Source organism: Camelina sativa, chromosome 1 (assembly GCF_030686135.1).
Source record: "Camelina sativa cultivar CO46 ecotype springtype chromosome 1, ASM3068613v1".
NCBI lineage: Eukaryota > Viridiplantae > Streptophyta > Magnoliopsida > Brassicales > Brassicaceae > Camelina > Camelina sativa.
In genome coordinates this window covers 2281521-2545803 of record NC_141880.1, presented here as the reverse complement: position 1 = coordinate 2545803, position 264283 = coordinate 2281521, and the positions used below count along the sequence as shown (strand labels likewise).

Genomic DNA, 264283 nt, shown 5'->3' with positions numbered 1-264283 from the left:
ACATCAAAGCATTTCACTAAAAAAAAAAATGGGTAGGAGAAAGATTAAGATGGAGCAAGTGCAAGACACAAACACAAAGCAAGTAACCTTCTCGAAACGCAGGCTGGGTTTGTTCAAGAAAGCGAGTGAGCTTGCGACTCTGTGCAACGACGAGGTTGGTATTGTTGTCTTTTCTCCAGGAAACAAACCTTATTCCTTCGGGAAACCGAATTTTGATTTGATTGCAGAACGGTTCAAAAATGAATTCGAAGAATCAGATAGCTTTGAAACATCGGGCTATAATAGTAGAAGCAGCAGAGCTAGGCAAGATAAGAAAATATGTAAACGCCTCAACTCCATCATCGAAGAAACTGAAGCTGAGAAGAAACATGGCGAAGAACTTCACAAGTGGCTTGAATCTGCTGAAGAAGATAGGTTTAATAAGCCCATTGAGGAGTTTACTCTTGAGGAGCTCAAGGAATTTAAAGCTAAGATGAAGAGACTGCGAGGTGGCATCCAAATTAACCTTAATAATATGCAGGCTTCGTCTTCTCTCCTGAAGATTAGCATGCAGTTATGCAAGTGAGGAATCAAAAATAACAAGACCGGTTTGGAGCTTTCATTTTGTCTTAGTCGTTATCTATATTTTATATGATAGAAATGTAACAAAGGGGTTTGGTACAAGATTAATGATTGTATCTTCCTCTTGATGAACCATGGGTTGTAAGTTTGTAACTTTTGGTTTCTTGCAGAAAATATGATTTTTCTTTTTTTCTTTTTAATCTATTCAAAAACAATAGATTATTTTTTCCAAAATTTCCTATTTCTTAAAAAACTTGCTAATGAGAGACTATGCGAGTAAATACTTGTGTTTTTAAGACAGATTTTGTCTATACTTCGAATATTTCTTTTTAACAAAATTTTAAAAAAGTACACCAACAATTTAACTATTCCCACTCAAATACACAAAAGTTATTTTGGATGCTTATATGAACTAACTTGTCTGTTTATTATTATTATAAACACGATTTTATATTGTATTTCTTTAACAGCCACGATTTGAACAGCCACGATTTGAGAACCTTTTAAGAATTGTTTAAGAAGTTAAAAAGAATATTTTAAGAGTTTTCCAAGAGTTTTTGAGAAACTTTGTAGCGTTATAAAAAGAAATTATTTTTAGGATTTTCAAATTCATTTTTAATTTTTTTCTCAGTTAGATGTATTTTATTAAAGAAAAATGAAAGAACAGAGAATTAAATAAGTATAATTTTAAAGTTTGTATATCAAAACGAAAGATAAGATTAACTTATGTAATTTTTAGGCATCTAAATTTGTGTTGTTGTAACGCATAAGGAGAGAAGCATATCAAACAAAGATTCTATTTCCTCGAGAAAGATCAAATAAAATTACAAAAACAAGAAGAAACTGTAAAATAGAAAGAAAAGAAAAACCTCAAAAAGAGGGTTTATACAAACAGTGAGTATGAAGAAAAAGATTTGGCGTGGGCCTCATTTACAGAGGAAAGACGTACGGAAGGGATAGAGATTTTCATTTCATATCTCTCGTTTCAGTATAACACCAGTGATCCCTATTAGCGATTTCGGTTGGTAATGCTCATCCGTATCCACTTCTTCGATCTCCTGTAATGATATAACTGAATCGTTAATACATGAACATACCATAAAGTGTAAAACTGAAAAGAGAGAGTGTGGTTCGTTCGGTTGGATCAAACCTGTACTACATCCTCTCCCTTAAGGACTCTTCCAAACACTATAAGCTGATCATTCAGATCCGGGATTGGCGCCGTTGTGATAAGAAGCTCAAAATCCTTGTTGTTCCCTTTTGTTTTTGGTGTCCCCAACATGAATGCCTCATGTTTTGGGCTGAATAACAAGAGAACATACAGGTAGGTTTTAGACTTTAAACCAAGAAGAGATGATAAACATTGACACTGAAAATCCAGAAGCAGAGCACAAGCAAGTTACCCTGTGTGAAGGCGACCACGGAGTTTTCCTTTAGCTGTCCATTCTTCTACAGGTATAGAGCTCGGCGAATGACCAGCTTGTACCAAGTAGTTTTTTATAACCCGATGAAACGGCATTCCCTTGAAGTGATCTTTTTGACTGCAAAAACAATACTCAACGAATAAGTTCTACTATCATATTAAGCTGTAATAGCGTCAGATAGTGATTCAGCCTTTTTATCTTTTATGAGGTTCCGTATTCTAAACTCCAAGAAGGGTACAACAGGAGCCAAGGGTTAAAAATGAAGAAACTGGCGTTACTAAAATCCTATCAAGCTACAAGTAATACTCCTACTTAAGAACAAAGTCATGGCCTGGCTTAATCAAATCCCTAAACTTTTCGTTATCTTAAAATGATAACAAATGAATTCTGATACTAACCATAGATCTAGAAACTTGTCCACAACTTCAGGGGAACCTTCTTTGAAGAGTTCAACAGTTATAAGTCCTTTAGATGTGTTTATATCCTGCATGAGATGAGAAAAAAAAAACAGAAAGCAAGATATCCAGATATAAGTCGGATCAACATTTTACTTCCAAATACTGATGAACAAGATTAACTTACAGCATAACCAGGAAGGTCATAACTCTTTTGCTCTGACGCAGCATTCGTGTCCTGAAGCACAAAGCAAAGCCAGATCACATATGTAATATATCCTAAACTCTAAACCTAAGTGCTCAGAAGTTCAACCAGGATTGAAAAAAAAAAAACACTTATCAAAGAAGCACCTCAAATCTCTGACTCTGAGTTTCATGTTCAATTGTGTTTCTTGACCTGGGGAGATAACCAATAATATCAAATTCTGTAGCTATAAACAGCATATAATGAAAAGAGACATCTAGGATAACAGAAGTAAATGAAAAGCAGTAAAAATAAACCTTTGGGACCAATGTCGATAAGTTGTGACCAAGGATAGTATGACTACAGCGACTACGAGATTACACACAATAATAGTGGAAATACTAATGCGACTGGGAGTCTTCTTCTTCTTGCTTTGATTTAAAAGAGCTTGAGGTTTTATCCTCGCCATTGCACCCCCCTTATTATGTTCGCAGCAACCGATGGATACAGCTTTGTCTCTGCAAAGCCATACAAATCAGCGGTAAGTAGCAAACCCATCCAGAAAAGAAAAAAAAGTAAACATTACACAAAAAAAAAAAAAAAAAAAAAAAACTCCAGATTCGTAACTGTCTAGTCTACAATTCAATTTCAAGTTGGTAAAAATCAAAAATTGCGTAGAGATTTAACTCAAAGAAACACTAAATACTCTACGTATTTGACCCGATTTCAGAAGCTAACAATTTTGTAAAAAAAAAAAATCAAAGCGTTTGAAAGTATTATTAGGGTCTCCTCTTTCTTAACCAGTAACTTCCACCAGATCCAGTACTTTATTAGTTCTAAATCGAAATCGAAATAAATTTTAACAAAATAAAATATTCTGAGCAACAGAGCAGCTTAATCAGATAATAAAACGGATCTTTCTATAGAAAAAAAATATTCAAAAAAAAAATGAATTCCAAGGACCTTTGATTGGTTGGGTTCGAAATTGGAAATAGGAAAAAAAAAAACGGACCTGGGAAGTTAGAAGAAAGAAGAGCTCTACGCGAGAGATAGAGGAGGAATCGTGACTGTTTAATAGGCAGGTCCTCTCGTTACGTTCGTCGATGGAAACTGGTTTGAATTCTCTTCTCTTCTCCTTCCTCCTCTCTTGTTTTTTTTTTTTTTTTTTTTTTTTGGCAGAGACGCGCTTCAGATCAGCCGCGTGTTATCCGACGGCTACGAAAATTATTCCCAAATAAATAAATAAATAAAACAAAAGAAAAGTCGAACATTTGAAGTCAGTTCGGTTCGGTCTGGTTTATTCTCTTATCTGCTGGTTATGCTCTAATTGTCTACGGTTTTAAAATATGAATTTTCCCATGCATTGGTCAAAAGTCAAATCTTCTAGTTCAAAAAACTTTATAATAGTCAAAAATTCAAAAAAAGTATCACTTTAAATCCAAAACCAGGTCACACAGCCAATTGTTCGGTTTTGTGACTTTTTGTTAGATCAGCCACTTTTTTAGTTGATCGGTTTATACATCAATTAACCGCTACTGTGTTAAAACCAAGGAACCCCTACATGATCTTTCTTTTTAACTAGCTGCACACCATCGCCTCTTTCTAGCCGGTCTTTGTTGATTAGTCACAAGATCGGCGGTTTTAGCTCTCGGTTCGGTTGCTTCTACCGTCTTTGCCATTTTGGTATCCTTGAACCTCTCTCTCCGTTTCTCCATCTTCTTCAGACTCTCTTGTATTCGCTCGTTGTCTATTTCAACAACTTTCACGTTCGTCTCTCCTTCTATGATCTCGCCTTCTTCTTTATCATTTGTATCTCCAACTCGCACAGCTTTCTCTTCACTTCTGCACATTAACTTTCCTGATTTCTGACCACCTTGTTGTTGTTCTATCGTGTCTTGGCCATTGGAGAATCCTCTTTTTGATTGGTTAGAGAGCTGAAACACACACACACAAAAATTACATGAGAAGGGTCATGTTCTTCATTGTACACTATATGATGTTTAAGTTTAATAATACAGATTGTAGCAAAAAAAAAAAAAAAAAAAATCAAGTATAGAAGACAGACCACATAAAGAAAAGCCTGGCATGTATGAGTGAAATTATAAGTAGGAGAGTGAAATCTGGTTTAATCTGGAAAACTGAATCTAGCTAAATCTAGGTTTAAAAGCACTTAGATTCCATCTTTACCTTTCCTTGCCTACCAGCTAAGTCAACCGGATCCTGACGTTTGATGAAAGCTTGCCCATCTCTTCCCCTCAGCCTTTTGGATCTGTGACGTCTTTCATCAATTTCATGAATATGGCTCTTCTTGTATCCAGACCTTTGTTTGATAGCCATTCGATTATGTGTTGGTATTCCGAGGTTGTGGAGTAATATCTCATCAGTATATGATGGATGCTCCGGATGAGTAACTTCTGTCATTGAACACTGAATGTCATCTGCCAAATTATATCTCCTTCTATCAGGACGAACCCAATCATCAGCACACTTTAGTCTATCTTTTACGCTCACTTTATCGCTACGACCACGACTATGCGTCCAACCATCTCTCGGTGCAGCCTTATAAAACTGGTTATTCTGGCTGTCATATGCCTCCACTGTTCTGAAGTCTCTGGTATCATCTCTCCGGAAGTTACCTTTTGCTTCATTTTTGTACCACGAGTCTCTCAAAGGTAAAGACGGTGAGGGCCAAGCATCTTCGCTTCTGCATTTATAACCATCTTCCTCTGAAAGAAATCTATCAAGATGCCAATCATGAGTGTAATCGTGTCTTTTCTCTATTTCAGATAATTCCTCATGTCTTTTATACCCTCGAAATTCTCTCCTTTCCACTTCAGCAAAATAACGCATCTCCCTGTCAAATGAAATTCTCCCTTCTGCCCTGTAACATCCATCTTCATATCTAAGACGATGCAGATTATAATCGTAATCACCCCTTCTTCTGCAGTGAAGATCATTCTCGCGATTCTGTTCATGGATTGCATATGCAGAAGAGTACTCTGACCGGTACCTATAGTCCATGTCAGTCAGTGGTAAACAGTCCTCATAATAAGGTTCTCTTAGCCAATCATACCCGTATCTTTGTTTGTTGTTCTCGTAGGCTCGGACAGGACTTCTTTCATGACCATAATTTCTTTCACAATGATGCCAACCATATCGATCATCCTCTTCTTTAAAACTTGATCTAGAATTTCTCTGATTAAGATCCAAGGATGAATGTGAGGTATACTCTTTACGACGCGCCTCACAGTTGTAACTATTAGAATGATCAAAAGCTCGACCCAGTGATGATTCTTTGTTGTTGCTGCGCCAACCAAACCTCTGCTCTCTATGCCGAGCATGATCCACAGATGGATACAATCTATCATGACGTTTTTCTCTGTTTGAGTAATGAAAGCCTTTACCTTCAGTCTCATCCCTTTCTAATGTAATACGTGATCCATTCTGCCTGTTTTTGTTTGAATCACGATACAAACTTTCATGTCGAGAACGAACATTTCTGCCACAACTTGGATCTGGTGTAGGCGATGATGCATCCTTCACAGTTCTGTATTTTATTCTCCCATGTACAGCATAGCCAGCTCTCCCACAGTGCTTTTTGGTCGAGTCTTCGTCAGATCTTTCGTGTCTGGAATGCATTGTACCATTCCTTTCCTCTCTTTCGATACTACTTGCTTCATGTTCTGCAAGTCTAGCTTGTCGTGGTGGGGTACTGACTTCACGTTGGTCATCAGTAGCACTATCTTTCAATGACTCTGTTTCAGAATCATCAGATTCCTCATTATTACCAACAGAACAGGAAGAGGTAGGGCTCAAACGAATGCGATCTCCAAGAGATGATTCCCTCTCCACTGAGGATGAATCCGCCTCATCAGAACTGCAAAAACTCTCTTCTTTCTCATCCTCAATCATTTCTTTATCAGAAGGTGTTGTTATTTCCTTACTGCAGCAATTTTCTGTTGGAGGAGATTGCTCGCCATTGAAGCTTCCAGTGTTTTCATCCTGAGACCCCTCAAAAGCTTCATCTTTTGGAGAATCATCGACTGAATTCAAATCCTTCCCACTATCTGAAAGTGAATCCTCACTTCTAGACGCTTCATTCGATGTTATGTTGAGAGACCTTGATTTTTCAGGTGTCTCCTCAGCATCATTAGTAACTGGGATCTGGTTTCATACATTTAATCAGAAATGGAAGATAAGGAAAGCAAAAAAAACAACAAACCAAGTTTTAATCAATCTCTGACCTGTATCACTACATCAGGGTCTGAATCACGTCGACGACGCAAATCTGCAGAAGGTATTCGCTCAAAAGTTCCACCTCCAACCTCAATTGCTCTTCCCTTCAGTTAAATAGGAAAAAGTAACTCATTAACTTGAAACCAAAATACTCCCTTGCCACAAATGATAGGAAAACAAGACCGCAAACATGTTTAACTCACCAACGGTTTACAGTAATCTTTCCAGCTTTGCTCGTTAAGCCCAAAATTAAAGAAGTCACTGATATCCATACCATGATTCCTCCATGGCTTAGTCTCCAACAGATCCAAATTTACATCAAAAGGTGTCCTGAGCATAAGAGAAAACACACATCACAATACATATCATCATGTATCTTCAAACACATTAACCATTCATTATTCCAATCACCTTAAATAAACCTAAAAACACACATTGATTATATCTAAAGCAACAGATTCACCCAATCAAATGTTATGATTATCACCAATGTGACTAACCTGGACCAATTGTTAGAGAAACTATATCCATATTGAGACATTCCAAAAGAAGGATCGGTGCAAGATGAAGCGTATTTAGTCCACCGTCTCTGAAAGGAGCAAGCTTTGGAAGCTTCGACGGCATCAGCACAAGCATCAGCTTTAGAATCGTCGTCGTCTTGCAGGACTATTTTCAAATCATCGTCACTATCACTATCACTATACTCAGACTCTTCTTCATTCGCCTCGCTCAGATTCACAGCACAAGCGTCGTCGTCACACGGACTCGAATCCTCAGCCACCGCACCCAATTTCTTGGTTTCTCCTTCCGAATCAGGGTTTACCGACCCTTCGAAACCCATATCCTTGCCGGAATCCGTCGCAAACTTCGATTCTTCAGACGATTTTACGAATCCTGCATCGCCGCCGGCGAAAGCATCACTCCCCCTTTTCCCCAGATGAACCTTGTCATCAACGTACAACTCACCAAAATCGTCATCAGTAGAATCCATTCAGAAAAAAAAAGAAATCGATGAACAAATCCAAGTTACCGGTTTGTTGGCTAATCTATCTACTCCATAACGCGAGAGGAGAGTTCTCTTAACTCTTGAGAGTTGAGTTGCATAAACCCCCCCCCAAACAGATTTGGGAGTGACAGATAAACGCCTTAAACCCTAACACGATTAATTGTTTAGTTTTATTTTATTCTATTTACCTATAATACTATTAAATTATAGTACAACATATCCCATATTATTTTATGCTTGTGGTTGTGGTCACACAAAACACGAGATCCTACAGTAGTACTTAGGGGGAAGTATTGGTTTAGGATTTAGAAAAAATTTTAATGACTTTATGTTCTTGCTGATTGTTAGAATCATAGAAATTTGAAAGTTAAAAATGAAGGATTCTAAGAGATTGTTTAGAAAGTTTTTTAAAATCTTGATGATTTGTTTTTTCTAATCTTGTAAAATCTTTCTATTTGATGAAAGAGTTTTTATGACTTTTGTTATAAAGGAAATGATATAAAATCCTAAACCAATAACATAAAATTTGAATTCATTAACAATCCAAGATTCTTTTGTTTTACTTGAATAACATAAAACTTTTAATGACTTTATAAAACTCTTAATCCAATAACACTAGATTTATCAAGATTTTAGATAACTTTTTACAAATCCACAACCAATAACACCAAATTTTTAAAGAGTTTTTAAAAGTCTTGATTGAATAACAACATATTTTACCTAACTTTTAAAGTCATTAAAATTCTTTCTAAATCCTAAACCAATACCTCCCCCTTAGTACATGATTATACTATTTGCTTATACTTATGAAAAAAAATGCTAATACTGATCAAAAACAAAATTAAATTTGTAATATTTGCTGTTATCTCGGTATTGGATTCTAATTAATTTATGAGATTTTTGGAAGAGTTCAACAAAATCATTAAGTGGGGTTATTGGTTTGAGATTTTAATAGAGTTTTAAAGATTTTATATGTTAGATAGAATTTGTTGTTATTAGATCAAGATTTTGTTAAACTTTGTTAAAGTTTAGTGTTATTAATTTGTGATTTATAAAAAGTCATTTAAAATCTTAACAAATTTGGGTTATTGGATTTAGACTTTGATAAAGTCATTAAAAGTTTTGTATTATTCAATTAAAAACAAAAGAATCTAGGATTGTTAATGAGTTCAATTATTATATTATTGGTTCATAATTTTAAACATTTTCTTTACAAAATAAAGTCATGAAAATTATCATAAAAATACAATGATTGTATTGTTTGGAGCACTTTACAAGATTTTAGAAAACTAATCAACAAAACTCTCTATAATCTTTAACAATCTTTCTTATATTCGATTTTGTTGAACTTTTCAACAAAATTTCCTAAACTAGAATTCAATATCACCCTTAAAAATGATATAATAACAAAAAATTATACCTAACATTTAAAATCTTTAAAACTCTATTTCAAACCAACAACTCCCACTTAGTTATATACTCCATTAAATTTGTATATTTCCTTTTTTTAATTCTTTTTAATCATCAGTATTTTGTATATTTCCTATTCTAGTCACATAATTTGTTATTTTTTTTTTGTTTGTTTCTGTTGTAATTCCATAGAAGGAAGAAAGACATGTTGATGCATTGACAACGAGAAGAAAAGAAGGAAAAACAAAGTTTGGATCGGAGATCAGAAGCTGTGAGCTAACTACCACGAGCCACGTGAGTGTCTCTGTCTCTCTCTCTGGTGGTGGGTAGCTGAGCTGATCTTTATTTGTTTCCCTCCCCCATTACTCTCTCTCTCTCTTTCCATTTATTGGTTTCCTCCTCTGAGCCATTTTTACCTTCCTCCTAACATCAATCTACTACTCTCCTTCACCTAACATTGCTCTCTTCTGACTCCCCTCTCTTTCGACTCGGCAGGTTCGTTCGTCTTCTGATTTCTCTTTAACTTTTTTTCATTGGAGGATTCCAATTGAGTTCAGATCTGTCATCTGTGTTTTTCTGTTTATCTCTCAATCAGAAAACAAAAAAGTATCGATCCGGATTGGGTTTTGGGGTTAGAAGGCTAAGTAAGTGATGATTCGATAGTGGAGAGTAGTTTTTTTTTGTGTTTATACGAGGCTGAGTCTGAGAGATGTAAAGCGATATTGGGAGTTCTGTAAAAATAATAGCAGTGGTTGAGATTTTTGCACTAGTGGGTCCTTTGTTCCGATCCCTAAAAAACATAATCTTTTTTTAATCTGAATGAAACAATTGGAACTTTTTCAAAAAAAAGTTTCTTCTTTGATTTGGTTCTCGATCAAAAGAATTAATTTTTTTAGTTGTATGATCATGGAAAGGGAAAAACTTTTGCTTGGTGTGTGACCGTTGGATTGGGTTTTTTTTCAGTTTTTGCATCTTCATATTGGATTGGAATGTAATATTTTTTTTTTATTCACAACTTCAAATTTTCTGATTCTCAGTTCCTTACGAGCCAATAACATGGCCACGGGACAGCTGTTTTCACGCAACACACAGGCCCTGTTCTACAATTACAAGCAGCTTCCCATTCAGCGGATGCTTGATTTTGATTTCCTCTGTGGTGAGTGTTGCTCCTTTTGTCTCTGTTTCTCCTTGTCGTCTTCATCAGTTTTTCTCTCTCTCTCTCTGGATTTTTACTTGACTTGACTGTTAAATTTGGTATCTTTACTCTTTTTCAGGGCGAGAAACTCCTTCTGTTGCTGGTATCATTAACCCAGGTTCTGAGGGGTTCCAAAAGCTATTTTTTGGTCAGGAGGAAATAGCCATTCCTGTCCACGCAGCGTAAGTTAAAATACCATCTTAGATAGAGAAAGAGATAGACATGATTCAGACAGTTTAACTTAGTTGTCTGTTTCTTGCAGCATTGAGGCAGCATGCGCTGCGCATCCCACAGCTGATGTATTCATCAACTTCGCATCGTTTAGAAGGTTCGTTTAGTGTCTATTTTGTGAATGTGTTTTCTCCGGTCTCTCTTTGTGATTCTTTTGTGATGTATTTTTCAACCTCTTGTTTTAGTGCTGCTGCTTCATCCATGGCTGCTTTGAAGCAGCCAACTATTAAAGTTGTGGCCATAATTGCAGAAGGTGTTCCGGAGTCAGACACTAAGCAGTTGATTGCTTATGCTCGTGCTAACAATAAGGTGATTTTTAAGACTGAACTTACTCATTTTGGAAACACAACACGTATCAATCTTTTCTAATTGGAGCGAACTCTCTGAGTTAATCTTCTGTCACCAAATGGTCGTTATAGGTTATTATTGGACCAGCTACTGTTGGAGGCGTTCAAGCTGGTGCCTTTAAAATTGGTGACACTGCTGGAACAATTGACAATATCATCCAATGCAAGTTGTACAGGCCTGGATCTGTTGGCTTTGTCTCGAAATCTGTATGTCCTGTTCTTCTTTTGTAGTCTGCCTAAGTTCGTTATTTGAAGTCTGCCTAAGCTCGTTATTATCCTCTTTTGTATCCTCCTCTGAGAAATTATTTGTCATTCTCCCTTTTCTACAGGGCGGCATGTCTAATGAAATGTACAATACCATTGCCCGTGTGACAGATGGGATTTATGAAGGTAACTTTCTACTCAATGTCTCCTCATTCCTATCATTCTGAAGAATCTTAAGCTGAAATTCGTTTCGTGATGGCCACAGGCATTGCTATTGGTGGGGATGTGTTTCCTGGCTCTACATTATCTGACCATATCTTGCGATTTAATAACATCCCACAGGTATATTAATCTCGACTTAAATTTTGTTGCCCCGCTGGGATATCCTTAAGCCTAATCATTTTTTCTAGTGTTTAACTATGAGAAAAGTTATACTTAGACGCCATCTGACCTTCCCTCTTTTGTTCAGATAGCGTCTTTAACTCCAAAGTTTTGTTTTCATTTTTAAATATTGCAGATTAAGATGGTTGTTGTACTTGGAGAGCTTGGAGGACGAGATGAATATTCTCTGGTTGAGGCCTTGAAACAGGGGAAAGTGACCAAACCAGTGGTTGCTTGGGTCAGCGGGACTTGTGCACGTCTCTTCAAGTCCGAAGTACAATTTGGTCATGCAGTAAGTGTCACCTAACAACTTACTTAAAGAACTTTGGACACAAATGTTCCTCTGCTAGAGATATAAATCATCCTTTGATATGATATGAATCAGGGTGCCAAAAGTGGTGGAGAGATGGAGTCTGCACAAGCCAAGAATCAAGCATTGAAAGACGCTGGAGCTACTGTACCAACTTCATTTGAAGCCCTAGAATCTGCGATCAAGGAAACTTTTGACAAATTGGTCAGTCTCCAATCAAATGTGCCCTTAGCTTGCATTTGTGTTGTTGTGATCTTATGTTCCTTTCTTCTGTTCCTCCTAGGTTGAAGAAGGAAAGGTCTCTCCTATTAAGGAAGTTACTCCTCCACAAATCCCAGAAGATCTCAGCTCTGCAATTAAAAGTGGGAAAGTTAGGGCTCCTACTCACATCATCTCCACCATATCTGATGACAGAGGTAATAATTCTATTGAAAGTAAACCAGATTACCATGAATGAAACAAAAACATTGTTGTAAACAAATTTCTTTTTGCATTGAATTTGAAGGGGAAGAACCATGCTATGCTGGTGTGCCAATGTCATCCATCATTGAACAGGGTTATGGCGTGGGAGATGTCATTTCTCTCCTATGGTTCAAACGTAGCCTTCCCCGTTACTGTACCAAATTTATTGAGGTAGCTCATCTTTCCACAGATATTGAACACTGTTAGCTACTGAGATTGAATATGCTTTCTAACACTTTGAACTTTGATCAGATATGCATAATGTTGTGCGCTGACCATGGTCCATGCGTCTCCGGCGCTCACAACACCATCGTCACAGCAAGAGCAGGAAAAGACCTTGTCTCAAGTCTTGTCTCAGGTGAATTAACATCCCAATTCATCAACTCTTTTTAGTGAATTTTGCTATACAATAATAATCTATTGCTTATAACAAGTGATAATCCCTCCAACACACAGGTCTATTAACAATTGGTCCTAGATTTGGTGGTGCAATTGATGACGCAGCACGATACTTCAAGGACGCTTGTGACAGGGTAAAACTCCTTTATCTCCTTCACTCTAAATGCCTCATGCATTTCTTGAGACGTAGATATAATTTGTACGAAAACATTTTGCCTTTTCCAGAGTCTCACACCATATGAATTCGTGGAAGGCATGAAGAAGAAAGGAATCCGTGTCCCTGGGATTGGTCACAGGTAAGAACAAGCCATTATAGAAAGTTTTCATTTTGTTGAAATAAACAATTGAAGCCTAATCTTTCTTTTCAGAAGCAGCAGAAACAGAGCATTTTCTTATTGAATTTTTTACTTACATCTTATTGGGATTATTATAGGATAAAGAGCAGAGACAACAGAGACAAAAGAGTGGAGCTGCTTCAGAAGTTTGCACGGTCTAACTTCCCTGCAGTGAAGTACATGGAATACGCAGTCCAAGTAGAGACATACACACTCTCCAAAGCCAACAACCTCGTACTCAACGTTGACGGAGCCATTGGATCTCTCTTCTTGGACCTTCTCGCTGGAAGTGGGATGTTCACTAAGCAAGAGATTGACGAAATCGTCCAGATTGGTTACTTGAACGGCCTCTTCGTCCTTGCTCGATCCATCGGTTTAATCGGGTAAATATTCTAACTGGACACATCTATCCACCATCTTGTTCTTGAAGTGACTTAAATTGATCTGGCTTTCTGTGAAAAAAATGGTTGCAGGCACACATTTGATCAGAAGAGACTGAAGCAGCCACTGTACCGACACCCGTGGGAAGATGTCTTGTACACCAAGTAATCATATCATTATTTACCTTCTTGTCATCGTCATATTATTATTATTCTCTACCATTCAGTTAGGCTTTGTGTTTTTATAAATATATCTGTTCAGACAATGATCTGTTGTGATTTCTTAATACTTTTAATTTAATAATAAAAGAAAGTTATATTTGTTTATGATGACTGATGAGTATGTAAATTTTATTTCAATGATATAATCCGACGTATTAATTGATTATAATTTTGGATTCTTCTACATTCCACAGTTTGCATGATGAAGCTTTTTCCTTCGACCATAAGTTTTTGAATATTTCTTTAGTGTTGTAAAGAAACCAATAACTTGAATTAGGAAAAATCCAAAATACAAAACGAAAACTGTGAGACTATATACCAAGATAGCATTGATTTGATGAAAAAAAAAAAACATATCAGCCACGGATTATGAGGGTGAGTTGGTTGCCGATCATTCGGCTTGAATAGGCACGGATTATGAGGTAACACTATAAAACTTTTAAAAAGAGAAGAGAATGTGCTTATGGACTAGAGAGAGTTGTGGACAGTTGGTTAACAGCAGTATCTTTCTTACGTATTATAGATTTTTTTCGAGTGATTGATTGTCTATTTGTGTCTGCCTAGGCCTAATCAATATAGAAAGCCGTTTCAATTATTGTTATAGGAAGCGAGTGAGACAGTCATCTCTCCATATACATATAGTCAAACCGAATCCTCATTAATTTTGATAAGATTTTCCGACCATGGTTAAGCTTCTTCAAGCTAAAGTTGACAAGGAGCTGCTGAAGAAGATGCTAGAGATAGAGCAAAGTCAGGAGCATCTAATGCAGGAGATGTCTAGGCTTAAGGTTTCTACGGCAGAGATTAGGCAGCCATCGCATCCAGCCTTGAGGAAGAGCGATGCCTCGTCGTTGCGCAAGGAGATCCTTTTCAAGGATTCGATGATACAGAGAGCACCTGCCGGCAAGTTCACGGAAAAGCAGTATCTGAATATTTTGCAGTCCATGGCACAATCTGTTCATGCCTTCGATCTTAATATGCGAATTATCTTTTGGTGAGTAATAATTTCCATTTTGTAAATGATATTCATGGATAGTGTTACATTGTTCCATTACATGATTTGTTCTCAGGAATGCCATGGCAGAAAAGCTTTATGGGTACTCTGCTGCAGAAGCAGTTGGGCAGAACCCAATTAATGTTATGGTAGATGATCGGGATGCCGTCTTTGCAATGAATATTGCTCAGCTTTGTTCCAATGGAGAGAGCTGGACTGGCAAGTTTCCTGTCAAGAGCAAATCAGGGGAGAAATTTTCAGCTGTCACTACCTGTTCCCCCTTCTATGCAGATGACGGTTCTCTTATTGGGATCATTTCTATCACCAGTGACATAGCACCGTATCTGACCCCAATAATCTCTTTGGCTAAATTAAAGGCGCAAGAAGTTGAACCGAGCTCTAGCCCTGCAAGTAATAATGGTTTTGCATCTAAACTTGGTTTGGACTCTAAAGGAACTGTTATATCAAAACTTGGCCTTGATTCTGCTCAGCCTGTACAAGTTGCTATAACATCGAAGATATCAGATTTGGTTTGTTCAATTGTTGGTTTCATATTCTCACTTTTTATCTTGGTGTTGCATGTTATTGACCAGTGCTATCAAATTGCAGGCATCAAAGGTGAGGAACAAGGTCAGGTCGAAAATCCCAGCAGGTGATAGTAGTGTTACACTGCCTGATGTTTCTACCCTCACTGACCACAAGGACGATGCAGCATTAATAACGGGTACCACCTCACCAAGGGGGGATTTTATCCAGTCTCCTTTTGGTGTATTCACATGTAACGATGAGAAGCCCTTCGAAAATTCCAATCATGAGAGTGAGGGAAAGCCAGCAATCCACAAGGTTCTCACCTCAAAAGCGGAAGAATGGATGGTAAAGAAAGGTTTGTCATGGTCATGGAAAGGGTATAAGGAGGACGGTTCAAAAGGAAAGCCTACTCATTCTGTATGGCCTTGGCTGCAGAATGAACAAGAGATAGAGAAGTCTCACCCGACTAATCCCTCTTTTGGTGTTCAGTCTGAAACTCATGCCTCGGAAAGTAATAAGCCTAACAATGATGAGGCTTCTAGCTTGGAAGATGAAATTTTGTGGGATGATTTGACAATCGGAGAGAAAATTGGACAAGGTAAGGTACTCTCTTAGACAGATTATCTCGTTTGCCCGGCCAAATCTGTTCTCTGTTCTCTATAGTATCATAAATTTTACTAAAGTTTATGTAATTGTCTCAGTTCTGCTAACATGCTCCAGTAATTTTCTATTTTAAAGGCTCATGTGGAACTGTCTATCACGGTCTCTGGTTTGGATCTGTACGTTTTATGCTTCTGGTGTATGCATGCATTTGTTGATTTGTTCACGCTTCCATTATGACAAAATAAATTTCAGAGTTGCTAATGTCACTACAGGACGTAGCTATAAAAGTGTTCTCTAAACAAGAATATTCAGAAGAAGTCATACACTCTTTTAAACAAGAGGTGCAGATTTTGATCTTTTATCCATAATGATTGCTCTGAGTGTAGTTTTGGCAAAGGATTTGATATTTTTATTGGTATTGTTGCTCGTTTTTAACTGCGAAGGTATTGTTGATGAAAAGACTTAGACATCCTAACGTTCTGCTGTTTATGGGAGCTGTTACTTCACCTCAACGTCTCTGTATAGTGTCAGAGTTCCTTCCACGGTTCGGTCTCATATATGCACTTTGGTTACTACTATCACTTTCTTTGTGTTTTTTAGGCCTTCGAGCCATAGCTCTTATTTATGCCCCTAATCCTCCGAAGGAACAATTTGCAGTAGAAGTATCTTCCATATACTGCAGAGAAGTACGTTAAAACTGGATTGGAGGCGGCGTATCCGTTTGGCCTTGGACATTGTGAGTATTAGTTAACATTCTGATTTTTCCATTACTATGATCATTGACATTTGCACATTGAAAAGTTTCCAAGTATGAGCTTCTCTATCTATTTACCTCTTTGTATTTGTCTTCTGATTCTTCATTTCCACTATGTTTGACTCAGTCACGGTACATCTCATACTCCATTATTATTTACACAGGCCCGCGGTATGAACTATCTTCACCGCTGTAGTCCACCCATTATCCATCGTGATCTGAAATCGTCAAATCTGCTGGTAGACAGGAACTGGACCGTTAAGGTAAGATATTCTTCTTGAGATGCACTTGGTTTCCTCTAATCCAGATGAATAATAACTTACCAGGACATCTCTACAGGTAGCTAACTTTGGTCTTTCACGTATCAAGCATGAAACGTATCTAACCATCAAGTCGGGGAAGGGAACGGTATATAACCTAGATCCTTATTGATTATAATCCTCTTTATAGCCAACCGCTCAAAATGATCTTGATTGGTTTTTCACTTGTTATGCAGCCTCAATGGATGACACCAGAAGTTCTCCGAAATGAATCTTCTGATGAGAAATATATTCTCGTGTTATGTTTGGTTAAGTTCCCTTGTATACTTGTTTTTCCAGCCTCAAGTGCTAACTAGCTCTTCTCATTCCTTTGTACAGGTCTGATATCTACAGCTTTGGAGTAGTACTATGGGAGCTTGCCACAGAGAAGATCCCATGGGAAAATCTCAACTCCATGCAGGTATCGTTTTTGAGCGATAGAACGATGAAAGAAAGTGTCTCCAAGTGACGATTTGTCCTAAAAATATTCTATTTGAGCAAATTATATTTAGAAACATGTTTTGATCTATATATTTAATGATTAAAGATACAAGCAGGGTGAGTTGTGCTGGTTGTGTATATAATCTAGTTATACCTTGAAACAATGTTATTTGCAACACAGCTTATGAATTTGATGTCTTATATCCATCGCACTGACTAATCTGCTTGTCTAAATTTTTTCCATTCAGTATCATATTGCACTGATCCTCTTGTATAATATGCAATGCACACACACTCTTCCTTTGAAATATATGTAGGTGATCAAAGCTGTGGGGTTCATGAACCAGAGGCTGGATATTCCAAAGGACATTGATCCTCGTTGGGTCTCATTAATGGAGAGCTGTTGCCACAGGTAAATAATTAACATATATATACCTTTACTTATTACGGTTCTCAATTGATCTAGATGTTTCTATATATTTGACTAATGCTGACATTAAATTCGTTTGACTATTTTGGTTTGTCCCACATTGCAGTATTACAAAGCTGAGACCCACATTCCAAGAACTGATGGAGAAACTAAGAGACCTTCAAAGAAAGTATACAATGGAATTCCAAGCAACTCGTGCTGCGCTACCTGCTGGCAACTCTCTTCTCAAGGACAACTAAACAAGAAAAAGTTGACCCTTTCTTTCTCTTATTCCTATTGGTTCAAAGGGAGTCTTCCCCCCGTTACTGTACCAAATTCATTGAGGTTGCTCATCTTTCCATCATCTTCTGACACAAATGTTGAAAACTATTAGCTAGTGAGGTTGACGGCTCTGTTTTCTGACACTGGAGCTGTGATCAGATATGCATAATTAATGCTTAGTGCTGACCAAGGCCCATGCGTCTCCGGCTCTCATCACTAAACCATTGTAACAGCAAGAGCAGGAAAAAGACTGAATCCCGCTCGTGTCTTGTCTCAGACTCTCGGGTGAGTTTGTCATCTCAAAAAGTCGCCATATATATCTTCCAACAACAGGTGAGTGAGCAGGACCTGTGCTTTATAGCTGATAACCTTTCCAACAAATTTGGTTGGCTTTTACTTTTGTAAGTCTATAAAATGTTACATTAGAAATCTATCATCGCATCTAAACTTCTAAGAATAATAACTTAATTAAGTGTGAAGTTTCTTTTTTGTGATGAGTATGTATGTATCTTATATTTCAGTTCAGAATAATAATGATTTGATAAGTTTCTTTAAATCCTTGATGTATGTTATATTTCAGTTTAGTATTTGTATGTATCATCCAAATACTAAACGAAGCCACCTTTAGCAATAGCAACAAGTTAGCACTAGGCCACCAGCATATATTATATAGAAAGAACATTTGAATAATCCGATGGACCCATCCCCGAGTCGATCACTCTATTCAGTATTCACTAACACCAACTACTACTGTATCAGTAAATATGGCAGTATGTACATAACTTTAGATTCATGTAACATGGTTTGGCGACTACGTTTTATAGGGGGGTTAACATAATAAACAAACAAAATAGAAGGATGTAGAATACAATAGTATTAGTAGTTGTTTCTGGACGGTCAACTTTTCTTAAAATTTCATTCCCGAGAGAGAGAAACATTGTTGTATCTTTGTTAGGGAGCGAGAGAGGGAGACTGTCATCATCACCATTCATCACTCTCTTTGGCTAAAGAGAAGGCACCAGTGACATAGCACCGTATTTGTTCATAATTACAGTATTATAATTCCTACTTAAAAATATCTCACAAAATAGTAATGCACATATAACAAACAAACAATATAAAACTATGTATACATCAAACAAATTAAAATACTCTAATCTTCTAAAATAATTGGTATAATGGGATTATAATATGATTACTTGGGTATAATCCAACAAGAATATGAAATAATAAATGCTTTAAAACTATATACATACAATTATTTCACCATATCCAAAATAAAACTCTAATAATATGGACTAAACCAAATTTACACTAATAATCATACTATACCAACAAAGTTATGATTATCAATATACTAATATACATCAAATATTAATTTACCAATAGTTGCGGGGACTTATGTTTTTCTAATTTGTTGAATTTTATTGCTAATATGTTGTAGACAATTTGTGGGTTCGAATTGAACTTCAATTCCTTTATATGACTATCCATTTAATTATACTCTTAAATAATATATAATTCTTAAAATAAATAAATTTAAATACAAAGCCGTGTATAATATACATATTATTTGTTTCTTCTTGCCATCACTCTATTTGTTTATCTATACATACAAAATATGCATGTCAAATTACAAAATATGCATGTCAAATTCAAAAAGATGTATGTAGTTTTACCAAATAATTGTAATATTAAAAGTAAATATTTTCTCAAACAAAATAAACACTTGATCAAATTTTGTAAGATATTTGATCAAACATGTATGCAAAAACTAAAAAGACATATGTACACAAACCCTAGCACATCTAAAACACACACATGAACACTACAAATTAAACGCTAGTACTAGCTTATCAACTATATGTTAATTACTTGAAGATTAAGACTAATTTATGATGTACTTTATTTGTACAACATTATAATTTTTTTTTTGTCGATTAAACCCTCAACCATGGTGTTTTGAGTGAGTGTGACAATCATTACTCAATCATTACTCTTAATATATAGTTCCTTAATATACAATCAATTTTGTTTCATCTTTGTCGATACATTTGAGATTATGAACTCTAACTACTTGGATTTCACTGTCCACCGAAGCCTGGAAAAGATCCAGCGGGATACTTCTATGATGGCTTTCTCACCATGTCTACATAGACTATCTTCAGGGAGATTGAGTACCAGAGCAGAAACAGTCCCAAGTTCATTGAGTATTCTAATCAGTTGCAACACTGACTCAAAATGCTATGGCTAAGGGGGAGCATTATTTGTTATTGGAGAGCCTTCTTCCTGTAGCACAATTAAGACCTTCACTGGAGTTGGTGGGATCTACACCATAACCAGGGTTTTGGTGCGAGTAGCAATGGGGATTCCAGCATAGGAACTGGAGTGTTGGTGTGATGTCGACACTGAGAGGAATTTATAAGACCTTGTTCAACTCTAACTAGTACACTTATCAATTAGGCCGATGTTTACTTAGGAAGCTAGCTCCACTAGCGTGTAAATGACTTTTTTTGACTATTATTATGATAATTATAGTCCTAAGTTATGTGCAACAACTCTCAATCAACAAACCCTTTTATAGATTAAACGATCGAATATTATTATATTCTGATAATAATCCATGATGTAATTTAATAACCAAAACTCGATTTAATTGTGTTGGTATTTTCCAATTAAATTATCTACTTAGTTTAATAATTAAATCAAACAAAAATCTAACAATCTCCATAATAATAAAAGGGAAGTACACATCATTGTTTTGTAGACTATATAATTTTAATAAGTTGGTTACAAATAAGTTATACATTAATGATAGATTAATTGGTTACAAATAGATTATACCAAAAATCTTCAAGAAAATATTCTAAAGAATCATATCATCTAATATACCATATTAATTTCTTTTATTAAATTATTCATCAAATAAAATATTTTGATATCTAACTTAATATATTAATTTTTTAACTATCATTATACTTCACTTTTTATTTATATATATGAGTCTATTTTGTGAAACAAATAAATTATCATATTATTTATTATAATTAAAAAATAGTTTTATTTCCGGATATACCATAAGTTTAATTTTTAAAAACAAATATAAATGGTTCAATCTATAAATATTCAAGCTTTAGTAATATTATTCTTTAAATATAATTTCTATTGAATTAAAATTTTTACTAAGTAACGGATCAAAATTTGAATATTTAAATTTAAATTACAATATTATGTCTTATAATGACATTCAAGTCATGATTTAGAATATATATTGTTGAAATAACTTCACATATATAACATAATACTACATATTAAAATCTTATTTTAAAATATAAAATATACAAAATAAAATTTAACCAGTGTTATAGCAAAAGTAATTATCTAGTATCATTAATAATATAAAACTTACTTAATTATCTAGAACCATCATATTTAGCTTATGATTTTATTGCATAATGTTTTATCCAAAAAAACTTTTAAAAATAATTACATAAATTCTATTTTTTATATAAATTATAATATAAATAAAGTGAATTTTAACACGGGTTTAATCTAGTTTAATGTTAAATACAAAGACATAGGGCTACACCAACTCCACCGATCAATTCACGAATATACATGAGTTTAGTTTTAATTAACGAGCCCAATTCACACCATTACACAGCACCACATTCACTCACGTGAACATGATAACTTTACCACTTTAATATCCGGTTTAATAACCAAACAACAACAACAGCATCACGATTCACTTCCCATCACACAACCTATAGCGCTATGGTTTTGTGGACTTTAATTACAATAGGCATTCCCGGTTGTTCCAGCTCTTCTTCACGATAAACACTAATTAAGCACCACAGATTTCAGAATTCAGTTTAATAAACAACTCCAATCAACTTCCCGTTCCCACAGAGACAAGCTTCGGTTTAATAAACAAAACAACACAACTACGACACGAGTTAAGTGTAGCAATACCTTGACGACAACACTGGTTCTCGGCTCTAGTGGTTACACAACAGCTAGAACGGCTAGGTGGACGACTCCGCAACACAGATCCGCTGTTGTGGTCACTTCCTCATGATTCAGAAATCAAAACCAAAAACAAAGCAAACCGGTCTAAGACAACGTCAGAAACTTCATGTGCAAGCTACAAAAGAAACTTAGGGTTTCCTTACCCTTAACGACATCCCCGATGGACCAAAACTGCTCCGGTGACAGCTGCGGTCATCCGGTGACTCATGGTTGCAAGTTGCAACCTCCAGTGGCTACTCACGGTGGCGGTGGTGTCGAACGGCAACGATCTCGCTTCTCACGTTCTCGGATTCCTTCAAGCACAACACCACGAAGGAACGACAACAACGACGGTGGACTCCATCACGGAACGACAACTACAACACCATCTCAATACTGATCCATGATGAGATTTGCTTTGGTCGAGATTTCTTTCATTCGTCCAAAAGGTAGACGGCGATATGGCCAAAATACGCACAATGCTAAGTGCTAAACATAAACCCTTGTCGTTTAGCAAGATGTTGGGCCCTAATATAGAAACATGTTTTGATCTATATCCATAATGATTAAAAGGTACAAGTGACTAAGTGAGCTGTGCTGGTTATATAATCTAGCCATACTTGAAACAATGTTTTTTGTGACACAGCCTATGAACTTGATGTCTTATATCCATTGCACTGACTATTCTGCTTGACTAAATTTTACATTTTGATCAGTCTCATATTGCATTGATCCTCTTGTATACACTCTTCCTTTGACATATATGTAGGTGATCAGAGCTGTGGGGTTCATAAACCAGACGCTGGAGATTCCAAAGGACATTGATCCTCGTTGGATCTCATTAATTGAGAGCTGTTGGCACATGCAAATTTATTAGCATTTTATTAGATCATTGTAACAGCAAGAGCAGGAAAAATATCTCGTGTCGAGTCTTGTCTCAGACTCTCGGGTGAGTTTGTCATCTCAAAAAGGTCGCCATATATATCTTACAACAACAGGTGAGCAGGACCTGTGCTTTATAGGTTTATAGCTGATAACCTTTCCAACAAATTTGGCTGGCTTTTACTTTTGTGAGTCAATAAAAATGTTACATTAGAAATTTATCATCGCATCTAAACTTTTCAGAAGAATAAGTGTGAAGTTCTTTAACTTTGTGGTGAGTCTGTATCTATCTTTATTTCAGTTCAGAATAAATCATGATTTGAGAAGTTCCTTTAAATCCTATATAATTCGATATGAAACCAAAAATACATGAATTGGTACGGTATATCATCCAAATACTAAACGAAGCCACCTTTAGCAAGATATAGCAGCAAGTTAGCACGAGCATATATTATATGGAAAGAACAGATGATCATAGAGAGATAGAAGAAAAAAATAAAGTATGGTTTTGAATATAAAAAAGAGGTGAGTTAGTTAGACTAATATTTCAGCCGACGTACACGAGCTTTTTTTTGTAGATAGCGATTACAATATTGTAGTTGAAGCGGTGGAGCGGGGACTTCGAACTAATTTTTCTAAATCAATAATACTATATGATATAATCCGACTACGGACCCATGACCGAGTCGATCACTCTATTCACTAACACTAACTACTACTGTATCTGTAAATATGGCCGTATGTACATAAATTTAGATCCATGTACATTAACATTGGTTTGAAGACTACGTTTTATAGGGGGTTAGGGTAATAAAGAAACAAAATATAGAAGGATGTAGAATACAGTAGTATCTTTCTTAGTAGTACACTAGCTAGTAGTTGTTTTCTGGACGGTCAACTTTTTCTTAAAATTTCATTCCCGAGAGAGAGAGAGAGAGAGAGAGACATTGTTGTATCTTTTTTAGGGAGCGAGAGAGAGGGAGACAGTGTCATCATCATTCATCACTCACTCTCCTTAGTCAAATCAAATCAAAATCCCTATTTTTGAGTTTTGACCACCATGGTTTAACCTCTTCAAGGTCCGATTCAACTCGCGCGATTCCCCGATTCAATTCTGATTTCGGAGGGTAGAGTTTTGATTCCGGTGGTCTGGTGAAGTAAGGGTTTCCGTTTTCTGACCGCAATAATGGAGAATCCACCTGTAGAAGAGCTGCTGAAGAAGATGCTTGAGCTAGAGCAAAGTCAAGACCATCTTAAGCATGAGATGTCGAGGCTCACGGGGCTTAGGCAGCCATCGCATCTGATGCTGCCGGGGCAGCCGTCGCGGAAGGAGAAACGACGTATCCAGGGTTCCATGAGTTCGAGAGCTGGAGTTGGTGGTGGCAAAGAGCCATCGGCAGGGAAGTTCACTAACGAACAGTATTTGAATGTTTTGCAGTCCATGGCTCAATCTGTTCATGTCTTAGATCTAGATACGCGTATTATCTTTTGGTAAGTAGTTTATAGCTATAACCCTTTGTTGGGAATGATGTGGTTTCATGGATAGACGCTTTGCATTGATCATTTGTATCTAGTGCTCAGAGTGCTTTGTTCTCAGATTGCTATTCGATGGCATGATTTGTTCCAGGAATGCCATGTCGGAAAAGCTTTACGGGTACTCTGCTGAAGAAGTAGTTGGGAAGAACCCACTTCATGTTATCGTAGATGATCATGATGCTGCCTTTGCGATGAATGTTGCTCGACGTTGTGTCAATGGGGAGAGCTGGACCGGCGAGTTTCCTGTCAAGAGCAAATCAGGGGAGATCTTTTCCGCTGTCACTACGTGCTCACCCTTCTACGATGATAACGGCTCTATTATTGGGATCATTTCTATCACAAGTGACATAGCACCGTATTTGAACTCGAGAATCTCTTTGGCTAAACTTAAGGCAGAAGAAGAAGAAGAAACGAGTTCTATCCCTCCAAGGAATTGTTTTGCCTCTAAACTTGGTTTGGACTCCAAAGGAGCTGTTATATCGAAACTTGGTCTTCATTCTGATCAGCCTATACAAGTTGCCATAGCATCAAAGATATCAAATTTGGTTAGTTCATTTCTAGGTTGCATATTCTGACCTTTTTATCTTGCTGTTGCATATTTTTTGACTAGTGTAAAAATTGCAGGCATCCAAGGTGAGCAACAAGGTCAGGTCGAAAATGCGAGCAGGTGCCACACTCTCTGAGGGTGGCAGTGGGGATAGTCATCATTCAGATCATGGTGTCTTTGGTGCTACTCTCTCTGACCACATGGATGGTGCAGCTTCAAGTGGTGCTAGCACACCGAGAGGGGATTTTATCCAGTCTCCTTTTGGTGTATTCACATGTGATGATAATAACAAGTTTCCTTCAAAACCCTTGAAATATTCCAGTGTTGAGAGTAATGGAAAGCATGCAATCCATAAGGTTCTCACCGCAAAATCTGAAGAATGGATGGTAAAGAAAGGCTTGTCACTGCCATGGAAAGGGAATGAGCAGGAAGGTTCAAAAAGAAAGTCTACTCATTTTGTATGGCCTTGGTTACAAAATGAAGAAGAGAAAGATAAGTATCACCAGGTTAATCCCTCTGCTGGTGTTAAGTCCGAAAGCTATGGCTCTGACAGTAATAAGCCTACTGACGACGAGGCTTTTAGTATGTGGTCTTCCTCTATAAATGCGAACAGCACAACCAGTGTTTAGTAGTTGCGGAAGTACCAGCAGGAGTGTTATGGATAAGATTAATACAGATAGTGATTGCTTGGAATATGAAGTTTTATGGGATGATTTGACAATTGGGGAACAAATTGGACAAGGTAGTTTATTTCACAAACAGATTATCATGTTTGCTAGACATTTTCATTCTTTATAACATCACACAGTTTACGAATTTATGTGATGTTTCTGTCTCTGATCTGCTAATATGCTTCAATAATTTTCCATTGTACAGGTTCATGTGGAACTGTCTATCATGGACTCTGGTTTGGATCTGTACGTTTTTCACTCCTGGTGATATTGTAGAATCTGCATTTGTTGATTTATTCACACTTCCATGGACCATGGTAAAAAGAAAATTGCAAGTTCAGAGATCTGGCTTACTGAGAGTTGCTAATGTCACGGCAGGATGTAGCTGTGAAAGTGTTCTCCAAACAAGAATATTCAGAAGAGGTCATAAAATCTTTTAGACAAGAGGTACTGGTTTTGATCTTTTTGTCCACCATAATTGCTCTGAATGTAGTTTTGCCGAAAGAAATTTGACATTTTAATTGGTGTTTAGTAGAACCAACATCCAAAAATTCCAAGTTATATATATTGGTCCTGTTTTGCTTTGAAGGTATCGTTGATGAAAAGACTTAGACATCCTAACGTTCTGCTGTTTATGGGAGCTGTGACTTCACCTCAGCGTCTCTGTATAGTCTCAGAGTTTATTCCACGGTTCGGTCTCATATCTTTACATTCTTTGTGTTTTTGGGCGTTTAACTGTTTAAGCCATAGCTCCTAATCATCTGAATTACAATTTGCAGTGGAAGTCTCTTCCGTCTACTACAGAAGAGTATATCAAAACTTGATTGGAGGCGGCGTATCAATATGGCCTTGGATATTGTGAGTATTAGTTATACATTAATTAGACATCTTATTTTTCTATTTCTGTGATCATTGACAGTTGCACGAAAATTCGATTTTCTAAGTATGAGCTGCTCCATTTTGATTAATTCTTTGTATTTTTCTTTTAAACATTCTTCTATTTGACTCAGTCACCGTACATCTCATACAGCATATTAAATGATTCTTCGCACAGGCTCGTGGTATGAATTATCTTCACTGTTGTAGTCCACCCATCATACATCGTGATCTGAAGTCGTCAAATCTGCTGGTAGACAGGAATTGGACCGTTAAGGTAACATGTTTATCTTGCAAGAAGTTTGGTTTCCCGTAATCAAGACGAACAATGAATTTCCATCTTCAAATTGATTATATAGCTTTTTAAAACGAAATGAAGATTAAAATATCATTTTACGTGAATGATCCCCAAACCAGAAAGGTCGTCAACTTACAGTGACATCTCTAACAGGTAGCTGACTTTGGTCTTTCCCGTATCAAGCATCAGACATACCTGACCAGCAAGTCCGGAAAGGGAACGGTACTTAACCTGGACTCTTTTCGATTTGAATCCTGATTTATAGTCAGCCTCCCTCAATGATCATGTTTGGCTTTGTACCTGTTTTGCAGCCTCAATGGATGGCACCGGAAGTTCTTCGAAATGAGTCTGCTGATGAAAAGTATATTCTTGTATTCTGTTGGGTCAATTCACTTGATTACTTATTTTTCTAGCCTCAATCGCTAACTAGCTCTTCTAATTTCTCGAGACAGGTCTGACATTTACAGCTTTGGAGTAGTACTATGGGAGCTTGCCACAGAGAAGATCCCATGGGAAAATCTCAACTCGATGCAGGTATTGTTTTTGAGCGATAGAATGCTGAAAAGAAAGTGTCTTTAGCTAACATATTTGGGCAGAACTTATTTTTAAATAACATGTTTTGCTCTATCAATGGAGCTGAACAATAACTAGAATCTGTAAGCCAAAACATATAGTCTAGCCTTACTTAAAAACCAAAAATTTCATTATCTCTACGAATTTGATGTCCTATATCAATCGCACGACTATTCTGCTTACGAAGAGATGCATATTTGAATTATATGCAGGTGATTGGAGCTGTGTGCTTCATGAACCAGAGGCTGGAAATTCCAAAGGACATTGATCCTACTTGGATCTCATTAGTCGAGAGCTGTTGGCACAGGTAACTAACATACTGAAAATCGCCTTAGCCTTGCTAGAAGAATATATTATTATCTTTCTCCTTGATTTATATATTTCACAGCTAATGGAGACATTAATTTGTGTTTCTATTTTTTTTTGTCTCACATTGCAGCGATACGAAGCTAAGACCCACATTCCAAGAACTGATGGACAAACTAAGGGACCTGCAAAGAAAGTATGCTATACAATCCCAAGTGACTCGTGCTGGGTTACTTGACAACCCTCTCCTCAAGAACAACTAAACAAAACAAAAGTTGACCCCTTCTCTCTTATACCTTTTTGTTCCTTGACGCACTGCTATGGTGGTCTGCTGATGTCTTTTTCATCATTGAACAAAAGAGTAGAGCTGCTTCAGAAATTTTGCGCGGTCTAATTTCCCTGCAGTGAAGTACATGAATATGCAGTCCAAGTAGAGACAGACACCACACTCTCTAAAGCCAACAGCCTCGTACTCAACGTCAATGGAGCCATTATATCTCTCTTCTTGGACCTTCTAGCTGGAAAGTGGGATGTTCGCTAAGCAAGAGAATTACAAAATTATCCCAGATTGATTATCTCGGCAGCGTCTTCGTCCTGGGCTCCTGGCTCGATCGGGTAACTATCCTAGCCGGACACATCCATCATTTCATCTACTTTGCTCTTAAAGTCACTTCAATTGATTTGGAATTCTGTGAATAAACTGGTTGCAGGCACACATGTGATCAGAAGAAACTGAAGAAGCCACCCATGGGAAGATGTCTTGTGGACCAAGTCATTATTCACCTCACCTCACTTCACTTCTTGTCATCATCATTCATCCATATTAGTTCTAGGAATTCCCCCCCCCCCCCCCCCCCTCCAATTAGGCCTTGCTTAATCTGAGAGTCTTTTTGTTGTGATGTCCCAAATAAGTTTGGTTATATTACTCTCAAGTCCCGAGTTTTAGTATTTATACAAAGTCTCACAAATTTTTCTTACGTTACACCAACCCATCGAACTTTGGATATCTTAAAAAAAAAAAATAATATATATATATTTATGATGAGAATGTATCTTTTTTTCAAGTCAAATTAAGGTGAAGACAACAATTTTGCTTATTATAAAAAATCGTTTATCTCGCAAAGTCGGTTGTCAAGTTTCTTAGGGATTCTTCTGCATGTGAATATTGAGTGGAGTTAAGCTCTTTTCTTCTACGATAAGTTATTGAATCTTTTATCTTTTTTTAAAAAGAACATAATATATTGAATCGGTCATATCCGAATACTAAAACGTAAACTATGCCACCTTGGCAAGTTAGCATTAATAAATGAAGAAAGACATCAGCAAAAAAAAAAGAAGAAGGAAATGACAAAAAATAGTAAGTATATATGATTTCAATCTGTAAAGGTGAGTTAGTTGCCGATAATTTGTCCGACATACAAGATATAGCAAATTCCAATATTGGAGTTGAAGCGGTGGGGCGACGACGACGAGTTCATATTTATTTTTTGAAATGGAACTTTTTCCCTTCGAGAAAAAAAAAAGAAAAGAAAAATGGAACACGTAAGAAATTAATGTACAAGTGATTGTATTTATGTTTGTGGATTATAGTTGTCAACACTCTCTCTACACATTTTGCATCTTTCTTACGTATCATGATTTTTTTTTTTTTTGCCTACATAACCAACAAATTGTCGAGTAGAACCAGCCAACCTCCTTTTTCTCGTTCTAAAGTTTAGGTCAAACCTTTCAATTCATTTTTTTTTAAGATTTAGATAAGATTTTCTAGTTAACACTCTACCGCAAAGATGATACGGTAGTGTGAGGTAAAAAAAAAATATATATATACAGAGAAACAGCTTCACTTAAATTGTAGTATAAGTTAGGTGCCAAAACAACACATGTGATCTAGTGCTTAATTCGTTTTTTTTTTTAAATTACTCCACTAGCTAAGTACTAATTAATAAATACTAGGTTGTCTAATCGCAGAAGCAAACAAATAAAGTCGTCCACATCAACAACGCAAGCTTTCTTATTTGTCCGTCTAGGAAGATTTACTTCCACAATGAAATCTAAGCTTATATTGCAAATCAGTGATATTTACAATGAATACATAGGACTCCCAATAAACTGGGAACAAATCAAATCTGTATCCATCTTCTTGGTTCATTGTCCCCCCCCCCCCCCTTCCTTTTTAGAACAATTTACAGCAAATATCTCTCTTATTAGAAACATATATATAGAACAATAAAACCAAATCTACAAAATAATCAGAATATTTAGTTTCTCTCCAAAAAATATAGTTCAGAATCTACCCAAAATAAATGTAAAAAAATTATGATTGTCTAATGAAAACTAAAAAAGAGAAATAAACAGCCAAAAAAAAAAAAAAATCAAAGAATATAATAAGTGGAAAGTTGAAGGTAAATAAAAAAATTAAAAAAAAAAAACGAAGAAGAAGAAGAAGAAAAGGCGAATCAAAAAGAAGCAAAGATAAGCGGAGAAAAAGGTTTCCATTATTGTTGACCGCTTGAGAAAACGTTTCTCTCGCCTCGCCTCCCTCATTCCAAAGAGAGAGAGAGAGAGAGACTTTTGTTCTTTGGTTAGGGAGCCAGAGATTGTCATCATCATCATCTCTCCTTTTAGTGTCCTTTTAGTCAAAATCAAAATCCCTATTTCGACATGGATTAAGCACTAAATCACCTTCTTCAAAGCTCCGATTCAACTCGAACCGATCCCCGATTCAAACTCGTTTTAGCTCTTTCAGATTTGATCGGGAGCGCAATGGAGAATCCACCTGCGGAGGAGCTGCTGAAGAAGATACTAGAGCTAGAAGAGAGTCAGGAGCGTCTAAAGCAAGAGATGTCTAGGCTTAAAGTTTCTACGGAGCTTAGGCAGCGATCGCATTCTGTGTCTCCGGCTAGGAGGAACATCGGAGATGGAGCTCCTTCGTGGAGGAGAAGCGGTGCCGCCTCGTTTCGTAACGCTTCGCCGTTGCGGAAGGAGAGCCGTATCCAGAGTTCGATGAGATTGAGGTCTGAAGTTGGTGGCGGTGGACCATCGTCTGGTAAATTTACTGATAAACAGTATTTGAATATACTACAGTCCATGGCACAAGCTGTTCATGCCTTTGATCTTAATATGCGAATTATCTTCTGGTGAGTAGTTTCCGTCTTGGTGAAATGCAGTTTATGGAATTTGGAGAATATCAGATGTTAGATTCTAATTAGGGAGTAAGATTTGAGTTGCATTGTTGTATTCTCTGTTACTGTTTATTACTTCAGATTCCAATTCTCGGTGACATGACTGTTCCAGGAATGCCATGGCGGAAAAGGTTTATGGGTACTCTGCAGCAGAAGCGCTTGGTGAGAACCCAATTAATGTTATTGCTGATGATCGTGACGCTGCCTTTGCAATGAATATTGCTCGACGTTGTGCCAGTGGAGAGAGCTGGACCGGCGAGTTTCCTGTCAAGAGCAAATCAGGGGAGAGATTTTCAGCTGTCACTACATGTTCTCCGTTCTGTGACGATGACGGTGCTCTTATGGGGATCATTTGTATCACAAGTAACACGATGCCGTTTCTGAACCCGAGAATCTCATTAGCTAAATTAAAGGCGCCTGAAGGTGAAACGAGCGTTAACCCTGTAAGGAATAGTTTTGCCTCTAAGCTTGGTTTAGACTCCAGAGGAGCTGTTGTATCAAAACTTGGCCTTGACTCCGATCAGCCTATACAAGTCGCCATAGCTTCAAAGATATCAGATCTGGTAAGTTCAATTGTAGGGTTGCATATTCTCACCCTCTTACACATTTTGACCAATGTTAAAATTGCAGGCATCCAAGGTGAGCAACAAGGTCAGGTCGAAAATGCGAGCAGGCGTCAATAGTGCCACACTCTCCGAGGGTGGCAGTGGGGATAGTCATTATTCAGACCATGGTGTTTTCGGTGCTACTCTCGCTGACCATAGGGAAGATGCAGCATCAAGTGGTGCCAGCACACCAAGAGGGGATTTTATCCAGTCTCCTTTTGGTGTATTCACATGTAACAATGAGAAGCTTTCTTCGAAACCCTTCCAAGATTCCAGTGATGGAAAGCCTGCAATCCATAAGGTTCTCACCTCAAAAGCTGAAGAGTGGATGGTAAAGAAAGGTTTGTCATGGCCATGGAAAGGGAATGAGCAGGAAGGTTCAAAAGGAAGATCTACTCATTCTGTATGGCCTTGGGTACATAATAAACAAGAGAAAGAGAAGTCTCTCCAGATTCATCCTTTTGCTGGTGTTGAGTCTGAAAGCCCTCCCTTTGAAAGTAATAAGCCTATCAATAATGAGGCTTCTAGTTTGTGGTCGTCTTCTGTATATGCGAACAGTACAAGCAGCGCTAGTAGCTGCGGAAGTACCAAAAGCAGTGTTATGAACAAGCTTGATACTGTTAGCGAAAGCTTGGAATATGAAATTTTATGGGATGATTTGACAATTGGAGAACAAATCGGACAAGGTTACTTATTCTCTCAAACAGATTATCTTGTTTGCCAGACACATTTATTCATTTTAAAAATGGTATTTTTTTGGGTAATTCTATCTCCCTCCTGCTAACATTCAGTAATTTCCATTTTACAGGTTCATGTGGAACTGTTTATCACGGTCTCTGGTTTGGATCGGTACGTTTTTTGACTTCTTTGTGATATTGTAGAATATGCATTTGTTAATTTATACACGCATCCATGAGAAAGAAAAGGAATTCTTAAGTTCAAAATTCTGTTTTATTGACAGCTGCTAATGTCCCGCAGGATGTAGCTGTAAAAGTATTCTCCAAACAAGAATATTCAGAAGAGGTCATAGAATCTTTCAAACAAGAGGTGTCATTTTTAATCCCTTCTCCACAGTGATTGCTCTGAGTATAGTTTTGGAAAATAGACCGTTGACATTTATAACTCTTGTCTTTCATTTCCTAGTAGTCAGATTGCTTCTTCAACTACAACAATTTTCTGTACTAACAAAATATTCACTTACAAACTGCATCACACTGAAAAATGAATCATTTCTGAGAATAGTCAATTCCATATTCTGAATTATTTATGTTGGTCCTGTGTTATTGTAAAGGTGTTGTTGATGAAAAGACTCAGACACCCTAATGTCCTGCTGTTTATGGGAGCTGTAACTTCACCTCAGCGCCTCTGTATAGTGTCCGAGTTCCTTCCACGGTTCGGTCTCTTCTCTTACAATTATTTCTCTCACTTTCATTTTACCTTTTTCCGGCCCTCAAACCATACTCTGATCCATGCCCCTAATCATTTGAATTACTATTTGCAGTGGAAGTCTCTTCCGTCTATTACAGAAGAGCACGTCAAAACTGGATTGGAGACGGCGTATCCATATGGCCTTAGACATTGTGAGTGTTAGTTACACGTTCATTTGACGTGTGATCCTTCTTTGTATTATTTGTTTTGTGATCCTTCTTTCCCCCATATTTGACTTAGTCACCGTTCATCTCATCGAACATATTAAATAATTCTTCACACAGGCTCGCGGTATGAATTATCTTCACCATTGTAGTCCACCCATTATCCATCGTGATCTGAAGTCATCAAATCTGCTGGTAGACAGGAACTGGACTGTTAAAGTAAGATACTTATCTTGAGATACATTAACGTTCCTGTAATCCAGATAGATGATAAGTTTTCATATTCATAATGATTATATAGCTTTCTCAAAGAAAACTAAGCTTTAGAAAAAAATGGAAAAAAAAATCATTCTACGTGAATGAACTGGAAAAGTGAGACTCAGATCTCCAAAATAGAACTAGAAACATCGTCAACTTACAGCGACATATCTGACAGGTAGCTGACTTTGGTCTCTCTCGTATCAAGCATGAAACTTACTTAACCAGCAAGTCTGGGAAGGGAACGGTACTTAACCTAGACTCTCCTTGTTTCAAATCTTCAATTATATTCGATCTCTCACAATGATCGTTATTGAATTTTTACTGGTTATGCAGCCTCAATGGATGGCACCAGAAGTTCTTCGAAATGAGTCTGCTGATGAGAAGTATATTTCTGTATTCTCTTTAATTAAGTTACTTGATTAATTGATAATTTTAGCCTTCACCGCTAACTATCTCTAATTCATTGTTACAGGTCTGATATCTACAGCTTTGGAGTAGTACTATGGGAGCTCGCCACTGAGAAGATCCCATGGGAAACTCTCAACTCGATGCAGGTATCGTTTTTGATAGATAGAGAAATAAGAAGATGTCTCCAACTGACAATATGGCCTAGAGATCACAGATTCAAATTTTCTACTTATAACCTACATTTTCTCTGCTGTCAGTTATGCTTAAGAAATTTAACAAGAATCTTTATGTCAAAAGATTGGTTTCAGGGTAGATCTATGAAAATCATAGGAACCATTGTACTGGCCTTAAAATATATTGATACAAGTGAAATGTTATTTTATACATTGTTTAGATACTTAAAAGGTATATTTTACAACATCTCTACGAATTAGATGTCCTAACTCCCTTTCACGACCTGCTTGCTGAAAATTTACGTTTTTCTTCTTGTTACACATACACAAATCAAGTATGGAGAGACACTTACTTGAAATATGTGCAGGTGATTGGAGCTGTGGGGTTCATGAACCAGAGGCTGGAAATCCCCAAAGACACTGATCCTCGTTGGATCTCATTAATGGAGAGCTGTTGGCACAGGTACATTAACATAGGGAACATGCATTAATCTCTGTGTAGCCTTTAGTTACTATGGTTCTCATTGATTTGAAATGTTCTACATATTTCACAGCGAATGCTGACATTAATTTGTGTCTCTATTTTGGTCCGTCCCACATGGCAGCGATACAAAGCTGAGGCCTACATTTCAAGAACTGATGGAGAAACTAAGAGACCTACAAAGAAAGTATACCATACAGTTCCAAGCGACTCGTGCTGCATTATCTGACAACTCTCCTCTAAAGGACAGCTAAACAGAAGAAAAGTTTTTGCATTTTTGTTCCTCAACGCACTGCTTCAAGACTCTGAAGACGTTCATGAAAACAGACAAAGATAGAGAATTGGTCTAATTTTGAGCAGTAACAGTAGGATGGTGTAATGGCATCGTGGAGGAGACTGTGTGCAGAGACAGCCACTGGAATTCTGAGACTTGTGTTGTGTGATGTATTCGGGTCATTACACAAACTACAAAAAAAAGTATGGCTCAGGTTAGTTACTGTAATTTCGGTGGTTGGCGTCTGCTCTCTATTTCTATTGTGAAAGCTTAAAGGAAGTGCATGAAAGGAATATGATGTGAGGTTGATTGCAAAAATACCACGCGCTTGAATATGTAGTACTTGGTTAGATGGGCAAGAGATTAGACTTGCATATGTTATTAAGATTATACGCATACTAAATGTTAATGCGTTGAAGCGTGATAGACTTGATGATATTTTGTACAGTGAGAGAGAACAAAGGGATTTAGAACAACAGTTATGAGTGAATATGGTGACACCAATGGGGTATTTCTTTGGGAGTAGACATTGGGGGATTTTTTTTATGTAGTTGTATCTATTGGAATTAGTTTAAGGCCAAAGTATGCAAACTCACGTGGAAAGGTTGTCAAATTAGAGCTTGGAAGTTTGTTAATCAACAAATTTGTCTTCGGTTGGAACTTGCAAGTTCTCGTTGTGTATCCAATATAAGAATGAATCAGACTAATTTTAATCTTTTGCTAGCAACTATTTCAGTTTTGTTTTCTTTTGCTTTGAAAGTAGTACAAATGTTCCATGATAATCCCACATGCTTTTTACAGCTCCAAGACCAAGTAAATCCGGAACAACTTAATTAAAATCTTGATAATAAGATAGAAACACAAAACACCACCCCAGAATCAACGGTATCTGTATTCAGGGTATCTTAAGAGAGAGTGATTCAGTAATAGACAACTTCAACTCAGTTAAATATATTTGGAGACTTTGATCTCTCAACCTCTCTCAGACAAACAAAAAACCTTGGAAGTAAGAAAAAAAGAAAGAAAGATGGCCCATCATAGAGGATATCGAGAAAGCAATTCCCTAGTCGCAGCAACTGCATCCCCTTTATGCTCCCTTAGGGTTCTTTCCACCACATTTTTTTCCAGCTGCTCATTTACAAATGAGACAAACTTCTGAGCTTCGTGCACACAGGCATAACTATACATGTTTAAGTTTGTGATGGATAAAAGGAAAAAAGCTAACCTCTAGTTCGTTCATAATAATCTCAACATCTTCAGGATTGATCTTCACAGAAGCCAGTTCTTTCTCCCTGCATAATTTCCGAAACTCATCCGTAAATCACATGACTGCCACTTGTTTTGTTTGATCATTCTGATATCTCATTCTCACTGTATTCTCTTGTAAAAGCTGTTACAGCACAACTGATATATGCTACCTTCATGTGACTAATGTCATAAAACAAACAGATCCTCTAAAATTCACTTCTATTAGTCTACTAAATAGATAGCCTTCAAGTGTACAAGTAAAGAAACAAACAGAATCTCTAAAATTCACTCTCTTGGTGTACTAAGCCCCAAAAAAGCAGATAAAACACCACCAATTTCTACAGACACATTAGCTACAGTCTCAACTACAAGTGTAGTGCAGTATCAACTTAGTTCTAAAATATGATTAGAAGAAAACAAACGGGTTTGACTTATGTTATAGCTTCCTTAATCATCTCCTTTCCCAGAATTTAGAACACAAGAAAGCTAAGGTTATTTTTTTTACCTCAATCTCTTAGCATTCAGATCAGCCTCCCTAGAAGCAGCAATCGAAGCCATAGCCTGAAACACAACACCGACCTTTCAATTTACTAACTGAGCTCAAATATTTTTCAGATTTTATCCCAAATCAAAACTACTAATCTGCGAAAGAGAAAAGAGAAACAAACCGATTGAACACGAGATGAATCGAGCTGGCGATCCTCGACACGATCGGTAAGCTTGTCGAAAGCTTTGCTTTGTTGCTGCAAGTCCTTTGAATCAATCGCTATCTCCGCCCCAGCTTCATCTGTTCCCTCCATTGCTTCTAACTCTTCTCTCTCTTTCTTCCTCTTTTGAGTTTCGGTGAATTGATATCTCCGGCAACAGAGAGATTTTGAGGTTCGAAAAGTGTTCAATCTTCAACGTTAGAAACCCTAATAAAGGCAGCTTAAAGCTATTCGGTGAAAATACCAAACCGAGCCAAATTCAAGTTTCAAACCGTTTTATTTCAATTTTAATTTAGTTAACTGTCCTAAACCGAACCCAAAACAAACTGAAACAACTCTGATTCGGTAAATAATGCCATTAAACCTCAATTGAACCAAAAATCGGACGGTTTAGTTGGTTGAGAACTATCTATATTGGGCTTTGCATCAAATTGTTATCGGCCCGTATAAGCCCATGGAAGAGAAGCATACTACAAAAATATCTTCTTGTTTGATATTTTCTAGTTCACTATTTCACATTTACGAAAACATTGACGAGCTCCAAATTTGAAAACATTGGAGAGAGAGATGAAGGATATTCAAATCCCCAGGAAAAACTTCGCGCGCTCATCCGATCTCGGAGCTAAGAGAGTCAAGGATCCTGACATGAAGAATCGCAAGGTAATTTGGTTGGTTTAATCCTTGAAATCGCCATTGTTTCTTCTTCTTCCTCCACCGTAGTACTGAGTTTTCCAATCAATTTTTGCTTCTCTGAAACTGAAGGTTGCGGAGAAGAGACAGAACGCTACCTTTTCCGATGTTTCTTTGAAAGCACGAAGGATCCGATCGAATTTACTCCGATCTCTGATTCCGAGGCTGAGGTAAGCTTCTCTCCGCGTTTTTAAACTAGGTTTCGTTTCCGCCGATGTCTTCTTATCTGTTATTTTGCAAACGCCCAGATCTGTTCATATTCGGATGTTTATTTTTGGAAATTGAATCGATTGGGTCTGTGATTGATAACGAATAGGAAGAATTAAACCTTAATCGTAGCGATTCTGTGTTTGGGTGCTCTCTGATGATGCTCGAATTATGATATTCTCTTCAGAGTGTTATTCAAGGATCGAAGCTAGACTTCTCGTCAACGCCAGAGATTTGTCTTCCGACTGATGATTCTCCAGTTCCAACCATTACTAGTGTGGAGGCTCGTATTGACACTTCTTCTACTGATCGGATCCTTTCGATTGTGGACTTGTCTGCTTCTGTGCAATTCTTGCGTGCAGAGATCAACGAGCTTAAAAAATTGATCTGCTCGGTTGACACTTCTGAAGAAAGTAGCTGGGTCGATGGAATTGTTACTGTGAAATTCCGCATTGTGCTGTTGAGTTTCATCCTTTGGGCTATCGTAGCTGCGTTTGTGGTCTTCTTCAGCTCAGGAGAGAACGTTGATTACTATGGACCACTTCCAACATGAAGGTAACTCACTCTAGTTTTCTTACCTTTGTTACATTGATTCTGGTTTCCTTTTCATTAGATGATTACAGTCATAATATCAATGTTGCATAGGATTGGGGTTGTGTAGTGATTTGCCTTCAACAACACATCTATCCTGATTGTCATTTTTAGTTGCATCTCTGCTTATGAAGTCCCCAACTGTTTAATTTCAAGTTAGCTACTAGGCATCTGTAGAGCTTCATCGCTATAACATATTTCAAGTTTTGGGATGTGTCTACCAAAGGAATGAACAGTTTTAACATTTTTTGTCGGTTTTTAGAATTTACAGATCTGTTTGTATTGCTGAATATATACAGTCTCTAGCAAAAGTAGTACAGTATCTCAGTGAAGTCTTACGCGGTAGAAATGCCTCCTACTTCTCTCTCTGACTTTTTTTTTGTTGTGTTAAACTTCCTCAGTCTTTTGATTGAAAGTTGAAAATTTAGCACATGAGAGGCCCAATTAGGTAGTCTCACTAGATCCATTGGTAGGTTGAGAGTGAGGCTGCAAGTAGGCCTCAGAAGCTGCTAGTTAGTCTCATTCCTAACCAATGAATGATCCCTAACACGTTATTGGCACATCAACTGATATGACACTTGATAGTCTCATCTATGGTGACTTGTGTTATCCAAATGCAAAGTCTTTTCTGCATCACAAATTTAATGCATAGGCTTCTGTAGCATTTAAGTTGCTAGGTTCTAATATACCTTGATGTTTCCATTCTTAGCTCTGTTTGATACAATGCAATGCAACCCCACGTAATGTCTTCGCTTCTTATATTTCGTTTTCATGTGCTTCTCAAATGAATAGGTTATAGATCTTACCAAGACATGTGCTAGTCTTTGTTTGCATTCTTATGCAAGTTGTTCTTTACTTTTTAGCTTTTTAGTATAATAAGCCACACAACCCTGTGGAAAGTCCAGCATGTGAAGTTTTTTTATGTAATTACTTGATTTGATCTTTTACAAATATTAGGATAAGCTCTTCTGAGGTGTTAAGTTTGATCTTTTACAAAGATTAGGATTGGGAACTATTCCTGTAATTTAAAACTGAATGACAGAATAATCCAGACTGGTGTTTGGCTTTTCTACTGGAGATTATAGTAGTAGGCCACTTAACACAGGAACAAAAATATACTAATATATGACATGTGCTAAAGAAAAGCAGCTCTTGTCGATGAAGTAAAGTTTCTCTGTTTCTGTGTGATTAAAGAAAAATCCGGCTTAGTGATTTGAATTAGTGGGATACTGGAAACCAATTATTGGAGTTTTTTTTTCATGATAATAGTCTTTGTGTCTTGACATTGATTAGTGACCATATTATGTGTTTTTTAAGCAATGGTCTGTATCATTTTTCTTGCTTGCTTTTATGGCGTTTGTATAGTTAAGTCTAGGGATTTTTTTTTGTGAGAACGGAGTATTGCTTTCAAATTCGAATTCCCACTAAACATATTTCACGTTTATGATGAAAAGCTGGTATTAAACCTAGGCATCTAGGCAAATCATTGGAAATTCAGCTTTTAGATTCGCAACAAAGGTTGTCATTGGTCAAGTAACTGTCACGTTTGCTCAGTGTTGTTGGTAAAACAGTGATAGCAACTTAAGAGTTAGGCTTCGAAATGCTTATAATTTAGTGTACCTAATCTTTACAATAATCATATTTGTGCTGTTTAAACAGGTTTGGCTGATATATAACTGGGAACCGGGGACCTAAAACTCAATACTACTTCAGAAGCGCGAAGCATGTAAAAGTTGGAATAGATCATATGAAAAAATTCGTACACAGGTTAGTATTTCATGTTTGGCTCAGAACAGCGTTTAGTTGATATTAAATTTACCAAAAGACTATTAATCATTTCATATTAGCAATTCAAAGTAGACCGTTAAAAAACAATGATTGAGCATCATCCGCTATCTCATCAGTGCTTCTCTTTTTCTTCTTTTTAAAAATAGTCCTTCTCCTTCCATTGTCTGTCGTTCACGTAGTTTCTTTGGTGTCTAGAATTAGGGAGGCAATCTCTGTGCCACCTTCATCATACTTTATACTTAATTTTCCTTTCTTATCAACTTTTCTATCGATATTTATATAAACATATGAGAAAAAAAAAAAGAGGAAAAAAAAAAAAGACACACTACATCCTACATAGAACATATATAACATAAACAAAAATTAAACAAGTTTTTACATTTTAAAAATAGAATTCCAAAACTCCTTTTCATTTATTATTTACTTTTACGTTTCTATCGAGTATTGTTCTGTATGAATGTTTTGTTACTATAATATCCGCACATGCTGCAATTATAAGTATGGATAAGCTTCATGATTATTTCCAAATTCAATTTTATATAGAACCCTAGGTAATAGGGTTCGGGATTTCAAATAGAATTCAATTAGGTCCACGTTTAGTGGCTGGCCTGTTGATCCGTCTAATGTTGGATTAGCTGAGGATCCTTACATAATCCCAAATCAGTAGTACAAGTTTTCTTTATTGGTTCACAAATGAATTGAAATCCTTACACATCTAAAATTTAAGTATGGATTGCGCTAATTTTGCGTAATTATTTATTAGTCAACAAGTATAATTTGTGAATAACTGGATATAAAATATGTTGTTTCTTTCTTTATCATACTAATTTGTCATGTGCAATCATTGTAACTTAGAACTTTCTAAGGTACAGAGAATATGCCACAATACTTATCCAATAATTAACCGGCCCTTAGGCCAAATGAATATTAAGCATCCACTCTGTTTTAACATCTTTTCCACCCTTGCATTCTACGCCTGAAACATCTTTATACAGTAATTTATGCTATTGTGGCACTTTTTTCTAACATAAATAATGTTAGTTAATCTCTACTTTATTGAATTATATAATAAGAAATTATTTCCAAAAATCAAACTAACAGTAATATATCCTAGAAAAAGAACCTGGTCTTAGCTACTTTTCTATTTTATACTAACCAAATGGAGAAGTTCAGAAGCTCCTTTATTCAGCAGGATATATAAGACCAAATGCCACTCCCACATACCCACCCAACAAACTCATTAATCTAATACGTAGTTAAACATCCACACAATATAATGAACATTTATTAATACATGTTGATAGATTACACATAGAAAACTCTTTTTTCTTTTAGTAAAATAAACGAGTTAATTTTAGTGATCTTTACAGGGGAAAAAAAATTGATAAAGCCTTAAAAGAGAGGCAGTGCCACTACCCTACATCGCACATGCATTTCGTTTGGTATTTTACTTTATGCGTAAAGTAGTTGTATTTATACAAAATTTCAACAAAATTTACGAAATGATTGCACTGAATACAAAATCCAAAGTTTTAGTTTTCGGCCCCTCTCTTTTCTCTTGTCAGTCCACTAAAACGACCACTAGAAGTCATAAATGGATTTCTCCAATAGTAACGTGACATGTCATCATTCATCCCATTTGAATCTACCTTCCTCCTCCATTACACCACCAACGTATCGGCCTTTATATGACTACTAGTATAATACTATATGAGTTTATGACGCATACGATACAAGTTTGTTTTTCTTAAATAATGTTAGATATGATCATATATGAACCAAGCATATTTAACTCCTACCAGGAAGGCAAGAAGAAACTACTAACTAAGATTGAACCCTAAACGTGATGGGAAAACTATCGTTAAAAATACCCCTTTTACTAATACTACCCACAGTCCCACATTATGATCTTTGTAAGTATATATGTATTCATAAACATTGCTTTCTACGTCACATTAATAATGTCTTCTTAATAATTCCATAACCAGTCTTCTACTCTTCTGCGAGCCAGTTAATTATATATAATTTATTATTTCCATTAGGCTTCTGTTGAAAATTAAATTATTTTTTTCTTGGTGGTATTCACGAATTCTTTATCATGCAATAGCCAATAGTACTGCATTACAAATGCCACTGTCGTATCTGGCTAAAACAATAATAATTCCCCGAGTGAAACAAATACAAATACAAATACAAATAGATAATACGACGCCGTCCAACTAAAAACTGCTACATTTGAAAACGACGCCGTCGATACCTCTGTCCCTTTTATATATATCTTCGTCTTCCAATATTGTCTCTACAAAATTCATAATTTTATCCTCCTCAGACTCTGTACTCTGTAGCTTTGTGAATACGAGAAGAAGACTGAGGAGAGATCAAAACCTATTCTTCTGGTTATGGCGTCTCTGATCTCGGATAATGAACCGCCGACGAGTACTCCTACAGATCTCGTTTGGAGGAAGAAGAAGAAGAAGAGATCCTCTGTTTCCTCCGCCGCAACGTCTAGCACAAGTGCAGCTTCCATCTCCGGTGAGAGCCACACGCGATGGAGATCCGAGAAGCAGCAACGGATCTACTCAGCCAAGCTGATCCAAGCGCTGCAACAAGTCCGCCTCAACTCTTCCGCCGCGGCGACATCATCTCCCACGGCTCAGAAACGTGGCAGAGCCGTCCGTGAAGCCGCAGACCGAGCCCTCGCCGTTTCCGCTCGCGGAAGAACGCTATGGAGCAGAGCTATCTTAGCTAACCGGATCAAACTGAAATTTCGTAAACAGAAACGTCCGAGAGCGACGACGACGGCGATCCCGGCCGTGATGAGCACCACGGTGGTGAACAGCACCAAGAACAACAGATGGAGAAAACGAAGAGTCTCGGCGGTGGTGAGATTGAACAAAAAGAGTATACCGGCTGTAAACCGGAAAGTTCGAGTTCTAGGCCGGTTAGTTCCGGGTTGTGGGAAAGAATCAGTACCGGTGATTCTAGAAGAAGCAACGGATTACATTCAGGCTCTGGAGATGCAAGTCAGAGCCATGAACTCTTTAGCTGAGCTTCTCTCCAGCTACGGTTCAGGCTCAGGCTCAGGCTCAGGCTCACCACCTCCTCCACCGATTTGATGAGGTTAAATTCGTCATCTTCCCAATATTCATCCTTTTCCTCTTCTCTCTCTCTGTACACCAAAACTTTCATATAAAGACATATAAATAGAAGATTCGGTTTGAGAATATATCATCTGTCCCAACTGTTGATTTCTTCTGCTCTGTAACTAAAGGTTAGTAGTGGTTTTGAACTGATTAAATATGATTAATTATAATATCCCAATTTCACGATCCTCAACTCATTATAAAGTATATGATTAATCAAGTCGTTTAGTCGTTACCATTAAGCTTCAGAATCGTCGTGGATTGAAATTGACGTCTACGTTATTGCAGTTAGTGGGGAAAATGGGTCTTTTAAAATTTAAATAAACTAATATGGAAACTTTGATATGCTTTTAGTTCCTTTCAATATGGCATCTTACTATGTAACTACCATATAAATGAATTTAACCCCAAAAGATATATACTGCAGTAAAGTGACCGTAGATTAGTTATTACGAATAATTGTTGTTTTCTATATTTTACAATTTTTGAGGATGAACACTGGAGTATGACTAAGCGACAACAAGAGAGAAGTGACAAAAGCAAAATTATTTAAATTAAATATGGAGAGAAGTGACCTTATAAAAGGTATGAGGAGGCACATGGGAGTGGCCAGGATGCATTGTCCTCTTCTTTCTCTTCAAGCCTCCTCCTCTATTAACTTGCATTTGAACTCTTTTGTAACAAACTACTAGAGTAAATATCGCAGTACTATTGTTGAGAGGTTTGGGTTCAAACTCGCAAATTGTAACACACTAGGGGCTTGAAACTTTTATGAGACAAGAAAAGGAAACGGGCAGGTTCCGCATGCAAACAAAAGACAAGACTCACACTCTTGGTCTCTTGCCGGGATAAACCTCTCGTGTCATGGCGAGCGCAACTACGATCAAGGAGCCCAATATTTCCCACAAAAAATCTTTATATTTGTATTTTATCCATAGCCAGACACTCTACCATGTTTCTCCTAGTCTTCACGGGGGAAAATTCCACGACAAAAAGGAAGACTTGAATATCTCCATACCATTTTGCGCAACTTGGCCATCACGAGAAAAGGAGATCATTCCATATAGATATGTTGCCGCTTTGTGTCCTTTTGACGCGGCTTTAATTTGCTAGACATTTTGATCCCTTCCTCTTCTACATCACTACCTTGTTTGGTAAAATCACTTCATAATTCCTTCACGAGACAATGCTTCTGTTCTGTGTTAGAAAACTCATCAATGCGAGGCTGAGAATTGAACAAGTTTTTTGAGTGAAGAAGAAGCCACTCGTGTCAAGATCTCCTTCACAACCACTTTCTTCCGGGAGAGAGACTCCAATATTTGAGGGATACTATTTTGCAAAATCTTGTTGCATAAATTTCGATTTCATTTTTAATAGATTGATTATTAAATTCAAAAATATATGATAAAACTTGCATCATAACCGAATTCTAATTTTTAAGCATTAAAATTCTTAATCAACATCAACACCTAAAAAACCAAAACGGCTTTTTTTTTTAATTAGTACTGTATAAGTATATATATATATATCTCTTTAAATTAATTATACTATATGTATAATTATTATCGTGTTTTTTCTGCGTATAATAATAATAATATTAGATTAGGACCCGTGCTAGAGCACGAGTTAGAATTTTTTTAATTTATATCGTAGTTTTTATATAAAATATAATTGATGTGATTGTTTTTAAAAATTGTTGTGAATAAAAGTTAAGTTGAAATTTAGGACTCGGGTTAAAAGTGATTGTTTTTAAAAGTTCTTGTAAATAATATTAATTTTTGAGATTTTGTTGTCTATATATATGTTTACTTAAATATTTAATGGAAATTTTTTTTTTTTTAGGAATATCCTTTCTAAGAGGATTTCAAATCGAGATTTAACTAATAGTTATAACTTATATAACATATAACCTATCAAATAATTAATCTTATAACCCATATTATAAATTATAATCTACACTTCCCTTTTATTATTTACGGGATGTATAACTCAGACACGTCAAAAATTTAATTCGAAATACGACACTGTCTCTAGTGTTAATTACAAATTTAACTTTTGAGTAAAAAAAACATCATTTTATTTGGAATATGTAATATCTTCAACGAATTAAAATAGGATAAAAGATATCCAAACGTGTTCTGGAATCCAGAATATCTAAAGGAGGTTTTGGATAAGTAAGATTAGATATTCACAAAATATTCAAATAATTCCGGAAACAGATCTAATCTAACAAAGAATAGTAACAAGTATCTATCTATCTGTTAGAGAAATAAATAAGATCGGTGGCAATCCAATATCCCTAATAATTATGCGCAAGCCAAGGAAGACGCTTCGTGACAACTGTGAGAACATCATCATACTATATAGAAAGAGGTTGAGAGTGACGACGACAAGTGATCGTTCGAGAAAGAGAGAGGAGAAAAAAAAAATGGCGAAACAAGAAGAAGACGTATCGGTGGTCCCGATCTTCACATCCCTTGAGCCTGTCTACGGCGAAGGATCTCTTCTCCAAGAAGCTACACGACGATTCGATGTTTTGATGTCCAGTTTCAACCAAACCTTCGGTGCTTCTCCCAAACTCTTCGCTCGCTCTCCTGGTAAATCAATTTTTTTTTTTTCCCTGTCAAAATTGGAAATTCATCGACTTATGATTAATTAATTGGTTTCTAGCTAATTATCGTAGAGTTGGAGGACAAGGTCAGATGATCTTGTATTGGGTATTGATTGTGAAATTGAATGGTGTGTTTTTTGATTTGTGTGTGTGTGTGTGTAGGAAGAGTGAATTTGATAGGAGAGCACATAGACTATGAAGGATACTCTGTGTTACCAATGGCTATTCGTCAGGATACAATTATGGCAATTAGGAAATCTGAAGATCAAAAGCAGCAGCTTCGGATTGCAAATGTTAATGATAAGTACTCTATGTGTACTTATCCTGCTGATCCTGACCAGGTTATATAATAATCTTTCTCTTCCTCGTTATAGCATTACAGCTCCAGTGTCGAATTTGCTGTCTAAAATTTTGTCTTTGTTTGCATTGTTCTGTTTTTTCACACAATAGAGTTGAGATCTTGGACTGCTAAAAATACTAATGCTTTACGTATCGTATATGCTAAATTTTTTTTGCAGGAAATTGACTTGAAGAGTCACAAATGGGGCCATTACTTCATTTGCGCGTAAGGGGTTTCGTTTTGGTGCTCTAGTGTCCCATTAGAAACTGAGATATCTCACTTTTTTTGTCTTATGATTTTTTTTCTCCGATTCTTACAGGTACAAAGGTTTCCATGAGTATGCAAAGTCAAAAGGTGTGAATCTTGGTTCACCAGTTGGACTTGATGTGCTTGTTGATGGAATTGTTCCTACAGGTATGGTTCCCCTATTAATGAGATTGCATCATGATACTCACGGAACCCAAAAAGTTTTATCATTTTACTTGTAAAGCTTAAACTGGATTGTCTTGATGTAGGTTCTGGGTTGTCAAGCTCTGCTGCATTCGTTTGCTCAGCAACAATAGCTATTATGGCTGTCTTTGGGCAAAACTTTGAAAAGGTATATTACTCAATCATGCTCTATGCAAGGCTTTTCATAGATCTCTTTTTTATTATTGAAATCTCCAACTTCTCTCTGCCTTTTAGAAAGAACTTGCACAGCTTACATGTGACTGTGAACGACACATTGGAACACAGTCTGGTGGGATGGACCAGGTCTCGAATAATCCATGATTTGTTTACTTTTTTATCCATAATTATTTCTGACTCTGGATTGATCAATTTTTAATCATTTTCCACAGGCAATATCTATCATGGCTAAAACTGGATTTGCTGAGCTTATTGACTTCAACCCAGTCCGGGCAACTGATGTGAAACTCCCTGATGGAGGGAGTTTTGTAATTGCACATTCTCTTGCAGAGTCGCAGAAGGCCGTCACGGCTGCTACGAATTACAATAACAGGGTCGTTGAGTGTCGACTTGCTTCTGTAAGTCATAGTGTATAACTTTTCTGCTGCAATATCTTTAACTTTGTTTGGGATATGATTCTCTCTACCATGTGGCTTTGTAGATCATACTTGGTGTTAAGCTCGGAATGGAACCAAAAGAAGCCATATCAAAAGTTAAGACACTCTCTGATGTGGAGGGATTATGTGTGTCATTTGCTGGTGATCGTGGGTCATCTGATCCTCTTCTTGCTGTTAAGGTACTCATCAATCAGTCTCTGCCAAAACAGACGGCTTGATGTTAATTTATCTCTAAATCTATTTAGTTGATATCTAAAAAGATATTTGGAGTTTTATGCGCTATTTTCTATGCTGTAGGAATATCTAAAAGAAGAACCATACACGGCTGAGGAGATTGAGAAAGTCCTGGAAGAGGAATTACCATCAATCTTGAATAATGATCCAACATCTTTGGCTGTACTCAATGCTGCCACACATTTCAAATTGCATCAGGTAAAGTATAAATGTACAAACCTGTGGAATATTGTTTTCATTTTTTTTCCCTGAGTCTTAACAAGGGTATGCTTACGATCATCAACAGAGAGCTGCACACGTTTATTCAGAAGCCCGGAGGGTTCATGGTTTCAAGGACACAGTCTATTCAAGCTTAAGGTGAGACCGATTTTTCTCCATGAAACTTCTGTTTAAATTGTTACCGGAACCTTAATACTATGAAACATAAAATGCGTGCAGTGACGAAGAGAAGTTAAAGAAACTAGGTGATCTCATGAATGAAAGCCATCACAGCTGCAGTGTCCTATACGAGTGCAGGTACATAAACTAAAGATCAAATGTTCAGAGTGAAACCGGTGAATGTGTGAAAGAGGATTTTGATTTTGAGTTTGATGAAATCTTGCAGTTGCCCCGAGCTAGAAGAACTGGTTGAAGTTTGCAGGGAGAATGGAGCACTTGGAGCAAGACTGACTGGAGCTGGATGGGGAGGTTGCGCAGTGGCCTTGGTTAAGGAATCTGGTGTTACTCAATTCATTGACGCAGTCAAGGTAATAAATAAAAAATCCTTATGGTGTTAGGACACTAATGTTGTGGTCATTGTTTTGGTAGTAAAAGAAACGGAATTGTGGGTATTTACAGGAGAAATACTACACGAAGAGAGTAGAGAAAGGAGTTGTGAAGGAAGAAGATATGGAGCTTTACCTATTTGCATCCAAGCCATCAAGTGGTGCTGCCATCTTCAACCTCTAAACACATATCTCTCTCTCCCTCTCTTATTAATTTTATTCAATCTGAATTGTTTGCAATTATACCACTTCCCAACTTTACTTTGTATACATATATTTTTTTTTAATAATATCTTCGTCTGAAATCAATAAAAATATATAGTAGGAGTTCACGACATTAATAAAATCAAGAAGTTTTCGTTCACAGTTGTTTTAAACTTCTTTACACATTTATTTAAGTAATTTATCAAATAATGAAATAAATAATCACTTGACGCAATAGTTTCATCGGAGCTTTACAATGCCCGATCACTCTCCGACCACACCGAGAGTTGTCTCTATCTGTGCATAGTGTGCGATCCTGATTATATCACTGGTTCATCCTCAGCCCGAAACCTGATTAACCCTAACCAGTGATGATGAGGAGGAGGAGGAGAAGAAGAAGTCAAGTGGCTACGTTTTGGCAATTCCTAATCTCCTCCTGCGGATTTTTGGAATTTCGTCACGGTGGGTTCTGGAATCTACAATATTGACTATATCTCCTACAATATTGTCTACGTTTTGGCTACGTTCCACCTACGAAGCGCCCCCCACCCTCTATAGCGTCTCGATTCTGGATTGCCGGTCTCACACGTGGAGCAAAGCTCCGAACTTGGGCGTGGAGCTTACGTCAGTTTCCGCTAGCGCCCATGATCGAAAGATATAATTGCAGCGAGACTAAAGACATGTTTATAATCTGCAGAACCGAATTTTTTGACGTGAAGTTGCACATTATGCCTTGGACTAGGAGATGTGTGGCTGCTTACAACTCCAAGGAAGGTAGATGGGAACAGGTTGATCCGGTGATGGGTGCTTTTATGTGTAAAAATGCTTATTGCCAGATCGATAATGTTGTGTACTCTGCTTTCAGCTGATGGATCAGATGGTATGACACTCAGGTAGCCACTTGGAGAAGCTTGATGGGTTTGCCACGCGCTTGAAAGACCGCGGTAGCTGTGAAATTTTGGGGGATCGTTGAGTGGCTTGATCATGTACTTATAGTCCCTACAGATTCTGTCAAGAGCCTTCACATTTAGTCAAGGCTCTTTCTTCTTTTTTTTTTGTGGTAAACTTGTTGTTTTTTGGGATGTCTGTGTACCTTTCGGTATATGCAACTGTGTTGTTGTCTCTTGTTTCACTTCTAATCATGTCATGTCAAAGGAAACTAACTGAGAAAATATAACAACTAGATTTGGTCAGGAGACATTTTACAAAGTTAGAAAGTGAAAAGTCAAACTAGTTTCTCCCTGCAAACATTACATCTCTACTCATAGGCACACACATACCGGCCAAAAGCTCAAATTAAAGACAGAAGTGTAAAGGCAAAACCATCATTACTAACACAACTTAGCTAACATTTAACCTCCATACCCTCAGCCTCTTTGTTATCCATCTTCTTATACCCAACCACATAACCGGGCATATGCTTTGAGTAAACCGGGACGTTCTTGCATTGCTGCTTATCTTCCGGGATTCTGATTCTCCAACAAGTCCTTGTCACCTTCTTAGCACAATCACCACCATTCCAAGGCAGCTGGGATGCTTTCACAACCGATAAATTGATTCTACCGACTGATCCCTGGAAGCTTCCACTGTTAAGATTCGTCAGAAAGGTTTTCTCCACATATTCAATGTCTGAAACATTTATGGTTCTGAGCTGCAGTCCCCAGTAATATACAATGTTTGGCTGCTTTGCATAGGTTTCGACATACTCTGTTGGTTTTGGATCGCAAAAGCCATAGACTTCCTCTATCTGCATTATAGATTATATGTGGAATAAAGCAAATTAAGGCCATACTATGAGACAGAGACCACAGAACAAGGCAGAATGTTTGTACTGAAAGAGTTGAACCAAATTAAGATGCAAGTGCGTACCTTGAGCATAAGACAACGGAAACGTGACTTAACCCAACCAACCCAATTACTTAGATCTTCCTGATTAGCAGCTGAGAGGTGAATCTTGATGAACCACGTGTATGTGTTTACATATGGATAGGGCTCAAACAAATTCTTCCAACTGAAGTTGGGTTTCGAGTAATCCTGAAATTTGTCATCGTAAGACCAAAAAAACATCATAAAAGGACTTGGACTACCACATAAACCTCAAGGAAGATCCAAAGACTTAACAAAAAGCATAGCCAAACAGGATATAACCCTACAGCAACCACTACTTGGTTAGGTGGAACACTGAGAAAGTAAGACTTTTAACCTTTGTCAAATGATGCCCTCGTAGAAACTCTGCCATTGTCTTGTAAAATGTGCTTCTTGTTATGTTGGAGTTGCAGAATTGATGTGGACCGCAGGGCAATTGGATGGGCATTAAGCCTGGAGGAGACCCAGTAGGTAGATAAGTATCCTCTAGCAGCACCACCGGTGTAGGCCATGGCCAATGAGCAAATATGTTGAAGAAATTTGCCAGAAGGGAACTCAATGTAGCATTGGGTCCATATCCACAAACAAATGCAGCAAGAACAGCCAGATGAACTCCCCCTAGGAATCCATTCAACTGAAACAAGTAAAAAAAACAAACTCAATTAAACAAGTTATGAGCAATGGTTGATATTCATTTATATAACACTTACGTTACCGTATACACCTCGCCTCTTTGCCCATAATTTGACACACCGCAGCAATGATTGGAATAGCTAAAATAAGAAGAAGATTACTCAATAAAATAGAAGTTGACATGGTCTATATCAGTAATGCTGGAGGAATCAAGAATCTCTGTTACCTCTAAGGAAGGCACTAATCGAAGTATGCATTTATTTGCGCGAACTCCAGACAAGCTTTTCCAACTTGTCTCATCAATATCCCTCAAGAAGAAAGGATTAAGCACATCTACATTCTGAAGCGCTCGAAGTTAAATTTCGAACAAGATCATACAAAAAATCATTTAGACTGGGACTTAGAAAGTTGTGAGAAATGAACCAACGTGTGGAATGGATAATACTCTAAGCTGAGCATATGGAAGATCAACCAAGATCCCATCAAACTTAAAGCGGATCAGAGGAACTTTTGCATCTTTAACACAAAGAAGCTCGGAAACTTCTAGTCTAGTTTTCAACATATCACGCAAGCCGATGAAAAAATCCTCCTGTACCAATAAGAGAGAACAATCTCAAATTTTACGGAAACAAAAAATTAAGAATCATTCAACAAAGGAGGCAAAACTCACAGCCATTGAGGCAAAGAAAGGACCAATGCAGAGAGCGTCAATGTCTGATTCAGAACCATAAACCTGGCCGATGTCAAGAGACACAAATAACAGTTAGCTAAAACGTGCAATAGACGATGGTTCACCATTACATATTCTTCAACATTAGTTGCTTCTTATTAACGATGCACATAACATTGATAAAGTTGCAGAGTACTCGTTACTAAAACAATAGGAAAAAAGGAATAATAGAAAGATAAAAAAAAATCACCCCAAGACCGTAAGAGCCGTAAGCAAGAATGGTGGCGTTGGTGGCGTCAACATGATGTTGAGAAAGACGGCGTTCCCAGGCTACATTCTTAACCCATCTCTCCACTATCTGTTCATTGAACTCAGAGACATCAATCAATCACTGTTCAACTCAAGAAACAAAACAAAAAAAACAAAGACTTAATTAAAAAAAAAATCGAATGTACCGTACCCCTCGTAGCTTACTAATAACAACTCTACGTTTCTCCTCGTCTTTATAAGACGGAATGATTCCTTCGTCAGCCATAAGCTACACCACACAAGAGAAAGATAAAAGGAAAAGATGACCAGACAGAACCCAATGAATTGAATATATGATGATCACTTTGACACGTAATAAGCAAAAACCCTAGTAATATTTTTACCTGACGAAGCGAAATCGAGCGTTCATCTTCTAATTCAGACATAGAAGGAGGAAAACCTAGGGACAAGAGACCAGAGCCGTTACGTGAGAAAGAAGAAAGGGTTTATCGGAGAAAAGGCGAAATCAGCGTTTAGTATAGAAAAAAAAAAGAATCAAATAAAACGCGACGGTGACGAAAGGGCGGCAGTGACGACTTGGACAATTTTTGGCGGTTTGCGATTTACACAAACGAAAAAAACTCAGAAAGAGAGAAGAAGATTATGCCGGGAAAAAACTAACCTATATTTCTCACACCTCCCTTGATCATTTTCCAGGAATGTCAGATTTTCTTGCCTTGTTTCCCGAGAAAATCTTGGAAGAAAAAAAAAAAAAATCAAGAAGAAGCAAAATTGGTGATTACGAAGATCTCTTTGTTTTGAACTTTGTTATATATAAAACGAAACGACTAAAGAATTGCCTAATTCCAGCGTTACTATATACTTTCAGTCCCATCAACTTCTTGACACGTGGTATATATTTTTTAACTCTTTTATTTTGTGTATTTTTTTTTTTATACTATAACTTCTGGCTTACAAAGTCGCTACTAATACAACAAAACACCACGCGAAAATAAGAGTCATATTTTCCTGCGTTTCAAAATTGCGGTTTGTTTGATAAATAATAGTTTATGCTTCAGAGAGAACGTTTCTGGTCTTTAGACCGAACAGATTCTTCAGCAAATCCGCAGTGTTTGGAGGTATCTTTGCCGGTCGTGGTGCCATGAAGTTGACAATCTTCTCATTAACATTATACCTGTTTCGTTTTTTTTTACACACAAATGATTTAAAAGAGAGAATTGGGGAGAGGGAGAAAAAAAGACTTGAAAACTACGGTATGTGTGTTGTATTTATTATACCTGATCTTTCTGCTCTTAGAGGCACGCCGATCCACAAGTTTCCTTTTCTTCGTCTGAAACTTCTTCATTGCATAGTATGCCGCTTCTGCCATTGGCAAATAGAGATTTTCAGTATATACCATAGACTGTCTTTACGGGAAACCAGAAACTACAAATCAAGTTCCGAGTTGTTGGATATAACAATCTAATGATTCCAAGATGAATACCTGAGGAAGCTGGATCGATGGTCTCAATGAAATCCTTCAGCAACTGCTGATAGAATTCAGCATCTTCTATAAGTTCAGGGTCTCCTTCAAGTTGTCTTTCCTGAACAAGAAAGAGTAACACATGTTAGACAATTGGCCTAATAAAGATAATCAATAAGACTGATACAATTGACTTGGTTAGAGAAAATTGTAACTCTACCTCTTGATTTGGTTCCATGGCTTCCCCAGGGACCTGTGGATGGAAATTTCAAGATTAGAACTTACTGAAGAGAAGCTGATCTTGGATGCTTTTCTTATCAAAGAAAAAAAACTTACAGTGCCAAAAACAGCAACAGTAGATCTTGACTGTTGCATTTGTTTGATCATTCTACTTGGATCCCTCATGTATGAAGCCACCTGTTCACTAACATTCTGTTTTTTTTTTTTTTTTTTTTATATATAGAAAAAATGGTCAAGTTAGATTCCTGATTGATCCGCAGTTGTATAAGAGCAAAAAAGGTTTATAGGGTTTGTTGTCTATACCTGGTTAAAGGCGTGGAGATTTCCTTTAATAGCAGCTGCACCGCTTGTGACTTGTGTTCTTCTCTGCCATTTGTCCACAGCTTTGTTTCGGAATACAGACATTCTACATGGCAAAGATCAGTTTTGTGTTGGCAATGAAAATATAAATCATAATCAGTTCAGACTGATTTCCGAATGAAGTCAATCAAGTTTTTTACTAAATCGAAATCTTTTGCTTGGACAGGACAAGAGCTTTTGAAGTTGTACAGTTAGGCTCGAATACCTTTTCTGTAAGTCAGCTATTTGTTGCCATTCATCGTTATCTTCTGTATCTGATTTATTGGATTCTGCACTAGCTGTTCCTGACCAGATAGAAAAACAGCGATGTTATAAATTGACCCTTGCTTATACTGATAATAATTATGTTTTCTGTATTAAAATAAGGCATACTATTATTCAGTTGTTGTAGATCAACCGAGGGGTTCTTCTCAAGCAAAGCCTGCAAAAATAATTATTTTGGATAAAACGAGTGAGACAAAACACTAAAGTGACAGTATACAGTTTACTGAATCTCAAGCCTACGCATACATACCTCTAGCAACTCCAAGAGGGAGCCTAATGTCTTCTTAGATGAAGTAACTAGAACTGTATATGCTGTCGAGACATTCTCATCTTCCGAACAAAACGACGATTTCACAGGCTCCTGAAGAGGAGGATTAGCTTCTGTCATAAGCATGAAGGAAACAAACAACCATAAAAATAGAATGGGAGAAGAGAATAGCGTACCTGTGGCAATCTGTTTGAACTATTAAATGCTTTCTGAAGTAAGAATCTGAACTCCAGAATTTTATCCCAAAGAGCTTCACATAGAGCACAAAAGAAATGAAATTGAATTGTCTCTTAAACATAAATTCACTCCAGATTAAGGGACTTCATTAACATATAGTGAAAAAAAAAATATACATGTGCAACTGCATGCATATTTGATTTACTAGTAGACTACTAGTTCACAAACTGTAGAAAAAATGTCATACCTTGTGGTTCTTCACCGCTTGACCTTTAACAGCATCCTCGCCCTTATCACGCTTCAGATTCCTCAATATATCCTTGTACCAAAAGGAACAAGTTTTATTAAGCAAACAAGATTCTTTTTTTTTATGGCTCTCATTCGCTCATTTTAATATTAAACTGTACACCACGATTAAGAGAGAGAGAGAGAGAGAGAGTTATCTGACAGACATAAATTAATCTTCAACAAAAAAAAAAAGTTTGTTAAGTAAATCCAATTGCTTGAATTGAATTTGAACCTACTTCCAAATGTATGTAGCCAACACTCACTCTTTGATAAGACTTATCTATCTACCAATTTTAGAAACAAATTAGAAGAATTTACTAATGACAGTCTTGAGAAACTATCACAAGTTCAAAAAATGGAATCTTACTTACTGTGCTTGTGAACGAAGCTCCTTGAACTCTTTCTCAAGCTCTTCCATCTCAGCATCTTTATTGTCGTCATCATCGCCGCTCTCACTTTCTTTATCAATTCCATCTTCAAATTCCTCGCTATCATCTCCTTCGTTACCATCTTCACTATCTCCCTCATTATATTCCTCGCTATCATCCTCTATCTCATCAGATAATAAATACATAATCGCTTTTGACCTGAAAATTAAATAGAATCCCCAAACAAATAAAATTTACCTACACAGCCATCTAAATAATTAACATGAACCAGACGAAATCAAGCAACAACAAAAACTATTATTATACCTTAACGTTTTCTTGGTCCCTTATGTCTTCCGACTCACTGTCATCACAAAGTCTTGCTCTTTTAGACCTCTTTGATGATCCCCCAGCCATTTTTTTAAACACTCTAAAATAACAACAACAAAAAAAAAAACTAAAATTAACTGAGGGAGAAGGGAGAAACTGTTAAAAGTGAAATCTTCGAGACCGGGAGATTGAGAAGGAACTATGATAAAACGAAATTAGGGTTTTAAATGTTTTGGGTCTTGGCCTCTTGGGCCCTATGGCATATATTATATCTTCGGCCTGTTAACTTGCAATTTTCTCCCTTAGTTTTTTCTTTTTTTTTTTAGTTTTAATCACCGGTTTATTCTTTAACCAAAATATAATAAAATTAATCGGTTAATTTACCTTTTAAAACAACATAACATAAGCCAAGTCACCCAGTGTATTCGAGTGTTCGGCTTCAGATCGAATAACTTTTTGTTCTGGGTCTCGACTCTCGACTATTTTAGTACTACCGGTTTAGGTCTTAATCGAATATATCTTATAAATTCGGTTTGGTACTTTTGGGTTCAAGTTTAATGGTCATTTTCTTCTATCGTCTTCAACTTTTTGTCGTCGGTCAATGAAAACAAACCACAGTACTGTCTTCTTCAATGTTAAGTTCCTATCTTCGTTACCAACGTAGCAAAATGATTGTAAGACTCTTCAAGCAATTGTGCAAGAACTAACTAACTTTTATATAAGCTAAATTTTGATCATCAAATATTGTATAATAACCAAAGAAAGTGTCTTAAAACAGACTAATAGATTTAATAGACTTAGTTGTATACACTATCTGTTAGAGACTACTACGGCCTACGGGTGATACTAATTAGAAATTCACAAAGTCAATATAATATACATGGATCCTAAAAATTCAAACTATAGGAAAATGGACAGAGTACCTAAGCTACATCTAATGTCGGTGAATATTATTAAAGTTTCAATTTTCTTACTCGAAAATGATTGCAATGTTAATAAACTTCTTGTTACTGTAACTAAATAAAGTCTGTCTAATTAAAGAAACGCGTCTTTGACAAACAATATGAATACACACGACCACATCGCATTAGCACAGCCTCGTCATTGTTAAATGTTTAAATGTTTGATACGAACACAAATAATTTGCTTATACGAAGAAGAAAAAAAAATATATATGACCATGACTCCTGCTAGGTTATTAGACGTTGGTTCATACGAAAGACTTCATCGTTGAGGATGGTGATCCGAAATCAATCATTCACTAGTCTTTTTTAGTAATAATATTTAGAGTACAATGATGAGATAAGGTTTGAAAGTAGAAACATTACATGTCACACAAAAATGTGAGAAAAAAAAAAAAAAAAATCTTCAGCATCTCGCCACTCAAAATTACATCCAGAAATATACATGTCCTTGTTAATTATTGGAATCTATGCGTACTGTAATTGATACAAATTGAGAATCAAAATGTATGATCCAGCGAGTGTAAAACAAAATATGTCTCTTTATTTTTATCCCTGAACTTGTCTCGTACTTCTTTCTAAAGTTCTAACTAATAGCTAGGACACAAATCTAATAAAACGTGTAGTATTGGTTGTTAAATTCCTCACTACACAAATTATATTTTTGTAACCATGCAAGCATTCCCTTTCTATCGATGGGCCCCTGATTTTGATAGAAAAGCATAAAATCCCAAAACCGTATTATATTCCTTTTTTTTTTTTTTTTTTTTACTTCATTGTAATTCATAATTAAATTTGTCGGTTAGTAATTTTTTTTTGTTTTGGGGGAGAATCAAATAAATTGATTAAAATGTATAGAGACTAGAGAGCTTATTAAGCTACTAACCGTTCAAAAACACACAGTTCGTTCACTCGTTCCTATATCTGTGACTCTGTGAGAGTCTACCAAAAACTTTGTTGTTATTACTTTTATTAGGATTCATCTATCTCTCTATACTTACTTGATCCAATCCTTTGGGTCAATTCATTGCTTTTGTTTTCTCTTGTTCGATTTATCAGGCGAGATCTGCCAGATCTGGTTCTGGAGCGAAGTTAATTTGGTTTCCAATTTTTTTTTTTTTTTTTTTTTTTTTTGGAAACTAAAACGAGTGTTTTCAAATCCGACGAATTATTATTTGCGCTTGATCGTTGCTTCTCTGATCGGAAATGGCAATTTCAAGCCCTGTTACGCCTGGGCTAGTACGTCTCTATGAGCTATTTTTCTTCTTGTTGTTGTTCTCAGCTTCTTTTTTTTCATTTGTTTGATTTTTAGATCTTGCTTGATCTAAGGTTCTTCTTCTGAGTTTGTTTGGTAGTCAAGTGATACTGAGAGTGATTTGTTTGGGAAATTGTAGATGTCGGTGGTGCTTGGGATTGTGCCGGTGATCGTCGCTTGGCTATACTCCGAGTATCTCCACTATACTAAATACTCCGTCTCGGCCAAAGCGTATGTTGATACAAACGTTTTTTTTTTTTTTTTTTTTTTTTTTGAAGTGATTAATGAACTTTTTTGCTTTGATTTTTTGTATGTTGATTTTTGTCACTTGGGTTTTGTCTGTGTGTTAGTAGGCACTGTGATGTCAATTTGGTGGAAATTGCTAAAGACTTTGTTAAAGAAGATGACAAAGCCCTTTTGATTGAAGATGGAGGTGGTCTTCAGTCTACTTCTCCTAGAGCCAAGGCCCTTTCCACACATTCTCCTCTCATCAGGTTCCTTTTCTTCTTCTGAAGCACCCCAATGATCTCTGCTGTTTTTTTTTTTTTTTTCTTATGCTTAATTATATGCCGGGTTCTATGCAGGTTTGTGTTATTGGATGAGTCCTTCTTGGTTGAGAACAGACTGACGTTAAGAGCAATGTGAGTACTTGGTTCCATTTGCTAGAGTAACGCTTTGTATGTTGAAAGGTCCATTATCTTGAAGACTCCCATTTTATCTGAATTATCTTGTTTTCTATGCAGAATTGAGTTTGCGGCACTTATGGTGTACTTTTACATATGTGACCGCACGGATATCTTCAATTCATCAAAGAAGGTGATGGTGATTTTTTTGCTTAGTAGATTCTGGAAAGTTTTTTCTAGCTAGTTACAGAGTCTTTACATTGTTCAGCAACATCCTATATACACTTGTTTATTATCATTAAGCTTGGTCTAAAATTTTACATGGAAAGAATAGATAGACCCCACAAGATTCTGAATTTGATGTGACAAAAAAAAAGAAGGATAGTATATTTGATATATTATGATGACTATCCTGCTTGTGTCGCTTCATTCTACGAATCTGACTAGCTTTCATTGTTTATCTTTTGACACAGAGTTACAACCGGGATCTCTTTCTGTTCATATACTTCCTTCTCATCATCGTTTCAGCGTTAACTTCATTCACTATTCATAATGATAAATCAGCATTCAACGGAAAATCCATCATGTACTTGAATAGGCATCAAACCGAGGAGTGGAAAGGCTGGATGCAGGTTTGTCGTTTAACTTTTATGTTAGTGACTTGCCCTCCGATTTTGTTCATGTCTGTTAATGCATCTGCTGGGAAAAGTTGTAGAGAAGTATCTAGTGTTCCTTTTTTGGATCTGCCAGTTCATTTGCTGTTGCCTCATCATTGTTTTCTTTTTTTCTGGTGTTGTAGGTCCTCTTTTTGATGTACCACTACTTTGCTGCTGCAGAGTACTATAATGCAATCCGTGTCTTCATTGCCTGCTACGTATGGATGACTGGATTTGGGAATTTTTCTTATTATTATATTCGCAAGGACTTTAGCCTTCCAAGGTTTGCACAGGTAGCTATGTTGTCCCGGTTTTTTTCTTTCTTATTTCTAGCTGTCAGCTACTTTATATTCTAACATACTCTTGTTCTACAGATGATGTGGCGACTAAATTTCCTGGTCATATTCTCCTGCATCGTCCTCAACAACAGTTATATGCTATACTACATCTGCCCAATGCACACTCTGTTTACTCTGATGGTCTATGGAGCACTTGGTATTATGAACAAGTATAATGAGATGGGTTCAGTCATAGCTGCCAAATTTTTTACCTGCTTCGTTGTTGTCATCATCGTTTGGGAAATTCCTGGCGTTTTTGAATGGATTTGGAGTCCATTTACACTCCTAATGGGTTAGTGACATCCTAAAACTTTGTTTACCACAATAAAATTGTGCTCATGAGACAGCTGTTTTCTAAAAAAGTACATGAAAACAACAATTCCAGGTTACAATGATCCCGCAAAACCACAGCTTCCCCTCTTGCATGAGTGGCATTTCCGCTCTGGCCTTGATCGGTACATATGGATAATCGGGATGCTATATGCATACTACCACCCAACTGTAAGTTCCTAATACTAGAACTTCACATCAACTCTGTTCAGAAATGGGTAGTTTAGTGATAAAGACTTGCCAATTTTCGTCCTTCATTTCCTTGATTATGTATCTTATAGATTGAAAGTTGGATGGATAAACTGGAGGAAGCTGAGATTAAGTTCAGGATGGCTATCAAAACAACTGTGGCACTTATAGCAATAACGGTATAACAAGTCATCATTTCACTTTCTTCTAGGTGAAAGAGCCTTACGTACTGTTCTTCCAGCTAATCTGTCATTGTTATTATGAAACTTTTAGGTGGGATATTTTTGGTACGAGTACATTTACAAGCTGGACAAGCTAACTTACAACAAATATCATCCTTACACCTCTTGGATTCCTATAACGTATTCCACTTTACTTGCAAATCTCTATACATCAGATTCATCCAAGAACCAGTCTAACATGTATACTTTGTTTTGCTTTTCTTTCAGTGTTTATATCTGTCTCCGGAACATCACTCAGTCTTTCCGCGGCTACAGTTTGACCCTCTTGGCGTAAGAAAAAATATTTCAGTCAATAGTGATATTCGTCCTCTTGTTACGATTTTTCCATTAAAAATCTGTTCATGAACTTTCAGGTGGCTTGGGAAGATAACACTGGAGACATATATCTCCCAGTTTCATATATGGCTCAGGTATGTCACACTTTTTCTTGTCGCAGTTCTCAACTGTAGAGTAAGTCGGATATTGATGGTTGAGGATAGATACAAAGCTATTAATATGTTCTTGACCCATTGAACTATGAAATAATATAATTCACCCACAGATCTGGAGTTCCTGATGGTCAACCCAAATTGTTACTCTCTCTTATCCCGGATTACCCATTGTTGAACTTCATGCTCACAACTTCGATTTACGTCGCTGTAAGTAAACCCTGCTATAACAGATAGAGACAATTTGAAAGCCAGACAAACTGATTGGCGTTTTGTTGATATGTTTCAGATCTCCTATAGGCTCTTTGAGCTTACCAACACTTTGAAAACAGCCTTCATACCAACGAAGGACGACAAACGCCTTGTCTACAACACAATCGCAGCACTCGTAATCTGCACTTGTCTCTACTTTTTCTCATTTGTTCTTATCACAATTCCTCAAAAGCTGGTAAGTCCAAATTTTCTCTTACTTTTCAGTTCATTGATAAGTTAAGTGCGTACACAAAGCAAGCACAAATGCCGTTCTCCCATGCATATTCGATTGTAACATGTCACGTTTTATTATTTCATTGGAAACAACAGGTGTGAAGGCGCTTCTGAACCGGACTGGATTATTTGAATGAATTCATAGGAGTTGAACTATGCGATATGGTAGATATATGAAGATAGAAATCAGAGGTAGATGCATACAACCTTTCTGTATATTTATTTATGAATAAGGTGTTCTTTCTTTCTTGTTTATTTATGTTTTTGTTGACGATGATGTAATTGTGAAGACTTACTATTATTGTTTACTCCAAATTTAAGGAAATCCATGGGAGTAATATTATAGCAACAAAATCCAGATCACTCTCAAATGTAACTGAGTTTTTATGCATCAAATCTCAAATAATATTATAGCTAGGGATCATGTGGTTTTATTTCAAAGTAATAGTTAAAAAGCCAAAATAATCCAAAGCTACAGAGAAAGGTTGTCAAGTTAGAACTTTGCTGATACCTACAGACAGGTTAATCAACTAGTTTCTGGTTGGAAGTTCTCCTTGTGGATCCAAATCTAAAGAATTAATCAGACTAATTTGTACCACGATTATCATCTCACAATGAAACTTCAGACAGAAACAAAATTTGTGACTCAGAATCGACTGTATCTATATTCAGGGCTTCACAGAGAGACTGATTCACCAATATTTAGTACTTGCCCTCTCGACGAATCTCTTCATATCGCAAAAGCAATTCCCTAGTCGCAGCAACCGCATCACCTTTGTGCTCCCTTAGAGCCTTTTCCACCACATTCTTGTCTAGCTGCACATTTACAATGGTGAAAAAACTTCAGAATTGCTTCGTACACACATGCACTGAAGCTTGTGATGGTTAATAAAAAGACGCTAACCTCGATTTCGTTCATAATAATCTCAACATCTTCAGGATTGATCTTAAAAGAAGCCAGTTCTTTCTCCCTGCACCGAAGTTCCAGCAAATTGTCAATCGAAGACGACGAAAAAGTCTAAATCATATCTTCTCACCTTCTCTAAGAGATGAGTTTCACTCGTAAATCACATTGCTGCCGCTTTGATCATTCTTACGTGATTTCTTCAGTAAAAGCTATTAAACCCACTTGTTTACTAAAATGTCAATAAACAAACAGGTTTCTCTAAAATTCACACTCTTGGTCTTGGTCTACTAAATAGATAGCCTCAAGTGTACAAGTCAAGAAACAATTTCTACAGAGACTATTAGCTACGGGTCTCAACTACAAGTGATGTGCAGTAATCAAGCTGTTTCTGACTGGAAACAAGCAACTTTGACATATATCTTCTAGCTTCTTTAACCATTCCTTTAGAATCTCCGTTTCCAGCATGAAAGATGTAAGATTCTTTTTTTTGTTTACCTCTGTCTCTTAGCATTCAGATCAGTCTCCCCAGAATCAGCAATCGAAGCCTTAGCCTGCAACACGACACCGACCTCTCAATTTAGTAATTTTACTAACTGAGCTCAAATAATTTAGACTTATTTCGTTTCTTCTGATAGTCAGAACTACTAATAGGATGACAAATGATCAGTCTATGTAACAAATGAGCAACAAACCGATCGAACACGAGACAAGTTGAGCTGCTGATCCACTTTAGCTGCTTTTTTTTAGTTCAGTAGTACCAATATCATCGATAGGAGGCTGACTCTTCCGAACTGACAATGTTTCAGGTTCAGCACACTGAGTAATAGTGTTAGTGTTAAGCGCTTCAGGTTCTGTAGTACCACTTAGATGCTTACTTCTCAATCCTTGATTCCCTCAGTAGTCTGAGTTTCACGTTCAGCAGGCTGAGTACTAGCGTTAGTGTTAAGAGCTTCAGGTTTTGTAGCACCACTTTGAGGCTGACGTCTCAGTATCAACCCTTGATCAGTACCCTCAGTGGTCATAGCTTCATGTTCATCAGGCTGAATTTTAGTGTTTAGAGCTTCTGTAGTACCAGTAAGAGGCTGACCACTCTGTCCCAATTCATGAATACCCTCAGCGATTATAGTATCAACTTGATCAGTAGTACTACCACTACCACTAGGAGAAGGCCCCAGATTTTGTGATTCAAGATCATGTCTATGAACAATAGGAGGCTGTATAGTTTGATCATGTGGCTGTGTAGTCTGATTTTCTTTTTCACAAGGAAGATTTGAGTATTTGAAGCATATAACTATATAAGCACAAATGCTGCCGAATATGAAATGATGGACCTTGGTATAGTATCTTTGGAATCTAATCTTGCGCATACCAAGAGAGCGATCACCATCAAGCTGTCCGAGAGACATATTTCATATTTTATCTTCATCAATTTTGTATAAGACACAAAATGGAGATAGCTACACAAGAAGAAGCCGTGACGAATCCATCTACGTTCTTCTGAACCCCAAGAACATCAGATAAATGTATACACAGCTTAAGCAAACCACCTATCCCAAAGTCTCTTAAACCATAGTAGAGTATCCAATGTTTGGCGTCTGGCCTCTATACCAATCTTTCACTTCATTTCTTTCCACATAAATCAGCAACAGACCAAATAGATACACGAACTCTCTTATTTACCAAAATTAAAGTTATTTACCAAAGTTTAAAGTTGTCTATTGAAAATAAAGTTGTCCATAAAATTAAAATTTAAGTCAGGATTATTTTCATCTTTCTCAGTGTTGCTCATGGCATTTCTCAAAATATTTATAGCCTTATGGAACATTTGAAAAGGTTTTCCACGGTTTACGGCAATTTTGTTAGTTTTATGATATCTAAAGAAAAATTACATAGACATATAATTTACTAATATTCTATGTTATGTTGTTTATATGTAAAGATGCTTGGTATGTGTCTTTCTTTTTGACTTCAAATCCCCAAGGTTAATATTCTATGTTCCTTCAGCAAATTTTGTGCATTCTTTCTTTGTCTATTTCATGCATTTGTGTCTTTTTCACTTCAATAATTCTGCTATATTCTCTTTTGCATTTTTTACAAGCTTCCTTTTTAGGTTAAATTTACCAAGTTAATCTAGTTTTTAAAATATTAACGCATTTTTTTATATTGAATAGACCATTTTATATATCAAGCTTTAATATAGGTTCATATCAACCACAAAATAATTTATATTATAAACTATTTATCTAACTGTTACAATTTTGTTTTATATATGATAACAAAGTATATAAGAACTAAAAAGTATACAAGTACATTGTGACTCTAATACCATATTCCTCTGCATACAAACACATCCATTTTTGATTTTACTAATATTCTTCTCCATTTTACTAATCTTTTCCTCCATTACACTAAGCTTTTTTCTCCACTATATGATTGATTCTAATAGTCGCAGGTAGAGATCTGAATGTATGCAAAGTAACATAGTATACATTTCTATTATTAGTTAAAAATTGTTAGAAGATTTTGATAATCACAAACTAACAAAAGAGAAATCTTCCCAATCTTTTTATCTAACAATTCTTCTTTTTGATACACATATCCTTTAATTATATTCCACGAAATCAAATAGTTCAAAAAATTACACTATAAGTTTATTCATATTTTAAACATAACAAATAACAAATTAACAAGTAAAATTGTATGAGAAAATAACCAATTAAAACACTATATGGCTCTATAAGCCAATTTATTAAATTAAATTGTTTATATTAATAACAAAAAAAATCTCTGGGTCATGTGCTTGAAGTACTAATGGGCTTCGTCATTGATTTGGGCTTTTCCTTATATTTTGATATTTGACTATTTGACCCAAAAAATCCAGAATTTATTTACTATTTGCCTTTGCGAAAGCTTTTTTCCGATCACCGAACTCTTCTCCGGTGTCATCAGCTTAATGCCCAAATCACCGAACTCTTAGATTTTTGATACCCAAATCGGTTCGAGCCACACCATGATTGACCTCCCTCCTTACCCGCCGCTTGATCCTTCTAACTACTATCTCATTGTCGTCGGAACCGGAGTTTCTGAGTCCGTCTCCGCCGCCGCCGCTTCCTCCTCCGGTAGTTCTGTTCTCCACCTTGACCCTAACCCCTTCTACGGCTCTCACTTCGCCTCGCTTTCTCTTCCCGATCTCACTTCTTTCCTTCACTCAAACTCCGTCTCTCCACATCCTCCGCCGCCGTCATCTCCTCCAATTCTGCCGTCAAACAGTCATGAACTCATCTCAGTGGATCTTGTCCACCGATCCTTGTATTCCTCCGTCGAGATTTCGAGCTTTGATTCGGAGATCCTCGAAGAACACTCCAGGAGATTTAACGTTGACTTGTGTGGTCCTAGGGTTGTCTTCTGCGCCGATGAATCAATTAATCTCATGTTGAAATCAGGAGCTAACAATTACGTTGAGTTCAAGAGTATCGATGCGAGCTTCGTCGGGGATTCGAGCGGTGAGCTACGGAACGTGCCGGATTCGAGAGCTGCGATTTTCAAGAGCAAGAGCTTGACTCTGTTGGAGAAGAATCTGCTGATGAAGTTCTTCAAGCTTGTTCAAAGTCAATTGGCCGAAAGCGATGATACAACAACAACAACAGTGAAGATATCGGAGGAAGACATGGAGAGTCCATTTGTGGACTTCTTGGCAAAGATGCGTTTGCCACCCAACATCAAATCGTATAGACTCCTTTTCTTCCATCACTTCCTCGTACTAAGTTTTGTTTCTCAAAATATTGTCTTGATGTTAAGGCTTTGTTTACTCTGTTTAGGATCATCTTGTATGCCATTGCGATGCTGGATTATGATCAAGACAATATGGAAACTTGTAGACATTTACTCAAAACCAAAGAGGGTATAGATCGATTGGCTCTGTACATCAAATCTATGGGCAGGTCAGGTCATTCATCATTTTTGTCTTTCTTGGCTCTTATTAATTTGTGATCATCTTTCTCATTAGTTTTATCTGTTTATCATTCTCTCGACCTTAGGTTTTCTAATGCACTTGGAGCGTTGATATACCCAATTTATGGACAAGGAGAACTTCCTCAAGCCTTTTGTCGTCGGGCTGCTGTTAAAGGATGTATCTATGTACGTTTGGAACAGTTTTCTGCATTGTGTACTGTGTTGCTGCTGTTGTCTTTGTTACTTAACTGGCCATTCAATGTACTCGCAGGTTCTCCGGATGCCTATTACTGCTCTGCTTTTAGACAAGGCAAGTGAGTTGACAGTTGTAGCATAAGATAAGTTTAGTTGGTTTGGTTGAGGAGATGGTTCTTACTTGCTTATTTTATACTTTTTTTTCAGGAAACTGGGGATTACAAAGGGGTTAGATTAGCTTCTGGTCAAGAGATATTCAGCCAAAAATTGATTCTGGATCCATGTATTAATGTTGGATTGGAGTCGCTGTCGTCATTGACAGATCAGCAAAATGAAACTCTCAGGGTTCTTGTCCCAAAGGCGATGATCAATAAGGAGAAAATAGCAAGAGGAATATGCGTCATTAGAGGTTCTGTGAAATCTGATATATCGAACGCTCTTATCGTATATCCACCTAAATGTAAGATATTTTTTAAAGATCCACTAGTTAGTTGTTTCAGTTGCACATAAATCGTCATTTGCGTTTTGAAGGTTCTAACACTAATAGGTTTTTCCTCTTAGCTTTGTTTCCTGAACAGCTAACTGCAATTCGGGTTCTGCAGCTTGGTAGTGGTGTAGCAGTTTGTCCTGCTGACATGTAAGTTGTGGTTCAGCCTAAGATGTTCCTTTCTCATTTTGGTTCTGTTTCTTTTCATTTGCTTTTCTTGAACTGTTCTCTAAGTCATAAGTTTGCTGCTGCAGGCATGTGTTGTATTTTTCCATTCTCTGCGAGAACGATGACCAAGGGATAAAAGCGCTATTATCAGCCATGAGTAATCTCATCAGATTGCCTGTTCCTGAGAGCGATTCTTCTGTTGAGAATGATACTTGTGAGGCAAAACCTCTTCTACTCTGGAGAGCACTGTACGTGCAAGAGCTAGTCAAGGTGGGAAATGTGAATTGGAAATCTATCTCTTCATTTCTGACGTTGGTTAAAAGGTCATTTCACTAAATTTTGAGTTGGATCAGGGTGAATTTGGAGGTACCATCAGTTCCATGCCTAGTGCAGATGGAAGTTTGAACTACAAAGAGACAGTAGAATCAGCCGTGAAGGTTAGTAAAGGTTCAATACGAAAACACTGCTCGTTAGGTTATGGTTTGGATAATGTTATATATAAACAACATATCATCTTGGATTTTGGTAGCTATATGAACAAATCATGGGGAGTGAAGAGTTATTTAAAGAAGAAGAGACCTCACTGGAAAACACAACGGAGGAAAACGAGGGTGGTGTTGAAATAGAAGAAAATTGAAAGCATTTTGGTTTTAAAAGTTATATAATACACATTGTGACATTGATTTATTTTTGTTATAACATATATATAGTTCAACGAGGCAAGTGTGTTTTTTTTCCACAGTTTCTTATCTTTGTCATCTGAAAGTTATAAAATAAGGAGAATACAACTTAACTTTATAGAGAGATACAACGTAGCCCTAAACTTGATCGCTAAGCAAGAGATAAGAAAGAATTAAGTCCAACACACTAAAATCCGTGGGTAATAGTAATACTAATAACTAATAAAGAGGATCTGAAGCGCGTAGCTTAATATAGTCACACGATTTCACGTTTTATTTATTCGCAGGAGAAATATAAAAAGCTGAAACATGGATCATCACCCAGATTATGATCCAAAATATATGTGATCTGTTCTTGGATCATTTTATAAATGTTCTTCTTTCTTTTTTTTTTTGGTAATTTTGTGGTATGCATTTTTATATAAAACGATGATTCATCACCCTTTTACTGCTAAAATATTAAAGTTTTGTGCTATAGAATAATTAAAATTTCAACACAAATGACAACAGAAACAGATATATATTTTTTGAAGTCATATTACAAAGGATCTCAAAACTGTATCATAAACCCAAAAAGTTCAGAAAGTTGTACTTTCCATATCTAGTTATTTACCAACACAGACAAAAGAAAAGGAATCAAAACTGGGGATCAAAGGTTTTCTTAGTACTCTTTAACTCTTAAGTGTTTCAGAGGTATTGCGTTAGACTTTCACCGCTCATCTCTTCCATCTGTTTGATAATATCTTGAGCCAAAGATTTAACAGATAGCTCGGCGTCTTCGAGTAGCTCACCTAAGAATGGAATGGTTTCTGCGAGCAACACAAGATACTCTTCTTTCAAATTATCCAGCATCTGTTTCACACTTCTCAAACTCAATATCCTTGACCGTAGATTCTCACTCCTCGTTTGCATTAGCACCTGACCAAATATGATTTTAAGTGAGTTGAAAAGTTAAAGTGTTGTGAACAATAAGTCAAAGTAGCTGAGACATGCTTTCTCGAGATTATGTTATTACCTCATGGTTCAGCGGTTTCCAGAGGAGGTCGGAGCCCGAGGCTACGGCCATTTGACCGATGCATGAAACCAATAATTCATCAACCTCATCCACAGATGGTACATGTGGATGCTCCTTTAAAGAAGATGGAGGTTCAACAACAAGCTGTGATACAATAGGCTTCAGTAGCACCTGTGGAGGGAAGACAATTTGAATCCAAGTTAATACTCCAAGAGAAAGGGAGATATGTTTGATCCAAGAAAAAGTAATATATATACATAATAATGACCTGGAAGTTATTTGCATCTAGAAACTTCAAGCTGCCGGTATCATGCAGAAAACAATTCTTCAAAGAAGAAAGCACCAATGCCCTAAGATGCCAGCTTTTTGGTGGTATAACGTCAGAGGTTTCCTGAATTTTGGCTTTCTTTTTCTTCCTTGTTGAAACAGAAGCTTCAGCACTGGTCTCCGTGAGATGTGACACAATACCATCAAGCACGTATTTGAAATATGGTACAAAGATGGACCTGCATTCCAAAGTAAGAGAGCTTTAAAGTTAATTTCCCAATTATCTATAAGTATAAGCAAAAGATAACACCGTATTTGACATGTTTACTCACCTGTGACTCTCACATAGTCGATTCACCAGACCATAGAAAGATATAGCCCGGTCGATGCTCTTGTTTTCACTCCCTGATCCGTCTATAATATCTGACTCGGCCCAATCAATACTCCTAATAAAGAGAGGTCTGAATTCAGACTCAGTTAGCTTCTTTGTGAGAGCAACCATTGCGTTAGTTACACTTCTCTCGGCATCATCAATGTTCTGAATTTCTGCTGGATTTAGACGTCGAATATCGAGGGCAACTAAGCATTGATCAAAAATCTTTCCATGGCTGCTAACGACAGATGATCTATCCATTTTCACAACTAGATTTTCTAACATATCAAAAACAATCACCAAGCTTGCATTCCCAGAACTAACAGCCTCATCGTATATTTGTAGAAGTGGTTGTAGAGTGAGACGAACCTGGAAGAAGAGTTACTATTAAGATCACTACAAATAAGCAAAAAAACTAGATTCATATATGTATGTGAAGAACTTACAGGTATTTTATCAGTAAGGAGCCTCCTAATGGCATTGGCTTTGGACTTGAGATTCTTGTCGAAGTCAGAAACATATTCAGGATGGAGCACCATGACTTTCAAAATATCTCCAAGATGAGGATTTAGGAAACCTCCAAGTTTATCAATCACTGCTTCCAAGGTGACTAGAACAGACAGCATAAGCAACTGTTCTTCAGCTGTTGCGTTTCCAGCACTCTTGGATGCCGATGATACTTTACGAGATTGTTTAACCAAATTATTCATTATGCGTGGAATTTCAACGAGGGCCTTTGGTCCAAGAACATTGATCAGTGCACCAGCTGTGCGAAGACAGCTTGATGAGACTCCCAAATTCTTTGAACTGATGCCTTCTGCAACAGAAGCAAGGCATTTGCTGAAGACTGGATGACCTGACGGAAACCTGCCAGCCAAAACTTCCAGTGTAGAAATGGCAGCTCGTTTAGCTGGAACACCCGACTCATCATCTGTCTCATCAATTTGATGGACAATCTCCTCACACATCTTCCCGAAAGAATCAACAGCTACCTCATCCAAGTTCAACCACGGATTTTTTCCTTTTTGATTGGGGAGCCTCCTCTTGTGTTTCAGTTTAGAAGAAGAGGTGTCCTTAGCTCTCTCACTTATAAGTCCAAGTACCTGCATTCACGAATAATAGCAACATTTGCATCAAAGATAGTCATTAAGCCAACAATCAAAATCCCGATAAAGAATAAGGTAACTTCAAAGGATCTGTGCATTCTCAAGGGAATTCATAAGACAATGCTACATCCAGGCAAACAAAACAAAGAATCTTTGGTAGATATATGTTATTACTTATTACAGCCACACAATAGATATATATGTACTCATTACAGCCACACTATTACTATGAAAACTTCTCTGTATTAAATGGCAATATCATATACCTTTTTCGTCCCATTACGATCAGACTGCTGCTGAAGCAAGCTAGTAACAACTCTGAAATATATAGACAGATCCATCGCTCCCGTCACATTCATTAAGACATCATGTATACGCATTCTGATTTCATTTCTAACTGCAGAAGTTACATCTTTTTCCTTTTTGGCATCAATAGCTTGCAGGAGAGATATACAACCCTTCATAAGCTCCTGTAGTTCTTGCTGAAAAATTTAACAAAAGGTACTTACTAAAAATGGACATATAAGAAAGCACACAAACAGAGAACAAGGTAACTTAAGATCTCTATATATTGAATATGCTAGAAAAAACATGCGTAGGAATAGACACGGACGTTTAGTAACAAGTTGAATGAAAAAGAAACGATGGAAGAGTCTTTTTACCTGGATTCGTGGTTCAAGTGACACTGCAAATGCAAATTCTGGGTCTTGCAACTTCTGGAATATAAATTCTAAGACAAGCCGCGTCTGTAAGAGACATTGTTTACTGTCTTTGCTGGTAGTTTGAAGAAGTGTGACCAGGGATGAGAGCCATGTCGAAGAAGAATATTGTTCACATATTTCCACAGCAAAAGCATACTCCCATTCTCTCTTAACAACGGAAGCAAAACTTTCAGAAGCCTTGGCATTACCAAGCCAAGCTGGGTCTTTCCTTGAAATCAAAGACTGGAATAAGAGGACAAGCAAAGAAGGCAAGCCATTTCGTTCACCGATAACTCTGCAGAAATAAAGGATTGACATTCAGTATTTTCAGATAAAAAACGCAAGATCCTATTTAAATATGTTTACAATGAAAACAAACATTACCCCAGCAAGTATGCTACAATTTGACGCCTTCTATGCTCAACAATATCAGGCAACACTTTCACAAAAATCTGAAAAATAAAATTCAAATTAAGAAATATTTATTGCCAGTTAATTATACATCAAATTCAAAACAAGAAATATTAATTGCCAATTGATTTTACATTTGAAGTACACTACTAAGGGAAAATACCTGCAGCAACTGCTCCTCACTCTTAGTCTTAGACAGCCAAAATGGAATGACCACTGATATAAACCCTTCAAAGATAGACTTCGAGTGACTGTCAATCTACAAATCAAAATAACAAACCAGCAGTTAGGGAATATACAGTCATGACAAAATACTGGGGAATGCCAAGAAAGATCCAGAGATCTGAAGAGACTTGAGGAAAAAATGAAATATTGCACAAGACTAAGTAGATGTAGACTAGCAAACCTGTGTCACAGTGGATTCCCCAACAAGTGTAAGTATGCTGATAATGTGGTCCAAAACTCTATCAGGGACAAATTTAACAATTGCAGTGAATAGGGAAAAGATATAATTCCGTGTGACTCCATCATTTGATGAATGAGCCAACTCAATCAGCATTTTGAAGTTGATTTCATTGGCTATTTCAGCCTGCCATCAGAAGAGAATTAAGAGAAGAAAACAGGCAACAATCTTGTTAATCAACTACTAAAATTTTAACATACCTTCAAAGTATTCATATTCAGAGAATCAAAAATATCTTTCAGGATTAAGAGCACTGTCTGTTGGATGGAACAAATAGAGGTAGGAGTTGTTTCACGAACATCCTGTGGAGGTTGGACTGAGGTTTCCTCAACAGAAGGAGCAATTTTTACCCATTCTTTAGACATAGATCTTTCTAGGAGCTTAAACAAGGGCCCTACGAGGGTTTCCCTAAGCACAAAAACAAAAAAAAAATTAAAATTTCAGTTGGGCAATAAAAAAGTCTCAGATCACCAAAATTAACAATGGAATGCAATATAAGCATATTGATTTTCAAGAGACCTGTGAGCTATATCTTTCTTTAGAAGCAGTATGTCAAGTAACGCGGTAATGAAAGAGATAGCCTTCTCCCCACTTAGAAATTCCCCGCTATATGCGTCTTCTTCTGGACATGACTTTGAACTTTTCTTCTGTTTCTTCTTCTTGCTCAAAGAACCAATAACAAGTGTATCCTGCTGAGTGATATGATCAAGCGCATGGACCACAGTTGAAGAAGGAATCTGCAGTAACATGGAAATACCACATAATTAAGGCAAAATACAACAGGCAGAAACTCTTTTGAGTAAAAAATTATCAGTTCTTCCATTATTGTTTTTTAAATGAACATACCTTCAGGCGTAAGATAGCTTCTTTGGCACCATTTTGTATACTGCCATTTGTGCTTCGAAATATCGACACCAGTTTATGGAAGAAACGAATCTGATCCAGAAAAGAAAATCAAGTTGAAAACTATCCTGATAGGCTGATATATATGACGAGTACCCAGCTATAGAAGAACATTGCATTTATATTACACTATGCCATTAAGACTGACCTGAACTTCAGTCTTCAGTGCACAATAAAATTGATTATTTAGCTTCTCCAAAATGGTAAGACAAGGAGAAATAACAGCAGGATGTTCTGATGCCATACAATCCATCTGCAAAAGCAAGCATCTGTCACCGAAACGAAAACGTCTCCAAGCTAACAAGGAAAATATCAGATAATGAAATATTCTTACTTTCAATACGCTCAGTATATGATCATCAAGAGACTGCCCTTTACATGATGCTGAACGGATCATGGAGCACTGACACCGGGTGAGAAAAGCAAAAGGGAAATTTAATTAAACTGTCGTGCAATGCAGTATGTAAAGTTTCCCCTGGCAAAATGGAGAAAAGTGAATTTACCTCCAGAAGAAGGCACAATAAATCGACCTCGGTGTCTGATATTGGCTGGGAAGTTTTGTCCAGTTTGATGTAGTATTGACTACGCTTATCTAGAAGTTGAGTTAATAACTTAACATTTTCTTCATGCAGAAGCATGCTGCCCAGATTTTTTAGTAATGAAAGGACTCTCAGCTGTATAAGAAAAAAAGTAAGTTTTTAATACTCATAAATAATTGCCCAAACCATTAGGATTCTTGGCCTTCAAATGGAAAGGGAACATAAACAGATAAAAGAACGGTAGAGGAAACACACCTTCCCATAAGCGGGTAGTTCTAGCGAAGACAATAAAATGAACGAAAGAATGTTTTCTTTTGTGGACTGATCAAACCTGAAGTTGAAAATAAGGAAGAGATGACAGAGTATGAGAAGCCAAATGGATCGATAGAACTCCAAAAAAAAGCCAACAACATGTATACAATTGTTTCTACAGTCAGATGTAAGTTTTATCGCAATTAGGTATTACTGTTATCTAACGTGTTCTTTTTCACTTTTTATCATGGTGGAACAATAAAAAGTAGTACCCCAGTGTCACTAGACAACTATTCTTAAGTAAAAGAAAAGTTTACTACGATTAGTTTTAGTACGAGAAACCCAGCTGACTACCTTTTCTGAAGGTCAACTGGCACTAGAAGGTCATTAGGGTTTGAGCTGAGCAATGATGTCAAGTATGATGGGAGAAACTTACTGTCCGACAATATAAGCCTCCTTTGTTGCACGATCATTTCCACAAGTTCATCACAAGAACTACTATAGATTGCAGCACTCCCTGGTTGTCAATTTCAGAAAGGTAATTTAAATAATGTTATAATAAAACATGACACTTCATACCAAACTAAGATTACCATTTTTTTTGCTCGAGTCGACACGACAGCGAAGGCTAAAAAGCGCCTCAATACAATTCATGGCAGCTACTTTAAGGTCCTACAAGTGAAAGTACCAAGATCAAAACTGGTTTTAAGAAACGAAGATAGACCAAAACATAATACCATTAAAAAAAAATTAAGTGTCACCTGATTATCACTGGACAACGGAACCAAGAGTACAGGAAAGCTTGACAAAATTTGAGTCAACCATTCATTATTCCCGCTAGAGCAAAGATACAAAAAGCACTTGAGACTTTCAATTTGGACCACTGGAGGAACATCTGCAAGAAGAAAAAAGTAGCATAAGAAAACAGAAAACATACACAGTTGCCAGATACCAGATTCCATGAGCCATTAACGGCACAAAACAGACGAGAAATCGAGAATGCTAGGAAAACAAAAAAAAATCATCTGAAGAAATGAGAAAGCTCAAGTGCTTATAACACCAGTGAACAACTAACAGAAATATAAATTTCCATGCAAACCTTCTCGTGAGATCAGTGGGGATAGAAACAAAACGGGACAGACTTTAGCTTCTCTAACACGGTAACGAAGGTGTTCTTTGAAGACATGCCGTGATCGAGTTGTTGCAAAAAAGAAAAACAAGTCCTGAAGTCCGCTACACAACCTTTTGCTAAAAACCTAAACGAAGGAGAAGTAGCACACATACAGTTGTGAGCATTGCTATTGATTGGGTGCAAAAATTTCAATATAACCATGTATTAACCTGATCATTTTGAGTATCACCTACCGAAGCAACATGGGCGGGTTCAAGTTTAATAAATGACTCGCCCAACTTCCAAAACAAGCAGATCATGAGCTTCGAATTCAGAGCAGTAAAATCAGAGGTATCAAGAAGTTGGTATAGGAGTTCTTGGCAGTTGCTTTTCGACAGCTGCAAGTAATGCACAAATACATCAAAAATTAACAAGATTAAAAAAGTGTCAACCATAAAATGAAAACATCAATCTACATCAGCCTGTAGAAAACTATACCTCTTTCAAAGAAACATCAACTTCGACCTCAAGTTCTTCCCACTCAGTCTTCAAAACAGGAAAGCAAAGTTCGAAAAGATCCAAAAATTGGCTAGGGTCTAAATCATAGGAAAACACAGCCATCAATATCACATCATGATTACTTATCATATGAGACAAATGTTTTTTTTTGACGGTGCTTAGATATAGAAAGAACTTGATTATCAGCATGTATAGTAATTAACACATCAGTTATGGACAGATCTTTACCAGATGAAGAATTTATCTTCTGCAGTGAATGCATCAACAACATATAGAACAGTGTCTTTGACAAGGTGAAATTTTGGCAACTGACAGTAAGCCACGGAATATAATCACCAGGGTGCAGCATAAATGCTTCCACCAGCATGTTAATAATATCCATGTTCAGTGCGGACACACTTTCACGGATCAGTAGTCCCTTCTGATATGAGATAAAAATTAACAACTTATTAAGAGAATTCCTAAAAACTCAGAAAGAACGGATAATAATATACCAAATATGTGAAGACAAGAAAAGATTTAAAAAGTAATGGCGAACCTGCAACTTGTTACGTTCCTGTTCTGTCAATTTGATATTGCTGCATGTTTCCAAAACTTCAGAGAGCTTAAAGTTGCACGCACTCTCAATAAGCTCAATCCTACGCTCATCCGGATCCAAGGAAAGTGCTTCCCCCAAATTGTTGATAATATCCATGCTAATCGAGGATAAGGTTGTAGACATGATATCTTGGATCTTTTTCTGCAACAAAGAGTTTCTTAGATGACATGATAATAATAATCAACAAAAAGATTAGTGATTCCGACTAGGGGTATGAAGGAAAACAAAATCGTAAACTCAGATTTACCATTCCATCATCAGCAGCAAGATTCTTGAAAAGTGGCCAGTTAACATCCTTTCCCAATTTTAGCACATGAATATTTAAATTCCACGTCTATAAAAAGACATGATTACAACAAATTAGCAAAAGTAATAAAAGAATATCGTCATAGCTGTATGGAATGAAGAGTACAAGAAAGAACCTTCGGTTGAATTAAGAGAAGAGGGAACATTGCAGAGGTAACTTTCTCAGTAGAGTCTGCTTGATTACAGAAGCTTGAGACAGCAATTTTAAGAGACAAAGAAACAACATCAACAGCCAATTCAACATTATGTGATACTCCTGCAACAAGAATGGATGATTTTAGATAAATTGACTGAACAAAGAAAAGAAAAAAAAAACATTACATCAGATATTAAAGAAACTGGACGAGAACAGTGTAGAGAGTTTTCCTTCAGGTAATAATCCATCCAGTAATTTATAATATGCATAACATTAAAGAAAAGTGGCCATAATAAGAAAAGCAACACGACTATGGCCTCAGCAGTTCAAGAGCCTATAAATAAAACAGTGTATCAGCTGTGGACAGGGAAGAAATTTAATTCACAAAGACAGTACAGCCTAAAACATGTCTGACTGATTTTAGCACACTAGAATATCCGGATTTCGTCCGCATAATGTCTCATTTGATCAAAGTATTACTGCTAACAGAAAAGATATATTAGATGATACACTAAAGATCAACACTCTTTATTAATATGCTAAGAAGGCTCTAAACAACAACACTGAACCAAGTTATTAAAAGAGCAGAGTATCTTCAATCACCTGATAGGAGAATGCCAACACATCGTTTCACCACATGTAGCAAAGCATCTAGAAGACCAGAAGAGGTTATTATATTTGGCAACTTATCAAAAGACAGGGCAGCCTGAACAACAGCCAGATCATCATCCCAAAGCTGACGCAGTATAGCATCCTGAATTGTGACAAGGTTCTATGGGGAGTAGAAATAAAGTTGAAGAATAGTCAGATGACAAGAAGTGCAAGTACAGAGTCAGAAAATGCTTGGAATGAGTACCCCATACATACCTCTGCTTTAGAGCTATCATCCTTGAGAACACCATTCAGACTAGAAAGCGCGGCACAACGTACAGCAGCCTATGGTACATATTAAGCCATCAGTCTTGCGCAAAAAGGAAATAGAAATTTTCTTCACATTATAAAGATTAGAGTTTATATTACCCTGGGATGGTGGAGCCGGAACCACAATTTTGAATCCACGAATGGGTGGGACATGTCAGAATTTCCATCCAGCATACAAGACAACATATCTAGCTTTATATCGTCTTTCTTCGACTGACCTTCAGTACCCTGCAACAAATATTCGACGACTCAGAGGACCATATAACAAACAAAAAGAAGATAAGTAATCGAGAGTTGGACCACAGACCTCTAGAAATTTAGGAACAGCTGCGCGTAGTTCAGCAGGATACTTCTTGCTTACAACAAGCAGAATTTTCTTGGCCCAGCCCCCTGCAGTTAGGTCACAAGAATAGTTGTTATATAAAGCGGAATCTGAAAAAGAATCATCAAAACTGAAAATCCAAACCCAAAGGTCTGGGTAGTTGACATTTCACGCACCATGTGTAGAAGATGTAACATCACTATTCTTCTGGTATTGTGTCATACACAATGAGAAAACCTTGGAGATCAAATGTTCAACCAAATTGTTTATTGGAACAGTCTCAATTATTGAAGCTAAAGCTTCACAGCATTGATCATCAGACGAACTGCAGAGCAGATGACACTAAGTCAACACATGAACTAAAAAAACATATCCATCCGCTTTGAAATGATAAGAAGTGTCAGATATACACCTGAAAAGAAGCAAAGAATCCAATAGCACTGCCATGAATCTTTTGATGTTAAACTCTTTGGACAAGCCCAAAAGAATACCAGAAATATCTCTGCACAAAATTGAAGCCGTCAATATAAAAATACTAACAATGGATATGATTAAAATAGCTTAAGATGGAACATTGTTCATATTCAACAACCTTATTTCCTTTAAAAGATCCAAAGCTTTCCTTGGGATCAAGTCCACGGACTGCAGCTGTAGTTGATGAAGAAAAACAATTAGTTCAAAAAGACTAACACACCAGTTGTGAGCGGAATCCTCAGTGAGAAATAGAAACTATGGTTCACCTCATAATTAAATGTTTATATATTCGTAGTATTGAAAGTTAAAATGCAAGAGGTTCATGATAACAGAAAGTTATCGCACCTGAACAAAATTGATCAAGGCCATAAATGGCAATCGAAGGGACTGTGGGTCAGAAGATTCTTTAGCATGTTCACGAGCAATGTCGATTATGGCCCTCATAAAGCGCTTGATAAGGTTAGTATTTAGCACGGCTCTGTTAGCCAACATGCCAACAACCATTAACGCTCCAGCCTAGAACCATTTAAATATGTCACAAAAGTCACATTAACTGAATAAAAAAATCAATTAGAGAACAATAATTGGTAAAATCCACTTTACAAACCTGTTGATCTAAGCATCCTTTCACACCGGATTGAAGACCAGAATCCACAAATGGCAAAATACTCTTTACAATATCTCCATCAACAGTTGAAACTGACCCGAGCACCCCAACAACAACCGCTGTGGAGAAACTAACCACAGGTTTTGAAGGCTGATACTTTTTAGTACGAGATGCCTACAATGTAACCAAGAAATAAGATGTTCACTTTGATATAGTCAATAAAAAACTAGTTTGTGAAAGAAAAATATATACAGCTACTTACATAGTCACACAAGGCCTCCAAAACTTGCGAATCACGTATACATTGCTGAACAATAACCGATCTAGGAGGTGGAGCACCTGAATTTTTAACACCATCCAGAAATTTCCACTTGGTATTTCTGTAATGCAAGTGAGAACCAAGAAGGTTTACAAATCGATTTGATAAATATTGTGACTTCACTTGAAAATTGGAAGTGAAAGATCCGTACTCACCCAGTAGAAAGCAGTTGAACAATGCGGACAAACGCATGTGTGTCGTGGTAGGGCAAAGCGCATAGAACTACATCTTCTACGTTGTATAGATCAATCCTGCAAAAATAGAGCAAATTAGGACAATCTGAGGAACAAAAAAAAAAGGCAAATATAACATAGCCAATAATAGTGATAAGTAAACACATACTTGTATCTTCGAATCAGATACTCAAGGGTCTCCAAGGAAGCACGAAATTGAAGATAGCCCGAGAGTAAACGTAGATACGAACTGATTGATGCATCAATCCGAGCGTTTTCTTCTTTGCTCAGCAACTCCCTATCAATTTCTCTACTTTTATGACTAAACAAGTCATTCATGTAATTCTTAAACCTCTCATCTTTGTTTCCAAGTACTTCTAGACCTGAATTAACAACAGCCAAAACAAACACACGAAATTACGATTAAATTCTAATTCATCATTGAGCTTGTTCACTGGAATTACGTATTACAAGAAGAGAACAATAAAAAACTAGAAACTAGAACAGACCTTTGAGTCCGAGATCGAATATGGACTCGATGTCGAAATCAGCTGCTTCTTTAGGACTGAAGAGAATCGAAGGGCGTGTGAAAGGTCTCTTCGAAGGCTCTGTCTGGGTTTTTATCACTGATTTGAGAGCCTGTAACTGCGACTCCATTGTAGAACTCATTCTCTCTATTGGGGAAAGATTGTTTTCTGATGAAAAATCGAAGATTAAATTTGAGGGAGAGAGAGAGAGAGCGCGGCGTAGCAGAAGAACACCAAAAACAAAAACACACAAAAAAAAAAAAAAAAAAAAGACGCGGCGGTGAAGAGGAAGAAGAAGCGGGTTTAGGGTTTAACGATCCTATTTTTTTATCGTACAAATAGTTATAGCCTTATAGGATAAAAATGAAATTAAAAGGAAACCCCTGAGTTTTAATGGATTTGCGTTTCAGAGCATGACCTAATTTTGTTGTTTACGTTTAAAACCCCAAACTTCTTAAATACGATAAAAACCCATCTCTAATCTGCAGCTATTTTCAATAAAACGGTGCGTTTTGGTTAAACAGAGAATCCTTTGAATCCAGGAAGCAAGTTTAAAACAAGTAGAGTGGAAGAACTCTCTCCATTATCTACCGAGGAAAGGATATTTAAGAAACTGTATTTGATAGAACTTGTATATTTTTACTTCAGGTTTTCTTACTTGTTACATTCCATTTGTTAATGTTAACACACTCATCACTTCCAAGAATTTCAATAAAAATGGAATTGAAAAACATTGTTAAAAGCTCACTACAAAACACGGAACTAAGAGAAAATTTAACACGTGACCTCTCTCACTAGAAGTTATACAATTAACGACATCAACCAACTTCATAATTGTTATATAAACAAAACAGTGCTACTGCTTATAAACAACTTAGTTTTCTTATCTTCTTATAATTGTAACTGAAGTCAGTCAACTTATTCTCATCTTTAAGCACGACTCCACTTTCCGTTTCTCCACACTTGGCAAGGCCTTAGATCACTGTAAGCAAACTCCAATCTCTCATTATTCGTCTTGAAGTAGACACCGTATCTCGTGTAGTTGTGATTTCTCGTATAGACTCGACCAGACCACCATCCTTCATTGTACCAAGCATCCACCTCTTCATACAATTCATATCGATATGCCTTTGGAATCAGCGGAGGAGGAATAGGTCTTAAATCTGAACCTCTTGCTTCTTCCTTCAACAACTCTCTTTCATCATCTGTTTTCAGTGTTTGATACTCCACTGTGTATCTGTTTTCCCCTAAGTAACTTATGATCTTCGCAGAGAACCATGAGCCTTCGTAACCTCGTTCATCGCTTCTAACTTCCACCATCATTCCATCTTTAAACATCATATCTGCTCTCTCACAGGATTTGAGCTTCTTAAATGGAGGTCTGTTACATTCTCCCTGCACATAACAAGGTATACACAAACTGTAAGTATGACGGCATAAACACTTAGATCTTAAACCAATAACAAGATCAGTCAATACCTTGGATTTGGAAGTATTACTCCATGCTCCATTGATCCAATCTTTGTGGGGCCTTAAGTTGAAATTTAGCACTGTCGGTTCTTCCCCTCTTGAGGTGATAAAAACAGAATACTTGGAACCTCCTCCGAGAACATTGGAAACACGACCAATCCACCACCGTTTGTTGAACCAAACATCAACTTCATTCCCTGGTTCATAGCACACAACATGAGAAACTTGGGGAGGGTGAACTGGTCTCATGTTCTGTGCTTCTACAACATCTCTCAATGGGAGCGACTCACCGTCATCTCTACTAAATTTCAAGTGCTCAACAATGTACTTACCGTCACCTAATGAACAAAGTATACGTGCACAATACCAAGAACCCTTGTAAACTTCTTCTTCACTTCTGACTTCCACAAGAGCTCCCTTCTCATATTGATTGTCTCTTGTCTTGATTTTTATCTTCAGTTTAATACGTTGGGGAGTCGGTTCCAAAACATTGCTCTGAAAATAAAAATAAAAAGCAGTGTGAGTATATTGAGCTAAAACCCCAACAAATCTAATTATAACATATTAGTCACTGCGCTTGATCCTAAATTAGAAAACATAGAATTAAAGTCGTGAAACCTTTGATGTATCCTACTCCCATTCCAAATCTTAAAACATATCAATCAAAAAGCCAAAGATAGAATGTATCTAGAAGCTCTAAATCTTCGTCACAGGGTGTCAAAAACTTTCCACAAATAACAATTGAAAAGTTGCAAAATCAGACATAAATTGTACTTGAAACCCTAATAGATTCAATTCAAAAGCAGAGAAATTTTTACCTGTTGAAAAAGAGAGGGAACCCACGAACCATGTTGCCATTCACGGTGCAGCCTCAAATCGACCTGATCAACCTCTATCTCTGGACGATTTCCCCCTTTAAACTCCACAATGTACCTTGAATCTCCAAGTACGGTCGTGACATTGCCTCTAACCCAGCAACCCTCGGTGTCTCTGAAGACGTCAACCTCATCTTTAGCTTTGAACCGTCGGTTGAGGTCACGCGGCGGAGATGGGCGAAGGCGCGTGGGAATAACGTACTCCTTCATACGTACGGAACCTCCAACCATTAGGGATTCGTGCTCCACCAAAACGTGATTCTTTCTCACCGAAGGCGTGCTGACCACAGTCGCCGGAAAGTACGTCTTCGCGCCGGAAACGAGTCGTTCCACCTCAACTCGGTCGCCGCCGCGCCAGAAGCCATCGCTCGTCATCATCAGTAATCAATTTTTGATGCAAAGAAACGAGAAAAATACTGAATGAAGATGAAGTTTCTAGAGACTTTGCTTTTACAGAAGCAAATTAGAGAAGAGAACAGAGTGACTGAGGGCAGCGATAGAGAAAGAGACCGTGGCAACACGAACACGCTTATTTTATGGGGGAGTCTGGTCAAGATTGGTCAACGCCAAACAAACGGAAAAAAAAAAGGTAAACTCCAAAACAACACCTCGTTTCTAATTTATGTAATACAACGTCCTGCTGTTTTTTTTATTTTCTTTAGACACACAACGCGAGGAGGAGGCGTTTGTGTGTTTTTTCTCACGCGTCAAAATTAGAAACCGTTGAGTTGATCTCTGTGAATAGCGTGGAGTTCAAGTCTTCGAGTAAAACATTCACGGACAGTTCAAAATTAAAATGGGCCGACCTAGCCCACACCATCCTTAAGTTATTAACAAGAAAAGTCGTGAAGTATCCCTCTTTCTGTATCTGAATACTTGCCGTTTCTATCCCGAGTAAGGAATGAAGCTAAGCATAATAACCGGACAGTGGGTCGGTTAAGCTTGCTATTCATTGGTCGAACCGACGCGTAGGTGAAAACAGCGCCTCATCCGTAGGCAAACGTTTGAACATCGTGTCGTTGTGCCTTTATTTAAACATTAACAACAAGATAGTGAATCGTTTCTAATTGCGCCAAAGGAGGTTTGGCAAATCGTACAGGGAAACGAGTTTTTTTTGCACTCGGGTTTTATCTACTCTCTTTCTCTAGTCAAAGGGTGAGGCTAAAGCGGGATGTAGAATGAGCCCAGCATCATCAGTGTGCTTGATCTTCACTTTTCTTATCCTCTTTTTCATGATAACCGGCCATATGAGAAGGGTTCGAGCCACGCGACTCAACGGGTCTTGAAGACCATCCATTTGGTAGTGACCAAAACGCCAGTCACGGTCAACGATAGGTCTCCATTGAGGCTTGTCGAGACCATCTTTTTAACAAACACAGCATTGGAAGTAAGATTATACCGCAAAAGTTGGAAAAAAATACTGTAGAACGTAAGGTGGATGCTGTAACCAACCTGCGTACATAAGACTATGATTATCAACGGCTCGATAGAATGGCCGTAGTTTTCCTGCTTTGGCAGCTTTCTGGAGTTCGTTCCATGCAAGAGACCGATCTTTACGAGTGACTTTTCCGCTTTTAACTATCTGGAGGGCAGGAAAGAAAAGAGAAACACACAAAAGCCATTTAAGAAGAACAGCAATCTGGTGATCTCAAGTGTAGTGGAAACCACAAGGGGTTATAATGATAAACCTTGGAGAAGAGATGGTACGACGACCGAAGGGTTCGAGCAAGATTATGGGATCGGTCAACCGCAACAAGTCCAAATTTTGGACCATATCCATCAGCCCATTCCCAGTTGTCGGAAATAGTCCAGAATATGTAACCAAGCACAGGGACACCCTGTCGTAAAAGCCACAAACACAGTGAGAGATATGCCAATACCTAGAGTTGTTATGGCGGACCCAAAGCGTGAACCATTTTGAGTCTAACCCCGTCACGTGCTGGATGAGCCAGGTACCCACCATTTTTCGTAATGATTTCCAGGCTTACCAGTGAGCCGAAATCATGGTAGGGTTTTGAAGCTTAGATTAAGCTCATAACAGGTCAGGCTCAAAATGGGACTGGGCCAGCCAGTCACAACAACACTACCAAATATCAACATTTAAGTAGTTAATCACGTTTGGATAACTCAACGAGTTTTAGGGACAAAAACCTTAAGCATTGCAGCATAAAGGGCAAGGAGATGCTCGATCAGGTAAGGTCGTCGAATCACATCTGTCTCATCAGACACGCCATTTTCTGTGATGATGAAAGGAACTTTCAGATGTTTGTATCTCTCGTGGAACATCAACAACACGCGGTAGAGACCATCAGGATATACCCCTCTTCCAGATTCACTGTATTCATCAGTCTCTACAAGCTTTAGTCCAGCACCACACACTGCTTCCTGATTTCTCGGAGTCAGATTCCAACATACTTATTCGAGAGAAATAATTGATCCAAATTTGAGACCTAAAAGCAATTTGAACTCTTAGCTCTCTTACCTGTCCGTAGTAGTTGATGCCTATGAAATCCAACTTCTCACAAATGCTATCGATATATGGAAACATAGTGAGAGAATTTGTAATAGTAACGGCCCCGATATCAAAGAGCCCATATGGTCGCATAAAGGAGACATGGTGTGCAACCCCTACCAAAGGTTTTTTCAAAGAACTGCAAAATAAGAGTTGGAAGCTATTAAGATGTGCTAGTGAGAGAAATTTCTATGGAATTTTTTTAAGAAAAAAAGAGGTAAACTAACAATTTCCCGTGAATGTAGTCATAGGCCTTTGAGTGAGCAACAGCCATCCAGTGTAAGGCTCGATGAAATACACCCATAGGTAGAGTAGATGTAGCTATCTCCAGAAAATCAGGGTTGTTACCCGGCCAAGATCCACACATGTAGGTAAGCATGGTGAAGACATGGGGTTCATTAAATGTCACCCAAGAGTCTACCAAATCGTACATGGAATCCACAACAAGCCTGCCATGTAGATGATTAAGACCTACATAATTTCCATAAATAAAGCTCATTTAAAGAGAAAGTCACCTGGTAAATTCCATAAAGTAGTCAACTGTCTTCTCTATTTTCCAGCCACCATAATCAGCAGCCCAAGGTGGCAATGAATGATGAAACAAAGTTAGCATCACCTTCATTCCATTTGAACGAACTCTACCAAGTATCCATTTGTAGTGTTCAAGGGCCTCATAGTTAACCTACAAAGCACAAAAGGTGAGGTACGTTCTCTACAAGAAGCATATCCAGAGACAAGGTTTATGTATTCTAGACTCACTGCTTCCTTAATTCCTTTGGTAGGCTCTACTGGCATGATCCTAGACCAATCAATTCCCATTCTAAAGACAGTAACGCCAGTATCTTTGGCTAGCTTCACTTCTTTGTCAGGATCTGACCAAAATTTAAGCCTTTCCTCCCTGAGACAGAATTTGAGAAAATCCAAGTTTGAGCTGTCAAAACTAGTGCTTACAATACATGCATTCAACTATCTTGGTAAAAATCTGATGTTAGAAATCTCACGCATGGGGAGCGTTATGCCAAGCAGCTACATTTTTAACGGGTGGCTTATCAGCTGCAGACTTATCTTCTTTCCCATGTGAGTTCTTCGCCAAACCTTTGGTTATAGCTCCCACAGCAAGCTTAACTTTCTTCCTCTTAGCTTTCTTATCAGTGACCTCTGCATCTGAACATGGTGTTTCTTTTGCAAACTGGAGCCAAGCATCATCAAGATCGTCCTCAGCATGAGCAGGAGCAGTAGCCAACCCAAAGAAGAATTTGCCTTCCTTGTGTTCTGAAAACATACAAACATGTTAAAAAGCAATTCCATCACAAAATTTGATTTCAATTTCTACATAAAACTGATAAAAACGTATAGGAGATTGCTTCTGATTAATTCTGAATCCAAAAATCTTTTAACCAAAAGGAAGAACACATTTCAAGAGCTGCTTTGCTTCTTACCAATGGAATTGAAATCGGCGAGAACTTCTTTAGATTCGTCGATTGGAGAGCGAAACTTAGAGAGGCTCTGGCGACGGAAACGAGAGTAGGAGTATGCGTTGGCTCCGACGGTGATAGTGGCCAAAAGACCGGCGACCTTTATGAGCAATGCGACTAATTCCATAATCGTCGCCCGATGGTGAAATTGACGACCGGAACTTTTTTTATGGTTTGTACCGGCGCGTAGAAAGATAAAACAAAACGGGTTTATGAAAAAGGAGAGCCCATTAAAGGCCCATTGAAACGGCGTGACGTGAAAGTGGTTGGGTGGTGGTGATCACTTTGCTGTTCGCTCTACCTTATCGTGTTCGTGTGGGTGGCTTAGCTCCACAGTCCGTGTACGTCTCTTTGAATCTTAATCGCTTTGCCAGGTCTTTCCACTTTAAACCTTATCTTTTCCAGTAAGTACTACTATACAATAACAATACATCTATGTTGTTAAGTGCTAATTTATTGAAAGCTAGACTCCAATTCGATTAAGGATAATACCTTCCAACTTGACATGTGATATATGTGTTGATTGTTTCTTTTTTGAGATTTTTTTTCTTACATAATAACTTGTGGTTGTAATTTGTGAAAGTTATATAGTCTCCAATTTGATTAATGACAATACATTCCGAGTTCCAACTTGACATGATGTGACATATGTGTTGTTTATTGTTTCTTTTTGAGATTTTTGATTCATTTTCTTTTAAAATTTGAAATTTTAATTCTCGCATATATAACTTGAGGTTGTAATATATTTATGATTGTTGTCCGAACTGAGTGGTATGTTCTCGTGAGTGGTCCACTTAGATTTTCTAATCTTCTTCCTCTTGCCAGCTTGGAAAGCTATAGTCGGTAACTTAAGTTATAGTTCCACCTTGAGTTTTTTTTTTTTTGGTCATATGTAATTATATTACTTCAACTTTTGAAACCGATAGTTTAGATACATTGAAGATTTGATCTACCCAGTATAACCCGGTCATACTTCCCTACCAACCTTTAACAACTTCCAGTTGCAAGATCTACAAAAAAGGGTTAGCCTAGCAAATCAAGGAAAACCCCCAAAAACAACCATCAGTCTTAACCCTTTGTCTACTCCACTACTAGTTCCACCTTGAGTCTTTATGGTATTTTTGGGAAAAAAACTAAAATGTAGGAGTAGTATTTTGGAAAAAAAAACTTTTTAGTGGTATTCTGAGTAATTTCTCTTAAAAAAATAATGTAATTATTTGACACTAATAAAGTTTGTTTACATCAGTTAAAATATCCACATAGTCAAGACTATAACTATTTATAATTGACAAAAAAAATGTTAATGATAAGCGTATCTAACTTATGAACGTAATTTATATGTGAGGTTGGAAACTTTATGCAACAAGCTCTCATGTTTTGTTTATGAGTTATACATGTTGAAAACTTGAAATATGGAGCTTTCAAGACAAAAGAGCCAAGTTAGGGTTTCAGGAAACTATGATCTCGGAGGTTGGAAACGCGAACACTTGTTCTTCCGTCCGCTACTTTTACTCAGGCCACAGACACAAGTCTCGAGCAGCTGATAGTCCTCTTCCCAGAACAAGAGTGATGCTTTCTCGGGTTGTTCTATGAGTTTCTTAGAAGCCAAGAAGCCTGCAATGGTCCAGGTCTGATAAAGCCTTGATTGTTTCCCCACGAATCTCCCGCTTTTCGTGTCATAATACTCAGGCCACTCATCTTCCTTGAGCCTCTTCTCTGCTACAGCAACTGCTTTCTTCGCCAGTTCTAGCTTACCCATCTTGATACAAGCCAATGTAAACTACAAAAATCCATGCATTCTTAGAGTTTATTCAATCTGAAAACACAGCTAAATGATGCATGTTTGCTTGTTTGTTTATACCTGCCAGAGGAGGGTTGGCCACGATCCGCCATTGTGATATGACCAAGGCCTGGAATTACAAGTATGAAACCAAAGATCAGAAGAATTCCCAAAGAACAAAAAACGAAAAAGTATTTTGAAGGTGCTCACGTGTTCTTTGGATCAGAGCCTGTGATTATTCGCCATTCTTCTTTCTCTAGAGCCGGAAAACAGATCTTGAGAGGCATGTTAGCAACAAGATCATCCCACTTCTCTTCAATTAATGTCATGACTCCTTCATTCTGTTCCTGACTTCCCAGAGATGAAATAACGGCCCAAAGGTTTCCAAGTGTGAAGAATCTGAAATCCATGTGGGCAGGCTGGAGATTTCCTATGAAGTAACCACCTTTATCAGGAATCCAGTCGACAAGCCAAGTAGGGATCTGATCTGGATATATGTTGAACTTGTTGGTTGCATCTGCTGAATACTCCTCAGTGTTGTAACGATATATCTCGTTGATTTTCTTGATATCGACCCAATAGTACTCTCTAATATGGAATGATAAAGCACTTAGGCGATTGTTGACAGCAGCAACTAAGTTCTTGGTTCCATCATTCACAATAAGCATCTCTCGAGCACAACGGAGAGCAGAGTAGAATAATGCCTGGCGATGAAAAAATGATGACTGTTAATAATCAGTTATTATAAGCTCCTTGTTTCATCAATCATATATGATCAGTCAGTCACTTTACTTGGATTTCAAGTGGATGCCCATGAATGCCCATTCTTCGATCAATCATACATGAGCCGTCAGTGACAAGAAGAGTCGGGAACATGTCAAAACCGTCGGCTAGACATAGCTTAAGTATCAACTTGATTCCTGTTTGAACATCAACTCTCTCTTGCAACGTGTAGTCACCAGTGAGTTTTCCATAAGCTCTCAACAATATGATCCACCACAAACCTATAGCAAAATTAAGAAGGATTTCAATCATTGCACTAATGTCAAAGATTCACAACTTTCGAAAAAAAGAAAAAAGATTTAGTTTACTGGACTGTCTAGTGTTTGTTTCTCCATGATAAGCAGAAAATGTCAAAAGCATAGGAGTTACCAGAGTCAACAGGGCTAACACGTCCAATAGCAGATCCACCAAAATCTGGATCTAAAAACTCCTCAAATGTACCATCATTTCCCTCAAGTGGCGCAGATTTCACTTTAAAACTCGCCGGCATTAGCCCTGGGCCAGGGCTGTGACAGTCCACTGTTTTCTCCCAGCTCTATAACAACCAAAGAACACAAAGCTCGACTTATAAACTTCGGTGTAGATTCATATATCGAATGCCTTAAAATTACATTCACAAGAACTGAAGTCAACCGAATAAAAGGCAAAACACCTTTCTAGGAACCAGAAACTGTGTAGCAGGCAAGGAAATGCAAATCTTTAGACCAAAGCTAATTCATCAAAGCCGTATTTAATAGCAAAGAATCTTAACAAGACGATTTAAAACTAATTTAATCAAATAAGGTTTCAAATGTTTGGGAGATCTGAACAAATAAAAGCATTTTTTCTAAGGGAGCAATCAAACAGGCAAATCCTTAGACGAGGTAAAAGAAACCTGGTGGCGTCTTAAAGAATATTACAGTATCATTAAAAACGCAATCAAACATTTCGGGACTAAACAAATTTAAACATAAGAAGACATACCTGAAACTGCAACGTTGGATCTTGCCTTTCTCCATTAGGCAAGATAAATCAGTAAACAAACTAGATACATTTCCCATTTTCAAAATCCGCTAAACTTCCCTAGAATGAGAAATCAAATTCCATTGGCAAATAATGAGCGTGCATGCAAGTAAGACAATTTTTGAAAGAATCAAGCGAAACATCACTCCTCTAAAAATCAAACATTTACATAGCAAACTTGTTAATGCGGGTATTAAAGAGTAAAGACCAACCAACTTAAACAGTTTCCAATCTCTAAAGTTGTTGATTTAGACAGTCTAAAACCGGTTGTATTGGAAAGAATGCAGAAACAATCAGATGATAGCTCAAGAGCAAACATTTCAAGCAAAAAAAGTTCAGGACAATGTTACCTGCAACTGCAATGTATGAAGTAGAAAGTTTCTTACAATCGCCCCTTCCCCATCAAGCAAGAAAGCATACGCCGAAGGAACAAAATCTCGAATAGACACCTGATCATAGTTCAAAGTCTGCTTATCCCCGGGATCCTTAGCCGCTACAGTGCCCACAGGAAACCCACAGTAATTCACCACAGCACCACGAAGCAGCTTCCACGCCTCCTTGTCATCCTCAGTCTGACTCGAACCACGTTCTGTCTCCCTTCTTACGCCCACATTTCCAAAATTAGTATCTTTTCCTCCGCCATTACCACTTTCCTTTTTAAATATCTCTTCAGATTTCTCCACATCCTTGAAAACCAGTGGCTTCACAAACATACTCTCGAATCTCTTATTATCATTTACATGAGAATCTAAAGAAGAACTCGAATGGTTCCTAAAATCTGAAGCTACACGGGGAATTAATAATACACCCCTGCTGCAGCCTCTTCCTCTACTACTACTACTAATACTACCTCTAGCTTTAAAAACTCTAGATCTTTCTCCAAAACTAATGGAATCGGAATCAGAAAAAGCATTCCGACGGCAATGAACACCAGATCTAATACTTCTGGAACCAATCTTTGTACAGTGTAGCTTCGACGAATTGATCAATCTGCCCGAGTTCGGTGGAGAAAACCCGAAAAGCGAAGAACTTTTAAAACTAATCAGAAATCTACAACAGGGTTTCATAGCAGATACACAGATACAGCTCCTACTGTTCATTCTCTCCGATTACAGCTTCTTGATCGACGAAACACAAAAGAACCCGATCGTAGGAATTGGAGAATGTCTGAACTAATTCGAGGTAAGTAAAAATTAAACAAATACTTAGATCGGATATACTTACAGGGGGGAAGAGAAGACGATCAAAGAATGAGATTTTTATACGAGGAATGAATGCAAGATATTTGTTGTCTGAAGAATGATTTGGTGAAGACGATGAAATCTGAGACTATTCATTTCGTTTGTAAAAGGTTGCTGCTTTAAAAAGAAAAAGCTCTGTGGACAAAATTGTCAAACTACATGAACATGTTGACGCGCGTGCACTTTATGTTTTTTTTTAAATTTTCATATCTTTTAAATTACGAAAATAAGCTTATTTTACGTGTCTCGTTTGCTAGCTAGTATCTGTATTTTTATCTTCCAGATAGGGATATAAATGACATTTAACAATATTGTTCTCTGTATCTGTTTGGATCAGATTGGGCCGGTGGTAGAGCCCACATGAATTCTTCGTTAAATAAAAATGTGGAGAAATACATGACGATAACCTTATTGTCCCCTTGGCGCGATTCTAATTACGGAACTACCCTTAGAAGCCAAAACCGGTGCACTAGGTGGCATAATCCTATTAGTCAGATATAAAATGAAAAGTATTTGTTGTCTGAAATATTCATTTTTAATGCAAGCGCGTCGCCGCGGTCAGTTTCGGTTTGCAATTTGTCTGTGGCGTAAATGAATCTTGCTATTTGTCACGATTCACTTAAACGTCACCCACACGCTATAGTTTAGCGCGTGTTATATAAACGCATTAAAAGAATTAAGGCCTCTTAGCCCATTGGACCAAAATATCTGTGGCCCATTTTATGCTTTCATTAGTAGAAGCTTAAATGTTTGTTAAACATTTAAATGGGTTCTTCTGATGCTTTTTTCTTTTTTTTTGAAATGACTAATATAGATAAATCTAAGTAAATCTTCTTTTCCAAGTTGATAATTCATAATTCAAATGCATTCATCCGAAAGTGGGGAGTTTAGACTTCTCCAAGATCAATATTTGCTATCATACCTTTTTTGGAAAGTTCAATTCGGACAAGCAAATTTTGTAATATGTATAACCAGTGCATACATAATCTATATATTACTTTTTATACTTTGTTTGGACTTATCTATATATTACTTGGTGGAAGAAGAAAAAATGAAGAAGTTAAATTTGCAAAATTGTAAGAATATCTATATTAGTGTTCATATTAGATGCCTAACCACGAGGATTGAAGCATGTGGGTTTAATACTAAACGTTTGCTTTTGAATAACCTAGAAAGGGATAGGATCATGTCATTATATAACGTGCTCTTCAGGTTATCGTCTTGATATATTTTTTAGCTTATACGGTCTTATCCACAATCCCATTCTGTAATTGTTTTACGAAAATTTATATTTTTATAAATAAAAAAATTGTAGTCTTCCTATTGATGGGAAGGGTCTCTTCTTCTCTAATTTCGTGGTTTAGAACATCATAGTTTCTTCTCTCAAACTCTCTTATAAAAAACTTTCTTCTCTCAAACTCTCTTATAAAAAACTAATAAAAAAATATAAATAGGAAAGAGAAAGAAAGAAACGTTGCTCAAAGTGTATTTTTACGGATGTCACTTTCTTATAAGTTATATATTAAAATATTATTTTTTTTCTTTTCTGAGCAACTGTTAACTGGTTCTACTAAAAATGATGGTCTTAAATATGTTCATAAACTCGCAACTAGTACTAATGTACTATGTACATAAAAGTTTAATAAAGTTAATTATCTATATATAAAATTATATATACGTACTCATGTAGTCTGGAAACATACATTAGAGCATGTGCATTGGTTGGGACAAAACTTTGGTCCCTCAAATATATTAATCTTATTTTCAGAGTTTCTTAATTTTGGTATGAGCATTGGTGTCCCTCAATAGTTGGTCCCCTGTAAAAAATAATATTATTTTTAATATTTAAAATTAAATATTTAAATTAATAAGTAAAATCATATTAAAGTTTAAATTCAAATAAAACATATAACATTAACATTAATAACATAAGAAAATTACAAAGTTACAAAAAGATTTGAAAAAAAAAACAAAACATAGAACATTTAAAATTGAAAACACACAACATACAAACATCAAAGGGATTCCCATTCCAATATTGATGGAAAAGCAAAGTTGATATCATATAGCAAAGTTGCATTTCCAGGTATGTTACAGTCACCTGCATAAACCCAACACAACAATCAAACTATCACTTTAAGCATTTTACATATACAAGTAAAAATGTTACAAGGAATATAGTTGGAAGTACCGGAAAAGCATCCTGCAGGCTCTGGTCCATAAGCTAACTGAGGTGGAATCTGAAGTTTACGCTTTCCACCTGCAAAATTATAACCGCACCAATGTGTCTTCAGCCTAATAAATACACTAAACGAAGGAAACTACAGTACTTGCCTACTCTCATAGGTGGCACTCCTTCGCCTCCAAGAATCCCTGATCATGTTTAGACACAAAGAGTTAGAAACCGCTGTTTTGCAATTAAAAACATTGTTGAAGTCCTAAAGGTTGAAACTTTTCTTCTATATAGATCTTAGTATTCCAATTCAGATCAAAACTTTGTTCATCAACTGAATCACCAAATCCTAATCAGTACATCAAACTATAAGAAACAAATCCACCTTACAACTCCCATAACAAAGAGCTCTTTAAACTTTGGTAGCAAGTCAATCTAACAAAGAAACACATTGGGAGTTTGTAGTACCTTGCCGACACCAATTCGCATAGTAAGTGGTCTTGCCCGCTTATAGCTACTATCAAACAACGTCCCATCTGCAAACCTCGCCGTGTAATGGATCTGCCCAACTCCAAATTCTCAAACTTTAAAATCAGAAAGTTCACAACTTGAAGTATGTTATCAAAGCACAATCAACTCCAAAAGACGCAAAGTGATGAAATTTTTGGAAGCACCTCGACTTCTTGTAAACTGTTTCTTTCCTTGAGCAGCATCAGGTCTCAAGACTTTGATTGCGACAGGAGTGTGATCAAGTGTGCCGTAATAGACTCGTCCATACCCACGTTCTCCTATTTTTCTGTTGTTTGCAAAGTTGTCAGTAGCCTCTTCAATCTCTTCAATAGAGTATCTTCTGTACCGGACATCGTTCTGTACCAAAGCACTAAGAGCACGATCTTTCTCCTGAGATTCTCTTCTTGCTTTAATCTCTGCTTGCTTTCTTCTTTGTCCTTCCAGTTCCGCCATTCTCTGCGCTTTCTCAGCTGCTTCCATCGCAGCTCTGCACTTGGCCTTCTCCATCTCCGCAACAGCTAAAGCTGCCTCTTCAGAAATTCAATTATAAGATTCATCAATTAACAAAAAGATCGAATTTTTTCAAACAACCCTGTTCAAAAACCTATCAAATCAAATTAGAAATAGGATTCATCAACATATACCAAAAAAAAGTGGTAAAAAGGTTCGTACCAAACAAAACCATAAGCTCCTCGACCAATAGGACGAATAGGAGGAACATACTTGAGTGAGAAAGAAAAATACCGAAGAATCGAGAGAGAGAGAAAGAAAAATCGAGAGAAAGAAAAAGAGAGAGACAAACTCGAGAGAGAAAGAAAAATACCGAAGAATCAAACTCGTAACGGACAACGACTCGGATGAATTCTCAAAAGAGATAGAGACAAGTCACAAAAGAACAACGACTCGGATGAATTCGGCGGCCAAAGGAATCGCCGTCAAGAGAGATAGAGACGAGAGAGAGTCGGAGAGAAGAGAAACAACAAAAACAACGCACACGCTGCCACGTGTGTAACGAAGGACGGAAAAAAAAGTCCCTTTTTAAGGAACGTCCCTTTGATAATTGGCGAATTTCTATTTAAATTTAATAATTTTATACTGAAGGACGGACGATTGGGACGGCGATGCACATGCTCTTAATCTTAATCTACAAGATAGTTTAAATATGTATATATGTTACATTCATGAATTTACACACATGTCCTAACGGCTAACACCATGGATCATCTCAATACTTACGCTAAGCATCATAGATTCATAAATATATCTCACAAACCCTACGATCCTTACATATATAATAATAACTAACAGAATATTGAAATTACTTTTAAATTGATATTTAAACGAAAATGTTTGATATGAATCAACATTTTGATTAAGAAACTAAAGATAACCACAAAAGACAGACAAACAAACAAGTGGTTGCTAACGTATGGCAAATTTCAAGGCAGGTATCTATCAACTTACGACCGGACAGACAAAACATAAACCTCTTGTCCAAAGGTACTACGGAAACCGAAAAATCGATATCTTTCTTAGATTAGCAATAATATGAAGTTTCAATTAAACCGAATATTCATGTGTCGTATCAATTACACGATTTGGGTATTCGTTAATTTGATTAATATTTTGGGGTTGCGTTTCGATTCAGTGTTATGGATTCTCTGATAAAGCATTAATTTTATTTTTTAGTGTTATCACGTGATTAGCATGTTTTTTTTCGCAAGTGCTTAAAGACTTTTGTGGCATTAAAATGCTTTGTTTCTATAAAAAGAAACAAAGAAACGAACAGATGAAAGTTAAAGCAATTGATTAATAAGACTAAAGTTTTTGATATGGTTTATTAGTATTTCTTAAATAATGTCATAAAACTTAACTTTTACGAATAACTTTGATCTTTCAATAAACTAGGTTTTGAACCCACGCTACGCGTGAGTTTATTTGATATATTTTGATAAAAATTATATATGATTGATTACGGTAATAAAATATTATCTTATAAAAAAAATTAAAATTAGTACTAAGGAAAATAATTAAATTTCAGATACACAATTTTTAAAAATATAAAAATCAGTTGTGTTATAAAATCAAATCTGATAAAAAAATCATAAATTTAACTTGACGTCCAGACGAGGCAAATCAAACTAATGACCTCACATATCCTAAACCATTTTCTTTGACCACCAGAAAAACGAAACAATTTAAGAATCATGAATTTAACTCGTTTTCATATTTAATTGATCGCTACCACCTATGTTTTCGTGTTTTTATTTAATGTTTTCTTATTCTTTCTTATCATTTTCATTGTAAAATTTTGTGTTAATTGTCATCGTAACTTTTACCATTTGGTTCTTCGTTATACTTTTTTTCTTCTTCTTCCTCGTCAACTTCTTCACATTCTTCCACTAAAAAAAAATTTTTAGATTACCACACAACTTGTTAATCCATCAAACTCCAATTAAAAAATCATTTCTTTTCTCGTAAATTTTGTGAAATTCATGATTACCAGCATAGTCAACACATGCACTCAATTATTGACAATTTTATCCATATACTTATTTGGTTTTAGATCCACCGTTTAGAAACTTCTCAAACCAAAATCCTTACTTGGTTTATAATATTTTAAAAACATAATAAAATATACTAATAATTATTTATTTAATATGAATCATATGATATATAGAAATATGAGTACACTATAAGAACATATTAATTATAAATAAATAATATCAATTATATTATATCATCAAATAATATCAACCGTATTATATTATCAAACAACCGTAATCATATATAACAGTAACCGCTTGAACCGTAACCGTATTTAAACGTAACTGTTTAACCGTTTGTTAAACGGTTCTCGTTAAGGTTACAAAAATTTCTAACCATAACCGATGGTTAATAAACCTTAACCGCGACAACCGGAACCCTGGTCATGCCTATGTATAGCTAATAAAACGTGTGTGTTTGTCGTCCATCTTTCTTCTTTAAACCTCAAAATTTGACTCAAACATCAAATTAAGGTCTTGCGATGTCAATCCTTCTTCCTTAGACCCAAAAATAAAAAATTAATGAAAGAATATCAACTCATCTATAAAATCATACACAAAAATATATTTTACAGTTCATAAGAAATAAAAAACACAAATGTAGATAAATAAGATAATTTATGTTTTGCATCAATATTTATAATATTTTAAACTTTTAAAAGGTTTCGAAATATAAAATTTGAACTTTTTCAATTTTTTAATATTTATAATATTTTAAACTTTTAAAATTTAAAACTTATAATATTTAAAAACTTTTTAAAAGTTAAAAACTTTTAAACATTTCAATATTTTTAATATTTAAACTTTTAAATTTTTAAAATATTATAATATTTTTTTGAAACTGTTTAAAGTTTTAATTTGATCAAATCAAAAACCAGATCAAACCAAATAAAACTTTTAAACTTGGACGTCTGATAAATCAAGTTTTCCTGCTCATTCGTTGTTGGAAGCATATTAATCTTATTTATACTGGTTCTGAACCATTGTTTAAAAAATTTCTAGCCGATGTGGGATATTGTGCTTAGTTTTTTGATTTCAATAAATTTAAAATTTCCTTTTTCTAAAAAATTCTGTAAATTTAAAAAATGTTAATGAATGACATGTCAAATCATGATAGATTGTTTAAAATTATTTGTAATATATAAAATTCTGTAAATTGTATAAAATGTTAATAAGTGATATGTTAAATTTCTATTAGTTGTTTAAAATCCTATGTAGACGTATTGCTCGTACTTTTTATTAGTATAAATTGTGATTACATGCATGGAATAAACCATTAATTAATTGTTTCCTTTAAATTATAATATTATCTCATTTTTGGCATAAAAAAAGTAACCGATTTCCTCAATATGGCAATATTATAATAAGAAACTATCTAATAGTAGTATTTTTTTTTTTCTTTTGGGGTTAAAACAGTTTATAGTTTTTTTCCATAACGATCGGAACAAATTATCCTCATACACAAAAACTACATCGAAATTAATATTCATATATATATATATATACACATGCATGCATGTATATTTAAATCATTATTTAATCCACAATACATATAGTGTGCTCTTCCACACTATCTATATTCTGATTCTGGATGCGTTAGTATATAAAAATTGAATGAAAGAAATATTAAGCCCGGTAATATTTGCAAAAAAAAAAAAATATTAAGCCCCGTAAGATTTTACATTCGTATGATCGTATCCTATTCATTCGTATATTATTGTCATATATACTTCAAAATACCATTAGCATATTCTTCTATGTAGAAATTAAAGACGAAAAAGAAAGTGAAATTTTTTCCAAATACAATGTACTTCACAGTTTTCGGATTAAGATATGGTATTGTTAATGTATGCAACGGAAAAGGTTTGGACCCAAAGGAAAGACACGTTGACGCCGACGTGTAAGTCTCTGGAGGCGTTGACCTTGACCATTCAAATGACTAATATCGGTCTCTTCTTCTTTGTGCTCCTCTTCCCCAAGAATGGAATATTATCCACCCCATCGAATCATCGGATGCCATGTGGCGCACGCTTTAGTCCCATGTATCTGAATCTGTTTTCTGTTTTTCTATCTGTTCTGTCTTTTCCGAAAAAACGTTGATTAACACTGCAAGTTTGATTTTTAAAAGAGTTTTTCTTTTTAATGAAAGGAATTTACATTTCCTGGTGTGAATAGACAATAAATTTATCTTACACCGTCAATGATTATTATTGTTTTTTTTTTTAGCTGCATGTTACATAATATTGCTGAGTTTAATGTTCTGTATTTACGAGTAAATTATCATAAAGTTCGCAACAGCGACCCGAGGAAAAAAGTCAGCCACTAGTTCTAGAGGCTTTCGATGAATAGTTTTTTTCCATCCAATCTTAATATATATCCATATTTACATAGATCATAACTATGCGCATATATAACCCATTAGCTAGTATATTGGATATTTGGGGGGGGGGGGGGGGGGGGGGGGGGGGGGGTTAATACAATAGTATTAACTAAGAATGTAGATATCTATTGAAATGTAAGAATCCTCTCACTTTCAATGAAAAACTCTTAACATGTACCTAAATCTGATTAGATTAAGTCTCGTTGTTGGCATATATATAATAAGTACGAATTTTGAATTAAAACCAACTGAATGAAATAAACATTTATTTTATTTACACTAGATATTTGTTTGAAAAGGGAAAAAGTTCACATGACCCATTGACCCATACGTTCCAAACTTTATCAAGGACGGATCGAACTTGTTTTTCGAAGTTTTGAGAAAGAAAAGAACTGACGAGTTTAATCACGAAAAAAAAAAAGAAAAAAAAAACTGACGTAAACATTTCGTTACCAAACGTAAAGTGGTGGTAGTCTAATTAGCATTTAGTAAAATCAACAAGTGGTTCTCCTTAAAACTACTTACTTTTTAGATGAGATAACGGATCAGAAAATTCTTGGTAGGATCAGTATATAAATTTTCAATGTTGGACTGAATTTGAATTAAGTTCCAAATCAAAGATATTGCTGAGGAAAGAGTTGTTCAGATTTTGGGACCACTCTCGGTCTTGAGATGGCTTTTAGGCGTCGGCTGCTTGCTTGCTGGCCACACCGCCTATGAATGATCTTTTCATTTTTCTCAGCCGCCGCCATCTCTTTAAGTCTACCCTCACATTCACTATTTAAGCACGTGCCTTTTTATCTTCTCTGTCACGTGCCAATCCCATTAGATGTGCGGGCATATATTATATCTTCTATGTTATATATGCAAAGCTTGGAGGAGGCTCTACTCGATGAGAAAAAACGAGGAAATTAAGCAGTATTATTGCTTAAATGATCAAGTTGGGGTATACTGAAAGAAAACGACTTCCGCTACAGTTTTCTTGAAGGCTTTGCAATTATGTATGGACTGCGAAAAGAAAAATAAAAGACAAATAAAGCTTCGTATCCAATAAAAAAAAACATGAATACATATATTTACTGCAATAATAGATACCCAAGCTTAAAGCCATATATGTGTAACAAAATCCATAATTATTTTTATAACTATACACAACTAAAAGTCTAAAACTAATTAGGTATCATGCGTGGCTTATAACTGATAGCTAACTAGCTAGCTTTTTTTTTTTTTTTTTATAATATGCTCCAATAACATTCCAACATTTTCTCTTCGAAAAGTAATCTTCTCATTTTTTATTGATTCAGGCTCTAAAACTACACCATGCCACTCATATTGGGATCCTGGTGTTATTTTTTCTAAACTGTATGAGTTTTTTTAACAGAACTGAGTGAGAACAGAGAATGAGAGGTTGTACATAGAAAACATAGTGTTTCTGACGTGGTGCCGAGTAACGACACGGTTTTGTCTAGATACTGGTGTAACGATCCGTACAATAATGCGTTATCAATAATTAACTAAGGTTTTTGGACATATTAAGTGGTGGGTTATCATCACTTAACATATATTTTATCGAACAATTAACTTTCCAATGAATAAACCCCTTAATGGCCACCTTAAACTCAAAGCCCAGATTAGAACCAACCAGATTTTGCCACGTGACTTCGAATATGACAATCATTTTTTATATGTCTTCTTTTGAACCCAAAGAAAGGCTTTCACACTCACACACACACTAGTTCATTTTATTTTCCATATACATGCTCTATAGACATAGTTCCTAAAAAGTGATATCACTTGGATTATCCGTTTTCTATAGTACCAAAGTCATTATGATATATCTTTTAAAAATATTTTATGATGTCTTTATTTTGTTTGTTTGTGTCATATCTTGGGTTAAATATTAAACATGGTGGAACCAATTATGAGCTTCGTCGTTAGAATATTAATAATTAAACGAATAACGTTAAATATTATGTTTCCATTGAGGAAAATACTCAATCTATAGTGTGAAAACAGGATCAATTATTTATGTTTATTGTATACTAGCTCCCACCGACGAATGAGTTATATTTTCTTATAATTAAATCTAGATTATTTTCATATGAATTATCCACAAAATATCATTACAATCCCAAAGAAACGAAACAAAACCAAAACCAATCAAATTTAGCGCTTTGTTAAAACGCCATGATATATATGATCAAGCTTGGAATAAAAAAGCTGATCTCATATATCCTAATATAATACTATCGTGAACACATTCTTTGTCTTTTAATTATTCCCTTACAACAAATTCCTTTCACACGTATACTTAAGTGTATAATTAATTAACTTAAAACGATTTCTAATCGTTTCTTCTATATTCATCAGAAGCTACCATTATTGTTGAGCTGTTGTTGCTGCTGCTGCTGTAGGAACCAGAAGTCTTCATCACTTTCTCCAATGTTCCATAAACTGTCTGAAGAGGAAGCAGCACCATTAATGTTTTCAAACCAGTTGAGGTTGCTTTGCTCTTGCATAGCCGTTAGATCTTCGTCCAATAATCCACTGTAATCGAAATAATTCTCCGGTAATAACTGTGGACCCACCATATTCTGATCCGGATAATAACTATTCCCCATTTGACCCGAGTAGTATTCCGGGTTCGGGTTTGAAGCGCTGTAGTACTCCGTCAAGTCTGACACCGGAGACACTGCCACGCTGGAATTTTCTGGCGTGATGTAATCGTTGTTGCTCATTACACCAAACTGTTGTCCCATGTTGTTGTTGTAGTCATAATTCATGAATTGATTGTTAGAGGTTGTCATGCAAGATGACGTGCCGGCTGATCCCGTGGTGTTGGTGGTTGTGGTGGTGGTGGCTGCTGCGGAGGCTGAGGCGGATTGGATCCTCTCGACTAGCCGAGGCATCCATAAGTACTTCATTGTGTCTTTGAATTGTTGGCTGTTCACATCACATTTCAACTGTTTTGCATGTTTTTGCACCCGTGTTCTCCAGTAGTTTTTGATCTCGTTGTCCGTTCTCCCCGGTAAATATTGTGCGATTTTTGACCATCTATCCATCAATATAACAAAGAATAAATTAACGCTTATAAACAAATCATGGTGATAATCAAATTCTTATTTTCTTGTCGTCAATGACATTATTATTGATTTGTATATCTCAGTATCATATATGTATGTGGTGTCTTTTATCCATCAACATCGACATGATTTGATATTTTCCCCTATACCCTATTAATCTATTATAGTTCTGATGCAAAATTATATGTAAAAAAAAAAAAAAAAAAAACAGATTCAATCCATTTAAATAAAATTCATCGACTAGTATAAAGAAAATATTATTTGGAAAAGATGATATATTAATAGAGGATATATATTCTTATTTATTATTTTGTGAAACATACCTATTGCCCCAACGGGAATGAAGTTCGAGGATCAAGAGTTGTTCTTCGAGTGTAATGTTTCCACGGCGGACATCAGGGCGGAGATAGTTTAACCACCGCAGTCTACAGCTTTTACCGGTGCGTTGGAGTCCTGTTTCATTTGTAAAAGTACATATGATGATTAATTTACAGGTCGGTCATGTCTACGTATAGTATGATGATTTTATACGGAAGAAACTCATTATAATAATTGTTTCATTTTCGGTAAAGTTATATCTATAAATTCCCCCGCAACGAATGAACCGTATATATTATGATGCAAATTGTCCTAAAGGGTCTTTTTCTTCAGCAAGCTTTCTCCCATTGAGTTAGTGCTCTTCCCTTATAGATGATCATTAATTCGCATTAGTTCTTCTTTTATTTTCACCCATTGAATAACCAAATTTGGATATTTTATTCAAATTTGAGATGGTTAATAATTGAATCCATTACTAAAATATCTCTCACTCAAAATCATGGATACTTTATTTATTCGTATGAAATTATTTTTAGAAATACGAAGAAGACGAGAAAGAGAAAACATGAGAGGTTTGCACTTTTTGATTCATACCTATGAAGGGTCTTTTCATCTATGCATATAAAGAAAGAAACCATTTTCGGATTATTATTTTTTCTAAAAACTATCTTTAAAAATAGTAAAGGTTGGGCGATTTAAAAGAAAAAAAAACACAATCACACATGGTGATTGAAACATGAAAAGGATTGAACAAAAAGCAATAAATTTATTATGTTATGCGACTTGTTCTTTGTCTCTTTATGCTTAAAAAGATGCTCATGGAAGTGGAACATACATATATACAACTATATCTGTATATGAAAATAATATATCATACCTGCGCAACGAGAAAGAGAGTTCCATCGACCTTCTCCATTAGTAGCAATGTAATTCATGAGCTTAAAATCTTCTTCAGCGGTCCAGGGACCTCTCTTGAGGTCCATTTCGTCTTCCATGTTGTTGTTGTTGTTCTTTGAGCTTCTTCCTTTGTCATCCATAGATACACACAGAAGAGACCCACAAAAGAGATTATTCAGCAAAGAGATTGAGACTTTCTACTTTTTTTTCTTTGTGGTTTTGCGAAGAGAGAGAGGTAGAGAGAGAATTTTTTTTTTTGGTGTTATGTGTAGATAGAGAAAGGATGAGTTTTGAATGCACAAGAAAAAGAGAAGTTGTGGGTTTTTATAGAAGAAAAAAAAGATGATAATTTTCAATTTTTCTTTTCATTTTTAAAATTATTTGGAACATGTGCGAAGAAGGGAATAGACAGCCGTAATATAGGAACTATATGTTTATTGATTTAATTATTTATAACTTTGTACTCCTTAATTCTGTTTCTAAGCTTCTTTTTCCTTAAGATTTTATTTCTTTAACTTTTAAAATTCGTGAAGGATAATCGAATGCGGGTAGTCCACTTGGCTGAAAATTATTCTCTTTAATTATCGGAGGTAAGTCTTTGTATTCAAAGTTTATCATGTCCTTAAAACCCATAATGATTTTTTTAACCATTGAACCACTATGAATTATATCTCTTTAATTGAATATATCTCTTTAAAAAAATACATTGAGTCCATTCTTTTTCTTTTTTAACTAAACATAAAAATAAATTTTATTTTTATTTGCATGCATGTTTACGACTAAGCCAACAATAAGGCTAAATTTTTTTACAGTTATTTCAGTTTTGTTTATAACAAAGCAAATAAAGATGTTATTTTATTCTGTCATGTTGATAGAATAAAACTCAATAAAAACCTTAATCTAAGATCAACATACCCGTAAAGGCCAAAAGAGTTTTTAATTTCCTCTTGTTACTTGGTTTGGTGAAAAATTACCCTATCGTCTTTAGTTAATACCCTCTATATCAAAATAAAAGAGGTACTACTAGTTAAACGTATATCAAATAAGAGACATTGCAAAATTAATCTAAAATCTATATATCATAATTAATAGTCTAAACAGTATTAAAAACGGATGAAGTGTTAATACTACTAGAAGTCTATAAGTAGAAAAAGAGGCCGTCCAGATAAAATATCAGTTTAAAGGAATAATTAGCAAAGAGTTATTTATCACTTAGCACTTAAAATTAAGCACTGAGTTTTAAAAGTTGACCCGCTGACTTTCCACTCCGTGCGTAAAAATAACTCTGTTTCCGTTTTCTAATTTCTATTGAATTTTTTGGTGTCAAATAATCAATATGTTTATTTCCTTTTATGGATTTCTAATTTATTCAAACAAGTTGCAAAAAAATATATGTATATATTCCCCCTTTTCCTTTGTTAAGTTTCTCCACTTCCCCCTTATTTCTTCCAGTTCTTATTTGACCATAAAAAGTCCGAATTCATTTTACACAAGAACCACGCACTCTACAGCCCCGAAATTTATATAATTGTTTTCAAAATAGTTCAACTGATCCCCATGTAGGTTTAGATTTCATTGTGTTACTACTTACTTGTATATGTCTTTTGAAGATAATTAGAGTTCGAAAGATTATGTATGCGAGGTGAAGAGATTTTCACCAGAGATCTTTTTTCCAGTGAAGGTTCTTAAGAGGTAACCAATATTTTTTGACACTGAAGTAACGTATTATATATAATTTGATATATCGTGCGTGTATTATATTACTTTGGCTAAGTTGTGTATGTATCAGAAGACAAAAGTGGAAATGTCTACGTATCACACGTCCTTTCGATAATGTCTTTTTTTTTTGGTTAAAAGTTTTCTTTTCTTTTCAAAGTTTGTAAATATCAAAAGGACAAGTTGATATGGTTAACTTAGATATAATAGTGAACTTTGGTATAATCTCACTTTAAGTAGTTGAAACTTGAAAGCTCTCAAGCCTTCATCCACGATTCATTTGGATGAGTACTACTCGAATTTCTGACATATATATATGCATTACGTTTACATATATGTACATATACCTCCGCCTGCCCACAGGGTTTAGAATATACCGTAGATAATATCTCTAAGCTAATATCACTGTATCATAGATTATACGCCATGCAATCATGCATCTTTATATGCAATATGCAGCATATTTTGACATGAATGATATGATAAATTTATATTTATAATGGTGTTGTTTTTAGGCGTTGTTTGTCATAGTAATTGTTTTTTATTAATTGTTTCGCTTTTTCGTCAAATTGTGATATTAATTATTTATTTGATCGTATCAATGGCTAACGAAACCAATATGTGTGAATAACTCTTTCTATAATATACTGTAGCATGACTTATTCCAACAAACGTGTAACGTAATACACAAATTATGAGATTAATCGACATTATATAAATATAGGACCACTCTCTAATAAACCCCACGCTCAAAGCAACTACACTAATTGCTGTAGTTAATTAAACATCATTTACTACGCTTTTGTGTGCACCATAATGTAAACTTAACCTACTACTAAACGACGCCGAACTAATTAATATATGCATCAACTTGTCAACTAGGTGATATATCAACTGGTTTTGCTTATCAAGCTAAATGTTGAAAAAGACATAACAAGCGATTTATCAAATCCTGCTTACTATGGATTTGAAATGTACGGTGATGCACTATATACTGAAACCCACTTAAACTGTAAGTTATGGTGTTTGATAACTATTTTATTATTTCATAGAGGTGTAAATCTTTGAAACCCTGTGTATCTTTCGATTAAGACGTATAAAGTCATTCAGATGCACAAAAAACTTGAATTGTACAATCTTCTTTTAAGCCACAGACCACTGTAATCTGATATATATGTACAAAAACTACTATGTCACAAACCTTGAAAGTTAGTTTGCATTTTGGTATGAGTTTTCCCGGCTATATACTTGGTATCCAAATCTTTCCAAGTTTCTTCAATTTACTGGTCACTCAGTCATAATATAGTTTGTAATGGTTCTATAGTTTGAAATTACCCTTTTTCAGAGGCAACTCTATTCGAACTCTAATCGATCCAGCTAAATCGAGTTTATGTAGTTTGGATTGGCGGCTCAACTGTAATCTAATATTTTCTGGTCGCTTAGATAATGTATTTGTAAATTCTGATTCTCCATTACCCCAAAATACAAATAAGAATACATATATATATATGCTCATTATGCGCATACGACTTTTAACTTGACAAAAAAAAAGATAAATTTTTGGTGGCACAGACATCACGTGTTCCACTATAAAGTAAAATATGTAAAAACAATTTGTTTTAGCTCCACACATGTCTTTCTTTTAGGAACCACATCTTATATTAAAAATTCGTCTACAAAACCAAATAATTAGTTTTTCCCTAATTGAATTATACTATGGACAACTATAGTTTTTTTGTAATAAAGAAAATAAAAAACTTTTAAAATTTCAGTTAGAATAATTTTTGCAAGTATCAAATGTTTGGAATATATATATATATATATGAATCTAGAAATTATATATAAGGCCAAATTATAAGATGAGAGCATATATGTAAATACATATATCCTATCATCTGTCGCTTGCTGTATTAATTAATTAAATTTCATCGCTCTTGAGTAATACAACAATTTTAGCAGCTATATATATATAACCTATAAAAAAAGTTATTCTAGAGACAAATGATTAAAGATCCGTCCATAGTATTTTACTGTATTTGATTTTTCGTTTGATATTAATATGCTTAAAAATAGCTTCTTTCTTGATGAAGTATGATAATCAATGGTTGGTTGTGAACGCAATTGTAAAATGTTTTGGACTCGATCGATATGTATATGGTAGTAGTTACATACAAATAATGATTGTATCATTCTTTACATAACTGATATGTAACATGTTTAGACCGGTCCTAATATTTCTTAAAAATTAAAACCCTATGTGAATATCAACAAGAAAAGCAAATTCAACGTGAAAACTCCCATCGATCTATATACTATTACGTTAATAATTCAGTAGCATAGACAGAACTCTAGACGGATTTGGAAAAGTTATCGGTCCCCATTTTGGGGTAAGTCGAAACGGGAAACTGTAAAGAACTTTTAGAAAGTCCAAATAATACTATTTTTATAAAGAAAGAATAGTAGCCAATACATTGAGCATACATATCTGACACGTCGCCACTTACATACATCTGATATTAATCTTTTTCTTCCAAAACTTGTAAGTTTTGAACTCTTATTATGATTGGTTGGTCGATATCATAATCTGATTAATGAAATATAATTTTTTTAAAAGAGGTAACAAAGTGTACTTGGTTTTCATAAGTTATGTGATTAGGCCAAATTGTGAAACAATAAACAATGTGCCAAAGAATATTTGTGGGCATCATTAGTAGGCACAAATCCAAAGGAACCAGCTAGAACCACACACCCACACGCTCGCATACATCCATGTATTCATGTATACAGGTATTTGTCTTATATATAAATATTAAGCTTTTTATTTTAATAAATTTTGGCCGCAATAAACAAGTTATATGGTCAACAATGTCGCAAACAAGTCCAAGAAATTGAATCTTAGTAAGGAAATGCTTTTTCTTTTCCCTATACAACAAAGATTTAAGTATTTGAACAAAACCGAAGTAGTGTGAACAGATAAAACTGCAAATTTTGAAAAAGAGTGAGAGGCTAATTTTTTTTTTTAATCTAGAAAGTGATGTAATTCATATTTGATGGCATCAGAATTTAGAAAACTCAAATCTATACTACTAAAAATAACAGTAACGAATGTTAAAAAAAAAAAAAAAAATGTTCAGCGCGCGAAATGATTTGCATTCCAATATATCGTTTCCGGTTATCTGTAACAAAACTTAAACATGTCTTGGTAGCTAAGATTTATTATTTTTTATAACATCAGCAGAGCTAATCATAGTCTCAAAACAGTTTTTCAAGATTTTTTTTATTACAATCTCTAACAGTATGATGACACGTACAAAACATCTTTAACAAAAAAAATAAAGACACGTACAAAACATTCAAATAAACTAGCGTTACCCCCCCCCCCCCCCCCCCCCTAAAGTCATATTTTTGTCGTCCGATGAAATTATCTGATTACACTTTTTTAACGTGTATTTAACTCTTTCGTTTTAGCGTAGAGGTCAGATTAACAAATTTTATCAAATATCTTAATCACGAGTTAAATAATGTAATAAAACCACGTACGTAGTAATGTAATCAGAAGAGCACGAATCTCGCATTCTTAATTGATGAAGTTAATAACTTAGTGTATATAACTTAATGTCTTAGTTTACACAAAAGTCCAAAACACACGGACCAACAGGCCATCAAAGTTTTTACTAAATCTTAATAAAATAGATTTATTGGTCACTCCACAATTCCAAATCTTGAATATTCTCTTACGTGTGTTGGTTAATACGAGGGCATCTGTTTTCAGGACCACTTTCGCATATAATTAACACACATCACACCACAACTTTTTTTAATCTTATTTAAAGTAACATACAAAGAGAATGAAGATGGGTTATAAGATAAGATTAATCTGAAAATGATTACACCTAAAATTGCATATGAAATTGACGACAACGATCGATGGTGAGATTGTTCCAGAAATATGTATAGAGATACATATTAAAATATCATGAAGTGTACGTCGTTAGTTTGTTTTTGCTTTTGCATCTAAAAGAGTTTACGTCCTACTCCGACCTAAGCTCGGCTAATCCAAACGGCGGGTTACTAGAGAAACTAGTATTGTAGCTGCCCGCGCGCTTTGGTTCCGAATTAAGTGTGGAAATTAATATATATTCTCATCATTTTTTTTAGCAACTATATTCTCTTAATAGGTATCATGTATTGTTTGTTAATCTGGTGTTTATAGAATACGTGCAGATTTTTCTATAAATTTAGATATTTATATTGGTAATAGAATATTTTTTTCTTTTTCTTTATAATAGTAATAGTTATGATTATTAGCTGAGATATATGAAAGTTATATTTGAAAAAGACAGGCGAATGTAGTTTGAAGTCTAGATTCAATGGCCCTTTACACATACAAAGTCCTCCCTGAACAATGACAGCCCTTTTGAGTTTCCATCATTTTTTATTTTTATTTTGTATATTTTTAAAGACATTTTTCTTTTAAATAAAATGAACTTCGAAGTTGTGACTTAACATTCAGAACGCTTATGCTTGGTATTAACTATTAGCCATTGTTATACCATTGAATATGAGAGTGAATATCATCAAACCCTTTGTGCGTTTGTTTGCTTTTAGAGGTGTGTTCTTCCCTTTCTGTGAGATTTTTGTAACCCTAGATGAGTTTTATTTTTGGCGAGAAAATAAAATAAAATTTAAACGCATGTTTGTATGTTCGTATTATATATTTGTAATTTGTTTATATTTTTCCATTGAATTATATCTATACCTATATGGTTCATCATTAATATTTTTTTTAGTTTTTTCTCACTCGCGTAAATACTAAAATTGCCTTTCTCATATGTCACACACTGTATACTTTTTTTGGTCGACATGTTTCTTCGTACATTTTTTCCAAGATGACTCATAAAGTGTACTATAGCTACATAGTAGATTAGCAATTTGACATTCTTTATGTGCACCATAACAAAAGAATGTGTACAGTAGAGCACCACAATGTATTATTTACTGTAAGATACGTACGATAGTTAAATTACATAGGTTTGTTACTGACGCAAGTGGTCATAGACTCATAGTTGTTCATACATGACTTCTTTCCATTGCAAGATATTTGATACTTGTTGCCTTAATTGATCTTTTAATTAACCTATATAACTCTATTTCTACTTGAATTGTTTCTGTATCATGATTCATGAGTGTACATCACGTACGTGAATTGCTCGTGTATCATGTGTAAAACAAAGATTCGAACTTCAGATACTATGAGGTTGAAGGAACTACATCTCCTAGAAACCAGTTTAATTAGCTAGTTTCCTGTGGATGATAATTTGAAAAAGAAAGAAAAGGAGATAAAATTTTCCCGCTAGTCACGCTTCTGATCATCGGGGTATGACTCAATTGGATTAAGGGCCGCAAAATTAGAAGTTTAATTAATGAAACTATATATATATTTTTTGGAATAAACAATTTTGTGTTGAAAATATGGTAGGATGTAGGGGAAGTAAAATTCCATTATTAATTGATTTGAAGTGGACTAACTAAACGACTCATATTGACAATTATATTACTTATTTTGAACAACTACGTACTTTTCATTTTTTAACATTTCATTATTGTTATTTAAAATACACCACCATCTACGGTTTCACATTTTCGATAGATTTTCTAGTTCGGGAGCTCGACATTTAATTCCACTTCAATGTATGGCTGTAAGAAGCCCGTAGAGTACCAGTTTCCAATCTTTTTATAGTTTTGGGGTTGACAAAAAAGAAAAGAAAAAGAGAGTTTTAAGGATTAAAGGTTTATATACCGGCGAAATGAAATCAAATTAAACCAATAATTCGATCAAAACGTTTATATTATACGCTTAAATGAATTAATAGTGATAGTGGTGTCGTGTTATACGTGAAAATAGAAAACAAAAAAAATTGTCTGTATCATCAGTCTAAATTTACAAAAGAGCTTCACAATAATTATAGGAACGTTGACTGTTAATGAATAATTATATGAGGGTGAAAATTTTGTATTTGTAGTAATCTACATAGTCAATCGGTTAGAAGCTTCTAATCCTAATTAATTTAAGTTTACTTTCATATATTTAATTATGTGAATTTATATATATTGACGCACGTTTAGTAAAATTTAACGAGAAGATGAAATGTTAATGTAGATGTGAAAGCAATTATCCGAAGTTATATAAATAATGAAAGAAAACAAAGCTAATAGGGAACATAAAGTAATATTTAGGATTTTAAGTAGCTTCAAAATTAGTATTATAAGCAATTTGGTTTCCTCCGAAGTGGAGAACACAAGTGCTTGTTGATTATTAGTATTACTTTTCTCTCGTCTTTTCTCTCTATGCTTCGCAAAAGAAACATGTTGTTTGTTTAAAGACAAACATTTCTGTCGTTAAACCCAATTTTGTTTTCATTTAGAATGCTATAATACTTTTGTTTTTTTTTTCTTTCTCACATATATTTTTCCCCAATTCAAAAAGCTATATCTTAGTTAATTAAACATTATATAGAAAAAAAACCTATATGTGCAAGATGGCTTTTAAAACAATGATGATGATCAATACCATATGTGATTTGTTCTCTCTAGAGGATGTACTCTATAATAATTAATATACCATCAAGTAGCAAATAACAATTAGCATTTTCCATTCGTGTTTGACCAAATTGCGGTATATAAATATTGTATAACTACTTTGAATTTTAGGATCAGAAAAATCCTTAAGTAAAGAAATTAATAAGAAGTAGTAAAATACCAAATAATTTCCTTGTTAAGCACCCAAATGTATATTGCTGAACTTCCCATACTCTTATTAGTTACTACACATATATAAGAGAGCTAGCTAATAAACAATATACACACATGTGGGACATAACCGAGGCTCGACAGTATTCATCTCGGATTGAACCTAATAGGAATATTATTTTTATGTCTAATATCAATATCGGATCTTAGAAATAGTTTGATAAATTTTGACCTGTGTAACCTGATTTGATATGTATTGAATATTAATCAGTTTGACGTACGTGTCCCCGGTCAAATTAGTCAAAGAGCTATACGAGTTAAAATCACAACCCACTCGTGCGTTTTGTAGTCTCTTCAGTTCTGTCTTCTCTTTCTTTGTTGACAAGTCAACAACGGAAGCGTTAATCCAAAGCCCTTAAAAATGAACGTACTTTACATTATTTAATTGTCACAAGTAAGTGGTTAGTCCAGCTAAATCCCTTTTAATCCTGTTTCACGATGATTATAATAAGGTATGGTTGAATAGAAGTTTTCTACAAGTTTCTAGGTCTTCGTTACATGTTTATTAATTTACTATTGTTTGGTTCGAAGTCAAATATTTAATTTCATTGTTTAACATAAAATGTACGATTTCCATCAAGTAGTTATAGAGCCAACAAGTTATTTGTCAAACAAGAGTTTTAGCGTAGAAATATAAAAAAACTTCAGTCAGAACCCACTTTTATTTTTAAAATACGGATCATGAAAGATATTTGAAATGAGATGGTAACATTTCGTAGTCAAAGTCGAAAGCAAATTTACTTAAATGAGTAACTTGTCCTAAGCAAATAAGTCTTATAGATGAGTTCATTAATCGTTAAAAATAGAAAACTATAAATATCAAACTAGTGTAGTTTAGCGGGGTTATTTTTAAGTTCGATTTTTTTTGTAGAACATTCTTCGCTAATGTGGACTTCAGATGATGTATTAATTTGAATTTCGTCCAACAAAACCTCGTACCGAGGGAACAATAAAAAACGGTAGAAAATGGAGTGAACAAGTCAAAGATAAACAAGCATGCAGAAGCAGAAGTAACAAATTAACAAAATATGAATAAAATAGATTAAGGTCAATGATATATTAAAACATCGTCGTTTCAAACAATTGAGATTCGGGGAAGTCGGTAAGATATTGAAGTCAAACACAAACTCTTTTGTTGTGTTGTTCCAAAAGAAACAAAACATTTGTTTGAAACTTCAAATTGGGACTCCTCTCCAGTCTACATCTTAGGCATGCTTATGAGTTTGGCCCAAGACTTTGTTGCCCTAGCTACAAAAACTGTGAATTACATGGGATAAAGAACTAATTATATTTTCCTTTATTTCGGAAGTAATACTTTATTACAACATGTAATTTACAAATTTTGATTTACATTAAATCAAAAAACCAAAAAATCAAGTCTAAACACTAAACTATAAAAACTTGTTGTATGGCTTATTATTATAATCAGACTTAGTATTAAATCTTAATTATAAGAAAATGGTCCTATATAATATCGATTAAGTGTACCCTTAAACTCCCTACTCTCTAAAACCTTTCCTCCAAACTGCTAAACCCAAAAAGCTTTGTACGACTCTGTACTTGCGTTTAAATTTGAGAAAACCCTTTTCATCATTAGAAAAAGAAGAAAAAAAAATTAGTGAAAGAGGGATTGGAATATATTGGGCCTTTAGGGCCTTATATCAAAAGAACGGGTCGGGAGCCTTTTGGATATCTACTTACTTCTTTTCAAAAAGAGACAAAGAAACCGTGTAGTTTTTTATGAGAAAGGACGACGACACATTATTATATATATCTATCGAACGACATGTTGTTTTGGATCTCAGCCTTTTAGCCATCCATGTATATATGTCCCATGTGGACTTGTGGATAGGGTAGAGATCCTTTCTAAAAAAGTCTTTGATATTTATATCTGTTTGATTCACATCCTTTTCTCAATCAATAACTATTGTTTTTTTTTCTTAACACGAACTAAATATTATCTACTGACACTATTTATAAATAAAAAAGAACTTTGTACCAAAAATAAGTAAATACTAAAAAAAAAAGATAGAGATTATTCCAAAAAGAGCCAGTACGCACTACCACACAACTTCAAATAGTAAAAATCGTAACACATGAAAATTAGCGGCCAAAAAAAAAAAAAAAAAAAAGAAAAACATAAACCATATTAGTATTAAGCATAATTAAAACACGATTATAATCTCAGCCTTTGCTGATTCCCAAAGGCAAAAAAGCCAATCCTCTCTTCTCTGTTTCTCTGGATGTCCAACCATCTTCTTCGCAGTTTCCGTCAAGTCGATGATAGATAACGTTGCCGTTGGAGAGCGACGATAGGGGTTTGAGTGTTTTCTTTTTTCTTTTTTCCTTTAGATTCCAACGCTTATGGCAGTTAAGAAAGCCTGCGAAATGTTTCCCAAGAATTTGATCGAGGATTTACACAAATGGGGTCGCATGAAGCAAACGGGTGTGAGCCTCAGGTATATGATGGAGTTTGGTTCCAAACCTACTGAGAGGAATCTTCTCATCTCCGCTCAGTTTCTCCATAAGGAGCTTCCGATTCGTGTCGCCAGGCGAGCCCTCGAACTCCAGACGCTTCCTTATGGTCTCTCCGATAAACCTGCCGTTTTGAAGGTGCGCGAATTCTGGGTTTCTGATTTTTGAATTTTAATGATTCTGACTTGAATAGGTTTTGAATTGAATTGAATTGTGGTGGTTGCTTCTTATTAGATTGTTTTTGATTAAATTGGATATTGTAGATTTAAATGAAAAAAGTAGATGTTAGATTCTGTGATTGATTATTTTTTTTAAATCAAGTGATTTTTACAGTGAAATTTTGAATGCCTAGAGAACATTGTTTGTTTTTGTGCAAATCTTTGGAATTGAAACCAGATTTGGCTAATTTTGTTTGACACCTGAAACTCTTCAAGAGGTTTTGTTGTGAATGATGTGTTGTTGTTACATTTTGCTGTTGTTTTTGTAGGTACGGGATTGGTATCTGGAATCATTCAGGGACATGAGAGCATTTCCTGAGATTAAGGATTCGAATGATGAGAAAGAATTCACTCAGATGATTAAGGCTGTTAAAGTGAGGCACAACAATGTGGTTCCCATGATGGCTTTGGGTGTTAATCAGCTTAAGAAAGGCATGAATTCCGGAACTCTTGATGAGATTCATCAGTTTCTTGATCGTTTCTACTTGTCTCGAATTGGGATCCGTATGCTTATTGGTAAGATTTGGTTTTTTTTTTTTTTTTTTTTTTTTGGAAAGGTTTTTGTTTTCTGTGGTTGTTGTTGTTGTGCTGATACTTGTTGACATTTTTAATGGAATTCTCAGGGCAGCATGTTGAGTTGCATAATCCAAATCCACCACTTCATACAGTTGGTTACATACACACTAAGATGTCTCCTATGGAGGTAGCCAGGAACGCTAGTGAAGATGCTCGCTCAATTTGTTTCCGAGAGTATGGTTCTGCACCTGAAATAAACATATATGGGGATCCCAGTTTCACCTTCCCGTGAGTTCAAGTTTATCCTTCTCTTTGTTCTCAAGATTTATTTCATGGCTTTTGTTCTCCCCTAGCAAAATAATGCATCCTTTCTATAGGTATGTTCCAACGCACTTGCATCTTATGATGTATGAGCTAGTCAAGAACTCTCTACGTGCTGTCCAAGAGAGATTTGTTGACTCCGATAGAGTTGCACCACCTATCCGCATTATAGTTGCTGATGGAATCGAAGATGTTACAATAAAGGTCGTTATCCTGTGCTTTCTCTCCTTTCTGTTAAGCGTTTCCATTTTTTGTTGCACTGGTTTAAAACCAACTATTGTTGTGGGTTAATCTTATAGGTCTCAGATGAAGGTGGAGGTATACCCAGGAGTGGTCTTCCCAAAATATTCACATATCTTTACAGTACCGCAAGAAACCCGCTTGTGGAGGAATTGGAATTAGGACCAGCTGATGTTCCAGTGACTATGGCTGGTTATGGTTATGGTCTGCCGATTAGTCGCTTGTATGCTCGATATTTTGGTGGAGATTTGCAGATCATATCCATGGAAGGATATGGTGAGTCCAATACTTATTTGATTTTCATATTTTTCAGATCATATCAGTAAAAGTTTTGACCTGTGTCTCAATGAGCTTCATAAGAAAGATTCAGTTTTGATATATATATATATATGTGTGTATGGTTGGTATGTGCAGGGACTGATGCTTACTTGCACTTGTCTCGTCTTGGAGATTCGCAAGAGCCTTTGCCCTAAGTGAAGCTTCACGTCAGGCAACAAGTGAAGAAAGCTTTGAGTCTTTGACATATTAAATATGGTAGATGAGGGATCTACATTACTCAATTATTTATGCTTTTCTAGTTTCTTTTAATGTACAGACATTTATATCTCTCATTATGCTTTCTTGATTCCTAGACTCAGATTATGGAGATTTTTCCAAGTGAGTTTAATCTCCTCTGATTTGATTCGATTCGATTTTAAACCTTTGTACTTTCTCGGTGCAAATCCCTTTTCTTGTATCCGAATGTCGGCATAACATTATTGGTTTACTTCGATAAAACAGTCATTGAAGAAGGTCCTGTAATTTGACCGGTTATTTGATATTCTTCACTGGTTCAAGTGTTTTTTTGATCTGTTTAAAACTTGAGAGCCAATTTTATGATCCCATCCCAATCTATTAAATTTCTCAAGAACAAACAAAAAAGGATTATAAAAACGTCGTCGTTTTGCGTTGAAGACCGTATTCGGCTTTTCCACTACGACGTCGTGTGACTTCTCTTTTGTCAGAATTCCTTCTCTTTCGTGAACCCCAGCCTCTCTTCTTCTTCTACCATACGCCGAACCCAGCCCCTGTGCTCTCTCTAGTTCCCATCGAGGTCCTCTCTGATTCGCACCTGTGTTTCTTTATTCAACTCTGGCTCACGTAGGCGACGGCAGTGCTGTTTCGTTGTCGATGTAAGTCTCTTTCTTTGTCTCTAGCTCAAACCCTAAATCGTTGCATCCCTTTATGTTTTGATGCTCAGCTATTACTTGTGCAAACTGTCTTCGGGATTCTTCACCTTTGAATCCGTTTTATCAGTTTCTTTATTCGCTTGATTTTGGTATAGTTTCTCTAGTTTGCGGTTGAGATTGTAATTATTATTGGACACGATTGTTTTGAGGTTTCGTGGAAGTAGATTATGTTGAATGGTCTGGTCTGTGCTCGTGAGCTTAGCTTGATTATATCGTTGATGATACATGCCACATAAAGGCTTTGAATGATATAGTGTGAAAAATTAGGTCGAATTATCTAGAATTATGGAAGATGATATCTTTATGTCAAAGCTTTTGTATGGTAACATGAGAGTTTTTGTATGCTTGCAGAGCCTTTGCCTATGGCCACAACAGAAGCTACTCCAGCTTCTGCTGGTCCAAGATATGCTCCAGAGGACCCAACTCTTCCCAAACCATGGAAAGGACTTATTGATGGAAGCACTGGAATTCTATATTACTGGAATCCTGAAACGAATGTCACTCAGTATGAAAGACCTTCTGCGCCTCCTCCAGCTTTGCACGCTGGTGCTCCTCCGCACTCTGCCACAACGCCCAAGCTCGCTCAGATTCCTATACCTTCTTCAGGACAAGGTCACCAAGCTCAGCACGAACAAGCAAAACATGTTGGTCACGTGTCTCAACAGCATGGTTTACAACAACAGCCACAGCAATTTCCGTCCCAACATGTAAGACCCCAATTGATGCACCAGCAGCAGCAGCATCCGGGCCAGCAAATGTCTCAACAATCAGGTCAACAACAGTTTCCCCAACAACAGAGTCAGTCAATGGTCTCGCAGCCACATGGACATCCTTCTGTGCAGTCATATCAGCCAACTTCGCAGCAGCAGCAGCAGCAGCAAGTCATGCAGAATCAGCATTCACAAATGCCTCAGCAGCTGAGCCATCAGTATGCACATCCACAACAACATTACATGGGTTATCGGCCTCACATGCAACCACAAGGGCTTCAAAATTCACATCAGGCACCTCAGGGTGGTCACCAGGGTCAGCAGTTTTCTAGCCAGCAAGAGTACAACTCGTTGGCTCCAAAGAGGGATGGGGATGAGTTCCATGGGGGTAAGAAAGCTGGGTTTTCTCAACCCCATTTGCCAAATTCTGAAGGTTCACCATCTCAAAATGCCCCCTTTGAAGCCAATGCAGCATCACAAAGAACAAATGCAAACTTGTCTATGGCTCAGAAATACAATGGACCTCAAGCAAACATGCAACATCCTGTTGCAGTCACACAGTTTAAACAGCCAGAGGCTAACCTGATTCACCACCAGCTTGGACCTAGGCCTCAAAATCAAATGGACCCGACAATGTTGCACCCGAAGTCTCATACTTCCCCTTTCCAATCAAATAAAACATATGAGAATAATGTACAATCTAGACCTGGGAATGAATCTTATGTTAACACAAGAATGGAAGGGCCGGTTAGGGGTGCCCAACCACATCATCCTGCTGCATTGCCTAAGGTTAGCTACAGATGATCACTTCTCCTATCTGTCTTTTTAAATATTTCTGCCTCACAGTTATTTCTTACGGAAAGAAGCATTTGTAAAATGCTATGCAGGATATAAGGATAGGTGGTGGTCCACCTGCAAATGCTGATCCTGCCATGGGGCAAACAGGGCATGGAACATATGGACACGCTGGTCCAGCTTTTCCACAGAAATCCTTGGCGAGGCCTCATTTTGTCACATCTCCTGATGTTCCTCATCTCTCACCCGTTGAAAGCTACCGGAAACAACATGAAGTCACAACAACTGTAAGTTCATATTTCTTGGTTGCTTTGCTTAACTTGTCAGTTAATTTTTTAAAGCTGTAAATGTGCTGTAATATTTTGCAATTGTTGTTTCAGTGAATGTTTGTCCATAAAACTCTACTGAGAATGTGGGATTGGACGAACTTCAACTGGAATAAGTAATAGCATTTGAGAATAGTGTTAAACCTTGCACTTTTCTCATCTATTCTAGTATGTGTACGGCCTATAAGATATTTTTCCTTTGTTGTGAAGGGCGAGAACATTCCAGCACCATACATTACATTTGAAGCTAGTGGTCTCCCTGCTGAAATTCTAAGAGAGGTCAGTTTTATTATGAACTTTATAAGTGGTGTAGCGACTAGCGTGTAGTTCTTCATATTTCTGGTGGGCTAATGTTTGTATATTTTACTTTCCAGTTGCTTTCTGCTGGATTTCCATCACCAACACCGATCCAGGCTCAAACATGGCCAATTGCTCTGCAGAGCAGGGATATAGTTGCAATTGCAAAAACTGGTTCTGGTAAAACTTTGGGATACTTGATCCCTGCCTTCATTCTTCTACGGCACTGTCGTAACGACTCCCGAAATGGCCCCACAGTTTTGATCCTAGCTCCTACTCGGGAGCTAGCCACACAAATACAAGATGAAGCCCTTAGGTTCGGCCGGTCTTCCAGGATATCATGCACTGTGAGTTTTATTTGAGTCTCTTTGACATTTTTCACCAGGGCTGATAGAGCCTATACTAAATGTTTTTGTTTACGAATCTGTATTCTTGTCAATAGTGTTTGTATGGTGGAGCTCCAAAGGGTCCTCAATTGAAAGAGTTGGAACGAGGAGCTGATATTGTGGTGGCAACTCCTGGGCGTTTAAATGATATACTGGAGATGAAGAAGATTGATTTCCAGCAGGTTTCCCTTCTTGTGCTTGACGAAGCAGACCGAATGCTTGACATGGGTTTTGAACCCCAAATCCGTAAGATTGTGAATGAAATACCTCCTCGGAGACAGACTCTTATGTACACAGCAACTTGGCCAAAAGAAGTAAGAAAAATTGCAAGTGATCTTCTTGTGAACCCTGTCCAAGTTAACATAGGCAGGGTAGATGAGTTGGCTGCTAACAAAGCGATAACACAGGTTATGATCTTCTAAACCATTTTCTATCACTCTTAAGTATTGTTCCACATAACTTGGTGATGACGTTACTGAAGTAAACCCATCCTTATAATGCAGTATGTTGAAGTAGTCCCTCAAATGGAGAAAGAGAGACGTTTGGAGCAAATCCTTAGGTCGCAAGAAAGAGGTTCAAAAGTTATAATATTTTGCTCTACAAAGAGGCTTTGTGACCATCTTGCACGTAGTGTCGGACGTCATTTTGGCGCTGTTGTGATCCATGGAGACAAGTCTCAAGGTGAGAGAGATTGGGTACTTGGCCAGTTCCGAACCGGGAAATCTTGTGTATTAATAGCTACTGATGTTGCCGCCCGGGGACTCGATATAAAAGACATAAGGTTTGTTGTAACAATTCTTGGTATATATTTCTTTGGTTGTTTGTTATGAAGATTCCTTATCTCTGTTCGTGTTATACTACTACAGAGTTGTGATCAACTACGATTTTCCAACTGGCGTTGAAGACTATGTCCACCGTATTGGGAGAACCGGTCGAGCCGGTGCAACTGGAGTGGCATTCACTTTCTTCACAGAGCAAGATTGGAAATACGCGCCTGATTTGATCAAAGTCCTCGAAGGAGCGAACCAGCAAGTACCGCCTCAAGTAAGGGACATTGCAATGCGTGGTGGTGGTGGTCCTGGTTATAGCCAGGATCGAAGAGGTATGGCTAACCGGTTTGACTCTGGTGGTGGTGGTAGCCGTTGGGATTCTGCTGGAGGGTTTGGTGGCCGTGGTGGTGGGTTTGGTGGGCGTGATGGTGGGTTTGGTGGGCGTGAGGGTGGGTTTGGTGGCCGTGAAGGTGGGTTTGGTGGCCGTGAGGGTGGGTTTGGTGGCCGTGAAGGTGGGTTTGGTGGGCGTGAAGGTAGTTTTGGTGGCCGTGAAGGTGGGTTTGATGGCCGTGGTGGCGGATTTGGAACCAGAGATGACTCATTTGGACGTGGCGGGAATCGTGGTCGGGGTTTCACTGGTCCTGATGCTGGTCGTATGAATGTTGGTGGTAGAGGCGGATTTAGTCGGTTTGGCAATAATAATATGGATGGCGGAGGCTTTGGTCGTGGTGGTGGTAGAGGCTTTGGTCGTGGTGTTGGAAGGTTTGACAACAGAAGAGGTAGAAGTCGTAGCAGAAGTCCTGATTTGGTTCGGCCAAGGCGACGTAGCCTGAGCTATAGCCGGAGTAGAAGCCGGAGCCGGAGCTACAGTCGTAGTCGTAGCAGGAGTTGGTCACGTTCAAGGAGTCGCAGCCCTAGACATAGCCGTGACCGTGGTGGTCATAACAGGAGCAGAAGCTATAGCCGTAGTCCTAGTCCGGTTTATGAAAGACGAGATAGACGGCCACGAATGTCTGGGTTTGATATTAAACCACCAATTGAGTCTGTAGTGAACCCGGACATGAATGCGGTTGAAACCGTGGTTCCTACAGCCATGTCTGAGAGACAAGGGAATGGGGTTGTTGAATCGGAGATAGAAGCGGCTTTAGTACGACCAGTGGTTGATGAACCATAAAAGCCAGAACCTCACTGCGGAGATATCACAACTCATCCCCAAATTTTTGGTTATTGATCAGATCCAGCAAATCAGACAGCTGATGCGTCTTCTCAGATTTGTTGGCCGGAGTAACTTTATTTTAATTTTTAAAATTTATTTTTGGTTTCTCATTTTCTTGTTGTATCATGGAGAATTAGTTTGTAATGTATTTGAGAAGAATTCTTATCGTTTATGTAAAAACCTTCTACTGCCTTGAAAAAAATCTGGATTAGAAAATATAGATGAAGAACATGAAATCAAGAGATCAAAACTTCTAAATAATCTTAATCGCCTTTTTGGTGAACCTCATTCGTCTTCTTGACATAGTTCTTAGAATGGAAGTTGGAAAAGAGAGCCAAAAGAGAAGCATTAAACGCAGCGTTGAAACACCAACCCCAAATCCCGGAGCAACCCGACCCGAATAAATGTTCTCGGAGCATCCAACCGGATAACCCGAAACTGAAAACGAACTGAACAATCTGACAATCCGTGACCAACCTCTTCCACTTAGGCCTCGATCCAACGGCGCAGAGGAAGTAGTAACCGTACATGATGACGTGTACCGTCGAGTTCGTCACGAGCGCGACAGGAAACATAGACTGGCGAGTCCGAAGCCAGAGATAACACATGACCACAACCGTCGCGTGGTGGTATACGTGGAGGAACGAGAGCCGTTGGATTGATTTGCCGAGTACGATGAGGATCGTGTCTCCGAACTCGAGGATCTTGGAGAGGTAGAAGACTTGAGCCCAGAAGAAAAGAGGTCCGCTAGGTTTCACGTCGACGGGGAAACAAATCGCGTGGAGGAAACGCGACTTGGGATCTTGAGACGAGGTTGTTGTTACGGAGAGAGTGCAGCCGACGGCCATGATTAAGGAGAGGAGACAGAGGATTAGGCTGTGGACGGCTGTGATTGGTTTGAGAACGCTGGGACTGAGCGATGGGAGCGAATCGATGGCGGATCGGAGGAGGAGTGTGGCGGAGAGGTAAACGGAGACTACGAGAGAGACGAAGAAGACGGTGGAGCCAAGGGTCTCACCTTCGATCCAAGTGAAATTGGCTATGTAAGGGTGGTTAACGAGCCAGTAGGTTAGAGTGGAGGTAAGCGACGCCATTGCCTCCGGTGGATTGAGCGGCGAGGTTTGAAGATATGTTTTGTAGAGAGAGAGGCGAAGGGTTCAGACACTTTACCCCAATCGGCTAATTTACATTAAAGTAGGTCCCATCGAATCATGTCTTTTATACTATTATCTTCATGTTTTGGGATTCGTAACGTTAACGTATATAGTACCATGTTATATGACACAGTTACCATGTTTTTATATCCTAGTATAAATTATTTCACTTATTATGTTTGTTAATGTGTAAATTTTTGAAGACGGGACCGGATTAATTAGGTTAAGGATATTCATAACTTTAATGATTACATTTTTTACTCTATATACTCATTTTGTACACTTAATAATTAAGAAGAATTAAGTTTACGTTTATTCAGCTTCAAAAGTTGAGTAGTTAGGCCACGGCCGGCCGCCGTAGCCTGACCTATAGCCGTAGTCCTATCCAAGTTTATGAAAGACTACTACTACGTCTATATACGGGATAGGCCCATTGTAGCAGCTAGCGGGGTGGCTCTTAAAACGCAGACGAGGGAATTAATTGGGGTTGTCGAGACAGATATATATGTAGAAGAGGCTTTTAGTACGACCAGTGGTTAAACTAAACTAATTATGTTCTAGTAACAACCTTAACTGGTGTATTTGTAGACTAATCTCAAGGTTCAATTCTTGAAGAAACGTTGGCTGGCGAATGCTGTATATATATATATATATATATATCATAGAAAGAAGTATGCAATCAGCTGAGAAGAATCAGACGAACTATGTGACATTTTAATATCTTTTGTCATCTTATTCATGATAAAACAATTTCAAACAATCCCAACATTTTACAACTAGAGTATTCGACAACTCAAAGAGTACAATTTAATCATATTTTTTCGAAAATAATCTAATGGCTTTTCTTGCCCACCTCTCTCCGTTTATAAATATAAAAGTTTCGACCTTATACATAGTCGAGGTTGTCGTCCTCGCATAGTTCTTGGAATGGAAGTTGTAGAAGAGAGCCAAGAGCGAAGCATTAAACGCACCGTTAAAATAAACTCCCCACACCCCGGAGCAACCCGGCCCGAAATAATGCGTTGGGATCCAACCCGCGGTACCTAACCCCAAGCCAATAACAAACTGAACAATCTGACAATTCGTCACCAACATCTTCCACTTGGGCCTCGACCCCACGGCGCATAGGAAGTAGTAACCGTACATGATGACGTGTACCGTTGAGTTCATCACGAGACCGACCGGAAACAGAGATTGGCGGGTTCGGAGCCAGAGGTAGCACATTATCAAAACCGTGGCGTGGTGGTAGACGTGGAGGAAAGATAGCCGGTGGATTGCTTTGTTGAGTATGATGAGAAGTGTGTCCACGAACTCGAGGATCTTGGAGAGGTAGAAGACTTGAGCCCAGAAGAAAAGTGGTCCGCTAGGTTTCACGTCGAGGGGGAGACAGACGGCGTGTACCAAACGCAACTTCGGATCTTGAGACGAGATCAGGGAGAGAGTGCAACCTACGGCCATGATTAAGGAGAGGAAGAAGAGGATGAGGCTGTGGACGGCTGTGATTGGCTTGAGAATGCGGGGACCGAGTGTGGGGAGTGCATCGATGTAGTATCGGAGGAGGAATGTGGCGGAGAGGTAAACAGAGATTACGACGAAGACGAAGGGGACGGTGGAGCCAAAGTTTTCACCTTCGGTCCATGTGAAGTTGGCGATGTAGGGGTGATGCACCAGCCAGTAGGTTAGGGTGGAGTAAACTGATGCCATTATTCCCCGTCGAAGTTAATTTTGGAGGAAGATACGGTACATATATATACACATATTAAATGGAGTGAACCGATACCGTAGCGTCTTCTTGTTTGTTTTGGAACATGGGAGTACAACGATGCCATTGCGTCGTGAATACTCACTCACTCATGCGTCTCGTCCGTTTTACCGGCGCTGATATGGGAGAGAGAAATTAAGGGCTCAGATGCTTAATGACCCAATCGGCTACGATCTATATTCAAGTGGGATAACTTGATGCATTGATTTGTTAATATTTTTAACGTGGGAAGAAGGTACACTATCGTAAGGAAGGAATCATCAATTATATTATCAATCATGCATAACGTGGGAAGGTAATATCGTAAAATTTAGTTATCATCAATGTGATGATCATTAATAATGTTGAGAAAAAGGTTTTAACTTTTAAGGCTTGGAGTTGTCGTTTATAAAAATATAGTAATAAAGAGACTATAGTTTTTTTTTCAAAATTGTTTTGGGCCTGGAACCCAAAATAACAGGCCTTCGCAAGTGTTTTAGTATTATAAATACAAGCAAAGGATACACGACTAAAAAAATATTTTCAGATCAGCTGAATAATCGTGTATTAGAAATGTGATTAGGATGATCGACTAGTAGTAGTAGATATTTATTTTGGATTTTCGTCCAAAAAATGTGAAAAACCAAGAAATCATTGTAAATTCGTCATTGTCAGAAATGTGACCTCTCTTTGGAAAAAAAATGTCAAAATCCTATAAAACGTTATGTATATGTTTTGAGGAGAGAAGAAGATAATGAACCAACTTGACCACTATTAAACTTTATATATCATTTATAGAAAAATTGGTAAAGAGTGAAAAAAGAGACGCAGACAATTAAAACACCGGGTTAGGCGCGGAACAAGAGTACAAAACCAAACCAATCACGAGCACGGTCTGAATACCGAGGCAGCCAGAGAGCACAGAGACAGACATCTCTCTCTCTCTCATCAGATCTCAACACATCACACTCGCTTTATTCATTTTTTAATCCAACCTTACAGTACTTTATTTCTATTTTTCTTTCTTCTCCAGCAATATTAACCTGCAACAGTTTGTTTAACTGATACATAAAAAAAAATCTCCCACGGCTCTTGTATAGAGAGAGGTCAAAAGCGTAGAAAAACGAAAGCTACTCACATTTTAGAAAATTCTTCTCTATTTCATCCTCTCTTTTAGTCTTTAGAAAGTTGTCTTCTTTTAGCCATTCTGGTGCTGTTTTGTCTCTGGTAAGTGTTTCTCTCTCTCTCTCTCTCTCTCTCTCTCTCTCTCTCTCTCTCTCTCTCTCTCTCTCTCTCTCAGTCATTCTTGAATCAAAGCTTAGATCCCATGTCTTTTACTTCTTTTGATTTTCTTTGAGCTTTCCTCAATACATTGTGTGTTGTAAAGTCCTCTCCTTTTTTGCCAAATTACCCCATCATCAAATCTACACAACTCTTTTTTTTAAAAGACATCCTCCGCAATTAGCGCTTTAAGTTTCTTTTTAAGGTTTCTGCATATTTGGATCTGAGTATCTTTAGTAACAAGAGAGTGTTACGCCCACTAAAAATTGTTAATTACCCTTTTGTTTATATTAGTTACAAGTCAAGCCAGTGTCAGCAATTGGAAAAGTATTTTGAATCTGAAACGTTCTAGTTGGATTAGATTCCCAATATTGGTTATAATAATGCGTTGTCTTAACCATTCATTATAATCTTGTTCGAGATTTCCTGGGTTTTGAGCTTTAAGTAACAGAACTGAGTGTTGTTTTGTAGGACTAGGACACTGTGAAGTTGGAAACTTGAACAGAACAACTCTACATGGACGAAGCAGAAAGCTTTGTCCCGTTTCAGGGAATAAAGAAAGATGTCAAAGGAAGACTCAAATGTTACAAGCAAGATTGGATCAGTGGTCTCAGAGCTGGATTTAGGTATATTCATCTTTTTTTTTTTGCTTTTACAAGAAGTGGTAATGCTTGAGCTTTTGTGATATTTAACTTAATTTTATGCAACCTGTTTTATAGGATTCTAGCACCAACAACTTACATATTCTTTGCATCCGCGATTCCTGTGATTACATTTGGAGAACAGTTGGAAAGAGATACTGGTATCATAATGACATTTTTTGGTTCCCTCATTCATCTTTACTATCCTTTTGATTTTAATGGAAGTAACAAAAAACTTATGTTTTGTTTCTTTTGTAACTTGACAAGATGGGAAGATTACTGCAGTACAAACCTTAGTTTCCACAGCATTGTGTGGAGTGATACATTCCATTATTGGAGGACAACCATTGTTGATTCTTGGTGTTGCAGAGCCTACTGTTATAATGTACACCTTCATGTTCAATTTCGCTAAGAGTAGAACGGATTTAGGCTCTACTCTCTTTCTCGCTTGGACTGGATGGTAAGCTCAGATCTTTCTCTTTGCATTCCTTTTTAAAAAGCTCTAAAAGTCTCAAAACTTTATGAGATGAGTCATTGTCTTCTTTGATTTCTTTTATAAGGGTTTGCTTGTGGACGGGGCTGTTGTTGTTCTTGTTAGCTGTATTAGGCGCTTGCACCTTCATCAATCGATTCACTCGACTTGCTGGGGAACTGTTTGGTATCCTAATAGCCATGCTTTTTATGCAAGAAGCCATTAGAGTAAATAAAAGAGCTTCCTTTATTTAATTACTGTCACGACTTATACTAACATTTGCAACAAAAGCTTATTCCTTTATTTTGAAACTCCACTTTTTTTCAGGGCATTGTGGATGAGTTTGGTGTCCCCGGAAGAACAAATCCAAGATTAGCTGAGTTTCAACCTGCTTGGGTGTTTGCAAATGGAATGTTCGGTTTGGTTTTGTCTTCTGGACTTTTGTATACTGCACTGAAAAGCCGAAAAGCAAGGTCTTGGAGATTTGGTGCTGGTAAGGAACCTTGGTGTTCATTCTAACACCAAAGATCTGGCTAAAGTTCATGTTCTTTCTTCAAGCAAGAACCTCAGGAACATTGGTATCCTTGTGATTGCAGAATGGTTACGCGGGTTTATAGCAGATTACGGTGTTCCAGTGATGGTGGTTGTGTGGACTGGTATATCATACATACCTTGGAAAAGTGTTCCTCAAGGAATACCGAGACGTCTTGTTAGTCCTAATCCATGGTCTCCTGGTGCATATCAGAATTGGACTGTCATTAAGGCACTAATCACTTCCTCTCTACTTATTAGTACTCTCTTTACTACTAATGCTTTATTTTTGATATTCATCAAAAGTGCATGATCAATAAACTGCAGGAGATGGTGGATGTGCCTGTGCTTTACATTCTTTTAGCGGTTGTTCCAGCGTCGATGATTGCAGTTCTTTACTACTTTGACCATAGTGTAGCTTCGCAACTCGCACAACAGGAAGATTTTAATCTCAGAAAGCCTCCTGCTTACCATTATGATCTGTTTCTTCTAGGTTTCTTGGTAAGAGATGTAGTATTTGTTTTTCTTGACTGATTTTTTGACTTGAACATTTAGATGAAACGTTGGGAACTTTTCATCTGTAGACAATCCTTTGCGGTCTCCTCGGGATTCCTCCATCCAATGGTGTCATCCCTCAGTCTCCAATGCACACTAAAAGCTTGGCAACATTGAATCACCAGGTTTGATTATCATACTAGTGTTTTATGTAAGCCTTCTATTACATTTGTCAAAAGGCATTTAAGACCAGTTGATGTGCAGTTACTTCGAAACAAACTTGTGGCAGCTGCGCGTAAATGCATCAGAAACAATGCAACAATAGGAGAAGTCTATGGAAGCATGGAAGAAGCTTACCAACAAATGCAGAGCCCTCTGATACACCAAGAGCCTTCTCGGGTATGTTTAAATCCATCTATATCAGTCTATAATATGACATATTTACTCATTCCTGATTTAGCACTGGGAATATCAGATTCAGGGACTCAAACAGTCACATATTCAAAAGGCTTCAAACGTAGATACACGGGTCGATGAAACAGTGTTTGATGTAGAGACAGAAGTCGAGAATATATTGCCAGTGGAAGTAAAAGAACAAAGAGTAAGCAACTTCCTTCAAGCTATGATGGTGGCTGGATGTGTTGCAGCAATGCCTGTAATCAAAAGAATCCCAAGCTCGGTTCTTTGGGGTTACTTCGCTTACATGGCAATCGAAAGCCTTCCAGGGAATCAATTCTGGGAAAGGATCGTGCTTCTCTTCACTGCCCCAAGCAGAAGATTCAAGTAACAAAATGAACATTTCCTCACCAATCAAGAGTATACAGTATCTTGTTTCTGCTACATTATTATTATAACTTCTGTGACTTTTGGTCTTTTTATTATACAGAGTTCTTGAGGATAATCATGCGGTGTTTGTTGAAACGGTTCCGTTTAAGACAATGGCAATGTTTACTCTGTTTCAAGCGGCTTACTTGCTGGTCTGCTTTGGGATAACGTGGGTTCCGGTGGCTGGAGTTTTGTTCCCGTTGATGATAATGTTTCTTGTTCCGGTTAGGCAATATGTGTTGCCTAATTTCTTCAAAGGAGCTCATCTTCAAGACTTGGATGCTGCAGAGTATGAAGAAGCACCGGCTATCTTATCATTCAACCTCAAACCGGTAATAAGACTCTCTTCTTCTTCTTCTTCTTCCTCTCTACTAAAGTTTAGGGCTTTATCGAAGATATACACCGTGTAACGTACTGCTTTCTTTGTCTGTATGCAGGAAGGGGAGGTGAGCCGTGCGACGTCGTTTGCGGATAGTGGAGAAGTGATGGACGGTATGTTCACAAGAAGCAGAGGAGAGATAAGGAAAGTGAGCAGCTTAAAGCTCGGAGGAAGTGGATCGGCAGTAAGTTCTCCGGTGGCAGGAGGAGTGGAGTTGATGAGACGGGTGGTGAGTTTTCAGAATCCAAGAGTGTCGGAGAAAGTATACATCCGGAGCTTGAGTGATTTCAGAGGAGGAGGAGGAGAGATAAGTCCGAGGTCGTCCGCTGGAAGAGCTCCGTTCAGTCCACGATCTGCCGCCGGAGGAGCAGGAGGAGGAGAACAGAGACTTTCTAATTTAGGAAAGTCTGTTTAGTATAGTGTTGTAGTGTCTTTCTTCTATAGCATATTTTTTGTTCTAACCTTTTAAACCAACAATTCAACTTGAACAAACCATATACATTTAGCTAAGTTGTTCCATTTGTATGTCATTATGAATGAAAAGAAGATTATTATCTCCTAGAGTTTGTTTATTTCAGGAACATGTAATATTCTTTAATCTTGCGACACTCAATATTCGTAAAGGAGTTTAATCTTGATAGATTCAATAATGGTCATGTACATCTTGAATTACTAATCTCTAATGCCAAATCCAATATATTTAGTGACTTTATTTTCTATTAATGTTTTTTTAATTAAGATTGCAATCCATTGTCATATGGAATTTGATCTGACTATGTATTGTTGTTTAAACAATCCACTTTATTGAGTACTTTGATTTTTGTTTGCTATTTGCCGCCAATGGTATTTTCTATATTCAATTATACAAAAAATAAAAGTATTTGTTATTGATACTTGTGGAAATTTATGTATTTAGAGAAATAAAATAAATTGGTTCTCTTTAGTAATAAAGTAAGCTTTGAGGATTAGTGCACAAGATGAACATGCTGCTACGAAAAAGTCAAATATAGTAGAATTTACTGATTAACTCAAATATATGATTGTCATTGCCAACTCCTCCTCTGTTTCTTCCAACTGCTTTGTTACAGTATTTAGCTCTTTTTTCAATATGAAATGATGCCCCTTGAGTGATTCTAAATTTAATAGACTAGCGTTCAAGTCGTTTGCTGTAGTGGATGCATTAGAAAAAAGAGTTAGCTGTCGATCCACCAACTCAGGAATATGCAAATTCAAGGTACTAACTTTCTCTAAGCATTCATCTTTGGTTGGCAGAGCTTGTTTCTTCTCTAAGAGTTCCGTTTCAGTTGTGGCTAAAGCTTGAAATCTCTCTACCAAAGCAACATCAATTCCAACAATGAAATCTATTACTTCCTTGAGATTCTTGGTAGCAACTCCTACATCATCCTCGGTTTGAGATGAAGCGTCGTAAATCAAAACTTAAAAGATAGGGTTTAGGGTATCATGTACACAGTTTAGAAGATAGGGTATAGGGGTTTATGGTACATGGTTTATATTCAAATCCAACTATGTTCCATTAATTTTGCTCATTTCATCAAATTATTAACCATAACCAAGTTTGCTGTATTTGTTTACTTCCTTATTGAGATACAAAATCGTGTTTTTAGATAATAAAAGAACTGCTTCTTTCAAAATTCTACAAGTTTAATAACTAAAATGTAAAAAAGCAATACTGCGTTTGATCTTTTGTGTAAATTAAAGTTAGGTTCATCCAAATTTGAATAACCTCGATCACTATTTACTGAAAAAAAACTCATTTTGATGGTTGTTATTATTCCGCCTAAAAGGGTAATTAACATATTTGCTTGTCTTCTAAAAACCATCAAAAAGAGGTAAAAATGATCTTTTTAAGGTTTTACAGTATTTGTTTAGCTTCTCATTTTTTTCTTCAAATAGTAATATTTGCTTGGAAGTGGGTCTACTCTTTCTTCTTTTCACATCTATTTTTTTTGGGTCAAACAACTAATGAATTTGCGGGAGGAGCAGAACAGAGACTTTCTAATTTAGGAAAGTCTGTTTAGTATAGTGTAGGCAACAATTCAACAAAACATATACATTTAGCTAAGTTGTTCCATTTGTATGTCACTGTATGAGATTTTTATAAATGAAAAGAAGATTATCTCGAAGAGTTTGATTATTTCAGGAAAATGTAAAACAACTGTTCATTCAAGTTCAAAATATGACTGCATTATTTGTTATCTCACAAAGCAATGCAACAAAAAAAAAAATTAAACAGAATAAAACGACACGACATCGTTTCGTTGTAACTAAATCGTCGTAAATAATACGCACCGTTTAGAGCAACAAGAGTCTCTGCTTCAGCTGTGGTAATGCCTTCGTCTCTCTGAGTTCTGAAACTGCAAATTGAGTGATCTTGGATCTCATCTCCATGAATTATTTTACTAGTAAAGTCACCACACATCAATATAAAACGGGTAAGCTTCTCAATTTTATAAAGAACCGAACTTTTTCACCTCTTGGAAACAGTGTGACTTAGATGTTTCAAAAACTCTCTTTTGAGCTATATTTCCCTGTTTGTACTGTATACATTAAACAACAATTTGCCATGATCTTGCTTCTGGGTCTAACTGTATTAATCCAAGACTTATCTTTTTCTGCACCAATTCAGTTTAATCTTTCTTCTTTTAGGGTAATGCCTCGGGTTAGTTTAGTTATATCCAACACCAAATCCAAAGTTTTGGGTCGTTGACCCTTGTTTGAGTTCTTCTTTGTTTAGTTATGATAAGTACCCCTTAGGATTATGCTAATTCTAATTCGAAATCTTGGTTTTACTTAGGTTACTAAATGATGCAAGTCATGCCAGTAGTGAGATTCAAAGCTGGTTTCACTACAGTCAGAATGAGGAACTGGTCGGTAGGAATCTCCATCATGGTTCTTACTTTGATCACTATCATCCGTTATGATCAATCTGATCACAAAAATCCGACAAATCATACAACCGATGATTCTAGTATAGAAGGAGAGAGTGTTCAGGAACCAGCAAAGAAGCCACATTTTATGACTTTGGAAGATCTTGATTATCTCTTTTCAAACATGAGCATCTCTGGAGGAGAAGAGTTGAATAGTTTGCTTGTATGGTCTCGTATGCGTCCGTTTCTTGAAAGGCCTGATGCTTTGCCAGAAACTGCTCAGGGGATCGAAGAAGCTACATTGGCCATGAAAGATTTGGTTTTCCTGATCAATAAAGAGAAAGGAGCATCTTCTGCTTTGGTCTCCAAGGAACTTGTTAGAAACTGTCCTGATTTTGTCACTGCATTTGATGGGGATTTGTCTGGTTTAAGGCCTGTACTTGAGCTCCCTTGTGGTTTAGTTGAAGATTCTTCAATAACTTTGGTTGGTGTTCCTGATGAACAGTCTAAAAGCTTCCAGATTCAGCTCGTTGGCTCGGGATTATCAGGAGAAACCCGCCGTCCAATCATCTTGCGTTACAATGTGAATTTTTCTAAGCCATCCATAGTGCAGAATACATGGACAGAACAGCTCGGTTGGGGAAACGAAGTGCGATGTCCATATCATGGGTCATTTAAAAACCATTTAGGTAACAGAACTCACATATCTTTTCCCTTTTACGCCATCTTGATGAGTGTTGAACTGTTTCTTGGCAACCATTGTAGTCGATGAACTTCCTCTCTGCAACAAACAGACCGGTGGAATCACTTCGGAGGAAAGTTCCAATGATAAGGCAACTATGGATTCTTCTTCTCTTTCAAATGCTAATTTTCCATTTCTCAAAGGGAGTCCCTTTACTGCTACATTGTGGTTTGGCGTAGAAGGTTTTCATATGACAATTAATGGGCAGCAGGAGACTTCATTTGTTTACAGAGAGGTAGGGATGACTAGGCCCCTGTTAGTTTGTGAGATTGTTGCTTTGTTTAAAAACTGACATATTTAGTTTGTAGAAGCTCGAGCCTTGGTTAGTCAGTGCTGTCAAGGTCTCAGGTGGTTTGAAAATGTTATCTGCCTTAGCCACAAGACTGCCCATTCCGGATGAACATGCATCTTTAGTAATAGAAGAGAAACTTAAAGCTCCATCTCTCCCTGGGACAAGAATCGAATTATTGATGGGTGTTTTCTCCACTGGAAATAATTTCAAGCGGCGTATGGCACTGAGAAGATCTTGGATGCAATATGAGGCAGTAAGATCAGGCAAAGTGGCTGTTCGATTTCTCATAGGCCTTGTAAGTATTTCTGCAAGTTAACATTTATCCTTGGATTTATACATTTCTTAGCAATAACTTGGCTTCTTCTTGACTCTTGCTCGGCACACAAATGAAAAAGTCAATATAGAGATGTGGAGAAAAGCTAAGGCATATGGAGACATTCAGTTTATGCCGTTTGTTGACTACTATGGTTTACTTAGTTTGAAAACAGTTGCTCTTTGTATTCTCGGGGTAAGCTATTTGTTTACACAAAACATAGAAACTGTGAGATATCATATCACTTCTTGCCTTGCCTTGGTTAATCTCTCTCTGATGTCTCTCCATGTTTATACAGACCAAAGTTATACCAGCAAAATACATAATGAAGACGGATGATGATGCTTTTGTGTGGATCGATGAACTCCTATCAAGTCTAAAAGAAAAGCCGTCTAGTGCCCTTTTGTACGGTTTGATATCATTTGCTTCGTCACCGGACCGTAAACAAGGCAGCAAATGGTTTATCCGTAAAGAGGTAAGACTTCTCAATATTTCTCACACCTTTGTGTGCTCTATCCGCTTAGAAACTCATACAGTATATGGTGGCTTTCTCTTTGTGAAGGAATGGCCTTTAGATTCATATCCTCCATGGGCACGTGGCCCTGGTTACATCATCTCTCATGATATCGCGAAGTTTGTGGTGAAGGGTCATCGTCAAAGAGATCTTAGAGTGAGTTTTGTAGTTTCATCATAGAGTTTGGTTATATAACTAATCAGAGAGATCATTATTAAGTGACGTTGTTGTTCTTATGTTGTTTTTGTTGAAAGCTTTTCAAATTGGAAGATGTGGCGATGGGGATATGGATTCAACAGTTCAACCAGACAATAAAAAGAGTCAAGTACATCAATGACAAAAGATTTCATAACAGTGACTGTAAATCAAATTACATTCTTGTTCATTACCAAACTCCTCGACTAATTTTGTGTCTCTGGGAGAAGCTGCGAAAGGAGAGCCAATCTATTTGCTGTGAATAGATATCTCAAGCATGTAACTAAGTTAAAATGTATTTTTCTTTTCAACTTGTATAGGTTGTGTGGATACGTATTTAAATCCAAACAGAAAAATACAAACCAAAAATAATTCTGTAATCTCGCGACACGCAATAATCGTAAAGGAGTTTCAATCTTAGTAGATTCGAATACAATAATCGTCATGTACAGCTGGAATTACTAATCTCTAAAAACTGCCAAATCGGATAAATTTAGTGACTTTATTTTCTATTAATGTTCTTTTGATTAAGATTGCAATCCATTGTCACATGGAATTTGATCTGACTATGTGTTGTTGTTTAAAGTTTAAACAATCCACTTTATTGAGTACTTCGTTTTTTGTTCCTTTTGTTTGCGCTCATATTTGCCGCCAATGGTATTTTTTAATATATTCAATGGAAATTTATGTATTTAGAGAAAGAAAATAAATTGGTTCTTTTAGTAATAAAGTTAGTTTTGAGGATCAGTGCACAAGATGTACATGCTGCTACGAAAAAGTCAAATATATTAGAATTTACAGATTAACGCAAATATATGACACATTCATTACATATTGTAAACCACGTTGATTTAAACTTAAAACCTCTAAATTTTTACACATGAATTACAACATTTTTGGCATTTTTTCATCATTAATTTGGTGCAACTATCTCAAAATCAAATTTGGCGTTTATGGATGCTTTAAATGTATCATGAAGACATTATCAGCTACAATTATCTGAAAATGGTTGGCATATCTCTATATGTGATTCTAGTGGTTGACTCCTTTTACTCTGAAGTCCCATCTCCGGTTTATAGGGCAGGTAGTTGGGCTAGAACTTTGGTGCCTTTAATTCTCTTCATCATTATCTATTTTACTATCTACAACTAGATTAGTATCCGCGATACACCGCGGGGCAAATTTTTATTTTATTTTCTTGTAAAATATAATCTTTTTAAACTTATAATATAATGTGTGTCTAAGTTTGTTGTCTATATATTTTAAAAATATATATATAATTCTGATAATGATATTGAATTATTAATATGTGTATAAGTGAATGATATGATGTTATTTTATGTATATAATGTAATTATATACACAATTTTTTGCCTAAATTCTGTCAAGCTAAAGACCATTTTTTTAAAAAACTTATGTTTAATTTGTAAGTTTAAACTTATGAATATTTTATGGACCCCAAAGAGATATTTAAAAATTATCTACCTAATATTAAAAGTGATTGTTCCTATGGTTTTGTTTGGGCCTTTATTTTTTTTATTGGATCCTAATTTTGTTGTTGGACTCTACTGGGCTTCCCATAATTTTTAAGAAAAAAAAAAGGTCCTAAAATTGAAATCAATAACGACGTTTAGTTTCTTCTTCCTTTCATAAGAAAAAAACAAACTCATCAGATTCCAGATTCGATGCCCATAATTTCGCTAACCGATATAAAAAAAAACATCGATCTGGGTTCTAATATTTTATCGATCTCTACTGCGAAGAAGATTGGGATTCTAGAAATGGAAGAGGTAAATTATCAGCTTTGATGGTAGTGTTATTTTGAATGCTCCGATGATCTAATCTTTCGTCCATGATTCTGTAATTAAGTCAGAAAATATGTATCAAGTCATATAAAATCTGGTTCTACTTGTTTAGATTTTGTTTTGTTAATAGACTTGTTTTTATTGATATGAGGATTCGTTGAAGGTATAAATCATTATCTCCGATTATATTAGGAAGAACAAATTGTAAAACTAATTGAACCGATGAGATGTATAGGCTTGGTTTTGGTTTCAAAATCTGATTTTTTGATTGATTTCTGGGCAACAGGGATTTCAATCGGCAGGTCAAGGTATACCGCGGATCATTGATAATGGATGGTTGCCACAACTCCAATTTATCATTTCATCTCGATGATCTGCTCCCACAAAGATAATAAATCTGTTTGTTATTTCAAACATATCTTATTTCCTTTTTTATAAAATTATAAATTAACGTGTACTTCTACTATGTGTAGGTCACAGACTCAATAAACTGCTGATATGTTGTCTACACACAAGAAGCTCTTTTCACATAAGCAATGGAAAAAGGTCAGTATTGTTTATTATTCAAAACTCGTCAAAATAATTGAATAGCAATGTGAATTATAAAATAATTGTCTGCAAAACATATAGTTCTTTAAATCACAATACTATAAACTATAGTTTTTGAGAAAAAGTAGTAAAGATTGTATGTGATTTATTTGTTGAATTTTGAAAAACCATAATATAGTCTTGAGTTGGTTAATCTTCACTACTACTTTCATTGTAATATTGTTCCAGAGTTTCATCTTCATCCTCTATTCATTGTCCCTTTGTTAGTATATTAAAAAAATAGGATCCTCAATTTTAAGTATAACCAAGTAATCTAAAATATTAGTTACCGTCTAGTGTCTGGGAAAACAATGCAGCAGCAAATTCTTCGTCTAAGTTTATTTTTGATGGCATATGCTCAGTAATTAGAGATGCATCTCTTAGCTGTTTCTTTGTTTTAGAACTTGTTCCTACACTGGATCGTCCTTTTCACGCAAATTCAAATTTGTTATTCAAAATTATACTATAAGTACATATAAACTGTAAACCACAAAGAGTTTGCTGATGTTTTGTTCCATAAATGTGTCTTACCGTTTTTTGTCTCAGACGACAATGCACCTGCTGCTTTTTTGTCTAAGTTATTTTTTTGTAATCCTTGATGATTACTATGAAATGGACCAAATTGGAAAGTCGTTGTATTTGAAATTGTACTAACTCCAGATCCTCCTTTTCCACAAAATCCATAGATAAGTTATTTGTTAGGTGCAAAGAAAAGAACCATGACTGCTAATGTTTTTGCGAATCGTAATGGACTTCTAGAATACCTGGTATTGAGAAGTCCATTCTGGTCCTTGACGATATATTAGGGGTCCTGTCTATAAAACTGTGTGATGGTCTTGGGGACATGCCATCATTAGTAAGTCTGATTGAGGTCAGCTGAGAGCCTTCACATAAGAAAGAGAGAAGTAAGTTAAATAAAAGTACCATATAGAATCAGTCTTACAGTCCTTGTATAAGTCAAATATTTTTCTTAACAATTTATACTTACTTGAAGGTGTGTTTTGTCGGTTGCGTCCTATTGACTGGTATGTTGCATCAAAGAATAAATGTCCTATAATAAAATAAAAGTAAGAGACGCAGGTTATACTGATAGTAAAATACCATTAGAAAAGTAAGATTCAATGTGTTGCTATCGATTATCCTCACCAATATGACTATTTGTAGGTGTAGCAGCTTTGAGTTGGAGATTGGTAAGAGGTGTTTGGTTTTCTGCTTGACATTTGCTGGGTAAGTTGCTTATGTCTCTTAAGACATTTCCAAAAACTTGATTTAGAGGACATGAATATGATTCAGTCACTTGAGAAGTCTGACGGGTACAATTTGTAGGTGTGTGTAAACGCATCTTCTTTGTACGCTGTGATACTTCTTTTTGGAGAGTAGTCAGAAATGGATTCTGCGTAGTAGGTATTGTACAATGGTTATTCTCCTTTTGACTTTCATTATTTATGTTTACTTGACGTTTGGTTTTCCCTGGGTGAGAATTCTCATCTTCTAATTGTTCTGAAATCTTTGTCTTCTTCTTCATGTTTGATTACACTTTTTGCAGGATAGAAGAAATGATTAAAGATATACAGAGCAAACAATAGCAAGGCAACCAAAAAGCAATCCCGCAGAAAAAAAGTAAGAGTATATGTCGTGATCTTTACATTATTTTTTCAATCTTAATAGTAAATACGTATGTGATAATTCATGATATTGACGATATATGGTAAGTATTGACTGGTAAACAATCAATTAAAATAGAAAATATATTATTGTTCTAAATTATATACATACATATAGAAACTACTTAGAGTGGAAGTTAAAACTTATTGTACTCAATGGATTTAAATTTATGTTTTGTTTAGTATCATATAAAGTTGACCGATATATAATTATATCCGTCGTGGCCAAAGCTAATCATAGGTTTTTTAAATACATTTTCAGACTATAAATTATATTACATCGGCGAACTTTTGATAATTTCTCAAGGCGTCAAATTTATTCAGGTAAGTGAATTTATAATTATGTACTGTTAAACATAAGAACGCCATAGCAATGTTTAAACCGGGATTAAATAAAAAAATTTCATTGACATAATGATATTGTTTGCTTCACGGCGAATATAAATTTATAGTTATTAAATTTATTAAAAAAATTTTACCAATTTAAATCTCGGTTTATTATAACATAATGGTTATAAAGTAAAAAGAAACTGAAAAACAATATAATTAATCGCCAATTATTTTTTATTCTAGAATAGAGAATTATAAAGTAACAAATCACGCAAGGTTCCAAGTTCAAATCCAGAAATAAATTGTAAATAAAACTCAACTAAATTCGTAATTAAAAAGCATAAAGAAACGGCGATTGGTAAACGACTTATAATCTCTGGTCTTCCTTTCACATCACTACTTCTCAGTCTTGATGTGCACACCTCCAGTATTCTTTGGTTGGTTCTTTTTTCCATTAGATTTTCTGATACCCTTCCCCTCTCTTTGATTGACCTTGGAACCTTCAGAATCAATGATTCCTTCATTGTCCATGTTTTCATTTTCTTTGTCCAAATCTGAGGCTGCAAGACACAACTTCTTGGTTGTGGATGATTGCTCAGCAGACTCCACATTGAAGGATGATACACGCTTGGAAGATGGTGTATTAGTTTCAGCACCATCTTGACTGCTAGTCAGCATTAATTGCATCTATCAAATGGATAGAGAAAATAATATAGGTTAATTAGAGACTCAACAATTTAAGTTGAAAATGTAAACAAATTTTAGATTTAAACTTAAATAGGACCTGGTCACCGGATACAATAGATTCTGGATGTATTGTATCCTGAGATCCAAGCATGCTCTCCTCTCCCAACGTACCATCATTCAATAACACTTTTGCAACCTTGAAAGAGTCCTTACGATCATAAATATTTGCCTTGTCAACACATACCACAAAGAGGTATGTCTTTCCAATGACATTGTTGATTGCGTCTGGCAAGTTGTCTGGGTCTGAAATCTATATTGCTCATAATAAAATTAGTATGACAAATCTTATATTTAAAACACCAAATTATAAGTATAAACATAGTAGATCAAAATACCTCAGCTAGTGATCAATTTAAGAGAGTAGTAGCGCTTTGGATGATGATTTTCTCAGCTGTACTGTCAAACAGCAAACACTTGGTCTCACCAGTATTACCCAGGACCTTAAAATATATCATGTACCTAAAAATGTTTTTTCAGATTGTAAGACTTTATTTCTGACTAAAATTATTACTTGAAAAAACGTAAGAATCATACCTAGCATCAACAAAAGTTACAATGGATTTGCAGACATCACACCAAAACTTTTGTTTTGTTTCACTGGTCACTTTGTCATTGGCGTTTGGATAGATATGAGTAACCTTTTTGTTACAATTTTTGCAACTAAAATAGTACCACGACCAATCTGTATCAATTGCATAGATGGTGCACAACAACCTTGCCTTACCAATCTGAAATAGTTAAACATTTCAATTGTTTTTATAATGTTAAGTATTAGCAGTTATTGAATAGATCTTAGTAGTTATAGATACCTCGTCAGTTGTGAGTAGCTCTGATATGGTTTTCCTGGGAAACTGATCATAAAAATCATCAGTCAATGCTACAATCTGGTTATTTGGTACATTCTCTCGGAAGGTAAGAGCCAGACCATCGTTTGGAAGTCTGTATGAAAAGGGAAATTGTTAAAGTACTTTAATCATAATAAGGGAAAATTTTAAAAACTTCAAATTCTCACGTTTGAATAAAATCAGCAACTTCAGGATAGGGAGGGTTGATAAAAACTTGGGTAGCACTGTAAGAATTAGACAAACTCACAACACCTGAAACACATGATTTTTAACATTAGTAGTATCTTATCATATTACCATATATATAATTAAAATGACTCATTCCATTATACTTATACCATTATAACCAATTGATAAATAACAGAGCATACCTTTAAAGTTTTTGACTTTCGCAAATCTGATCACACATATCACTGTTGGTCCATCAGCTTCCTGACAAGCAGCAAAAACTTGTTGGGCAAGTGCACCCCATAGTGTGCAAGGTAACCTTACATCACTGTATAAGAAGTGAGTTAATAAATAAAAGTTTTTGTAAACAAAGCCATAACTCAATCAATCAGTTTTTGCAACACAACTTACTTTTCATCTCTCAACTCGAAATCGAGCTTATGATTCGGCTTGTTATTAGTTTCCTTTTCCTCCAGTTCTCCTATGTTAACAACTTGGCCGATTGCATCTATGGTATAAAATTATAGTTTCATAAATAGTACAACAAACTTATGTGTAACTGATCATATACTTGTTAATAAAAATTTATACTTACCAACTAACATACAGGGATTAATCTCTTCATTCAAAATTGGCTCAAACTTAGCAAGACTCAAGTAGTTGGATGCAGATACATCTTCACAACGCGAGACAACCGTTCTAGTTTGAAAACCAATCTTGTACAAATGATTAGTTGGGCGAAACTGACCAGTTGCATGAGTAAGGCCGAAGGTTTCTACAAACTCCCACTCACCAACTCGAAGTTGAGGAGCAAACCGTGGAACTAAATCCTTCTTCACGCTTGCATGTATTTTAACACCCTGAGATATATATGAAACGTAGCAAGGTTAGACATATACGAAAACGATTTCCTTTCAAAGTAATGATGTAAAGTAAATAACTTGTGTATCCGAAAGCACCATCTCTAATGTTTCTCCGGTTTGGACAGTGTATTGGCGCCATGAATGCAAGATCTTGACTTGGATCCTCCATGAAGATTTGTAAGGACGTAGATCTCGGAGAAGGGCAAATGAAGCTGCCATTGAATAGACGAAGGAGACTTTGTTGGTAAGGTATGCGTTTTTGCTGTGGTAAGATGTGAGGTTAGTTCCTCATATTCTTCCATTATTTATATTGATGTGTAGAGTTTACTCTTAAAGAAAGAATTTAATGTAATTCTTGGTGACCAAGGAGAAGATCAATGTCAAATTTAATGGAGGAATTATAGGAATAGTTCATTATGTTGATGTAATAAGGAAGGCTTTGAAAGGTTTCTTCCTTATTATGTCCATCGAATATTTTATATAGAGTCTTATAAAGGAACTAACAATAATGTAGAACTTGCCTCATTATTTTGATATGATTTTGGAAATCGATTGGGTCATAATTGGTAAGGTTTACCCCTTCGTTTGCGTAATACATATAGCAATCGTATATCATGCATTCAATCTGATAACTAATGGGGCAAGTGAGTTAATTCATTTAGATCTAATAGGTTGCTAGGCTTATAAGGTAAAGGAGAATAGGTTCAAACAAAACTGGCCTTTTAAAAGTAGAAGGGCTTTTAACTAAGTTGATAGATAGGTATGTATAACAAAAGCCCATCAAATGAGTAGAACATATAACATTAAATGGCATTTATTGTGAGAACTTTCTATATTAGTATTTTTGAGCAAAAGTTGCTGCAAAAATACTAATATAGATTTCCAAACCGTTAGAGTGTTTTGGTTTTATCACTAGTTTTTTGGATTGTTTGCCTTGATTCAACTGGATTGTCCAGGCTTATATTTTCTGTATGTGGTAGCCATCATGATATGGGGGTTTCATAGCTATCTATGCCTATGAATATGATCCAAAAGTCCAGCCTTTTTGGTTTTAATTCTTGACTATTTTTGTTGTTGAAATGATATCTATTTTCTCAACTATCCCTGGCCGACTAATAGGGCATTCAGTTTCTAATACTAAATTAGCATGCAATACTAGTTAATTTTCTTCAAAATTTATGCGGAGGTTCGATTTCTTAACATTAATAATATAACTCCTTAAAATACAAAAACATACCAAAATTATCATAAACATCAAACATTAAGACATAGTTCGCGTACGCAGGAACATGCATGGACTATTAACTGGAATGCACAAAATAATGTTTCAACACCACTGTTTATCTGTTCCACAAACACACACAAAAAAAAATCAACGTTATAAATGAAATTCAATCTAATACTAAATGGAAATCAATCAAAAGAAAAAAGTAAGAAGGGACTTACAAGGAAGTAGATATCAATTTTGTAGATCAAAGAATAAGCACTCCGAATTCCAGCGTTAATGAAACTAACTAACGACAGCCAATGGCATGTACGTAAAGGTCTAATTCTTCTCCATTTTGTTCTATTGTTTATTGCACCAACATAAAAATAAAAAAAAATAACTAATAATCAAAACCAGTAATATGATTAATAGTTTACTTATCCATCACAATAAAGAGCGACCTTACCATGGCCAAGTTAAAATAGACATATGTTGGAAACGTCGCAAACAACACCAACGAGTAAAGGCTTGTGAGGTGAACTCCAAAATGCCAAAATAGTAATCAAATAGACAGTTGACACAAAACTAATAACAAACAGAAGAGAGAAGAGATACCAAATCTTGACCCTTCCGCATAGCCGTATCCTCAAAATCAGTATACAATTATTAAACAAAAAAAAAAAGGATGGAGGGACAGCTACGTTCGAAATTGTGCTAACTAAAATCAGTCAACCCCTCTCTTTATTTATATTTTAGTTATTTACACACATAGAGACATAGGTTAAACGAAACCGACCGATATAAATAAAAATAAGGAAAATAAGGATAATGAAGCATCTCAATATATCATAACGACGATTTAGTTCCGTGCATGATCACAAGAACAACTAGCTACACTTTTGACAAAAGGAAAAAAAAAAAACAACTACATACAGTGATGCATAGCATGGAATCAGTACTAAATTACACAACACACGGCTATAGATATGCGCGTAAAAGAGGGAGGGTGAATATTTGGCGTTATGATAAAAAGGAAATTCCCCTCATCGAATTTATGGTTCCGAAATTATTATTCTTATCTCTGTCCTCCATTGAACTAGAATTCGCTTCGTTTCGTCGTCTCGGGCACGTCAAGCTTCTGGTTCCTTCGTAAGTTTCTGACACACTCGCGTGGTATATCGTTTTTTCTCGTTGCTTGCCTAGTTTTGATAGGACCTTGCACTCGCGTGGTACATCTGATCCGTGCTGTAGATTTGCTTATGTACTCTTTTACATCTGTAAGAGTTTTGATTTGCTGCCTTTCTCCATTGATTTATGTGCTTCCGGGTAGGCCACTCGTTCGTACGATTCTGTTTCTCTTCTATTAAATTGCATTGCAATCTAAAAATGTGAGTATTATTATTATGTTGAATCCAATCGTAGTGCTATGGTTTATGAACCTTTCTTTCAAGCCTAGTCGATTTAATCGTGCATTTGTTTCCCAGATCTCACAACTTGTTTGTCTTTGAAACGTTAAGCACCAAGTAGTAGTTAATGTAACGGTTTAGGATTAGGAACCTTTTGGTTAAATCTCACTGTAAATGACTACATGAAGTGCTCTGGATTATTGTCTTGTGCAGCAGGGATTATCCTTGACTGGCTTGTTTGTGTTTTTCGGATCGCTACGAATGGATTCCAACAAGGAAGAAGAGGCTTTGAGGGCGCAAAAATTAGCAGAGGAAAAAATGATGGCTGGTGATTTTGTTGGAGCTCATACATTTGTTACCAAGGCTCAAACACTCTTCCCCAATCTCATCCACATACCGCACATGATGGCCATATGTGATGTACATTCTTCTGCACACAACAAAATCAATGGGCTTGACAATTGGTATGGTATCCTTCAGGTTCACCGTTTGGCTGATGCCGACACAATCAAGAAGCAATACAAAAATCTCACTCTGCTTCTTCATCCGGACAAGAACAAGCTTGCTGGTGCAGAGGCTGCTTTCAAGTTGGTTGGGGAAGCCAATGGGATCCTTTCTGATCAGATGAGACGTTTACTGTATGATGCCCAATTGACCCTTTCTAGGGTGCGTTCAAATATTGCTAACGTCGGTGGAGTGCCACCTCGTCCTCGTCCAACCGCTGGTGGTCATAAAGAAGAATATCAAGAACAAGAAGCCGACAAAAGGAGAAAAGAAGATGTCGTCGAGGAACCCTCTAATAAGAGGAGGCGGAGCAGGTGGTCGAGTGCAAAGCAGGAGGATCCTAACGCAGAGGCTGAAAAAACTGAGAGACGCAGAGAGTATGAAGAACTCCAGAAGAGTGTGGAGAAAACATGGAATGAGGCCCGTGAGATGTCGAAGCGGCGCTGGAAACGTATCCATGACTCGAATAGGAAAATTATGAACAACTTGCCTGTTAAGAAGCCTGATGATCACATTGACCCCAAGGCCCAAGAGCTGGCAATTCTATGGAAAGGAAGAATTAGTACTGCAACTCCAAGATCGTCGTCATCCCTCGAGGTGTTGGCTTTTCTGCAATTCATTGTGACATGTGGATTGCAGAATTCAGTGATCAATCCAGATGAGACTGCTCAACTTGCCTTCTCTATTGCTCATCCCAAGGAGGCTCCAAAACTCTTTCAATCACTTGGTCTTGAAACTGTCGTCATCTCAGAGATTGTTGAAAAGCTTCACGATACACACCAGTTTATTGCCGCCATCCGGCTTAGTTGTTTCTTTCAGCTTAATGGCTTATTTCCTTCACTGCTCCTGATGATTGATATCACCGCTTTAGCAACTAAGTTCCAGGCTGATGACAAAGATTGGGAGAAAGTGAGAGACATACTTGAACTTGTGGCAGATTATAAGCTCGAAATCGATGTTTCAGAAGACCTTATTGCCAAGCTCATGGATCAGCAACCAGGCAATCAAAATCAAGTCCCACCATCAAACCTCTGATCTGCGGCCTGGCTAGTTCCTTAACCTGAGAGGAGTTTTGCAAGATTGCAATAATTCAATTATCGTAAGGAGTTTTGTTTTGTTTTTGTTTTGCTCTTTCACCTGACTTTTCATTATGATCTCGTTTATGTTTCTTGTTTAATTATATGAAATACTTCACCATTTAGTTTTAGCCCACTTATAAGTTAGAATGATGATTTAGGGTGGAACATAATAAACTTTTAAAATTAAAATCAACAAATACTTGCTAGAGAAGACTTTTGTTAGGCTATTCACATGAACATTGATATCTTGACCAAGTATATTAGAATGCTAGAATATCCCACACTAGAAGATGATCCCTAATAGAATATATATATCATGTCTTTGAAATGATTATCTATTTTTTTAACTGTTGAATTACTATTCTCTAAAAACTGCCAAACCTAATTAATGATCATAAACTTATCATTGTCATCATTGTAAAAAGATGAACTGGACACTACTTTATCCAAAACTCCGGCAAACCAAGGCTTTTTTTGTGCTTTGTCACTGGATTAATATTGATTATAGAATAAGAATGTTACAATCATGAACATGGCTTGTGGAATGCCTCAGACTGTACAGATGCCAAAAAGACTAAAAACTAGTCTAAACCCAGAGAGATACATGTTGTAATTCATGACCATGATCTTTTAAAAAAACCAGAAGAGGTCACCTACTAAGAGAGCCTTTGCTAATACCTTATGACATGGTGTAAAGCATCTCTCCCACTCCTGCACTTAGACCAGAGGATTGAACTCTCGTTGTAGAACAAATATGCAGACCAAGGTTATGCTACTTGTATTCACTAATCTTCAAAGATTAAATCCTCTTTAGTTTTACACTAGCGGATAGAGTTACTGGTCTTACTTTTCTAAAAAAGTTTTTTCCAAAGGAACTTTACGTGGGAAAATCTTTATGGGTTATCATGTGGTCCCTTACTTATTTGTCAATGTTTTACTAACGGCAGTGATGCAATTAAGGGATTCTTTTGTATTTTCAGACCATCTTTTTTCTCTACTAATTCGATATATTTCACTAAATTAGCAATACTCGTCAAAATTTATGCGGAGGTTCGATTTCTTAAAATAAAGATAACTCCTTACAATACAAAAACATACCAAAATTGATCATCATCATAAATACCAAACATCAAACATTAACGCATAGTTGGCGTATGCAGGAACATGCATGGACTATTAATTGGAATGCACAAAATAGTGCTTCCACGCCACTGTTTATCTGTTCCGCAACACACACACACACACAAAAAAAAACCAACGATTATAAATGAATTCAATCTAAGTACTGATGAAAGTCAATCAAAAAGAAAAAGAAAAAGAAAGAAGAGACTTACAAGGACGTAGATATCAATTTTGTAGATCAAAGCATAAGCACTCCAAATTCCAGCGTTAATGAAACTAACTAACGACAGCCAAAATGGCATGTACGTAAAGTTCTTATTCTTCTCCATTTTGTTCTATTGTTTATTGCACCAACATGAAAATCAAAAACTAATTTAATCAAAACCAGTAATATTATAAATAGTTTACTAATCCATCACAAGAAAGAGAGAGCTTTACCAGGGACAAGTGAAGATAGAGCCAAATGTTGAAAGCGTCGCAAACAACACCCACGAGTATATGCTTGTAAGGTGAACTCCAAAATGCCAAAATAGTAATCGAATACACAGTTGACACGAATGTAATAACAAAAATAAGAGATATCAAATCGTGACCCTTCTGCACATCAAGATAGCCGTATCCTCAAAATCAATATCCAATATTTAGACATATATATATAAGCATTATTAAAAAAAAAAAAATGGAGGGACAGCTACGTACACGTGATTCGTCGTTACAATTGATCCAAAAGACAACGACATAGATAACTTCGATAACGAAACCGACGCCATTACTAGTGGAGACGAGAATACTATTACTGTCATTGTGAACAAAAGGGATACCATACAAAACCCACAAACTACATTTAGCCAGCATCAGCAACTGACGATTAACTTTATATCCCTCCACTGATTTCTTCTTGTATATTTGTATAAACCTTGGCCTGTACGTAGACATATAGGAAAATTGCTTTTAACTCTTAATTAAACAAAACATTATGAAAAAAAAAAAAAAAAAAAAAAAAAAAAAAAAAAAAAAACAAAGACAAAGAACTAACACATATGAGAGGGAGACCACAGTGGATAAAACATTCCCTGCACCAAGCCAGAGAAAAATTGTAAGAATAATATATATAGGCATATAGCTATATCGATATTGTGCTAACTAAAATCAGTCAGTAAATAAAAATTAGGATAATTAAGCATCTCAATTATAACGACGATTAGTTCCGTGCATGATCACAAGAACAACTAGCTACACTTTTGACAAAAGGAAAAAAAAAAAACAACAACTAGATAAGTGATGCGCGTAGCATGGAATCAGTACCAATTAAATTACACTACACTACACACGGCTATAGATCATGCGCACAAAAGATAAACAACATATATCGATTGCACGTAAAAGAGGGAGGGAGAGATCGCAGATGGTACCAATAACTCCGATGATTACACGAATATCTTTGGCGTTAATCATCATTGTGAAATCGAGAAAGAGCAAAAAGAAAGGCTAATCTAATAAGTACATTTTAACGAGTTAGAGAGAAGAAGATTTAGTCAAGGGAGTCATTATCTTCTCTGGATTTATTTGTTTTCTTCGGCATATATTTCTGTGGAGTTGGATTTTTGAAAATCCAAATATTTTTTTGTTTGTTACCTTGTTAATAGGTTCGGTATGTCTCATATAATTTTAAACGGTTACGATGTTTTGAGCTTTTTATAATTTTGAACGGTTCGGTTTGGTCCGGTTCCAAATGTATGAGCTTTTTATAATTTTGAACGGTTACGATGTGTTTCCGGTTCGGTTACATAAACCGGGTATTTTGCCATATCCAACCAAAAGTATTGTTGAGACGGGAATTATCCGTAGCAGAGAGAGTGACAGTTAGAGAGGAAGGAAGAAGACGATGGCGTCGTCAATGTCTCTCTCGTTTTCATCATCTCTATGTTCGTCTCAAATCCCAGAAGGAAAGCGTAGGTTACGTCACAGAGACGCGAGCTTCTTACGATGCGTTTTAGTTGCTTCGAAATCATCTCCGGGAAGTGCTACAACGACGAAGAAGAGGCTTTGGAAAGACGGCGAATTCCCCGGAATCACGGAGCCGGTTTCTCCGAGAAGAGCTCCGATGAAGAATGTGAAGAAGAAACTCGACAGGAGAAGCAAAGCTAATGGATGGGCTAACACCGTCACTGAAACCTTGTCCGATCTCATCGCCAAAAAGCAGTGGTTACAAGCTCTTGAGGTATCCCCAATTTTGAAATCAAGAAGTCTAATTTTGAACCAAGAAGTTTAATTTGAATGAGCAATTTTGTGTGTGTGTTGTGTAAATCTGTAGATATGATTTTGCTTCAATTTGGGAATTTTTTTTTTGGTTTGATGATTATTAGGTTTTTGGTATGTTGAGGGAACAAACGTTTTATCAACCAAAGGAAGGAACTTATATGAAGCTGCTTGTTCTTTTGGGGAAATCTGGACAACCAAATCGTGCACAGAAGCTGTTCGACGAAATGCTTGAAGAAGGACTTGAACCTACTGCTGAGCTCTACACTGCTCTTCTCGCTGCTTACACTCGCAGCAGTCTCATCGACGGTGCTTTCTCAGTTCTTGACAAGATGAAAAGCTTGCCTTTATGCCAACCTGATGTTTTCACTTACAGCACTCTGCTTAAGGCGTGTGTGGATGCTTCTTTATTTGACTTGGTTGATTCGTTGTACAAGGAAATGGACGAACGTATGATTACTCCAAACACTGTGACGCAGAACATAGTTTTAAGTGGGTACGGTAGGGTAGGAAGGTTTGATCAGATGGAGAAAGTTTTGTCTGATATGCTGGTGAGTACTGCTTGCAAACCTGACGTGTGGACTATGAATATTATTCTTAGTGTGTTTGGGAACATGGGTAAGATAGATATGATGGAGAGCTGGTACGAAAAGTTTAGGAACTTTGGGATTGAGCCAGAGACTCGAACTTTTAATATTTTGATTGGTTCTTATGGGAAGAAGAGAATGTATGATAAGATGTCGTCTGTCATGGAATACATGCGAAAGCTTGAGTTTCCATGGACAACATCGACGTACAACAACATCATCGAGGCGTTTGCGGATGTTGGTGATGCAAAGAACATGGAGCTGACATTTGATCAGATGCGCAGCGAAGGTATGAAAGCAGACACAAAGACCTTTTGTTGTCTCATTAACGGATTTGCCAATGCTGGTCTTTTCCACAAGGTGATAAGTAGTGTTCAGTTGGCTGCAAAGTTTGAGATCCCCGAGAACACATCGTTTTACAATGCGGTTATATCAGCGTGTGCTAAAGCTGATGATCTGATAGAGATGGAGAGAGTGTACACAAGAATGAAGGAGAGACAATGTGTATGCGATTCAAGAACGTTTGAGATCATGGTCGAAGCGTATGAAAAGGAAGGTATGAATGATAAGATCTATTACTTGGAACAAGAGAGGCAAAAGGTTATGGATCGCACAGCTGCCAGAAAAGATGAGGAGAATCTGCCGGCAGGATGATTGCAGTTTTTGAATCTCTCTGCAAAAGGAGAGAGCTTTTCCTTTCAAAACAGTAGAATAAGAGTTTGTAATATACACTTGATTGTTCTTGCAGCTATGTGTATAAAGCTTATTTTCTTATTTAATTATGTTAAATGTTTTCCTAAAAAACTTGTGAAGGAATCCTTCCATTGTTTCTATAGATTGATTCATCATAGTTGACAGTTGTTGCCTTTGTTGGATGGATCATGATAAATGATAATTTTAACATATTTTTTGTATAATGTAAAAATAAAATAAATAATAACATAGTTTGATGGGCCAACAAAATAGAAATAAAGCCCAAATAGATGGAAAAGTCCAAAAAAGTGGATTAATTGGTAAGGTAACTGCGTGTCGTTTTGGTTCTATAAATAAATCTCTGGTATTTGGTATCTCTTTTACCGTTTCTTCTTAAAACAAACAAATCAAATCCAAAAGCAAACGAAACAAAAGATAATATTGAACACATCCCTCCTCTCTCTCTCTCTCTCTCTCTCTGTTGTCTCTGTAATCAAACAAACCAAACAAAAGACCACCGATTCGATTCTCGCCGGAAAGATCATCATCTTAGGAATGGGGTTTGTTGTCAAGTCTTTCAAGGATCAATTCTCCTCTGGTTTGTACTTTTTGATCTCTTCTTCTGTTTTGGCATTTGTTTTCCCTAAAAAACATGCTTCAGAAGCAAGTTTTGATCGGGTCTTTTTGCAGATGAGCGATTGAAGGAGTCGAAGAACATCATTGCGAAATACCCAGATAGAGTTCCGGTTAGTTTGCTTTTTTTTTTCAGAAAAAAATCGTTTGATTTCTTTCTTGTTCGCTCCGTCTTCTTAGCTGCCGTGTGATTGTGGGTTTCCTCCTTAGGGTTCGAGAATCGATTTTGTTCAGTTTTTTTTTTTTTTTTTGACTCATCTATGTGTTGTTCTTCAATTGCTAGACTAATTTCTGTGAATTCATTGTATTTAATTAAAACCCCATGGTTTGATTAGACGATCTGGGATCTGATATATATATATATTTGACTTAGTTTGTGCGTTTTGTTGCTGATCCCTCACTCTTGGTCAATGTCACAATAGCACCAAAACACACAAGTTCTTCTAAGTTACCTTATTATTATTATGTTACCCTTTATTTTCTTTCTCAATAATCCAGAGAATCTTCTATATGAATCAATTGTGTCCTTAGTAATATGTGTATTTGATGATTTTAACTATTATTGTTTAGGTGATCATTGAGAAATATTCAAACGCGGATCTCCCAGACATGGAGAAGAACAAGTGAGTTGTGACATCAATTTTTTAGCTGTTGTTGTTGAAACAAAAAAAAGTGAAACCTGTCCAATTTTAATTAATCATTCCTTCTTGTTCTTTGCAGATACTTGGTCCCACGAGACATGACTGTTGGACATTTCATCCATATGCTTAGCCAAAGGATGCAGTTAGATCCATCCAAGGCTCTCTTTGTATTTGTACACAACACTCTTCCTCAAACCGGTAATTATATAATTAACAATCATCATCATCATCATCATCTATGTTAAAAGAAAGACTTTACTACCTGCGCTTGCATGCTTCCATTATTAACAACTTAACACTTGGTCTCTTGATTATGTGCAGCTAGTCGCATGGACTCTCTCTACAATACTTTCAAGGAGGATGATGGGTTCTTGTACATGTGTTACAGCACCGAGAAAACTTTCGGCTAACCAAAAAGATTTGCCGCTTCTTATGTTTGTGAAGCGCGCACTCTCAATAATCCCATTTGTTTCATTCTTATGTTTGTGAATAATAATAATAATAATGTCAGCTGTTCTTCTTCTTGTTGTTGTTGTTATTATTGTTCTTAGCTGACATTGTACAGACAAAAGCTAAAAAAAAAGAAAAATGCATTTGACTTTGTAAATCATGTAACACAAATGGCAATAATAAAACAATGTGTATGATTCACACACGAAACTCGTTTTGGTGTTTTGTTCTTCCCCCAAAAAAATAAAAAGAGAAGGAAATGGAACATAATAGTTTCGTGCAAGCACGTTAGTTTGGGGAGATAAGGTAAAACGAGGCCTAAGAAAATTCAATGTCGGTGCGGTAAACGTGTCCCCTACGACTTGGATTGTGTGTCTCATGCGATAATGTGTTTGCGCTGAACCGCAACTGTAGAAGTAGAATATATAGTTTGTGTATATCCGTTTTGGTCAATCTATTATTCTCTACAAGTTCTTTATGCTTCTTTTGTTATACGCATTTTATGTTCCGATTACAGATTGTATATTTCTAAAGAAGAAATCATCGCTTATGATGAGTTTAGGAGTATATCTTAAACCTTTTCTTTCTGCAACGAGTTTATATCTTTATCTATCTAATTAATGTCTCTCTACTTAACCTCAATATAAAATGATTAACGCGTTGGCACCATCGTTATAATAGATATATATGATTAAAAAAAAAACTATACTGAGCCATTATTATATCTCAATTTAAAAGTCGACAGTTCTGAGCCAAAAATATAAAAGAAGAACTCTAGCTAGAAGGACACCATTTAACCGACTGAGTATATCCTTTTTTGAGTTGGGGATGTTACGTTACGATGCCATCCATACATTGTCCAAAACAACTGGATCAAAACGCTTCTTTTTACTTTTTGGAATGTTTTGTGCTCTTTCATTTCAATTGTAGATTCGGATATTCCTTATTAATAATAAATAGATAGTGTCGACGGATATTCATGATTAATAATATAACACTGCCACAGTCTCCTTTTCTTATTTATAAAAAATATCGATGTCGGTTACAAGACACGATGGTACTATATAATAGTAGTAGTAAAATAATTGATCCAGGACGTTATAATTGCGAATTCAGTGTTAGTTAGGCTATTGTATTTTTATTTTCCGTAAGGGGGATTAGATTAGAGAAATGATAACAAGCAATGTGTATATTTGACATTCACAACCAAACCTACGGTCGTAATCTGTGGTGGTTTAGTGTAATTGTTTAAAATGATTTGTCATGTGGATCGCAACCAAAGATTATAGTATTTCCTATATATTGCCATTTTCTTCAATGTGAAAACATCTTAACTATTGCCAAGAGATTACTAGACCCTTCCCGGTTTTCACATATGTCGAAACTTAATATTTTTTAATGAGAACTTTATGTCATCAGATTACCAACCAATTGAGACATCTTAGTCTATACTCTAAACACATTCATCTAAATATAATAATAATAAGTGAACGGAAAAACCAATATTTACTTTTCTTTATTGCTTAATAAATTTCACTTTACAACAAATTAAATCTATATTTTGGGCCAGATTGGGCTTATTCAATATCCAAACTTTGATTTAATAATATTTTGTGACTTGTCAACAAACTGTATTTATTGGGCCTCACAAATCTTGGTAGTGATCTTACTCTTTCTTGCCACTCTATTTTCTGATCAAGAGTTGTGTAATTTAAGTCCATACTCTTGTCTGAGAGGATTTAGGTTTTGTTTTTTGGGAATTTCTTCGAGACATTTCTCCTTAAGTTTTTACGTTTTAGAGTAGCTTTGATATAGATTTTTGAAAGCAGCCATGTTCATGTTGTCTCGGTAATTAATAGGTAAAAAAACTTTTTTCTTATATTCATGTTGTTTCTCTGTCCTAACCAAATCCGTATTCTTGAGTGTGTTATGTTAGAGCATATTGGCTTGATGGACGTACTTGCATATGTATCTGATAAGAAGGAATCAAAGCATAATCTTGATTGAGGTAGTAAATCTACTGGTGTTTTGAGGTGGGACTAATTCGGATTAAGAAAGATCGATACAACACGTCGAAGCCCCAATTCGAAGATGTTGAGGTATCTATATCCTCTTTGGTGCTATCTGGATAAAGGAATAACATTTTAGAATATATGTGTTGTTGACTATTTGCCTTGGACCTTCTTTAAAATCTTTCTAAGGTATCATATATTTTTCTGATGAAGCTTCACAATATTGAAGAAAACAGAACAAAAAACAAAAAGAATAAAGGTGTGTATATCTCTACTACAAACACCTTTTATCTCAATCTTTATACTTTTTGTTGTTGTTGTTTCCCTCACACAATGATTCTACGATCTTTATGAGTCAATGTTTCTGTGTATTCCTGTCGGTAAAAGTTTTTTTGAAGAAACAGATGAACTGTGGATGAAGATGCCATTGTGAAAAAGACTCAATAAGAGTTGTTACGACTTACGAGTAGGTTTTAATAAGTCCGGTTCAAAGAATCAGCTTTCTCTTATTCACCGGTATGATTCGGGTACTGGAGTTGTTCGTGTTGTTAGACGTAAGACGTACACGTGCTTGTATAATTCAAGGGAATTTACCTTGAATTAAAAGAAAAAGAAAGAGAAAGAGATACTCTTCAAAAAAATCATATAAGCAAAAACGTCATGCAACAAATAAGACAACGATGTTATCGTGCCCAATATTATATAATTAATAGTAGTAGTAGTAAGTTAGAAAACAATATTGTACACTGAAACTTTCTTTATTTTTTTATAAAATAAAATTATTTTATCTCGCCGACATTTGGTAGATGAAGAAAGGAGGGATGTTTATGGTCCAAAAGATCCTTTGGGCAGAATAAAACACAATCTCCAAAAGCTGATCACATGTGGCTCATTCTTGTCCAAGTCAAACCTTCTTCATCTTATTTTTTTTTATTACCAATTTTTTTATTAACTTAGTATTATTTATTACTCTTTTACTTCCTTTGCAAAATGCTTTTTAATCTTCCATCCGGCTGACTAATTTTCACTTTTCGACTTTACAAACGATTTTTTTTTTCCTTTCTATGAGGTGACATGGAATTGATACTCATAGTTTACCAAGTATATCAATATTTGGTCTCAACCATAAAGACTTTTTGTTTTCATTACTTTTATTATTTTTGGGGTACTATTTGGAGATCTACTTTTAATTAAAAACATGATTATTTGATATGAAAGTTTCTTTTGTGTATGCAAGATCTTGGCTACTTTTTTTTGTAAGTTTAGATACGCAGCATATCGAAATTGATTCCGTTAATGGTATCATTAAGTATACTAAGAACTTTGAAAAGTTTCTTTACAATCGTAAAATATAGTCCGACGACCTTTTTTGTTCAAGTCATAAAAGATAAATATAAAATAGCAAAATAACTTGTTGCGCAAACATTGTTAAAATTGTTATACTATGCTGAACAATCTGTGGTCCTAAAAACTCAATTCTATTTTGCTGTTATTTGTTTATTCAAGTAATTCTCATGGAGAGGAACATAATAAAGCTTCTGTAAGTTTTTAATTTTAAATTATGAAGAGAATGGGCTTCTTTACCTACTACACTCAATGAGCCATCTGGTTCGTTTGGTCATCAGTTCAATGGAAAGTGACTTTGGAACAGATCTCGACCGTTGTCATCACCCCTAATGCTTTTTGTGTTGCCGTTGGATTTGGTCATCTCATGACCAAACCAATTTGACTTCTCTTTAGTGATGTTAAAGTCTTATTATTATTGCTCACAAATCATCCTCTGAACCATTCACGCGTCTTTCTTAGCAACTGAATGTCAGACGCTACAGATAGATCCAAAATTTATTAAAAATGCAATGAGAATTTTTCTTTTCTTTTTCTTGAGAAAATAATATCTTACTTCGCAGTTCAGACTTCAGACGGGATAAAAAAAAAATATCTAAGCTATACATACGACTCTGCTTATTTTTTTTTTCATCGCATCACAGTATAAAGCATTAACTAGTCTGTAAATACCATGGAAATGGAAAGTTTGTAAAAAAACTCACCAAGTGAGTGACAAAAAAATCATTTGAAAGAAAAGTTTTTTTGAATGGTCATCTATATTTGTCTCAGTCGAAATTTATTGGTTTGATATTTGTTTTTTCTTTGTCACAGTTGCATTTAGAAATAACTATACGTGTAAATTTTATGTAAAATTAAGTTTAGTGGATGGAAACAAACAAACTGATATCACATAATACTATTTTGCCCATGCTCATGGACTGATACTGATAGACATCATTTTTTTGTTTTTTTTTTCTTGAACAATTTAAAAAACAAGGATAGTGAGAGATTCATTGCTTTTTAAATTTAAATTTTGCATTTTGTAGTGGCAGCCTTGTCTTTGACCCATAAAATCCAATTTTCTTCATGGACGTGTCGTGGTCCACTGATTAAGATTAAAAGATAGAAGATATAATCTCTTTAATCTTTTTTTAAAAAAGGTAGAGAAATCATCCCAACTCAAGTAATTTCAGATTTTCTTATACGAAATAAACAGTCATCATATGTCAAATGTAAAATGGCATATATTAGACCCAAATAATATCGTTTCAAAATTTTAGCCGGATATCATAAAAAAAACAAAAGAAAATTTCATTTGCAATCATATACTTAAATATAGTAACTGCAGACAGGATTCATATATTATGTAAAGTTGTAAACCATTTTAACTAAAACAAGAAATAAAATTGGCCATAAATATATTTTTGTATAATCTAGTACTGTAATTATCTGTACTAAAATCTAACAATCAATATAATCAACGTCCCTGTCCTTATACATGAATGAACGAATGTACAAAATAAACAAGAATCAGAAAAACAGGTCGAAAATTTATAGACTTAATGATTTTAAAGTACAACCAAATATGGCACCCTTAACTGATTGTATCATTGTAATAAGCTTTCCTAATATACTTTTTTTTTTTAAAGAAGCTTTCCTAATACATTTTTACATGAATTCAATTGTATTTTGTATATTTTATTTACGTACTACTGACAACAAAATGTTTTTATAAAATATTTGGTAAATGATAGAAGAAGAAAAATAAAAGGGAAAGAGAAGTGGACTAATATAATTAATAGGATTATGTTTTGGGCGCGTAGAATAAATTAACCACCACCGGCAAAACACACACCCACGAAAAAAGCGAGCACGCATTAAGAAAGATCAACAAAAAAACTTCCCCATCACTTCCTAAACACCAAAAAAACAAAAAAACTTGTTTACGGACACAAAAAAACAAACAAAAAATATATATATATATATTAAAATCGTTTGTAGCTGAAAAATTATATTATAAAATTATTATTTTTATTTAGTTCAAAATTAAAAAACAAAGTTTCAGCTTTGAAGGAAGGCAGAGAGAGAGAAAGAAAGAGATCAAAGCGACTGAGAGTGGTGTGGAAGCAAAACTACGATCTGCCGATTTTTTTCTTTTTAACTTTAGATTTTTTTGCAACACTCTTCCTTCGATCGGAGCTTGAACATTCCCACAAAAGCAAAAAAGACTTGATCTTTAGCTGTTTTGAGGGATTTATCTAATCTCCTCTCTTCTGTAGAGAGATTAGGGTCTATCAATGGAGCGGTACGGTCGCCCCGGTGAACAAGGGTCGCGATCGGATCCATCTCTTCAATGGACCTCTCATGGAGGCGACACCGGACTTGAAGGTAATGTCTTTTTTTTTTTTTTTTTTCTTTTTCTTTTTTTTTGGAGGCTTAATCTGCGATTAGAGCTGTTTAAATTAACGGATTTTGTTTCAAATGTGTGATTTTTGTAGCTTCTATGTGGCGGTTAGGGTTGAGCGGCGGCGGTGGTGGTGGTGGAGGAGGAGGAGAACCGTACCCGGAGAGACCTGACGAGCCTGATTGTATTTATTACATGAGAACCGGTGTTTGCGGTTACGGGTCAAGATGTCGGTTTAATCACCCTCGAGATCGTGGAGCGGTAAAATTCTTTCCCAGTTTTTGTAAATTCTCCTTCTTTTATTATATAGTTCACCAGTTTTCAATTTCAGATCAGTTACTGATTTCTGATGATCAGATCGTTGAATGAACCACCAGTGATTAAGCTCTGATTTGATGATGTTTTAGGTGATTGGAGGTGGTGTTAGAGGAGAAGCTGGAGCTTTACCGGAGAGGATGGGACATCCGGTTTGTCAGGTTTTGTAAATCTCAGTCTCTTGTTTTTTTTTAGCAATGCAGTTTTATAAGATCTTTGTCTGCTTTATTGTTTTATATTGTGAACTGTTTTTTTTTTGGCTCAGCATTTTATGCGAACGGGAACGTGTAAATTCGGAGCTTCTTGCAAGTATCATCATCCTAGGCAAGGAGGAAGTGGTTCCGTTGCGCCTGTCTCGCTAAGTTATTTGGGATTTCCATTACGTCAGGTTTGTTGTTCTTATCTCTCCAAATTGGTTTATTTGAGGTTTCCACATTGTTTATTTTGTATGATCTCTTTTAATGCTCTTTGAAATTTTGATTGCAGGGAGAGAAAGAGTGCTCTTATTACATGAGAACCGGTCAGTGTAAATTTGGTTTGACTTGTAGATTTAACCATCCCGTGCCACTCGCTGTACAAGGTCCACCTCAGCCGCAACAGCTGCAGCAGCCACAGCCACAGCCACAGCCACAGCCGCAGCTGCAGACTATTTATCCGACACTTCAGTCTCAACCCGTTCCATCGTCTCAACAATATGGGTTAGTTTTGACTAGGCCATCTCTTTTGCCTGCTCCATATCTTCAAAGCCCTTACGGTCCTCCAATGGTTCTGCCTCCCGGAATGGTTCCATACCCTGGTTGGCATCCTTACCAGGTACTCTAAAATCCGAAGCTTTTTATCTCGCTTTTGTGGTTTCGTCATTGCTGAAAGAATCTTTTTATCACCTTTTTTTTCTAAGGCTTCTATAAGTGCAATGCCTTCCCCTGGAACTCAACCCTCTATTGGATCGAGCTCTGTTTATGGAATTGCGCCGCTATCTCCTTCGGCGACTGTATATACAGGTCCATATCAATCAGGTCCTTCTTCAAATACCTCAAAAGAATTTCCTCAGCGACCTGATCAACCCGAGTGTCAATACTTCATGAGAACTGGCGACTGTAAATTTGGATCCTCGTGCCGATACCATCATCCTGTAGATGCAGTTCCACCTAAATCTGGCCTTGTCCTCAGCTCCATTGGCCTTCCACTTCGTCCCGTAAGTCTTGTTCTTGTTTTTTCTATGGACATGATAACTTTTTACTAGTTTTTGTATGAGACAACATTTTTAATATTTTGACAGGGCGTAGCGCAATGCACACACTTTACTCAACATGGAATCTGCAAATTTGGACCGGCGTGCAAGTTTGATCACTCAATGAGTTCTTCACTTAGCTACAGCCCGTCTGCATCTTCACTAACCGACATGCCCGTGGCTCCATACCCAATTGGTTCATCCTCGCTCAGCGGCTCATCAGCTCCTGCAAGCTCAAGCAATGAACCCACCACAGAGGCTGCGACTGCTGCAGTTTCCTCTTCAATAGTCAGTAGCTTGAGCCGTCCAGAGCCAGCTGAGACGAGTGGTGACTCGGCCAGCGTCAGTGGCAGCACAGAAGCTAAGACTTCAAGTTAAAAAAACAAAACAACAAAAAAAAAAAGAGGAAAAATATCCTCAATTCTTCATGAACTAAGCAACAATTAAGAAAAAGAGAAAAGAAGATTATTTTTGGGGTCTGAGATTTTATGGAAGCAGAGAGACCAAAGCTTCTGTCATTGACCATTTGTCCATATATAATATATTCTCTCATACGGCCATCTCTCTCTCTCTCTCTCTCTTGTTTTTTCTTCTTGAAAAACGATTAATAAATGGCCTTATTCAAGCTACTACCTTCGATTCATGACAAGCGCCCTTTTATGAGTATGGAGCAGCAATTCAAAAAGTTTGCTAACGATGAAAAAAACAGAAACAAATCTAGTGTTCACGTTTTCTCTTCCTTCCTTGTTCTTGTAATTGTGGATCTGTGACATGACATCTATAATTCGATCATTATTACTCACTAAACGAACAACGCAAAAACAAATCAGGCTCTTATGTGGCAAATCACTAGTTAGTTGAATATTAGTTTGTTGTTAGGAAATCCTCCATATAATTCTTTAGTTTCTTTCTAACCATTAAATCCAAGTCAAACCAGGACAAATGTCCACGAAAGAGAATGAAATCAATTTGATATGTTCTCTTAAAATTAGCTTAATTATATATGTAACAACAGAGACTTAACAAATCTCTAAACACATGATCTCATCTCATCTCATCTCATCTCATCGACAGGTGCTTTCGCTTCTTCGTGGATGAAGGACTCTCACTTGCTTGTCTTCCTACGGTTCGCTTTGATGGTGTTGCACTCTTCAAACATTCAAAAACCAGAAAATGATTAAGCACCTAAGAGTCAAATCAAAAGACTGACTATAAAACCTTTATATATGTAAATAACATTGCAATTTTTTACCTTTGCGAGCTTCTTTTCTTTACGGGCCTGCCTCTCTCTTTCATCAAACTCTTGGTTTTCTTTCTCAATCAGCCGAATCAGAGTGTCGCATCTTCTTGCAAGTTCCTGACTCGTGCGGGATTTCACAAACCAGTCAAACCTGAACAAAGGCGATGTCCTGAATGCTGCCTTAAGCTCATCCCAATTCCCATAACCAAGTTTGTGGATCATGCAGATCTGTTTTTAACCACAAAGTTCCCCAACAATCAAACTTCATGATGAAATTAGTGAAAAATACAATAAAAAACAAACAAAAAAACGAGAAAAAGACGTACCATGAAACGGTCACACTCTTCATTGTACAGCTTCCCTTTGTTCTGACCATATTGTATCTTCAGTTCCAGCCAAGGGTTTCTGTAGCGATCCAGTTTCTTTCCTATGGCTTTCATGATTTCATCTTTCCTAGAGATTCTTGCCTCTCCCCTCTCAATGTTCTTAATGATTCTATCATAGTCTACATATTTAGAGGGAATGATCATAAACTTACTTATCCCACCAAATGTGAAAATTACATAAGCAGTATGTGAAAACACCGCAAGAATCTTAGCGTTGAAAGATGTTACATACCGTTTAGCTCCTTGTATCGCTCTTTGAATACTTTGGCATATCTTTCAACCTCTTCCTCTGTTTTTCCTTCCATCTCAGAGGAAATGCTTTTTATGTCATTGCGGCCATACTTCTCACAAGCCCTAAGGAAAGTATTGAAGTCTCTTCTACTCCATGTGGAGAAACCCTGGAGATTGAAAATTACAAAGAATTAAATAAAGCCCACCAATTTCAATGTCTAAGACTACTTAAACACTAAACGTATTCACTTGCCTCCTCCAATAATTGCTCCTTTTCTTCTACTTCTTCAGCAGTTAAGGGATCACCACCTTCTAACAAAACATTTCATAATCAGTAATAGGTTTGCTGGAAAAACATGTTAACAAAGTGGACACATTCTGAGAAAGTAAGCTTGACCTTCTGGTTCTTCAACATCAATTGTGTCTTTCAACTGATTTTTCTGATGTGTTTGCTGAAACCAAAGTGAAGCAAATTGCTTTTATTAGGCAAAAAAACTCGCTATTAAGCACATCAAAACAGTGATGAGTGTTTCGTTTAGAGATCCCTACCATGAGATAACGTACTTCCTTTTCATACAACTCGGTCAATCTCTGGATGTTAAAGAACTGGAACTCGTGCCTGAAGGTTGGGTAATAAATTAGATTTCTAGTGTAAGAATATCACAAGACAGGGAAAAGACATCCAACAATGAGAGTAGATTTTGTTGAGGTACTCACAACTGGGGCATGCGCGGAATTCTAGGCTCTTTAGGTTTAGCTGGACCACCTTGCCGCAATGTTTGCTTAAAGTATTCAGATTCAGAGTAGCTGAAGATACAGTAGATAAAACAAAAGGTATGTTTCTGTTAGATAAAGTTTATGAGGACTGGAAAAATAGGACGCACAATGTATAAAGCATTAGTAACACTTACTTGCGCTTTCTCTCCCGCTTTGGTGGATCATTCCAATTGTCGCTCACAATTTTCTTAAAATCAAGCTTGTTCTCATCCTTAAAAAAATGACAATAAATTTTTGGGTTCAATAATGCAGAGCGTAACTAGGGTATGACATCAAAGCTCAACCTATGCAGAGATATATAAAAGAGTTACCTTATTTTCATCATCAAAATCATAGAAGTCAGCACCTGCAACAAATCAAACAACAGAAGATTATCCAGACATTACAAAATTTACACAGCGTAGTAGGGCGAGAAAGGTCCATGACACCCTTACTGTCATCCATTTTAAACTGTATTGCATCTTCTGTAAATTTCTTCATCTTGGCATCAAGTTCAGCTGTTGCCTCCTCTCCTTTGGCAATGATTCTATCAATATCCTCGTCTGTGATTGTGCTATCTTTAGAACTGAACACCATCTCAGCACCATATCTTACCATTTGAAGCAACTCATCCTTATTAACAGCTGCATAACATAGTAATATAATATTATATCCGCCAGAGATGAAACAATGCATTTTGCGATCATATGATAAAAACTTACTTTTCTGCTCTGCCAATCGCCCTTGTTGAATTACCAGGGCATCAAGCGCCAACTTCTTGTAAGCTCTCTCAATCACTTTCTCCTCAATAGCAGACTGTAGACAACAAACACTATTAATTTAAACTCGTAGGCTGTTCCTACTTTATTGATACAGGAGAATATCAACCTCAGTGCAGAATCGAAACACTTGAACTTCTTTCTTTTGACCAATCCTATGGGCACGATCCTGAGCTTGCAAGTCAACTTGCGGGTTCCTGCCAAAATCAGCCAGACTCGTCAAAAGTGAAGAGAATACCCATAAACTACAGTCGAAATGATAAGAGACTCACCAGTCACTATCATAAAGGATCACAACATCTGCAGTAGCAAGATTGATACCCAGCCCTCCGGCTCTAGTCGATAACAGGAAAACAAATTTCTCACTTCCTGGCTTGTTGTAGGCTTCTATGGAGGCATCTCGTTCATCACCACCAGTATTTCCATCAATACGGCAATAGAGATAACCGCGAAACATTAAATAATCCTCAAGAATATCCAAAAGCCTTGTCATCTGATAACACGAGCAAAGAGAAGAAAAACGCTCAGACTTCAAATATAAAGAAAGAAAAACAAAAAAGGTAACTGTAGGAAACCATTATCTCCAATTGTTCTGTATCAACATTTACCTGAGAAAATATCAGAACCCTCGAATCACGTTCCTTCAGCTTAGGAAGCAATTTATCCAAGAGAACCATCTTACCTACAAATAACAATATAAATTTGCTTCAAGAAAACAAATTTCCATGTAATACTGAAGAGTTTAGATTGAATGCTAAGTCTTACCAGCATTTGTTATAAGGTGATCTCCTGTGGTATAAGGGGGACCAGGCTCCGCACCCTGGAAGAGATAAGGGTGATTGCAGCATTTACGAAGTTGCATAGCAATGTTTAGCAAACGTTTGCGTTCTCCACCAGCATTGACTGCTTCAAGATCCTTCTGCAATAAAGCCTTGTAGTATTGTTTTTGCATCTGAGACATGCCAACTTTAAGTATCGTCTCCTTCTTTGGTGGTAAGCCTTTCTCAACATCTGATTTCAGTCTTCGAAGAAGAAATGGTCGAAGAACCTGAAAAGATATAAGAAAGCGATTAGCCTAAGAATAGTGATGACATAAACTCAACAGAAGCAATGGGTACATGCATACCTTGTGAAGTTGTTGAACAACTTCTTGCTGATCATTCTCACCAGAAATTTGAAACCATTCATCAAAAGTCTCTGCTGAACTAAAAACCTCAGGCAGAAGAAAATTGAGAAGAGCCCACAGTTCATGAAGATTATTCTGCATATATGAAGAACCATGAGCATTGCCAGCTATACAACATTATCGAAATCAGAGAGACTAAGGAAACTATAAAAGTGCCACTGTGCCAGGAAGGGAAAACAAAATTACGAGAGCAACCGACTTGTATAAAGAAGGTTGTTTCACTTAGAAGCTACTTAACAAAAAATACTTCAATGTCCAAGTATTCAAGAATAAGATAAGAGCAAACACCTGAAGTGGGGTTCCCGTGATAAGAAGTCGATAATTGGTGCTAAAAAGTCTCATGGTTTTAGAAAGAAGTGAATTCTCATTCTTAATTCGATGCGCTTCATCGATGATAATATAACGCCAGCTAAAACGACGAAGTGCTGTCTTTTCTTTGATGGCCATCTCAAAGCTTGTGACGCAAATATCAAATTTCCCAGCAACTAACAGGTCGTCTCGAATATGTCTCTGCATTATTTAGCAGACATCTCAGAATCTAGGGGTAAAGATTTCCATGAAACACTAAAATGGCAGACAGCTCCTGACTTACCCTCTCCTCAGGATTACCAAGGAATTTCACAGCGCGTAGGACAGGACAAAACCGACGAATTTCGTTCATCCAATTACCAAGGGTTGATTTTGGAGCAACCACCATATGAGGTCCATTGATTCCCCTGTATTCATGAAGGTATGCCAACAAAGAAATCGTCTGAAGCGTCTTCCCCAGACCCTAGACCACATGCAAAAAATGGTTTAATGATTAGCATCATAGAAAATAGAGAACTTATTTTACCCAGATCCTTGGGGGAGCCATTGTTTACCATTTCATCAGCAAGAATTCCATTAATGCCATTCTCATACAGCCGAATGAGCCAGTTTAAACCAGCTAGTTGGTAATCTCTTAACTTCCCTTGAATACCTATCAATTGAGAAGTAAAAGATGAATCCCAAGCTTTCTAAAAAATGACACTATTCTACCTGGTAACTGTGAGAGTAAATGTCACAACAATATTTCTAGGTTACGCAAATGGACACAGATGTCAATCATATAATACTTGTTGCTCCCAGACAGACCATCAATATGCAGCAATCCAAGATTAGACAGCAAAATACAGTTACTTACAAGAGGGCTGTGTGAGCAACCGTGTGTTTCCAGATCCAGTTAAGCCATCCTCTTCTTCCTTTAGATACTCTTCATCTTCCTCTTCTTCAGTTATCTTGGAAGCATGACGACCCCTGAAGGTTCAAGTTAAAACCAACAATAAATCAGGGCTATGCTCATCATAATTATTTTGAGACCAGAAACGACGAATAAACCGATATATAAGAAAATCAATTGCATCCAACTCACCTTCCTTTCCCCTTTTTCTGAGAAGAAGATGCATCACCTTTAGCAAAGTGTGCAAATAACTCAGTCTGCTGCAGAAGATACTTCAGTCTCCCTTTTCCCTTATTGTTCTAGATACATGGAACGATTCAAAATCGTCAAAAACCCAAATCACAAGAAGAAAAAGCAGCTCAAAACCTGAAATAGTTAGTCTCAAAACAACGCACCATATCAGCATCAATGGAAGCATTTTGTGAGTCCAGCAGCTCCTGAATCTTCTGCTTCTTCAACTTCTGCATCTCCTTAAGTCTGGCTTTCTCACGTTTGCTGATTTCAGCTTTTTCTTCATCTTCTTCGTCCTGCATACACCATATTACCACAATGAAGGAATACACGAACGCCAAATCTAATGGAAGTCCAAGTACAAAAAAAAAAGACGCAGAGTTCACTGAGAATTCGAAAATCACGGCCATGGAAACGAAATCAGCCTGCAATTACCTCGTAATCATCTTCCATAGGGGCGGCTTCTCCGTCGGAGAGTGGGGATTCGTCAGCGGCGGCTACTTCGTCATCGTCGGAGCCAGAAGAACGAGCAACAGCCTCGAGCTCCTCCTCGTCTTCTACTTCTTCGTTTTCCTTAACCCGCTCCTCTTCCTCCTCCGACGAGAAAGCCTCATCGGAATTCGAAATTCTCGCCATGGAAGCTACGAATCAGGTTTCGGCTTTGAGATCGAGGGTTCGCTTCTGGGAAAGTAAAATAAAAGTGACAATTTCGATACAAATTGCTAAGTGAAGAGCCCCCGAAACGACCGAAGCTTCAGGGTTATTTATGACCCTTGATTAAGTTTATTAAATCGACGGTTACGATGTACCCATTCGCTTCGTCGAATAGGAATTACCCGCCAACTGAGCAAGAGAGTTTTGGAATATCCCGCTTTAGATGGACTTCGTTTGGTCACATAAATAGGCCTAATGGATCCTTAACGGCCCAATTCAAAGCCCAATTATTTAATTTTGTTTGATAATCTCCCCCAGTTAAAAGCTATCTCTACTCTTAATTACTTAAATTTACTAAAGTGTTTAGGTGTATAATTGAGATGTGAAAGAAAACGATGATATAGATTAGCATATGTTCTTACTGTTATGTCTGACTTTTTGTTTTATCTCTTGACTTGTGTGTCACTGTCTCCCTCTTTCTTGGTATAAAATTTGGTGATTTTGCTTTGGAGTCTAGACAAACCTGGTCTGTCTTTCGACTATATATATAGTCACCAAAATAGTTTAATGTCCATGGTTTAAACATGTTACTGGACTATATAATATGTTTGAGAAGTGGTAATAATGCTAATAGACTTTTGTTTCGTGCAGTTTAATAATGTTTTTTACAGCCACAAGTAGAAAGCAAAGTGATACCTAAGAGCATATATAAAATTAGATATTTTTCTTGCAGATGATTGTTTAACCACTCCCTATTAATGTTCCTTAATTACTTTTATACTATTTTGCTTTTACCATCTTGATTATCGTCGCCCAATTTCCTCAACCTTCCCGGGGTTGGCCTAACACGTTCCCATTGTATTTGTATCTACAGTATGTCAGTATCCACAACTATATACGTACAACTATAAAATGAAACTACAACAATAAAAGGAAACTACAACATCTAGTGTATTTGTCATAAGGTGTTTGCAGAGTACAAATGAAAATGCTTTTATTAATTGATCAGATTACAATATTTAATTTCAAAAATATATATTTACACTCCATAATTGATTTATAAACTCATTTCTTGGCGTAAGGGTAATTACAACTCATCATCACCGGCCGGGACTATATAACACATATATATATTCTCATGTAGCGCCCAATTTTATAACACATAGTCCAAACTTAACCACAAAAAGATTTTATAAATCATCTGATGGCATCTATTGGGAACCCCGACTTAGAAACCGGCAAATCTGAACCAGTTCCGGAGTCCGCTGCACCAGTACTACTACCACCACCACCACCATCTTCATGCGCCAGTTTTTTAGGTTTCCGGAAGATAGATGTGATAACAAGAGTTCTGGTTTTCTCCGCCACTCTGACTGCTCTTATAGTAATGGTGGCCAGCGACCAGACCGAAATGACTCAGATCCCCGGAGTTCCATCTCCGGCTCCTGTCTCTGCCGAGTTCAAAGAATCGCCCGCTTTCATGTTCGTTTCTTCCTCCATGTTATGACTTATGAGTTATGATCATAATCAAGTAACGGCTTGTTAGTTTAAACTTGAAATTGTTGTTGGCTAATGCAGATTCCTTGTGGTGGCACTTGTGGTGGCTAGTTTCTATGCTTTGATCTCAACACTTTTCTCCATCTCTCTACTCTTGAGACATGAATTCACTGCAGAGATATCCGTTTACATGACCTCCTTAGACACGGTAGCTTATTTTACAAGTAACCTTGAATCTTCAGGTCCAAGTCAGGGCTTTTAATATATAATTCCGGAATATATATATGAATAGGTGATGCTGGGGATTTTGGCGTTTGCGACGGGAACGGCGGGAGGATTTGCATTGAAAGGAAACGAAGACGTTGGGTGGAATAAGATTTGTAATGTCTACGACAAGTTTTGTCGTTACATTGCAACTTCGCTTGCCTCATCTCTATTTGCTTCTTTCCTGCTTCTACTTTTATCCATTTGCTCAGCTCTTTCCAAGAGAACTCCATAAACAAAGCTTAATTCCATCTTGTAACGTGTGTGTGTGTGTGTGTCTGATTTGGTTTATTCATTATTAATGGAGTGGAGTCGTCCCTTGTTACTTATGTCGTAGAAGTTGCTTTGCTTATAGAGCCTCTACATTTAATCATAGCAGTTGCTTTGCTTGGAGTCTTCACATTCTACATTTGTAGCCTCCAACTCCTATATTTTACCCTATGTGAGATGATATGTATTAGTAATACCTCAGAAAATCAAACAGAGCTCCACCACAAACCCTAGTTGTGAGGTTGGGACTCAGACAACAAAGAATGGAAAAATAAAACAGAACCACTTAAAATTTCAGATCCGACTTTTTCTAATCAGAAAGCGCAGGTTAAATCCACGACCCGATTTGCAAGCCGCTTGAGTCACAGTACAGTACATACAGAGTAAACCAAACCTTCCCCTTTCCTGTGAACTAAAACCCGAAGCTCTCTGAGAGAGAGATTGATTACAAATCTTCTACAGCAGAGTAAATAATCTTTATTTGTAAATTTCACAAAAGGATGTAACGTTTGCCTATTTCAGGTAAGCCTCCTTGCAGCAAAGACAAAAATAAATACTACAGAAAGATATATAATGTCACGAGAAGTCAATAGAAAACTATCACGATCCTGAGATTTTTGACCATCTAGTCTACAGACCACAACAACAAGTACACGCAGGTGAATTAAGGTTAGTCTCTTCATCATTCATTCACAGGCGATTCTGGTTTCAAAACTGCTCAGGCAAATTGCAAACGCTTGAAACGCAGAAATCGGATATCCATAATCCATGGTGAACATGTCTTTGCCAACTTTCCCAAACTGGAGTATGATCCTCTCAGACGGCTGCCCTGTTTCACAATCGCTAACCGCAACAAGCTGAAAGTTCTTAACCGAAGCCACTGTGACTCGACCATGGAAATTTAAGCACCAACATTGTAGCTGCTCGTGCCATCGTGGAGTCTTGTTACTCAGCACCAACGGTGGGTCTCTCAGGTTGTTGCCTGAGTCGCTGCAAGATGCACTATTGCTGCGCACGGGTTTTGAATGAGATCTCAAGAACGGTGATGGACGGATGAATAATGAGCTTATGGACGTTGAAGCTACTCTTCCCCGGGACTCCACAATGCTCATAGGTATTGTATCCATAATGCAACGCATTCTTCTTGGTCCCCTGTTATTTATATACCATGGAGAAATAGTAAAACTCACAATGGACAAAAGACTTGCAAGAATTTTATTTTCGAATGTGGAAATTTTGTTTACCGAGAACCTAAGCCGTTTAACTCGTATGAAATGTGAGCGATGGGGTAACTTCCCTGAGGAACTCTAGGTGAAACTTTGATGAGATTAGAAGAACGGCTCTTCTGCATCTTGGCTGCTCCAGTCTGTGGCGTCAGATTACCATCAAAGACCGTGAATTTTGTTCCAAGGAAGTTTGATCTTGCAATAACAATAAGAGGTTTAGACAGTTAACATACTTTAATAGCTTTGAAGAAGTTGGGTTCCGATTCAATACTTTACCATCTCATAATCTAATGCTCACAACCCGACTATAACTCATAAAGCTAGAAACTTTGTTGTACTACTCTCTCAAAACAAGTTGGAACTCCAAGTTAGCTTACTCTCTTAAGATCTTAGTAAGCTAAAGAAGGAGATATATTAATATGCATACCTCACTCTCCCTAGATAAACGTTGCTTCTCTTTGACATATCGTCTGAACGCAAAGAGATGATGTAATCAGTGCAAGTTGCCCGCTTAAGCTTAGAAGCAGCAAGAAGAAATTTCCCGTTATCCGTCAAAGCTGCCAAAATATCAAAAAGAAGAGGGGCTTTTGTCAACAATCTCAAAACTCGGAAACAAGTAATCTCTCTTTTAAACGTGGAAGAAGAACAGAGTTGGCTTACAGTTGGTTAAGCCGAGATAGAGATGATACGATTGCGTATTCCGATTACGTAGTATGAAACATTGAACCAGAGAATCCCTTGGACCAGGCTACATAGAACACAATCAAAAGCACCAAACCCTTCAGCTTTTGTTGAGCATATGAAGAACACTTAAAGGAGAACACATGTGATCAGTTCCTAGGCACAAAGAGCATCAAAGTCTCGATTTTTATGTTTCAATTTCATCACTTTAACACTTAAAAAAATCGAAACTTTAAACTTTTAAGAGAAACCTGCTTGAGGGAAGTGGGGAAAGTCAATTTAGAGGAGAATTCAGGAACGGATACAATCTCCTTGGTTATAATTCTCCAGCTACGGCAAACGCCGGCGCAAGCCACCACGTTTTTTCGCGACGGCCAATCGCCGCCGTCAGCAGTCTCAACCCTAATCAGGATCTCTCTGAGCAGCTCCTCCGGAAGCTCCTCCCAGCTGAAAGAGTCTGAAACAGTAGAAATCGAAGCGGCGTCGTGGACCACACGGTGTGGCCTGGACCGCATTTCCTGGATCAAAGTCCGGATCGTCATGCGTTGAGATCTATATCTATAAAAAAAGGGGTTTTTAAGAGATGACTGAGATCATGTAAAACATGATCTGGGTTGTCATCAAGGGAGAATCATTTGGGTTGGGTGGGTCGGTGGGTGGGTGTGAAGAAGAAGTTGGGAGAAGTGTTTGTTGTTTGAGAGACGCGAACAAGATTCCAACACAACCGATAATAATGGATGGAGGCGTTTTCTGAACTTCTTCTTCTTCTTCTTCTTACCGCTTCTTTAGATAATTTGTATTTTTTCTTTTTCTTTTATTAATTAATTCGTTTTTTTTGGGAAACGATAAAATAAAAATGGTTCTGTGATAGGATAAGGATGATAAATTGATAACTGAAAAATCTGAGGATTTTTTTTGTCAGGATTTGATATTAAATATTTATTTACCTATTTTTATCTACTATAGCTGGTAGTACTGTATATATTGTAATTCATAAGTATTATTCTTTTTACTACGACTGAAATACTAAATTTTCAAAATCTTTAGCATTTTGGTACTGTTTGTCTCTAAAGATATTCTAATTGAAAGATACTTTTAAACCGGCCATAATGTCGAGGTCATTAATGTGTTTATTATCATGATTCGTTTCTTGTTCTTCATTCCTTTTCTTTCTTCCTGTCCTTGTAAGAAAACAAACAGAGAGGCACAACTAGAAAAACAAAACTAAAGAATCCAAGTCCGTAACTAAACTGTAGATTCGTTATCTTTCATTGTAGGTATTGATTCCATGCTATCTCATGGTTTTCTAAGTAAACTAGCTTCGAAACTGTGACAATGATGTAAATCTTATTATACATGTAACATGTGTGTGTATCATGTGGCGCCTTAAACGATAAGTAACAACACTCCAACTAGGATAATAGTGTAGATCGGAGGCACAAAAGCAGACCACGAGGCATTCAAATTGTCATATTAAAGGGTCACATGTTTGACCCACTAGTCTACTATAATGAAATTTGCAGTTAAATGTTTCAATATCCATGGGATTGGTTAAGTAACATTTGAATATTTTTGATCATCCAGTTAAGCATCCCAAGGGCTTTGGAAAAATACTACTATACGTAGTTATTTAATATTTGCATTTATTCTTACCCTTATCGAAAGTTATACTTTTACGCTTGCTTTTTAATGGTTTTGTGGCCTCCGAACAGTTGAACTAATTGTTTTAAAGTTGTTTTCTCTGTTTCAAGATGAATTTTGATTACTTTTGTATCATAATTTTCTATCCATTTTTGAAAATTTATCCGAAGATGACTTGTATATCTAACCATATATTGGAGATGAAGGGGACATTTTTATATTAAACGGTTTTGAAGATGAAAAGCAATTTACGCGAATAAAAAGATAATAAATTGATTTAATGATGAACCTTTCATCATATTCACCCCAAGACGGGTACACGAGAATTGGCTTTTGCTCTCTCTCTGAGTGCAAGGACAACAAAGAATAGTAAGAGAAAAAGGAACACCTGGGCAACCAGTATTATTCAAATCACAAAAGCTATTTCTTGTAATGATGAATACCACTCTATTTAAATAGAGACTTTAGTTGATGTCAAAAAAAGAAAGAGAAAATAAAAAGAGACCTCTAGTACATCCAAAGATAAATTAGTACTTCATAACAATAACATATGTATATAAGTACATTGCCAGGAAAATTAATAAAGTAGTTTTAATTTAGCATGACAACCAGTTTCATAAACCTTATAAAAAAGACTCAGCCAATATTTTATCAAGTAAACGTCTTAAGCACATAAGGAAGAACATTTCCATCACAATTAGTATAACTCGATATTCTTTTTTTTTTGGTAGAACAAGGGGGATGAGTATAAGTCTGGTATGGGGTCAATTCCCTGAAACAGGTTAAAAACTTAATTACTCTGAAATAATTTCTTTATTGGTATATTAGTATTATTATTATCTATATTAGGTAGTCAGATGTACAAATTTGTTAAAAGGAATATATCATACCATAAAACAATCTATAATGCCAAAAAGAATCAAAATACTTAGGGTGTGAATGGTTGTAGCGGTTGGAGCAGACAAATCCATCTGCGGACTGGACCGCTTTTTATTTACCATTCAGTAAATGTAGTACGCAGTTGTGCGGTCCAAATAAAGCAGAGACAAGACCGCAGCGGACCAACTGCGGACCGCTTTTGCATACAAATAGAGTTAGTCCGCAGCGGTCTGTAGTCCACCTTAAAAATGGAGCGGTCCAGACCGCAGATGGATTTGGCCGCCCTGACCACAATTACCATTCAAACCCTTAGATATTTGGTCCAGTCCACAGATGGATTTGTCCGCCCCAACCACTGCAACCATTCACACCCTACAAATAGAGTTGGACCGCTGCGATCTGTTGTCCACACTTAAAGCAGAGCGATCTAATCCGCAGATAGCTTTGTCCGCCCCAACCGCTGCAACCATTCACATCCTTAAATATTCGCTCATAAAGGTTCTCCAATAAAGTCATTAAAAATAGGGGAAAAAAGGATAAAAGCGTGTTCCCCTCTGTTGTTTTGATATGTAATCTTTAACACGACAACATCATAACCAATGAGCTAATTTCACAGATACGGTCATAACAACGGGGGTGTAAATGTAAAAAGTCATCTCAGCCGTCCATTTGGAATAAAGTTCTTGAGATGGATATTTCGACGGTTAGAGATTAGCTCTAAGTGAGATTTTTAAAAAGCGTTGACCTCTCTATCTTCCACTTGGCTTAATGGCTTCTCTGCTTAACATCTATAAATATTTTTATTTTATATAGGGCCATCTTTGGCGGTCTCTCGTCTTCGTCTCTTTGCTGTCCTTCAAACAGAACTGTACCATCTCTCTCTCTCTCGACGACCAAAAAGAGAATCATTTTGATCTTTCGAATCTCTTCATAACCAGGTTTTGTGTGGTTTTTTTTTTTTTATGGATACCTTTCAGATTCTTTTACTGTTGAAGAAAGTTTTTCACAATTTCTTGGTTTTTCACCATAACTTTTCCATGATTTTGAGATATTTTTACGGATTCAAACTCTTGATGATTATGGTGGAGTTATGATTTTGGAATGTTTTTGTTGTTTTCGGAATTTTTACGGTCATAACTCTTGATTCCCTTTTTCGGAATTTTTCTTGATTTTTAAATATTTCACGGCGGCTAAAATTGGAATCATAAATCTAAATTCCACAAAATCACGTTTCCTGTTTTGTTTTAGGATATATACTTTAAACGCTGAGATTTACAAAAAATGGCGATTGGATTAAGCACAATGCTGGAAAAAACAGAGACTCTGTTAGGGTCAGATCACGCATCAGTCGTCTCCATGAACTTGTTCGTTGCTCTGCTTTGCGCCTGCATCGTGCTCGGTCACTTACTCGAGGAGACTCGCTGGATGAATGAGTCTATCACAGCTCTTATCATCGTAAGCTTTTTTTTTTATTACTATTATTATTTGTTTTTACCCCAAAGTACACGTAGACAATTCTAATAAGTATTATGAATTACGCAAATTAGGGTTCATGTACTGGTATTGTGATCTTGCTTATAAGTGGAGGCAAGAGCTCAAGGATTCTTGTGTTTAGTGAAGATCTCTTCTTCATTTATCTTCTTCCACCGATTATATTCAACGCTGGGTGAGTTTTTTTTCTTCTTCTTCTTTTAAATTTCATGTTAAACCGGGTATGTTCAATTCAAAACCGGTTCTCTTGATGAATAACACATTTTTGTTTTGGTTTTTTTGCTTCAGGTTTCAGGTTAAGAAGAAGCAATTTTTCCGCAACTTCACGACCATTATGTTTTTTGGTGCTATTGGTACTCTCATTTCATTTGTTATCATATCATTAGGTAAAACAAAAATCTCAATTATCACCTTCTACATTTCAAAGTGATCAGTCTCGATACATTTTGATGATATTTCCGGTTCTGTTTTTTGGTTAGGTGCTAAACATTTTTTCGAGAAAATGAATATCGGAGATCTCACCATTTCGGATTATTTAGGTAACCAAGCTCGTTCTGCTTTATTGCTCATTTAAATGTCACATCCGCTTAATTAGTCTATTATGATTTGTAGCAATTGGAGCAATATTCTCTGCTACAGACTCTGTTTGCACTTTGCAAGTAAGAATTTTCTTAAGCAACATTTCAAAATTATTATACCTAATCAAGAATTAACAACCCCTCTTTTGTTAAAATCTAGGTGCTAAATCAAGACGACACACCTCTCTTGTACAGTCTGGTCTTTGGAGAAGGTGTAGTGAACGATGCAACATCTGTTGTGCTCTTCAACGCAATACAGAGATTTGATCTCACAAACATCAATTCAACCATAGCTTTGGAGTTTGCTGGAAACTTCTTTTATCTCTTCATCTTAAGCACAGCACTTGGTGTTGCAGTAAGCTTCCTTCCTCCCTTCTCCTCAAATTTCAGCAATGGGATTTGGAGTTAATCAGAAAAGTGTTCACTCATTTTATTTCTCAGGCTGGATTGCTCAGTGCTTTCATTATGAAGAAGCTCTATATTGGAAGGTATATATTGCGTGTTTATGGATCGTTGTATACATGAGTTTCTTTTTTGGTTAGTTCTTGATAGTTCTATGCTTATGCTTTGTTAGTTGCGTTCTTTCTTTAATATTTTTACTTTCTTTTTTGGTTAAATCAGGCACTCTACTGATCGTGAAGTTGCTCTTATGATGCTACTGGCTTACTTATCATATATGCTTGCAGAGGTAAGATACAAATATGATAATTAACGAAGCAAGGTTTTTGTTACTTTCTCACCAAGACAAAATGAAATCATGAAATATTTTTCCTTTGCAGCTATTCCACTTAAGCTCAATCTTGACTGTGTTCTTCTGCGGGATTGTTATGTCTCACTATACATGGCACAATGTAACAGATAAATCAAAAGTTACCACAAAGTAAGTTTTTTTTCTTCTAATAGTAATAATTATTGAAATCTCTATCTGGTGAAATTGGTTGACTAAAATGAATTTATTTTTCTTGGTGTAGACACACTTTTGCTGCATTGTCATTCCTAGCTGAGATTTTTATCTTCCTTTACGTTGGAATGGATGCTCTCGATATTGAGAAATGGGACGTTGTACGCGACAGGTGAGACTTTCTATAGTGTGTCAAATGAAAATATGTACAATTTGCTTTTGTTAATTCATTTTAGTGATCTTGCTTCAACACTACTTTGCGTAGTCCTGGTCAGTCGATTGGAGTGAGTTCAATACTTCTAGGGCTTATTCTTCTGGGTCGTGCTGCGTTTGTGTTCCCATTATCCTTCTTGTCTAATTTGACAAAGTCACCAGATGAGAAATTAGATTGGAAGAAACAAGTAACCATTTGGTGGGCTGGTCTGATGCGTGGTGCAGTGTCAATGGCTCTTGCTTATAACCAGGTTTTGATCCGTGAACTACAAGAAACAAAGATAAAAACCTGTTATAACAATCTTTGGGTTTTAATAAGTTCTTACTAATCTCTTCTCTCTCTATCTGTTACATCATAGTTCACAACTTCAGGACACACTAAGGTTCTTGGAAACGCTATCATGATCACCAGCACCATTACCGTTGTTCTTTTCAGTACTGTGGTACGTTTCAACTCTTTGCGCAAACCGATTTGCATCCTAGTAAACTCGTATCGGGTTTAACCAATCCAACACGTAATTGAACATCAAAGAGAAAAATAAACTGATATGTAACAATGTATTTATCCTAATCATCTCTTACGTTTTCGGCAGGTGTTTGGTTTGCTAACCAAACCGTTAGTAAAACACTTGCACCCTTCATCAAAACGGTCTTCCACGACAGCGCTGCTGATCACACCGGGATCTTCTTTACAGGATCCGCTCCTCAATGGTGATAGTATCTATGACCCGTATTATGACCACATTGATCAACCGATCACCTTTAGAATGTTCTTGAAAACTCCGTCCCGAGCCATTCATCACTACTGGAGGAAATTTGATAACGCTGTTATGCGTCGCATTTTTGGCGGCAGAGGAGTTTCTCCTGTCGTTCCGGGTTCACCAGTTGAGACTAGTATCCGGCAGTGGAGTGAAGGAGTAGAAATCAAGGAACAAAACGGTGAACCTTGACGGACCATATTGATATGGGTAAAGGATCTTTGACTAGATGATCGCGTTTATGGCGTTTTGGACGCAAACGCAACAGACCGGCTCTCATTTCTTTGCCTCCAGTTTTGGTACAATGGTTTTTGCTATACGGGCGCATTTTGATGTGGTTTTTTTCTCCGGTTTGATTTTGGTTTTTGTTGTGGTTTTGTTAGAGCCGGTCCAATTTTTATGGTTTGGGTTTTTGGTGTTTGGTTTAGCGGTTTTGTTGTTAAATTGTAATTCTCTATGTAAATAGGGACTGTGACTGATATAGGGGTGACTTGTGAGAATGACTTGGGTAACTGTCCACCCCAATTAACGTAGACGTTAGCGGCTGCGTTTTGAGATACGCCGTTTGTGTTGGGGGGGTCGTTTTCTTTCAAGTTTTTTTCTTTCTTTGGTATGAATTTTCTTTAAAGTTTGTGTACACTTTTTACATACTTATACAAACATTACATACAAATCTTCTAATGTTCATAATTCTGCAAGAAACTTGTTGACGAATTCGAAATTACCAAATAATATATATTTGCTTGCTCGTTAATATCTTTGTCTTCCCAGGACAAACTAAGTGAGTGGGTGTTTGTACCGGGGATTGCACAACTTAAACAAATAAAGATTTTCGGGGGAAGAGTAAAGTTGGTTCTTTTATTAACAATAAAAACGTGAGGTCGTCACTAAAACGAGTCAAGATTGAGCTCGACAATTCACAGGAGAACTAACAAGCTAATGATGACGAGCTCGGAAGCTAAAAAGAATTATACAGAAAACAATAACAGTTTTCGATGCAAAGTATTGCTCTTTAGATATTGTCCGCGGGTCAGGATCCTCTTCCTAGTAAATGTCCTCTCCTTTTATAGCGGATTGTTGACCTAGGGTTCCCATCGCGAAATGTCGAGGTTACCCTCGACGGAGTGTTAATGACTGTCTCCAAATTTTGTCGGGCCGAAATCACAATTAATCTGTGTTGTTGGGCCTAGTGGCATATTGGGCGCAGCCCATATCCAACAATAGTCCCCCCTTAGTCCGGAGAGCGGCAGTTCTTCTGCGATCAACGGACGTGCTTGAATTATCTATTAATATGCCTGCTCGGCACAGATTACCTCGGGTCGCTTCTGGAGAACAAAATTGCTACAATGATTCTTCTGTAAATGCTAGGCTCGTCTTCTTGAGAGATACAATGAATATCCAGTGGTTTTTGCTTTGAGTGCAATATTCGATGAATTTATGGAAAATGAGTAGGTCGTAGATCGAGGTGGCGGATTTTGGTTGCTCCTATCGAAAACCCTAACAACCGCTGCTGAGAAAGCTTCTCATTGTGAGATCGCCTATGGTCGGTGATCGGCAGGATCTGCCGGTTAATCACCCTTGTTGGGGGCGCCGAGAGTTACAGTCAGTAAATCTGAGATCGGCAGTCTCGGTGGGGTTGGCGAAGATGGTTGTTGTGAGGTATTGGAGAGCGGCAAGATGGTTCTCACAGGCATGACAATAGAAACGTGAATGCCAATTCTGTTTGCCCGAGCTCGGCGGAGGTCGACACCGTTTCTGAACGGAGGTCGACACCATTTCCACCGTTAACTTACGAGCTTTGCTTCAATTCAGTATTTGATGGTTCTGGTAAGATCGATCTGCGTTGATTGTTTTAGGGGAATCAGAGGCGAGCTCGGCAGTAAAGTGGTTGATGGTTACGAGCTCGGCGGATCGCGGGAGAGAGGTCGAGATGGGTTGAACGGCAATGAGCTCGACAGATCGCATGAGAGAGTTTGAGATGGGTTGAACGGCAATGAGCTCGGCGCGGTTGCTCGGCAATCTCCTGGACTGAGCTCGGCGCGGTCGCTCCGTCTTAGTCGTGAGTCCGTTCTAGTGGATTTTGGAGGTTGGCGTGACGGAGAAATTGAGATCAACCTAACATGTGTGATGTCAGGTCGGCATATGGAGATTGGCAAGTGGAGATTGGTAAGTGGATATCGGCGATATGAGCAAAAGAGGTGGTTGGCGATATGAGCGAGAGAAGAGGTCGGCGACTTGAGGTCGGCGAGTTGAGGTCAGCGAGATTGAGATTGAGGTCGGCGAGTGAGATTGAGGTCGATGACGAGAGTGAGATTGTGGTCGGCGAGAGTGAGATCATCATCGTCGAGGTTGAGATTGAGATAGGCGAGTGAGATTGAGCTCGGCGCCAAGATTGAGATTGAGGTCGGCGAGAGTGAGATCGTCATTGTCGAGGTTGAGGTTGAGATCGACGAGTGAGATTGAGGTCGCCACCGAGAGTGAGATTGAGCTCGGCTTAAAGTGAGATTGAGGTCGGCGAGAGTGAGATCGTCGTCGTCGAACAAGATCGAGAGGTGAAGAGAGGTCGGCGGACAAGGATTGATGAGTGCTGAGGTTGGTTCTCGCGACATCGGCGGATTGAGGTCGGCGGGACGCTGCGCGATGCCCCGAAGTTCGGCAAATCCTCATTCCAGGTCGGCGCTTGTCCTACCATTGGGGCAAGCTCCAAGGTCAACTTCTAAGATGGGTGTTCATGATGTGCGCTCGCATTCCACTTCCGCTCATGGGAGCGGCAAGAAGATCTTTGATCGTCAATTTGAGGTCAACACATGTGATAGTTCGAGAGAAGGTTTTGAGGTCAGCACCAAGCTGTAGGTAGGCACAAAGCTGGAGATCGGCACCAAACTTGAGGTAGGCGCCAAGCTGGAGGTCAGCACTAAAGTTGAGGTAGGCACCTAGGTAGAGGTTGGCACCAAGATTGAGGTAGGCACCAAGCTGTAGGTTGGCGTCAAGCTGGACGTCGGCACCAAGCTGTAGGTAGCTGCCAAGAGACTGAGTGTTAGAGCGTCGAGCGTGAGAGCGTTGAGCGTGAGAGCATCGAGCGTGAGAGCGTCGAGCGTGAGAGCGTCGAGCGTGAGAGCGTCGATTGTGAGGGCGGCGAGTCTGAGAATGGCAAGCGCGAGAGAGTTAGCGTGAGAGCGTTTGACTGTGAGGGCGTCGAGCATGAGGGCAACAAGCGCGAGAGAGTCGAGCGTGAGAGCGTCGCCTGTGAGGACTGCGAGAATGAGAGTGGCAAGCGTGAGTGAGTCGTGCGTGAGAGTGGCAAGCGCGAGTGAGTCGACTGTGAGGGCGTCGAACATGAGGACAACATGCATGTGAGCGTATGTTTGATATGCAGCAAGGCTTTGTGCTTTACCGGAGTAAAGTGGTAGGCGATACGGACTCGCCATACCTTTAGGTGCGGCTTTTGTGTCCAATTTATCCTGTCGGTGTTTGGGATTGGCAAGAACTTGCAAGTCTGAGCTTGGCTTATTAGTTCAGGCGCCTTCAAGCTTGTGCGAGACTTGCTCCGCTTTTTTTTTGGTTTCGAGATGTATTTTACGGGGTGAGACGTCTCTCGGCTTACCATGTTACGTGTTTCGAATACCAAGGTTTTGGTTGGTAGTTGAGATGTGCTCGTCGTACCTTTTAGGTGCGGCCCTGGTGTCCGGCTTAGCTTGTGGGTGCTCCGAGGTCGGCAAGAGTGTGCAAGTAAGAACTTGGCTTATTCAAACTTGACCGCCTGCTACCTTAATGCGAGACTGGGCTCGGGTTTTTTGTGCGGATTATTTCACCGCTGCATCCATGTGGAACGCGTTTTAAATCGTACACCTGGCCAGGGCGACAATGTAGAAGCTGGACACTCGTTAAGACGGACTCGTTCGAGAGAGCTTGTTTGTGATTAAATGTACTCTTGCGAGTGTAATTTTTATTTTTATGTTTTGTTATAGTTGTGTCTTGTAAAAGGCTGCCTACGTACCCTTCGTAGTTCGTAGTTCAATTTGCAAAGAAAGAGCTCGGTATGATAAGCGTTCTTTTTTTCTTTTTTTTTGGCCCAAGGCGTCTTGTTATTTTTTCGATTTGGCTGAGTTCCATGACCGGTTATCTTGATGGATGGTTTGACCTTACGTCTTTCTCTTTTTCTACCTCGATGTACTTGTTAGCCCGGTGCAATGCATCGTTGAGAGTCAGAGGCTCGTATATGATAATATCGTCCCTAAATCGAGACCCATATGCGAGAGCATTTCGGAGAGCTGATATTGCTGTGTCGTCAGCAATCGAGAGGTTCGAGACGATTCTTTTAAACCTCTCCATGAAGTCTCGTAGAGATTCGTCGTTCTGCTGGAACAGGTTCCAGAGATCAGCGTTCGAGGCACCTCGAATCATAAACGTAGAGTGATGTTGGAGAAAGGCAGTGGTCAGCTCGTTATAGCTCCCTATCGAGTTCGGCGGGAGCCGGGAGAACCACCCTAGAGCTTCGTGGGCTAGATTCTCGACGAATAGCTGGCAGCAGCCAGCTTCGTACTCTTCGTCGCTGAAATGAGCTCGGCTGATTGCAAAACTCATTGAAGTTAAAAACGGTTTCGGATCATCTAATCCGTTGTACGGGGTGAACTTGAACTTGTTTACGTAACGAACTTGAACACGGGAGATCCGTAATGTAAACGGTGAGCGATGGACTTCTTCTAGCACTCGATCAAGGTTGAGGGCGGAGCTCGTGGCTCGGTGGACTCTTGAAGATAGTTCGTGGACCATTTCCTCTAGGCGTCGTATGGTTTCATCTTTGAGATCGCCCTCATACTGTCGGATCGGCAGTGTCGGAGTCGGCGGGCTTCCGCTCCTCTGGCCTTGGTCGTCTTGCTGCTCGTCATTTGGCTCCTCCCTCCTGCGTCGATCAACGGATCCTACGATAATAGACGCCGGGCGGCGTCTATGGTTGTCGTATCGGTCCTCCACCGATGGCTGTGGTGGGGGCGGATTCTCGTTCTCGCCGGCGGGGCTGCTGTCGTTTCGGCGCTCGCCCCTCCTTCGCTGGAGCTTGCTGATTTGGTTCTACGAGGCCTCTTGTGCGGCTGCAATCGCCTCGAGCCGTTCGTTTGTTCGTATTTTCTGGCCATCAAGACGATCGAGAATGACCTGCATCATATCATCGAGTCTATTTCTCTGCATAGGTAAGGGGAGGGTGGCGTTGGGGAGAGTGGTAGCGTTGGTGAGAGTGGCAGTGAGGAGAGCGGTGGTGCTGGTGACCAGCTGGTCTGCGGCAGGTCCGACTTTGACGTGTGCAGCTACGAGAGGCTCAGAGGGCGCGTCGGGCGCTGGTGGAGAGATTGTGCTCGGCAGTGAGCCTTCGATTGGGCTCGGCAGGGAGTTCGGCAGGGAGCTCGGCGGGGGGAGAGTTCGTGTTCTCGTTCGCCCCTATCGCTGCTCCGTTGCTTCGTTGAAGTTTTCGCTGGGGTTCGTCATGACTCTTGAGACTTCGAAGAAGTGAGGATCGTCGGTCTTGATTTATCAAAAGAAACGTTTTACTCTTGCCCCACGGTGGGCGCCAATTGTTTGTACTGGGGATTGCACAACTTAAACAAATAAAGATTTTCGGGGGAAGAGTGAAGTTGGTTCTTTTATTAACGATAAAAACGTGAGGTCGTCACTAAAACGAGTCAAGATTGAGCTCGTCAGTTCACAGGAGAACTAACAAGCTAATGATGACGAGCTCGGAAGCTAAAAGGAATTATACAGAAAACAATAACAGTTTTTGATGCAAAGTATTTCTCTTTAGGTATTGTCCGCGGATCAGGATCCTCTTCCCAATAAATGTCCTCTCCTTTTATAGCGGATTGTTGACCTAGAGTTCCCATCGCGAAATGTCGAGGTTACCCTCGACGGAGTGTTAATGACTGTCTCCTTATTTTGTCGGGCCGAAATCACAATTAATCTGTGTTGTTGGGCCGAGTGACATATTGGGCGCAACCCATATCCAACAGTGGATATCAACCTCTTATATATAGTAACATTATTACAATCTGTCTCGCATAAACTAAAACCCTAAATGTGAAAACAAAGAAACGTCCTTTATATATTCTTTTTCACCTAAATAAAAATTTAATATTGAAACCTTTTCTGATCCGTTATTGTTGTTATGGCATTAAGAAATAAAGCGTCGGACAAGAGAAGAAGGCAGCTTTTTTTGTTGTTCTTGCTTTTAGCCGTGAGGCAGCATTATGCAGTAACTCACATGCATGCGCCTCTAGCCTTCTGGCATTTTAGGAATTTTGCAATAATGCAATATACTTAAACGTTATTAATTCACTAAACACGTCTTTCAATTCCTATACACGTCTCAAGATTTAGACCAAACAACCATTAAAAAACTGGTAAAATAACTAAAAGGATTTGAAGAGAATATAACCATTAAAAAACTGGTAAAATAACTAAAAGGATTTGAAGAGAATATCTAGCTACAATGAGTAGTCTTAATTATAAGACAAAGTCTCTAAGTCTAAATACATAAAAAATGCGTGTAAGTTTATTTATAGTGGCTATAAATCCATATGTGTATATATATATATATATATACAATAATAATTGATTATTGTAGACAATTTTTCTGTCTATAACTCCATTGTTATCTGCATATCTACGGATTCAATTGCATATAAATTAAACAGTACTGAGAACAGTAAGATTTAAAAGTTGATACTACTGAGAACAGTAGACTGTAAAGCATATGAAACTTTATTTCGAAACGTTATTTCTACTTTTTCAAAAGGTTCTTTAACTAGAAAAAAAAACAAAAAAAAAGCAACTGCATAAACAAATAGATGAAGTGAAAAGAAAAAAAGTTATCAAAGTGTTCTTGTTTGTATGTGAATTACTTAATGGTAGATTAGATATTTATTCAGAGTTTCCAATTAATATAGTAGGATTATGCATCAATTATGTGATTGACGTAACGGATTTACTTACGCTTTACTCATAAATTGTAACAAAATATTGTTTTTTAGTTACTTTGTGACAAAATACGGACTTGATAAATACTGTAAATGTTTTTTTTTTTACTAGAAATAAATGTTTATTCGAGAATACAAATATGTTTTGGACAAATAAAACTCATGAAAACAAATACATACATGGGTCTAAAATATAAATGTGACCTATAAAGCTGAAAAGGCAAGAAGACGGAGCGAGAAACACGAGGCGGCGGCGAAGACGACGGAGAATAAAACTTGGGGAGCTGGAGAAGACGGAGTAGCAAGAGAAGAAAGCGGTGGAGAAGCGGAGGGAGCGAATGCGGGATCAGGATCAGCGAGAACGTCGTCGTTTTCTGGTTGGAAAAGTGTTGAAGAAGAAGGGATAGTTTGAGTGGTGGAGGAGACGGCGGGGGAAGGGAGGAGAGGAGCGATCTCCGGCGAGATCTGTTGATCAAAGGGAGAGATTGTTGGGGAAGAAGGGATCGTGTTTGTCGTCAGGGAAGAGATGGAAAGTGATGAGGAGAGAGAGATGAAGATGATGAGTGTTAGCATTATAGATGAAGCCATCTTTTTGTTACTGTAATGATGAACAAATCAAAGCTTGTCTTCTTTTTTTTTTCTTGGTTTGAGGTTGTCTTTCTCTCTCTCTCTCTCACTGATCTGCATTTTGTGTTTTAATGATACTGTCTCTATAAAAGAAATCTTTTAACTCTAATAGTAAAATACTAGAATTTGCTTTTTTCGTTTTATTTCTATTTATGAAATCTGTCTCACCTTTTCTAAAAAAATTTAGAGAAAATTGGAGTTTTAGTACATTTTTAAAACTTAATTGGAGAATTAGTACATTCACTATTTAAAATTGGCAAAACACACACTTTCACTATTTACTACTATTTGAATTATTTTTTAATCCTTTACTAATCATTTTATTTACAAATGTGCCATTGAAATTAAATATATATATATATATATTTATTAAATCATCTCTTGAATCTAATAACTAAAATAATATTCAATATATATATATATATATATATTTTTTTTTTTTTACAGATACAAAAAAATCTATGTTTTTTTTAATAATTTGATATGCATTTTGTGTAATGATTATATCTAATAATGTTAAATATTTTTTATAAATTATGTATCCGTACATCTTATTAAGTGTACATGTGTCTGTACACATTATAATGTATACAGGTGTCTGTACATGTGTCTGTACACATTATAATGAGTACAATTATCAAGTTTACAAATAAATAATAATACACAAGTTTAACCCATATAGTACATTTAGTGTACTTATATATATGTTAATATACATGTTTTTATCCGTACAGCTGATATATAATATATTCAATATAAATGAAATAAAAATATTTAATATGTGTGTAATAAATGTGTACACTAAATATGTTGTACGAATATCTTTTATGCAACTACCCTTTTGTAATTTTACACTACTATACAATACCCCACTTTCTTATCTATCTCATATATCTTCTATTACACAAATAGTAAAACCCATCTATTTCTCTAATTATAAATAATAATTGTATTACAATTTTGAAAATGTACTATTTTGTCAATAAACCCAAAATTTTATTAGTTTTTTTTTAATTGAAAGGATGTGTTTGGTGGAAAAGAAAATATTATTGTTGAAATCTTGAGGAGGGAGTAGAAGCTGCTACTTGTATATTGCACATAATCAGTTTTCTCAATACATGCAAATGAAATAGACTATTTTCTAAAGATTTTTTTTTTATTTTATTTTGATTGAGATTCGGTAATAGAATAAGACTACCAAATTTTACTTTCTTTGGTTATATGTGTATTACTTGATAAAATAAATCGAACTCAACTAATACAAATGATAATCCGGATTGCTAAGCAAGAGTGATTAAAAGTTTGTTTGTTGGATGTTCAAATGAAAAGTACAGTGTATGTATAATTGGGTTATTCCAAACCAAATATTTTGTTGTCTTTTGTACCAAAGTTTGTTGGCGAGTAAAAAAAAAATTTAAAAAGCTTTGTGGTGTGAGAATGTTTCTTTGGGGTTGCTGGTTTTAACGATATCTCTTTTTGAAAGTGAGTGAGTTTGCTTAAAGTTTTTGTTTACTTTTTTAGATAGTGGGATTCAATATCGGTAATTCGATTCGAAACCAGTCAGAAGAATGTAAATACGTAATCAAACCAAACCAAATCAAATAATAGTTGTGATAGAGAGTGTAGTCACTCAAAGGTTTGGTATTTTTTTATAGGATTCTAAAAACGTCATGGGCTTATTCGTTTGTGAACAAGATAGAGAGAGCCCGAACATTCACAAAAGCCCATTCCACATGCTTCTTGGGCCCATGAAATGCAAAAAAATGCTGAGTTTTATTATATACAGCATCGCATGCCCAACTGTTATAGTTATGGTACCGAATGCTCTCTACTGAGTTTACAGAGTTGAACAAACCTTTAGTTCTAAAACATCACACTCTAAACTTGTGTGACATTTCAAACATTCTTTTAATTACATATGATGAATTTTCTGATTACATATTTTGAATTTTCTCATGAAGACTAACTTAATGGAAGCAAAAAAAAAAAAACAAGTCCGTACTTAAAAAGAAATATCTGAATAAAAATAGAATTGTGTTTATCCACAAATGATCCACACCACTAGGCCTACACACCACCTAACTCCGAAACAAGAAAGCCACCTAACATTATATTGCAGCGTATAAAAAAAAGGAGAGTTGGAAAAAACCAAATTTTAAGAATCTGTCAAAATATTTGCAAAAGAGGCAAACAAGGAAGGGTCCCCTGTTAGTTTTTTTGTTTGACGTCTCTTCCCAATGGCTGCTTCTTCTCGTCTCACCTACTCTCCGCGTCTACTATCTAATCCACGACGCTCACCTACCTCCGCCGCCAACCTCAATTTCTCCGCCGCCGATTCATCTCTCCGCTTCAAATCCAATACCTTCTCCGCCGAGTTCTTTTCCCTGCAAACCAGGAGTGTGCCGGTTCCCGTTTTGTTTTCCGATCACCGGCGCCGGCGATGCATGGAACCCACCAACGTCTATGTTAGTGAATTCTTCTTCCTTCTGATGTTCAATTATCTTTTGGATTATGTTCCGGAGAAGACTTTTGATGTTCAGATTTTGTTTTGCTCTTGAGTTTGAAACTATTTATATAGAACTGAAAAAGACGAAACTTTATCCAGATTATGGGAATTTTTGCTGAAAAGACGAAACTTTATCTAGATTGTGGGAATTTATATCCTTGTTCTATTCTGTGTGACCCTTTAGGTGGCTTCAAATTCCACGGAAGTGGAGATAGGAAGTCAAGAATTTGTGAAAAATCCGAGCTTGATTTGTGCTCCAGTGATGGCGGATTCAATAGGCATTATGGTGCTTGAAACTTTCAAAGCACAGGAATTGGGTGCTGACTTGGTGGAAGTTCGATTAGATTGGCTTAAGGATTTCAACCCTCTTGAGGATCTTAATACCATTATAAAGAAATCTCCTCTGCCTACTCTATTCACCTACAGGTTTGTTTTCTGTATTCAAAGCTTGACACTTTTCAATGTTTGATATGAAACTTCCTGGTGTCTTCTTTCCCTTTGTAGAGTAAAGTTATTTTTTTTTTTTTGGTTTGATGTTCTGCTTTTTAGGCCAAAATGGGAAGGTGGTCAATATGGAGGTGATGAAAAGGAGCGACAGGATGTGCTCCGGTTGGCCATGGAGTTGGGAGCTGATTACGTTGATGTTGAACTTCAGGTTAGCGTCGTATAAACTGATGAATTTTGGTATTCAGAAGGTGTTTTGATGCTAGCTTATCAGTTTCTTTTTACTCTATGTTTGCATTGTTAAGGTTGCAACTGAGTTCATCAGATCGATTGAAGGAAAGAAGCCTGAGAATTTCAGAGTAATTGTTTCATCGCACAACTATGAGAATACCCCTTCCGTTGAAGATCTCAATGACCTTGTTGCAAGAATACAACAGACTGGAGCCGACATAGTGAAGATTGCTACTACTGCTGTGGACATCACAGATGTTGCTCGCATGTTCCATATAACCTCAAATGCTCAAGTAAGTGTCTTGCTTACCAGCATGAAGTAAATCAAGTGTTTGCGGACCTCTGAACGTGATTCCCTGTTGTCATCATCTGAACTCTTCACACAAATTTCAGGTTCCCACAATTGGGCTTACTATGGGCGAAAGAGGTCTGATGTCTCGGATTCTTTGTTCCAAATTTGGTGGTTATTTGACCTTTGGCACCTTAGATTCTGGAAAAGTTTCTGCGCCAGGTCAACCAACGATCAAAGATCTGTTGGATCTTTACAACTTTAGAACAATTGGTCCTGACACAGAGGTGTATGGAATTATTGGCAAGCCTGTCAGTCACAGCAAATCACCTATTGTTCACAATCAAGCTTTCAAATCAGTTGGATTTAATGGAGTATATGTTCACTTGTTAGTTGATAATCTTGCAAGCTTTCTCCAAGTATACTCATCTGCTGGTTTCGCTGGATTCAGGTAAGCTATCACGGGGACAGATAAGTTATTCTCCAGAGTAAACAATTCTGAAGTAATTGAACAGACTCGTCCACATTTTACTTTTACGTTTTAAGGTTTGCATGGAAATAAAAGAATTTTTGGGTGAATGATTTAAACCTGTTTTACCTGCAGCTGTACAATTCCTCACAAAGAAGATGCGTTGGAATGTTGTGACGAGGTTGATCCACTGGCAAAGGTCTGTTTTCCTAGTAACCACCAGATAATTTTGATAGTAACCCTAGTCACTAGCAGATAGAATAGATAAATAGCCACACTGTTTCACCCTGAATGCTTGATTTTATTATCTTACAGTCTATAGGAGCTGTGAACACTATACTAAGGAGAAAAAGCGACGGAAAGTTGTTGGGTTACAACACGGATTGTTTTGGTTCCATTTCTGCTATTGAGGATGGCTTGCGTAGTAAGTTTCATGTTCACAGCTTCCATCCTTTTGTTGCTTCTCGTGGAAAAGTTTCGGTTTTTAGTAATGGACCCTTTTCTTATGCTTTTTTTTTCAGGCTCAGGTGATCCAAGCAGTGAACCTTCCTCTTCTTCGCCATTAGCTGGTAAAACAGTGGTGGTTATTGGTGCTGGTGGAGCAGGCAAGGCACTTGCTTATGGTGCAAAAGAAAAGGGGGCCAAAGTTGTAATTGCTAATCGAACTTACGGTAAAGTTACATTTCCGCTTCAGAAACTCCTTTTGGCCTTGACAATACTCTTAATTTTTGGCCTTGACAATACTAATCGAACTTACCAGTCATTTTTGGCCTTGACAATACTCTTCATTTCATCTCTTTTTAGCTGTCATGTTTGCGGTTGTAATTGATGATGTGGTTTTTTGTCTTCCTAATGTTGTGTTTCTATAGAACGAGCACTAGAACTCGCGGAAGCAATTGGAGGCAGAGCGTTATCTCTCGCGGATTTAGATAGCTTTCACCCAGAAGATGGCATGATTTTGGCCAACACCACATCCATGGGTATGCAACCAAATGTTAGTGAGACCCCCATTTCCAAGGTAAGCTTTCCTTATAACAACTCTTTTCTAATGTTAGCTATCGACAACAATGGAGCGGATATTTTATTTTCTGTCATGTAAAGAACAAATACTGGTCTTATCACCTGCAAACTCTCTTCAGTCTTCAGATCTTTAATCTATAAGACAAATCAGTAAGCTAGGTTGTTTTTGGTTCTGCAGCATGCATTGAAGCACTACGCATTGGTATTTGATGCGGTCTACACTCCTAGAATCACCAGACTGTTACGAGAAGCAGACGAATGCGGAGCCATAACAGTCTCTGGCTCAGAGATGTTTGTCAGGCAGGCTTACGAGCAGTTTGAGATATTCACCGGTTTGCCTGGTAAGTGACTCATATCAAACAAAACTCATGTCTTCTGTTCCATAAAACTTAAAACTGACTTTATGTTGAATTGTTTGTGTAGCTCCAAAGGAACTCTTCTGGCAGATCATGTCCAAGTACTGAGACATACTTAAGTGTGTGTCTGTGTGTATGTTCTTCTTACAAGGGAACTCGATAGAATTGCCAATTGTATTTTCCGAGAGTGTCCTGTTTTTGAGGCGATATCTGATTGTTACTGTGTAATCTTATCATGTAAAATCTAATATATCTCGCTGGAATCCGATACATGGCAAAGATTTTATTTGTAATTCGCCACACTTCTACAAGCGTTAATATTTGATGAAATTACAACATGTTTTTTTATATATTTTTAAAATTCATTCATATCAGAATATTATGATCTTTCTTAAATAATTTAACTTTCGTGACACCAATTAACCAATATGATGTGTAGAATCAGAATGATAGGTATTTTTGTTTTTTCTTCTGAATGTGTTAAAAAAAGAAAAGAAAAAAATACACATGTGGTGGCTAAACAACTGCTTCTACCAACCAATATGGACCTCATTAGAAAAAGCCAAAAATGTTAGAGCCACAAAAAACTAAGGCTCGAAAGATAGACAGCCTGATACAACAAAACAAAGGCAGAGGATTAAACCAATCTCACTGGCAAATAAATCTTCCAACTACTCCGAATAACCAAGGCTACAGAGTACAGATATTGGGAGCAGTTGGATTTCGTCACGCTTTGAGTTAATGGAGATAGGCTCCTCCTTGGTTCACGTGTCTCATTTACAAAACGAATGAAAGGTAAATAAGGTATACGTTTCTTGGCATTTAGAAAAATTAATAATAGATTTTTTCCTACTAAAGTAAGCAATAAAGCAAAGAAAGGAAACTTCTGGTAGACTGCAGTTCTTTTCTTTTTGATTATTTCAAAGAATAGGAAATAAAATTACACTAAATTTTCCTTTTCCATGAGGGTAAAAAAGTCTCTAGCAAAAGAAACAAAAAGACCAAACCGGCATATAATATTCTACAGTAAAAAACAAAACTGTTAAGCCAATCACCATTTTAAGCCTATATATATAACAATACCAAAAGACTACTAGTCCAATAATTGCAAACGACTGGGACAAACAAGACAAGAAGAAGAAGAAGAAAATAAGCTTAAAACTTGAGAAAGTTTGAAAAGAGCCGCATGGTCATTGGCTTGGGTTTTATGGCAGCTGCTTCAACTGGTGTGGTCTCCAACTTTCCTTCTTTGCTCACCGATCTTGCTGTCCGGTTCAGATCGAATGCCTTCTCCACCAAGAATCCACCGGTTTCCGTTGTGTTCTCAGGTCGTCGGAGTTTGAAACCAAACAATGCTTTTGTAAGTGACTAGCCTTGTTAATATACACAATAAATGTGGTAGATCTATGATTGTCGTTTACATATATACAAACATATAGTATCTTACATATAGATAACATAAGTGTACTTACGATATATATATATATTTCTTACAATCTATTAATCTAACATGGTCGAGTAAAGCCATTTAGACTAAGAAAATGTCTTCACAATTCACAAACGAAATATATTATAATTAATCAAATTTGTTTCGAAAGATATTACAATCTCTAATCCATCTCTATACTCATTTCTAAAATAGAGTTTAGAGTTTGATTTGCTCTAATCCATCTCCATTTTCATATGCAAAATAAAAATATATATATTTTATTATATTTTACTTATAATTTACACTAAATAGATAAATTGGTTGGTGATGCTACCTAATTAGCTCTCTCTCAATTAGGACCTGTGGGAAACTTATTTAAGTACGGTGCATATCGGGAACCCACCATTTTTGGAAACACATGACAATAAGGGAAGCGTGAGGGCCATGCACCATCACGATCAAACACTATCTTTTTTTTTTCACAGCGACCAAACACTATCTAGTGGCTGTGTTTTCTCCTCTAGCATAAAGAGAGCCAAAATATAGTACCGTGGCAATAATGTAAAGTTTTATTAATAAAATTGTAGTACTAGACTACAAGTAAGAAACATATGTATATGTATATATGAATATTTCATATTATTTTAAAAAATTTATACTTTAAAATCTTTTTTAATCCTTTCAGTTAATTTTGTAGTAACTAACTTAGTCCAAAAAAACCCTGCTAGCTTTGCAAATTTACCTACATAGATAATACATTTAACATTATATGTATAGTCTCGAAAGTGATGGATTTGGGCAACTTGCTTGTCCTACAGGTTGTAAAACAACTAACAACTATGAACTTGTCAGTTTTGTCACTATCGCCATGAATATATGGATCGACTTTTTTATTCTACATAACCAAAGTACTCACAAATTTCGTTTTGAACACATTAGTTGATTTGAAACTACAACTGAAATGACAAAAATCTAGATTGTGACTTTATATCTTGTTTGCAACGTGTAAGGTGGTTTCAAATTCCACGGAAGTGACGATCAGAAACAAAGAAAAAATGAAAATTCTAAGAACCAAAGAAATTGTGAAGAATCCGAGTTTGATTTGTGCTCCCCTGATGGCGAACTCAATAGACAAAATGGTGATTGAAATGTTCAAAGCCCATGAAATGGGTGCGGACTTGGTGGAAATTCGATTAGACGCTCTAACAGTTTTCAACCCTCTTGAGGATCTGAAAACCATTATACAGCAATGTCCTTTACCAACTTTGTTCACCTACAGGTTTGTGTGTGTGTGAAAGGCTAGAGATTTTTTTATTTTTTATTTTATTTTTAATCATATTTTTAAGGCATTTTTAATGAATTAATTATGGTTGGTTTGTGTATATATATGCATGATGCATTTATGAGTAATAATAATGTTCCTATTATGATGTAGACCAAAGTGGGAAGGTGGTCATTACGAAGGCAATGATAATGAACGACAAGATGTGCTACGCTTAGCTATGGAATTAGGAGCTAATTATGTTGATATTGAATTTCAGGTCACATATCATAACTTAATAATTCCTTTTTTTTTTGGGGATTTGTCAATGTTGATGCTAATAATTAATGACTTTATACTTCTTCGTATGATAAGGTTGCAAGTGAGTTCATCAAATCGATTCATGGAAAGAAGCCTGAAAATTTTAAAGTCATTGTTTCATCGCACAACTATAACGATACTCCTTGTGTTGAGGATCTCGAAGACCTTGTTGCAAGAATACGACAAACTGGAGCTGATATAGTAAAAATTGTTACGACTGCTATTAACATCACAGATGTTGCTCGCGTTTTCCATATAACCTCAAATTCTCAAGTAAGTGCAATACATAATCTAGATAAAATTTGGACCTCCACTGTTGCAAATATGGACTGATCTCACTGAAACACATTCAGGTTCCCACAATTGGATTAGCTATGGGTGAAAGAGGTCTAATTTCTTGGATACTAAGTTCGAAATATGGTGGATATATGACATATGCCACTTTGGAGTCTGAAAAGATGAACGCGCTTGGTCAACCAACGGTTAATGATCTATTGGATCTTTACAACTTTAGACAGATTGGTACTCAGACTAAAGTATATGGAGTTGTGGGAAATCCTATTAGTCACAGCAGATCACCTCTTATATACAATCGAGGTTTCAAAACAATTGGCTATGATGGAGTGTATATCCACATGTTAGCCGATAACATTGCTAGCTTTCTTGGAGCATACTCATCTCTTGATTTCGTTGGTTTCAGGTACATAACCTTGGTTATTTGTTATTGAAAAAATTACATAATTTTCATAAAAATATCCAAGAAAATTGAATAGAGTACTTGTGTTGACATGCAGCTGTGCAATTCCTTATAAGGAAGATGCATTGAAATGTTGTGATGAGGTTGATCCATTAGCAAATGTATGATATGCTAATGACCCAAATCATTATCATATAGCATATATACATATATCATCATCGTCTTAGTAAAATTGCTGAAATGCGTAGTGCATTATCTTATAGTCTGTAGGAGCTGTGAACACAATACGAAGGAGAGAAAGCGATGGAAAATTGTTGGGTTACAACACGGATTGTTATGGTGCTATTTCTGCTATTGAGGATGGCTTGCGTAGTAAGTTCTATGTTTCCAGTCAATATTTATAGTTTTCGATGTGGGATTCTTTAAGTTATATCATTTTTTTTAATCCGATGTGGGATTCTTTATATATCTTCATTGAATATTCTCTTTTGGTTTGTTTTACTTTTTTTTTTGGTTCTTCCTGCAGGCTCTGATGATTCGAGCAATGTTCCTTCCTTGTCGTCGCCATTAGCTGGTAAAACAGTAGTGATTATTGGTGCTGGTGGTGCAGGCAGAGCACTTGCTTATGGTGCAAAAGAAAAGGGAGCTAACGTTTTTATTGCTAATAGGACTTACGGTATAATTAAGCTTCATCAAGTACACAAATTTCACTTAACATTATGTCATATTTTATCTTGACACTTTTTTTTTTTTGTTTGTTTGGTAGAACGAGCCGTAGAACTTGCGGATTCAATTGGAGGCAAAGCCATATCGCTAGCGGATATAGATGATTTTCATCAGGAAGATGGGATGATTCTGGTCAACACCACATCAATGGGCATGCAGCCAAATGTCGATTTGACTCCCATTTCCAAGGTACATTTTTCGTATGCCTAATTACCATTGTTGAAATCTTTTTGTTTTTGTTCTCTAGAGGCAAATTTGAAAACAAGAATATTTTCCTTTGTTGATGGGATAGCATGCATTGAAGCACTATTCATTGGTATTTGATGCGGTCTATACTCCGAAGATGACGAGACTCTTACGAGAAGCAGAAGAATCAGGAGCCAGGATAGTCGTCGGCTCGGAGATGTTTGTCCGACAGGCGCTTGAGCAGTTCGAGCTTTTAACCGATTTGCCCGGTATGATCGATCGATAGAGATCATAAAGAGATACAAAACACACAAATCTCGTAATATATATATATATATATATATATATATATATATAAAAGCTCACATTGCTAAACACATAAGCTAAAAATAAGAGATTTTTTTTTTTCACCAATTATTAAATAACATTGTCAATGTTGTTGTGTGCAGCTCCAGAGGAACTCTTCAGGCAAATCATGACAAAGTACTAGAGAAGAGATTTAGATGGCTTGTGTCGGTCATGTTCTTATTCCGCGCCCGTGGAGACCCGGGGCCGATTCAATAAATTTTGGGGGAATGCCATATTTTTACCAGAATGTGCTTTGTTACTAATTAATTACCACTGACAATGTAATAAATTAATTCAATAATTACAACAATGTGCGAGAATTTGGTATATTTTTCCCGGTTTATTTTTGTTATAGTAAACTAGTAACTGAAAGAGAATTTTATTTCGCACGAAGGGTTTTTTGTTTCCCGCCAAAGCAAAAAAAATTGGGGGGGGGGGGGGGGGGAAGAGGAATTACAATTTCACCCGCCAACTTGAAAAAAAAATCAATCTCGAAAAAAAAAAAAAAAGGGTACTTCAGTTACACATACTTTAACTACTTGTTCATCAGTTTCATGTTGAGTTGTTTTCTTTTCCCGGCCAGACACAAAGCTCATAACTCTCTCTCTACACACCGTTTCGTCTTCCCTCGGCAAAGTAAGCTTCCTTTTTTTTTTGCCTTTTTATTTACTTCTTCTTCATGTTCCATTACTGATTCGAAATCTCCGATCAAATGATTAGGGATCTGTTAGGATCTGAATCTGACTCTTAACATTGCGTTTGTTCCTTTTGTCTATTATTTCTTCTTTGTTGCTTCTCCCAAATTGTATAGGATAAAACTGAGTGTAAATTTCTGAATCTGAATTCTAACAAAAGTTGGAGGGTTTTTCTGCAATTAATTAAAAATACGTCATTTTCTTTTCTTTCAATTAACCCCAAAACTAATCAAATCTACTGAGGGGGGGGGGGGGGGGATAATTAGATGAGCAAAAAAAGGAGTTTGTAGTTAGATGGGCTTTTTTTAAGTTTCACATCAGAGAGAGACGTCGTGAACTTTAGTCGGACTCCTTCCTCTCCGCCGTTCGGTTAATTCTCGCCGGTGAGTTTTCCCAAAAATTTCTCCATTGAGTGAATTCGTTAAATCGTCAGATCCTATAAAGATATTCTAATTTTTTTTTGGGGGGGGGGGGGAATCCTCCTCTGTTTCATTCGCCGCCGGTATCGTCTATCTCTCAGGGTTTTCAATTCCACGATGAATTCGTCGTTAACTCTCGTTTTGTTGTTGGGCTCTTTCATTTTCATGTTTTATTCTCCTGCTCTGCTTTTATCACTTCTGACTTTAAATGGTATTTCTAGAGAACGTAGACACATGTCTAGGGTTTATTTCTTTTTTATTTAATTTGGGTTTCCTTCAATCCTCTTATGTCACAGAAGGAACCTTTTCTCTGATTATGTTCTGATTACTCTCTAAAGGTTATACCTTTTAACCTGGGTTTGTGTTTTTTTTCCTCTTCCATTCATATATGTGCATCCATGTTTTGGTTTTGCAATTATCCTATAGTTTGTAGTTGTATGTAGCACAAGCATCTCTAATGGAAACAATTTTGATCTCTATCTATTATGTAGCAGAATCAGAGCAGAGGTGGAAGTGTCTACAAGGGGTCATTTACATCACTCTCTCGGGTTGGGGGGTTTCTATGATACTTAGGCTGGATTGATTATGAGTATCAATAGGGATGAGGCTCTTAGAGCCAAAGATTTAGCGGAGGGTTTGATGAAAAAGACTGATTTTACCGCTGCACGTAAGCTTGCTTTGAAGGCTCAAAAAATGGATGCCAGCCTTGATAACATATCTCGTATGATTATGGTCTGTGATGTTCACTGTGCCGCAACGGAGAAATTGTTTGGAACTGAGATGGATTGGTACGGTATACTTCAGGTTGAGCAGAACGCTGATGATGTTATCCTCAAGAAACAGTACAAGAGGCTTGCACTTCTTCTCCACCCTGATAAAAATAAGCTCCCTGGTGCTGAATCTGCTTTTAAATTGATTGGTGACGCCCAGAGGATACTTTTGGACAAAGAGAAAAGGAAGCTTCATGACGTTAAACGCAGAAGTTGGAGAAAGCCTGCACCAGCACCACCACCACCATATAAAACCCAACAGATGCCCAATTATAACACACAGCCTGCTTTCCGGGCAACCGTTAATAACAGGAACATCTTCACCGAATTGAGACCTGAAAACGGCCATCCCTACCAGAAAGCTCAAGCCCAACCAGCTGCTTTCGGTCACCGTGCAACCTTTTGGACATCTTGTGCCTTCTGCCGGACGAGGTTCGAATATAGTCGGGATTATGTCAACAAGGAAATCACTTGTGCGTCTTGTAGTAAACAGTTCACTTCTTTTGAAGTACCTTCGCAGAATGCACCACCGGGGAAAGGCTCATATCAGACTACTTCCTTCCCGCAACAGAACACATTTCCAGACCAAAAGGCTTACAGTGAACCTCAAAAAGGCGAGTTTCCAAAGCGTCCAGAACATCCTCCCAAAGTTTCCTCTACAAAGGCGAGTTTCCCTATGCAGGGTTCTACTGCAAAAAACACTGGTAAGAGGAAGAGAAAGAATATGATTGAATGTAGTGAAAGCTCTGACAGTGAAAGTAGCAGTGAGTCAGAAGATGCTGTGGTCGATGATACTATGGCTTCACGAGATTTGGGGTCCAAAGGAGGAGAGAAGCCTCGGAGGTCAGTCCGTAGCAAGCAGAAGGTTTCCTATAACGAGAATCTGAGTGATGATGATGTAGACTTAGTTCCTGAAAAAGGTGAAGAGAAAGAAGAGGAAAAGCAGATGCATGAGGAGCATAGCTCAACTGAGAGAGTAAACACGAAAGAGACGATAAAAGAAGACCAGGTGGAAACCCCTGCTGGTGCGAGTGATTCAGAGGAAGATTTAATTTCAGAGAGTGCAGCAAAACCAAATTTGATAAACTATGATGATCCTGATTTCAGCGACTTCGATAACTTGAGGGAAAAAAGCTGTTTTCAAGTTGGCCAGATGTGGGCTGTTTATGATGAAGACGAGGGAATGCCTAGATTTTATGCTATCATAAGAAAAGTAACAACTCCTGATTTCATGATTAAGTACGTATGGTTAGAGGTAGACCAAGATGAAGAGAATGAAAGACCAAATTTACCTGTCTCTGTTGGTAAGTTTGAAGTAGGGAATATGGAAGAGACGACTGAGTGTTCAATTTTCTCTCATTTGGTCCGCAGGACAACAAGAATCAGGGGTCGAAAGTTTACAGTATTCCCAAAGAAGGGAGAAATATGGGCCCTTTTCAAGAACTGGGACATCAAAGGGTCGGCTGACACAGTTTCTCCTCTTAAGTACGAGTATGTATTTGTTGAGATCTTGTCTGATCATGCAGAGGGAGCCACGGTATCAGTTGGGTTCTTGTCTAAAGTGAAAGGCTTTAAGTGTGTTTTCTGTCCAATGCCAAAAGATGAATCGAACACTTGTGAGATTCCACCTCATGAGTTCTGTAGGTTCTCACATAGTATTCCGTCATTCAGATTAAAAGGAACAGAAGGAATAGGCGTAACCGAGGGTTGGTATGAGCTTGATCCAGCTGCTTTACCGGTTTCTGTCTCTCAAAATCTATCAAGAGAAGAAGCAGCTCAAGACTAAGACCATCAGTCTCCACTTTCAGGATCTGCCTCTTGATATTTTCTCAATCAGAGGCTCTGTTGTGTCAATGAATTGCTAAAATCACGATTTTTGGAGCCTGTTTTATTTTGTTCAGGCTTACAGGTTTACTGACAAGGGAAACCAAAGCTCCTCAAGAGGCGTCGATAAGCTTGATCCCTCTTTGTTGTCTTGTGACATGATCCAGTCATGATTCTGGGGGGCGATTGTTTTATTTTTTATTTATTTTTTTTTTTGTCTAGCTCTTCTTGCGTTTTCCTTCTTCCGGTTCACGAATAAGTATATTACAAAACTCGTTTTTAATGTATATGTAACAAGTGTTTGTGTTAGCTACCTGGGCTTAAAACAGAAATTTCAACTGATGCTCTATTTTACAAGTGAAAAATGGATAGTACAAGCACAATATGGCCAAAAAGGGTTTTCAACACCTTAATTCAACAGTTTCTTACTCTAGCAAGAATGGAGTATAGAGACAAATGCTAGTTAAGTTTTAAGTCAACAAAAGGGCATTTGGTCTAGTGGTATGATTCTCGCTTTGGATTCTCGCTTTGGGTATGATTCTCGGAATGCCCCTTTTTGTTTTACCTGTGTTTTGTACTCACATGCCGTGGTCACAGGTCACACACACTCGTTAATATTTTGTTTATTTTTAACCTTTGCATTTTAATCCAGAAAAGGAAAAAAACGGATCACATACACTCTTTTCATCTGATAGAAAACGTCATCTCTTTCACAAGTTTCCATCGTGCTCTTAAAAACACACTTAGGGGGGCACAAAAAAGAAACTTCAGTAACATGTTCGAAGAAGAGGGTGTACATATATACATTTTACAGGTTACTGCAGGGTCAGATGAATCTCCTCACCAACAACTTCTTCTCCATAGTACATACAAACTCAAAAAGAGATTTCATACTGGGCTTGAGTTTTCTGCAATGCGTACACGCCAAGCAAAATAATGAAGGTACAACGAGTTTAGGCACACAGCTATCCCAAAACCAAGAATCCCTGCAAAAAGTATAGAATAGATCGCAGATAGTCTAACCTGAAACAAAGAGATTGGGAAAATGTATTGATCTTCATGTACCAATAATGAAATGAGGAAAACCGATAAGTGAGAGTATTGCTTACTGTAGCATATAATATATGAACCAACATGCCCACAAGCGCAAACTCAAGTGCTGCGTATGTCCATATGTATTCTCTGATGGCTGCAGAGTCAGATTACGAAAAGAAACGTTCTTAATTTTGTTGGCAAACAAAGTAAAGAGAGAGAGACTTATGAGTTTCTGAGGCAGTGGTTCTGTGTACCGAGGACAATGGCAAAAACAGATGCTAAGAGGCCTAACGTAAGTGAAAATGGTGCCGCTATGTAGATAGCTTGCTTGTTCAAGTCCCGAATCTACCAAAAAACATCAATTTTTTTTGTCAATGCCTTTCACAACAAAGTCAATCAAAACACCGAATATGTTTCAGTGGCTACCAGTAATTGCTCGAGGAAGAAGAAGTAACAGACTGTGCTGATTAGTACTAGCACCACAAACTCTTGCCAAGCACTGCACCAAATCATTGAGTCAGTTGTGTAATATTTCCAAGAATGGTGAAAGAAAGAAGTATCTTTTAGTTACCTAGCGGTTTGTGACTGCATATTCTGTTGACTGCGATCACGCCTGTGGTTTAGTTGATTAGTTGTGGGGACACGAACCAATGTAACTGGTAAGTTCTGGACTTCTTGTCTACAAACGTCACAGGTTCTTGTTCCCTTTGTACTAAACCACTTCATGGCACACGCTTCATGAACAAGTCTGAGATCACCTTTGCAGCTGCATTCCATTTTCAAAGTATTATTTTCTTCGCACACGTCTAGACAGATCCTGCACACTGCCTCTTCTTCGGGAATTTCTTCATCACTTTCTTCAGGAGGAACAGGAGAGATATGATCTGCTAAACACGGAGGAACAGAGATCTTATTCAGTATACAGATAGCATATGACTAAACGAAGAAAGTTTTAAGTTTCTTTCTAATTCTCAAACAAAAAATATTGCTGAACCAACCATTTGATTATGCAAATTATAATTATGCAAATTATTGAATAAGCGTTGATATCCCCTACACTAAAAATACTGCATATGAACCAATCAAACCCTCGTATCTTCATCATCCATACCTCAAGTCTGTATCTTTTGATTCAATGAGAATTCAAAGGCAACTGAGAAAAAAGGCTCCATGTTTAAGGGAGAATTAGCATTGATTGTTCCAGTAACTGCCTAAACTCAACTTTCAAATGATAACTCGGGAAAAGATCTGTTAGAAACATGTACCTGCACTTGTTTCACTGGCAACACGGGCTTTGTGGTCGTCGAAAGAGATGGATCGCACAATCACTTTGTTTCTGCCGGGCATAGACAAGGACCTTGGAACTGCTGGACAAACATAATCTTTCTGCAACAAAATTCAATCTTTAGTACTACTTTTTTACAGCTACATTTTGGACAAGAAAGGAGATTCCTTGAGAGTGAATTTTAACATATTACAATTGACAAAATAGAGAGGACTATAATGTACGACAGTAATAACTCACATTAGGCGGTTCACCAGGCATCTCAGCTGAAACCTGTGTAGATACCACAGGAGACAATTTTGCGGCATGTCTACTAGGAAGTGACAAGCATCTTTTCCAATAAGGCGACGTTGTTGAAGTGGGAGTAGTGGGCTTTTGCACAGTTTCCATGAGCCCGGGAGATAGGAGGGAGCTTCTCTCGCTATCGGTTTGAGAAGAAACTTTCTTTTTCAAGCTTAAATTCCGCAAGATTCCTCTAGGTGAGGATGTAGTACCAGTTTTGAATGAACTAGTGGACTTCAGTGAGCTCTTTGGGTTACGGCCGCTACCGAATGGAATAGGTCGTGGCGGTATTTGTATAGAAAGATCCAAATGGGTTCCGCTGGATTGAGAGCTGGGCACATCTTCAGTAGTCTTTTCTTTAACCTGATGATCACCCTGTAAGCATTTCATGCCCACATGTCAAAAGTTCAGGTCTTCCTCTTACACAAGTTAACAATTAAGAAAAAATGATCACAAACATTTATAACAGATAAAAGAGAAATACAACAACAACATTATCGATTTGAATCTAGATGGGGTTAAAGACAATCACACAAGCTATCTACACACCTCCAAATTTTGAGAAGAAACCGTATAATAATATGTCAATAAGAAGGGACAAGAAAGGCTTTGTAGTAACACTAGTAGAGAAGATATCCCCAAAAAAATTATAATTGCAAGATCTAAACAATAGATTTTGTACTTGTGATTTCACTTTTTCCCCACAGAACAGTTACTTGTTTAAATATAAAAGGAACAAATCCCAAGTGGTTCAAGTTTGTACTCTTTATAACAGGTAAATAGGCACATAATAAAATCAAAAGCAGAGTCTGTACCTACCACCAAGTGATTCATGTTAATCAAATCCAGAGTCCACGAAAGGAAGAGAAATAAATAGAAGAAAGAAAAAAAGCCCAAAAGATAACCTCTTTGAATGAATATAAACCCCGGCGGACTTTATTAAAAATACAGGTAGTTTCCAGGTTAATCAAACCGTAGCAATCAAATCACACACAGAAGAAGAAAATAAACATAGAAAACGCAGATAACGTTTTCAAGCGATTCTTCAGATACCCAATGTTATATGAGGGGTAAAAGATTTCAGATTTACCTTTTGTAATCTGATTATCTAAAAATAACCCAGACAAAGAAAGCGAATTAGGGAGAGACAAAGGTCAGAATTTTTGGAATTATGTTGTTGTTAATTAAATTACCTGAGAAGAAGGATGAAGAGACGAAGAAGAATCACCAACGACGATTATAGGGATTCCGGGTTGTTGTGCTGCCGAATCTTGCATCATCATCGAACCAAACTAAACCGATTTAAATTCTAATTCTATACTATGTATCAAATTATGAAATCAAATCCGCTCGACAAATATTCTGAGAGACTGTCTGTGTGTGTGTGAGAGAGAGAGAAGCAAATCTCTGTATGAATAATAATAATAATATGATGAAATAATTGTGCTTTATTTAATACTAGTACTAATTTTTACGACTGACATGTCTTATTATTACTTTATTTGTTCACTTGTTACTAATATAATACACGTACGTTGTCACTCCACTCATTCATTACTGTTCTCTTTTTGTTTATTTACGGTTTTTTTGTCTTCATTTATTATTACTGTTCTTTAATTTTTCCATAATCGTTATTTATTTGTCAAATCCCAATAATCGTATTTATGATAAGCAAAACATAAATCGACAAAGAAGAATAGAAGATGAAGAAGGAATCATATTCTTGTCGTTGATTTTTTTGACGAAGATAATTCAACGTTACGGGCCTACGGGTCCGTTCATGTTTCTTGTCACTTTGTTGGAAATTAAATAAAATCATTCTCCTCTTTAGTTCACTTTACGCACTGAATTAACAAGTAGTAATGTGATGATGATAAAAAAGTACTATCATAACATAGATAAATGGATTTGAAAGGACGCATACCTTTCTGAAAAAAAAAATATATATACTTGAAAGTAAGAAGTGAAAGCTACTTTTTGAAACGATAAAAGGAAAAAGAAAAAAAAGATACTTTGTAAGTTTAGGTTGATGTAAACTTTAGATTAAGCGGCTTTATAAACTACTAAACAAAATACACGATGATCGATCTTTAGATAATGGCTGGCGTGTTTAATTAATAATACCTCACCAGATTTTCTTCTATCTCCTTCCTTCCTGCGTAATATATATACCACGTGCTTCTATCATACTCTTCCTCTGCTAAAAAAAACTCATAATGCGGTTTGGTGCGTTGTGTTTAAAATTCGTGATATGTATCTTTATTATATATGAATTTGTTTAAGAGCATTTAAAACATTCTGTTACCACAAAATTTAGCAAACCTTTTAATCATCTTCTCTTAAACAAAATTATAACTTTTGATTAGTCAAAATTATAATTCCAAAGCTACATATATCAAACCATTTTAATATGACAAACATTATAAATCATCATCATGATCTTCTACGCGTATAATATATTCATATTTTATACATAGATTTAATTTAATAGTCGTTAGTTTCCGCAGCGCGTATTTTTTATGTGTTTACAAAACGATAGATAATGTGAAATGCGATGCATTGGGAATTTCATAGCTCATGTTTGATTCTACGTGCGTTTCTTCTACAACGATGTAATACTAAACAAGACGAGTGTATATGTATCTCCGTTGTTATCTTGAATGCTATGTTTTTAGCGCAAACATAATGTGTCTTAACAGTATTAGTTAGGTTATGTCTAGATAGAAAAATATATATGAGAAAATTAGGAAGTCATTTGAGATGTTGAAATAAGGCATATTGTGACCATTAATTTGAGATAACTGATTCATAATCCCAATTTAACATTTTGTTCTAGACACAGTGAATTATAATTTTATACAGTTACATGGTAAAAATATTCCTTTTTTTTTTACAAACTAATTTGTCTTCAGCTTGTACGTTGAACGTATACTACTAGACATAGTGCCATCACCAAGGCAAAATATGAAGGTAATTATTTCTCACTTTACTAATTGCATCGTCTAACCTTAGTGTATTAGTCATTATACAGTAGTAGTATAATTTGATGTGCTAGTCCAACTATAAATTGACTGTTTTGAATTATAATTTTTGTTAGTGTATATGGTCGAGCTCGTGGCCGAGAACATCATGTCCTACTTAAATCACCATCAATTACCAAACAAAATTGCCAAAGTGTCATCATATATTCTAAAAACATCATTATATAACTACCGACCCAAAGAGAAGTGTGTATGTGTTCATTGAATCTTCTTAAAATGGAAGAAAAATTCCATTTGACATCCAAGATTTGGCTTAGTCATCTCAAGTCAAAGTCATGACCTAACATAAAGAGATACGGTGGGTCGATCAGGAACAAGGCCGGTTATGCATTTAGGTTTACATCCAAGGTAGAGACAATTTTTTAGCTTTCCTTGAAAAGGCCAAACAATTGTGATGTATTAGGCTTCTTTTAACGTTTTGTAGGAAAACAAGACACAAAGATCTCCAGTTGTTAGGCTTTTGTTTGATGATCTTTTTAGGCAGCCATAAGAGTGATTGGATTAAGTAGACATATGAAACTACTAAAGTTATATAGGTCGTCGGGTAAGCAACTTGTAGTGTAGGAGGATCTCTAACTAATATCGTGCTCTCGTTGAAATTATTAAAATTGATCACAATACTATCAAACTGCACTTAAAATTATGTTTTAGAGAATCCAACAAACAGTTTCGATACAAGTTGTAAATTGAAAAGCTATTTGATTGACGAGGAAGTAACTTGCATATATATATTTTTGTAACAAGTTTGATAGCATAAACAAGCTAAAATCAATCAAAGCATTTTTCACTTCATTTTCTGCTCAGTAAAGAGGACATGGCGATTAACTCGAGGATCGTACTTACGGAACTCGAGCTTCTCAAGAAGTCCCTTGGTACTCTTCCACTTGACATAGAAGAATCCAGTTCCAGCTGCTGAAACTAGACGGATGAACATGAACGTCTTCTTCCTCTTGTCACCCATATCTACTTCAAACACACACACACACACACAACAAGTATGAGGAATGTCGTCACATTACAGAGATTGCATTAGGACGAACAAAAAACCCTCGAAACTGATGAAACAGAGGGACCAAAAACGTATAAAGTTCTCCATTTTTAGCTTATAATATGAAAAAATGCTCTCAACAATACTTAGAAAGGAGGACATACAGATCTGTTGAAGCTAGAGGTGAGAAAACTAAGCGGAGAAACAGATCTAACACCTAAGAATTTAGGATATCTCAGCTCGATTTCATCTAATTACAACACGACGAACACGATTAACAAACCAGAAGAACCCTTTTCGGAGGAGATGAAATTAGATGTTCGGAATCAAAAATCGAAGAAGCCTAGAAAGATTAAGCGTACCTGTAAAATCGAATTCGACGGAGTCCGAAACTGATCTCGCCGACGAAGATGACAGGGGTGATAAACCCTAGAAACGAGTGATTGGGTATTTTTTTTTGTTTTAATCAATTAAATAGACTTTTAAATTAAGCCCAATATCGGCCCACCAAACCCAGATGTAAAACGCAGCGTTTTAATCACGAGGACCAAATTTGCATTTGTTGTTCATCTTCTTCTTCATCGCTTCAGGCGCTTATATTGTTTGTTCTCTCTCAGTCGAGAAGAAGACTCGACTCTCGAGTCATCATCATCTGCAGAATAGGTGAGATGACGTTTCGTTATTAATCGATTTTTTCATTTTGGATTTCGAAGTTTTGATTAATCAATTTTGGTTTATATACCTATACAGATTTAGGGATTTATTCTAAAAATCTTGAGCTACGGAGGCGAATGCGGCGGTGGACGGGACGGGGAATCCGATCCCGACGTCGGCGGTTTTAACAGCTTCGGCGAAGCATATAGGAATCAGGTGTATGCAAGAAAACATGGCGTTCCTGAAATGCAAGAAGAACGATCCTAACCCAGAGAAGTGCCTCGAGAAGGGACGCGAAGTCACTCGCTGTGTTCTTGGCCTGTACGTCTTCTAACCTCTTATTTCTCGTTTCAATTTCTCTGCAAGCTCTTAAACTTGATGAGGATTGTGGATAATGCCAAACATTGTAGATTTAGGGATTCTGATCATAGAGTTTGAGAAAGGAGTAGTCTTTAGACTTGTTTTGATGTGGGTTACAGTGTTTTTAAGGTCCAAAGAACATAATCTAGAACTTGGCAAGTCTTTGTTACATTATGGCTTCCCTAGTTGAAAGTAATTCGTGGCAGACTACTGTTTGTAGGAGGAGGATCCTTTGTTTCCGTAGATTGAAATTGAACTCAAAAGCCTTTAAAACTAGCCATTTTGTTTAGTTAGTATCTAAGAAGCTGTTGTTTGAGTTTGAATCTTGTGTAGTGAGTGATAAAATCTTGAGAGTTCACTTACTTTGTTCAAACCATAGGACAGGACGATGATGAACTTGAGTAGTTTGCAATTGTGGACTAGTTTGTTCATAAAACTGGTGAAATGATATTTGCAGGCTGAAGGATCTTCACCAGAGATGCCCCAAGGAGATGGATGCTTACGTTGGATGCATGTATTATTACACCAACGAGTTTGATTTGTGTCGGAAAGAGCAAGAAGCCTTCGAGAAAGCGTGTCCGTTGAAATGACAAGTCAAGTTTATTAGTATCTCCAAATTAATAAGCAACTGTTTTGTTTTCAGTCTTGAGCTTTTTACTCTAATCACACTCTTCCATCGCTGCTTCTTTTCCTTTTCTGATAGTGCGAAAACCATTGTTAAATCATGTCATGTTTCTGTATTAAATTATCTTAAAACATGACTGAGTTAAGTAGAGGCATTTGACTCTCTTCAAGTATACAGCTTGGTTATTATGTAAAAGCTGATTTTATACACACACTAGGTAATTAGTCCAGGCAATAGTTTTTATTATATTTCTTAAACTAAAATATTGTTCATTTCTATTAACAATAACATAATCGATTTTTTTATTATTATTAAAATATGAATCTCAAAATTTTTTATAGCAATTTCTCAAAATAACACTCCTCTCAATATTTTGGTATGGTTATTTATTATACAAAATTTAAAGTATATAAATTTTTTTATAGAACAAAAATTACAAAAAATTATTATAGAAATTTAAACATTTAAACATTTTAATATAAATAATAATAATATAGAAATTTAAACATTTTCTAATATGAGTGAATCTATGTTTATCATGTTTTACAGAGGTTAAACATTGATTTAAAGAGTTTTTCTTAATGTCATTGTAAACATAAGACTGTAGTATAGTAAAATTGAATCAAATAAAATTATCAAACAATTTAGTAACTACGTATAAAATTATTGTGTATAAAATATTTCTCATTTCAATCTTTAAAGCAATATAGAAATATATATATATATATATGAATATAAGTTTAGCTAACCAAAATAATTAAAAATATTTAAATTTAACCAGAAACATTTTCTTTTGAAAGATAAAAATAAATTAATTGGAGGAATGAATGTAAAAATATTGGGTAAGAGTTACATTTGAGTTAAATGTAGAATTAAATGAAGTTACATGCCTTTAAAGGTGAGTTCATTATAAATAAATATTTTAATTTGTTTCTGACTTAAAAGAAAAGGAATACCAAGTGAATCAATCAAAATTTAAACTTACACATGATTTGATTGTTTTGTTGATATAAACTCAACACTCACACATAATATTCCAAATTGAAAATATTACTTTTGAAGTGACAAACTAAATTAGTTTTCTTGTAAAATTATATGAACTTCAATGTGACGACGGTAAAGACTAAGAATATCTGAAGTTGTTCATTAACAATGCTTATTTCACTACAAGTTATACAATTAACGACACCAACCAACTTCAGATTTCAGATTTGTTATATAAACAAAACAATGCTTACATCTTCATAAACAAGATATATATACAAAGGAAGTGATCGGCGTTTGTTGCTCTGTTTCAGGTTTCACATCTCAGATTCCCCCCATATTTTACTCATGTGTTATGAACACAAAACTAGCCAAGGCATGATGGTGTTATAATGTTTTTGTTTTTTGTTCATAATAATGTCACTTTTTTGAATAGGTGAACAAAAATTGCAGTAAAATTTCAGAAAACAGCATGATACTTCAAAGGGAAAAAAGATTTCTGGTCGGCGGAATTACTAATGGCGCATACAACTTTGATAGGCCCATTGATCTTTACGACCTCGGCTGTCAGAGCATTACAATTTGCCACCCTTCGTTCCAATCTAGTAAAACCACCATCATCACCGTTCGGTACAAATTTTGTCTGGTCTTCTTCTCCTATCAACTCAAAAGTTCCCGGTATGAGCACTATCTGGTAACTCAAGGGAGCTCCAATTGATCTAAACTTGAAGTGAAGTGTGCATTCCTGGAAGACAATGAAAATTAAAAGATTTTATAAGATAATTGAACAATCAACATAAGTCGGGGTCGATGCAATACAATATCACATTATGGGGAGAAATGAAACTAACCTATTGACATGTGATCTTAATAGATTTGTTTTCACCAGGTTTCAGAGCTAGCATGGAGGAGGTATGACCCACAGAGATATCAGTGGGGAATATACTCAATCCTCCAAAGTTAAACGGGATTTGATGGGGATCAATGTGTCTAAAAAATAGGGAGAGATTGCACCGTAGCATAATAGAACACCAAAAGAAAAGAAAGAAAAATTCAACTAATTTTTAAGATTTCAATTGACCTGGCTAATTGTTTCACAAGTGCTTACATCTTGATAAACAAAATGTAAAAATTGCAATAAAAAATCAGAAAACACCATGATACTTGAAAACGAAAAAAGATTTGTTGCCCGTGGAATTGCTAATCGCAATTACAATTTTCATAGGCCCCTTAGACCTCCACCACCTCTGTTGTCAGATCACCACAATATGTCAGCCTTCGTTCAAATCTTGTAAAACCACCATCATCACCGGTGGGTACAAAAGTTGTCTCATCTTCTTCTATCCACTCAAAAGTTCCAGGTATGAGTGATATCTGATAAGTCAAGGGAACTTCAATGGATCTAAACACGAAGTGAACTGTACATTCCTGAAACACAATGAAGTTTAAAATATTTTATAAGATAACTTGCACAATCACAATCAACACAAGTCGGGGTCGATGCAATTAGGGGGAGAAATGAAACTAACCCGTTCACATGTGATCACAATAAATTTGTTTTGGCCAGGTTTGAGAGCTAGCATGGAGGAGGTATGACCCACAAAGATATCGGTGGGGAATATACTCAATCCTCCAAAGTTAAACGGGATTTGATGGGGATCAATGTGCCTAAAAAATAGGTAAACCAAATCAGAAACTCTCTACAGATCCTAACAAGAAAACACAAACAAAGAAACAATAAAGCAATTACCTGAATAGTGTGCAAAGAGATATCGCTGGGTAGGCCACCTCACTCTCCTTAGCCGCTCTTGGTGATTTCATGTGGTTATACGCACGGACCCACCAAGGAGACTCATCCATAATAGTTATCTGTAACCAGAAATTATGCTTGTAAGAAAAATGAATGATCAGATTCTCTAGCTAGAACGAAGATAAAAATTAAAAATGTGTTCTACCTGTTTGGAGGCAAATCCAGGGTAGTACTCGTGAGCCAAGATCAAGGCTGGTTTGGCTAGTTTGGTCACCAAGTCAAGCTCTGTCTTCGACAATCTTGAAGGATTACTACTAATATCAAGAACATGAAGAAAGTTGGGAATTTTCTACCGGAGGTCAAATACTGTTTCCTTATGCACTTCTCCATGAAAGAATCGTAGTCTTCACGAAAATAGCCACATGATGCTCCGCAATTCCCCTCTCGAATCCATTGTAGACTAAATCGTAACACACGGGGTTGCCTTCTCTGTCGTGTCCGTGCATGAAGACGAACTCTTCAGGAACATTTAACCTCCCTTCAATCTCTGCGTCGATATTGTTGTTCCTTCTCCAATCCATGGTATTTTCTAACAGGCTTAACGACTTCTCAACATTGAATTTTTTGGCTTTTAAAAATTTCAACAAAACCATGCTGCTTCCCTCACCATCCACTAGCGGGATCCCCCATATATTGCTTTCACGATTAGGCTTCCTTTCTAAGTAACTCTTCACCAATATCCTAAATTCTTTAAGGGCTTGCATCTTTGAACTGTGCGCCGTAAATGCGGGTGGAAGGGCGATACAGGAGTTGCTGTTTTCTGATTAAATCAAATCATCAAATCAGTCATACAATTACAACTACGCTGACTTAATTTGAACTATGAAAAGAAACTACAACTATACCGACTATACGCAGAGATAAGCATATTGGCTGTGCCGTAAGAGGAAAAAAAAAAAAAAAAAGAGGGATAAGAGAGAGAACCAGATCATACCAATAATTGTACGGACTTCGTTGGCTTTCATAGCGTTCATAGTATAAACGACGGGCGAGAGAGGCAGTTAGAGGTGATATTTGTGTGTGTAGTAGGGAGATTAGAGAGAGAGACAGAGGTGATATTTGCGTTGCCGTAAGCAGAATTAAGAGAAATCTTATCTTGTCTACAAGAAAAGAGATACGTAATATTCATTCTGTTGCATGAAATTATTTATTGATTATTTTTAGGCACGTTTTAAGGATTCAATATTTACGTGTTTTTTTTTTTTTTTTGGCATGTCTGTTAGAAGATTTTGTTGGGCTGTTGCCGTAAGATAATTTCGACGAAATTTTAGAATAAAAGGAAATTTTTTACTGTCAGATTTTTTTTTACTGTACCAGTTGGAGATGTGTCTTCCTCGGCTATTCTCATGGTAAGAAAGCCTGGCTTGTTTGTGATCTTGAAACTGGAAAGATTTTTGCTAGCCGAGATGTTCGATTCCAAGAAGATGTCTTTCCTTACTCCACTCTTGTTACACCCACTCCCTCTGGTTCATCTACTGCTCTTGTGCTTAAGAATGATGATTGGTTCTTACCCTTCCCATCTCCTGTTCTCTCTACTATTTTGTCTACTACTCCTTCATCTTCATCTCCAGCTGGTACGTTGTTGTTGTTGTTGAAAATTCTGGATCGCTCGATCTCTCTGTCAGAACCCAATACTATTAGTCCAACATATAGGAGAAATATGTACATCAGACAAGGATCCGTATGTATGTGTTTCTCAAATTTTATCTACTAAAAGTATTAGTTATATATTTTGCGCTCTATTAATTGTATATGTCTAGAATTGAGAATAATTGACCATATACAGTATGTACAAATGATAAATAGATGCTTCTTGAACGTCACCTTAAACTGGGTTACTGGGATATTAAAGTTGATGTTCGCAGTATAAACAGTTTATTAATTTGATCACATAACTTCAGGGCAATATAGAATCTTAGTTAGTTTTAGTTAAGTTTGGTTTGCGTTAGTTAAAAGCATATTTCGTGTTTGTGCAAGACTTTTTTTTTTCTTTTGTCAACGTGTTTGTGTAAATTTGAAGTGTGTACACTACTGTGTACATATTGTGTTTTGACGAATATATTAAAATTGTGTGACTATCTAGCTATATACATACATACATATACATCAATACATGTGTCTACGTACCCATGAATGAAGTTCGTGCGAGACATTTACACACTCGTCCGAAATCAATACACACAAATTCGATTATCCCTTCCACGTACGATTCGACAGAAAAACTAAACATATTTCAAAACTTCTAGAATTATTGTTCAGTACCAGATAATTATAGAAAGAAGAAAACTGCCATATATATAGATTATAGATAGACTAGTAAAAGACAAATCATTAGCCAAGTTAGTTAAGGTGTTATAGTTGAGCCCCTAATTTGGGTTCGATCCACGTTAAGACTTCTATATTTTTTAAACCAAAAAAAAGAGATATAGTAGTATCTGACAAAACCTTTAAATCAGTTTGTTGACATATTGATGTAATGTGCACATATAGCACCGCTTCAAACCAAGGTAGTCAATGTCGTATAGGACTCATGAACCTATATATGACCTATTTTATCTCGGCCTGAATATACGTGTACATGTGTTATCACTAGTGCATGCAACTTATCTAGGAAAACATATGTATAGTGCATACAGTACATTAAGCATAGTGTAAATGAACACCTTAAACTGAACTAGGGAGTATTAGTTAAATCACTAATCTGATGACACAAAGAAAATATCAGCTGTATAGCCTGTATTAAGTAAACTAAAAAAGTGAACGTACTACTAAATAATAGTAATAAAATAGTTAGTATATCAAAACAACAGAGATAAGTTTTCGACTCGCTTTTGACAGCTCGGTAATCGGGAATCAAAATTCAAAACAAAAGAAAAGAAAAAAAAGTTGCAGAAAAGGTGAGTGAAGACAAAAAGAGAACTTCTTTCAACTTAAACCCCTAAAATCTGAGCCCCATGGCTTTGGTTTCTGCCGCTGAGCTTTAAACCCTAAGCTAGCTAGAAAAGTTTAAACCTTTTTTCTTCTTTGCTCATTTCTTTGGTTCTTAAGGCACATTGTCAAGAAGATTGGAAGAAATCTGAGAATATTTCAGTGAGTCGTCATCGATTTAATTTTGCTCAGCCAAGAAAGTTTGCTTTTTTATTCGTTTTCTTAGCTCTCTAGACAAAAAAAAATGTCCAGTTTTTGTAAGAGATTTTGATTTGTTTCTATGTTGTTTGTGTCTTCTCTATTCTTACATACAGAAAGTTATGGAGAGAAGAAACATAGAAGCAAAGATTGGAGCTGGAGCTCGTCCAAGACACAGAGGAGGAGGTGGAGGAAGAGGAAGAGTTCCAAATCCAGCGAATAACCCTCAACAACATGGAGGTGAAGAACCTAGGAGAAGACAAGGGCAGCAGCAACGTCAAGAAGAAGAAGAAGATTTAGGGGTATGAATGTTTGACTCATCTTTAAGCACATAAGTTATATATATATATATATATATATAAATATATCAATGGATAAAATATACATAATTTTATGCTTATTTAATTAACTTTTAATGAGCTTTTTGTTTTTTTTAGGAATTTGGTGACTAGAGAGTGAGATACTCAAAGATTGGAGAGCTGTTGCGTTTATAATTGGACCAGTATTAAACCAAAAAACTGGTACGATATATATATATATATATATTTTCCCTTCAGTGAGATCAAAAATCAGGTTTATTAATATTTGTGATATGACTGACACGTACGTACGTCCTCTTTTCTTATGATTAATTTCGTTACCATTTTGATTACATAGCCATTTGTTGGGCTATTGTAATAGCTCGATTACTGGATGCGGCTTACAACATACTGAACGGCGGAAAATCGTTCATTGAGGTTTCAATCAATGATTTGGTGAAGAAGATTGATTAAAAAGGGCACAAATGATATGGAAATAGGATCATTTAAGAAATGTTTCAAACTGATTAAGATGGATGGCATAGCTAAGAAATCCCCAACTTCTGTGGTATATATTCAATTCTGTTATTGCATTACATATATTAGCTAGTCTATATATATATATATATATATATACCTTTTGTTTGATTTGATGTTTTTTTTTTTTCTTTCTCTAATATCATTTTGCAGCAAAATGATGAATTAGCGCAAAAAATATGTTGGGGATTTGAATCAGAGGAGAACGCCGATATGGCTTTTATTGCAACAAAGCTAAACCGTTCTCCCGTTGGAATCATTATTGTTATAGATGCTGAGTTTGACGCACTTCGCAAGGTGATCTCGATCAGAAAAAAATGTTTAAACTTGAAAAGTTTTTAGAAAAACTAAAATATTTGTCATCACGAAACTCTCTCTTTGATTTAGGGAATTTATAAAGTTAGGCGAGTACAACAATGGCTGTCAATTGGGCGGGCCGCCCATGTCCATATACATATGGGCGTCACACCAAAAAATAAATGGTCTATTTGGACATTTGACCATTTTTGTCTATTGACCATATGGGTTTAACCAAATGGACAATGGATTGCCCACTTACGAAAATGAGAAATTCTATTTACAACTTAATAATTTTAAATTATTATATTTTACATTTATAAATTTTTATTTTCATAAAATACATTTATAATTTTTTTTTCATAAAACAGATAAATTATTGTATTTGCGGAAAAGTGATTTTACGATTTTAGCGGGAAAACACAGTTTTATGGTTTTGGCGGGAAGACACAGTTTTACGGTTTTGGCGGGAAAACATAATTTTACGGTTTTGGCGGGAAGACACAGTTTTACGGTTTTGGCGGAAAAACCTAATTTTACGGTTTTGGTGGGAAAACACAATTTTACGATTTTGGCGAGAAAACACAATTTTACGATTTTGGCTGGAAAACACAATTTTACGATTTTGGCGGGAAAACGTAATTTTACGGTTTTGGCGGAAAACCACAATTTTACAGTTTTGGCGGGAAAACGTAATTTTACGGTTTTGGCGGGAAAACACAGTTTTACGATTTTGGCCGGAAAACGTAATTTTACGGTTTTGGCAAAAAATGTGGATTCTCTAATTTTGGTTTTGAGGAGAAACTGTAATTACGTAATTTTCCACCAAACTCATAATGTTAGAAGAGAAATAACAAAAAAAAATTAGATTTTATAAAAGAAACAACAAAATAAAATTCAGATTTTATAAAAGAAAATAACAAAAATAATACTCAGATTTTATAAGTGAATAACAACAAAAATAAATTCAGATTTAATAAAAGAAAATAACAAAAATAAAACTCAGATTTTATAAGTGAATAGCAAAAAAAATAACAAAAATAAAATTCAGATTTTATAAGTGAATGACAATAGAAAAAAAAATGGGCTATCCATGGTCATGACCATTTGGAAATGGTCTTAATGGACATGGACACTTCGTGGACCATTGTCCATTTGGGACTGTCCAACTTTAGCCCATGCAAAAGTATGTCCAGATGGACTCGCCCAAATGGTCTATGGACGGACCATTTGATAGCTCTAAGTACAACCCGACACCAATGGTAAGGTACAAAGGCATGTGTTGATGATCACCGGCCATGGACGTCATTTCCTAATAGTTCAGAATTCTTGGGACAAAACATGGGGTGTCAACGGCTATGGTAGGATTGCCATTGAAGACGATATGAGATGTTTAGTGTTTTATCCGGTAGTATAGGTATGCAAACTCTCTAACTTTGTTTTGGAACATCATACAAGTTTGTTTAGTCTTTGTGCACTGTAAATTTGATCTACACAAAGAATAAACTTTCAATATTTGTCAATGATGCATGCAGGTTGAAAGATTTTCATCAGGAGGAGACAAAATGCAAACAACGTCGTCACCAAATGAATATATGGATTTGGATTTAGGTTAAGTTTAATGAATATGCATGGATTTGATTTTAGGTTAAGTTTATTCAAAATCAAACCGTATACTTTTGGCAGGACACTGAAGCTATTAGCTCCACCTCTAGGTCGATCGATTTCTCTTATTTTGCCTCGGAAGATACTTAAAACCTAATATGCTATTACCACTTGTAATCTTATTATCACAGGTTTCGTTTACTCATGGCCTTGGTCCACTAATCACAAGTTTGCCACTGCGTGCTTAAACTTCGGAATTGTGCAATTTATACTATTTTCAGTTATGTTCTACTGGAAAAATAATAGTATTTACGCCATTTTCATAAACATCAGTTTCCCTTCAAATCCGATTAAAGTAGCAAATTTATCCCACTCTTACCCTAAACTGGGTTTCACCGTTCAAGACAAATTCATAATTTAATACATTAAAAATGTAAGACAAATTTAATAATACATAGGTTTCTCCTCTCCACGATCAGTTTCCTTGTTCATCATAAACTCATAACCTCGGTAGCAACATCAATCTTATCAAGATCAACAGGAGAGAAATAGAGCATTATCCCAGAGTAGCATTCTCCATCCACGTAGAAACCCTGATGAGCATAATCATAAATTTTGAAACTTTAGAAAGAACACATGAAATGAAATCAATCAAAGAAATCTAAACCAGGGCGACTATGGCCCTCACAATATATTCACAAGACACAGTAGATCCCTACCAGAAAAGAAAGAATACTTAATTCGATCAGTTTTAATTAGGCAAATGTGAATCAAACAAAGTCATGACTCATGAGTGGTACTAAATTAATAAACTAACCTTGATTCTGTTGTATCTTTCTAGAGACAAATCCACCATGTTCTGCATGAACTCACGGCCTTAGTATTCCTAAATGGTTTATCAAGATAAATTGGACCGAGTGGCCGGTACGCCACATTCCCAGGGTCGTTTTCTCTATCCACCTCGAAACCCTGATGAACAATTACAACTCATTGTTACTATCAAAGGACCAATTTTTCATCCAGATATTAAAAAACAAATAAATCAAACCTTGCATAATTAAATTGATGAAATATAATCAAAAGTTGAAATAATACCTTGCTGCGGTACATCTGCGATCTATAACGATGCATCTTTTGACCTAACTCATCGTTGGGATCCAGATTCCTTTTGGGTCTGTAATCGAATCCATCGTCGAAGCTATCGACGTCCCATTCTTGGCCCTCCTCTCGGCTAGACACGTCGCTAGCCTCCCCATCACCACCACCTTCTTCTTCGTCGTACTCCATCATGTCATCATCATCATCCAGCGGGGACTGCGGTGAGCCACCATCATCCTCCGCCTTGCGCTTCTTCGAACCGGTAGATCGAATCTCCTCAGAGAGCTCCATCGGATTCGCCTTCCAGTTTTCTTCGGTGCTGATTGATTGAGGAGGATCCGTTGTTTCAGTAAACCCTAGAACAATTTCACAGCTTCAGCTAACCAGAGTGTGACATGTTTGGGATCCTTGTAATAAAAAAATTAAATAATTCGGGGTGATATAAAGTAAAATCCCCACAAAACCATTTAGTTACATCACTTTTTACCGTTTTGCCATCAGATATTTTCCTTATACAACTTGGGTGTGTGAACGAACTAGACGCCACTTTTAACGAGACTAAAAAAAAAAGTAAAAACTCTACTTGGGAATTAGAAAAAAAAAAAGTAACTCTAAAATCCCGTGTGTAAAACGAATAAATGTGCTTTACATATTTTTAATGGGATTTTTCCATTTAAAAACATTAACTATTTTATAATTTCTATATTAAAGTATAGTATAAATTTTTGGGTCACTTTTTTATTTATCAAAAATTGTCAGAATTTAGGGGATTCTGGTTTATGTTATATAGGTTTGGTAGACCCTTGGCCTACTCTAATGTTAACGTGTGCTTTCAAGCCTGTCATCACCCCCTTGGTTCAGTCACATCAGACCCATTAAATTAAGGGAATTGTCGAGATCAACAGGTTTATGTGTAAAGGACCGGTGATTTTGTATTGCAATCGTAAGACAATATCATTTATATCATTTTTTTACTGGAAGCATTCACACCATTTCTCGATTCTGATGGACCGACTATAGTAGCAAATTTATGATTTATCCCATTTTAGTACACCATTTGATTTTGGACTTCGCCTGCAAAAGATGGCATGAGCTTTCCTTTGCGAAAACTTCTTCTCTGTCTTAGCTTGATACTCCACAAGATCTTCACCCGGAACCTCTCTAGCCATGAAAGTAATGTATGACTTATATCCACCCACTTTAGTCAGATTAGCCCTTACAACAAATTCACATGTCACACTGGATCCCTACGCATCCGAAAATAAATAAATAAATCGTCGGTCAAATATTGGCAAGTTGTATCACATGAAGTCTTTTAATTAAGATGATAAAGGTAATTAATTAACCAACCTTGATTTCGTTGTATCTTTCCAGAGCCAAATCCACCATGTTTTGCATGTACTCACGGCCAGTAATCCCATAAGGCGTTACGCCTTCATTAAGATCAACGGGAGAGAAGTAGCGCATTCTCCCAGAGTAGCATTCTCCATCCACGTAGAAACCCTGAGCACAATCACATATTTACAAAACTTTAGAAAGAACACATGAAATGATATCAATCAAAGAAATCTACACTAATAAAATGTCAAGTACCATATACAAAATACCTTGCTCTTTCTCATCAGAGGTCTATATAGGCGCATTTTCTCAACTTCATCATCCGAAGAAAATACGCACCCTTGGGAGTTTGTAATCAGGTTGGTCGTCTAAACTATCCACGTCCCACTCTTGGCCACTTCCACGGCTGGACGCGTCACTATCCACATCATCACTTGATGAAGTATCCGTGTAGACAAAATCATCATCCGTGGGATCTTCACAAATCAGAAAAAAAAATATAACTGGACATCAATGAGCAGAGAGAAGAAACATAAAGAAGGGGGAGACTCGTAAATAGTTCTACATGGGTCTGCATGTTCAATCTGTTGTGTAAGATATAGTTCTAATCTAGTAACTGTCATTAATTATTCAAAAACAGGTATGATGCAAGTCTAGCACAAAACTTTCGAAGAAACTTGCGTGTGGGTTCTAAACTATATATATCCAACACAAACTTTATATAAGCATAAGACGACATGACATGGCATAAGGCTAGGCTTTAGAGAAAATGGAGAGAGTACCTTTGGGTTTGGGAGCTGGCCTGCAAAATATGACATGAGCTTTCCTTTGATATATCCTCTTCTCTGTCTTAGCTTGATACTCCACAAGATCTCCACCCGGAATCACTCTAGCCATGAAATTAATGTACGATTTGAGTCCGGACACTTCAGAAACTACAACTCTCACAATATACTCACAAGTCACAGTAGATCCCTGCCAGAAAAGAATATACTTAATTTCGATCAGTTTTAGGAATGGTGAATCAATGCATGAGTGTACTATTCTAACCAACCTTGACAGTGTTGTATCTTTCCAGAGCCAAATCTACCATGGTCTGCATGAACGCCCGGCCAGTATGCTGACACTGACAGCCCAAATATGTAAATGGTTTATCAAGATCAATGGGAACGAGTGGTCGGTAGAAAATATTCCCAGGGTAGTTTGCTCCATCCACATCGAAACCCTGATAAAGATTAAAGAAGAAGAAGACAACATTGTAACTATCCAAAAAGGACCTATTTTTTCATCCAGATTTTTATAATAACTAATAAATTAACTTTTTTTTTTCATCCAAATACCTTGCTCCGGTACATCTGATATCTATATCGATGCATTTTTTGACCTAACTCATCGTTTGGATCAAGGTTCCTTTTGGGTCTGTAATCGAATCCATCGTCGAAACTATCCACGTCCCATTCTTGGCCCTCCTCACGGCTAGACACATCGCTCTCCTCCCCACCACCACCACCTTTTTCTTCGTCGTACTCCACCATGTCATCATCATCATCGAAATCGTCCAGCGGGGACTGCTGTGAGCCACCATCATCCTCCGCCTTGCGCTTCCTCGAACCGGTAGATCGAATCTCCTCAGAGAGCTCCATCGGATTCGCCTTCCAATTTTCATCCACGCTGATTGATTGAGGATCCATTGTTTCAGTAAACCCTAGATCGATCGATCGATCATGTACAAGAACCAATTCACAGCTTCAGCTAACCAGAATCTGACATGTTTGGGATCGTTGTAATAATAATTTAAATAATTCCCATAAAACCATTTAGTTGCTGACTTATTACCGTTTTACCATCAGATATTTTCCTTAGACAACTTGGGCGTGTGAACGAACTAGAATGTGCTAATTAAAAATGTCAGAATTTAGGGGACTCTCATGAGAGACTGCCATTGTATAATAGGCTTGATAGACCCTTGGTCTACTCTATTTAACGTGTTCTTTCAAGCCTGTCATCATATATATCCCTTGGTTCAGTCAGATCAGACCGATGAAATTAATTGTCGAGAATCGAGATCAACAAGTTCATGTGTATAAAGAACCGGTGATTTTGTATCGCAATTGTAATACAACGATACTAGCATTTATCTAAAACATTTTTTACTGGACTAATAATAACAGCAGTCACACCATTCCGACTATAGTAGCAAATTTATCAATTTTATCCCATTATAGTACACCATTTGATTTTGGACTTGGCCTGCAAAAGATGGCATGAGCTTTCCTTTGAGTAACCCTCCTCTCTGTCTTAGCTTGATACTCCACAAGATCTCCACCCGGAACCTCTCTAGCCATGAAAGTAATATATGATTTCATCCCGCCCACTTTAGTCATATTAGCCCTCACAATATATTCACATGTCACAGTTGATCCCTATGCAACCAAAATCAAAATATATATTAGCAAGTTGTATCACATAAAGTCAAAGATGATAATTGTATTAATTAACCAACCTTGATACTGTTGTAACTTTCCAGAGCCAAATCTACCATGTTTTGCATGTATTCACGGCCTGTAACCTCATAAGGCACGATGTTCTTATCAAGATCAACAGGAGAGAAATAAAGCATTCTCCCAGAGTAGCATTCTCCATCCACGTAGAAACCCTGATTAGCACAATCATAACATTGAAACTTTTAAAAGGAACACGTTTCAACATCTAATTTAACAAATTTGCTAGCTACTTCTTACACTTAAGAGTCACCACATATCTGATTTCAAAGTTATTCTATCATTCACACTGATTGATTTGATTCATGAAATTAAACCAGTCAAAGAGATCTAAATTTAAAACTAAGTAATGTTAAGTAGCATATGGAAAATACCTTGCTCTTTCTCATCTGAGGTCTATATAGGCGCATTTTTTCAACTTCATCATCGGAAGGAATATTCACCTTTGGGAGTTTGTATTCGGGTTGGTCGTCTAAACTATCCACATCCCATTCTTGGCCACTATCACGGCTGGATGCGTCACTATCCACATCATCACTTGAAGTATCCGTGTAGACAAAATCATCATCCGTGGGATCTTCAAAAACCAGGGAAAAAAATATAACAGTTATAACTACAAATATTTAGAGAATGAAAGAGATGAACGAGTCTGATGCAAGTTTAGCACACGTTGTAAACTATATATACAACTTAAACACAAACTTTACATAAGCATAAAAGACGAAACGATGCCTTAAGGCTAACATCACATTACACCAAGATCTAGACATAAGGCTAGGAGGCTTTACAGAAAACAGAATACCTTTGGGTTTTGGGGCTTGCCTGCAAAATATGACATGAGGTTTCCTTTGTCAAACCCTCTTCTCAGTCTTAGCTTGATACTCGACCAGATCTCCATCCGGAGACTCTCTAGCCATGAAAGATTTGACTCCGGACGCCAGGGAAACTATAGCCCTCACAATATATTCACAAGTCACAGTAGATCCCTACTAGAAAAGAATACATAATTCGATCAGTTTTAGGCAAATGTGAATCAAACAAAGTCTAAGAAGATGCATGATTCTAACCAACCTTGACACTGTTGTACCTTTCCAGAGCCAAATCCACCATGTTCTGCATGAACGCCCTGCCTGTAAGCCCAGTATTCCTAAATGGTTCATCAAGATAAATTGGATATAGTTGTCGGTAGATCACGCTCCCAGGGTAGTTTTCTCGATCCACTTCGAAACCCTGAACAATACCAACAATCAAATTTTGTAACTACTAAAGGAGTGAAGGACCAAAACAGAATTTAGCAAATCGGAGCTGATGATTAAATTCACCAAGAAGCCTAAATCAAAATTAGTGTAAGTTGAATAAGCAAACCAAATATACCTTGCTACGGTACATCTGAGATCTATATCGATGCATCTTTTGACCTATCTCATCGTTGGGGTCAAGGTTCCTTTTGGGTCTGTAATCGAATCCATCGTCGAAACTATCCACATCCCATTCTTGGCCCTCCTCGCGGCTAGACACGTCGCTCTCCTCCCCATCACCGCCTTGTTCTTCGTCGGAAGAATCCTCGGCGGCCTTGCGCTTCCTCAGAGGAGCCGTAGATTGAATCTCCTCACAGAGCTCCATAGGCTTCGTCATCGAATTTTTCTTTCGCGCTGATAGATTTGAGTAAACCCTACTTGATCAAGAGAACCTTTTCTTAATTCTATTTTTGAGTTTTTCAATAAATTATATATTTATGACCCGATCGAATTGGATTGAATATAGTAATTAATGCACGTACGTATTACTACTACTAATTAATTAATTACCCTAACTTTGATTTTGTTTAATTTCCCTAAACCACGGTTTATTTATCTCGCTCTACCCGCCTTGCGGACCTAATTATTAATTAGCTAGTTGATCATCACAAACACTCACAAGCTTAGTAACAACATTAAGCTGAAATTGATCAGATATTCAAAAGAAACCAAACGTAACCACGAGAGAATGTGAATATGGAGGGGTCAATCGCTCGCGCACACTCTCAAAAAAACAACAAATTATAAAAATTGAAGACTTTGAGAATTGAGACCAATTAGGTTAAGTTGCATATGGCATGAAACAGCTTTCATGCAAAAATGAACATCACATGTGTTAGTGTTACTAAAGCGATCAGAAACCCAAGTTATCTGCCTTGAAGAATCATGTGTTAATAGTTCGCCAACATCGAAAGAAGAATCCAGCGGGGAAGAATCATCTGCCTTGCACTTCTTAGATTGATTCTTCTCCTCAGAGATCTCCATCATCGAATTATCATCATCATCATCCGCCTTGCTCAATTTGGGATCCATTTTTATTTGAGTAATCAAACCCTAGAATGAGATCTCTCCCTAACCTGAATCGTCGAGTTTTTTTTTTTTTTTTTTGGATTTTAAAGCAGTGTGTCAAAAAAATATATCCCTAGAAAACCATATAATACCATCACTTATTACGATTGTGCCATCCCTCAACTGTATCAAGTTCTGTATATTTTCTCTTTCAACGTGAAATATAAAAAATTACGACGAATTCAGTGATACATTTAACAAACAGTTCAGGTTCAGAAACAAGAAATGGAAAAAAAAAACGAAGCTCGATCAAGAAAAAGAAAAAAAAAAAACAGAGAAAAAAAGATAATATAGTCAACTCCTGTTTTTTAACAAGCTTTACAGCTACGTCTGCAATTCCCAGGGAGCTCAGGGGTTCCAACCATATACTCTGGGTTCTTTGCGCATTCTCCAAGCACTGCCCATCTCTCACAGCTCTCGTTTACGTCTGTACATTTACCGTCGTCATGACTCACAATCTTATCGAATGAGTCCACGTGGATCCACTTTGTAGCCGACCATTTCTCGCCTTCTATCACTGGACAACCTCCGTGAAGGCTAAAGGGGTCTGGGATTGCGTCTTGTTGGAGGTTGAAGAACAACAGCGCATTCCCTTTCTTTGGTTTCACTAAACAACATTACCAAAAGAAATTTAAAAACATAATCGTTCACTAAACAACTTATGATTCTTTCTTTTCATAGCTCACCAGCGATTCCTTTCTTTGCACAATCAGAGAGATCGTCTTTGTTCTCAGAAAGGGAGCGGCGAGAAAATTCCTGCACAGAAATATTCATGAGAAAGATAGGAATTAAAGACCTGTTTGTCCCATGTAGGTATAGAACCAATACATACAGAGTAGGCATTGTGGAAAATGTAAGTTGAAACTGATGGTTTTGTCAGAACAAAAACAAACCTGTGCATCGGGGAAAACAGTTTCTCCACCCTTTGTGACATTGGATAGATACAAGAGAACAGTTGCTATGCGGTGTCCACCACGGGCGATATTGACTTTGTCGTGAAAGTAATCAAAGTGAGCGTCATATTTCTGACCGTGCTCATATCTCAATACTTGAAGGTCTTCCCCATTCTCTGTTACCACAAAAGTGAATAACTTAGAAACAATAAAGACTACCTTCCTCTTAAAAAGAGTTAAGGTTCTTTGTCACTTGATCTTTTGAAACAGAGAGATCGCTATCAAAACCATTCTGCTTGTTTTAAGTTACCTTTTGGGAGGAATGTCCATGTTGAGAGCTTGTCCTCAATACCAGAAACGATAGGATCCTGTGGATTCAACAAAGAAGCTTCACATAAAGATTGTAACCATTACAATGATTTGACTCATCTGTTCCTTGTAATAACTAAGTACCATTCATGATTCATCACCCATGATTGATCATCGTATATGCATAGTAGTAATTTTGTGTCTAGCTATCCCTGAAACCTCTTTAGTAGTACTAAACGGGCAATCACAAACTTAGGTTCGATAAGGGGTTCTAAATTTCTAGTTCCATCAGATCTTGAGGGATTTGACTTAATTGATCCTTGAGTATCAGAGACAACACCAGAGATTCAGAGTTCTTAAATTCAAATGTCATAAATCAGAAACAAGATCAACGCCAATCTATAAGAAATTCAATGAGATCTGTTGTATCCAATTGATTGTGAGACCGAGCAAAGTAAGGAATGGAAGCGATAATCAAAATAAAAATTGCACCTTTCCTTTGGAGATAAACGTGCCGGAGCTGGTACGAACGTCACTGACTTGACTCTCGCCATTATCGTTATCAGCAACCGCAGATCTCTGCAGATTCTCTTTCGCCTTTTCCCCCAAAAAAAAAAAAAACCCAAAATCATATACTCAAATTAGCACATTTTAAAAGAAAAAAAAGTTTTCAAATTGAGCTCAGACCCAATTACAAAATTCTCGAACTCACAAGAGAGATTAGATGATCACATTCCAAGTCCGTCAAAAAACCTTCATACACAAACGCCCTGAAGAAACAACACACCAAATATTTTAACAATTCAACAGTTTGAAAAGTTCAAAGTTCCCAAATTTACTTGAGGGTTTTGCTACATGTCTCATTAATAGAGAAAAGAGGGAGAAAAATCAAACCTGGGCTTCGAAGAAACCTGTTTGACTTTAGAAGGGTTGATGATAGAACTTGGAGAACTAATCAGAGAAGTGGAAGATTGAAGCAAAACGAGAAAGATAGCAACGAACAACAACAATCCGAGACGAGACATTGACATTAGTAATCAATCGATTGAATCCAGATGATCGAGATCGAGAAAACTAGTCCTCAGGGAAAATTGAAAGAGGGAAAAAAAAAATGTCAACGGTCATGAAAAGTTGATGTTCTACCTAATAGATGGCTAAGGGAGATGGCGACAACATGCGCACGTTCTTCGGAATCATAACAATTATTTCTAATCCAATGATAAAGCCCATAAAAGCCCAGTTTTATATATTAAGGCCCAAATATCAAAACGACGTCGTTGGTTCAAAACGTAAAATAATCCTCGCCGGACGGAGGAGAGGCGTGAGTGCAGAACAGAAAATTCGATTTTTTTTTTTTCTCCGGTTTCGACTTTAGCCGGCGACGTTATTGAACGAAGGTTGAAGGAGAAGGAGAAGAAGAAGATAAGCAGCGGTAATAATCTAGCAAAAGGAGATTATAGAGAGAATGGCGTTTAGGCCTTTCGGGAAGGACTTAGGGCCGTCGGTGAGCTCTAAGCCATCGCCGTTTATGTCGTTCGGTGCTTCTGCTCCTACTCTTACCACTAGGTGTGCTTTTCGATTTCTCTATGGATGTTTCTATATGCTACAATCGGACTTTTATTCCAGTTTTTTGAGATTGATCTTACGCTATGGATCTAATATTATGCTCATGATTTTTCGAGCTGTCAAATTTACATCTATCGTTGTATTGAAGTGTTTAGGATCAAGCGAATGTGACAAGTGTTGTTAAATTGTGTCCTGTATCACTTCGGGTTTTGAAGCTCAGTTGCTTATTTTATTGTGAATGTAATTTGTAAGATTTTCCTGACCTTCCTTAGGAGGGAGGAGGAGCTGAGAGTTACTTCATTTTGCCTTTTGTTTCTCAGGTTTTACTCTCTTTTTTTTTAAATTTCTCTTGAATTCTAACACTGTGAATTGGGGATTTGCTTGTAGTGATTCTTCAATTCAACCACCGACGTCTCAAAACCATTCAGCCTTTGCAGGACAATCTTTTGGACCTGGTGGAATTCAAAGGTTAGATAAACCAAGCTCTAATGAGGGAATGTTTGGTTGTTTGTGAGCCTCCTTAGGGCGAGCTGTTGTGCTACTTCTTTGTAGACTTTTTTTTTTCTCAGGTTTGCTGATTATTCTATCTCCTTTACATTTGTAACCTGTGTATTGGAACTTTTGCTTCTAGTGGTCCTCGAGCACCGCCTCCTTCGGCTTCTCAAAACCCTCCACCCTCTTTAGGACAACCTTACCGACCAGGTGGGGTTCAAAGGTTAGACATTCCTAAATGTATTGCTTCATTTTATTTCTTTGCTCTTTCAGTTCTATGTGCCTGATGATGATGTTAGGTTGGTTACTTATTCAATTTATTTTTCCTTCTACTCTTCTTCTTTTAGATTCTAGCCTAAATTATTATGGTTTTTGCTTGCAGTAGTCTTCCAAGTAATCGAACACCATCTCCGTTGCCTTTTCAAAATCCCTCACCCTCCTCAGGTCAACCTTACCAATCTGGTGGAATTCACAGGTGAGTTTACTTGTCATTATGGCTCTCTTTTATTTTAATTCATTCCTTATATGCCTGTAAAGGATATTTAGGAAAGATCTGATTCGAAATAGCTGGTGATGGGATAAACAAAAATTTCTATTTCTTTCGCTTTGATTTTTTTTGTTTTTTTTTCTGCTTGAATCTTCTAAATGTTGCACAAAGTTTTTAAGCCGAGAAATTAATAGGAACCCTTTAATGTTATCTGTTTTAGGAGCCCGGAACCTTCCAATGGAATAGCATGGGGTTCAGAAGCTTTTCCACGTCCAAGCCCCTCTGTGAGACCTTACCAATTTCCTGGAGTTCAGAGGTAAAAGCATACGTGAAATATTTTGACTAAGAAGACTAGAAGAGTGTCATATGTGGCAACTGTGTTAATCACACATCTCATATGCTTTCAGTTTTCTGCAATTGAAATTATAGCAGTAGGAAGAAAGTAGAATGTGATGGAATGCTGAAAGTTTTTCTGCCTAGTACACAAGGGCTTACTATGGCAGTGACTTTGAAGCTCCAAAGAGATCATTGTCGCCGGATTGACCTTATAAACTTTACCAAGCAAGCTGCTGGATTGTTCTTGATGAGTTAGCTGAATTTGACCTGCTGCATTTTTTTCCTCTCAGGCCTACTTTAAATCCTCAATTGGGGCACGATGGATCAAGGAATTTCTTGAAAGATCATGGTGAACATAGTCAGGCCACGTTTCCAGCTAGTACATCTCACATTCTTTCCAGAATTGGAACTGATGCTGTTGAGATTGGTCGATCACAAGATTCAAAAAGAAAAAGGTCGCTTATGTCATTTCCTTTAGATGAAGGCCATCTATGGCACTTTCTAAAATAATCATTGTGTCTGTTCTTTATCCCTATCATATCATTGGCTTTCTTAGTACTTGTCTATTTGCCGGGGTTGTACACCTTATGTGTTTTGCATCATGTACCTTCCTCTTTTATATTTCATAAAAAGTCTGTTGTGTGGTCTAGGTGCTAGGAAATGAGATGTATACGCATGACTGTGGGGATTAGTGACTATCATGGTTTTGAATTTTGATGTAACTAATGTCAATCTATAAAATCCTCAATTTTTTTTTTTTTTTTTTGCAGTCGGTCAGATTTTCCTCCTGATCAGAATTTGGGATCTTCTCGAAGAAATCAACCGCCAGTATCAGGTTTTGAGAATGGCAACTTGGCAGATGATTTTCAGCCGCCATCTAGCCAACCTTGGATGTAAGCTTTTTTATTGTCAGTGTCATAATTTTTTCATCCCTCCCTCTCTTTTTGTTGTTGGATTTAATTTTTTTTTTAAGGTCATAAAATATATCACAAGTTGTGGTGTTTTTATGGATAGGAATTTGAACCATACCTGTTTGTTTTGCATTTTGTGCTGATTATTACGCTATTGTCTTTACTGACTTTTGAAACTTTTTTCTCATGTTTTTGTAGGCGCTCTCCGTCGTCTGTGGAGAATACTCCAATGAGGTCAAGGAGCAATCCCAATCGGTTGATTAATCAAGACCAAACCCCAAAATCTTCATTTCCCTATGCACATGAAGCAGCTGAAATTCAGGAAGCTACAAGAAGAAATTCTTCGGCTATATCATCTTCTGATAAACCTCTGGGAGACGACTCCATATTTTCTCAGCATGATTCTCGAAGGTAGAAAGCATGACACTTACTTTGTAAAGCTTATTATTTTGAATATAATCAAGGTAGACAGCACCTCGTGTCCTACATGCAAGTATGAAGGGCAGGAGAAATCAAAATTAAGAATAGAGTTACAATCCTAAGAAACTTTATCGTTAGTAAATCGGTGTACGCGTAATGGTTTCATGGAAAATTTCTATAACTAGCCTGTAAAGTCATGCTTACTTCACTTGCAGCTTTAAGTAATGCCCTCGCAACAAATCTGTTTTTCTCTATCTGGTTAGATGTTCCTTAAAAGCTTTTTCTTAGTTACGCATGCTGTTTCTGTGATAGGATTTCAACATCTCCTACGTCAGGATCGAAGACATATATGCTTTCAAGAAGTTCAGATTCTCAATTTCCTGGGCACTCTGTAAATAGTTTTAATAACGCGGGTAAGACAAGCAGTTCACCTGCTACAAAAAGGACGAGATCTCCACCTTTATATTCAGCTGAAGAGGATATCCAGCGAAACTCTTTACCTTCTCAAGACTGTACGGAAGGGTAAATTGTTAAACCACACAGTACTGACTCTTTATATTAACTTGTGGATCATTTCTTCAAGTTTTCTGAACTGTGTGGATTTTTACAGAGAAGAGCAGGCCAGGGCAAAGAGACTTGCTCGCTTCAAGGGTGAACTGGAGCCTATTGCAGACCGATCTGTTGATACTCAACTTACTAAGTCATTTGTAAATAAAACTACCAAACCTCTGGACAACAAACAAACGTTCAATTCATTGGAATCAAGTAGGGATACCGTGAAGGGAGATTCCTTGTCTAAGTATGAAAGCTCGGAGCAACCCTCTCTTATCATTGGTTTATGCCCTGACATGTGTCCTGGTAAGCATAAGCGTGAGACAAGCTTATTTAACGATGACTGAGTGTATATTCTTTGGTTCACATAATCTGATTAAAAAGGGTTTGCGTTGTAAACAATATTTATCTTGCCCATAACTGATGTGAATGTAGAACAAAAATAATGATGGATTTTTTTTTCATCTTCCCAGAGTCGGAACGGGGGGAGCGGGAAAGGAAGGGCGACTTGGACCATTATGAGCGTGTGGATGGAGATAGGAACCAGACGAGCAAATCCCTTGCTGTGAAGAAAGTAAGTTCACCTTTGCTGCTTTGCATATCAATTAAGCTTCAGATTGCTTCTTAGATGACAAATACTGATTCATCGTGATGACTACTTATATATCTGCCTTTGAATAGTATACCAGGACAGCGGAGCGAGAAGCAGTTTTGATACGACCAATGCCAATCCTGCAGAGTACAATGGAATATTTGCTGAGTTTGCTAGATCGACCTTACAATGAAAACTTTCTAGGCATGTACAATTTCTTATGGGATAGGATGAGAGCTATTCGTATGGATCTCAGAATGCAACATATTTTCAACCGAGAAGCTATTACTTTACTGGAGCAAATGGTTTGTTTTTCTTTTTATCTTTATATTAAGTCCATATTATATCGATATTCTGTTTTGGATGTGTATGTTCTTACTATGGATTTTCTTGCTACAGATAAGACTTCACATCATTGCAATGCATGAGCTATGTGAATATACGAAAGGAGAGGGCTTTTCAGAGGGGTTTGATGCCCACTTGAATATTGAGCAGATGAACAAGACATCTGTGGAGTTGTTTCAAATGTATGATGATCACAGGAAGAAAGGTATAATTATTCCTACAGAGAAAGAGTTTCGTGGCTATTATGCTCTTCTCAAACTCGACAAGCATCCTGGATATAAGGTAAGTCCTTCTGGGTAAAATTTGCGGTCAGAATTTTGGCTAAGTTCTTAACCCGACAATAAATTCGTGTTGTTAGGTTGAACCTTCAGAGCTTTCTCTTGATCTTGCCAATATGACTCCAGAAATAAGGCAAACTTCGGAAGTTCTCTTTGCCCGCAGTGTAGCCAGGTTGTTCCTTGAATTTTTTTTTTTTTCTTTTTCTGGTTGTTAGTTTGTTAACTGGATCTAAGTATTGATACCAGTTGTGAAATAACAGAGCTTGCAGAACTGGCAATTTCATCGCCTTCTTTCGCCTTGCACGGAAAGCAAGCTATCTTCAAGCATGTTTAATGCATGCTCATTTTTCAAAGGTAAGTGCTTATATCTTTTGTGGGTATACAAGCTAATACTGTTGATGTGTGATTGATTCACTGAGATCTAAGCATTATTTTGTTGCATCAGTTAAGAACTCAAGCACTCGCTTCTCTTCACTCGGGTCTTCAACAGAATCAGGGTCTCCCAGTTTCAGATACGTCAAAGTGGATAGGGATGGAGGTATTTCTTCCATCAGTTCGTTGCTTGGTGTATTCCTTTTTTGATCTATCACAGAGAAGTTGCTAGAGGTCTTACATTTTTCTTCTGGTGATGGAATTCAGGAAGAAGACATAGAAGCCCTGTTGGAGTACCATGGCTTTTCAATAAAAGTGTTTGAAGAGCCATATATGGTAAAGGATGATCTGTTTCTCCATGTTGATAAGGATTACAAAACAAAATGCTCAAAACTTGTTCACATGAAAAAGTCAAGAACCATAGTGGAAGATGTTTCTGCTCCATCAATAGAGGAAGATGTTTCTACTCCCTCTCCATTGCCCTCCTTGCTCACAGAAGCATTTAAAGGACATCAACCATGTATTACCCCCCATAAACAGGAAATGCCGCCTGCTCGAAGTCTTAAGAAACAAACACCCATGCGTCTAGTTGATAAAGAAATGACTGACTTCAAGACAACCCTCCTACCAGAGGAGGACAAGCCAGCGGGGACATTTGTTATAAATCCAGTGGGGCCATCTGTTATAAATCCAGTGGAGCATCAACAGAAACAAAATGACATTACATCAGCTGGTGGATTTCATTCTCCCGTGAAGCTATATTCTCCTTTTGGTTCCACTGGATTTCCTCAAACTAAATCCTGGAATTTGGAAAAGCAACCTAATGACCATAGTATTGATATGTCTCCTGGGGAAATTAAATTTCCAATTGCAGGGGATTTACATACGAATCTTGTGCCTGGACCAGCTTTGCAACAAAGTCCGAAGTCTATGCCAATGGAGATTGGGCCTGTAACTACAATTGCAGAGTCTTCGACAAGTGTGGGAAAAGAATATGCTTTGGAAGAACCAGTACCTGAAGCTGCAATTATCAGTACCTTGGAAAAGAACTTCCATGACATTGAACAGGAAGACGAGGATGAGAATGGGGTCATCGTAAATCAGTATGATGAGGAAGTGGCGAAGGCAAAACTCAAGTTGATCATAAGGTTTGTCAGCTCCTCATGCAAATTGACAATTGGTTTAGGGTAGTTTTATCTTTTCTCTAATAATCTTTGCAGATTATGGAAGCGGTGGGCGTCACGAAAAAGTGAATTGCGGGAGCATCGACAGTTAGCAGCAGCTGCTGCACTGAATTCACTATCCCTGGGTACTCCTATCCGATTTAGCAAAACTGATGTAAGTTTCAGCAATAGAAGTCTTAAAAGGCATGTACTATTGAGGTTGGTAGTCTAATATCGGTTTTCTCTCTTCATACACAGCAATCAAGGGCGTGTGGTGAGTTTGACATTGATCAAGCCATGAGGAGAAGATTTGAAGAACATGAAAAATCATGGTCAAGGCTGAATATTTCAGATGTGATAGCTGATATACTAGTTGGAAGGAATCCAGAATCAAAATGCATATGCTGGAAGGTCATCTTATGTACTCAGACTGAATCAGTAAACACAGCATCTTCTGCAAGTCAGGTTACGCATTCAGCAGCCAGTCGATGGTTATCGTCAAAGCTTATGCCTAATGCAGAACATAGTCTCAACGATGATAATCTGCTATTTTCAGCTCCTGGTGTGTCGGTATGGAACAAATGGGTTGCAAATAGGTCTGATTCAGATTTCACATGCTGTCTCTCAGTAGCTAGGGATGTGGAGGCTGATAATGATATATGTGAAACAACACGTGGTGCAAGTGCAGTCCTTTTCCTTGCATCTGGAGGCCTCCCTTTGAATCTCCAGAGAGAACAGCTTAACCGCATTCTTGAATCAGTACCCTGTGGTTCAGTTCTTCCCCTGCTTGTAGTGATCAGCTCATGCAATGGGGAACGCATGGAGCCTGATACTGGTATCGTCTCGGGGCTTGGTCTCAATGATATTAACAAATCAAAGATTGCAAGCTTTTCCATAGTTTCTATTGCTAATAAGTCCCAAAAAGGACAGGAAGTTCATTTTTTCAACGATTCACGGCTAAGAGATGGGATTAAATGGCTGGCGAGCAATTCACCGCTGCAACCGAATCTTCATCATGTTAAACCTCGCGAACTGGTTCTGACCCATTTCAGTTTTTCCCTGGAGTTGCTTAAGCAGATGCCAGATCAGGAAGTTGGTCCTAACATCTGCATATCAGCCTTCAACGACGCATTGGAAACATCCCAAAGAAACATCACTTCTGCTGCTGAAGCAAATCCTATCGGTTGGCCTTGCCCCGAGACAATGTTACTCGAGGGTGATAGAAAAGAACGTCTAATGGTGCAGCGGTATCTCCCCAACCTGGACTGGAGCAGTGCAGAGAACATCGAACCACTCAATTCCGTGCTAGAGAATTGTAAGCTCCCATATATTGAAGATGATTTGACATGGTTAACCGTAGGATGTGCTTCTCGTACTGAGATAGAAAACCATACGCAACGACTCGAGGGATGCTTAGTTGAGTACTTAACACAGAGAAGCAAGCTTATGGGAGTCTCATTAGCTACCAAAGAAACAGGAGTGATGCTCGAAAGAAACACTAGACTCGAACTCCATAACTCAAGCCGCTACCATATTATCCCGAGATGGATTGGTATCTTCCAGAGGATCTTCAACTGGCGGATAATGGGTTTGTCTGATTCATCGTCTTCCTCAGCTTACGTACTGAAGTCTGATCTCACCATGTCAACTTCAAGCTACGCAGATAAATTCTTGTCTGAAGATGCATCGTACCAATCTTCTCCTCCAAATATTCCATTGCTTCATGAAATGATTCAAATCAGCTGCAGCCCCTTCAAGTCGTCTCCTCCATATGATCACAAAGGCCAGAGAGTTGTCGAATCGGTTCAGACAGAAACTCTTATTGATGATGATAGAGACATAGACGAGTCGATGTTGGAGAAGAGCAGAGAAGCTTGTAGAAGGATTGATATGATGATAACCGAGGATGATGAGTTAGCTGATGAAACCGAGAGATCATGGAGAAGTAAAGGTAAAGAAGCTGAGAAGAAGACGATAAAGGAGAGAGAGAGTGAGAGACTAGATGAATTGTTGGAGAAATGTAACTTAGTACAGAATAGCATAGCCGAGAAGCTCTGTATTTACTTCTGATTTGTTTCATTCAACCCTTTGTTTAGTGATTGTTGTTGCATGTCAGTTTTTGTCAAATACGTGTCATCATCAGTTCGCAGCCTTAGTTCCCCTACGCACCGTCGGGCGTGAACTAAACGCGTATTATATTATAGCCCGAGGCACTTCGTAGTTCTTATGAATAGAAGAAATAAAGCACGCCTAGAACGAGCGCGTGAAAAAAAAAATTCTTAGGCGCTATTTATAATTAATTACATTACTAAATTTGTAACAACTGTCTAAACCTAAACCCCATAGATACGCTCCCTCTGGATCCAACATCTCGGAGGTACTCTTCACTATTCTGCCATGTTTCATCAACTCTGTCGCAGCTCAGTCCATCTCTTCACATCTTCACAGTTCAAGGCGACAACATGGTGAGTTTCTCCTTGCCACAACAGGGGAATACACAAAAGTCTTCTTCTTCTTTTTCTCCTGTGGACAGTAATCTTATTAATTAGCCCAAAAAGGCCAGCATTTACCCTACCAATTTTGATCGACGGCGACACTGCTTTAGAATTAGAAGAGTCATATATGAAGGAATTGCGATAGAGAGTCTCATGTCTTTGTAAACAGTATTTCTTGTTTCTTTCTGTTGTTTTCCTTTTAATCTAAGGCAATTAGTTGATGATTTCTTGTAAATCATTGGCGGGCTTTTTCAATAATGTTTTTCATTCTTTAATTTGGAAAAAACAAAAAAACAAAAACATGAAAAACTTGTCTGTGTCGTCAAGAGCTTATTCTCAGCAACAAGCAACGTTTTAGAGCAAATAGCGTAGTAAACACGTCATTTACTCTTGGTAAGAGAAGCTCATATACCAAACAGAGAGAGAGAGAAAGCATTACTTTCTTTAAACATCTGCTATATAGAAGGAATCTGTGACAATACAGTACAGAATCAAACAAAGGGGCAAATAGGAATTTGAATCATTCATTAGACAGCTTTTTAATCTGTACAATGATAATTGTGATATCATCTGTCCTATTCTCGTGTTCCAACCACAACTTGTACGATTCTGCTGCAGCTGCAGCACATCCATCGCGCGGATCAGCGTATCTCCCCACCTGCAAAACATCATTCCCAACCACATTCAGACCACAACACAACTAAAACATGATTCTACATAAAACATATTTTGAGGTCTCCAAAAGGGTTTACCATATCAACAACAGCTTGGCTTGGAAGAAACTCGAAAATCCCATCGCTTGCAACAACGAAAAACAAATGGTTAGGCGAAAGATGAACCATAGACACTTCTGGTTCCGCAGTAACTCCAATGCTCTCAGCTGTGAAATCTCCAACACTCCTTGTGAATGCGGTTCCCGGATACATCCCGTTTTGTACCCAAAGTCTCGGCGGATCCCCTCCTTCGCTCTCTTCGTTTGCCCATGTTTGTATATTCGGATCTTTCAATCCTTCCACTTGATCCACACTCAGTACTCTAGCCCCACACGCTTTCACCCTCTCGCATTCATCTTTCCTAAAAGGCGTCTGATCATAAGACAAATCCTCTGCTAAAATCCTGTTCCTGTCTTTAACAGCGAGAACCGCCCTCGAATCCCCTACATTGGCAACATAAATCTTATCCCCAACAACAAGAACCGTAATGGCAGTAGTACCACTCATCGAATCATCGATTTCACTATCGTGTAACTCCTCATTCACCCTCAAAAAAGCAGACTTGTAAGCTTTCTCCGGATCCTCAAGCAGAGTTGGGTCTTCAGACAACATTTCAACAACCCTCTCCTTGACGAAATTGGAACACTGCGTACCGAACACGCCGTGACCATCAAACACACCGAAGAAATGAACATTTGGGTTACCTTGAAGCTCGGTTTTGATGCAGTAAGTGTCTTGGTTCTCCTTGTCAGGTGAATCAGGATAATAGCCTCGCTGAGACAACACAGAGTAAACCATGTCGAAATTAGGAGAAGGAACGTGAATAGATCCAAGAGGTTTCTGATCTTTCCCTTTGACAACACCATTGGCTCCACCAACAGGTCCACGAGAGTCTCCATCTGATGATGACGATGGGTACCGGCTACAACATTTGCATTGAACACAACCCATATCGCACAAAAAAAAAAAAAAAAAAAAAACAGAATTCGATTACGCGAACAAACAAAAATCGCAACTTTTCTCCTTTTTAGCTCGGGGGGGGGGGGGGGGGGGGGGGGCTAGAACAAGAAATCTCCAGGAAAAGAAAAATCGTGGGATACAACAATGGCGTAGAGAAAAGTGTAGGGTTTTGCAGATGTCATCGTGTTAAACGCGGCAAGGAAAGAAGCAAAAGGGGAAAGAAGAGATTCATACCCAAAGTTAGAATCTTTGGAGAAAACAGAGGAATGAGGAAGAGGGGAAAAGTTGGTAACTTTATCTTGTTGAGGATGGTTTTGTGTGTTCGAATTCTTCTTTCTTTCTTTATTTCTTACACCTTCGTGGTCTTCCTCAAACCTCCCTCAAAAGGGTTATTTCGTCAACAACCCTTTTAAGAGAAAGCGTCAAAAAAAATTCGAGAGAAACCCTAAAAAAGTGCAGAAGCAGAGACGAATTTTGTTCGAAAAGAAACAAAGATGAAGATGATGAAGAAGATAGATAGAGAGAGAGAGAGACAGAGATGAATGTGGTGGTTTTGGTGGATCCGACGGATGATGGAGTACACGGGTGGGTTTGGCCTCTCTCTCTTTCTGCCACAGCCGCGCACGAATTCCCAAATCAAACCAGAAAACTCTTTTTTTGACAAAATCGATGAATATTATTTTCTCTTTTTTTTCTTTTTTGCCCAAGAGAGACGATTATTCAACTTTTCTCGTTTGTTTTACCCCCGTAACGGGTCGGGTTTCTCGACCCGATCAGTAATAAACCTAACGGGCCTGGCGTCTTATTGGGCCCTAACTAGCTATGTCTCTGTTCGGCACATTTCTTCTTGGGATTTTTTGTTTTTTTCGTACATAAATGAGCAAATTGTTTTAAAATTGATTTATCAATTCTCAACTAATAAAACTATAACATCTCTCTAATATCATGGTGAGTCCAAAAAATTCACAGTTATAAACTTTGACCAACTTATACATTGAAGTAGAAAAATAAATCTTGTAGCAGAAAGATTCGATTTGCGATTTATATTTTGTCTTATCTGCAAATGTCTATTCTTGGTGAAAGAATAAGTTCCAACTCAAATTTTTCTATTTGTCGCAATGACGAGTCTTACGTATACAACTGGCGTTACCAAACATCGTATCTTTGTCGTTTTTGGAAAAGCCAACTCACATTATCAGTAATTGATGCACTTTTTGTAATCGAAAGATCTTCTCTGGTCCATAAATTTATAATTTAATTCTTGCACACTTATTCTTCTTAATAGCTCTTCACATAACAATTATTTTTTGTTATGTAAGTAATGTCCAAAATCATTGCTTACATTGCAGTAGACCAGTTCAGTGTCGGTTTAATCGGTTATTAACCAATTGTATACTAAATTATGGATATATGCAGAGCCAACTAGCTTAGCTGCTCACCACTAAGATGTCCGATTCAGACAACATTCAACTCTCTAGTTTGAATTGCATAAGAATATTTGTTGTTTTGTGTACATGAAAAACATGCAAGATATTTTAGGCAAAAGTTCGTTATTCTATTTTGGTACCATTTTTTTTTTTTTCACAAAATTTTCAGCCGGCGCATTGAACTAAAAAAGAAATGACAGCAAAGCAAATAGATCAGCACAATATTGTCCTAAAAAAAAAACATATACCAGTTTGCTAAGAATCTAAGGAAGAAGAAACAAAATCTAAAAATTATCTCCGGTTTCATTGGGACAAAAACAGACTTGTCTTGTTCCTATTTCATAGGAAATTGGGATTCTTTTGAGACAAAGATTGTGTGGGAAACAGTCCGAAGTTCAATCTCTTCCCTACATTTCGACTGCTAATAAAACAAGCCTCTCCCCAAATCCTTTATTCTAGCCCCCTCCCTAAACAATGGCTCTATTAACTATTCATCTTTTTAACTTGTAATGATAAACCCTTTTTAAAATAAAATTAAAAAATAAAAAAGTGAAAAAAATAATAAAAGAGTTCACCTGAGAATTAGGTTCAGGATGGCCTCAAGGAGCCTCTCCTATACACAACTCCTAGGCCTCCTCTTGGTCACAACCACAATGGCGGTTCGTGTTGGAGTCATTCTTCATAAGCCCTCTGCTCCAACTCTCCCTGTTTTCAGAGAAGCCCCGGCTTTTAGAAACGGTGATCAATGCGGAACCCTTGAGGCTGATCACATCCATATCGCCATGACTCTCGACACAAACTACCTCCGTGGGACAATGGCAGCCGTTTTGTCTCTCCTTCAGCATTCAACTTGCCCTGAAAACCTCTCTTTTCATTTCCTCTCCCTCCCTCATTTCGAAAACGACCTCTTCTCCAGCATCAAATCAACCTTTCCTTACCTCAACTTCAAGATTTATCAGTTCAATCCAAACCTCGTCCGCAGCAAAATCTCTAAATCCATCAGGCAGGCCCTCGACCAGCCGCTGAACTACGCGAGAATCTACCTCGCGGACATCATCCCTAGCACCGTAGACCGTATCATCTACCTAGACTCTGACCTCGTTGTGGTAGACGACATAGAGAAGCTCTGGCATGTGGAGATGGAAGGTAAAGTCGTGGCAGCTCCCGAGTACTGCCACGCAAACTTCACCTACTATTTCACAAAAGCATTCTGGTCAGACCCGGTGCTTGTGAAAGTACTCGAAGGGAAACGCCCGTGTTACTTCAACACAGGGGTGATGGTAGTTGACGTAAACAAATGGAGGAAAGGATCATACACACAGAAGGTGGAAGAGTGGATGACGATTCAGAAGCAAAAGAGAATATACCATTTGGGATCACTGCCTCCGTTTCTGCTCATATTCGCGGGTGATATAAAAGCGGTTAACCATAGGTGGAACCAGCACGGTCTCGGAGGGGATAATTTCGAAGGAAGATGTAGAACGTTGCATCCTGGTCCGATAAGTCTTCTTCATTGGAGCGGGAAAGGAAAGCCATGGCTGAGACTAGATTCAAGAAAGCCTTGCATCGTTGATCATCTATGGGCTCCATATGATCTATACCGTTCATCAAGACATTCGTTAGAAGAGTAGAGGGCAAAAAGACAAAAACATTTTAAACCATGGCACATAAATAGGAGAGGAGAAGATATACAACAAGAAAGCAGGGTTTTTTTTTAGCGACGAGATCAAATAGAGGCAAAAAAATGTTCATTACGAGTGAAAGAAAGTGTAATGTTAACACAATACATTGTGCATTTGAGAGCTCAGTGTGTGTTTCAGCACAAAAGATGGTATTATCATCATCATCATCATTTTTTTTTTGTCACTCTCTTTGATTCAACCTTTAGAATATTCCGCGTGTAATGTACATAGGTACAAACAAAAATTGGAGGATTCAATTCATTCCTTTTTTTTTTTTGTTTTAAATTCAAAATCTCTCTAGTAGTAACTGATACTAGTAAAAAAACAGAGCAAAGATTCATCTAGATTCTTTAGAAATCATCGAAATTTCGAAACTTTATCACAAAAACAAAACGATCAAACACAGAAACAAGCTCCACCGTTTCGAAGTCAGCGTAACCAATTATTTACCAGAATAAGGCGATACAGAGACGTCTCGATTCTGAAGGATTGCTTCTCTTCGATACAGTTATAACCTTCTCTCTCTGCTCTGGTCGGAAGAAGATTCTGAAGGATCGCCCGATTCGATTTGTATCGTCCGGGGAAGAATAAATGTGTTTCCTTTTTGTTAAATCTGTAAAAAAGGCGATTTTTTTTTTTTTTTTTTTGTTAGTGAGAATGAGTTGGATGGAGACAATGGTGGTGGGACGCCCATGTCCTTTGGAAAGTTAATTAAATTTGTTGTGTAAATCTTTTGAAGTAATCAAATCTATTTTGTTTAATTTATTATTACATCAAAATCTTAAAAATTTGGTCAATTGACGGATAAAAAAAGGAAGCTTTTTTGCTTTTGCTTGCTTCTCTCTCTCTCTCTCTCTCTCTTTCTTCTTCTTCTTCTTCTTCTTCTTCTTCTTCTTCTTCTTCTTCGTTTCAATCCCTAAATTGTGTATCTTCTTCGTTGCAAATCACCTCTACAAGGATAATGGTGACGGTCAAGAATTGAGACTCGTTATAAGTGAAGTCTAATTAATCGCCACACAAACCATTTGAACCCTTCCGAGCTCTGTCTCGCAATCTCCGTCCTTGTTAAAGTAAAGGGTCTTGCTGCTTCTCTCTTTTTCGTTCGTCTCTCTGTTTGCTTCGATGGATATGGAGAGGTAATCTTTTGAATAAACATATCCATTTTTGCTGATTTGTGTTTCGTTATGTTTCCTTGGAATTTTATTTCTTCTTCTGGAGTTGTTGGCTTGCAATTGGGTTAGATGTGAGGTTTTTGATTTATATGCACTTCACTGCTTTGTTTGATTCTCTTTTCTCATTGTTTCTTCTTTTAAAGTTTTCCATTTTAGCTATTTTTGTTACATAAGAAAGCAAGAATGTGTAAAAATGATTTAGAGATCTAAGCTTAATGGGATGAGATCGATTAGTAGTGTCTTCCAATCCAATTCAGTACCAACCTGTATCGGTTTTGTATTTACCGTTTCTGTGCCTGTCTGTGTCCAACATTTATTCCTTCTCATTTCATTTTTTTTTTCTGTAGTACTCACATGGCACTGAAGGCTAATTAATTGTTCCTAGAATAACGTCTAGTTAGGTTTTAGCATCATTAACATTGGTTGGATAGTAGATAACTGTCGTTTACTTGTTGTTTTGATGCAGTGCAGATACTGAGCCTAACAACATGGTTGTCAAAGCTTACCCATTAGGTATGCGGATTATGAATAACAATGGCATTGGTGAAGATGAAGGAGACTCTGGAGTTGAACCGTATGTTGGACTAGAGTTTGACACTGCAGAGGAAGCAAGGGACTACTACAATTCTTATGCTACGAGGACTGGTTTTAAGGTTAGGACGGGTCAGTTGTATAGATCGAGGACCGATGGAACAGTTTCTTCGAGGAGGTTTGTTTGCTCTAAAGAAGGTTTTCAGCTTAATTCAAGAACCGGGTGTCCTGCGTTTATCAGAGTGCAGCGACGAGATCCTGGGAAATGGGTTCTTGACCAGATTCAGAAGGAGCACAACCACGAGCTTGGAGGTCAAGTAGAAGAGACTACTCCTCGTCCTTCAGTACAACAGAGAGCACCTGCTTCCACGAAGCTAGGCATATCTGTTCCACATAGACCCAAGATGAAAGTTGTTGATGAAGCTGATAAAGGAAGGTCATGCCCTTCTGGTGTGATCTCTTTTAAGCGCTTCAAAGGAGCTGAAGAGAGTGATGTGCAAACGCAGCCCAAGGCTACTGAACCTTATGCAGGGTTGGAGTTCAGCTCAGCTAACGAAGCGTGCCAGTTTTATCAAGCGTATGCAGAAGTTGTAGGTTTTAGAGTTCGGATAGGTCAGTTGTTTCGATCAAAAGTAGACGGATCAATCACATCAAGAAGATTTGTCTGTTCAAAAGAAGGGTTTCAGCATCCTTCGAGAATGGGCTGTGGAGCTTACATGAGGATCAAAAGACAAGACTCTGGAGGTTGGATAGTGGATCGTCTCAATAAAGATCATAATCATGAGCTTGAACCGGGAAAGAAGAATGCTGGTATGAAAAAAATAACAGAAGATGTGACACGAGGGTTGGATTCTGTGGATCTTATTGAACTAAACGACTTCAGCCATCACATCAGTAAAGCCAGAGAAAACACCATAGGAAAGGAATGGTATCCATTGCTTTTTGATTACTTTCAGTCAAAACAGGCAGAAGACATGGGATTCTTTTACGCCGTCGAGCTTGATGGTAACGGAAGCTGTATGAGTATTTTTTGGGCAGATAGCAGATCAAGGTTTGCCTGCAGTCAGTTTGGTGATGCTGTTGTTTTTGATACTTCATATAGAAAAGGAGAATACTCTGTTCCGTTTGCTATGTTTATTGGTTTTAATCACCATAGGCAACCCGTGCTTCTCGGGGGTGCCTTAGTTGCTGATGAATCTAAAGAGGCTTTCTCATGGTTGTTTCAGACATGGCTTCGTGCCATGTCAGGGCGTCGTCCCAGATCTATTGTAGCTGATCAAGACTTGCCTATCCAACAAGCTGTGGCTCAAGTCTTTCCCGGGGCACATCACCGGTTCTCAGCGTGGCAGATAAGGTCCAAAGAACGAGAAAATCTCAGGTCATTCCCGAATGAATTCAAGTACGAGTACGAGAAGTGTTTATACCAGTCGCAGACAACGGTTGAGTTTGACACTATGTGGAGTGCTTTGGTAAACAAGTACGGCCTTACGGATAACATGTGGCTCAGAGAAATATATGAAAAACGAGAGAATTGGGTACCGGCATATCTAAGAGCCAGTTTCTTTGGTGGAATCCCTGTAAACGGCACCTTCGAGCCATTTTACGGAACTTCTCTTAGTTCTCTAACGTCTCTCAGGGAGTTCATCTCGCGGTATGAGCAAGGACTAGAGCAGCGCCGTGAAGAGGAACGGAAAGAGGATTTCAATTCTTATAACTTGCAGCCGTTTCTACAGACGAAAGAACCCGTTGAAGAACAATGCAGAAGGTTGTACACGCTCACCATTTTCAGAATTTTCCAGAGCGAGCTTGCTCAGTCTTATAATTACCTTGGTTTAAAGACCTATGAGGAAGGAGCTATCAGCAGGTTTCTGGTGAGGAAATGTGGGAACGAGAATGAGAAACACGCTGTAACTTTCAGTGCATCGAATCTCAATGCAAGCTGCAGTTGTCAGATGTTTGAGTACGAAGGACTTCTCTGCAGACATATCTTGAAAGTGTTCAACCTCTTGGACATTCGAGAACTCCCATCTGGATATATACTGCATCGGTGGACCAAAAACGCGGAGTTTGGGTTTGTACGCGATGTAGAATCAGGCGTGACTTCTCAGGACCTTAAGGCCTTGATGATCTGGAGCCTGAGGGAAGCAGCTTCAAAGTATATAGAGTTTGGGACATCTTCTCTGGAGAAGTATAAGCTTGCATATGAGATCATGCGCGAGGGTGGGAAGAAACTGTGTTGGCAGAGATGAGGAATCCAAGTAAGGTCATTGTCCTGATTCTCTTTTGTTTCTCGAGTTTATAATCTTCAAAAGTGTGGGTAGTAGCGAGGTTGTTTTTCTGTTCTTGTCCTTGTCAGTTTCTCTCATTTGAGTTGTGTTGTTGCCTCATCGGCTGCAAACTTCTCCCTCTGTTCTGCCTCCTTATGAATTCACACTATTTCATTTATGTCTGAGCTCTTGGAATCATTTTGCCATTAGATTCAAGTTTATAGTTTAGCAGTTAATGACGTTCGGGCTTATATATCTGTATAAAGGATTGATACAGTTTCATGTGACATAGCTAACCAGTCGACATATTCCGAAATGAGTTTGCCGTGAACCAGAGGGGCTTTGTATCTATAGTCCCTCATTTATCTATTTTCTTCAAGGCTTCCTTTGCTCTGTTACAGATTGAAAAACAAGAAGACGATGAAGCCTTACTTTATTAGTGAAGATGAAATTCGGGCCGCCAGTGTAAATCCTAACCCTTCTGTTAACTTAAAATCATCAGACAAGGCGGTGGCAGTGGTCGTCAAAGTCGTGTGGCCAGTTGTATTCTTTCATAAAATCGGTGGGTTTATTAGTGACTACATGTATGTTCGTTCTCGTGTTTTGTTCACGTTTGTTTCCTAAAAAAAAATCCTAGGAAAGTGAAGAACCTACCAACTTAGAATTTTTGGAAGATTTGGAGTAGAAACTTAGGTCATGTAAAATCATTATCGAGTTCTCACTATCTATCGTATTGAACTTTTTGCAGCATGACTTTAGAACAACATTACATATATAAACAGAGAACTATACGATCCAAGATGGATATAATAATCTTTAACAAACAAAAAGGAAGTGACGAAAAGTTAGGAGAGGCAGAAGCGAATTAAGGAGAAAGAAACTTCAGTTTTCATTGACCAACCATTCGTTAATTATATAATAAACCTAGCAAAGGCTTTAGCTTAAACTAGATTTAAGACAATTTGTTATCTCATCACGCAGTAGTCTGATCATACCAGGATATTTAGATAGTTTTTTTTTTTCTGAACTTAACAACAAGGCACTGATGGGAATGTTTTGTTGGCTATATATATCTTTTAGAGAAAGCAGACTTCCTCGGCGGCTCTCTTTGCCATAAGAGGTAGGTGATACGAGGCTCTCTACGTATGTATCGGCCTCGAATCCAACACCTTCCTTGAACCCGCGAATTGTGATTATCCTCGATGCATCAGTCTTGAGGTTGTACAAGACCATGTCTCCATCAACGTCCAGGAGAAACTCTTGATCGTTCTTAGTTGAACATTGCGGTTTCATACACCAGAACAACAAGCTGGTCCGGATTCTGGTCCATGATTTAGCATCACCGTACTCATCCATCACCCACATATCATCGTGGTGATCGTAGCAACTATTGACCACACACAGACGTCCGTTAAGACTTGAAACCACAAAATTTAAGTCTTTCTTCGTATGGGAACAAGCAGAAACAGGCAATGGCATCTCTCGAAACTCCTCAGTATTTAGATCAAACGCTACGACTACTCGCTGGTTCCGGTTATCCTCCTCCTCCTGTACAAGAGTGAGCACCCAGTGAATGGCACCGTTTAAATGCACACCGCGAGTGCAGAAGGCTTTACTGAGTTTATAATAATGCAAAGAGCAGATCCGTCTCCATGAGTTTGCCTTCAAGGAGTAGACACTGGCGTCGAGAACATGTGGATTAGACCGACTAGTAACACCAAGTCTCACCACTTTGTCATCATGACTGAGATGATCGAAGCCAAATCCAAACGTTTGGAAACTATAAACTCCGTCTGGAGCGTCGTCATCTTCTTCTACGGGAGCGTCAGGTTATCCCTTGGAGTCTCCGGTGGTTGGGTTAAACAAGAAAACACAATCTTTTCTAGGATAAGATTCAATACCGATACCGATACACACTAAACCGTTGGATGATCCAATGATGGTGACCCAGTTTCTTCTACACTCATGTCTTGACACCTTCTTCATGTCGTCTTTTAGCGGATAATTGAGTTCCACGGCCGCTACTAATTCCCTAGTTCCTCCTCCTCCTCCTTCACATCCGTCACCGATCGAATCAACATCCAACGAGAATAGATTATACGTAGACACGATGATTTTCCGGTGGTTCGTTCGTTCTAGGTGACTCTTCACGAACCCCTGATCCGACGATAAAGAGTAAAACAGCTTCGAAACGCACCTGAATCGCCCTATCGATTTCGCCGGTAATCGGAGAATAATTTCCGTGATTATATCAAGAGGAAGAACGAGAGATTCACGTGAAGCTTTGTCCTCCTTGGTCTCTTCTTCGCCGCCGTCTTCATCTACTCTTTTCGCCGCCTCCATTGTCGCTTTCGTAAAACGTCGTTGCTCGTCTGGTGTTACTCTTCTACTCTTCTTCACTGTGAACCTGAAACCTAAACATTGGATCCGGTTCTTATTCGGTTTTCTCAAAATCGATTTTAGTCCCAATTTCCCGGTTTAATAGTCAGACCGGAGATTTACATTTTTTTTCTTACTGATTTAGATACCAAATCATACAACTACGTACACTACAATTTGCCATTCCGCGGTATTATTAATTTTCATCTCTCTCGATGATACATATTACAATGTGAATACTAAATTTGTGTTTCTGAACTAAAACCATGCACATCTGAATGTTATCTATCTTTTAGAGAGAGAGAGCAGAGAGCAGAGAGCAGAGACTTCTTTAGCTTTTCTATCCCATATAATAAGAGTTTGGTGATATGAGGCTCTCTAGGTATGTATTGGCTTCGAACCCGTCGCTGAGCTTAACACCGCGAATTCTCAGAACACTCGATGCAGCGGTCTCAAAGTTGTACAACACCATGCCTCCATCAAGCTCCAGAAGAACCTCTTCATCGTTATTAGTCGAACACTGCGGCTTCATCGACCTATACAGCCAGCTGATCCTGATTCTGCTCCATGATTTAGCTTCACCGTACTCATACATCACCCATATGTCATCGTGCTCCTCGTAGCAACTATTGACAACACACAGACATCCGTTGAGACAACCGACCACGAAGTTTCTAAACCTATGTTGACAATCCTCAGCTTCATCAGGCAATGGCATCTCTCGAAACTCCTCTGTTCGAAGGTCAAATGCTACGACCACTCTTTGGTTATTATGGCTAGTCTGTGTGAACACCCAGTGAATCGCACCGTTGAAATGCACACCTGACGTGTAGAAGCCATCGTTGTGCTCATAATTCAAACTGCAGATCCTTCTCCATGAGTCTGCTTTCAAAGAATACACACTAGCATCGAAAACATCGTCGCTACTAGCAACAAGCTTCACCACTTTGTAATCGTCAGTGAGATCATCGAAACCAAATCCATTACTTTGGAAATTATCTATTCCGTGTGGTATAGTTTCAGGTAATCTCTTGGAATCTCCGGTGGTTGGATTATACAAGAAAACAACACCTTCACCAGGAGAGATGCACACTAAACCATTGGAAGATCCAACGATCTCAACCCAGTTTCTTCTATAAGGTTTCACATTCAGCGTCAGCATCACACGACGATCATCTTCGTCAACACCATCAGACTGATGATCCCTAACGTAACTCCTAATCATCTCAGAGAAAAGACTCGCATCGTCCTTAAGCGGATAATTGAGTTCTGTAGCCGCTAAATCCCTAATTCCTTCACAGCATCCAATCGAATCGAAATCTAAAGAGTAGAGATTATGCGAAGATACGATAAGCCTGCGGTGGAGAGATCGTACGGCTTCGTTTCGGAGGATTAGATCGAGATGACTCTTCGCGAACCTAGGGTTCGACGATAAAGAGCAAAAGAGCTTTGACACGCACCTGAATCGCCCGACCGATTTCGCCGGTAATCGGAGAAGAATTTCTGTGATGATCTCTGGAGGAAGAACGAGAGATTCTAGATAAGCTTTGTCGCTGGTCTCTACTTCTCCGCCGTCGTCGTCATCTTCTCTCCATCTTCCTCTCTTCGTCGCCTCCATTATCGCTTCCCACAGCAACTGGATCGCTTTCATCGTTTGTGTCTGGTTGCTCTCTGCTATGAACCGCAAATCTTAATCTAAACCGGTAAACACTGGATCCGGGTCTAATTTCGGTTTTAATTAACTCCCAATTTCCCGGTTAAATAGGTAAACCGAGTTCTTGAGCTATAACTATTTGCTCTATACAAAACAAATTATTTTCTCTTAAAATTAAGATATGGAATTTTGTTTAATTTAGTGAATCAATTTGTTCTGATTTAATTTGATTTGAAAAAATCAAATCCAATTTTTTTTTTCTTTGTAAAAACAGTTTTAACTTTTACTTTCCAATTTTTTATCCTAATTAACTTTTCCCTAAAGTGATCGTTAATGTGTGTTAATGCGGAGGGATGGACACTCATGCTTAGTCGTTTACTTTCATCACTCTCTTCCGTTTGTAAGATATGTGATCATCATGATCGAGCTTGCAGAAACGTGAAAGACACAAAACAATTTAACGAGTTCAAATCTCCAATGCGGAGACCCTACATCTCGCCGGGAGTTTTTATTAGCTCCCGGAAATCCACTAGAATCATCGTCTTCATCTCTTTTACAAGTGGTACGTAGGCAAACCTAAGTTTGTGTGTATCTTTTGATCACTTTGGATCATTCACATTCGAATAACGGAGATAACCCTAACCCTAATCTTGGTGTTGAAGAAAAGGGTGGTTGAGAAGCTGTGAAGCTGTCCACCTCTCGCTAGCTTTCTTACGTAAACAGCAGTCGATGAAACTCTTCAACTCGTCAGAGCATTCTTCGGGGGCTTTCGGTGGTTCTCCAAAGCACACGGCGCATATTATCGCGGCCTGGTCTGGTTTCTGTCCTTGAGGAAGCAGCGGGTAGTAACCCACCAAGATCTCGAGCATCGTAAGCCCAAAACTCCATATATCTCCTGCATAAACGTTCGATCTGTCTTCTTCTGTAACACCTTCAGCTTCGCTGTCTAGTCTTTCGGGACTCATGTAAGCGTACGTCCCCACGAACGAGTTGCACTTGTTTAAAGACTTGGCCACGATCTTGCTTACTCCAAAGTCTGCGATTTTGACTTCTTCTTTCGAGCTACGTAGCAAATTTGCTGGCTTGATATCTCTATGAACGATCTTGAGCTCGTGCAAGTAATTTAAACCTTGTAAAATCTGACGAGCCATCAAAGCTAGTTGATCCTCTGTAACGACTTTGCCGCGTAGAGACTCTAGCGTGCCGAGATCCATGTAGTCCATCAAAATAGATACTTCTCCGGAAGTATTCTGGAAGATGTCGGAGGATCTCGATCTCGCGGAGGAGTTGCTGGCGGGAAGTTGAATCCATGTCTTCTTTGATCTTCTTCAAGGCGTAGATCTCTGAGGTTGTCTTGTTCTTAACTTTGAATACGGTTCCGCCGTTTCCGCTACCGAGAACATTGATCCTATCCAGATCGGTAGTTGAGATGTTGTTGCTTGCACAGGAAGTAACCATTGAAGCGGCAGCGATGGGGAAATAGCTGGGGAAAGTAGGTGGAGTAGTGGTGGGAGGTTGTAACTTGAGATTTAGGAATCCAGGATTTCTAACAAGAACCATCGTGTTGTTGCTCGAAGGATGGATCTTGAAGAGGTTTGGTTTTTTTTTCTTTCTGAGAGAGTTAGTTTGGTTTCTGAATAATGACCGTCTCTGTTACTAAATTGATTGATATATACACAAATCCTATTCCCACTTCCATCTCGAAATAGGATAAATTGTTTCTTATTCGTATTTGTATTTCCATCTCGAGATAGGACAAATTGATATATACACAAATCCTATTCTGTCTATGAAATTTATATATCTAAAAACTTGTGATTTATTAAACATATCTATCATATACTCTATTCTGTTTTCTTAACATTTATCACATAGCTTATTTATTTAATTTTTCTAAAATATCAAACCACGTGAAAAAATTGTAATTTTATTATAAATATAAAGAGATTATTAGTGACAAATATCCCCTAACTAACATAACAATGTTAAGTCTGAAATTAACTAATTAAGTCCCCCATGCATCAAACTCTAGAAGAGAGCCTCCATTTTTATGGAAGTGTGCATGAAACCAAAATTCGGATCCTGCTCCATGATCTCGCTACACGTGCACTCGTTCACCACCCATGAGGCCAGCCACCACTACAACGTCATTAGTCAAAGCCTATTCTTCAATCCGTTGATTTCCAACCTTTACCATAAGACTTGGGTGATATGAGTCTCTCTAGTCTCTACATACTTATTATTGGCCTCGAATGCGCCACTAAGCTGATTCCTAGCAAATTCTCTTATTCCTACTAAAGTTTACACTACCTAGTACCAAGTTATGAGATTCTTGATTTGAGTAAAGATAGAACAGATATTGTAATTTGTGCCTAGTTAAGTTGTGCCTATCTATAAGTATAAGAACAGATAGTGTTAGTTCTCTAATAGAACAGAGTTAATTTCACTCTAGTGTAAAGTTCTATTATGAGAATCTTAATTTGGGTAACAATTTTGATGAGTACAGATACAGTATGTGCCTAGTTAATTTCTGGTATGAGATTCTTAATCACATTGTTTTGTCCGCAAGTGTTTAGATAAACAAAACCAGTAATACAGAAAATGTTAACGGAGCCTAAGCTAACGAAATCATATCTTCACTAATCATAATTAAAAAAAAAAAAAACTCAGTGATTGGTTAACTTACTAAGGTTATCCATTGGTTTGTTTCTTCTGACTGAACATATTTTTTTCCAATGAGAATATCAACAAAAGTTAATTTGAGTGCAGAACTAGATAAAGCTTTTACTCAAAGACTCAGATTTTGGTGTTGACTCTTCTTTTTCTATTTACTGCTCTGCTATCATTGACTCTTGTATAGTACAAAATGTGGGGTTGTTTTGAAAATCAAATGGTAATAAAGTAAAAAGTAAAACAAACCAACACCATCTCTCTCTCAAGTCTCTGTCACACTCGCTTTATTTTAATTTTCTTTTCACTGATAGTGAAATTAACATTAGCTAGTAATGCTAAACAGTTAAAGAAGCTCCTCAATAACCATAATCTCGAATATGTTGCTGGCTAGACTCTGTTTTGACATGCAACATTAATAACTCCCAAGCTACTAAATCTCTTTTTCAAATCCTAAGAAAAAATAAAGAACAAAATAGAAGAAAGTGGTAAGAGCAATGCTACTTTCTCATTGGCTGTACCAAGAGAAAGGACATACATTAACTGTGTTCTGCTACCATTTCTCTCTCTCTCACTTTGATATCCCTCTCTCAATTCCTCTTGTTCGTATCACAATCAAAGAGAAGACTAGAAAGACTAGCTTCTTGGTAAGAATCTCTTCTCATGGTTCCCAAACTCTCTTAAATTTTCCTAGCTTTTCATATTTTTCACTAACTCCTCTGCTCTCTTTCTCTCCGTCTCTCTCTCACAGTTCCTACGACCTCCATGGCTTCCGGTGATGTTCTTCCTCGTTTCTTCAGTGTCTATTTTCCTCGTTTCTTCAGTGTCTATCTTTCCCATTACAGCTCTGACTCCTTGGTGAGTTTTTTTCTCTGTCTTGACTGGTCTTTTCATGGAAAAATCTGTTTTTTTTTGTGCATATGTTCTGTGGTGATGTGAGTGAGATCTGAACCAACATTGTAACTTTCTTTACTACTTAAAGCTTAAGATTTTATGTTTACATCAGACATGTTTGAATATGGTTGAGAATGAGTCAAAAAGTAGATATGTAGAGGCTTACTTTGCTCAGATTTTTCTTTAATGTTCAAATTTTTTTGAAGAAGAGGGTTGCTTGCTTGTACAAATCCCTAGTTTAACCGCATCTTGTAGGGTTTTTGAACTGTTTGTTAACCTTATTGTTTCTTTTTGGATGTTGAAAGCCTCGGCTGCAGACAGAGTCTCTGGTTTTTCTTTTTCTGCTGCTGATGAGTCAATTTTTGTGTGTTGAGCAGATGATACCAGTTTCGTACTACGAACACTTGCCGCGTCCGTTGCCCAAGACTGCCATTCTCATGGGAACTGGTGGAAAGATTTGGAAAGTAGCAATGAAGAGCAGGCAAGAGCAAGTGTATTTTGAACGAGGCTGGACCAATTTTGTGGCGGATAATGACCTCAAAGATGGTGAGTTCTTGAGTTTTGTCTTTGATGGTTACAGACGCTATGAAGTGAGTATATTCGGTCACGGAGGCTGCAAGGAGATTCGTGCAGCCGTTGAAGTGGAAGAAATCTCTGATGGGTCAGAGAGTGAGAACAATGAGGGTTCTCTTGAAAGCGTCATACTAGAAGAGGAAGAAGAGATCAATGATGCTGATCAGACAAAGAGTGACCCTGACTATTCTCCTGATAGTCCAGACACAACAACGATCTCTGTTGAATCTGCTGAGGTGTTCAATTAGTCCGCCACCACAAGCAGGAAGAGAGGTTATAAGAAACATTATCCTTAAAAACGTTTACTTGTTAGGATCAAACTCTTCTCTGTTTCAGCTTTGTTAGGATTAATTAAACTCTGTTTGAGTCTTGTTATTCTCACTCTTTGTACTCTCTCTCTCAATGAGTAGCACCTCTTAAACTTGCTTACTCTTGGGAATCTTGCTTCTCTTTTCTAATATGATCTAACTTTAAAATCAAAAAAGACACGGGGAGTTTTAATGAGTTCAGATCTCAACTCACTTATATATTCATCTCCATCATCTTTACAAGAGTTACATCAAAAACTTCGGTGTCTTTTGAATCACTCAGAGTTCTTGAAGATCTTGAAGCAGATTAAGAGCTTGATCAAGCCCTTAAGATATTCCCAGTTAGTTTTATAGGAGTAGTTAAAAACATTCTAATACAGAGAGCTTGGAAGATGATACTTATGATTGTTCATCCTCGAGCCTTTTTAAAGCCAATTCAGCTAGCCAGTGAACCGTTCTGCTCTGGCGACTCACTCCAACTGCACCAGAGAAAACATCGAAGTTCTCGAGCTCAGCCGTAGTTTCCAGAACTTTCTCGAGCTCTCTCTCCATACTCAAATCTCTGAACATCAGAACAGTCTCCACATCATCTTCCATCATCCATATCGCAAGCTCGACCACAAACCTCCTGATTCTTGGAACTTTGATCGCTGGCTTGTCATGCTTTTTCAATATCGAAACCAGTGAGTTCGCAAGTTCTAGCTTTGTGATCCCTGAATCCGTCAGAACAATGCTTGCTTCTTCTGAACTCATTAAGTTGAACACTTGTGCTGCTAATCCTAGCATCACTTCCAGTAATTTGTTGTCTCCTGATGTTATTGACTTCAACACCTGCAAGTAAACATAACAAGTTTTATATAGTTTTAAACATAACGAGGTTGGCACAGTTTTTGTTCCGACAGACATGCATACTCACCGTAGGCGCTGCTGTTTTAATGAATCTCAGGTCGGGAAAGCATTCATGTCCAGAATATATGCACAAGTTTCTCAAGACTCTAGCTGCATTGACACGGATCAAAGGAACTTCAAGTGCCTCCACGAGTCTTCCCAAGACTCCGAGCTTTAGAATGTGGACGCAGTTGCTTCTGCTCTCCAAAGCAAGCATCGCTATAGCTTCACCTGCAGCGATTCTGACTCGGCTCTCATTCTCATCCACATGTGTTTTTCTTTCCAAGAAGATGTTAAACAACTCTTTCAAGACACCTCCAGTAACACCAATTCTTTCCCGCGCATCAGCCTCAAGCGCGAGGAAGCTCAGGATCTCAATCCCTAACTTCTGTAGTTTTGGGTATCTCACTCCATGGCGCAGTATGTCTCTCAAGCTGCTGATTGTGAAGACGATTTCTGAGATCTCTCTCCTTAGACATTTCCCGGTGTTGCCACTTGTGCTTACTAACATTTTCACTAGCTGCAGGGACCGTTTCACTGTCTGGACTCGTGACAGAACCATATCTGCATTCTCTTCTTTCAAGAGTGTTACGTCTGTGTGCGTGAAGTCAATGATCTTTGGGAGAAGCCCTCTTGTGTTACCTATTTTTCCACAGTTGTCATGATCTCTGGATAATTTCTTTAGAATCAATAGTCCCAAATTGTTGAACCTCCAGAAATCGTACTGTAGATGATGGTCGTGGAATATGTCCTTCTCTCCAATCTCATCAGGAGCTTCACCTAAAGATCTGGTGTTCTGTAACAGTGATGAAATCGATTCCATCGCACCAGAGATTCCGGCAACTCTGAGAGAGTTCTGTTTTTTGCCAGCGAGTTTTGAGAGTATCTCAGCTGAGGATCTCCTAATCTCTTCTTCTTGCATATCTTTCCAGTTCAGCATCTCCACCAACCTGGAGGATAAAAGTTCAGAATTTTCAATATTTATTGAAAGGAAGAGATCTGCTTCGTTTCATTTTCCAACCTGCAATCGCAATATAATAAAGTTCTCTACAAAATTTGACAATTTAACTTTGTAAAGAACAAACCTTTCAATGACGGGTAAGTTGATTCCAATCTTCTCAAGTGTATCCTCTGCGAACCGCTCATTTACCACAAACTGCCTAAGAATCCTAGCTCCAATGAGCTGTTCATCAGAACAGTTGGATCCCACAAGCTCCATAGCAAAGCTCACCATATCCATCTTCACACCATCAAAGATACTCCCATTCACAGACTTTGAGTACGCATCATAAAAGAATCTCTTGATCGAAACCATTCCAGTAACCCCAAACCCACACTCTCTAGTCACATTCTCAAGCAAGTTACACACACTAACCTCCCACTCCCAGTAAGCTTTCTCAGCAAGAAACAACAAAGCTTCAGCAAGCGAAAGCGAGTAAAAGATACTCAAAGCAGCTTGCCTGTTCCTTTTGTCCAAGTCTCCGTCTTGAACATCTCCGTAGTTGTGCCTTACGAGCTTGTAAGAAGACAGAGCCACACAAGAAATCGCTGACAAGAGCTGGAGCCAATAGAGAAGCCTGCTCACATAGCTGGAGATGTAAAGCCATCTCGCATAAGGAAGAAGAGGAACTTCTGAGTTCTTCCATGTCAGAGTGGTTCGACGATCAAAAGTCTCTTGCCGTCCGATTCCCGTCGTCGCTTCTCTCAGTCCGTTCTTAAAGACCCCATCGCTGCAGAGATACACAACCATTACTCAAACCTAAACCCTAAATCGAAATCGGTTTCAATTCGATTGAGCAAAAAAATAAAGAAAAAAAACCTGATTCGTTTTAGATTTCTGAGAAGTGAGATTGAGCTAGATCGTAGCACGCGGAAGCTACTGATTCCGACGCCGGATACAGTCCACGTTGCTTGGTGCTGCCACTCGAGCTCGTGGCTTCTGCTGAAGATTCGAGTGCCTTCGATGAGGAGAATGATGGTGATGAACCAAAAATCGGATTTTTCGAGTGTGATCGCGAATCCGCCGAGAAGAACCACCGTGGCCCAGATGAAACCTAGGGTTCCGAGGTTCGTGGCGATTTTCTCAAGGATCGCAAGGCGGAGAGCGAAGAGAGTGAGCTTTTGCTCCGGCGCGGGTGTCGTTGATCTGTGAAACGCGATCGCGGACGATACAGACGCTGCGTCTGCGGTTTCGCCGCTGTCTCCTTTCTCGACGCTGTTTCTATAATCCAAAACGGTGTCGCTTGAGCCTCTAGCTTCTTCCAATTTTTGGAGCTCCAATACCTATTTGAATTCAATATTAATTACTAATTTCTTCCCCTACCAAATGTTTTTTTAATTACGAGGCCAACCACACTTTTGGCTATTCTCTATAACAAAAAAAATATATATACATTGTACTAATAATATTTGCAGCAAACTTTCGAATGTTATTGTTTTGCTTATATGAAGTATATTGAAGATAGAGAGGGGTTGGTTAATATGAGCATTTGAAATTTGTTAATATGGAAACACCATGCAAATATATCACCATTAGAGCAAAACGAGGTATGTTGTAACATATTTACATTGATCAAATCGACGTGATCAATAGTGTTTTACAAATGTGTTGAAGATTAATCGAATGGTAACATAACATCTAATCAAACCTAAAGTGAAAATAAAAAGTGTGAAGAACAAAACTTGTATATTAATCTAGCTAGTTTCAAGAAGATTAAACCTGCAAATGGATGCTCCGATCATCCTCTCCAAAATTCTTGGAATCCATTAAACCTTGCGAGATTTTTTCCTTTTTGTTATTATCAACTTTTAATTAAGATTTTGTTGGATTATGGATACAAATGAGAGACGGCATGATTATCTATATATATATTGCATTTATTTGTGTGTTAGTCAAGAGACAAGGCAAAAAAAAAGTGTAGAAGAGAAGTCAACAATGAGGCGAAAATTGAAAAGGAAGTGTGCAAGAAAGTGTAACTTCAAATTGCTGTTTATTTTCTGTCACAAAATAATCATTAAGTCTTTCTAAAGCTTTGTTCTTCCAATCATTTTATTTATATCAACAAAGCGATCTTCTTGTATGTTTCTTACTTCTTCTTCGAAATCTTTAGGTTTATTGAAGAAATAATAATGTAACATTGACTTCGTGAGGTGTGTATATATATGTTGCTTGAATTGTGTTTTAAAAGCCGCCCCCAAACCCTTTTCTGTTGCCTTGTGAGTTGTGTGTTGTGTCACATACAAACCAAGCCCTATAATTAACGGTCCTAAATAAGCAAAACAAAAAGCTTATATATTAATCCGAAATTTTGATTTGCAAGATAACATACGTCGACCTCAAATGTAATAAGTGGATATGCAAGCATATATTCTCTGTTCACATAAGTCATGAATTATTGGAAATTAAGAGTTGAGGTACGCCACTAGAATAATATATGAAATCATCGTAGTTGTATAGTCCATATGAGGCGCTTGGTTATTGTTTATGGTGGTGACTTGGAAGTCCGGATTCTAGCATAACCCTCCCTGCCTCAAACTCAAAGCCTTATATTTGGGTCATCACCATTCATCACCCTATTAATTTATGAAATTATCTCTGTTTTTAATATTTTTCTTATAGTTAGCATGAGGAAAATATCTTGATCCATTTTTTCATCAAGAAATTGTCCCGAATAAAAAAGGGTCAATAATAAACATGTTCCGAAATTCTTGGAACTCAGATGCCACCAACCATCTATTGCTTTGTTTAGGATCAGTACTGCAATCATGAGGATGTGTTTCATGCTTGTTTGTGGAGGTGATAGAGTCTGCTATGTTCTCAGTACAACGTTTTCGGTGGTCGTTGTTTTGTGTTCGAGAATTATTTGCAGAAAAGAAGCAAAGATAGGAAAAAAGGTTTGGCGATTAAAAATCCAGTTTGGTATGGATTGTTCTTTATACGAGACTGTGTCTATTTGGCAGTTATATCTCCTGTTGAATAGGAAGATCACATCTCGTTTAGAGTCTTTGTGTTTGGTTCTGTTCTTATGAGCTTATGTAATCACACAAGTGTGCCCCAAGGAAACAGGGTAAAAAGACATCAGACGCATTGACATTTGAAAAATACCAGAGACAAGAGGAAGTAAGTGTAAATGTGAATGATAGGTTAAAATGTCATTGGTTGGTACTTGTGCAGACCCCTTCAACATATTATACTGTATATGATGATGGAGATACCAAATCAACGTCTTGTGCCATCACTTCTTTCGCCAAAATTACACTCAAGATCTTTGATCTGTTTGCCTAATCAGGGAGATTAACCATCAACCTGCACAGAAAAATCTACTCTAAGCGATGCTTCGAAGATGAAAACAGAGAAGAAAAACATCAAGCAATCTGCTAAGAAACAATCGTCACAACGTTCAAAACATTTGCATTTGATAAACTCGCAGTTCCTAAACCTAAGAACTTTTGCAAGAAACTCCTACTTCCAGTGATTTCTATCTAGGATTCAAAACATATTGGAGAGTGCCAGATCAACTAATTTAGCCAGGTGCTTAGCGAGCTTCTCCAACGGATAACGGAATTGTCACACAAACAGATTTTTGTAAACAACTTAATCAGTCAAAAGCTTAATCCCCCATACTTCCTATCTCTCAACCCTTTGTCAGAATGGCTTCTCTAAGTGTATGTATTCTTTCTCAAGTAGCAACGAAACATCACATTATAGTCTCATCAAAACATGCTACAACAAATCAAACTTTCCAAAGTCTATTCCTCAACTAAATCTAAGCGCAAGTCAATGCATTACTATACCAAACTGAGTGCTTTACAGAGCAAAGCAAGTAAAGTACCTTGCACATCAAATCCTGACAATCCTTTGATGAACTTTAGATTTCTCAGCATCAATAATAGATTCCACTCGGTTAACCGCATCATCAAGCATCCCTTTGGCATTAACCACAACGTAATCAAAGTTCTTAACATGCCTAACCTCTTCTCTCGCCGTAGCAACTCTAACAAGAAGCTCCTCTTGACTCTCCGTCTTCCTATCAATCAACCTCTCAACCATGGCAAGCTCACTCTCCGCCACAAGGAAGACAAACACGGCGGAGTTACCAAGTATCCTCCTTAACGTCTGAGCTCCTTGAATATCAACTCTAAGAACAATGTCTTCCCCTTTAGCCATGTATTCCTGAATCTGCTTCTTAGGAATCCCTTTGTATTCTCCATAAACAAGTGCGTACTCAAGAAGCTCTTCGTTCTCCACCATCGACAAAAACTGATCTCTCGAGACAAAGTAATAGTCTTTGCCGTCGACTTCGCCAGGTCGCATCGCACGGCTCGTTGCGGTGACGACGAAATGTAGACCTTGACGAACCTCACGAAGCTTGTTGATCACTGCGTCTTTACCGACTCCGCTAGGACCACTGACGACGATGATGATTTGATTGGGCGGTGGGATGATTGGATCGACGGTGAATGAAGAACCCAATTGAAACTCGAGGGAACGAAGCAATTCGGGTTTGGTGGGAGGTTGAATCGGGGAAGACGAATTGGGGTTATCGGGGATATGGGTATCGGTCATTTTCAAGGAGGAGTAAGAGTGACGGAGAGGTTTGGGAAAGGAGCGGGAGATGAAGAAGATGGGTTTGTTTGGGAAGATGATGGAGCGAGAGAAAGAAGAAGAACAGAGCTTTCGAAACATTTGGGGATATTAAAAGGAGCAACCTTTGGGTATTGTGATTCCCCCACAGAGAGGTTTTTGGTTTGAGATTGGGTCACTCACTCACTCACTCGAGCCACCGACGATGTTCTCGTCCTGTCTCGATGCTTTGCCGCGGTATTGAAGACCTTTTTAGCACGATGAGACAGTACTACTAGGGTTTACTCTTTGAAATCAATTTTTTTTATTATTTTTTTTTACCCCATTTTGTAATTTCTTGATTCTTCTATGATTGATTATAAAGATTTATAAACTTACATTAAATTATTTTATTATATAGTCATATTGTAGTTGAAATTAATATTATTATCTAAATCCAAACTGACTAAACAAGTAGTCCTACATAGACGTATTAAACGGGCCGGCCCGCATCTATTTGGACCATCCATAGCGGACAAATTCTATTTTTTGGACCGTAACAGATTGGTCTGCTAAGCCCGTGGACATAAAAGTTATGTTCAAGCCCGCGAGTCTAAATAATATATTAAAATATAAAATAAAATTAATAAAAAATATATTAAAATAAAGTAAAAATAATAAATAATAATTTTAATTTTTTTAAGTAAAATCAATGTTTATATTAATTTTTTGTAGATGTTTGAATTTTTTTACATTAAATTATTTGTATTGCCACATACTTTTAAAAGATATATATTTAAAATTATATAAAAATAGTTATATATCTATATTAAATATTTATTTTTATTTAATATATAAAGACCGCAGGTCGATCCGCCAACCCGCGGATATAACCCGCTAAAACCCGTAATCCGGTTGGACTAGGTCCGCAAAGCCCGCTTTTTAACGGATTTAATATTTAGTGTTCATACCCGCCCCACTGAAATACTATTTAGGATAAGTCCGCAGACATAAAACCCGCTTGACACCTCTAGTCCTACAATAATTTAAAAAATTCTTAATGACCCTAATCACTCGTTACTTTTGCTTTCAAATTAAAGTGTTTTTGTTTACAAACGTGGTTCCCAATTTTGTAATCTAATTTCATCTTCTTCTTCTTTTTTTTTGTCATAAGTATATACATTTTTTTGTTCAACTGTCAAATTAATTTAAATAACGTTTTCATATCTTAACACGAAAATATAATTGAGTAAATTTCAAATAAGTTTATTTTGTTTCCTTATATACAAAAATTCCAAACACAACAATAGGATGTTCTAATTTAATTTTCTCCCTAAATTAAAAATTAAAAAAAATAAAAATTTCGACGTTATATTCGCAACCAACCAAGTTGTTGTGTTAAAAAGTTAAACCGATCAATCAAGTGGTTCCTCCTCCTCTCTCTATCGCATCTCTCTCTCTCTCTCTCTTTCTCTTTTCCTCTCGTTTGTGGCCAACGTCGTCGTCGTCGTCGTCGTCGTCTTCACGATCCACGACGATTCATCTCCCTAGTTCCGGCGATTCTCGTTCTCTCTTCTGATTCCGCTCAATCCCCCATTTACTTTTCTCAAATCGCCGTGATTGTCCCTGTGATTCGAGACCCTGATTTCGCCTCTCAATCTCGGGAAAAAAAGATCGAACCTTTTTCTGAAATTCGAAGTCTTTAGCCGCGTGAAGATAATTTTTCCGTGTGAGAAGATCGAAGAAACAATCAATTTCTCTTACAGAGTCGTGGTTTCTTGGATCTCTCGTTCTTTTGTTTGATGGACACTATTAGGGTTTCCACGGAGGTTCCTGGATCTTCGAAATCGACCGCGCAGTCTCTCTCCGAGTCGACCTCTCTCACGGAAACCATCAATGGCTCCCACGAATTCAAGATCAGCGGCTACTCTTTGGTCAAAGGGATGGGGATTGGCAAATACGTTGCCTCCGATACGTTCATGGTCGGTGGATACTCTTGGGCCATCTATTTCTACCCGGATGGAAAGAGTCCAGAGGATAACTCTGTCTACGTGTCTCTCTTCATTGCCCTCGCTAGCGAAGGTGCTGATGTTAGGGCTTTGTTTGAGCTTACCCTCGTCGATCAGAGCGGTAACGAAAGGCACAAGGTTCATAGCCATTTCGGTAGAACTCTCGAGAGCGGACCGTATACTCTTAAATATCGAGGAAGTATGTGGTAAGTGAATCTTTTTATCCCTTTCTGGAATAAAGTTTCTATTTTTGAAGTGATTTCAGGAAATACTATGGCTTAGTATCTGCATGAGTTTAGATACTGACATGTTGTTTGGGGTTTCTTGAATGTTTAATCTATTGATGATTGCTTTAATGTAGGGGATACAAACGGTTTTTCAAGAGGTCTCTTTTGGAGTCATCTGACTATCTGAAGGACAATGGTCTCTTGGTCCGGTGTTGTGTTGGAGTGGTGAAGTCACGCACAGAGGGACCAAGGAGTTACAACATCCATGTGCCGGTTTCTGACTTAGGTCAGCAGTTTGGGAAGCTTTTGGAAAGTGAGAAAGGAGCTGATGTTACTTTCGACGTTGACGGAGAGACATTTCCTGCTCATAAACTGGTTCTTGCAGCTCGTTCTCCAGTTTTCAGGGCACAGCTCTTTGGCCCGTTGAGAAGTGAAAATACCAAATGTATTACCATAGAAGACATAGAAGCACCAATTTTCAAGGTCCTCCCTTTAACTCTGTCTGGACTAATATCTCTTTGTTCTTGGAATGTTGTTGTAGAGTTTTAAATCTGTTAGGTTTACAGTTTGAGGCTGTTAAGATTCAGTATCAGGTGTTATAAGGCCTTGGTTCCTTGCCTTTTCTCGGGTGAGTGATTATGGTGTGATACAGGATATTCTATTTACGAGACCTTCTCCTGGGGTGCTGCTCCTGTTCTCTAATATTACTCACCCGGGATAAGGTTTAATCTTTCTACTTCTCTTCCTGGTTGCATGAATCTCTGTTTGCTTACAAATAGCTGCATTGTCTCCATTTCTCGTATGTGGTAAATAATTTTTCATAGGTGATCATGTCAAAATGCTAAGTATGAACCTTTTTATGCTCTGTAGCTCGAGTTTTGTTTGTTAAGATTGGTCCTTAGTGTATGTGCGAGTTTCGGATCTTAACTCCTGTAAACTGAAGGTTGAAGTGTATGCTGATACAAATTCTCTTTTACATTTGTTTTATTTTGCTCTTTTTGTTGTTGCAGATGTTGCTCCATTTTATCTACTGGGACGAGTTGCCTGATATGCAAGACTTAATAGGAACAGACTTGAAATGGGCATCGACTCTTGTTGCTCAGCATTTGCTTGCTGCTGCAGACCGTTATGCGCTTGAGCGGCTTAGAACAATATGTGAGTCAAAACTCTGTGAAGGAATCAGCATAAATACGGTTGCAACCACCTTGGCTCTTGCAGAGCAGCATCATTGTTTCCAGCTGAAAGCCGCCTGCCTTAAATTCATAGCTTTGCCAGAAAACTTGAAAGGTAAAAAAGATAATTTCATTTTTGCTTGAGTATCTTTGAAACCTCATACTGTCTTTGTATTAAAATATAGTCTGTAATGTTTTGTAAATTCTTTAGCTGTGATGGAAACGGATGGGTTTGATTATCTGAAGGAAAGTTGTCCATCCTTACTAAGTGAGCTATTGGAGTATGTGGCTAGACTGAGTGAGCACTCTTTAACATCATCGGGGAATCGGAAGGAGTTATTTGCTGATGGTTGTGATGTGAATGGAAGACGGGTGAAGCAACGGTTACATTAAGTAACTAACCGAGAGAGAGAAATAGAACTCACTTTGGGAGCCTGAGTTGATGATGGTGACTCGTGGCAAACAGAATTGTAGAAGAGTAAAGATTTGTGCATTTGTCATTGTAAAATGATTAGTGGGTGTTCTGTGTTGTTCAGCTAGTAGAGTGAAAATGTTGCATTTTTCTTCCTTTTTCTTTTGTTTCCTGAGGATTTTATAACAAAAACCGCTTCTCTGAAGGAAACTTTTCATGTACTGATAATTCTTGACCTGCCAAAAATAATCACGGGGAACTGCTGTTCTAGATATCTGGTGCGAAAGGTTATAAAGTTTATTCATTTGCGTTCTAGACAAGAAGCTTGTCCTACCTATGTCCATGAGACTGGAAACAAAACAAAGTTTTAAAGAGCCACAGGGACAGAAACCGAATTCAAGGAAATAAATAACCAAGATTTTAGACCAAACTCAAGACAGTTGCATCTTCAGATACAGATCATCTACTTTTTGAGATACCAGAAGAAGAATCTCTTGTCGCGTGAACTTGAAATCCAATTAAGAAGTCAAAGATAAACCCCCTCAAACTGCATATACCAGTTATTCAAGCTTACGAAATCCGAGATTTCTTTTCGAAATCTCTGTTCCAGAAACCAAGTAAACTAAACAGAATGGAGATCTAAACAAATTAGAGCAGTTCCAACGCCAAAGATATCAACTTTCTGGATGGAAAAGCTAACCCTCAACGAGATTTCATAGACTTGCAATGAAATCAGGAGATGAAAAGCAAGAAACAAAAGCAAACACGACACAGAGATAAATCCATCCCCTAAAGTATGTGTAGGAGGAAGTGCAACGAGTGATCCATATGATAAAGTGAAAGTTGATCCTGCCTTTTTTGCGTGGTAAGTAATGGAGTTCAATAAAAGTTAAGTATTCAAGTTGTAATATTGGGACATTTCTAAGGTAAAAGAAATAAGAAATCCGCAAACGAAGCTGTTCGGATATTTCTAGTTTCCAAGATGAACTATGCAAACATTACATGTGATAAATCTATAATGATAGATTGAAGGGTTCCTATCGACCTGATCAGCGATGATCTACCCCTCCCTTTAGAGCCAAGTTTGCTTGCGATCTGGAGAAGATAAAGACATAGACTGAATCACGATGACGAGAAGAAATAAAATGACATATGAACAATATGTTAACCCAAAAAACTTTCATTTGATTATATGAATGAACGCTAGATGTGAGTCGGACAAACAAAGTGAATAAGTCTGATATGAGCACGCACCACAGACAAAAAATCACAAAATCTACTGATGTACAACCAATCAACGACCTTAGTCATAGTAGATGTGTAGATCATATAACAAGTTACATACAAAGCAATGCATTCTCATCTACTCAAGGTTGTTGCCAACTGGCTACCTAGCACCATGTATTCTGCTTTATAAAAGCATGTATTTTTTACTGAGCAAATCTCCAATTTTAAGATGTTGTCGGTGCTAGGTTGTATAGTGTTATACACGGGGTCGAAATCAAGGGAGCCAGATATGACCATTGAAAAAACATGTCCAAGATCAAAGTGGAATAGTTTTGTTAAGTTAAGAATCATTAGCTGTTATATATATGAAATACAGATTCTCGACCAAAAGAGATTGGAAAGCAAAGGACCAACATTTGCAGCAAAAATGGAGTTTCCCATTGATAAGCACAATCAACTAGACAGAGGCTGCTATCTGTTGACTCTTAGGTTTTATAATGCCTTGACACCACCATTTCGAAAAACACGAGACAAGGCAATGCCTTCAATGTAGTTTTAATCTTACACGGAACCTTATTTTCTAATCTGTGCAAGCTAAGGCGGAAGAATCATAATTCATAACCAAATTCCCACATTTCTTCATATCTGACTTGCCAGTACTCTTTTTCCTTAAATTCAAATCTACTAACGCTGAAAACTTCAGTAATAACTGCTATATAAGATGTAGACCACCAAATGTTCCGTATCCATTTCTCACTTAGACGATTCAAATCTGCTCTAATTGGCAGCAGATCTAATCAGCACAACTATGAATATTATAAAAAACTACTCTTTTTACCAAGAGACTCACAATTTGATTCATCATAACCAATAATGACTCACAGAGAGGGAAGCACACTGTTACCAATCAAAAGCAAAGAACCAACACTACCCATTTATAAGAATTTATCTGAAATCCCTTGAGAGTGACAATGGAGAGATCACATAATTCATTGGTATACTCATCGAAACATATGATCAAACTACTCATCCATCCATGGCTAATGCTACCCAAAGAGACCAGAGAATTGGCGAAAGCAAGTTCATTTCAGGCAAAATTGAACAAGCAAATGAAAATGGAAACCGAAATTGGCAAAATTGAGAAGGGAAGGGTTTGACTAACTTTTTATGACGACGACCTCGCTTAGGTCCCCAACCTTCAAGCTTAGCAACAGGGCAGCCACATCTAGATCGGAAAAGCAAAACAGCACGGCCATTAGGAGGAGCCATCCTTCTGAGCTCAGCTCTCAAACACTCGTAATCAGGATTGCTCTCACTACCTCCTTTCCAAGGCAACCGATCGATCTCCTTAGTACCTCCAGATTTAACACATTCCTCCGTCTGCAATTGCAAATCAAACTCCATCGCCTTCTTCAAACCTTTACACTTTGGATTCCGACACTTCCTCGATCTCGGTCCGCAACAAAGGTCGAGAAACGCAATCGAAGCGGCGAAGAAGACGGCGAAGGCGAAGAAGTAGGAAGCCGGAGGGATCGGAGAGAGATCTTCATTGTCGGAGAAGATTAAGGACGAGAGGGGAGGGAAGTGAGATGAGAGGAGAGAGAATGAGTGGAACAGATAGGAGAAGTAAGAAGAGAGGAGGAAGGCGCCGGAGAAGAGGACGAGGATTAGGATTAGGAGGTCGAGAGTCGCGGAAGGAGAGTGCTTGCAGAGGTGGAGAGATGAAGAGGAAGAGGAGGAGCTGTGATTAGCGGCGGATCTAGAGGCGGAGGAGGAAGGGGGCATGCTATTGGTGGTGTGATGATGATGATGATGATCTTCGTCGGAGAGAAGGAGGAGATGGAGCATGTTAGGGAGGGACGACGACGACGGTGGTGATCCTCCTCCTTTACATATAATTTAACTCTTTTTTATTTGTATCTATACATTTTTTTTTTTTTTTTAGGGAAAAAGGCTAAAAATTAAAACTGTAATTGGGAGAGAGATTTCTCATAACTGAAAATGTATAAATACTGAAATAATATAATTTTTTTTATAAAAAATCTGTAGAAATTTATATTTGAAAATATATATATATATATATCTTACATATTATGATAAGAGATCATTTATTATGAAGAATAATATGATTGACTCTACAGCTATATGAATAATAAGTCAACACATTAAAGATAAGAGATTGTGTTACTGATTATTATATGATGATTTATTGATTTTTATGAAATAGATGACTTTTTGTTTATAAAACATACTTACAAAAGTAGTATGTTTTTTAATATCAAATGTTGATATATAATATACACCATAGATATACATAAACTATTTTGTATGTTTAAAAAGAAAAAATATGGTGTATACATATATATATATATATGTCAACATGTTATTGTTTAGGATAGAAATATTTCATTATATTTATCTTTGATAAATTATTATTTGAATAATTCAAGTATAATTTACTAACTACTAAGTGAATTTAAAATTCCAAATTTATTGTATGAGTAAAAAATACATATACAGTACTAGTAAAAATTTGTTTTGTCTTTTGAGTTCTTTCATATACCAATGAGTAATGACCAAAATATATACTTTATGGTTGTGTAATAAATTTGGTTCAGGATACTAGTCTACTAGGGAGAGTGGTCAGAACTGAACCATATAACATTGAAACATGGTCGCATTCTTTTTAGGAGAATGTCTCTAGAGTAGAGTTCGTAGCTAAAACCAACTTAGCTCACGTCTACGGCCAAATCGTTTTCATGAGTTTCTTTTATCGTACACATACCAAAACGATATAATTATGTCTACTATGGATGGTAAAGCTAAACGATGTTGTTGTATTTATTTAAAATATAGAAAAAAATATTGGAAAATACAATAACTAGATACACACGACACGAAATTAACAATAATGGGTTCATTTAATTCTCAGATGTACAGTTGGTTTTACTAAATTTTCTAATATTCACGGTATTTTAGATTTCAGCAAATCACACATAACATGTCAGGTCAGGTCATGTCTTTGTTTGGACAACTAGCCGTTTAATTAGTCATGTCATGTCTTCGTTGATTGGCTTTTTGCTTTCAATTTTTCAAGAATGACAAATGAGGTTTAGGTTTTACAAGGTTGGTCTATTTTACACGTAATAATTAATATGCTCTTCATATGTGCTAATGGGTAAATGATCAAACATGTGTAAATCTAAGAGCAAACTAGATTTGGTAAGATAGGTAAATCATAAGAGCAAACATGTGAAAATGAGCAACATAATTTTACATACTAACCATTGTCATATGATTATAATTTTATGTTGTTAAGATAGATAATCTTAGAGCGAATACGATTTGGAACTTTTTGAGTGTAATGTGTAAACTGTAAAGCATTGGCTAAAGTGAAGGATATGAATAGATTGCTATTAGCCATACAATTAAAGAAGAATAAAAAAACATGGTTTGTCGGATTAACTTCAATGATTTTGTCCTTATGGATTATTCCAAGGAGAAGGCACAAGGAAGAATCAAAAATAATATAACCAAGGCTATTAAGATAGCTAATTATAATAGCAATGATGACAAAAATGGAACAAAGCTACTCAATGTCTAGGGGTTTTAGTTTATTTGAATGATGGATTAGATCAAATTTGAACAATGAACAATTCA

General features: G+C 37.1%; 51 protein-coding genes, 2 long non-coding RNA genes and 12 pseudogenes across 130 annotated transcripts in view; 32 read left to right on the top strand and 33 right to left on the bottom strand.

Annotated features, from left to right (window-relative positions):
• Positions 1 to 757, top strand: part of LOC104726062 (agamous-like MADS-box protein AGL29 pseudogene) — a 775-nt pseudogene extending 18 nt beyond the window's left edge. Inside the window, exon 1 of the transcript XR_015595148.1 lies at positions 1 to 757. This exon is cut by the window's left edge and continues 18 nt beyond it. The product of XR_015595148.1 is annotated as an agamous-like MADS-box protein AGL29 pseudogene (transcript).
• A 587-nt stretch (positions 758 to 1344) lies between these two features.
• LOC104725972 (peptidyl-prolyl cis-trans isomerase CYP21-4) lies at positions 1345 to 3878 on the bottom strand. The gene is made up of 8 exons (XM_010444759.3): positions 3577 to 3878; positions 2882 to 3082; positions 2732 to 2777; positions 2568 to 2618; positions 2384 to 2469; positions 1965 to 2102; positions 1712 to 1862; positions 1345 to 1619 (listed from the first exon to the last, which is right to left on the bottom strand). The coding sequence occupies exons 2-8, from the start codon at positions 3031 to 3033 to the stop codon at positions 1533 to 1535; spliced, it is 711 nt and encodes a 236-aa protein (XP_010443061.1). The 5' UTR covers positions 3034 to 3082; positions 3577 to 3878; the 3' UTR covers positions 1345 to 1532.
• Positions 3879 to 3978: 100 nt separating this feature from the next.
• Positions 3979 to 8263, bottom strand: LOC104725875 (FIP1[III]-like protein). The gene is made up of 5 exons (XM_010444656.3): positions 7301 to 8263; positions 7004 to 7130; positions 6809 to 6904; positions 4752 to 6728; positions 3979 to 4498 (listed from the first exon to the last, which is right to left on the bottom strand). The coding sequence occupies exons 1-5, from the start codon at positions 7789 to 7791 to the stop codon at positions 4139 to 4141; spliced, it is 3051 nt and encodes a 1016-aa protein (XP_010442958.2). The 5' UTR covers positions 7792 to 8263; the 3' UTR covers positions 3979 to 4138.
• Positions 8264 to 9018: 755 nt separating this feature from the next.
• On the top strand, positions 9019 to 13787 carry LOC104725723 (ATP-citrate synthase beta chain protein 1). Of its 5 annotated transcripts, none has more exons than XM_087450568.1 (18): positions 9019 to 9298; positions 9409 to 9510; positions 10254 to 10372; positions 10491 to 10593; positions 10674 to 10739; positions 10828 to 10951; positions 11062 to 11196; positions 11319 to 11379; positions 11459 to 11535; positions 11711 to 11866; positions 11960 to 12088; positions 12168 to 12300; positions 12390 to 12517; positions 12599 to 12704; positions 12803 to 12879; positions 12971 to 13041; positions 13179 to 13463; positions 13554 to 13787. In XM_087450568.1, the coding sequence occupies exons 3-18, from the start codon at positions 10273 to 10275 to the stop codon at positions 13627 to 13629; spliced, it is 1827 nt and encodes a 608-aa protein (XP_087306694.1). In that variant the 5' UTR covers positions 9019 to 9298; positions 9409 to 9510; positions 10254 to 10272; the 3' UTR covers positions 13630 to 13787. The 5 variants fall into 5 exon arrangements, with proteins under 5 accessions (XP_087306694.1, XP_087306685.1, XP_010442772.1 ...); XM_087450559.1 differs by having other exon boundaries at positions 9409 to 9711; XM_010444470.3 differs by lacking the exon at positions 9019 to 9298 and having other exon boundaries at positions 9352 to 9711.
• A 497-nt stretch (positions 13788 to 14284) lies between these two features.
• LOC104725647 (uncharacterized) lies at positions 14285 to 18118 on the top strand. The gene is made up of 13 exons (XM_087450575.1): positions 14285 to 14676; positions 14753 to 15206; positions 15286 to 15802; positions 15943 to 15983; positions 16080 to 16148; positions 16251 to 16351; positions 16465 to 16543; positions 16726 to 16824; positions 16901 to 16969; positions 17058 to 17119; positions 17200 to 17281; positions 17619 to 17713; positions 17838 to 18118. The coding sequence occupies exons 1-13, from the start codon at positions 14366 to 14368 to the stop codon at positions 17968 to 17970; spliced, it is 2112 nt and encodes a 703-aa protein (XP_087306701.1). The 5' UTR covers positions 14285 to 14365; the 3' UTR covers positions 17971 to 18118.
• A 5655-nt stretch (positions 18119 to 23773) lies between these two features.
• LOC104725552 (uncharacterized) lies at positions 23774 to 27226 on the top strand (annotated as a pseudogene). The gene is made up of 10 exons (XR_015557315.1): positions 23774 to 24376; positions 24513 to 24966; positions 25046 to 25710; positions 25845 to 25885; positions 26018 to 26086; positions 26229 to 26329; positions 26419 to 26497; positions 26694 to 26792; positions 26967 to 27035; positions 27125 to 27226. The product of XR_015557315.1 is annotated as an uncharacterized LOC104725552 (transcript).
• A 2754-nt stretch (positions 27227 to 29980) lies between these two features.
• LOC104725455 (uncharacterized) lies at positions 29981 to 35383 on the top strand. Of its 2 annotated transcripts, none has more exons than XM_087470559.1 (13): positions 29981 to 30829; positions 30987 to 31437; positions 31505 to 32165; positions 32288 to 32328; positions 32458 to 32526; positions 32771 to 32871; positions 32981 to 33059; positions 33192 to 33290; positions 33508 to 33576; positions 33666 to 33715; positions 33805 to 33886; positions 34282 to 34376; positions 34519 to 35383. In XM_087470559.1, the coding sequence occupies exons 1-13, from the start codon at positions 30456 to 30458 to the stop codon at positions 34646 to 34648; spliced, it is 2301 nt and encodes a 766-aa protein (XP_087326685.1). In that variant the 5' UTR covers positions 29981 to 30455; the 3' UTR covers positions 34649 to 35383. The 2 variants fall into 2 exon arrangements, 1 of the variants encoding a protein (XP_087326685.1); XR_015569213.1 differs by having other exon boundaries at positions 30123 to 30829; positions 32441 to 32526.
• A 103-nt stretch (positions 35384 to 35486) lies between these two features.
• LOC104725359 (uncharacterized) lies at positions 35487 to 36878 on the bottom strand. Its single transcript, XM_010444055.3, has 4 exons — positions 36585 to 36878; positions 36422 to 36477; positions 35894 to 35960; positions 35487 to 35796 (listed from the first exon to the last, which is right to left on the bottom strand). Exons 1-4 carry the CDS (start codon positions 36714 to 36716, stop codon positions 35704 to 35706), a joined length of 348 nt encoding a protein of 115 aa, XP_010442357.1. The 5' UTR covers positions 36717 to 36878; the 3' UTR covers positions 35487 to 35703.
• A 273-nt stretch (positions 36879 to 37151) lies between these two features.
• On the top strand, positions 37152 to 42266 carry LOC104725130 (protein SINE3-like; annotated as a pseudogene). The gene is made up of 5 exons (XR_015557310.1): positions 37152 to 37283; positions 37386 to 37483; positions 37708 to 38075; positions 39771 to 39878; positions 42229 to 42266. The product of XR_015557310.1 is annotated as a protein SINE3-like (transcript).
• On the top strand, positions 40241 to 43125 carry LOC147949485 (transcription factor bHLH148 pseudogene; annotated as a pseudogene). The gene has a single exon (XR_015557309.1). The product of XR_015557309.1 is annotated as a transcription factor bHLH148 pseudogene (transcript).
• A 2006-nt stretch (positions 43126 to 45131) lies between these two features.
• On the top strand, positions 45132 to 48370 carry LOC104725032 (galactokinase-like). Its single transcript, XM_010443663.3, has 13 exons — positions 45132 to 45639; positions 45816 to 45994; positions 46172 to 46218; positions 46313 to 46407; positions 46509 to 46591; positions 46678 to 46746; positions 46833 to 47018; positions 47102 to 47236; positions 47355 to 47489; positions 47578 to 47648; positions 47730 to 47807; positions 47896 to 48037; positions 48129 to 48370. The coding sequence occupies exons 1-13, from the start codon at positions 45351 to 45353 to the stop codon at positions 48237 to 48239; spliced, it is 1620 nt and encodes a 539-aa protein (XP_010441965.2). The 5' UTR covers positions 45132 to 45350; the 3' UTR covers positions 48240 to 48370.
• Positions 48371 to 49423: 1053 nt separating this feature from the next.
• On the bottom strand, positions 49424 to 52527 carry LOC104724949 (nuclear poly(A) polymerase 3-like). The gene is made up of 11 exons (XM_019238288.2): positions 52360 to 52527; positions 52082 to 52137; positions 51889 to 51966; positions 51679 to 51786; positions 51429 to 51491; positions 51186 to 51347; positions 50985 to 51098; positions 50836 to 50898; positions 50463 to 50759; positions 50129 to 50293; positions 49424 to 50006 (listed from the first exon to the last, which is right to left on the bottom strand). Exons 1-11 carry the CDS (start codon positions 52385 to 52387, stop codon positions 49605 to 49607), a joined length of 1536 nt encoding a protein of 511 aa, XP_019093833.2. The 5' UTR covers positions 52388 to 52527; the 3' UTR covers positions 49424 to 49604.
• An 80-nt stretch (positions 52528 to 52607) lies between these two features.
• Positions 52608 to 55572, bottom strand: LOC104703686 (uncharacterized; annotated as a pseudogene). Its single transcript, XR_015569153.1, has 13 exons — positions 55442 to 55572; positions 55125 to 55344; positions 54719 to 54788; positions 54469 to 54545; positions 54275 to 54385; positions 54133 to 54181; positions 53966 to 54044; positions 53704 to 53806; positions 53497 to 53592; positions 53381 to 53413; positions 53182 to 53281; positions 52976 to 53060; positions 52608 to 52872 (listed from the first exon to the last, which is right to left on the bottom strand). The product of XR_015569153.1 is annotated as an uncharacterized LOC104703686 (transcript).
• A 1364-nt stretch (positions 55573 to 56936) lies between these two features.
• On the top strand, positions 56937 to 61318 carry LOC104703677 (protein REDUCED WALL ACETYLATION 2-like). Of its 2 annotated transcripts, none has more exons than XM_087470348.1 (16): positions 56937 to 57656; positions 57812 to 57903; positions 58023 to 58166; positions 58257 to 58313; positions 58416 to 58488; positions 58769 to 58927; positions 59095 to 59244; positions 59326 to 59581; positions 59675 to 59790; positions 59901 to 59987; positions 60082 to 60170; positions 60258 to 60320; positions 60404 to 60460; positions 60592 to 60688; positions 60768 to 60926; positions 61061 to 61318. In XM_087470348.1, the coding sequence occupies exons 1-16, from the start codon at positions 57624 to 57626 to the stop codon at positions 61064 to 61066; spliced, it is 1638 nt and encodes a 545-aa protein (XP_087326474.1). In that variant the 5' UTR covers positions 56937 to 57623; the 3' UTR covers positions 61067 to 61318. The 2 variants fall into 2 exon arrangements, with proteins under 2 accessions (XP_087326474.1, XP_087326490.1); XM_087470364.1 differs by having other exon boundaries at positions 57241 to 57656; positions 58026 to 58166.
• Positions 61319 to 64742: 3424 nt separating this feature from the next.
• LOC104724799 (rab escort protein 1) lies at positions 64743 to 67413 on the top strand. Of its 2 annotated transcripts, none has more exons than XM_010443379.3 (9): positions 64743 to 65597; positions 65690 to 65812; positions 65909 to 66008; positions 66094 to 66132; positions 66225 to 66477; positions 66579 to 66654; positions 66759 to 66942; positions 67026 to 67109; positions 67202 to 67413. In XM_010443379.3, exons 1-9 carry the CDS (start codon positions 64882 to 64884, stop codon positions 67307 to 67309), a joined length of 1683 nt encoding a protein of 560 aa, XP_010441681.1. In that variant the 5' UTR covers positions 64743 to 64881; the 3' UTR covers positions 67310 to 67413. The 2 variants fall into 2 exon arrangements, with proteins under 2 accessions (XP_010441681.1, XP_010441754.1); XM_010443452.3 differs by having other exon boundaries at positions 64747 to 65597; positions 67026 to 67119.
• A 440-nt stretch (positions 67414 to 67853) lies between these two features.
• On the bottom strand, positions 67854 to 79716 carry LOC104724646 (uncharacterized protein At3g06530). Of its 7 annotated transcripts, none has more exons than XR_015568958.1 (40): positions 79378 to 79716; positions 79038 to 79251; positions 78851 to 78946; positions 78639 to 78756; positions 78377 to 78550; positions 78115 to 78285; positions 77888 to 77943; positions 77708 to 77797; positions 77472 to 77620; positions 77281 to 77363; positions 77073 to 77201; positions 76920 to 76988; positions 76656 to 76824; positions 76033 to 76172; positions 75858 to 75944; positions 75551 to 75751; positions 75241 to 75433; positions 74992 to 75089; positions 74724 to 74891; positions 74482 to 74638; positions 74144 to 74277; positions 73976 to 74054; positions 73819 to 73899; positions 73386 to 73461; positions 73095 to 73265; positions 72926 to 72994; positions 72740 to 72844; positions 72535 to 72624; positions 72208 to 72425; positions 71889 to 72096; positions 71632 to 71814; positions 71389 to 71484; positions 71199 to 71266; positions 70776 to 71109; positions 70380 to 70595; positions 69454 to 70110; positions 68967 to 69376; positions 68636 to 68873; positions 68368 to 68538; positions 67854 to 68270 (listed from the first exon to the last, which is right to left on the bottom strand). XR_015568958.1 is itself a non-coding variant. In XM_010443216.3 (40 exons), exons 1-40 carry the CDS (start codon positions 79535 to 79537, stop codon positions 68040 to 68042), a joined length of 6639 nt encoding a protein of 2212 aa, XP_010441518.2. In that variant the 5' UTR covers positions 79538 to 79716; the 3' UTR covers positions 67854 to 68039. The 7 variants fall into 7 exon arrangements, 5 of the variants coding, with proteins under 5 accessions (XP_010441518.2, XP_010441584.2, XP_087326061.1 ...); XR_015568967.1 differs by having other exon boundaries at positions 74748 to 74891; XM_010443216.3 differs by having other exon boundaries at positions 73737 to 73899.
• Positions 79717 to 80092: 376 nt separating this feature from the next.
• On the bottom strand, positions 80093 to 82252 carry LOC104724507 (protein AGENET DOMAIN (AGD)-CONTAINING P1-like). Of its 2 annotated transcripts, XM_087470296.1 has the most exons (4): positions 81684 to 82252; positions 81198 to 81360; positions 80875 to 81062; positions 80093 to 80790 (listed from the first exon to the last, which is right to left on the bottom strand). In XM_087470296.1, the coding sequence occupies exons 1-4, from the start codon at positions 82116 to 82118 to the stop codon at positions 80326 to 80328; spliced, it is 1251 nt and encodes a 416-aa protein (XP_087326422.1). In that variant the 5' UTR covers positions 82119 to 82252; the 3' UTR covers positions 80093 to 80325. The 2 variants fall into 2 exon arrangements, with proteins under 2 accessions (XP_087326422.1, XP_010441337.1); XM_010443035.3 differs by having other exon boundaries at positions 80875 to 81360.
• A 491-nt stretch (positions 82253 to 82743) lies between these two features.
• On the bottom strand, positions 82744 to 86312 carry LOC104724426 (galactolipid galactosyltransferase SFR2, chloroplastic). Its single transcript, XM_010442943.3, has 10 exons — positions 85692 to 86312; positions 85254 to 85524; positions 85012 to 85150; positions 84768 to 84934; positions 84480 to 84701; positions 84223 to 84391; positions 83892 to 84125; positions 83429 to 83578; positions 83193 to 83322; positions 82744 to 83102 (listed from the first exon to the last, which is right to left on the bottom strand). Exons 1-10 carry the CDS (start codon positions 85852 to 85854, stop codon positions 82885 to 82887), a joined length of 1863 nt encoding a protein of 620 aa, XP_010441245.1. The 5' UTR covers positions 85855 to 86312; the 3' UTR covers positions 82744 to 82884.
• Positions 86313 to 86917: 605 nt separating this feature from the next.
• On the bottom strand, positions 86918 to 90692 carry LOC104724343 (alkaline/neutral invertase C, mitochondrial). 3 transcript variants are annotated; one of them, XM_087470163.1, is made up of 7 exons: positions 89643 to 90688; positions 89254 to 89352; positions 88660 to 88825; positions 88300 to 88511; positions 87718 to 88211; positions 87589 to 87637; positions 86918 to 87507 (listed from the first exon to the last, which is right to left on the bottom strand). In XM_087470163.1, exons 3-7 carry the CDS (start codon positions 88778 to 88780, stop codon positions 87184 to 87186), a joined length of 1200 nt encoding a protein of 399 aa, XP_087326289.1. In that variant the 5' UTR covers positions 88781 to 88825; positions 89254 to 89352; positions 89643 to 90688; the 3' UTR covers positions 86918 to 87183. The 3 variants fall into 3 exon arrangements, with proteins under 3 accessions (XP_087326289.1, XP_087326321.1, XP_010441142.2); XM_087470195.1 differs by having other exon boundaries at positions 89254 to 89278; positions 89643 to 90627; XM_010442840.3 differs by lacking the exon at positions 89254 to 89352 and having other exon boundaries at positions 89643 to 90692.
• A 1735-nt stretch (positions 90693 to 92427) lies between these two features.
• On the bottom strand, positions 92428 to 94264 carry LOC147949484 (U-box domain-containing protein 34-like). Of its 7 annotated transcripts, none has more exons than XM_087450523.1 (6): positions 93889 to 94226; positions 93381 to 93820; positions 93175 to 93267; positions 92872 to 92906; positions 92725 to 92793; positions 92428 to 92634 (listed from the first exon to the last, which is right to left on the bottom strand). In XM_087450523.1, exons 3-6 carry the CDS (start codon positions 93240 to 93242, stop codon positions 92549 to 92551), a joined length of 258 nt encoding a protein of 85 aa, XP_087306649.1. In that variant the 5' UTR covers positions 93243 to 93267; positions 93381 to 93820; positions 93889 to 94226; the 3' UTR covers positions 92428 to 92548. The 7 variants fall into 7 exon arrangements, with proteins under 7 accessions (XP_087306649.1, XP_087306655.1, XP_087306657.1 ...); XM_087450529.1 differs by having other exon boundaries at positions 93381 to 93808; XM_087450531.1 differs by having other exon boundaries at positions 93381 to 93746; positions 94040 to 94226.
• Positions 94265 to 100211: 5947 nt separating this feature from the next.
• LOC104724247 (transcription factor MYB108-like) lies at positions 100212 to 102742 on the bottom strand. The gene is made up of 3 exons (XM_010442740.2): positions 102421 to 102742; positions 101549 to 101678; positions 100212 to 101196 (listed from the first exon to the last, which is right to left on the bottom strand). Exons 1-3 carry the CDS (start codon positions 102578 to 102580, stop codon positions 100509 to 100511), a joined length of 978 nt encoding a protein of 325 aa, XP_010441042.2. The 5' UTR covers positions 102581 to 102742; the 3' UTR covers positions 100212 to 100508.
• A 10075-nt stretch (positions 102743 to 112817) lies between these two features.
• Positions 112818 to 115558, top strand: LOC104724169 (pyruvate dehydrogenase (acetyl-transferring) kinase, mitochondrial). The gene is made up of 6 exons (XM_010442647.3): positions 112818 to 113579; positions 113929 to 114175; positions 114283 to 114463; positions 114553 to 114700; positions 114796 to 115012; positions 115151 to 115558. The coding sequence occupies exons 1-6, from the start codon at positions 113331 to 113333 to the stop codon at positions 115207 to 115209; spliced, it is 1101 nt and encodes a 366-aa protein (XP_010440949.1). The 5' UTR covers positions 112818 to 113330; the 3' UTR covers positions 115210 to 115558.
• A 53-nt stretch (positions 115559 to 115611) lies between these two features.
• On the top strand, positions 115612 to 120681 carry LOC104723998 (DEAD-box ATP-dependent RNA helicase 40). The gene is made up of 8 exons (XM_010442475.3): positions 115612 to 115908; positions 116317 to 117464; positions 117563 to 117757; positions 118007 to 118075; positions 118171 to 118440; positions 118536 to 118886; positions 118983 to 119260; positions 119346 to 120681. The coding sequence occupies exons 2-8, from the start codon at positions 116328 to 116330 to the stop codon at positions 120421 to 120423; spliced, it is 3378 nt and encodes a 1125-aa protein (XP_010440777.2). The 5' UTR covers positions 115612 to 115908; positions 116317 to 116327; the 3' UTR covers positions 120424 to 120681.
• Positions 120634 to 121840, bottom strand: LOC104724089 (fatty acid elongase 3-like). Its single transcript, XM_010442568.3, has one exon. It carries the CDS (start codon positions 121557 to 121559, stop codon positions 120729 to 120731), a length of 831 nt encoding a protein of 276 aa, XP_010440870.1. The 5' UTR covers positions 121560 to 121840; the 3' UTR covers positions 120634 to 120728.
• Positions 121841 to 122326: 486 nt separating this feature from the next.
• LOC104723861 (fatty acid elongase 3-like) lies at positions 122327 to 123362 on the bottom strand. The gene has a single exon (XM_010442377.2). It carries the CDS (start codon positions 123321 to 123323, stop codon positions 122427 to 122429), a length of 897 nt encoding a protein of 298 aa, XP_010440679.1. The 5' UTR covers positions 123324 to 123362; the 3' UTR covers positions 122327 to 122426.
• Positions 123363 to 124116: 754 nt separating this feature from the next.
• On the top strand, positions 124117 to 128545 carry LOC104723655 (putative boron transporter 3). 3 transcript variants are annotated; one of them, XM_010442075.3, is made up of 13 exons: positions 124117 to 124587; positions 125113 to 125267; positions 125361 to 125443; positions 125550 to 125742; positions 125843 to 125981; positions 126082 to 126247; positions 126351 to 126517; positions 126613 to 126786; positions 126870 to 126965; positions 127045 to 127179; positions 127256 to 127563; positions 127667 to 127937; positions 128043 to 128545. In XM_010442075.3, the coding sequence occupies exons 2-13, from the start codon at positions 125158 to 125160 to the stop codon at positions 128397 to 128399; spliced, it is 2199 nt and encodes a 732-aa protein (XP_010440377.1). In that variant the 5' UTR covers positions 124117 to 124587; positions 125113 to 125157; the 3' UTR covers positions 128400 to 128545. The 3 variants fall into 3 exon arrangements, with proteins under 3 accessions (XP_010440377.1, XP_010440442.1, XP_010440513.1); XM_010442140.3 differs by having other exon boundaries at positions 124569 to 124846; XM_010442211.3 differs by having other exon boundaries at positions 124586 to 124968.
• Positions 128546 to 130134: 1589 nt separating this feature from the next.
• Positions 130135 to 133348, top strand: LOC104723569 (hydroxyproline O-galactosyltransferase GALT3-like). Of its 2 annotated transcripts, none has more exons than XR_015557254.1 (8): positions 130135 to 130437; positions 130800 to 131561; positions 131638 to 131849; positions 131923 to 132201; positions 132302 to 132414; positions 132518 to 132694; positions 132782 to 132889; positions 132988 to 133348. XR_015557254.1 is itself a non-coding variant. In XM_010441978.3 (8 exons), the coding sequence occupies exons 2-8, from the start codon at positions 130808 to 130810 to the stop codon at positions 133192 to 133194; spliced, it is 1866 nt and encodes a 621-aa protein (XP_010440280.1). In that variant the 5' UTR covers positions 130135 to 130437; positions 130800 to 130807; the 3' UTR covers positions 133195 to 133348. The 2 variants fall into 2 exon arrangements, 1 of the variants encoding a protein (XP_010440280.1); XM_010441978.3 differs by having other exon boundaries at positions 131923 to 132200; positions 132285 to 132414.
• Positions 133349 to 134547: 1199 nt separating this feature from the next.
• LOC104723473 (uncharacterized) lies at positions 134548 to 140347 on the top strand. 9 transcript variants are annotated; one of them, XR_015568798.1, is made up of 10 exons: positions 134548 to 134718; positions 135020 to 135279; positions 136128 to 136226; positions 136316 to 136346; positions 136486 to 136548; positions 136648 to 136725; positions 136868 to 136941; positions 137248 to 137309; positions 139685 to 139961; positions 140064 to 140347. It is a non-coding gene; the product is annotated as an uncharacterized LOC104723473 (long non-coding RNA). The 9 variants fall into 9 exon arrangements; XR_015568763.1 differs by having other exon boundaries at positions 136316 to 136388; XR_015568789.1 differs by having other exon boundaries at positions 136081 to 136226.
• Positions 140348 to 142110: 1763 nt separating this feature from the next.
• On the top strand, positions 142111 to 144252 carry LOC147949483 (uncharacterized). Of its 3 annotated transcripts, none has more exons than XM_087469494.1 (2): positions 142111 to 142294; positions 142765 to 144252. In XM_087469494.1, the coding sequence occupies exon 2, from the start codon at positions 142813 to 142815 to the stop codon at positions 144088 to 144090; it is 1278 nt and encodes a 425-aa protein (XP_087325620.1). In that variant the 5' UTR covers positions 142111 to 142294; positions 142765 to 142812; the 3' UTR covers positions 144091 to 144252. The 3 variants fall into 3 exon arrangements, with proteins under 3 accessions (XP_087325620.1, XP_087325651.1, XP_087325578.1); XM_087469525.1 differs by having other exon boundaries at positions 142162 to 142294; positions 142768 to 144252; XM_087469452.1 differs by lacking the exon at positions 142111 to 142294 and adding an exon at positions 142308 to 142471 and having other exon boundaries at positions 142768 to 144252.
• Positions 144253 to 145161: 909 nt separating this feature from the next.
• On the bottom strand, positions 145162 to 146805 carry LOC104723386 (bidirectional sugar transporter SWEET8-like). The gene is made up of 6 exons (XM_087469401.1): positions 146669 to 146805; positions 146293 to 146329; positions 145956 to 146178; positions 145695 to 145853; positions 145469 to 145591; positions 145162 to 145353 (listed from the first exon to the last, which is right to left on the bottom strand). Exons 1-6 carry the CDS (start codon positions 146712 to 146714, stop codon positions 145264 to 145266), a joined length of 678 nt encoding a protein of 225 aa, XP_087325527.1. The 5' UTR covers positions 146715 to 146805; the 3' UTR covers positions 145162 to 145263.
• Positions 146806 to 146996: 191 nt separating this feature from the next.
• LOC104723234 (pentatricopeptide repeat-containing protein At3g06430, chloroplastic) lies at positions 146997 to 148952 on the top strand. The gene is made up of 2 exons (XM_087469360.1): positions 146997 to 147477; positions 147623 to 148952. Exons 1-2 carry the CDS (start codon positions 147142 to 147144, stop codon positions 148754 to 148756), a joined length of 1470 nt encoding a protein of 489 aa, XP_087325486.1. The 5' UTR covers positions 146997 to 147141; the 3' UTR covers positions 148757 to 148952.
• A 200-nt stretch (positions 148953 to 149152) lies between these two features.
• On the top strand, positions 149153 to 150729 carry LOC104723143 (autophagy-related protein 8h). Its single transcript, XM_010441493.2, has 5 exons — positions 149153 to 149393; positions 149486 to 149541; positions 149999 to 150051; positions 150149 to 150267; positions 150391 to 150729. The coding sequence occupies exons 1-5, from the start codon at positions 149351 to 149353 to the stop codon at positions 150477 to 150479; spliced, it is 360 nt and encodes a 119-aa protein (XP_010439795.1). The 5' UTR covers positions 149153 to 149350; the 3' UTR covers positions 150480 to 150729.
• A 1452-nt stretch (positions 150730 to 152181) lies between these two features.
• On the top strand, positions 152182 to 153265 carry LOC147949482 (uncharacterized). The gene is made up of 4 exons (XR_015595146.1): positions 152182 to 152378; positions 152456 to 152618; positions 152721 to 152790; positions 152919 to 153265. It is a non-coding gene; the product is annotated as an uncharacterized LOC147949482 (long non-coding RNA).
• Positions 153266 to 155676: 2411 nt separating this feature from the next.
• Positions 155677 to 158436, top strand: LOC104723062 (zinc finger CCCH domain-containing protein 34). The gene is made up of 7 exons (XM_010441388.2): positions 155677 to 156245; positions 156356 to 156522; positions 156669 to 156737; positions 156842 to 156964; positions 157063 to 157389; positions 157475 to 157771; positions 157856 to 158436. The coding sequence occupies exons 1-7, from the start codon at positions 156155 to 156157 to the stop codon at positions 158183 to 158185; spliced, it is 1404 nt and encodes a 467-aa protein (XP_010439690.1). The 5' UTR covers positions 155677 to 156154; the 3' UTR covers positions 158186 to 158436.
• A 239-nt stretch (positions 158437 to 158675) lies between these two features.
• LOC104722916 (ISWI chromatin-remodeling complex ATPase CHR11) lies at positions 158676 to 164574 on the bottom strand. Of its 2 annotated transcripts, none has more exons than XM_010441209.3 (24): positions 164253 to 164574; positions 163982 to 164113; positions 163779 to 163885; positions 163551 to 163663; positions 163249 to 163346; positions 162978 to 163157; positions 162674 to 162895; positions 162326 to 162460; positions 161965 to 162247; positions 161808 to 161881; positions 161472 to 161692; positions 161309 to 161396; positions 161143 to 161236; positions 160876 to 161064; positions 160753 to 160787; positions 160576 to 160652; positions 160382 to 160471; positions 160214 to 160283; positions 160062 to 160116; positions 159918 to 159976; positions 159666 to 159831; positions 159374 to 159552; positions 159060 to 159275; positions 158676 to 158956 (listed from the first exon to the last, which is right to left on the bottom strand). In XM_010441209.3, exons 1-24 carry the CDS (start codon positions 164451 to 164453, stop codon positions 158867 to 158869), a joined length of 3174 nt encoding a protein of 1057 aa, XP_010439511.2. In that variant the 5' UTR covers positions 164454 to 164574; the 3' UTR covers positions 158676 to 158866. The 2 variants fall into 2 exon arrangements, with proteins under 2 accessions (XP_010439511.2, XP_010439588.2); XM_010441286.3 differs by having other exon boundaries at positions 159918 to 159973.
• Positions 164575 to 165620: 1046 nt separating this feature from the next.
• Positions 165621 to 166637, top strand: LOC104722822 (CASP-like protein 1D2). Its single transcript, XM_010441100.2, has 3 exons — positions 165621 to 165953; positions 166050 to 166176; positions 166261 to 166637. Exons 1-3 carry the CDS (start codon positions 165676 to 165678, stop codon positions 166465 to 166467), a joined length of 612 nt encoding a protein of 203 aa, XP_010439402.1. The 5' UTR covers positions 165621 to 165675; the 3' UTR covers positions 166468 to 166637.
• Positions 166638 to 166959: 322 nt separating this feature from the next.
• On the bottom strand, positions 166960 to 169313 carry LOC104722734 (tubby-like F-box protein 9). 2 transcript variants are annotated; one of them, XM_010440985.3, is made up of 5 exons: positions 168661 to 169313; positions 168389 to 168476; positions 168156 to 168285; positions 167747 to 167923; positions 166960 to 167654 (listed from the first exon to the last, which is right to left on the bottom strand). In XM_010440985.3, exons 1-5 carry the CDS (start codon positions 168949 to 168951, stop codon positions 167189 to 167191), a joined length of 1152 nt encoding a protein of 383 aa, XP_010439287.1. In that variant the 5' UTR covers positions 168952 to 169313; the 3' UTR covers positions 166960 to 167188. The 2 variants fall into 2 exon arrangements, with proteins under 2 accessions (XP_010439287.1, XP_087306617.1); XM_087450491.1 differs by having other exon boundaries at positions 168389 to 168565; positions 168661 to 169267.
• A 2378-nt stretch (positions 169314 to 171691) lies between these two features.
• Positions 171692 to 175543, top strand: LOC104722644 (sodium/hydrogen exchanger 3-like). The gene is made up of 14 exons (XM_010440880.3): positions 171692 to 171867; positions 172178 to 172384; positions 172477 to 172595; positions 172709 to 172806; positions 172900 to 172959; positions 173033 to 173079; positions 173159 to 173353; positions 173440 to 173486; positions 173620 to 173686; positions 173778 to 173878; positions 173970 to 174071; positions 174165 to 174363; positions 174472 to 174555; positions 174706 to 175543. The coding sequence occupies exons 2-14, from the start codon at positions 172211 to 172213 to the stop codon at positions 175060 to 175062; spliced, it is 1650 nt and encodes a 549-aa protein (XP_010439182.1). The 5' UTR covers positions 171692 to 171867; positions 172178 to 172210; the 3' UTR covers positions 175063 to 175543.
• Positions 175544 to 178989: 3446 nt separating this feature from the next.
• Positions 178990 to 179643, bottom strand: LOC104703648 (uncharacterized). The gene has a single exon (XM_010419702.1). It carries the CDS (start codon positions 179641 to 179643, stop codon positions 178990 to 178992), a length of 654 nt encoding a protein of 217 aa, XP_010418004.1.
• A 2277-nt stretch (positions 179644 to 181920) lies between these two features.
• LOC104722553 (classical arabinogalactan protein 27 pseudogene) lies at positions 181921 to 182547 on the bottom strand (annotated as a pseudogene).
• Positions 182548 to 184491: 1944 nt separating this feature from the next.
• Positions 184492 to 188115, top strand: LOC104722464 (bifunctional 3-dehydroquinate dehydratase/shikimate dehydrogenase, chloroplastic). The gene is made up of 11 exons (XM_087469079.1): positions 184492 to 184927; positions 185153 to 185394; positions 185518 to 185623; positions 185718 to 185936; positions 186037 to 186383; positions 186537 to 186600; positions 186717 to 186825; positions 186923 to 187072; positions 187271 to 187419; positions 187600 to 187762; positions 187845 to 188115. The coding sequence occupies exons 1-11, from the start codon at positions 184700 to 184702 to the stop codon at positions 187883 to 187885; spliced, it is 1818 nt and encodes a 605-aa protein (XP_087325205.1). The 5' UTR covers positions 184492 to 184699; the 3' UTR covers positions 187886 to 188115.
• Positions 188116 to 188312: 197 nt separating this feature from the next.
• LOC104722375 (bifunctional 3-dehydroquinate dehydratase/shikimate dehydrogenase, chloroplastic) lies at positions 188313 to 193074 on the top strand. 3 transcript variants are annotated; one of them, XM_087468770.1, is made up of 12 exons: positions 188313 to 188572; positions 188992 to 189137; positions 190217 to 190485; positions 190642 to 190747; positions 190843 to 191061; positions 191142 to 191488; positions 191583 to 191646; positions 191749 to 191857; positions 192012 to 192161; positions 192252 to 192400; positions 192504 to 192666; positions 192847 to 193074. In XM_087468770.1, the coding sequence occupies exons 1-12, from the start codon at positions 188566 to 188568 to the stop codon at positions 192885 to 192887; spliced, it is 1770 nt and encodes a 589-aa protein (XP_087324896.1). In that variant the 5' UTR covers positions 188313 to 188565; the 3' UTR covers positions 192888 to 193074. The 3 variants fall into 3 exon arrangements, with proteins under 3 accessions (XP_087324896.1, XP_087324926.1, XP_010438858.2); XM_087468800.1 differs by having other exon boundaries at positions 188388 to 188581; XM_010440556.3 differs by lacking the exon at positions 188313 to 188572 and having other exon boundaries at positions 188707 to 189137.
• A 158-nt stretch (positions 193075 to 193232) lies between these two features.
• Positions 193233 to 196793, top strand: LOC104722282 (uncharacterized). 4 transcript variants are annotated; one of them, XM_087468693.1, is made up of 2 exons: positions 193233 to 193381; positions 194354 to 196793. In XM_087468693.1, the coding sequence occupies exon 2, from the start codon at positions 194445 to 194447 to the stop codon at positions 196413 to 196415; it is 1971 nt and encodes a 656-aa protein (XP_087324819.1). In that variant the 5' UTR covers positions 193233 to 193381; positions 194354 to 194444; the 3' UTR covers positions 196416 to 196793. The 4 variants fall into 4 exon arrangements, with proteins under 4 accessions (XP_087324819.1, XP_087324842.1, XP_087324775.1 ...); XM_087468716.1 differs by having other exon boundaries at positions 194351 to 196793; XM_087468649.1 differs by having other exon boundaries at positions 193327 to 193823.
• Positions 196794 to 197142: 349 nt separating this feature from the next.
• On the bottom strand, positions 197143 to 200717 carry LOC104722183 (uncharacterized). Of its 9 annotated transcripts, none has more exons than XM_019244708.2 (9): positions 200249 to 200479; positions 200146 to 200163; positions 199014 to 199430; positions 198754 to 198874; positions 198060 to 198375; positions 197915 to 197987; positions 197743 to 197833; positions 197563 to 197642; positions 197143 to 197476 (listed from the first exon to the last, which is right to left on the bottom strand). In XM_019244708.2, exons 1-9 carry the CDS (start codon positions 200336 to 200338, stop codon positions 197342 to 197344), a joined length of 1341 nt encoding a protein of 446 aa, XP_019100253.2. In that variant the 5' UTR covers positions 200339 to 200479; the 3' UTR covers positions 197143 to 197341. The 9 variants fall into 9 exon arrangements, with proteins under 9 accessions (XP_019100253.2, XP_019100261.2, XP_019100256.2 ...); XM_019244716.2 differs by having other exon boundaries at positions 197143 to 197439; XM_019244711.2 differs by having other exon boundaries at positions 198060 to 198372.
• A 2000-nt stretch (positions 200718 to 202717) lies between these two features.
• On the bottom strand, positions 202718 to 203575 carry LOC104722130 (uncharacterized; annotated as a pseudogene). Of its 2 annotated transcripts, none has more exons than XR_757151.3 (2): positions 203447 to 203575; positions 202718 to 203059 (listed from the first exon to the last, which is right to left on the bottom strand). The product of XR_757151.3 is annotated as an uncharacterized LOC104722130, transcript variant X1 (transcript). The 2 variants fall into 2 exon arrangements; XR_015568239.1 differs by having other exon boundaries at positions 202718 to 203062; positions 203447 to 203530.
• Positions 203576 to 203862: 287 nt separating this feature from the next.
• Positions 203863 to 204918, top strand: LOC104703641 (NADH dehydrogenase [ubiquinone] 1 alpha subcomplex subunit 8-A; the record flags this gene model as incomplete). Its single annotated transcript, XM_019238159.2, has 2 exons — positions 203863 to 204059; positions 204556 to 204918. Coding segments are annotated over 2 exons (330 nt in total), but the record flags the coding sequence as incomplete, so codon positions are not given.
• A 1830-nt stretch (positions 204919 to 206748) lies between these two features.
• Positions 206749 to 208615, bottom strand: LOC147949481 (patellin-3-like). 2 transcript variants are annotated; one of them, XM_087508321.1, is made up of 5 exons: positions 208452 to 208615; positions 207663 to 208277; positions 207458 to 207576; positions 207237 to 207375; positions 206749 to 207135 (listed from the first exon to the last, which is right to left on the bottom strand). In XM_087508321.1, exons 3-5 carry the CDS (start codon positions 207565 to 207567, stop codon positions 206938 to 206940), a joined length of 447 nt encoding a protein of 148 aa, XP_087364447.1. In that variant the 5' UTR covers positions 207568 to 207576; positions 207663 to 208277; positions 208452 to 208615; the 3' UTR covers positions 206749 to 206937. The 2 variants fall into 2 exon arrangements, with proteins under 2 accessions (XP_087364447.1, XP_087364451.1); XM_087508325.1 differs by having other exon boundaries at positions 208363 to 208463.
• Positions 208616 to 208840: 225 nt separating this feature from the next.
• On the top strand, positions 208841 to 213392 carry LOC147949480 (uncharacterized; annotated as a pseudogene).
• A 306-nt stretch (positions 213393 to 213698) lies between these two features.
• Positions 213699 to 215236, bottom strand: LOC104721855 (uncharacterized). The gene is made up of 3 exons (XM_010439963.2): positions 214477 to 215236; positions 214199 to 214350; positions 213699 to 213974 (listed from the first exon to the last, which is right to left on the bottom strand). The coding sequence occupies exons 1-2, from the start codon at positions 214768 to 214770 to the stop codon at positions 214219 to 214221; spliced, it is 426 nt and encodes a 141-aa protein (XP_010438265.1). The 5' UTR covers positions 214771 to 215236; the 3' UTR covers positions 213699 to 213974; positions 214199 to 214218.
• Positions 215237 to 215407: 171 nt separating this feature from the next.
• Positions 215408 to 217608, bottom strand: LOC104721757 (uncharacterized; annotated as a pseudogene). Its single transcript, XR_015557237.1, has 6 exons — positions 217158 to 217608; positions 216872 to 217042; positions 216600 to 216792; positions 216087 to 216293; positions 215830 to 215982; positions 215408 to 215726 (listed from the first exon to the last, which is right to left on the bottom strand). The product of XR_015557237.1 is annotated as an uncharacterized LOC104721757 (transcript).
• Positions 217609 to 217879: 271 nt separating this feature from the next.
• Positions 217880 to 220740, bottom strand: LOC104721641 (uncharacterized). 3 transcript variants are annotated; one of them, XM_010439707.3, is made up of 6 exons: positions 219693 to 220740; positions 219390 to 219548; positions 219121 to 219304; positions 218693 to 218895; positions 218321 to 218473; positions 217880 to 218240 (listed from the first exon to the last, which is right to left on the bottom strand). In XM_010439707.3, exons 1-3 carry the CDS (start codon positions 219951 to 219953, stop codon positions 219170 to 219172), a joined length of 555 nt encoding a protein of 184 aa, XP_010438009.1. In that variant the 5' UTR covers positions 219954 to 220740; the 3' UTR covers positions 217880 to 218240; positions 218321 to 218473; positions 218693 to 218895; positions 219121 to 219169. The 3 variants fall into 3 exon arrangements, with proteins under 3 accessions (XP_010438009.1, XP_087324586.1, XP_087324614.1); XM_087468460.1 differs by having other exon boundaries at positions 219121 to 219307; positions 219693 to 220702; XM_087468488.1 differs by having other exon boundaries at positions 219406 to 219548; positions 219693 to 220702.
• Positions 218037 to 219156, bottom strand: LOC147949479 (uncharacterized). The gene is made up of 4 exons (XM_087463547.1): positions 219141 to 219156; positions 218693 to 218895; positions 218321 to 218473; positions 218037 to 218240 (listed from the first exon to the last, which is right to left on the bottom strand). The coding sequence occupies exons 1-4, from the start codon at positions 219154 to 219156 to the stop codon at positions 218037 to 218039; spliced, it is 576 nt and encodes a 191-aa protein (XP_087319673.1).
• A 68-nt stretch (positions 220741 to 220808) lies between the features above and the next one.
• Positions 220809 to 223075, bottom strand: LOC104721555 (prolyl 4-hydroxylase 2). Its single transcript, XM_010439602.3, has 7 exons — positions 222781 to 223075; positions 222599 to 222656; positions 222379 to 222483; positions 221888 to 221945; positions 221578 to 221753; positions 221371 to 221440; positions 220809 to 221291 (listed from the first exon to the last, which is right to left on the bottom strand). The coding sequence occupies exons 1-7, from the start codon at positions 222915 to 222917 to the stop codon at positions 220993 to 220995; spliced, it is 903 nt and encodes a 300-aa protein (XP_010437904.2). The 5' UTR covers positions 222918 to 223075; the 3' UTR covers positions 220809 to 220992.
• An 84-nt stretch (positions 223076 to 223159) lies between these two features.
• Positions 223160 to 231527, top strand: LOC104721406 (SAC3 family protein B). Of its 2 annotated transcripts, none has more exons than XM_087467911.1 (19): positions 223160 to 223452; positions 223840 to 223920; positions 224084 to 224167; positions 224327 to 224419; positions 224652 to 224747; positions 225058 to 225222; positions 225538 to 225660; positions 225877 to 226089; positions 226411 to 226620; positions 226709 to 226956; positions 227124 to 227224; positions 227332 to 227547; positions 227642 to 227869; positions 227946 to 228037; positions 228126 to 228219; positions 228311 to 228403; positions 228505 to 229385; positions 229458 to 229575; positions 229659 to 231527. In XM_087467911.1, the coding sequence occupies exons 1-19, from the start codon at positions 223352 to 223354 to the stop codon at positions 231468 to 231470; spliced, it is 5049 nt and encodes a 1682-aa protein (XP_087324037.1). In that variant the 5' UTR covers positions 223160 to 223351; the 3' UTR covers positions 231471 to 231527. The 2 variants fall into 2 exon arrangements, with proteins under 2 accessions (XP_087324037.1, XP_087324039.1); XM_087467913.1 differs by having other exon boundaries at positions 223197 to 223452; positions 224330 to 224419.
• Positions 231528 to 232334: 807 nt separating this feature from the next.
• Positions 232335 to 234282, bottom strand: LOC104721323 (putative protein phosphatase 2C 35). The gene is made up of 2 exons (XM_010439312.3): positions 232648 to 234282; positions 232335 to 232553 (listed from the first exon to the last, which is right to left on the bottom strand). Exons 1-2 carry the CDS (start codon positions 233557 to 233559, stop codon positions 232416 to 232418), a joined length of 1050 nt encoding a protein of 349 aa, XP_010437614.2. The 5' UTR covers positions 233560 to 234282; the 3' UTR covers positions 232335 to 232415.
• Positions 234283 to 235143: 861 nt separating this feature from the next.
• Positions 235144 to 236962, top strand: LOC104721238 (putative galacturonosyltransferase-like 4 pseudogene; annotated as a pseudogene). Its single transcript, XR_015568113.1, has one exon. The product of XR_015568113.1 is annotated as a putative galacturonosyltransferase-like 4 pseudogene (transcript).
• Positions 236963 to 237272: 310 nt separating this feature from the next.
• Positions 237273 to 243318, top strand: LOC104720908 (protein FAR1-RELATED SEQUENCE 7-like). 11 transcript variants are annotated; one of them, XR_002037720.2, is made up of 4 exons: positions 237469 to 237813; positions 238316 to 240638; positions 241049 to 241209; positions 241728 to 243318. XR_002037720.2 is itself a non-coding variant. In XM_087468093.1 (3 exons), the coding sequence occupies exon 2, from the start codon at positions 238338 to 238340 to the stop codon at positions 240627 to 240629; it is 2292 nt and encodes a 763-aa protein (XP_087324219.1). In that variant the 5' UTR covers positions 237273 to 237813; positions 238321 to 238337; the 3' UTR covers positions 240630 to 240638; positions 241049 to 241397. The 11 variants fall into 11 exon arrangements, 7 of the variants coding, with proteins under 7 accessions (XP_087324219.1, XP_087324263.1, XP_010437406.2 ...); XR_015567975.1 differs by having other exon boundaries at positions 237477 to 237813; positions 238321 to 240643; XR_015567811.1 differs by having other exon boundaries at positions 237477 to 237813; positions 238316 to 240643.
• On the bottom strand, positions 241513 to 242990 carry LOC109132684 (F-box/kelch-repeat protein At3g06240 pseudogene; annotated as a pseudogene). Its single transcript, XR_015568007.1, has one exon. The product of XR_015568007.1 is annotated as an F-box/kelch-repeat protein At3g06240 pseudogene (transcript).
• On the bottom strand, positions 243203 to 244677 carry LOC104720744 (F-box/kelch-repeat protein At3g06240). Its single transcript, XM_010438655.3, has one exon. It carries the CDS (start codon positions 244675 to 244677, stop codon positions 243367 to 243369), a length of 1311 nt encoding a protein of 436 aa, XP_010436957.1. The 3' UTR covers positions 243203 to 243366.
• A 561-nt stretch (positions 244678 to 245238) lies between these two features.
• On the bottom strand, positions 245239 to 246280 carry LOC104703631 (mitogen-activated protein kinase kinase 8 pseudogene; annotated as a pseudogene).
• A 1450-nt stretch (positions 246281 to 247730) lies between these two features.
• On the top strand, positions 247731 to 249269 carry LOC104720693 (B3 domain-containing protein At3g06220-like). The gene is made up of 3 exons (XM_010438592.3): positions 247731 to 247997; positions 248102 to 248208; positions 248622 to 249269. The coding sequence occupies exons 2-3, from the start codon at positions 248116 to 248118 to the stop codon at positions 249063 to 249065; spliced, it is 537 nt and encodes a 178-aa protein (XP_010436894.1). The 5' UTR covers positions 247731 to 247997; positions 248102 to 248115; the 3' UTR covers positions 249066 to 249269.
• A 43-nt stretch (positions 249270 to 249312) lies between these two features.
• On the bottom strand, positions 249313 to 252907 carry LOC104720627 (uncharacterized). Its single transcript, XM_087467704.1, has 5 exons — positions 252733 to 252907; positions 251833 to 252296; positions 251099 to 251743; positions 250042 to 250963; positions 249313 to 249956 (listed from the first exon to the last, which is right to left on the bottom strand). The coding sequence occupies exons 1-5, from the start codon at positions 252778 to 252780 to the stop codon at positions 249525 to 249527; spliced, it is 2511 nt and encodes an 836-aa protein (XP_087323830.1). The 5' UTR covers positions 252781 to 252907; the 3' UTR covers positions 249313 to 249524.
• Positions 252908 to 253908: 1001 nt separating this feature from the next.
• Positions 253909 to 255965, bottom strand: LOC104720550 (guanylate kinase 3, chloroplastic). Its single transcript, XM_010438464.3, has 2 exons — positions 254846 to 255965; positions 253909 to 254319 (listed from the first exon to the last, which is right to left on the bottom strand). The coding sequence occupies exon 1, from the start codon at positions 255697 to 255699 to the stop codon at positions 254854 to 254856; it is 846 nt and encodes a 281-aa protein (XP_010436766.1). The 5' UTR covers positions 255700 to 255965; the 3' UTR covers positions 253909 to 254319; positions 254846 to 254853.
• A 946-nt stretch (positions 255966 to 256911) lies between these two features.
• On the top strand, positions 256912 to 259668 carry LOC104720471 (BTB/POZ and MATH domain-containing protein 2). Of its 3 annotated transcripts, none has more exons than XR_002037718.2 (5): positions 256972 to 257791; positions 257947 to 258295; positions 258465 to 258534; positions 258823 to 259099; positions 259196 to 259668. XR_002037718.2 is itself a non-coding variant. In XM_019244692.2 (4 exons), the coding sequence occupies exons 1-4, from the start codon at positions 257379 to 257381 to the stop codon at positions 259375 to 259377; spliced, it is 1221 nt and encodes a 406-aa protein (XP_019100237.2). In that variant the 5' UTR covers positions 256912 to 257378; the 3' UTR covers positions 259378 to 259668. The 3 variants fall into 3 exon arrangements, 1 of the variants encoding a protein (XP_019100237.2); XR_015567352.1 differs by having other exon boundaries at positions 256979 to 257791; positions 258379 to 258534; XM_019244692.2 differs by lacking the exon at positions 258465 to 258534 and having other exon boundaries at positions 256912 to 257791.
• On the bottom strand, positions 259313 to 262670 carry LOC104720406 (uncharacterized protein At5g19025). 2 transcript variants are annotated; one of them, XM_019244694.2, is made up of 3 exons: positions 261943 to 262670; positions 261786 to 261848; positions 260176 to 260491 (listed from the first exon to the last, which is right to left on the bottom strand). In XM_019244694.2, the coding sequence occupies exons 1-3, from the start codon at positions 262469 to 262471 to the stop codon at positions 260469 to 260471; spliced, it is 615 nt and encodes a 204-aa protein (XP_019100239.1). In that variant the 5' UTR covers positions 262472 to 262670; the 3' UTR covers positions 260176 to 260468. The 2 variants fall into 2 exon arrangements, with proteins under 2 accessions (XP_010436636.1, XP_019100239.1); XM_010438334.3 differs by having other exon boundaries at positions 259313 to 260491; positions 261786 to 262648.
• Between the last annotated feature and the right edge of the window lie 1613 nt (positions 262671 to 264283).

Bases quoted from the DNA above. Each gene is read 5' to 3' on its own strand.
- LOC104703648 (XM_010419702.1), bottom strand. From the start codon at position 179,643: ATGGTCCACGAACTATCTTCAAGAGTCCACCGAGCCACGAGCTCCGCC.
- LOC104721641 (XM_010439707.3), bottom strand. From the start codon at position 219,953: ATGACGAAGCCTATGGAGCTCTGTGAGGAGATTCAATCTACGGCTCCT. The intron at 219,549-219,692 runs GTATATTTGGTT...GGTATTGTTCAG, and splicing joins CTCAGATGTACCGTAGCAAG to GGTTTCGAAGTGGATCGAGA. The intron at 219,305-219,389 runs GTTGGTTAGAAT...CTTTTCTAGTAG, and splicing joins AAAGGTACAACAGTGTCAAG to GGATCTACTGTGACTTGTGA.
- LOC104721406 (XM_087467911.1), top strand. From the start codon at position 223,352: ATGGCGTTTAGGCCTTTCGGGAAGGACTTAGGGCCGTCGGTGAGCTCT. The intron at 223,453-223,839 runs GTGTGCTTTTCG...ATTTGCTTGTAG, and splicing joins GCTCCTACTCTTACCACTAG to TGATTCTTCAATTCAACCAC. The intron at 224,168-224,326 runs GTTAGACATTCC...TTTTGCTTGCAG, and splicing joins CGACCAGGTGGGGTTCAAAG to TAGTCTTCCAAGTAATCGAA.
- LOC104723861 (XM_010442377.2), bottom strand. From the start codon at position 123,323: ATGGCATCAGTTTACTCCACCCTAACCTACTGGCTGGTGCATCACCCC.
- LOC104720550 (XM_010438464.3), bottom strand. From the start codon at position 255,699: ATGTTTCGAAAGCTCTGTTCTTCTTCTTTCTCTCGCTCCATCATCTTC.
- LOC104722183 (XM_019244708.2), bottom strand. From the start codon at position 200,338: ATGATGATGCAAGATTCGGCAGCACAACAACCCGGAATCCCTATAATC. The intron at 197,988-198,059 runs GTAACTAAAAGA...GATTTGGTGCAG, and splicing joins ATGCAGTCACAAACCGCTAG to TGCTTGGCAAGAGTTTGTGG. The intron at 197,477-197,562 runs GTAAGCAATACT...TCTTTGTTTCAG, and splicing joins TTCATATATTATATGCTACA to GTTAGACTATCTGCGATCTA.
- LOC104724247 (XM_010442740.2), bottom strand. From the start codon at position 102,580: ATGGATGACAAAGGAAGAAGCTCAAAGAACAACAACAACAACATGGAA. The intron at 101,679-102,420 runs GTATGATATATT...CAAATGAAACAG, and splicing joins CTCTCTTTCTCGTTGCGCAG to GACTCCAACGCACCGGTAAA. The intron at 101,197-101,548 runs GTATGTTTCACA...ATTGATGGATAG, and splicing joins CATTCCCGTTGGGGCAATAG to ATGGTCAAAAATCGCACAAT.
- LOC104725723 (XM_087450568.1), top strand. From the start codon at position 10,273: ATGGCCACGGGACAGCTGTTTTCACGCAACACACAGGCCCTGTTCTAC. The intron at 12,301-12,389 runs GTAATAATTCTA...TTGAATTTGAAG, and splicing joins CACCATATCTGATGACAGAG to GGGAAGAACCATGCTATGCT. The intron at 12,705-12,802 runs GTGAATTAACAT...TCCAACACACAG, and splicing joins TGTCTCAAGTCTTGTCTCAG to GTCTATTAACAATTGGTCCT.
- LOC104724646 (XM_087469935.1), bottom strand. From the start codon at position 79,537: ATGAGTTCTACAATGGAGTCGCAGTTACAGGCTCTCAAATCAGTGATA. The intron at 77,621-77,707 runs GTGTATATCTGA...TCTGCTCTGCAG, and splicing joins GATTCTTTGCTTCTTTTCAG to TTCGTCTGATGATCAATGCT. The intron at 76,989-77,072 runs GTAATATAAACT...TATGTACCATAG, and splicing joins TCCGGCTCCACCATCCCAGG to GCTGCTGTACGTTGTGCCGC.
- LOC104725032 (XM_010443663.3), top strand. From the start codon at position 45,351: ATGCGCAAGCCAAGGAAGACGCTTCGTGACAACTGTGAGAACATCATC. The intron at 46,592-46,677 runs GTATATTACTCA...TCTGCCTTTTAG, and splicing joins TTGGGCAAAACTTTGAAAAG to AAAGAACTTGCACAGCTTAC. The intron at 47,019-47,101 runs GTAAGTCATAGT...GTGGCTTTGTAG, and splicing joins TTGAGTGTCGACTTGCTTCT to ATCATACTTGGTGTTAAGCT.
- LOC104720693 (XM_010438592.3), top strand. From the start codon at position 248,116: ATGGCTTCCGGTGATGTTCTTCCTCGTTTCTTCAGTGTCTATTTTCCT. The intron at 248,209-248,621 runs GTGAGTTTTTTT...TGTGTTGAGCAG, and splicing joins ATTACAGCTCTGACTCCTTG to ATGATACCAGTTTCGTACTA.
- LOC104720627 (XM_087467704.1), bottom strand. From the start codon at position 252,780: ATGGATTCCAAGAATTTTGGAGAGGATGATCGGAGCATCCATTTGCAG. The intron at 252,297-252,732 runs GTTTAATCTTCT...GAATTCAAATAG, and splicing joins ATCGGAGCATCCATTTGCAG to GTATTGGAGCTCCAAAAATT. The intron at 250,964-251,098 runs GTTTGTTCTTTA...TTTATCCTCCAG, and splicing joins AACTTACCCGTCATTGAAAG to GTTGGTGGAGATGCTGAACT.
- LOC104721555 (XM_010439602.3), bottom strand. From the start codon at position 222,917: ATGTCAATGTCTCGTCTCGGATTGTTGTTGTTCGTTGCTATCTTTCTC. The intron at 222,484-222,598 runs GTGAGTTCGAGA...TTGGGGGAAAAG, and splicing joins GTGATCATCTAATCTCTCTT to GCGAAAGAGAATCTGCAGAG. The intron at 221,946-222,378 runs GTGCAATTTTTA...TTGAATCCACAG, and splicing joins CGTTTATCTCCAAAGGAAAG to GATCCTATCGTTTCTGGTAT.
- LOC104722282 (XM_087468693.1), top strand. From the start codon at position 194,445: ATGAGTATCAATAGGGATGAGGCTCTTAGAGCCAAAGATTTAGCGGAG.
- LOC104723569 (XM_010441978.3), top strand. From the start codon at position 130,808: ATGATGCAAGTCATGCCAGTAGTGAGATTCAAAGCTGGTTTCACTACA. The intron at 131,562-131,637 runs GTAACAGAACTC...CAACCATTGTAG, and splicing joins GTCATTTAAAAACCATTTAG to TCGATGAACTTCCTCTCTGC. The intron at 132,890-132,987 runs GTGAGTTTTGTA...TTTTGTTGAAAG, and splicing joins ATCGTCAAAGAGATCTTAGA to CTTTTCAAATTGGAAGATGT.
- LOC104725359 (XM_010444055.3), bottom strand. From the start codon at position 36,716: ATGGAGGGAACAGATGAAGCTGGGGCGGAGATAGCGATTGATTCAAAG. The intron at 36,478-36,584 runs GTTTGTTTCTCT...GTTGTGTTTCAG, and splicing joins ATTCATCTCGTGTTCAATCG to GCTATGGCTTCGATTGCTGC. The intron at 35,961-36,421 runs GTAAAAAAAATA...GAAATTATGCAG, and splicing joins CTGAATGCTAAGAGATTGAG to GGAGAAAGAACTGGCTTCTG.
- LOC104725875 (XM_010444656.3), bottom strand. From the start codon at position 7,791: ATGGATTCTACTGATGACGATTTTGGTGAGTTGTACGTTGATGACAAG. The intron at 6,905-7,003 runs GTGAGTTAAACA...ATTTAACTGAAG, and splicing joins AAGATTACTGTAAACCGTTG to GGAAGAGCAATTGAGGTTGG. The intron at 6,729-6,808 runs GTCAGAGATTGA...GTATGAAACCAG, and splicing joins ACCCTGATGTAGTGATACAG to ATCCCAGTTACTAATGATGC.
- LOC104723143 (XM_010441493.2), top strand. From the start codon at position 149,351: ATGGGGTTTGTTGTCAAGTCTTTCAAGGATCAATTCTCCTCTG. The intron at 150,052-150,148 runs GTGAGTTGTGAC...TGTTCTTTGCAG, and splicing joins CCAGACATGGAGAAGAACAA to ATACTTGGTCCCACGAGACA. The intron at 150,268-150,390 runs GTAATTATATAA...GATTATGTGCAG, and splicing joins CAACACTCTTCCTCAAACCG to CTAGTCGCATGGACTCTCTC.
- LOC104722464 (XM_087469079.1), top strand. From the start codon at position 184,700: ATGGCTGCTTCTTCTCGTCTCACCTACTCTCCGCGTCTACTATCTAAT. The intron at 186,384-186,536 runs GTAAGCTATCAC...TTTTACCTGCAG, and splicing joins GCTGGTTTCGCTGGATTCAG to CTGTACAATTCCTCACAAAG. The intron at 186,601-186,716 runs GTCTGTTTTCCT...ATTATCTTACAG, and splicing joins AGGTTGATCCACTGGCAAAG to TCTATAGGAGCTGTGAACAC.
- LOC104723655 (XM_010442075.3), top strand. From the start codon at position 125,158: ATGGACGAAGCAGAAAGCTTTGTCCCGTTTCAGGGAATAAAGAAAGAT. The intron at 126,248-126,350 runs GTAAGGAACCTT...TTGTGATTGCAG, and splicing joins GTCTTGGAGATTTGGTGCTG to AATGGTTACGCGGGTTTATA. The intron at 126,518-126,612 runs GCACTAATCACT...AATAAACTGCAG, and splicing joins AGAATTGGACTGTCATTAAG to GAGATGGTGGATGTGCCTGT.
- LOC147949484 (XM_087450512.1), bottom strand. From the start codon at position 93,937: ATGTTCCTCCTATTCGTCCTATTGGTCGAGGAGCTTATGGTTTTGTTT. The intron at 93,747-93,888 runs GTACGAACCTTT...GAATTTCTGAAG, and splicing joins GGAGCTTATGGTTTTGTTTG to AGGCAGCTTTAGCTGTTGCG. The intron at 93,268-93,380 runs GTGCTTCCAAAA...GGAGTTGGGCAG, and splicing joins ACAGTTTACAAGAAGTCGAG to ATCCATTACACGGCGAGGTT.
- LOC104725455 (XM_087470559.1), top strand. From the start codon at position 30,456: ATGGAGAATCCACCTGCGGAGGAGCTGCTGAAGAAGATACTAGAGCTA. The intron at 32,166-32,287 runs GTTACTTATTCT...TCCATTTTACAG, and splicing joins TGGAGAACAAATCGGACAAG to GTTCATGTGGAACTGTTTAT. The intron at 32,527-32,770 runs GTGTCATTTTTA...GTTATTGTAAAG, and splicing joins TAGAATCTTTCAAACAAGAG to GTGTTGTTGATGAAAAGACT.
- LOC104724089 (XM_010442568.3), bottom strand. From the start codon at position 121,559: ATGGCGTCGCTTACCTCCACTCTAACCTACTGGCTCGTTAACCACCCT.
- LOC104721323 (XM_010439312.3), bottom strand. From the start codon at position 233,559: ATGGGTTGTGTTCAATGCAAATGTTGTAGCCGGTACCCATCGTCATCA. The intron at 232,554-232,647 runs GTAAACCCTTTT...GATGTTTTGCAG, and splicing joins GCCAAGCTGTTGTTGATATG to GTGGGGAGATACGCTGATCC.
- LOC104723062 (XM_010441388.2), top strand. From the start codon at position 156,155: ATGGAGCGGTACGGTCGCCCCGGTGAACAAGGGTCGCGATCGGATCCA. The intron at 156,246-156,355 runs GTAATGTCTTTT...TGATTTTTGTAG, and splicing joins AGGCGACACCGGACTTGAAG to CTTCTATGTGGCGGTTAGGG. The intron at 156,965-157,062 runs GTTTGTTGTTCT...TTTTGATTGCAG, and splicing joins TGGGATTTCCATTACGTCAG to GGAGAGAAAGAGTGCTCTTA.
- LOC104720406 (XM_010438334.3), bottom strand. From the start codon at position 262,471: ATGCTCCATCTCCTCCTTCTCTCCGACGAAGATCATCATCATCATCAT. The intron at 260,492-261,785 runs GTTAGTCAAACC...TATCTTCTCCAG, and splicing joins CGAGGTCGTCGTCATAAAAA to ATCGCAAGCAAACTTGGCTC.
- LOC147949479 (XM_087463547.1), bottom strand. The intron at 218,474-218,692 runs GTATTTTCCATA...TGTGCTAATCAG, and splicing joins CTCAGATGAGAAAGAGCAAG to GGTTTCTACGTGGATGGAGA. The intron at 218,241-218,320 runs GTTGGTTAATTA...TTGGTTGCATAG, and splicing joins AAAGTTACAACAGTATCAAG to GGATCAACTGTGACATGTGA.
- LOC104722916 (XM_010441209.3), bottom strand. From the start codon at position 164,453: ATGGCGAGAATTTCGAATTCCGATGAGGCTTTCTCGTCGGAGGAGGAA. The intron at 159,977-160,061 runs GTCAAGCTTACT...ATGTTTTGTTAG, and splicing joins TGATGTTGAAGAACCAGAAG to AAGGTGGTGATCCCTTAACT. The intron at 159,832-159,917 runs GCAAGTGAATAC...TTCAATCTCCAG, and splicing joins AGGAGCAATTATTGGAGGAG to GGTTTCTCCACATGGAGTAG.
- LOC104724507 (XM_010443035.3), bottom strand. From the start codon at position 82,118: ATGATGACGAGCGATGGCTTCTGGCGCGGCGGCGACCGAGTTGAGGTG. The intron at 81,361-81,683 runs GTAAAAATTTCT...TTTTATTTTCAG, and splicing joins TTCCCTCTCTTTTTCAACAG to AGCAATGTTTTGGAACCGAC. The intron at 80,791-80,874 runs GTATTGACTGAT...TGTTATGTGCAG, and splicing joins GTAATACTTCCAAATCCAAG to GGAGAATGTAACAGACCTCC.
- LOC104721855 (XM_010439963.2), bottom strand. From the start codon at position 214,770: ATGGAGCTCTCTGAGGAGATTCGATCTACCGGTTCGAAGAAGCGCAAG. The intron at 214,351-214,476 runs GTATTATTTCAA...ATTGTTCATCAG, and splicing joins CGCAGATGTACCGCAGCAAG to GGTTTCGAGGTGGATAGAGA.
- LOC104724343 (XM_010442840.3), bottom strand. From the start codon at position 90,392: ATGAACAGTAGGAGCTGTATCTGTGTATCTGCTATGAAACCCTGTTGT. The intron at 88,212-88,299 runs GTAAAGTGACTG...TTTCATCGCCAG, and splicing joins GGCATCCACTTGAAATCCAA to GCATTATTCTACTCTGCTCT. The intron at 87,638-87,717 runs GTGAGCACCTTC...TTGTAATTCCAG, and splicing joins GGCTCTGATCCAAAGAACAC to GCCTTGGTCATATCACAATG.
- LOC104724169 (XM_010442647.3), top strand. From the start codon at position 113,331: ATGGCAGTTAAGAAAGCCTGCGAAATGTTTCCCAAGAATTTGATCGAG. The intron at 114,176-114,282 runs GTAAGATTTGGT...TGGAATTCTCAG, and splicing joins TGGGATCCGTATGCTTATTG to GGCAGCATGTTGAGTTGCAT. The intron at 114,701-114,795 runs GTCGTTATCCTG...TTAATCTTATAG, and splicing joins TCGAAGATGTTACAATAAAG to GTCTCAGATGAAGGTGGAGG.
- LOC104703677 (XM_087470348.1), top strand. From the start codon at position 57,624: ATGGCAATTTCAAGCCCTGTTACGCCTGGGCTA. The intron at 58,489-58,768 runs GTGATGGTGATT...CTTTTGACACAG, and splicing joins TCTTCAATTCATCAAAGAAG to AGTTACAACCGGGATCTCTT. The intron at 60,461-60,591 runs GTATGTCACACT...ATTCACCCACAG, and splicing joins CAGTTTCATATATGGCTCAG to ATCTGGAGTTCCTGATGGTC.
- LOC104723998 (XM_010442475.3), top strand. From the start codon at position 116,328: ATGGCCACAACAGAAGCTACTCCAGCTTCTGCTGGTCCAAGATATGCT. The intron at 117,758-118,006 runs GTAAGTTCATAT...TTTGTTGTGAAG, and splicing joins AACATGAAGTCACAACAACT to GGCGAGAACATTCCAGCACC. The intron at 118,441-118,535 runs GTGAGTTTTATT...TCTTGTCAATAG, and splicing joins CTTCCAGGATATCATGCACT to TGTTTGTATGGTGGAGCTCC.
- LOC104722644 (XM_010440880.3), top strand. From the start codon at position 172,211: ATGGCGATTGGATTAAGCACAATGCTGGAAAAAACAGAGACTCTGTTA. The intron at 173,487-173,619 runs GTATATATTGCG...TGGTTAAATCAG, and splicing joins AAGAAGCTCTATATTGGAAG to GCACTCTACTGATCGTGAAG. The intron at 173,687-173,777 runs GTAAGATACAAA...TTTCCTTTGCAG, and splicing joins TATCATATATGCTTGCAGAG to CTATTCCACTTAAGCTCAAT.
- LOC104722734 (XM_010440985.3), bottom strand. From the start codon at position 168,951: ATGACGATCCGGACTTTGATCCAGGAAATGCGGTCCAGGCCACACCGT. The intron at 168,477-168,660 runs GTTTCTCTTAAA...TGTTCTATGTAG, and splicing joins TCCCCACTTCCCTCAAGCAG to CCTGGTCCAAGGGATTCTCT. The intron at 167,924-168,155 runs GTATGCATATTA...TGTTATTGCAAG, and splicing joins GTTTATCTAGGGAGAGTGAG to ATCAAACTTCCTTGGAACAA.
- LOC104723386 (XM_087469401.1), bottom strand. From the start codon at position 146,714: ATGATGATTAACGCCAAAGATATTCGTGTAATCATCGGAGTTATTG. The intron at 146,179-146,292 runs GTTAGTTCTTTG...GTCTACGTACAG, and splicing joins GTGGTCTCCCTCTCATATGT to GCCAAGGTTTATACAAATAT. The intron at 145,354-145,468 runs GTAAGTCTCTTC...GTTGCGGAACAG, and splicing joins AAATTGATATCTACGTCCTT to ATAAACAGTGGCGTGGAAGC.
- LOC104724799 (XM_010443379.3), top strand. From the start codon at position 64,882: ATGATTGACCTCCCTCCTTACCCGCCGCTTGATCCTTCTAACTACTAT. The intron at 65,813-65,908 runs GTCAGGTCATTC...TCTCGACCTTAG, and splicing joins TACATCAAATCTATGGGCAG to GTTTTCTAATGCACTTGGAG. The intron at 66,655-66,758 runs GTAAGTTGTGGT...TTGCTGCTGCAG, and splicing joins GCAGTTTGTCCTGCTGACAT to GCATGTGTTGTATTTTTCCA.
- LOC104725647 (XM_087450575.1), top strand. From the start codon at position 14,366: ATGGTTAAGCTTCTTCAAGCTAAAGTTGACAAGGAGCTGCTGAAGAAG. The intron at 16,970-17,057 runs GTATATAACCTA...CTTGTTATGCAG, and splicing joins TCAAGTCGGGGAAGGGAACG to CCTCAATGGATGACACCAGA. The intron at 17,714-17,837 runs GTAAATAATTAA...CCCACATTGCAG, and splicing joins ATGGAGAGCTGTTGCCACAG to TATTACAAAGCTGAGACCCA.
- LOC104725972 (XM_010444759.3), bottom strand. From the start codon at position 3,033: ATGGCGAGGATAAAACCTCAAGCTCTTTTAAATCAAAGCAAGAAGAAG. The intron at 2,619-2,731 runs GTGCTTCTTTGA...TTTGTGCTTCAG, and splicing joins CTCAGAGTCAGAGATTTGAG to GACACGAATGCTGCGTCAGA. The intron at 1,620-1,711 runs GTTTGATCCAAC...ATATCATTACAG, and splicing joins AGGGAGAGGATGTAGTACAG to GAGATCGAAGAAGTGGATAC.
- LOC104723234 (XM_087469360.1), top strand. From the start codon at position 147,142: ATGGCGTCGTCAATGTCTCTCTCGTTTTCATCATCTCTATGTTCGTCT. The intron at 147,478-147,622 runs GTATCCCCAATT...GATGATTATTAG, and splicing joins AGTGGTTACAAGCTCTTGAG to GTTTTTGGTATGTTGAGGGA.
- LOC104724426 (XM_010442943.3), bottom strand. From the start codon at position 85,854: ATGGAATTAGTCGCATTGCTCATAAAGGTCGCCGGTCTTTTGGCCACT. The intron at 84,126-84,222 runs GTAAGAGAGCTA...CCGAGAAATCAG, and splicing joins GCATCAACTACTACGGACAG to GAAGCAGTGTGTGGTGCTGG. The intron at 83,103-83,192 runs GTTGGTTACAGC...TTTGTTAAAAAG, and splicing joins TCATAGTCTTATGTACGCAG to ATGGTCTCGACAAGCCTCAA.
- LOC104724949 (XM_019238288.2), bottom strand. From the start codon at position 52,387: ATGATCAAGGGAGGTGTGAGAAATATAG. The intron at 52,138-52,359 runs GTTAGTTTTTTC...TCTTGTCCCTAG, and splicing joins GGGAGGTGTGAGAAATATAG to GTTTTCCTCCTTCTATGTCT. The intron at 51,967-52,081 runs GTAAAAATATTA...TGTGTGGTGTAG, and splicing joins GCTCGATTTCGCTTCGTCAG to CTTATGGCTGACGAAGGAAT.
- LOC104722375 (XM_010440556.3), top strand. From the start codon at position 188,964: ATGGTCATTGGCTTGGGTTTTATGGCAGCTGCTTCAACTGGTGTGGTC. The intron at 189,138-190,216 runs GTAAGTGACTAG...GCAACGTGTAAG, and splicing joins TGAAACCAAACAATGCTTTT to GTGGTTTCAAATTCCACGGA. The intron at 191,647-191,748 runs GTATGATATGCT...ATTATCTTATAG, and splicing joins AGGTTGATCCATTAGCAAAT to TCTGTAGGAGCTGTGAACAC.
- LOC147949481 (XM_087508321.1), bottom strand. From the start codon at position 207,567: ATGGATGAGTCTCCTTGGTGGGTCCGTGCGTATAACCACATGAAATCA. The intron at 207,376-207,457 runs GTAATTGCTTTA...CCTATTTTTTAG, and splicing joins TCTCTTTGCACACTATTCAG to GCACATTGATCCCCATCAAA. The intron at 207,136-207,236 runs GTTAGTTTCATT...ATTGTGTTTCAG, and splicing joins TTGTGATCACATGTGAACGG to GAATGTACAGTTCACTTCGT.
- LOC104722822 (XM_010441100.2), top strand. From the start codon at position 165,676: ATGGCATCTATTGGGAACCCCGACTTAGAAACCGGCAAATCTGAACCA. The intron at 165,954-166,049 runs GTTCGTTTCTTC...TGGCTAATGCAG, and splicing joins AAAGAATCGCCCGCTTTCAT to ATTCCTTGTGGTGGCACTTG. The intron at 166,177-166,260 runs GTAGCTTATTTT...ATATATGAATAG, and splicing joins ACATGACCTCCTTAGACACG to GTGATGCTGGGGATTTTGGC.
- LOC104720744 (XM_010438655.3), bottom strand. From the start codon at position 244,677: ATGAAAGCGATCCAGTTGCTGTGGGAAGCGATAATGGAGGCGACGAAG.
- LOC104720471 (XM_019244692.2), top strand. From the start codon at position 257,379: ATGGACACTATTAGGGTTTCCACGGAGGTTCCTGGATCTTCGAAATCG. The intron at 258,296-258,822 runs GTCCTCCCTTTA...TTGTTGTTGCAG, and splicing joins TAGAAGCACCAATTTTCAAG to ATGTTGCTCCATTTTATCTA. The intron at 259,100-259,195 runs GTAAAAAAGATA...TAAATTCTTTAG, and splicing joins TTTGCCAGAAAACTTGAAAG to CTGTGATGGAAACGGATGGG.